General features: G+C 39.4%; 6 protein-coding genes and 1 non-coding gene across 17 annotated transcripts in view; 4 read left to right on the top strand and 3 right to left on the bottom strand.

Moving 5' to 3' along the window:
* RSRC1 (arginine and serine rich coiled-coil 1) overlaps positions 1-44,587 on the top strand; it is a 371,133-nt gene extending 326,546 nt beyond the window's left edge. The window contains exons 8-10 of the mRNA XM_088794615.1: positions 35,882-35,988; positions 43,226-43,375; positions 44,034-44,587. Coding sequence (XP_088650741.1) covers positions 35,882-35,988; positions 43,226-43,375; positions 44,034-44,126 — 350 coding nt within the window. The 3' untranslated portion in view covers positions 44,127-44,587. The remainder of the gene's footprint in view (positions 1-35,881; positions 35,989-43,225; positions 43,376-44,033) is intronic.
* LOC141568172 (U6 spliceosomal RNA) lies at positions 37,816-37,922 on the bottom strand. The gene has a single exon (XR_012491215.1). It is a non-coding gene; the product is annotated as a U6 spliceosomal RNA (small nuclear RNA).
* A 19,084-nt stretch (positions 44,588-63,671) lies between the features above and the next one.
* On the top strand, positions 63,672-105,993 carry MLF1 (myeloid leukemia factor 1). 5 transcript variants are annotated; one of them, XM_019731956.3, is made up of 8 exons: positions 63,674-63,841; positions 89,315-89,462; positions 93,628-93,669; positions 97,242-97,325; positions 98,375-98,503; positions 100,325-100,484; positions 102,479-102,617; positions 104,121-105,993. In XM_019731956.3, the coding sequence occupies exons 1-8, from the start codon at positions 63,795-63,797 to the stop codon at positions 104,224-104,226; spliced, it is 855 nt and encodes a 284-aa protein (XP_019587515.3). In that variant the 5' UTR covers positions 63,674-63,794; the 3' UTR covers positions 104,227-105,993. The 5 variants fall into 5 exon arrangements, with proteins under 5 accessions (XP_074183058.2, XP_019587515.3, XP_019587514.3 ...); XM_074326945.2 differs by having other exon boundaries at positions 63,717-63,841; positions 89,315-90,854; XM_074326957.2 differs by lacking the exon at positions 93,628-93,669 and having other exon boundaries at positions 63,672-63,841; positions 104,125-104,242.
* A 4,449-nt stretch (positions 105,994-110,442) lies between these two features.
* Positions 110,443-149,860, top strand: GFM1 (G elongation factor mitochondrial 1). The gene is made up of 18 exons (XM_019731953.3): positions 110,443-110,643; positions 111,918-112,070; positions 113,367-113,499; positions 113,941-114,145; positions 116,070-116,186; positions 118,133-118,283; positions 119,185-119,342; positions 119,926-120,010; positions 122,520-122,657; positions 124,352-124,453; positions 126,590-126,646; positions 129,152-129,289; positions 130,185-130,267; positions 140,463-140,625; positions 142,226-142,370; positions 148,154-148,314; positions 149,225-149,278; positions 149,510-149,860. Exons 1-18 carry the CDS (start codon positions 110,554-110,556, stop codon positions 149,639-149,641), a joined length of 2,265 nt encoding a protein of 754 aa, XP_019587512.3. The 5' UTR covers positions 110,443-110,553; the 3' UTR covers positions 149,642-149,860.
* LXN (latexin) lies at positions 130,318-136,443 on the bottom strand. Its single transcript, XM_019731954.3, has 6 exons — positions 136,060-136,443; positions 134,753-134,815; positions 133,490-133,667; positions 133,060-133,196; positions 130,863-130,925; positions 130,318-130,591 (listed from the first exon to the last, which is right to left on the bottom strand). Exons 1-6 carry the CDS (start codon positions 136,318-136,320, stop codon positions 130,493-130,495), a joined length of 801 nt encoding a protein of 266 aa, XP_019587513.1. The 5' UTR covers positions 136,321-136,443; the 3' UTR covers positions 130,318-130,492.
* Positions 149,861-156,265: 6,405 nt separating the features above from the next.
* RARRES1 (retinoic acid receptor responder 1) lies at positions 156,266-188,810 on the bottom strand. The gene is made up of 6 exons (XM_019731951.3): positions 188,406-188,810; positions 171,074-171,136; positions 168,368-168,551; positions 165,442-165,578; positions 158,404-158,466; positions 156,266-158,321 (listed from the first exon to the last, which is right to left on the bottom strand). Exons 1-6 carry the CDS (start codon positions 188,691-188,693, stop codon positions 158,172-158,174), a joined length of 885 nt encoding a protein of 294 aa, XP_019587510.2. The 5' UTR covers positions 188,694-188,810; the 3' UTR covers positions 156,266-158,171.
* A 45,425-nt stretch (positions 188,811-234,235) lies between these two features.
* Positions 234,236-277,410, top strand: MFSD1 (major facilitator superfamily domain containing 1). 7 transcript variants are annotated; one of them, XM_074326998.2, is made up of 16 exons: positions 234,236-234,751; positions 236,528-236,580; positions 238,093-238,205; positions 239,619-239,661; positions 240,052-240,119; positions 241,744-241,852; positions 245,505-245,604; positions 247,363-247,461; positions 247,924-248,035; positions 249,033-249,089; positions 249,428-249,584; positions 250,861-250,958; positions 251,550-251,662; positions 253,077-253,124; positions 253,998-254,055; positions 269,894-271,428. In XM_074326998.2, the coding sequence occupies exons 1-16, from the start codon at positions 234,580-234,582 to the stop codon at positions 270,054-270,056; spliced, it is 1,563 nt and encodes a 520-aa protein (XP_074183099.2). In that variant the 5' UTR covers positions 234,236-234,579; the 3' UTR covers positions 270,057-271,428. The 7 variants fall into 7 exon arrangements, with proteins under 7 accessions (XP_074183099.2, XP_074183123.2, XP_074183101.2 ...); XM_074327000.2 differs by lacking the exon at positions 269,894-271,428 and adding an exon at positions 276,675-277,410 and having other exon boundaries at positions 234,248-234,751; XM_019732021.3 differs by lacking the exon at positions 269,894-271,428 and adding an exon at positions 255,303-257,616 and having other exon boundaries at positions 234,258-234,751.
* Positions 277,411-288,358: the final 10,948 nt, after the last annotated feature.

A 288,358-nucleotide genomic window follows, 5' to 3' on the forward strand; every position in this document is an offset into this window, starting at 1 on the left:
ACTTTCATAAATAACCAAATGAGAGCAGGTCCCCCCAAGTCCACCCTTTGTATTCCTCCCGAGCATGTGTTGCTTCATTAAGCTGGCTCAACCACCTGGTGTGGAATCTTTGGTCACAGGAGACTCTCTCAACATCTGGCATTAGCTATGATCTCTGTATACGTATGCTTCATCTTTATATTGACATTTTAGAAGAAAAAGAATGGGGGACAAATTAGGCAGGTATACATAACAGCATAAAATAAAGCTACAGTGGATCTGATATGCCATAGTACTTATACAGTATATAGAAGAAACAAACACTTAAATGAAAGTTCAGTAAATATGTCAAATTAATTTATTTTAGAATTTAAGTATAATGTGTATGATATAAAAGATACATTCATTTTATGTGGAATATTGTTGGTTGAGTTATTAATCTTGTGTCAAATCCCAATCATCCTTTAAAAGAAATTATGTATTTCATCTGCTATTAAGCGGTTGTAGTTTTTTTTGTATCATTTTTAAAAGATTTTAAAAATTGGATGATTTGATAGTAAAACAGGAAAAGGGATTGGTATCTTATTAACTTTCTGAAAAATAATGTAGTTGAGTTTCTGAACTAGGAAATGTTGAGATACTGAATGAAAGTGTTTTCTTATCACAGAAAAACCGAAGAACATTATCCATTATGTCCTGAAAAAAAGTAAAAGGAGATATTGGGTAACTATAATGAAACTAGCTACAATGAAAACAGAGTGCTATGGCTTGTTTTTAATTGAAAATCTATTTCTTTATTACCTTAAATTTTTTAAAAACAAACTGGAATTACTTTTAGTATAATTCTGTCAATCATTCTGTATATTTAAAATGAAGCAAAATGGGCACCTTGTCAGAAAATAAAAGCAAAATGTAGCGATATGAATTCTTGTTCTTTTGTTTGTATATTTATAGATATTGTCTTTCTGTGTAGTAGTAAATATTTTATTAGAAGCAAATTAAGAATGAATTATCCAATAATGTACAGCTATCATTTGTATCTATTTAATGTAGATAAAGTAGATATTAGACTCCATAATGTGTATATTTCCTTATGATATGGGACAGTGTTAAGATCACATGTAACAGATCTGTAGGTGAACGGAGAGAAATTTCTGCCTGGAGCCCAGGAGATGGAGACTGACTCTGCTCTTAATCTGCTGACCTGCTGAGTGATCTTGATTAGCGTTCATCTATACGTGCAGCTAAGATTGTGAAGATTGTGCAGCTATTAAACACGTTGCTTTTATAACTTAATGGGACAAAGATTAACAGCAACATCGAGCACTAATTTAATATAACAGATTCACTAAGTGTAATGTTAGCAGTTGAAGACAAACTTCTCTAATAATTTGTGGGGGGAGTGGAGAGACATCATTTATTATTCTGATACTTAAGTGAGGTCAGTCCATTAAATTATATAAAAAATTTGCTTTTCAATTATTATCTTTAGCTGCCCTACCTTGAGGTCAACTGAAACTGGTAATTTTATCATGGTTTTCCCAGTTATGTGATCTATATGATAGATATCTCATTTCCTGTTGTCTGCCAGGAAATAGGCCCAAAGAAGGCACTCTAAGAGAAATAAAGTGATAGCTATAGCAGCACTTTCAGTGAAAACGTCTTTGCCCGTTAAAGACTCTTTTTTTGCATTTGAAATAAAAATGAGAAGAGTTCTTAATGTAGGTACCTACATTAAGTGGAGGTATAGTGGGAAGGTGTATAGCACCCTATTTGAGGAAAGATATAAACTTAAACTGGCTTTCACAGCCAGATAATTCAGTCAGTTTCAGAGTTATCCAGGGTTATGGGTGCACCATTTTGTTTGTTTGTTTGGGGGGCTTTTTGTTTTTTCACCTAAGAATGTATGGCTCTAGATCCCAAATGAAGAATGGTAAGGGTTTCAATATAATTGGCCCTATTAACATTGTATAACTGAGTGGCAATTCCTAAAGGGGGACTTTAACCTAAAATTTTAGTTAGATTTGATTAACCATCTTGAATGTATAATAATTTTAATATTACTGGACAAGTACTGTCATCTTTGATTATCAAATTATGTGCCAAAATAGCAAAAGTGAAGGTAACGTAGTGTACTTTTCATATATGATCACAGAACATACCAATAGTGAAAACCTTTGGTACTTTTTTGACACCTGGCCGTATCGGTTGGAACATTCTCAGTAGAATGTTATGTTCTTTATCCAGAAGTATTGCTTTCTTTGTAGAATACAAAAAGTGAGGGTGCTATTTTGATATGTTGAAGAGAGTTTGTCATATCTCAGTAGCATTTGTTTATGAAGTTTTTTTGTTAAATTTATAAGTTGTGTCTAATATAAGCCTTTCCTAACAGTGTTAAGTAAGACCTTAAGTAGTTTTTAGAGTCATGATACGTTTTCAAGTACTGTTCTCATTCTGATATTAGATGATTTTGCACAGATCTGGCCAAAGCTACGCTTAAGCTGTTTTCACTACAGAATGCTCCCTCGATAGCTGCAGGCGGTGTAGTGAGTAGATCTAAACGTGTTCTGCTCCAGGACGTTGTCCAGAAGTAGGCTGGAGGGGTGGTGAGGTTCTCTTGTTATTTTTCCTTTTTTCCTATGAATTGCCACTGAGTTCTGGTTAAACGATTTCTGTCTCAGATACTTTTCAAGTTAACATTTTATTTATTTCTAAGTGCCATTTTGTTTCCTCTCTTTCCCATTAGAAATAAGTAAAGTCATAAAATGATAGATCTGTGAGGATTCCTAAAGCTCATGTGTACTAGTTCAGCTGCCTCATTGCTGTCTTTATAACTAAGAATTCATTTTCCCTTATCTCCACTGCCACCTCAACCCCACCCCATCATCCCCATCCCCAACTCATCAGAAATGTGCAGTGGTGAAGGGGGGGAAGCAAAACGAGGCCAAGGAGAGGAAAGTGTTTCTAAGACTATGGTTCAGCAAAAGAGGCTGTAAATGTCACCCTGCTTTAAAAAAAAAAAAAAAAAAAAAAGTGGCCATTTTTATCAGGAAAACTTATTCTGGAGGGACAAGCCTTACTACAGAAATAGGCAGAAAGAGGCAGTCTAATATTTTATGATAATTCACTCTACTCCGTGGTTCCTGACCTGACTCCGGGGGGTTTAAAATACTGTACACCTTCATTTATCTTCAGCAGTGTCGGGAATTCTGGGAAGCAGATTGAAGTAAAGTAAGACTTGTTAAATCTCTTTTAACAAATGCTACAAGAAGCCCTAATCATCACCTACTGAGCTGAAGCAGTAGGTCATTGTTCACAACTAAGCAATTGCTGAGGGAGTACCTTACTTTGGAGGAGCCAATGAACTGTCATTCTCCCAGCTCAGGAGCAGAAGCCTTTGAAGCCCTTTTAGTCAGGGTCTGTATTCATGTTTTGAGGTTGACTTTTAATTTGTTTTCTGTTGGGGGGTGAAAAGGGAAAGGGAAGTCTGAGCCGGGAATATAGGAAATATTTTCTTGTCCCATACTTCCCTTTTGGGGTGACTTCAAACACAACTCTTTCAGTTTTGAAGTAATGTACCATACATGGGCCAAATTAGAGCAAATAGTTATTTTGATCTATCCAGAGAAGTCATACTAAGAAAGATTTAAGACTAGAATGAAAACTACACCTGAGGTTATAAAAATGGCGGGAAAGGGGTATTTAAAAGGTGTAGCAAAGAAATTCTTGAAATTACGTTACCACTTCAGTAATGTAATATTCTCCCTTTTATCTTGAATGCAGTTAGGGAAATATTGAAATAGTTTATTCTGAGGATTTAGCAGCCATAACAAAGAGACCTATAATATGCCAAGCACCCTACCTAATATATGTTCTCTCATTTAGTTTTATGCTCATAAGAATCTGCTAAAGTAGATAACATTTTACAGATAAGGAAACTGAGTCTTGGAAAGGTTGAGTAATTTTCCTGTAGTAATACTACAAATATGGCAAGAACTAGGATTCAAACTCGGTTTATATATCCCAAACCTTTTATTTTTTTTAAATATGTTGTCTCAGTACCATAAAAAAAGAATAAACTTGGCTCTAAACAACAACAGTTGACAAAGTAGAATATTTCTATTGTCACAAAGCCCACTCGTCAGTCAATAAACAGATATTAACGAATGCTTAAGTACATAACACCTTATTAGGCCCGAACAGGCACTTCTAAGATCTTTCCCCTCAAAAAGCTTGGATCTTTGAAGTTTAATTCTGTGGGTGCCTTTAAAGGAATATGTATAATCTTAATTTATCACATTATGTGTATTTTATTCTTATAAAGCAATTTCTCCAGTGTGAATTATTCATGAAACGTTTGGTTCCTGATTATGTGCACACTGCCCTCAGTCACTCAGAAAGCTCAGGTAATGGAATTGTGTTTTAATGACAGCTTAAATCAGGGGTCAGCGCACTACAGCTGACCTGCCAAATCCAGCCCACCACCTGATTTTGTAAATAAAGTACTATTGGAACAAAAGCCACACTCACTGTTCGCGTATTGTCTGTGCCTGCTTCTGTGCTACAACAGCAGAATCTATTAGTTACAGCAGAAGACTGCAAAGCCTAATATACTTCTTGTCAGCCTCTTTCTAGAAAAATGTTGCTGAGCCCTGGCTTAAATCAACATCATAAGAAGGTAATTCTAATACTATGATATAGTTAAAAATATAATACAAAACATATTTATACACATATATACACTACATATCTCCACGCACACATATGTGTTATATAGACAAAATGTAGTTTAGTGGGCCTTGAAATCACCTGGAAATGTACAGTACCACTGTCAGAGTTGCTGATTTAGTAGGTCTGGGATGGGGACTAATAATTGCATTTCTAACAAATTTCCAGGTGGCAATGATGCTTTGATCCAGGGACCACACTTTGGGAACCACTGGAATAGACCTTTAAGATGGCAGAAGGGGAACAGGGACCCATGAAAGCATTCAGTGAGAGAGCTGAATCTTCTGAAAATGTACCATTCTTTTCCAGAAATGGTCTGGCACTAAGAGGATTTATTGGTTAAATAAGGATGAAAAAGCAGAATGCAGAATAAATTTTGTAGAGCAGCATTGGTGGCACAGTGGTGAGTGAAGCTGCCTTCCAACATAGATTTCATACTGTAAAAATCAGTAATAGTATAGTCAACAAATGAAACATAACATGCAGTGAAAAATTGTGTTAGAAGTGGAACGATGAAATGGTCCTTTACTATTTTAGGTTATTTTTTAATTGAAAGACCTACATGTGCAAACTGACTTTTCTGCTTACTTGGCCATATCACTAATCACACTGAGCTTCAGTTCTTCATGTGAAAGAAAACAATGCCTATCTCACAGGGATTTTGTAAGAACTAACTATATGAAAGGACTTTCCAAAGTTTATCCAGATGTTAGCTGGTGGCTCCATAAGTTCAAAATCTTGGTTGTGGAAAGCAATAGAGAGCATACCTGTTAGGAAATGATCCCGGCATTAGGATAAAGGAAACCTTAAAAATTTGTTGGAGGAAAAAAATGATCCACACTGACTTCACTGAGTTATTAAATGTATTAGATTCATTTGTTAGGCATTTCATTTAAATTCTGAGGTTTGGCCTTGAAATTTCCGTTAATTTGGACTGTTCAGACTTTTGAGGTTTTCATGTGTCAAAATTGTTAGCTCTTGGGTATTACCAACACAAATATTGATGTGTAACTTTGGCCTGTTAGCTATCAATGGAAATCAGAAAATCAATAAACTTAATAGCTGTTCATTACATAGCTGATGCATTTGCAGGACTATGTTGAGTACTGTCAGTGAGTAATCAATTCAGTCAAAATCTATTACCAGGTCACTGCCAGAAATTTTTTATAATATACTGTTTTATTTATGACTTTATTCAGCTACTATAGCACTTTTTTATGCAGCAGTCTTTTGTCTTACGGGATTCATACTGCTTAGAATTTGTGGTCTTTCCACTCAATTGGAAGCGCCTTCCACCTAGTAGATATCATTCCTAGATTAACCCTGTCTTGGTTTAATCGGGGCGGTAGTTCTCAAGTCAGCTTCCTACCTAGGATTAATTTCATCTAGTCCATTCACTCAGCCAACTTACCCTTCTAGGTGCTGCATTCTATGGGAGTACAGATATCTCAGTTGTTTTTTAGTATATCAGCTAGTCAGGGAGAAAATGTATAAAACTATAATGTAAGGAGAATAAAGTAAATTCCAGGTTGGGGTTTCAAAGAAACCATTAACTCTAATCAGTAGGGATTTGGGAAGGCTTCATGGGGAGTGGCATTTGAGCTGAGTTTTGCAGACGTAAAATTCACTTTGTGAAGACTAGATAATAGACATTCCAGCCTCAGAAAAGGACTTGAAAAGAATTGCATACTGTACAAGTTCATTGAAGGGTTCCTAATCAGATTTATGGGTCAAAGGAGAATTTCTGGAGAAGGTAAATTCCAAGCTGAGTGTTGATAAGAGTTAAATAAGAGTTAATTAGACAAAAGAGGGAAGGGATAGGAATGATCCACGTAGAGGACACAGCATTTGTAAAACCTAGAGACAAGACAACGTGGTTTCTCAAATAATTGCAAACTGAATGGAGTTTAGCAGGGCTGAAACCAAGTGATTCATGTAGGGAAATGATGCTCTCCAAATATAGAGGCCTTATCGTGCAGAGAGTTACAAACCCTTAACAGAGAAAAACCCTCCCGAAATTTGTTAGGGTTAGAGATTTACCCAGAGAGAAAATGTGTATGGGGGATACCATGAATGTCTGTTCTAAATCCAGCATGTGAGTAGCAGCACCTTGAAAGCCCATAAAAGAGTGTGGTTGCTTGATGAAAGTAGATGGCCTTCTCTGTGTATGAAATAAAACGTGACAGTTGTTGCTTTGTAGCAGGATTAGGAGTCTCTATTCAGAAAAAAAGAGGGGGGAGGAAAAATTAAAAGAATGCTAGAGTTTTCAAATTGTAACCAAGAACTTTTAATAAGAATTCTTATAATATCTCAGTTTTTAATTTTTTTTAAATTGGGGAATATTGGGGAACAGTGTGTTTCTCCAGGGCCCATCAGCTACAAGTCATCGTCCTTCAATCTAGTTGTGGAGGGTGCAGCTCAGCCATTTTCAATCTTAGTTGCAGGGGGCACAGCCCACCTTCCCATATGGGAATTCAACTGGAAACCTTGTTGGTAAGAACTTGCGCTCTAACCAACTGAGCCATCCAGCCACCACTCCGGAAGTTCAGCAGCAGCTCGTTGTCTTCCATGTAGTTGTGGAGGGCGCAGCTCCCTGGCCCATGTGGGAATCGAACCAGCAACCCTGTTTTTCAGAGCCCGCACTCTAACCAACTGAGCCATCCGGCCACCCCTCATATCTCAGTTTTTAATCCAGGGCATTAAGGATTTGTGTGTTGGTTCTTTGGATTTTGTTTTGTTTCGTTCGTTTGTTTTAAATATTAGCCTTTCACTACGGAGTGTTAAATTGGTTTGGACTTTGCTTCTGAGAGATTTCACCAACCTCAAGGCTGTGATAACCAGGCTACGCTTTGCCAGATCATCTGCCTTGTCACAAGGCCAAAGATTTTCCCTGTCTCTCCCCATGCTATTTGCTTTCCATCTCTTCTCTTTCATCTTTTTCTTGTTCTTTCTCCTTCCTTTTTCATGCCTCCTGTGTGTCTCTTCATGTCATATATGCCTCCCCATCCTCTTTTTCTGTGTCTGTTTCCCCTCTATCACTCATTTTTCTTACTCAACTCTCCATAATATGTAACTAAAGTCTGTGTGATAGTCGTGATACTTAATGAATAGTTGTTATACTTAATAAATGTCATTTTGTTTCCCTCTTCTTTTAAAATACGTGTAGATGGGATATTTTACATTTCTATCCAGATAATGTTCTATTTTTTTATAGGTGAACATAGATGATTTGCTTACTTATTATTATTATTCTGTTTTTCCCCAACTATGTGTGAGTCAGTGACATTCAATTGAAAAAGATGAACTGTCTTTCCTCATTGACTGTACACAGCAGATGAGGAGGAAGCTGTTAAGGGTCCTCTTCCATTGCTGTCAGTGTCTGCAGCTCCTTTTAGCAGAGGTTGGGTTGGCATATTTCCCTCGGGTCTCTATGGCATAAAATATATTATTAAAATAACCTGGGAAGGCTTCATGGAGGAAGTAACTACAGTGATAGCCTTCTGCATGATTTTTCAATCCATAAGATCCTGTGAGCTAACATCCACCTCAGTGACGTTCACTCGGCTGTCCTGTTCTCACCGCAACCATTACCACCTCCTTGCTGCACACCACACTCACTCACTTCCCATAGTATGTTAAGAAGACTATATTTTGCAAAATTGAAGTTAAAAATAATGATTTAATACCAACGTACTATAAAAGCAAAAGAACTATTTATATGAAATGTTAATTTTGGATGGTGTCTTTGATACCACCAAATAATTGTCAGATTCTTTAGTAAGTACTCATGGAAAAATGATTCTCATTATTCCATGACATACTAAACAAGATTCATAACTGATTCTTTAATATGACACTGACACTCTGTCCCAGCTGTGTATTATAGTAGATGAAACATGGCCTTAAAGTCACAGATCTTAGCATTTATTAACAGACTGGTTTCTTTTTATTTTCATCATCATAAACCTCAGCTGGACATGTCAAACTACCCATCCATCCCATTGTGTTCCTCCAGTAGACTCACTGTCCCAAGTCAACTATGTCATTTCTTCTTTTTATTCAAACCTACCTCATCCTCTTCTCTCTGCTCACGCTCAGCGGAAGACCTACCTCATACTTCATGGACAAAATAGAATCCTTCAGACAAGACCTTCCACATCTTGTCACCTGCACATCTACAAGCCAACTGGAATTTACTCTCATCCTTTTTCTTCACTCTTATATTAGGGGTATTATCATTTCCTCTAATGCTGTTCCCAGCCCCCTCTTGCTTTATCAAGTACTTTCTTCCTTTGATGATTGCCTTTTCCAGCATCATTGGTCTCTTCCTGTCTTCTATATTATTTGGGTTGTTTGCGGGATTTTTTGCAGGGGAGAGGAATAGATTTCCATTTTCAGGTTAGAGATATTTCCTTTTTCCATAGTTTTTAATATCAAATAAATGTTGAGTTTTAGTAAAGATTTTAGTTCTTTGGTTTAGTTTTTCTCCTTTAATCAGATAATGTTATGAATCACACTAACATATCTTCTAATGTTGAACCAAATCTGCAGTCCAAATCAGTCCAACATGATTATGGTGTATGAGGTGTGACAATTTCGCGAACTTGTTTCAAGGATGTTGCTAACCTTTTTTTGATATCAGAGGGATTATTTATTATGAGTTTGTACCAACTGGACAACAGTTAACCAAATTTACTATTTGGAAGTGCTGAAAAGGCTGCGTGAAAAAGTCAGACGGCCTGAACTTTTCGCCAACAATTCATGGCTCTTGCATCAGGACAGTGTACCAGCTCACACGGCACTGTCTGTGAGGGGGTTTTTAGCCAGTAAACAAATAACTGTATTGGAACACCGTCCCTATTCACCTGATCTTGCCCCCAATGACTTCTTTCTTTACCCGAACGAATATACAGGAAATTTTGAATGGAAGACATTTTAATGGCATTCAGTACATCAAAGGTAATATGATGACAGCTCTGATGGCCATTCCAAAAAAAGAGTTCCAAAATTGCTTTGAAGGGTGGACTAGGTGCTGGCGTCGGTGCATAGCTGTCCAAGGGGAGTACTTTGAAGGTGACTTTAGTGATATTCAGCAGTGAGGTATGTAGCAGTTTTTCTAGGATGAGTTCATGAACTTAATTGTTGGATTCTTTTTACACTTCTTGATTTCATTTTTTTATATATAAATTATACACATATATGTATTTGTGTACAAATATATGTGTGTGTGTATGTGTATACACACATTTTTTTTTTTTACTCCTTTACCCTTTTTCCATCAGCACTCATGATTTGCTTATACAAATTTTTATTTTTTGTGCTGTTCTTAACTGGTGTTGAAAGCAAGTTTTTGCTAGCCTACTAAAATGAGTTAAGAAGTCAGTTTGTGTAACATCAAAATTATTTTTTCCTTGAAGGTGTGGTAGAACTTTTCTGTAAAAGTTCTTCAGTACCCAGTGCTTATCGAAAAATTATTTTTGCAAATGATTCAATTTCTTTATGAGTTAGAGGACTAATAGGACTTATTCACTTCATTTTTGGTCTTAGTGGATGCCTTTCTTCATGTGCTCTTAGAAGTCATTTAATTTTATTTTTAAAACTATTTTAGCCAGCATTATTGGTTGAAGTCAGCAGAAGTATCATGCAGAGAATCTTATCCTCCATTACCTAGGAAGCGGAAGCTTTAAACATCATCCCTCTCCAGTGTGACTTACCATATCACTCCATGAACACTGCTTTTTGCTAAGTCATCAGTGCTCTAATTGTCAAATCAAGTGGGATTTTCAAACTGGCAGCAGCAGTCAGCACAACTCATCATACCATTCTTTTTTGAAACACCCTCTTTTTCACTTTATATGGCGTAATACTTACCTGATTTTCCTGCCGGCTCTGGCCACGTCAATCTCTCCTTCTACCCAATCTGCAAGTGTTGGCTTTCACTGGAACTCAGTTTCTTGTTTCTTTTTTTTTTCCTATCTCTATACTTTTGTTCCTGAGGCGAATTTATCATTTTTTCATTAGAATAAATTCCTTGTGTACGCTTACTGCTTCCAAATGTGTATCTTAACATTGCAAGCATCTCAAAGTCATCATCTTTAAAACTGAACTCTTAATTCCATCCCCAAGTCTTCACCTTACTAAATGGCACTACCTGCTATCTAGTTCATCCAGGAACTTGAAAATCAGCTTGACTCCTCTCTTTCCCTTACCCTCAACAAAATTCTTGTTTATTCTTTATCTAAAATATGTCTCCAGTTTCTTTGCTACCCTTGGTGTGGGTAGCCATCATCCCTTGCCTGGACTTCTCTAATGGCCTCTCTGGTTACTCTCTCATGATGTGCCAGAGAGTGGCCAGTGGCTACTGTAGACTGAGTACTCTGAGAAGGCCTCCCTGAGGAGCTTGCCTGTCAACTGAATCTGAAAAATAAAAAGGGACTTGCCATGCAAAGAGCATTCTAGATGGAGAGAACAGTGTCTATAAAGAGCCTAAGGAGGAAGCGAGTCTAGAATGCTTAAGAACAGCAATGAAGGCCAGAGTGGCGAGGGCAAGGTTAGAGATTTGGTTGACGAGTTTAATGGGAGCCAGATTGTGTAGCGTTTGTAAGTAAGGAGTTTGAATTTTCTTTTAAATGTGATAGGAAGCTAATGAAAAGTGATAGTTTAAATTTAGGGGATAAGAGAGGAAAATCAAGATCTGGAGTTTGATAAAGATGGCAGAGACTAGACATAAATATTTGAGGGTCATCAGCATATAGGTGCTTTGTCGCTATGGGTCACCTAGAGAGAGACAGAAGGTAGAGAAGGGGAAGGGTCCCAGACTGAGCATTGGAACACCCTAACATTTAGAGGGGCCAGTCTAGGAGAATGAGGAATTGTAACTAGTAAGGAGAAAGAAAACCAGGAGTGTGTGGTGTCATGGAAGCCAAATGAAAAGTTTCAAGAATGAGGAAAGTGGTCACTTCTGTTGAATGATGGGTTGGAGAAGAAATAGAAATAGAATCCTGTTCCTATAAAGGTCGTCATTTTGTAGTTTCAAGGACAGTGAAAGTTATCTTTTAAGTACTCTTAAGAAATTCTTGAGAATAATAGCTAAGTATCAGCCATTTCCCCAAAAATAAAGAGAGAGAGAGAGACAGAAAGAGAGAGGGAAAGAAAGAATATTCAAGGATCTTCCTTACCTCCCCTATAAAGGAATGCCCCATTCTTTAGCAACACTAGCCTATATTCAGCTCATCATTTAACAAATACCTTCTAGATTTCTTTGTGAATGCTTAATATGACCCAAATGCTATTCTTGTTAGACTGTCACATGTTTGGTTCCCTACTTCATGCTGGTTTGGTCCATTGCTATTTTGTAGAAGAAATTTCAAGATTGTTGATAACCTTTTGAACCAGATCAGATTCTCTTAGAGCTTACAGCTTTGCAGTATCTCAGACTGGACAGATACAAAGAAACAAATATGTTCTTTGTAATCAGCATGTAGAGGAACAAGTAAACCTGTCTCGTTTAGAAGAACCTTCCTTCATTTGTCACTTTTGAGCAAAGGCCTTTTGCAGTAACTAATTATAGTTTGAGTAATAATTGGCTTTATGAATGTGTTTACTAAACAAGATTTTTAGAAAGGAGGCAGCAGGGAGACAGTGAAACTTATCTTTTAAATCCATTTTCTGACTATTTTGGTCAAATAGCTTTCTGACGTGTTGGACAGTAATTGCTTCCAGGGACTTGTTTTACTGTCTGACTAATCACCGTCTCACTGCTTGTGGATCATTGACCTCCTATGTCCATCTGGCTGCCAGGATCAAGCCCTAAGTCAGCCTATAAAAACTCTCCTTGAAATGTTTAAAATTCACTGTGGATTTGCAGTGGTTTCATTTTCAAAGGTTTATTTTTAGTGTTAATATTGTTATATGATATCAGTTTCAGTTTATTAAATGAGTTTAAGTAGGCCTGGCAGTGTTTAGGCATGTATGTATATGTGTGTATATAAAATTTATATTTTTAATCAAGCTTAGTGTTCATGGATTAGAATTTTATTTGTATAATTTTCACATTGTTTACTGAAAGTTGACTTATATCCAGCACACCTAATACGTCCTTGTCATTTCAGTTACAGATGCTACAAACTGGCACGTATACCTTAACAGGTTTATAAACGTCTCCACTTGTAAGGACCCATTATAGATTTTGAAATACTACAGAATGATTGCCACTAGCACTGCCATCTCCCCATTCCCAAAGATCACAGCTCTTTAGAACACCAGTCACATATTGGTAGTTGATATTGACCCATAGAATTAAAATGTGTCAAGAATAGGTTGCTCAGAAATTATGTTTCTGTGGTTAGAGGGTATGCCCTGAAGTCACTGTCCTCTCACTCTGAGCTGTCATTGGCAGATCTGCATGTGAAGCTCAGAACTACTGTAAATGTTCTGTCACCATCTCACTTTCCGTTTTCTTCCTGTCCCCTTTGTTCACATCTTCAGAATCCCTTGTCCTACCTTATTCCTAGGGATTAGCTCCCACACAATCCTAATATTTCCATCATCAGTTCCTTATCTCCTGGATTTTTCTTCCTCTCAATTTATCAGTCCTGTAGGGCCCTGTTCTTTTCTGTGGAACAATAAACTCATCTCTGCTAAAGTGCTTCCTCTATCCAGAGGTCATATTTGCACTTTAGTACGTACCATATATTCACTCAGATGAGAAGATCGAAATTTAATGGGAAGACTTGCTTAAGGTTGTATAATGTATAGTTAGTTGTGAAGCTAAAACAGAGTAGTAGTTTTCGGTCACTTAATCACCTGTAAATAGAGCTGAACTTGCCTATTATTTTACAACTTTGTGACTTAAAGCATTGTTTGTCACGAAAATATACTATTAGAAGCAAATGAATGGTTAATATTACTTTGTTCCTATTACTGATTTACCTCAGTCACAGAGGAATGGGCTAAAATGTGTATCTCATGTCCCATTTGTTAATTCCTTTATCTCTCAGTTTATACTCTGATTCTCATCATATCTGAAAGGCTCTACATATGTCTCAGTTTAATATGGCATATATGGTGATGGAAGGAAAACTAACTCTAGCTGGTGAACACACAATACAATATATGGATGATGTACTATAGAATTATACATGTGAAACCTATATAATTTTACTAACCAATGTCATCCCAATAAATTTAACAAAAATTTTAAAAAGTACGACAAATAAAGGAATTGGGTATGATTTGTTTTATTGAGATCACAATTTATTAGAAACAGGTTAAAATAAGGAAACTTTTCTCCATTTTATGAGGGTGTGATCATTATTAATATGAGATTTCCAACTTAAATGTTTGCTACCCTCTTTTTCTTAAAGTAGCATTTAAAATGTCAGATCATTATGGGAGAATATTTTAATTGAAAAAATTAGATAGCTATGCATATAATTCATAGCTCTGTCATATAATTTTCATTATTGTCAAGGAGATTTCAAGCCTGTCTGAAGTTAACAGCAATAAACCAAACCAAATAAGAATCATATACGAATATATTTCTTTTCTTTTTTTATTAGTTTCAGGTACACAAGACAAAGTAATACTTAGACGTTTATCATTTATATCCCTCACGCTGTGTGAACCCCCCTCCCCCATCCACTATCCCTCTGACGTTGCACAGAGCCATTACATTTCCACTGTCTCTATTCCTAATGCTGTACTCCGCTTTTTGTAAGTATATACATACATATATATACACATATAAAATTATAGTTGGCATTCATTATTGTTCAGTTTCAGGTGTACAGTGCAGTGATCAGGCATCTACATCATCCCTTAGGTGGTCTCCCAAATGGGACAAGTGTCCATCATTGGATACCCTATAAAATCTTTACAACATTATTGATTACATTCCCCAAATTGATTTTCATAACCCCAAGGCAATCTTGTGGTTACTGACTGTTTTCTAATCCCCTCACCTCCCCCCTTATCCCCACCCCCCGCCCATCTAGCAACCCTTAGTTTTTCCTCTCTGTCTCCAAAACTGTTTCTGATTAGTTCATTCACTTATTCTTTTCTGTAGATTCCACATATAAGTGAGATCATATGGTATTTGTCTTTCTCTGTCTGACTTATTTCACTTAACATAATGTTCTCTAGGTCCATCCATGTTGTTGCAAATGGTAAGATTTCTTTCTTGTTTATGGCTGCGTAATACTCCATTGTATAAATGTACCACAGTTTCTTAATCCAGTCGTCTACTGATGGGCATTTCGGTTGTTTCCAGGTCTTGGCTATTGTGTATAGTGCTGCAATAAACATAGGAGTACATAAAGATTTTTGAATTAGAGTTTTGGATTTCTCCAGATAGATACCTAGGAGTGGAATTGCTAGATCATAAGGTAGTTCCATTTTCAGATTTTTGAGATACCTCCATACTGTTTTCCATAGTGGCTGCACCAATTTGCAATCCCACCAACAGTGCACCAGCGTTCCCTTTTCTCCACATCCACGCCAGCACTTGTTGTTTGTTGGTTTATTGATGATAGCCATTTTGACTGGGGTGAGGTGGTATCTCATTGTGGTTTTTATTTGCATTTCTCTGATGGTTAGTGAGGTTGAGCATTTCTTCATATGTCTGTTTGCCATCTGTATGTCCTTTTTAGAAAAATGTCTCTTCATGTCCTCTGCCCATTTTTTAATTGGGTTGTTTTTTTGGAGTTGAGTTGAGTGAGTTTTTTAATAAATTTGTGATATTAACCCCTTATCAGATATATCATTGGCAAATATATTTTCTCATTCAGTAGGATCCCTTTTTGTTTTATTGATGTTTTCCTTTGTTGTGAAAAAACTTTTTAATTTGATGTAATCCCACATGTTTATTTTTTCTCTTACTTCCCTCGTGCGAGGGGATATATCAGTAAAAATCTTACTCTGGGTAATATCTGTGAAGTTTCTTCTTATATTTTCTTCTAGGAATTTTATGGTTTCAGATCTTACCTTTAAGTCTTTAAGCCATTTTGAATTTATTTTTGTATATGGTGTAAGGAGTTGGTCCAGCTTCATTGTTTTGCATGTGTCTGTCCAGGTTTCCCAGCACCATTTATTGAATAGACTGTCTTTACCCCACCGTACATTCTTGCTTCCGTTGTCATAGATTAAATGACCATATAGGCATGGATTTATTTCTGGACTCTCTATTCTGTTCCATTGATCTATGTGTCAGTTTTTATGCCAGTAAAAAAAAAACAACTGATCTATGTGTCAGTTTTTATGCTATGCTTTTTTGATTACTGTAGCCTTGTAGTATAATTTGATGTCAGGTATTGTTATACCTCCCACTTTGTTCTTATTTCTCAAGATTTCTGAGGTTATTGGGGGTCTTTTATGGTCCCATATAAATTTTAGGATTATACATTCTATTTCTGTGAAAAACATCGTTGGTAATTTGATAAGAATTGCGTTGAATATGCATATTGCCTTAGGCAGTATGGACGTTTTAACTATATTAATTCTTCCTATCCATGAAAATGGTATTTGTTTCCATCTATTTGTATCTTCTTTCATTTCTTTCTTCAGTGTCTTATAATTTTCTGAATACAGATCTTTTGCTTCTTTGGTTAAATTTATTCCCAGGTATTTTACAGTCTTTGGAGCAATTGTAAATGGGATTGTTTTTTTAATTTCTCCTTCTGATGTTTTATTATTGGTATATACAAATGCAACTGATTTCTGAATATTAATTTTGTATCCTGCTACTTTACTAAATTCATCTATCAGCTCTAATAGTTTCTTGGTGGAGTCTTTAGCGTTCTCTATATATAGTATCATGTCATCTGCATATATAATGACAATTTTACTTCCTCCTTACCGATTTGGATGCCTTTTATTTCTTTTTCTTGTCTGATTGCTGTGGCTAGAACTCCCAGCACTACGTTGAATAGAAGTGGTCAACCTTGCCTTGTTCCTGATCTTAAGGGGAATGGTTTCAGCTTTTCCCCATTGAATATGATGTTAATTGTGGGTTTATCATATATGGCTTTTATTATGTTGAGATATGATCCCTCTATTCCCACTTTCTTAAGGGTTTTTATCATAAATGGCTGCTGGATTTTATCAAATGCTTTTTCTGCATCTATTGATATGATCATGTGATTTTTATTTTTCATTTTGTTAATGTGGTGTATCACATTAATTGATTTGCGGATGTTGAACCACCCTTGCATACCAGGGATGAATCCCACTTGATCGTGGTGTATGATCTTTTTAATGTATTGCTGGATTCTGTTCGCTATACTTTGTTGAGAATTTTTGCATCTATATTCATTAGAGATATCGGCCTGTAGTTTTCTTTTTTTGTGGTGTCTTTGTCTGATTTGGGGATTAGGGTGATAGTGGCTTCGTAAAAAGTGTTTGGGAGTCTTCCCTCCTTCTGGATTTTTTGGAAGAGCTTGAGGAGAATAGGTGATAATTCTTTTTTGAACGTTTTGTAAAATTCACCTGTAAAGCCATCTGGTCCAGGGCTTTTGTTTGTTGGGAGAGTGTTGATCACTGATTCAATTTCCTTGGTGGTAATGTCTATTCAGGTTTTCTGTTTCTTCTTGAGTTAGCCTTGGAAGGTTTTATGCCTCTAGAAAATTGTCCATTTCTTCCAGATTGTCAAATTTGTTGGCATATAGTTGCTCATAGTAATTTCTTAAATTTTTTTGCATTTCTTCCATGTCTGTTGTCACTTTTCCTCTTTCATTTCTGATTTTATTAATTTGGATCCTCTCTCTCTTGTTTTTAATGAGTCTGGATAAAGGTTTGTCAATTTTATTTATCTTTTCTAAGAATCAACTCTTGGACATTGATCTTTTGTATTGTATTTCTGGTTTCTATTTCATTTATTTCCACTTTGATCTTTATTATCTCCTTCCTTGTACTCTCTTTGGGCTTATTTTGCTGTTCTTTTTCCAGATCCCTTAAGTGTGAAGATAAACTGTTGATTAGTGATGTTTCTTTAGGTAGGTCTGCAATGCTATGAATTTCCCTCTTAAGACTGCTTTCGCGGCATCCCATAGATTTGGGGTTGTCCTGTTTTCATTTTCGTTTGTCTCGAGATAGCTTTTGATTTCTTCCTTGATCTCCTGCTTGACCCATTCATTATTTAGTAACATGTTATTCAACCTCCATGAATTGGTGTGTCTTCCAGTTTTTTTCCTGTAGTTCATTTCTAATTTCAGAGCACTGTGGTCAGAGAAGACAATTCGTATGATTTCAATTTTCTTAAATTTATCAAGACTTGTTTTGTGGCCTAACCTATGGTCTATCTTGGAAAATGTTCCATGTGCGCTTGAGAAGAACATGTATTCTGCAGCTTTGGGGTGAAATGCTCTGAAAATATCGATTAAATCCAGTGGTCCAATGTGTCATTTAAAGCTGTTGTTTCCATATTGATTTTCTGTCTGGAAGACCTGTCCCTTGATGTCAGAGGTGTGTTGAAGTCCCCTACTATGCTAGTGTTACTGTTGATCTCTGTCTTTATGTCAGTCAATATCTGTTTTATATATTTAGGTGCTCCTGTGTTGGGTACATAGATGTTTACTAGGGTTATGTCCTCTTGTCGGATCAATCTCTTTATTATTACAGAGTGCCCATCTTTGTCTTTTAATATGTTCTTCATTTTAAAGTCTATTTTGTCAGATATAAGTATGGGAACTCCAGCTTTGTTCTCATTTCCATTTGCATGAAATATCTTACTCCAACCCTTCACTTTTCAGCCTGTGTGTGTCTTTTGATCTGAGGTGAGTCTCTTGTATACAGCATATACAAGGGTCTTGCTTTCTTATCCACTCAGCCACCCTATGTCTCTTGATTGGACCATTTAATCTGTTTACATTTAAAGTGATTATTGATAGGTACATAGTTATTGCCATTTTTAAATTTGTATTTAGATTGTTTTCATCTTTCTGCTATTTACAGAAGTCCTTTTAGTATTTCTTGCAGTGCTGGCTTGGTGGTAATAAATTCCTTTAGCTTATTCTTTTCTGGGAAGCTCTCTATCTCGCCATCAACTTTAAATGATAGCCTTGCTGGATAAAGTAATCTAGATTGTAGGCCTTCGTTCTCCATCACTTTGAGTACTTCCTGCCACTCCCTCCTGGCCTTCAATGTTTCTGTAGAAAAGTCATTTGATAGTCTTATGGGAGTTCCCTTGTATGTAACCCTCTTGTCTTTCTCTTGCTGCTTTTAGGATTCTCTCTTTGTCTTTAACCTTTGCCATTTTAACTATAATGTGTCTTGATGTGGGCCTGTTTGGATTTATCCTGGTTGGAACTCTCTGCACTTCCTGGGCTTGTATGTTGGTTTCCTTCATCAGGTTGGGGAAGTTTTCTGACATTATTACTTCAAATATGTTCTCAATCCCTTGCTTCCTCTCTTCACCTTCTGGTATTCCTATGATGTGCATGTTGTTGCACTTGATGTTATCCCAGAGGTCTCTTAAACCATCTTCGTTGTTTTTTATTCTTTTTTCTTTCTGTTGTTCTGTTTGGGTGATCTCTGCTAACTTGACTTCTAAGTCGCTGATTCGATCCTCTGCTTCATCTAACCTGCTGGTAATTCCTTCAGGTGAGTTCATTTCAGTAATTGTGTTCTTTAGTTCTAACTGGTTGTTCATTATGATTTCTCTATCCTTTATGTCGTCTCTAAGCTCTTTAAACATTCTTATCATCAGTGTTCTGAACTCGGTCTCTGATAAGTTGGTTACCTCTGTTTCATTTGGTTCCATTTCTGGAGGTTTCTTCTGTTCTTTTATTTGGGACATGTTTCTTTGTTTCCCCATTCTGGCTGACTCTCTGTGTTTGCTTCCATGTATTAGGTAGATCTCCTAGAGTTCTTAGTTCTTGCTGGGTTATCTTATGTAGTATGTGTCCTTTATATTTGACTTGCACTACTTTGTTCTTCTCTGCATGTGCTCCAAAAGTGACTCTTGTGTTGTGTATATTGTCCTGTTAAAGAAGATCTTTAATAGCTTTTCACTTGTGCGTAGGTGGGGTTAACTCCTAGACTGACTAGTTGTGAGACTTGGCTCTGCCCACTGCAGAGTGTTCTGCTGTGTGAGGGTTGACCACTTATGTGATTTGGCCTCTTTGGGCTCTTGTGCCTGTAGAGAATTCCCTCTGGGTGTGTCACTTATAGGTCAAACCCAGTAGTACTCTGGTTTGGTCTGGAGTTGGCCTCTGGGTATGTTGAATCTTGTGCCTCTTAAGCTGGGCCCTGGTAGGGCAATTTGAGAACAAAGCAAATCACCAAGCACCACCACCACAACAACAACAAAGAAAATATCAAATACTTTCACATGTAAAAACAACTGACAACCCCCACTCAACACAGGCAAAGATATCAAAGATATAAAGACAAAACAAAACAAAACAAAACAAAAAGCAGCACCAGTCTAGGCTTAAGCCCACCAAGTAATCTCCAGGTTGTCCTCTGCTGTACCAGAGAGTCCTCTGCATATTGTGCAGGCAGAGCCAGTCACCTGGTGCCCAGAGTGACGTTGGAACTGCAGATTTAGATGTGTGGGGCTGAGGGGTCTGGATGGTTGTTTCTACAAAGTCAGTGCAGTTTCTGCTCTTGCCTGCACCTATGCGCACTGAGAGCAGCACCACCAGCCCTGTGTCCAGTTCTCCTGAGTCTTAGGGCACTTCTTCCATGTGTGCGTGTGTGTGGCGGGCGGGAGATTTCTGAGCTGCTGAAAGCCCAGAGCTATGTCTGCCGCTTACTGCTGATCTCTGGGAGTGCCTCTGCAGTTGTAATTGCCCTGCCCTAGGCAGGCTAGAAAGGGTGGGGACTGGGGATCGAGGGGTCTTCTCTCTCCCAGCCCAGCCGTGTCACATGCTTCCCGCAGGCCAGAAAAGGTGGTGGCTGGGGGTGGAGGAGTCTCTTCTCTCCTAGCCCAGCAAAAATCACACTCTTCCCAGCCTCTTCCCTGGTCAGAGCTGCACGCCAGTCTTCCTAGAGCCTGAACAATAAGGCTCCTCTGTAATCTGACCCTACTCCTCAGTTCAGGGGCCAGTTTAAGTCTCTGGAAGGGCTGGGGTAGGATTGGAAGAGTGGGGGGAGGGGTATGGAGTTTGCGTCCTTTGTCCAGCCTAGGGCCCAACTGAAGGTCTCACTGAGGTTATTGCTTCAAATGCTGGATATACTGCCCCCTTGGCGGGAAAGCTCAGCTGTGGGACGCAGGGAAAGAGCCAACCTCCTGGCTTTTGTGTTCTCTGTTCTATCCTGGGATCCCCTGCGTCTCTGCAGCTGTGGATGCCGCCGCGTTTCCACCGCCGCAGATGTGGGCTGCGTTTCCACAGCCACAAGTGCGGACCGTGTTTCCACAGCCGCAGATGCGGGCCACGTCTCCGCTCCGCTCCCTTCCCTTCCCTCTTCCCCTGCTCGCCCAATTTGCCCACCTTTAAGTAATCCTTGCACGGGTCTCTTAGCTGTTCTGCGTGTTGAGCAGAGAGTCCTTTGATGGGTTATAGATGTCCCGTTTGTGATCAGATCCAGAAGAGAACTCAAAGAGTGCGTCCCGCTACCGCCATTCCTATGACGTCACCTCTACGAGTATATTCTTGATGCAGCTTGGCCAACTATTTCAGCACAGAAAAACATACAGAGCCCGCCCTATTTTAATATTATAGATAATGTGTCATTTAGGGCTTTTCTTGATTAAAAGCCAAGAATTTTATTTGCATTTCTTGAAGGGAAAAATGGTAATGAGGATAAATTATTGGCAAAATGATGGACCAAACAGAGAAGAGATTATAATTACAGACTTCAGAGTTCAATTTAGGATGTCTGTGTATGTTGCTTCTTACATGATAGTTTGAGGAGTAGAGATTATTCATCCACTTGATTTGAGATCTACATACCCCAGTTTTATTCCCTGGGCAGTTAGAATTTCTACAGGTAGTTCAAACTCTTAAAAATATACATTCACTCTTGGATCTTCACGGTACCTGAAGACTTGCTTCCTCTATTAGTCTGTCTTTTTTTATTCTCCCTACTAGTTTTTCTTTCAACAGTTATACCTGAATATATTTTCTAAACTGCATTCATTGACCAAAGCAAAATCTTGCCATCAACTTTTTTTAGTCATTTAAACAATTAGTATCTTATGTGGCAACTCCTTTATAAAATAATGTGAATGTGGCTCCCTTTTTTATTCTAAAGAAGAAATAAAGTTTACAAATGGCTATTTATTTGTGATAAATAACATTTTTACAACTGGATGAGGTCCCAAAACTATTTTTAAAGTTGATTTAATTAATTGTCAGTGTTTCCTTTTCTCGTTTCAAGTGTTGTACCTAACAAATTAATATTTGGAAAGTGTCTAATTTTGTTAATCATTTCAACTTATTCCTGAAATTGAATTTCATTATGTATTATAGTTTGCATTCTTATGCTAAAATTCAATATAAAGTGTTAGGAGCACTGTTTCTAGTAAGAATCAATTTTATATAAAATGCAAATAGCAGAATAATTAAAGCTGCTATTAAAAAGAACAAAGTCAGATGATTTACACTCCATGAATTCAAGACATAGTATAAAACTATGGTAATAAAGACTGTGGATTACTGTGAGGATACACATGTAGATAAATGAAACAGACTAGAGAGACCAAAAATCAACCCTCATATATATGGCCAATTAATTTTCAGCAAAATTACCAAGGCCATTCAGTGGGGAAAGGAAAGTCTTTTCAATAAGTGGTGCTGAAAAAGCTAGGTATTCTTGTAGAGAAAAATAAACATTGATCCTTATCTTACATCGTACATAAGAAGTAGCTTGAAATGTATTGTAGACCTAAATATAAAAACTAGAACTATAGAACACGTAGAAGAAAATATGGGAGAAAATGCTGGCAGCCTTCAGGTAGGCAAATTTTGATAGACACACAAAACACAAACCATATTTAAAATGATAAGATCGATTTTTTGAATTTAAAAAGTTTTTGCTCTTTGCTAGATACCATTAAGAACAAAAACGCAAATCTCGCAGGAAGAGAGAAAATATTGTCAACGCATATTGTCAAAGGATACCTGAAGAACTCTTATAATTCAATAATAAGACAAAAACCAAATTTAATAAGGAACAAAAAATTAGTTGAACACATACTATGAAAAAGAAATGAATGGCCAACAGTGCATTAACAAATGCTCAATATCAGTCATCAGAGAAATGCAAACCTACCATATAACTCAGCCATGCCAATATTATATATTTACCCAAAAGAAGTGAAAACATATGTCCACACAAAAGTTTGTACATAAGTATTATAGCAACTTTATTCTCAAAAGCCAGAAATTGGAAACAACCTAAATGTCCATCAACGTGTGAATGGATAAACAAATTGTGGGTATTCATATAATAGAACTCTACCTGTAGTAGAACAAACAACAAATATACCCAACAACATGGGGCTACCACAAAAATATGCTGAGTGAAAGACATCAGACATGAGAGAGTGTACCATTTACATTAAGTTCTAGAAAATGCAGACTAATACACACTGGCAGAAAGCAGATCTGTGATTGTTGGTAGTCAGGGCACCGACAGAACTTGACCACAGAGAGGCACAAAGAAATTTTGGATGGCGATAGAAATATTCTAAATCTAGATTGTGGTATTGGTTACACAGATGTATATATAGTCAAAACTCATTGAATTGTATGTGTTAAGTGAATGTACTTATTCTACCTAAATTATACCTCCAGAAAGCTAATTTTAAAAACTGCATTTTGAAGTATTTAATGGTTTCTTCTGCTTTTAAGAAAGAGAAGTTAGTGTCTTCTGTCACCCACTACAGCCTCCCTACCACATCTCTGTGTAAAAGAACAAAATTGCGTAAATTTGATAAGCATTTAACATAAGCATCAATAGTCAGAACTATTCATCAGGTATGGTTGCCAGCGATTCCGAGGTTCAGGCACTACATGGTGCAATGGGAAACATGCAGAATTTGAAGTACAAAGACTTGGTTTCATGTCTTAACTCTGCTTCTTATGGTATCTCTTAGGTTATGAGCGTATCAGATATCCAATCTGAAAAATGAAGATACCATTTATTACCAAAAAGTATCTCTGTTTCAGGATTAAGTGAAATAACAGATGCACAGGCACTTTGTAAACACAACACATCCTTGTAATTACCAGCTCATAACTATTTGCAAATAAAAATTCTAAATAAAAGTTCCATATTTGCCCAGGGACTCTGTGAGGGCCAAAAGTAAGTCATTTTTAAATCTGACTTCTAGATGCTAGAAATCTCTAGCACCTAGTCCAGCACCTGGCATAGCATATTGGGTGAATTAATTTCAATTCCTGTTTCTGAACCCCAACATTTTTATCAATATGTTCAGGGAAATAAAAGCACGTGGAGCAATGGACTATTTTCTCTAAGCGAATGAGCCCAAACACTAAATGCTTAGCGACATTAGAACACCAGAGGCGTTAGAACTCACAACTTTATACTGACAACTTTAATACTCAAATACAAGTGTTAGGTGCCTATTTGCTTCTGACATTGAAAAGGAATGATGGCAAAAGACTTGAGCTTAGGCTGTCCACTTTTCCTGACGTAACAAGTCCCCTGGTTCAGAGAATCAACTCCTTGTACAGTTAAGCCTCACCGCAGCTAATCCATGGGTAACTTCCTGTTAAGATGAGATCCAATAAAGAACTAGCCATGACCGGAAACATAAGGTGAAGTCAAGCTGATCATCAGCTTCTTTATATCTTAAGAAGTTAATGGTTCACACCTCTTTTTGGTATAAAATTCCTGAATACACTCTCTATTCCCTACCCCTATCCTGTAGTGTTAGGGTTAGACAACATCTATGCAACTCCAGAAGGTACCTGGGCTGGCACCAACACCAGTGCTACTGATGTTGCCCCATCAGGTTTTATGTCGGTAATCTTAATGCCACCTATACACCCTTTCGCTAGCTAGTGGGCAGCCCGAACATAACAACTTGCAGATAAAGGAAAAGGCATTGCTGGGATGATACAGGAAGAGAGTTGTAGGTTTTTGGTTTTTTTTTCTCCTCTGCACGAAGAGTGAGCATAACGAATGCTTTTGGGTGACTGTAAGGAGAGTCCATCTTTTCTACCTTCTCTAGGATGGAGGACTGATTGGATGTGTTGCCTCTTGGTTCAGTATTTGTTTCTGGAATTCTGTTTTTTAATTTTACTAGTATCCTCTAATAAACCAATGCATCCACTCTGCAAAACATAAGACAGCGGAGTTAGTACATGCACTGGTAAACACACGCTTGGATAAATGGTTCTTTTGATCGTCCAGTACTCTTCATTTTCATCACATTAATTTTCAGGTTTCAACACAAGTTATTTTTCAAAGTAAGGACTTAAACATAAAACAGTAACCCTAAGTAAAAAACTAAGAGATTTTGATATTTTATAGTTATTCTATTTTTAATAGTTGTTTGACCCTTATAAATGTTTATAAATCCAGCCACTATTCCTATTTTCTCTCTCAAAGTTGTTATAAAAATTATAACTTTAATAATGTGTTACACTTTAATCATAATAAACCATAGTGAAGTCTTTATATTTGAACCTAAACTACAGTATGAACTTGTGAGATCTTATTTTTATAGTTACACCTATATTTTGTAATGTATGTGGTATATGTGTGTATATATATGTTGTATACACATTTGACTGCATTTATATGTTCACAGAGATTTACATAGAGGTATTAAAATAACAAACAGGCATAGTCAGTCATGGGTGTTCGTTATATATAAAGGTTATTGGGGATGCAAAGATATAAAAGATAGAAGAACCTAGTAATTGCCTTTAAGATCAGAGCACAAAGCATTAGTTTGGATTTTACAAGGCCAGCCAGCAACAAAAGAGCAGTAATTTATGAGCTCAGCGTAAAAGAATAGCATAATTGCATTAAAAATTAATGCTAATGAACACTAAAATGGGGAAGGTGGTTATGATGAAAGTTTGTATTCATCTTCTCTGGTTTGAATGATGGCTAGTGGCTTGATTAATGGCTTAATTTCTATCAATTAGCGGGGAAAAATCTCCTGTGAGACAAGGGTAAATTGAGCATTGAATTACATATCTTGCTTTTGTGTGCTAAGAAAAAAGAGCTGCGTATCTCTGATATTAGCCACAGTGACAAATGTGGTGTGCCCTGAGATGTCTGCATTAGCTCTCCTGACAGGCGAGTTGTGTGTGGTTATGGGGTGTTTGTAGATGGCTGGCAGACAGCATTCACTGCAGGATCCTTAGAAACATATAACTCTTCCATCTACAGAATTTTAATTAGAGTCAATAAGAATTCTAGAATTAAAATGGACAGCAAACAGCAACTTCAGAGTCTGTGTTCTGCCCTATTTGTCTGGTATACCTCAAATTATATATATATACATATAATTCCTATCCTGTTAAAATAAGAAAATTTCCAGTAGCTTTATCTTTATTGGAATGATTATTTCTTACCACTCTATTGAAGTGGATTTGACTACCCATGTTTATTACATTTGAAATAAGCATATTACATTTGAGACAAGAAGTCTCTATAGTTAGACTTCATAATGGTTATTGGTTTAGCCAAATTCACAGACACCGTTCTAGATTTTTGTAACAGTTTTTACACAATAGATAAAGAACAGCTCTAAAGTGGTAACCTAATACTCAGGTTGTTTTAAGGCTTACATGAAAGAATGCTAGGTTTTCTAAAAACTTTATTTTTCTTATTTATTAATGAAGGTATTTGGAATGTGACATATATAATTCCTTAACAAGTTTTTCAAATGTGAAAGAAAGATTCTGAAAATATACGTCTGTAATCTAGCTCAAGATAATGCCAGAAGACCAAGATACTATATATGGCATCTCCTGTACAAATAAAGCTGCATTGTATTTTACTGAATGAACAAGCATTAAAATACAGAGTACAAACAATACCAAAAACAGTTATTATTTCTAGTAAATGGGTGGGAAGGCGGGAAAAAATTATTTGTTGCTTGGCAGGTGTGGGTATAGAATTTATTTGACCAGGAAATAATGACTAGATCATAATTCAAGGATCAGATCCCATGTCTCTAGCTAACTAGTCACGTGACCTCAGGCTAACTGGCCACGTTACTTAGCCTCAGTTTCTCACCTATACAGTGAAAATACTGATAGTACTATTTCTCATGGTTGTGATAGTTCAATGAGGTAATCCCTGTGAAGTGCTTAGTGCATCAGAGTGCCACAAATGTTAAGCTTTTGTTACCGCTGTGCTTACTACTTCTGCTACCAGAACAGCTCATCTGGCCTTTTTAACAACCATTTAAATGAAAAATTAGCTTCAATGACCTTCCCCACTAGAAAAGCATTCCAAATATTGATGATCAAAACAAAGTGTCTGTAGACCTACAGACACTAAACTAAAACACGTTTGCTTTATCTCGTGATTTCTACCACACAACTACCATTTTGGGAAGTTTGTGTTCCTAGACATTTATTAGGAAGTGACAGGACCTCCCATCTCTTGAGTCACTGGAGCCCGGGAGGCTGTGGGTCAGCAAAGCACTGCTTCCCCACTCAGCCTGCAACATTCAGTGAGTCAGGGGGACTCCAGGGTCTTTGTGGGCAATAAAATTCAGCAGGGCCTTTTGTGTCTTCTCAGTGATGTGCACAGGCCTGTCCCCTCCTCCAGTCATTCACACAGCGCTGCCACACCGCAGGTGATGCCACAAGAGGTGTGAGCTAAAGTGGCTTAGTACCCAGCTGAACTCAGAAAAGGCAGCCAGCTTTAAACCATGCAGTCAGAAATTGAGAGATTTATATACCAACTTTTTAGCCAACTTCCATGTCTTCAGTAATCTTACTAAATGAGCACTCTAGTGCTATTACTAGTAACAGCTATCATTTATCAGGTGCTTTAAATCCTTCTTTAAGAGCATGGTTTCATCTCCCAGATTTTCATGGCTTGCTTTCCACGTGGTTCTTCTCTCTGCTATAATAGCACCATGTCAGAGAGTTCTTCCCAGGTGACCCCATCTGAAATAACCCCCTTTCTCCTTTCTAACCCTCTACCCCTGCTCTGTTTTCTTTGATATCATATTGTTTATGTGTATGCTTATTATTTGTCCCATTAAATTATGAATCCCATGAGAGAAAAAACTTATCTATTTCTAAACCCTAGCATGTGAAACAATGCCTGGTACATTGAATGTGCTCAAATATTTGAATGGGGGGTTGAGGGGAATTAACCTCCCCGCCATCCTATGATGTTTAATCTGTTTTCCTCATGCCACAGAGGGGAAAACTGAGACCATCACAGCTTGAACCACTTGCCCAGAGTCACACAGCTAGTAAGTAGCAGAGACAGAGTTTAACCAGATAATGTGAACTATTAAAACTAACCATTTAAAGACATTTAGTGTTTCAAGTTACAAAAACTTCTGATAATTTGATATTCCCTCCATCAAGTTTCATTTTTTAAATGGTTACTTGAATGTCCTCCGATCTTTAGTTTTTCAACAAATGTTTTTTGACTGCTTACTAAATAATAAAGCACAGTACACTCAGTCCTGGAGTTGACACAAAAAGGTATGTTCCCTCTAGCTGGGGAAATGAAGCTTTCATTCATGAAGAGATTAATATCAGCACAAGGCAACATACTGAACCGGTTCAAAACGTTTACCTTTCATGGTCATTTTGACTTTGAGGAAGAGCCAGAAGTCATAAGGTGCCAGATCCAGTGAATAAGGTGGATGAGGACACACCATAATGTTTTTATTTGACAGAAATTACCATACCAGAAGTGATGTGTGACATGGAGCCTTTCCGTTGTGACCACAAAATATGGTGAATGCTGCTGCCGAGTGCCATCCAACAGAAAGGCAAGGAAGGATCTTCAATACGGGAAGTGGCACATCGAACCTTAGTAACAGTGTGTAACAAGTTTCAGCTTGTTCAGTGCAGTCAGTCAGGTGTGAGCTACGGTTGAGAGAAGGTGTGTTTTAAAGTGTGGCGTAAATCATCCTCCATCATGACAACGCTCCATGTCACACATTGCTTCTGGTACATGGCAATTTCTGTCAAATAAATCATTACGGTGTGTCCTCATCCACCTTATTCACCAGGTCTGGCACTGTGCAACTTCTGGCTCTTCCCCAAAGTCAAAATGATTCAGCACATCGAGGCAGCCATGACAGCACAACTAAAGACACTCACGAAATAGGACTTCCAGAACTGCCTCAGAAAGTGGCAAGAATGATGGGATAAGTGTGTTCGAAGAGAGGGGGAGTTTTCGTTTGTTTGTTTGTTTTGTTTTGTTTTGTTTTGTTTTGTTTTGTTTTAAGAGGGCAGAGCTATTACCTTTATTGAAGATTTTTTTTTTTTTTTTTATGTTGAGGAACAGCATGTTTCTCCAGGGCCCATCTGCTCCAAGTCCAGTTGCCATTTTCAATCTTTAGTTGCAGGGGCGCAGCCCACCACCCCGTGTGGGAATTGAATCTTGTTGTTGAGAGCTCACGCTCTAACCAACTGAGCCATCCAGCCGCCCCTCTGGAAGGTCAGCAGCAGCTCATTGTCTTCAATCTAGTTGTGGAGGGCGCAGCTCACTGGCCCATGTGGGAATCGAACCAGCAACCCTGTTTTTCAGAGCCCGCACTCTAACCAACTGAGCCATCCGGCTGCAACGAGGGAGAGTATTTTGAGGGGGGGTTAATGGCAATGTGTCATTTACTGTATTTTTTTTTTAATTTAAACATTCAGCATATTGTTTGATCACTTTATATGGTAAGAGCCAAACAAACTATGGACGACCCCCTTTACTCACAGGTGGCAAGGGACAGCATCACCGAAAGATGGGTATTAGGTGCGGCCTTAAATGACAGGGAGGATTCAGAAAAGTTGAAAGCGTTCTAGGTGAGAAGAGCTAAATGAGGTATCTAGTGTGGATTTTGTTTTTAATAAAGCCTGGCCTGATACCCAGTGCACTTGCGCTTATTAAAATGTTTATCAGAAATTCTTCACTGGTGCAGTCACATTAAAGTTATTCCTGTAACTTAATTTGATATGGAAAGATGAGTCTGTCTTGGAGCCCATCCAAAGGGGGTTGTTATCAGAGACACTTCAGGAGCCTCACAGACATATATAACGTGCTACTGTATCATAAGCTTCCAGAAGACTAATAAGCCACATTCTACTTAAGAAGTTTTGTCATCTTTCAAATTATTTGTGGATATCAGTTCTGGAAATTTATGCCCAGGGATAGGGGACTTGTGAACAACCTTAAAATGTTGGGGTTGGATGAATTTCTAATATGTGCTTTGTATGCTTTGTTTTGAAAGGGAGAGCAATAGCTGTATTTTGTTAAAATCTGTGTTCATAAGAAATTGTTTTAATAACGTTAGAATTTCAAGTTAAGTTTTATGGGATATTTTATTTGTTCACAAATTTTATTGAGTAGCTTTACTTATTTATTTACTTATTTGCTTATTTAATGCTGGTGTGTTGCTGTTTGCTTTTTTTTCTTGTAAAGCACATGAAAATTCTTTACATTTCAGTATCTGAATGTTTTGTTTTCAGTATCTATATGTACTATAATAAGGAATTTCACAGATATTTCCATTCTTGACTAAAATTTGGGTCAATTTCAGTCAAACTGAAAATAAGATGTCCTTTTATATTATTCATGTATTTGTAGCAGTACTATTACATACATTTTTTCCCCTGGAAGAGTAGCATAAGTAACTCAATAACTATGAGGCCAACCAACCCAAACTCTTTGTAATGTAAAATGCATTTTAACTTTGGTAAATTCATAAAATATTAATATTCAAAGGAGTCAGTTGAAGATGAGATTTTCACGTGTAAGATGCCGATCATGAAACTTACATTGTCTTTTATTCCATGGTTATGTCTTGGGTAATAGTGCCATCTGCTGTCCTTGGAGTAGCATAGCTGCCAGTTCCGAGATCAGTTTATAATCTACAAATGGTGTACAGATTAAAATTTCATCTTTTCAAATAAAAGGTTTATATTGGACTTTGTCATATTTATTTACTACTCTTAAATTTGTGTACCATTTGATATTATTTTAAAAGAAAATTCTGTAAATGTTGTATCATGTGAAATTGATTGTCAAGTATAACTTGAAGTGAGCCTAATTTTTACAATATAATACCAATAGTAACTAATAAAATATTTTATTTTAATTTTTCATCACGAAAGAAACAATGATTTTCCATGCGGTGAGTTAGTATTGATTTTTTTAGTCCATAGTGACTGGCTTTCTGTTTCCATTATTTTTTAGTTTACTATTATGAAATATGTCTCCCTTCTACTGACATCTTATAAACAACCTATAGAATTCATTTTATTTCCAATAATATGTGTATCAAAAAGCATCAAGTACTAATATATATGTTTCCTTCATGTTTACCATGTTAATAATTAAAAACATCCTATAACTTTGATTCTCCCAATAACTTTGGCACTTTTCTTTATTTTTACCTCATGGCTGATGAATACAAGATGCTTTGTATGCAAAGCATTCATACCAAATATATAAACTATAACTAGTTTTAATTCACATTTTTCCCAGTCTTTAAAATTGGTACAGAGTTTTTAAATGCAAAATTGGCTTGTATAACTTAACCTGAATTTGAAACAATTTACTATATATTATTGATGTGTTTTATTCTGCTTCCCAAAATGACAGGGTTATAATCAAGACATATGTTTGTGGACATTGATATTAGAATTTTGAGTATGAAGCCATTTAAAACGTTTGTTAAGTCTCTTTTTTAAGACAGAATGAAGCTGGGCTACTATAAGGCTGAAAATGTAAATCTCTCATGAATCTTTCAAGTTTTAATTTAAATATCACTCTTACTCTTTAAATCAAATATCACACTCTTTAATTTAAATATCACCAGTAAACTGGTTCCTACATTGAAAGGTAAAAGCTATGTTGGTTTATTTTCATGTTGTAAGTCAGGCAAACTGGCTTTCCCTTATTTGCTCTGTCACTTTGTTAGTCCTGGATAATCTTTAAAAAGACGCAAAGATAATGTTCTGTTTTTCTCTAATCTTTCTCCTTCCTTCCTTTCTAATTTCTCCAGTGCTGTTTTGTTAAACATACTGGCTGGTTGTGTCCATATGTCCATATTTAAAAGTACAAACACTACAAACTTTAGACTTAGTACTGTTTGTGCATTCACCTCTGACATTTAAAACTAATGATGTGCTGTGTAAATTCAAATGAGAGAATATGTTAAAGAAAAAATCCAAAGGGTCAAACAGTTGATACATATGAGGTCATCTTAGTCAGAAATACTGTCTTTTGCTTAGGAATTAATGATTGTGAGCTAGTTAAGACCTATGTAAACAAATGTGTTTTCATATTGACAAATTAAAGTTGGGTCACGTGGAATGGTATCCATTATAATTTTTCTGTGCTATATTAACACTATTATACATGTAACTAACAAAAATATTATCCACTAGTATGGGGTGTGTTAATATTAATAAATTAGCTGGGCAAAGACTCATCTCATTTCACATGCTCAATTAGTACATTGCATAATTAAAATACACAGGAGCTTTTATTCTAAAGCATGTGGAGCTATTTGCTCTTCCATGACATTCTAACAGTGCTTTTATGTAGGAAAATATATTCTTCCAAAGATGGGTATGTTGGCTCTGGGGCTGTTACTTCCAAACATTCCATGCATGATTTCTCACATGAGAAAAGACTGGTTACAGCTGTCAGGGACACAGCTTCAGAAGCACTGTCTTTCCCTTAAACTGGAGCTTGCATAAGACTATGTAATTGTAATATGTGATTAGCCGAAAGTTGACACAATGATTTTTCATAAAATGTTAATTTTTTATGGAACTTAGGAAACCAAATATCTTCTCATACTCTCTAAAGTAGATCCAGCTATTATCCATGAAGCCTAAAATGCCAACATTTTTAAATGCCTTAGCTGAGTATATAGTAGCTCCTCACTTACCTATGTATTCATGTTAGCTTAGAGCAAGACTTTAAACAGCAAAGGTACGAACCATAATACTGCGTTTTTCCTGCCCAGCTAGTATGTGAAAAAAATATATATGAAATGACACATGCACATGGCTGTTTATTAAAGCATTAATTGTAAAAGCAAAAGACTGGAAACAACTCAAATGATCTCAAATAGGGCATTGGTGGGAAAAACTGTTAGGTTGGTACAAAAGTAATTGCGGTTTTTGCAATTATTTTTAACCTTTTTTTTTTTAACCCAATTACTTTTGCACCAACCTAATACCATAAAGCCATAAAATAGATTGCTATACAGCTATAAAACAGAATGAGGAAGACTCTATACTGTGAGACTATAGAGAGTGAAGACATACTTGTATTGTTAAGTGAAAGAATACACATAGGAATTTGTAGTGTGCTATTTTATGTAAGAAAGAAAAGTATATGTATACTTATATTTTCAAAAATAAACCATGGAAGGATAAAAATGAAAACCTAATAAAAATGATTACCTATGGATTGGGGGTAGAACCACAGGAATAGAAATGGATAGGAAACCTACACTTTTCTGAATGTTGTTTTAAGTTTTTGCTTTAGATCTATGTAAGTGTTTTATGCAGTTAAAAAACAAACATTAATCACAAAGGCAATAAAACAAAGCAAGACCTAAAAATCAAAAATGAACTGAAACAAATTAACCTAACTGTATATTAAGTTGGTAGCATAATCAAATGGAGAATTATTTCAAGTGACTTTAGCGACTAGTGTTTTGACAATTCATCATTGGAATAAATTCTAAGATAAAAAAAAACCATAAAGAAAATTTAAACTGCATTAATTCATCTTGTTGTTACTAGTAATGTTTACCTTCTTATTTTGAAACTAATACATACTCAGCTGACATATTAGGAAAAACAAGTAAGTACTATTGATCATTATTATGAAGGCCTAAGATGTAAGAGTAAGAGAAAACATATACAAACGTAAAACCAAAGACTAACTAAAAGTTTTATCATCTTTAATTTGGTTGGTAGTATCAGCATGAACTCATATTATTTTTTTCTCTCCTAAAAATATGCACAGGTTTGCCCCACTACCCAAAAGTAGAGCATTCCTATGAAAACTTTCTTAAGCCGAAATGGCATATAGCAAAGGAGCAATTACCATTCATTTATATGAAAAAAAATTTGAGCGTCCGTGACCCTAAAAGTAAATCATACCAGATAACGCATAAAACCTAAAGTAACATTAACCTCTATTGAAAGCAGTGCCACCCTCACCCCTTGGTGCCCGCCGCCTCTATCATGGATCGCTGCAAAACAAACTCTGAATGCTATTTTCACTTTTCACCTTTTTTAAAAATAAAATTGAAAATCCTCTTCGAATTTCTTTCAGTTGGCAAAAGCACGAACTAATGTAGGTTTTTTGTAAAAGTGAAGTGTCTAATGGGAACTTTCGAAAAACGGGGGTTACCTGTATTTCCTGTACCACCCACTGAAAAGGCTGAGGAGCAGTGCAATCCAGTAACAACGAGCACCCCTACTGCCCAAGTTGATGTCTCTAAATATCATTCCCCACTAAAAGGAGTCCAAGCTCTTTAGAGAAATGGCTCATTTCAGCCCCGGGACAGGAACTGTACTCAATGAGACTGGAACACCTTGTCCTGCCTTACCAACTAGGGATCATAGCAGAAAGATGCAGGAGCCAACTTGAAGAGGCTTTGGGTAGTCCCATTACCCAAAGGTGGACTAATGTGAGCATCAAAATATCAAAATGACTTACCATGGACTAAAATACATTAAATATATAAATATTTTTTAACTAAAAATGGTCATAGTTGGATAGAATTAATATAGGGAAAGAATTAAACATTTTTTCTGCCTTTTCCTGTACAGACTGTTTCACAGACACGAAATAGTTAATGAGGGGAGTTTTTCATTATAAAGGAAATCAGATCTAATAAATGCAGGGAGAATAATAGAATTGGAAGATCACCATTTTGCAACCAAAAATGAAATAATGGATCTAAGCAACAAACAAATATTAATACCTGCTAAAACTTGTAAGTGACAGGTTGTTGGAGTACTTTGTAACAGGAGGGTCAGGCTGACCTCATTTGGACCCACAGCTCAATCTTAATGTCACTGAAGGTGGGAGAAGTGCATCCTGACATGAAGTCATGTGAATCACACAGCACCACCTATAATGTGTTCTCTGTCTAAAGAAATTGAAACTGAATCTTATCAAGCCTCTAGATCTAACTACTGGTTTACACAAACTGTGAGTGGTAGAGGAACATGTTAAATGACACCAAGAGAGTCAAATCAGACAAATCCAGCATGTGGAAAATTTTAAAGGGCAGATGATCCAGTTTCTTCAATAAATAAATGGCAATGAACGGAAGGACAGTGGACTGTAAGTGATTAAAAGGGATTTAAGATACTTACCAACCAAGTGTAATGTGTAGACTTTGTTTGGATCCTGTTTCAAACAAACCAGCTCTAAAAAGACATATTTTTGGACAATCAGAGAAAAATTAAACGTGGACTGTATAAGGTGATATTAAGAAATTATTGATAATATTGTTGGATGTGAAGATGGTATTGTAGTTATGGTACAGTTTTGTTTTGTTGTTTTTTCTTAAGCCCTATCTGAGATGCCTACTAAAATATTTAGGAATGTCTGGGATTTACTTTTAAATACTCGAGGTCTACCCCAAAAAAATTGAAATGAGGAAGAATAGATTAAGAATAATAGAAAGTTAATGATTATAGAAGTGGATGACGGGTACAGGTGGATTTATTGTGCTTTTATTCGTTTTATATGTATTTCCATAATAAAATAGGGGGTTTTTTGTTTGTTTTTTTTAAAACCCTCCCACCAGATTAGCTTAGATCATTATGGCAGCACTTTCTCAGCAATGTTTTAGGTTTTAGGTGAGAATTTTAGTGTGTAGGAATGTTATATTTGCGGATCTTAGGGGAAAAAGAGTTTCTTGTTATAGCTTAACTATAATTTCTTTTCATGCAGTTAAATTTTGAAGTCATAAAATTACTTCATAGGAAGAAAGAAAGAACATTGCTTAGGTATAGTGTTGTTAACAAGCTTATATTCTAAAATACACTGACATTATACCCTCTTTTTTTAGACCAAGCCACCCTGGTAGAGCAAGTAAAAAGAGTAAAAGAAATTGAAGCCATTGAAAGTGATTCTTTTGTTCAGCAGACATTCAGATCAAGTAAAGAAGTCAAAAAGGTAAGTTTTCATTCAGGCATTATGAATAAGCCTTTAGATTCCAACTGAAGAGATGCTTTATTAATGGATTTCACTTAAATGTAAGTGCTTCTTCTAATAGATGAAGTAGGGTGAGAGTGTCAGCGTGTTATTGAGAGAGAATGAATCAGTGAGAATCAGTTTAACTTGTCAAAAAATGTACTGTAAAAATGTATCTGATGCCATTTTTATTTTAAAATTCATTCTGAGAAGACAAAGTAAAATGTCAACACATCAGTTCTGTAACAGTAATATGCATATCATGAACATATACGGTTTTATTTTCAAACATATACCTACTTTTTGAATTGACATTGCTAGAGAAAAGTGAGAAAAGGGCTTTAAAAATAAAATTATTACCCAAATAGTAACATAAATCTATACTTTTTGCCCAGATGGGTATCACTTATTCAACTCTAGTGAAAGGAGCTTCAATTGGCATTTTATTTCTGTTGAATATTTCATGTATTCTTTCAATCATTATTAGTGCTGCTGTTAGGAATATGTGTTCCTTTGGTAGGAAAAGACATTCCACTATGAAATGCATGTACTCTTTAATAATATACATATAACGAAGACATGGTATAGTTACCACTTACTCAAAATATTCTATATCTGTAAATACATTGACTGTATACTATCCTACTGGTGAATGTATGGTTACATATTTTTCTCTAATATTTAATATTAGATATTTAAATAGTTGTAAGTTTATAGGTGTTAAGTAGTTGTAAATTTGGAGCTGTTACATGTTTGTAAATATCCATTATCACCTTAAGATAAATTTTTCAAGATGAGTTATTCACTAAAGGATAATATTGTTTATTTTCACGCGTGTTCCCAAAGCCATCTTTCAAATGCCCCAGAAGTGCAAGAGTCTGCCTCTCAAACCCTGGTTAACAACAAGTCCTATCAGATTTTTGCATGTTTACTGACCTAAAACGTGAAAATTAACCTTTTGTGTTTCCATTAGCATTTCTTTTATTACTATATACTTCTTAAAATATACTTGTAAAAATAATTCAGTCTGGAAACAGGAATGGAGTATGTGCTGCATACAGGGAGCACAGAACTAGGCAGCTTCGGTTAGTCCACAGTCCCTGCCGTGTCGTTTTGTTTTCTTTTTTGGGGATAATTTTTTTTCCCTCTTTTCATTGGGGAATATTGGGGAACAGCGTGTCCCTCCAGGACCCATCTGCTTCATGCCAAGTCGCCACCCTCAATCTAGTTGTTGGGGGCGCAGCTCACTGCACTCTAACCCCTGAGCTAACCAGCTGCCCACCAGGGGCAGCTCACATTTTGTTGATTTAATTTGACCTTTTTGTAGTTTGCCTCCACACTTCTAAAAAGTAGAGCTGTGAAATGGACATTTATAAATATAGTTGCCCATTTTTTATAATATCTTACTCTAGCATATTAAAAGATGATTCGTATGTCCTAATTGAATTGTAACTTATTTTAAAAATTACTTTCCTACTTTTTGTTTTGTGAAGTTTATCCTGACTTCCCAGTTCTTATTGGACTTGCTTAAGACATAGCATTTTCTTTCTGTGGAAATAGTTATTCCTCTATAATTAGTACACTGGGTTTTCTTCTAAATAACTTTTTCCTATTTGGTACTAATTATTCATATAAAATTATTTTTTTATTAAAGTTTATTGGGGTGACAATTGTTAGTAAAGTTACATAGATTTCAAGTGTACAATTCTGTAATACATCATCTATATCTCACATTGTGTGTTCACCACCCAGAGTCAGTTCTCCTTCCATCACCATATATTTGACCCCATTTACCCTCTTTTACAACCCAAAAATATGGAATGCTTCACAAATTTGCATGTCATCCTAGCGCAGGGGCCATGCTAATCTTCTCTGCATCGGTCCAGTTTTAGTATATGTGCTGCCGAAGCGAGCACACAAAATTATTTTTAATACCATTCTTCTCCTCCAAGATACTAGTAGCTCTTCCAATTAACAGTGGAATTGGCAATGAGCAAGGAAATTGATCAAAAACCTACTTGATATAGAAGAAAGAGCATGGGCTTTGGACTCAAGGAGATCTGAGTTTGAATCTTAACTCCCACACTTCCTGCCTTAATTTGGGATCTTGAGCAAGCTTCTCGACCTCTTTGGGCCTCAGTTTCCAGATTCATAAAAGAGCTAATCATACCTACTTTTTGGAGTTGTTGAGGATTAAATATAATCATTATCAAATGTTGAGCATAGTTCTAGATCCAATAAATGTTTATTTTTAAATAACATACTCTAGCATCTGGTATTTGATATCTAAGTACGTTCTATAAATTAAGCATAATGCTTGAAAGCTTGAATTACTCTAGATGCTCAATCTGTCTTACGTATTAACACCTTAACCCATTACATTTCTCTAATATGTCCATTATTTTCCCCAAGTCTCCGTGCTTGCCAGTAAGACAGACCTCTTGCTGAGAAACACAGAAATTCTTAGACGTCTGGTTTCACCTTAAAAGTCTTTTGAAATGTATAAATGTAATAATGTCTGTATATTTGAATTTTGGGATTAGTAATATTTTTACCTCATTGTATCGCCTAGAAAGTTTTAAAAGATTATTTCCCTATAGGTTATTAATCTTAAAATAGCTAACTAAATCCAGGAGAAAAAACTCTTCTTTCCAAATCTATAACAAAATCCTAAATAGCTATATGGCTTTCTATGGGACGAATATAAAGGAATTTCACCTAAATCTCTGATCAAAGGGAGCACCATTAATAATTATTTTAATAGTTAGTTTCTGTTTCCTTTAGTTTTTAGTGCTGAGTTGGAATTTATGCTCACCTTCAATATACTTTTTTTAATACTTCTAATTTAGATGCTACCATTAGAGATGAGAGGACTGAGATGGAATAGCCGTCTCCATTTTGTAAGGAACCTTCATAAATCTGTGTGAAAAAAACCCATCATCTGTTTCAACTATCTTTTAAAAACAAGTTTCCTCTAGCAATAATTCATAGAAAGAAATAATATCAATTCTGGAAAGCCTAGAATTAGCTAGTTCTACGTTGGATAAGTATGACAGAGAAGCAAATGCAGCCAGAAATATTATTAATCCAGCACTGTGAGTTGAGCCACTTAGAAATTATTTAGTTAAAATATTTACCAACATTTTTATTTCTTTCCTTTAAAATCAAAACCAAATTACAGTAAATCTTGGGTTTAGCAATTGGAAAGCAATGGTCAAAAGCATGAAATGTAGAGTCAGGCAGACTTGGAACCACGTTCTGATTCCGCCATTTTCTGGCTATCCATTCTTAAACTAGAACCTCATTAAACCTTGGCTTTCTTATCTTAAAATGGGGATGATACCATTTTAAAAAGATGGCAGAGGATTTTAAAAAGATGAACAAGTTACTTTACATAGAACACTTAGCCAAGTGCCTGGCACATAGAAGATACTCCAGAAATGGAAGCTGTTTCCACTTCTCTGCCTCCTCCCGCGGCTTCCCCTCCTCATCTTACTGAATACTGACGGCTGTGTTTGTCTGTGGCTTCCCTAAGAGGAATTGTAGATATAAAGATTCCCATTTTGAATGGGCCGGAGATTGTTGTAATTTTTTATGGTTTATAGACCCTAAATTTTTTATTTGAGGCTTGATGACCTACTGTATTCCTGAGCAAATAATTGAAAATTATGTCACAGCTTTTACACAGTGACTTACTGGTATCCTGTACAAACATCGGTTTTGGACCAGTTTGTTTCAACACAGCCTTTTGGAAACGTTAAAGCAAATGATGTATAACAATGTTGTATCCTAGCCCCACTTTTTTATATTTAAATAACTTAAAATAACTAAAATAATAATAGCCACCATTAAGACTAAACACTTAACATATATAATTTATCTAATATCGCAGTATCCCTTATTTATAGCTAAGGAAGCTGAGACTCAGCAAATTTTATAACTCCTGGTCAAACTGCTGATAAACAACAAGAAGCAACATTTAAATCAAATTTGTCCAACTTCAGAGCCCATGATTTTCCTAGTAATGTCTCTCATAATTGTGAGCTCAATGCACATTCCCTGTTGTAGTATAAAGTAAGCATGCATTGAAAAGTAGGAAGTGGCACCAATAGGGGGATATGCTAAAAGCCTCAGAAGATGGCATTTACCTTGGTGAATGTACAGTAGTCTAAAGTATTAACCATCCAACACTGGACTTTTATTAGTCACTATGTTTTAAAATGATCAGAAGAGCAGTGATGGGCCAACAATGAATAAATTCACACTCGACTATAATATGAAACAGAAGCCAATTTATTAGTTTAGAACAGGGGTGTCCAAACTTTTTTCAACATTTTTCACCAAAGGCCATATGCGGTAAAATACACAAACAGCGGGCCACTCACTCGAGGTGAAGTACGTATTGTCTCACCTGGTTTATTTAAGTAAACTAAATATAGTTTGGGAATTTGCTGCGGGCCAATAAAAAATGGATTGTGGGCTGCAGTTGGCCCGCGGGCCGCAGTTTGGATACCCCTGGTTTAGAACATAATAACCCTTTCCAGCTTCTAAAATGTCTGTGTCTGCAGTATAGGGTAGGGATTCAGGATACCAAAGAAGCTGAATTATTTATCAGGAGATTACTTAGCAAAGGGAGGTAAATTATCTGGAGGACTATTTCATCCACATCATGGGGAGACGTGATGGGCTATCCCTGATGCATAGCCAAGGCTAACTCTCTTGAGGAGTAAATTACCCATGACCCAAGTTTCAACATCTTTCTTTCTTGGAAAGTCCTACATGCATTGGTATAAAGTTTGTATCTCTGAAAAAGGCTTTTCTTTACTAGCCAGCCCTCTTCAATTGGTAGAGTCTTTTTTATCTATGTTAATTCCACTAATTAAGGTAGGGTGCTCTGACCAGAAAAGTGGCTATTACCAATGACATGCTAGACACGGTGTCCCCGCAGTACATATCGAGTTAACTAGTTTAACCCTCTGCAATCATATTTCTCTTGTGGGAGATCGTCTAATAGCTCCTGCTATATTATCAACTTCAGGAACCAAGATGCAGTTTGTTTAAACTGTTGTCCCTAATAAGCTTATTACCAACTATTCAACTTTAAAATTGTTATATGTGGCAAATAATCCGCCTGTGTCCAAAAGGTCATTTGTTCTTTCACTTGGAAGTACAATTTAAAACACTTTTTTCCAAACTGGACCACCAGGTGGCAGTGCTACTCAAAGCCAGAGGTATAGTAGTGGCCATGTTGAGGGTTTTGTAAGTCAAATTTTCTCTAACAATTTAACTCACTTAAATAAAGAAGCAATTAATGGTTCTTATCACACATTTTAATTACCCATTATTAAATAATAACTTTCATGCTCTGATTCTGACCTCTGAGAAGTTCACTTATGTGTGTATAAGAACCTCTCAAAGAAAACTTTAATGTACCGTGTAGTTAAAATTGAATGAGATTACTTGGTTTTTATAATAGAGTATTATCTCTGCCATATCTTTGGCAACTGGAATAACAGCAATCCACAGTTTTTCAAGGCAGTGCAACACAGACAGCCTGTCGTCTAGCTAAGTCCTATCAAAGCATGGCTGAGATATGCAGAATGACATGCTCTCCTATTCTATGCAGAGCAACATAGACTACCACAAATGATGTCCTGGACCTCATGGATTAGCATACTTCCCAGTGTTCCCTATGCAGAATGTTGGGCTTTACTGGTATTATATGTCCTCGGTTTTAGAAAGGGTCGGTACAATATCACTTAGTGCTATGAGCCTTCAAGGTCGGTATGTTGAAGACATAGAAATGTTTGAGACCTGGAGGGGGAAAAGTACTGAAGAAAACTGCCAAATCAAATTTAACAAATATTTCTTTAAATATTTCTGTCACTTGTTACAATTTGTGATTATGTATTTATTTTTGATATTTATTTGTTTGTAATCTGTCAGCCCCATTAGCAAAATGCAATCTCCACTTGGGACGGGGAACCTATCTATTTCATTCTCCCTGTGAACCCAGTGCTTAGCAATTCATAATGCTCAGCAAATACTGGTTAATAGATGGATCGCTAATTCTAAGATGAGTTATTCTAATTAACTCATCATGCGTATTTCATTTTCTAGATGTTTTTTCTCAGTGAAATGTTCAGGAGTACGTAAGTCAAAAGAAAATGGAAATTGAAAAACTATAGGTGTAAAGCCAATAGTTGTAGGAAAAAAGGCTAAAAAGTTGAATTAATCTTCCAATTGTCTTGATTTTTTCATTTTAACTTTGAATTTCAACTTCTCATCTAATCCATTCCATAGTATCCCTGAAACCTTGCTGCTAATCAGCCACTTCCCTGGCCTTCTCCTTTCTCAGGGAAGGAAATACTAGAATTAACCCAAGTTAGCACGATACTGCTGGATCCTTCCAGGCAGGAACGATAATTTATTAGTGCTTTTGTACCCAGCACTTAGCATAGAGCCTGGCACATACTATTCTATACAATGGAATATTATTCAGCAATAAAAAGGAATGAAGTACTGAAATGAACCTTGAAAACATTATGCTAAATGAAAGAAGCCAGTCACCAAAAAACACATATTATATGATTCCTTGCATGCAAAATGTCCAGAATAGGCAAGTCCATAGAGACAGAAAGATTAGTGGTTGCCTGGGGATGGGCGGGTTGGGGAGAAACGGAGCGCAGTGGCTGCTAATGGGTATGGTTTGGGGAGGATGATGAAAACGTTCTAAAGTTGCCTGTGGTGGTGGTTACAAAACTGTGGATATGCTGAAAGCTATATGAATTGTAATATGTGAATTCTATCTCAGTAAGACTTATTAAAAAAACAAAAACAAATAACCTTTGAATTTGCTTTTTATACCTAAAAAGGCCGACACATCTAAATGCTGGAGATTTGTTACAAGCTTATTTTGATAAATAGAATTGAGATATATGAAATAAATTGTTTTCAATGGTATAGACTCCTAAGTACCAATTTCTTAAGAAAATGATGCTGATCATAAGAAATGAGAAACATTTTCCCAATGTTTTCGTATTTGTTTGCTTGTTTTAGGAATCATTATTTCTTATTGAATAAACGATGGCCTTTTTGTGATTAGTATCATCTCACAGGAGACTACTGAACAATTATTATTCAAAATCAGAAATAGTATTAAAGCAACAGTCTAGTTGTACATTGTGATGCAATTAATAAGATGTGCTTTATTATTCAGTCAGTGGAACCTAATGGACCCAGTGCGGCTGCAGCTCCAGGACCAGCGTCAGTAGTTGCTGATCTCCCCAGTGACGAAAAAGAAGTCGACCCTGGCAGCATCCCCACTGCTATCAAGTACCAAGATGACAATTCTCTGGCTCATCCCAATGTAAGATGCTTAAATCTTAAGAATGTCAATTGAAGTCTAGTTAGCTGAACTAGTTCCCACTGTTGTCCCTTTGTGCTGGCGACAAGAAGACCATTGAAGGAAATTGATTCGTATGTTGTGATTTGCTAAAAATAGGCAGCTGGCCGCCAGCCCTTAGAACTGTTACATGTATTTGAATGTGGTATGTCCAACTCATGTTGCCTGACTTCTAGAAGTATTCTTTCTATGGGTAAGAAAAAAATGGACGAAAAGAAGGGCTTTGTTTTGTTTTTAATCTGGCACTTCAAGGTCTCATTCAGGCTCAGGTCTGCTTGGTTCACTGAGTGTGGGCACGTCACTGACATCATATTTTGCTCTCTTCTGTGAAATAGTATCATTTCACTGTGTGTCTCAGAAAGCCTGGAGGAAATAAACTTCACAAAATAAGGTATAAAATTGTTAACCAAATGATGATAGTATTAGTCCTTTTACTCCAAGGCTATCTAAGCATTATTAATTCCAAATAGGTGATCTTTAATTATGAAGTCATGAAAAATTGAACAGTATCCAAATCTTGTGCTGAAAGATTATTCTATAAAAGTGATTTGTTTCATGTACGGTCAAGTCCAAGTTTCTCACAGACATTAACATTTTTTTCTTTTTCTTTTTCTTATTTCAGTTATTTATTGAGAAAGGTGATGCTGAGGAAAAGTGGTTCAAGAGATTAATTGCTCTTCGACAAGAAAGGCTAATGGGCAGTCCTGTGGCCTAAATAATACGTATGGTTGAATTAACAGTAATATTGTAAATTTAGGTTTTTAAATCCCAAATTAACTTTTTATTCTTAAAAAGAATTGACCCAATTATATAAAAAGGTAATCTCATTTCATTCGTTTCTCATATAGGCTTGAATATTTGTTGATTCGAACTTAAACATTGTGACTATTAAAACTAGTGTAAAATTTAAGAATGCATGAAAATGTCATACTATTAATAAAGCTAATCCTGAAAAGATCAGTGTTAAATGGCACACAGTAGTGTTTTGCGTACAATTTTTAAAATATCAAGTTGTCATTTAAAGACACAATTTTGATTAATCTTGCATATGTAAGAAATAAACTATAAGCTATAAATTGAAATTTCATCTTCCATGTATTATGAAACCATTTTGAATCTTTTATCTCACTTGACTGCAAAATTATAGGACAATAAAAAGCACTCTAAACAATTTAAGCAGAATGAGTGTGTTACTATTAAAAGAATAATATATTTATTGAAAAAATTTCTTGAAAATTAAATAAATTGATGGTTTATTGCTTAGAGATTAGCTTTTACTAAGGCTCCTTTGAACCATGCTAGCAGATCCCAGCTCATTCTTTTAGAAATCACATGTTCATGCTAGACCTAACCAGCTGGCAAAATACCCATGATGGGGAAATCATTTCTGAGAAAACTGACAAGAGCTCTCACTTCAATCTTACTTAACCAACTGCTGTTCCCTGCTAGGAAGCCAGCTACCGTATTTTGTTGTGTATAATGGGCACTTTTTTGGCCCAAATTTGTGAGGGAAAAATAAGGATGTGCATTATACATGGGTAGTACTAATTCCATATTTATACAAATGTTTTTAATTATTTTATTTATGCTTATGAGTTAAAAGAATAACTCTAGAAATCAATAATGATATCCATATGCAAAATAATACCCTGGAATACGATATGTAATCGGTTTTGTTGAACTTATGACAAACTTGCAATGACTACAAAGTGTTCTTGGCCTTCTGTGATGCATAAATATTGTAAATTTGTTACCGATACATAAAATTTCTTGTACCTTCTTCCATCTGTTTTTGTGTTTTGTAATTATTTGTTACATAAAATTTCTTGTACCATAATATGTTAAAAAATAAATGCTAAAATTCCTTTATAATACAAGAAACAAATACATAAATGTAAACAAATAAAAATTTGAATTAAAAAATTAAAACGAAAGATTTATATCCCCCTGAAAGTTTGGGCCAAAACGGGTGCACATTGTACATGGGAGTGCATTACACACGGCAAAATACGGTAATTGTAATTTTGCTAAGGCTATCTGTCATTGCAGAATACCTTTCTCTAGTAGCTGAATGGAAATCAGCTATGCATTCCATACTGAACGTGCCAGAGATAAGGACTTTTAGGCCTTGCCTTACAAAACTAGTTTTGAACAGTTGACATGAGTATTTCCCTTTCCTATTGTGTTGTGTTGTCTCTTCTCATTCTAATTTAGTCTCTATGAAGACTCTACCTCCGAACACAAGAGAAGTATGAAAAGTTCTTGGGACAGGATTACCAATCTATAGGACATTTTAATGCCATCTCTTTTTGTATTTCTGCAACTACTAAAATTCTAATCCCTGTTAAAAATGAAAAACATGAAGAGCTTTTAATTGCAAAGGTGTGGAAAGTAGACTGATGATAAAATACTTGTTTTCATACAAACATGTTTTCACATTCTAAATACATGCTAGTGTTCTTTTTTCCCTTAGCTATAAGTGCCCAGTATGAACTCAGGTTTGTATGGTTTTTAATCTAGGTATACAAATTTTTAGTGACTTAAAAGGGATTCATTTCTGAAAGAATTTTGTATTTCATTCTTTGCCCAAGTTGTAAACAGTAAAGTACTATCATCTTTTGGAAAGTACATTTTTAGTGGTCTAGGTGAGAATATGGGTTGTCGTTTGGGCCACTAGTGATTCTCCAGAGAACCCGGACTGGGCATTTTTTCTCGGTATGACTGATGTTCCTCATCTGTAAGGCAGTGAAAACATTATGATCGTCTTTAATTACGTTTCACATCAGTGTTCCTCTGTGGCAAGTAGCCCAATACAGAAGCTTGAACTGCCTCTTTGTGCTAGGCAGTAAAATATGAATAGATTTGTATTTTAAAGCTAAATTTTTCACATGGATGGAGAATCCAGTTATTTTTTTTAATTAAATTTTCATCCCTACAGGAACTCATTGTCTATGCCCCTCCTTCCTGATTTCTAACATGATGCATTTTAATGTATTATGAACTGCGTTTACTTGCATTCCTATTGAAGACTACAGTATTACCACACAAGCCAAACCAAATTTAATGAGAAAGACTTCATAGAACACTATCGAACACACCACCAAACTCAGGCTGATGCATCCTGGCCCCCTTTGATATCCTAATATAATGAGTCTATAAAACACAACAATACCTTTCATGTCACTGATTAATGATAACAATTTGGACCTACATAAAACCTCAAAGTGTTTTTTGAACATTTATTTTGTGCAAAATGATGAGTACTAATAATACAAGTCGGCTTTTCATTTCTGAAGTGAGTACATTCTCAGGGAAAATGGAGTAAGAGCACTTTTTTCAGGCACTCCTTAATTAGGAGGAGGGAGATACCTAAGGATATAAGGACAGAACACTTTCAGTCATTCACCTACCTTGCTTCAGCATCCTAGCATGTGAAATGAGAATACTAATAGTGGACTTGCCTACTTGGATTTTTCAGTAAAATAACCTATGAGAAAGCCCTTAATGGAAAAAGTTTACTATTTATACCAAGGAAACATTTTGGCACGGTAGCCATCTTAATGAAATATGGAACAAATTGTTGCATGGATAATGATTTTAAAAGCTACACCCCAACTTCAGTGTACTCCTTATTATGTATATGTTTAAACTGCAGTGTCCAGTAGACCCTATTCCAGCTGTCCCAAGTTCCCTCATCTCCCTCCCTGCCAAGACTACAAGATACCCTTGTTCTACAGTTAGTCACCTGCCATGTACTTACTTGCTTGAGGAATCTCAGGTCTCCTTCAGTCATATTTACCCTTTTTTTTTGTTTTATACCTAGCTTGTGCTGGGCACAATAAGGACAGTGGGTATATAGAGGTGAATCCAGTGGGGAGTCTCCCCTCAAGAGGCTTGGTTATGAAGCCCCAACGTGTGTATGATATAAGAGATACAATATTTAGTGGCAGAAGAGAGGACATGTTTGCAAAGGAGAGGGAAATTACTCCAAGTTAGAAAATTAAAGAAGTGGAAGAAATGAAATCCCATTAAATGGAAGAAATCACAACTGAACAAAGACTTGAAAGGATAAGAAAGCTCCTGGAGCCACAGGAACCCACAGCCATCCACAGCCATCTTCCCGATAGCTGCTCTAGACGGCTGGGAATTGTTGCAGTTCTAACCGAGGGAAGAGTCCCTCTCATAAGAGGGGCCCCGCCCTCTCAATCTTATTAAAAATACAGGCAATACTTGAGGTTCCTGGTCACCCTCTGGCTTTCTCCGTCCATTTCTTCCTTTTGATGGCGAATTGGCTGAGCCAGGCTTTCATATGGCGACTGGCATCAGTAGTCTTGTATCCCCACTGCTTGTCAGCCAAGATGACGAGCTGAGCTGTGCAGTGGTAGCTGAAAGGAAGCTTTCAATACCTCAAAGAAAGAATTACATCTACCAATAAGGCCTTGCACAGCCATGTGGACCGTTGTATGTTCCCTGATACACTTTTTCCACCATGTACTGTGGAAATCATAGTTTTGGAACTAAAAGATACAGTTCAATTGCCTGCGGTTAGATCCCTCCCCAAATTTCTTTTGGCTTGGGCATCAAGTGAAAATATTTGAGTGAGCAAATAAGATAGTAACAAAAGCTAGACATGGGACATTTTCGGTCACTAAATTAGGGATGAATTGATCTGGAATTCTTGCACCCGTGTTACTCTTTCCTTCCCCCTTTTCCCAACCCCAAAATTCCTTCTGAGTATTAGAGATTTTATTCCAGCTCTTGGCCATTACTCAATCGGTGCAGTGCTTGAATTGTTTAGAAAATGTTTAAATGTCATCCTTTAAAATGTAAGCCTCACTCTTTGGAACTCCCTCATGAAGTAATGGAAAAATCATCTTGACAAGAAAATATCTGAGTTTTTACAGAAGAACAGAAATAAAAATGGAGGTAAGAGAACACTGAATTCTCAAATTATCTTTATCTTTTATCATCGGGATGGACATTGATCAATATATTCAGCTCTATTTAATGGGTTTTTTTTCTTTTTTCTAAATCAAAGAAAACGTTCTGTCATAATATATTTCCAAATTATTTTTTGCTATTGTTACATCCCCGAAATCTAGCCTATGCATGGCACAAAGAACGCTTTCAAGAAATATTTTTCAAAGAAAAAGGAATGTATTTGTTCATCTCAAATGGGCAGTCTGTTTATCAGTCTGGTTATTTAAATTACTAAAGCTATTTGGAGCCAGTGCAAAAATAAATAGGTGTCTGGGTATATAACCAAAATAATTGAAAGCAGGGTCTCAAAGAGAGATTTCTACACCCAGGTTCAATGCAGAATTATCTATGATAGCTAAAACATGGAAGCAACCCAAGTGTCCATGGATGGATGAATGGATAAATAAAATGTGGTCTATACATGCAATGGAATATTGTTCTGCCTTACAGAGGAAGGAAATTCTGCGATATGCTACAACATGGATGAACCTTGAGAACATTATACTAACTGGAATTATCCAATCACAAAAAGACGAACACTATATGATTCCACTTATATGAGGTACTTAGAGTAAGACATCAAAATCATAAAGACAAAGTATAATGGTGGTTGCCAGGGGTTGATGGGAGAGGGAAAGAGGAGTCATTGTTTAATGGGTATAGAGCTTCAGTTTTACGAGATGAAAAGAGTTTTATGGGGATGGATAATGGTGATGGTTGCACAACAGTGCAGATGTATTTAATACCAGTGAACTATACACTTAAAAATGGTTAAGATGGTAATTGTTATGTGTATTTTACCATATATATGTATATATGGTGAGTTTTATAACCAAATTAGTTTTGTTTCTCTTTTTGTCTCCAAATATCTCTGAGCTGATGGAGGCCTTTGGATATCATGGGGAAGTACAGAATACACAGTGCCTTCTCTGTTGCATGAAGGACTAACAACAGTGGGGCTAGAGTTTAAGCAAGAATCTTACTAGTCCTGCACTTGCCCCAACTTTCTTTCTGGTCTAATTTTTTCATTGTATAAAATTTCAAATTATATGTATGTGGTCATTCAGGATCCACTTGCTGTCGCTTGTGATTGCTCTCCTTGAAAGGTATAGGTCAATTTTCAAGAAATAAAGGCTACCAATATAGTAATCCAACATTTTAAACTCAACAGTGTACCCTTTTATTTTTAGGTCTCGAAAAGGAATGGCCAAACGATCCTGTTGCAGTTCTCAGAATGATGAACTGAACTGACCCTCTCTTATTAGCATCTTGTAACATGGTACTCAGACTTTTAACTCACCTACTTTATAACTAATAAGAGAAGGTAACAAGTGATTAGTAAATAGGTTAGCATTCACCACAGCCTAGAAAATACCAGAGACTCAAGTTTCTTTTTGGGGTCCTTAACTCAACGTTCTACTTTCTAAGTATTTTTATCTTGTTGTAATTCTGAAATACAATTCCCAAGAGACATTGTTCAATTAATTTCTAAATCCCTTTGAAAGTCATTTACACAGACTTTGGTGAGCTTTGAAAGAGTTATAAAAATATGCTTTTTCTCTTATTTTTTGAAAAGCATATTTTAGAATTCCCACAGTCTATGACAAAAATCTCTGTCCTTTTACTAACGATGGCAGCATAAATCTGAGATATATTTTCACTTTTGGAGTTAAAAAAAATCAATATAATTTAAATGTCAGTGGGGGATTTCAATACTGGGTTCCAGTTCATATGTGGAATTTTTAAAATAAATATGAGTGGCCACCATTTTACTCAACTAATTCTCTTTCTGTTAGGTCCTTCATTTTTTTCAGTATTTATATGTTTTCTAGAAATTATATAATTTAAATATGACAGCTAGCAAATGTCAGGTAATTTACTAATCTGCTTATTTGTTAACATTGTTTAAATAACAGGCAACAGCCTGATAAAAGAATACACAAAAGGTAACCAAGAATTAAGTTTTTTAAGTGATAGCGTCCCCATTTTTGTGATTTGTGTTTGTGTTTTTCATTGAAAACTGTTAAAAAGGATGATGGAAGGAGAACTGACTCTGGGTGGTGAACACGAAATGTAATCTATAGATGCTGTAATACAGAATTGTACAACTGAAAGCTATGTAACTTTACTAACAGTTGTCACCCCAATGAACTTTAATTGAAAAACAAAAGAAAAAGAAAACTATTAAAAAGGAAAGTCATCCATATGCAGCCAACTTTTGAATGTAAAACAATGTCTGCCCTTCCTGTTGTGCTGCCTCCTTGTGTCTCCCCAGCCAGTGACCTTGTTAACAGCCCTCCCCAGCCTTGGCCTGTGCTGAAACAGATATCCCTCTGCAGATACTGACACACGGGCTTTCTTTTCAGACCATGAAAACAGATTGGGCTGCACTTAACGTTTTTCCCTGGTTACATCCCTTGGATAACTTTGCAAAGCAGTATGTCTATGTGCATCATTCTTTTAAATGGCGCCTCATTAAATGGCATCTCATTCTTTATAATGGCTGCGTAGATTCCTAAAGGTGGAATTTCTGGGCTATCGGGTATGTACCTTTTGCCTTTGAACTAGTGAATAACAGCAACAATAAGTAAACTTTCAATGTACATGATTTCATGCAAATTGTATCGATCTCTTCAAATCACTTAAAAACTAAAAAGTCACTTAATGAGGGTATATTGTATGTATCTAGTTATTTTTTCATTGTTTCTTAAGAATCATTATTGGCTCTTTTTTTTCCCCCTTCTGCAGTGTCCCAGAAGGCTGACCTTTACATACTGCATAACCCAGTTTCCTTTGCCCTTGGCTTCTGGTTAGGTTCAGCTGATAGGCCCTGGCAGGAAATGAAAGGAAGGAGAGAGAATTGTGTATCTCTACCTCTGCTGGGCCATTTCCATTTTGGCTGCTTTCCTAAGGCCACAACTCTTGTAGGCCAACCCTCGCCCAAGGACACAGCTCTCAGCATTTTACAGTAACAGCTCCCTCCTGCCCCTTCAGACCTGAAGGCTAGAACGGTTTCCTGTAGCCATTAGCCATTGACTGGCTCTCTTCATCCTGCCCACATCTAGGTACATAATACCTTCATTAACACTTCTGAGTAGGTCATCTGTTTATCGCTAGGAGGAAAGCTGATAAAATTATCTTCAAGAGGTGTGTCAATTAGGATTGATTACATATACCAGTCAGTTTTGGTTTCACAAACAATGGCAACAGCAGCAGCAATGAACAGTGACCTAAATAAGGAAAATGTTTATTTATCTCTCAAGGGAAAGACATTTAAAAGCCTGTGTGGTGGATTCCTGTATTGAGAACCCAGCCTCTTGTTGCACCATCTTCAGTAGGTGGCTTCAGGATGGCTGCTGAAGCTGTAGCCCTCGTGCTCACATTCCACATGCCCACATTCCAGGCAGCATGAAGGATGTGCACCCTCCCTTTTAAGATGAGTCAGAAGTTAAAGGGTACCTGGAAGTGTAGGCTTCATTGACTAGAACTTAGTCAAATGACGGTTCCCCTGTTGCAAGCGAGATTAGAAAATGTAGTATTTCAGCACATCATGGCAGAAACTGTCCTGATAATTATAAATTATAAGATAATATTTCCTTTAAAACATAGTAAAATCCTAAAGAAACCTAGCTACGTGGCCCATCTACCCACTCAGATTTCCATTAATTCAGAAAACGATTTCATGGAATACTGCTGAGTAACATATTCCCTTTCTCAGCTCTCCAAAGGCTGTTAAACAAGTACCCTTTTCATGACGTTAGATTAAGCAGTAACAGCAGTAGCTGTGTGTGCAAACATTTCAACCGGAGTGAGTGGCACTTAGACCCTGAGAATTCCTAATCACCAGTGCTCCTCTATTCCAGGCCAATACTAATCAGTTAAGAGTGGTTCTCTGACCCTGAATGTATCACATTTAGAGCTGGCATGACTGTTTCAGCTTGTCTGACATTATAATGGTATGATCTCTTGAGGTGAGGGCCCAGGGGGAAGAAGGCACCAAATTATCAGTTTAACTCTGGTGCCTAATCACCTCCTCTTCCATTTAAGTAGTTCCCATGTCTTTTTTCAACCTTTTCTCCTTTAAAGATAATTTTAAAAAGCCATTCATTGATCTTACATTGTAGTACATGGAAAATGCTGAATTCAATTCTAATTCTACATTTGTCAGCCAACCTTTGATCAATGATTTCTGTCTCCACCAGCAAGGACTTCCTGTCAACAAGTATTTTAATTTACTGAAGATTGATTTAACCAAGTGCATGATCTCATGTGAGTGAAGCAATAAATTTGAATATTTTCAGCCTGTTCTTGCTCCTGAAAAGCCAAGCGGAACCATCTAAGGTAAATGAGGCATATTCTGGCTCTCTCCATCTGTAGCAGAAAAGGTTGAAAAGGAGTCTGCCAATTTAGCAACATCAGCTAGAAATTAGGGGCAGAAGCCCCAACTACTAATAGACGTGCATTTGTTTGTAGTGTGCTTATATTTCTGGGGACCAAGTGAGCTGACAGGAAGGGGCAGGGTTCAACAAGGGACACAGATAAGAACCCCAACTCCAACATGTAAGCCATGAGTAACAACATGTAGTAGAGTATTTGTGACCCACTGTGATGGCTTTAAAACATGTCTGAAAATTATTTGATACTTCTCCCATTGAGAGGTGGGGTCTATGTCCCTTTCCTTGAATCTGGGTCAGTTTGAGTGACTTGATTGTAACCACAAGAATGCATCAGGGGGCCGGCCCGGTGGCTCAAGCAGTTAGAGCTCCGTGCTCCTAACTCCAAAGGCTGCTGGTTCCATTCCCACATAGGCCAGTGGGCTCTCAACCACAAGGTTGCCAGTTCAAGTCCTCGAGTCCCGCAAGGGATGGTGGGCTGTGCCCCCTGTAACTAGTAATGGCAACTGGACCTGGAGCTGAGCTGCGCCCTCCACAACTAAGACTGAAAGGACAACAACTTGAAGCTGAACGGCACCCTCCACAACTAAGATTGAAAGGACAACAACTTGACTTGGAAAAAAGTCCTGGAAGTACACACTGTTCCTCAGTAAAGTCCTGTTCCCCTTCCCCAATAAAATCTTAAAAAAAAAAAAAGAATGCACCAGGATCGGTACATCATAACTTCCAAGGATAGTTCCCGAAAGGCTTATGCCTAATTCTCTTGGGAAACCCCCAGGACCCTACGCTGCCATATAAGAAGACCAACTACTGAGGACCTACCATGTAGCTACAAAACCCAGGCAATATGGAAAGTGCGTATTGGTGTTCTGGCCAACAGCCCTAACAGAGGGTCTAGTCATCAACCAGCATTGAGTGAAGACAACTCCGTCCACAGAGGCGCACTAGCTGAGGCCCTAGAGATTAGCCATCTTCATTTCCCAGTCAAAAATTCTTACCCACAGACTCTATGAGCATAATAGAATGGTTCATTTATATGAAAAAGTTTTGGGTGGTTTGTTACACAGCAATAGTGGCCAGCCCTATTGAGTCACTGAAAAACTGGCTGAGCCACATACTGATAAACACTGATGTTTATTAGAGTTCTGCAGAAAGCTGGGTGATCACCACCGTTAGTAGAGAGGCCACATGGCATTACACTATGAGTATGAGCTACAGAGTTAAACCTCTATCTCCTGAGCCTCTGTCCTATGATCTTGTAAACAGAAATAGTAATCCTTATCTTGAAGAATTCCTATGTGGATTAGAGTTGATGTGTAGAAAACACTCAGCACAGTGCCTAGCAAAGGACAAGAATCAATTTTTAAAAAGTTAAAAATAGTAATGCTATATATAATTGTCTGCTTTTATGTTCCCTGTCATTTCACTTAGCATGAAGCTTTCTTCTCTTGTGAGTGAGCTTCTTTTATAAAGCCGACTCACCAAATACAGCTAAATTCGACAGACAAATCTATAAAAGTATTAAGAGTTAAATGATAAATATAATTAGACAATGAGAGTGCCATGTAAAAATAAATACAGGGTCATTTAGCACCTTTAGCTAGAAATCAGCTTCTCCTCCAAAGCTGACTGCCATGAGTAAGATTGAATGAACTGTAATCATCAAAATGACTGAGAATTAAGAAAGAAAATTAATTCCTGAAGGAAATCACTGTGGATCTCATTAGTTCAGGAATAACCCACCTTAGGACTTTAATTAAAAATAATATTTATTCCAAATAAATGAGTGCTGGCAGGTTTCTGTAGAATCCATAATCTTGGTTATGCTAAATCTTTTCTTACATTAAGGCAGACAGTATTAATCTTATTTGAGATGCCCTCCAGTCTGACAGCCCTCAGAGAGCCGGGGCGATTTCTTGCAGCAGCCTTTTTATCTTCACAAAAGAGTTATAACTCATGCAGATACCTAATGTAAAAAGGTCTAGGCAATTAGAGACATCACTCTGAGATCTACACTGGCATTTTATCATGTTAGAAAGTATCTCTGATAATGAGTTTGTTCTCAAATGGAGGCCAGTATCTCAGCACTACCATCAAATTAACAGTGGTTATTATTTTATTTATTTCTACCATTCTTTGTTCCAGAAAAGTATCGAGGGTTTCATAAACGTATTCATAGAATATGACCAGATAAAAAGCTCAACAAGTCAACAAAGAAAATAGGGCAAAGGAAAGAATGAGAGTAGAAAAGATAGGAAGAAGTTGCAAGAAATGAAATTAATATCTGAAGTGCATACTGTAAAGTTATATACTTGCCAACTGATTGTTGGCTTATATTTCAAGTCTTGTATTGATGATTCGTTTTGAGAATTTTGTTCTGTACTAATTCTGATTATTTTTGTATAAGTGACTGATAGATGCATGCATTGGGTAGAATAGTGTACCCCCCAGAATTCACATCCACCTGGAACCTAGAAATGTGCCCTTATTTGAAAAAAGGATCCTTGCTGATGTAATCAAGTTAAAATGGGGTCATACTGAATTAGAACCCTAAATCCGGTGACTACTGTCCTTATAAGAGAGGGAGATTTCGATTCAGAGACACACAGGGGAGAGGGCCGTGATGACTGATGAGGGAGGCAGAGATTGGGGACATAGGGACAAGCCAAGGACACCGAAGATTGTCAGCTAGGACGAGGCAAGAAAGAAGTCTTCCCTAGAGCCGTCAGAGGGAGCATGACCCTGCCAACATCCTGACTTCTAACCTCCAGAAATGTGAGAGAGTAAATTTCTGTTGCTGAAGCCACCCAGTTTGAGGTTCTGTTATGATGACATTCTTAAGAAACTAAACACAAACACAAACTTTTTTTTTCCTCAAGAACCTAGAATACATGCCCAGTATAAATATAAAGTTTTGAAGGAGAAACAATGAAGTAAAAGAAATGAAATTCTAAAAATGTTGCCTAGTAAGCATTTTGTTTAAAACCTATGGCTCTCCTATACATGCTGGTTGGTGACAAAACAAGAAGTAAACAAGTGAAAAATGTTAAGGGGAAAAACAGTCTTGGAAGCATCTAATCACGTTTAGTTTAACAGATTGTTTTTATAGGGATAAATAGACTTGATATGTTATTATATGCATTATTAGAGTCTTAATAATTCCAAAGCTACGCAGAGTGGACAGTCTTCAATAAATAAAAAATAGGAACGCAAGCATTTTAGAGCACAAGCAAGATGATTTCAGATCCACTTTAAGACTGAACAGAATTAGAAAGGTAATATAATACCTAGAACCTGATAAACGTGTGCTGAACTTTTGCAAACCAGATGAAAACATTAGTTGGTAATCTAAGTGTCCTGCACAAATGGAACCACTGCCTCGTGGCCCTGATATTTTAGGATACAGCCAGCCAGTGATGAGGTGGTGACTGGTGTCCACTCACAAAGGCCTGTTAGGAGTCAGGGCACTTCTCGGCTCTCACAGCCCAGGATTCACTGTCAACACGGTTCTGAGTTGCATTCAGAAGCCAACATGTGGCTGTTCCTGGGCTCGGATAGCCTTTCATGCCATGAAAACTGCACTATCAGTAACTAGATCACAGACAAAGCCTGAGGCCAGATGCAGCCCAGTGGCCTGTTTCTGGCCTGCTCAAGTATTTTGTTTTTAATTCATTGCTAACTTTAAAAAATTGGGAGATATGTGAAATTCCATTTCACCAGTGGGTATGAATTTCTGCAGGGGAGACATGTGGAGCTGAATAGCAGTTGTCCCCTTTGCTGGAGCCAGGCCCCCTCCTGTGCCCACACCTCCAGGTGTTCATGTGCATACATGCAGCACAGGGGTCGGAGTGCAGGTTCTCAGGCCACACTCCTGGGCTTCACTCCAGGATGTGTGACCTGGAGCCAATGGTTTCTCTGACCCTTAGCTTCCTCTCCTGTAAAAGGGGCATCATAATTGTGTCTACCTCATTAGATTATCTGGGGGAATTAAGGGTGTTAAAACATGTAAAACACTTAGAGGAGTGTCTGGCACACCGTGGAAACTCAGTAAATGCTTGTTGTTATTTTGATTGTTATTAAGTCTTATCATCTAACCTATCCTACTTCCCTCCCCTTTATTTCTTATGTGGCCCTTATTGGTGTTTGTGTTTCTGACTCCAGCTCTAGGTAAAGCCCCACCCTCAACGAGAGGTAGAGGAGACAGCTGGGCACCTGTACACAGTAGGGCAGCAGCGGTTATACCTAGAGTTTTGATTGAGAGTCCAGATTCTACTGCCAGACAGCCTGGCTTCCAATCCCAACTCTTCTACTTCCTAGCAATATGTCTGTAGACAAATTACTTTACTCTCTAAAGCCCGTGTTTATTTCTGTACAATCATAATTGTTGTGAATCAATGTGCCAAACACATAGTATGTTTTAGCTTTTATTATTAAGAACACTTAGCAGACCACAGCATTCTCCTACCAATCAGCAGCCCCAGGCATGGGCTGCCTCAGTTTCTCCCAACAGGCTGCCACTGCTGTTCAGTACTATGAGCCTTGCTGGCGGCCCTTTCCCAAGGGGGATTCTAGGTCTGAGGGAGAAATGAATTAGAAGGAAACCAGGTATAGCTTAGAACCATTCATTATTAACTCTCTGCTACCCCTTCATATTGTTACCCCAAAATATGTGCCCCAGATAGTATTAAACTTGCATGCCCTTGAAATTAAACACAACTCTTCTAAAATGGAAGCAGATTTCCTCTACCAATTCAAATAATAAAGGTATCTAATCATATGACAAAGGAATGTAGGCATTACAAGTTCTTAATGTTTTCTAAAATAATTTTCTCCTTCCCTGGACAGACTTCTCAAATGATTGCCTTTGTTGTGGGACATCCACCCACAGCTTGAGTTCTCTCCAAATCTTATCAAAGACTTAAAAATAACTTTTAAAATAATGCTTTAGACAGTCACATTACACAGTTCCCGAGACAGATGACCTCAACAGTATTTCTTAAAGAATGCTTTGTACTCTTCAACTTGTTTTAGGCTCAATAATTCTAAAATTTTTCATTATTTAAAAAGAACCAACCAAGTTTTCCTTCAATACACAAAAGAAATATAGACCGTCACAAACATCAAAGTCTTGCCTCAGTAAGAAAATCCTTATAAAATTGTCTGCAGAAAACGTTTTCTGGAGCTCACTGAAAATAAAGACTTAAAAATAGCTGAATGTTAAATTAATTTTAAAAACTAATCAAGACATACACAAGAATGGTCATAGCAGCTTTAGTCTTAAAAGCAAAAACAAAATCAACAGTAGATGGGTAAATTACTTCTGGTAAATTCATATAATAAAATATGACAGGAATGAAAAAGAACAAACTACTACATGCAACAATATGAATGAATTTTGTAGACATAATATTAAGCAGAAGGAGCAACTCTCAGAATACTGGTCACCTTTGAGAGATCAACTGGAAGGGAGTCTGAGGGACTATTCTGGGGTATTTTGGAATGCTTCGTATCTTCTTCAACTGGGAGGTGTTTACGTAACTTGATTCTTATGTAAAAATGCATTGAGCTGTACACTTAAGATTACTGGACTTTACCATATTTAAATTATACCTCAGTCAAAAAGTAAATAAGAAAACTAATCAGATTTTAGCTGTGGATTTTCATCAACTACATGTGACTTCACTCAGACTCGAAAGTTGGAGTTTCGTCTCTAAAAAAGTTAGTAAACATATTTGTATTTTACATCTCTTGTTACCAATACCCCAGAAGGTGACATTGTCTGATATTTTTCCAAATAAAATATTACCCAATTACAATTTGTGCAAAATAAACTCCCAGCCATGGATATACATACACATCCACAGAGAAAATGAATTGCAAAAGTCAACACGACTGAAAAATTCTGCTTCTTGTTCATAGTTTGGTGTGAATAAAACTCTTGTCCCTCACCTCGGTAGCAAGCCCCCAAAAGGAGAATTTAACACTGGAAAATTCCTTGTGTGAGTTCAAGATTTGCTTTGAATGTTTACTTCACTGGAGGAAAAACCTGCTCTAGAATGTTTTCTCAAAGAAGAGGGGTGCTATGAGCGTTTAGGACAAGACAATTCTTCATTGTTCCAGACTGTAGCCCACACTGTGAGATGCTTAGTTAGCATCCTGGGCTCCACCCTTTGAGGGGAATAAAGATGTCTCCAGGGATGAGCATGGTTGACAACCAACTACACCTTGACATTGTCTCCTGAGGAAAAGGGAGTGTCACTCGCAGTGGAATGGGAGCCAAAATGTAAAGTTCAGTTGCAGGACAATAAAATTACATCTTTTGCACATGATTTTGTGGCTGGAGCTTGGTACTCATATACTCCTGTCTAGTGGGAAGAATTCAGGCTTGGGAGTGGGGCTGCCATGGACGAGTGTGTGACATGTAAGAGGGCACAAGTCGTAGCATATACATTGTCGATTTGTCAATTGATTGAACAATTTTCCCCTTCATGAAAGTATCTTCAAAAAGACACCTGTTCCTAGTTTGAACAAAGATGCCATATGTGGACTAGAGGCGGCCCTGACAGGGAATTTGAAGACCTGGGGACGCATGCTCTTACTAGATAAATAAGAGCCCTGCACCATTTCCCCATGTTTCCTAAAGGTATAATGCAAACTTGTTAGAAAACTGGTAAGACAGCTAGCCGAAAAGAAGAAAACTCTAAAAAGAAATGGAATCATACCTTTTACAAAAAATGGATTTATGATACAACTTTAAATTTGAAAAAAGACCATGGGGTTAGGACAAGAGTCCCCAAACTAAGTGCCTCAGTAATATTTTCACTCTGCCACCTAGGGCCAAATAAATACTGAATAGTTCTGTATGTTATGTAGTAAGGTCCAAACAACTTAGGTATTCATTTATTTTTTAACTTAAGTATTTATGGCTTAAGAACTCAGTAGTCTTTTAGAAAATAATGCACATAAATCAAGAGAAAAAATTTTATATCATTCTTAATACTTGCTAACGGATGTGTGCTGGTCTAGCATGGCTCAACTTCTCAAACTCTGGAAACAGATGGAACTCTGCACTTATTGTTTCCTGTTCCACATTGATTTTTGCAAAGTACTTCCTTTTCATCATAGCAACTTTGAAAAACCTAGCTTCCCAAAGATATGACATCATCTAAAGGAATATAACACAATCTAATACTGAAATACGTGAACTATTTCAAGCTAGTAGTTTGCACAATGTCCAACAGATGTCAAGTTTCTCTGTTTCCCTCAAAAATGTTAAATGTCCCATGGTGCCCCCTGTGAGTTTGCTGTGACCTCTCACTTCCAGACCACTTCTGTGCACAGTTCAAGACAAAAGGATTAATTAGCACAATGAAACCCTAGACACGCTGAAATTAACTGCAGTAAAGGGGTTTATAATGGCCTAACACCCATGGTTTTGCACAGCTATAATTAAGTCTGAAAGCCTAGCATTCAGAGCCTGTTTATTTCTTCTTGGGCATTTCAGATAACATCTTGAAAAGCATTGGTAAAAGTCTCAGGTGCTGTAACAATGGTAATTGCAGAACTGGCTGGTGAAAGAGCTGTCCACTAGAATGTTAACTCCAAGAGGCCAGAGAGGTTTGTATCCTCAAAGCCTATAATAGTGCCTGGGATATAATTAGACCTTAATAAGCATTTGGTGAATTAATGAATGAAAGAAAAGAGGACTCACTGCCATTTTGAACTCTTGGTGTTTTTCATAGAGTTGTAGGGTTGGCTTGGGTTTCATGCTTTTCTCTGTTTTCTTAACCTGATCAGTGACCTTCCAAATAAACCATAAGTTGTAATGTGGTTATAGATTATATATGTAAAAGTACCTAGTACACAAAGGTGTTCAGTAAAAGGTTAATTTTTTATAGGGAGGCAAAGTAGGGTGGTGGAAAGAATATAAACTTTGGAGTAGGACTAATCTGGATTTGAATTGGCTTTTGAATTTGAATGGACAATCACCAAATTTCTCTGGGTCTCAGTTTATATATATATATTGAGATAGACATCTTAGTATACAGGGTTGTTGTAAGGATTAAATGAGAAAAGGTATGTAAAGCACTTATTGTAATGACTGAAACAAGGAAGTATAAGTGGAAGGTATTATCCTAATAGGGAATTTTCACTTTACTTGGCTTATCTCATCCCTCTGAAGGCAAGTTTCAAGACATACGAATAGACTGTACATTATATGCAGCAAGCACATGCTACCTCAGGACCTTTGCACTGGCCTGGAATGCTCTTCTGATAGATGTCCAATTCCTTCCAGTGAGTCTGCTCAAGTTTACCCTCTCAATGAGGCCTACACAGAACTCCCTACTTATAATTGTACACCTCCATCTCCCTTACCCTGCTCAGATTTTTTCCCCTAACACCTATCACCTTTTAACATACTACTTTCTATGTCATTTATTTTCATTCTGCCCACACAAGGATATAAACTCCAGGAAGACAGGGATTTTTGTTCGTTTGTTTTTCACCAACACCTCAGTGTCTAGATTAATGCCAAACTCAGTTTGTGTAAAACTGAATTGATTTAAATAAATTCCCACTGAACTTTATTTCGGCCCATTATTTAGTTTGTCAGCATGTCTCTGAGAAATTACTATCTCTCTTTCATCCTCCATCTTTAAGTATGGCCGATCATCCACATTCCATGCGCAACCAACCCCACAAGGAAAAATCCAGGCAGCCAGCACAGTTCAATTAACTACTAGCTCTGTGAATCTTGGCAGTTTACTTATCCTCTCTGTGTCTTGGTTGCATTATCTATAAATAGAGGTAAAAACCATATTTATTCCATAAAAATCTTGTGAGAATCCATGAGTTAATGCACATGAAGTGCCTACAACAGTGCCTGGCAGACTTTCAATAAATATTAGCTATTTTGATTATATTTACAGACAAGTTCAGGACCATCTCCCCTTTAGTCACACTCAGGATCTCTATTCCTCTCCTGCTCAGGTATTGATCCTCTCCTGCTGATTTCTTTTATCTCCCACTTTTACCCATCAGATCTAAAATGGGTGACGTCTCTTCAGCTTCAACTCTCCTCTTTTCTCCACTAACTTTTTTTTTTTTTTTTTTTTTTTTTTTTTTTTTTTTTTTTTTTTTTAAGCATTTACCATTGGGTCCAAGCTGCTTTTAAAAGCTCCAAGTAGCTCCCTGACTAACCTGTGCCACTAAATCTTTCATATTTTAACAATATGCATCTAAGCAAAATCCCCATAGGAACAAGAGGGAAAATTTTCTCACAAGTTGCTTTACTTGACTTTAATCCAGAACTATTTTAATACTGTCACTTACTGCCAATAATTTACACCAAAAATTGAAGTTTTTGTTTTGTTTTTCAAATGTGGCCTCCTTAACATGTTGGGTTGTACTGTTTTAAAGAGAGAATAATTGCAGGTCTTCTAAAACATTTTTTTTTGTTTTGAAGCTAATTTAGAAATTTCCTAATATGTGTATGCTCCCTGAGCTTCATTCTCAGGACAGAGGAGAAGAAAATATCCTCTTCCCTGGAAGGGCAATACTATCTTGCCTTGGGCTGTGAAATCTGCCCTACCTCGTGCCACCAGTCTCAGGGAAAGGAGGCTGCCAGAGAACTTGGCTAAAGGTGGGGAGGTAAAAGGTCCAAAGGATTAAATTTGCAGCTCCAAAAATAACCCTTAGTACTCCTGCCACCTCCAAATCAGGCCCTGCACGCTTCTTCACGCTGGCAGAGTGCCACCTCTCTGGCTGTACCCCAGGAGGCCCTGTGGAGCCATGGATGGCCATTCTCTATAGGAAAGCCTCCCAGAGAGGCTAGGAGCCCAGTGAAATAAAGGTGGACATGGAAGATGTATTTTCTCTCTTCTTCCTCTTATTATTCTCTCTTTAATGTCCTCTCCTCTCGCCACCTTCCAACTGTCTCTAGGTTCCTGGAAGGCTTCAAGGACAGTGTTTTCCAAATTCAATAATATGATAGCCCTTCCTCTATGTCCAAATCCCACCTGTATTGTTTCTTTAAATTAGCTCCCTTTTTCACTTAAATTTTTAAAGACTAGCTATTAGTGTATAGCATTATTTTAAGACCAGTTTTACTTGCCATAAACAGAAGACTCACGTATAAATATAATTAAAACAAAAATGTATAGTAATGGACTTTTAGTTGGATAGGGTTGCTTGCTGCAAGCCTTGCACCCCTTAGGTTAAGGAATGCTGGAGAAGTGTGTTAAAGACATACCAGCATCAGAGTGAGACTTGCTTCTTGAAACAGAGACTGGAAAGAGGACTGAAGAGAGAGTAATTTTCTCATTTTATTTTAAAATACCATGTGTACATATAACTTAAGCATTTCCCACTTTGGGATATACTGCTTCGAGTTTTAGACTCACAGCAAATAAATTTGGTGAAATCACTGAGTACATTATTTATTGACTTACTCAAAAACTTTTTGCACATTTTTTTCTCATTATTTGTGTACAGCTTTTGACCAACTATCACAGAGTATTTCTGAGACTGGACTCTTGACTGTGGTTACAAAATGTGGTCTTTGGATACCATGTAACCTAAACCTTGACCCATCCCCATTTTCCTGAAGGGAATTCGGGTTCGAGGCCAATCGTCACTTTCCCAAAGTCACACAAAACAAGCTCTAAGTTTTGTGTTCTTTCAGGCCAGAGAACGAGCAATCTTGTCCCTCAAGAGGCTTCAGGAGGGTTGCCTGGCTGGAGCGAGTCCAAACCTAAAGCCTCCGCGGTGTTGATCGCAGTTGCCATGGCAGCGGCGCATTGTCTCCGCCTCGTTTCGTGACGCCAGGGAGCCAGCGCCCAATGGGAAAGCAGGTAGGCGTCACGCACCGCCTTTCCCGGCGGGCCCCGCCTTCGCGGCCGAGAGAGAAGCGTCGACGGTGCGGGCGAGGCGAGCTCCAGTCGAGGCCGCGGCGAGTTACATCGTTTTCCAATCTGTCTGCGTCCGCCGCGGCTCGAGAGCGAGCTAGGATGTTCGGGATGCTGAGCAACGGTTTTGAGGATGATCCCTTCTTCTCGTGAGTGTCGGGGGCCGGGAGCCCGCGAGGGCGCGGGAATTCAGGGATCGTGAGAGGAGCTATTTGTATTTTAAGCGGAGAGAGCGAGTTTTAGACGGCGAGAGGGAATTCGGATTCCAGGAGGTGGTCTGAGGGAGAGGAAGACGAGGGCATGAGAAGAAAGGGAGAAGACGACTTAGGGGGTGTGTTGGGGGGAGGAGGGTTTGGGGGTGTAGCGTGGAACAGGAGGGTTTGGGGTGTAAGGTGAAGTGAGAAGCATTCGGGGGGGCGTGGGATGGGAAAGGAGTTGGGGACGCGGTAGAAAGGAAGAGAAGGATTTGGGGGCATGAGATGCGGAGATGACCGAACAACCCCTTCTCCCCCCCCCCCCCCACGCACCTCCGGGGTGAAAATTGCTCTTAACCTGGCCGGACTTGGGGTGCCCCCTTTGCTTTCCGCCTTCGGAATGACGCCTTCGCAGCTGCAGGGGCTTTGCAGGTGACGATTAACTGCTGTCTCGGTAACTACCATCTCGGTGGAACTTCTGGTGTGAGTTATGCTCACAGGACCCTTTCCACCCTGTTTCAATTACAAATGAGGGGTGAGGAGTATCTTATAGGATGACAATTCTTTGAAAAGTGATGCGATTTTAAAACAGCATTTTCCCTAAGTGTTTATGAGAGCACAACAAAGTTGTAGAATTGTGCTCTCACTTCCAAGGGCTTGGAAGTTGCCATGTGCACTGTTTGTTTTCTTTGCTTGCTGTGTTACAAAGCTCGCCTTGTTTGGGAAGGGATTCTTCTTTCTGTCAGAAATACAAATAGGGCAGGGAAGCGGGGAGCGGGTGCATTTAACACTCAGGTAAACAAGTACTAACCCTGTGAAGGGTTCCAGGTGAAATAATGTGATGCCTTAGGAGGGAGGAAGACATCCAGAAATTGATTAATTGTTCCATTATGATCTAGTATTCTGTTTTGTTTTTTTAAATTCTTCCTTTGGCAATTATATAAAAGTAATCTAGTTGGATCCCTAAGACAGGAAGATTTGTGATATTTTTTTTGCCTTAGTGTCCTAATTTATTAGAGACCATTTTTTTAACAAGGTTAAAATGTTCACAGTTTAGGACAGATTTTTTTAAAGGAAAATACTATATTGATTTAAATGTATCAGTACTATTTTAAAACCAAATAATATAAAAGTAATGATTGAAAGGATAATTAACACTACAATAGATGAAATAATTAATATAGAAAAATTAAAATTATTACATTTTATTGTAAAAGTTATTCATTATAGTGAAGGTGTAGATGGACTCAGGTAAATTGATTATGTTGTTTTATTTCACTTGTTTAGGAGCTGTTGGGACATTTATGATCCGTGTCATTTTAACAAATTTCAAATTTTGTATTATGATCTTTTAAAAGCCTCTGAGAGTAGGGACTAAATATATCCATAGATTAGTTGAGTTGTTGAAGTGGTTCTTATGTAATTGTGACATCAGTACAATGGATTAAGAAGATTATGATAGACAGTGTTGGGGGTGTATTATGTCTTTGATTATATCAAAAAGAGCAATTGGGCTTAACCATGAATGTATAATTCGTACTTTATTTAAACTGTCTAGCAAAAGTGTAATTTAAACTCTTGGGTGGCTCTTTCTGACCAAAGGCAATGAACAGAGAGTCAGGGTCAGAAATAGTAACATGACAAATAGGAGGCATACATCAAAGAACACTCTTCCTGGGTGCTTAGGATGGAAAGGACCAGCAGTTAACGTCAGTGGGTCCTTCTTTAAATGTAGTTAATGTAATTAACTTTATGAAACTAATTCTTTGCTCCACAGTTAACTATATAGAGAGTAAACATACTTTGGGGAGGTTCGGGAGAAAAAGACTATGAGTTCATTATTTATTTCAAGTAATCTGGCCTTTTATCCCAATACCAAACAAAATGAGTATTCCTTACTTAATATAAGTCAAATACAGACTTCTTAAAGGTGACAGATTTATTAAATCTACTACTGATCTTAAGGAACACAGAAGAGTTCCATGCCCACCATCTTTTATATAATGTTATATCTATTTCTAACACTGTGTGTCTGATCATTGGGTTCCTTAGTGGCTAGTTTAATATGTGACATGTAGAAAGTATTCAGTAAATATTGTGTAATGATAATCTGGTGTCTCATAATTAATCTGGTACTCATTGCTGAAAGTAATTATTTGCATTCAATAAATTCCACTGTTGATTCTGGCACTTTCTCATTCGAACACTACCATTATCTAAATAATCTATTAGTTCAGAATCAAGGATATCACTATAAACATACTTTACTAATTATTCAAAAGTGGACAGACAAAAAAATCCACTTCTTGGATAGAAAATTAGAATTATTAAATGATTTGAGACTGGTAAGGTACTGTGGTCAAATTGTCAAAATGCTTAAAAGATTTGAGTGAAAAAAACAATTAAAATCTGTAGTTTTGAATACAAATTATTCATTTTCAATGTTTACCTTCCCATAACAGCACATGTTAAATGTTTCGTCAGAAAATTAAAGGGAAATTTTAAAAGCAATATTTCAACGTTTGTTGTTTTACTGAGTATTTGGGACATTTTTTATATTGATATCTTACTATGTTTCAGAGCTGAAGTTATTTCAGTGAAAATTTCCTTACAGTATACCTTCATATATATACCTTATTAAATAAATAGTACTTGTAATTTGCTTAAAAACACAAAGGCTAAAAGCTGGCAATTCCTGGCATGCAGTTTTCTCTCAAGAATACTACTTTCCCGTCTCATTTACATTTTTGCTAAAGAACAAATAGGAATATGTATATATAAGCAGGAAAACTAATTTGAAGTTAAAATGATTTTCGCATCTATCCTATACCCTAAAAGAATTGATTGTTTGGTATAAAAGTTTACATACTTGTATTTCTAGTATAATCTATAAATTTCTACTTTGTACAGAAATATGAACTTTGAATCTTCTGAGCTACAGAAATGAAATTCTGATCGTGCAAGTCTACAAAAAATAGCTATGTTACCTCTTATCAGCTATTAGACGTTAAAGACTCAGAAGCAGGTTGGCAATTCTATCAGCCTTGTTTTGAATCATAAACTGTTAGCATTTCCTTAAGCTACCTAACATATGCGCACCATATAAGTGATGACCAGTCTTTGATCAAAGCACTGCGTATGTATTCACAGGATGTTGCTTTTTCCATCTCTCTGCTTTCTGCAGGAGCTAGACTTTACATAGCTATAATCTCTGTTTAAAATTTTTTTTAATTTTATTTATTTTGTATTTTGGAGGTAGTTGGAGGACACTGCTTTGACATATACACTGACTTGAGTTGGAAGTGAATGTATTCCGTGTAAAAGACAGGCACTGACTGATATTTTTTTGATTGAGAATATTGTCATAGCAGGAAATTAAACAAAATTACTAGGTTAGCTTTTGTGGACAATGTACAAGGTTACTTACGTATTTGTTTTTAGACATAGTATGAGATAGGTTCTTCATCAAGATGACATAGTTTGGTGCTCATTAGTATTCTAATTCTAATCTTTTAATAAAGGTAGCTTGAGAATACTCAGCTAAAATGTAAAGTTTTGATTTTCAGGATCCCATTTCATGTTAAGACCCCCTAACAGCTACAGTGATTTTTAGCATCTAAAAATTTCTTTTCTCAGAAATATTTTGACATAGATATTTCTTATAAATGAACTTTGCACTTTTTGATATCATATTTAATAGATAAGCCTCGAACTGAGAGAATTTCTAAGGTAGACTGTTGATTTGGAGCATTTTTTGGTTCACTAGCTACAAACCATTGAGTTAGGAGCTAGGAGAACAACATGTTTATGACATAGTTGCTGTGTCGGGGAATACCGTTCAGTAGCATCTACTCATACCATAATGCTTAGTTCTATCAAACATTATAAATATCCACATAAAAGTAGGGGGAGGGGACCATAGTCATTCCTGCAAGTCTTAATATCAAAGGTTTTTGCCACACCACCATTATAAACTACTTCTAAACAATGGGAAAATAGAATTGCCTGTGGAAATGTAATTCAGTCCTCAGGCATTAATATTTCTTAGGTTTCTACTATGTGCGCAGCCATGTGAAGTCTATTATAAATTTGTAAAAGTTACAGACCATGCCCTCAAGATTCTCTTATGGATGTTATATGCGTTATATCTAGTGTTAAAACCTTGGATCACCTGATGTGTTTTCTTTATGGACATACACCTCATTGAAACTAGGGATCGTTTCTTTATGATCAAGAGAACCTTAACAATCTTCTGGCTAAGCTTTTGCTACCTCTATGTATGGTGGAAGGAAGGAATTTCCCTTGATGAATGGGACTGCCATGTCAATTATCTGAGACCTTTATATAATAACTAATGGTTTTTACTTAGAAGCAAAAATATCTATATTCTCATACAGGCCAAATAAAATTGTAACCTGCCCTCCCAAAAATATATATGTTATATGTATATATATACACACACATATATTTTACATTTGAGAGAGTCTTAAAAATAGGAACTTATCCTGAAGTGAAACTTTACCAGCTATTAAAAAAAATTTTTTTATGTTGAAATTATTCCCCAGAGACCCGGAGTCAATTTAAGACTTAACAATTTTTTTGTGAGGGGAGGGGGCAACAATTTATTTTTCCTAGCTTGTGATAGGTCAATAATATGGAGTAGAAAACGTACATTTGGTACCAAATGTCACTATGTTTGGTGTGGTTTGTGTCCACGATCCCAAAAGAGATAGTATAGCCATCATAATAGTATAAATAAATTTTTCCTGATTTAAATGAAAATGCATCCTCATGGAAAAACCTGAAAATTATAGAAAGTTTGGTAAAGGAAATCATGCATCCCAAAATTTTAGCTCTATCAATTATTTGGTGTATTTATTTCCTATTTTGCATATATGAAATTTTTTTTCCAAAATTGAACCAAATATTATGGTTATAAATATACTGTTTTTCCTCAATATTTATCATAAACATTTTCCCAGTTTTTAGATTTTCTTTAAAGTGTGAATTTAGTGTCTGCAAAATACTGCATCCTGTGGATGTACGAAGAATATATTTCATATATATCTTTAAATACATTTTCAATTATTACTTAGGCTAATTTATGTATATGAAATGTTCAGTTCATAGGGTATGAACTTTATGAGGCCTCATCATATTTCCAGTTTATTTTCTTATAAGAATGAAACATTTATTTTCAAAAGAGAACAATATGAATACATAGAAATATATAAAAACTATTAATTTCTTACCTGAGAAAACAAACTCTTGTATTAGGTTAATTTAAAAAATATTAAAACCACTGTTTGCTACCACAAGAGATTTTTGGCTTTGATAAAAAAGAATTCAGGCTTGTACAAGAGAAATCTTAGTCTTATCTCCAAGCAGTTGCTGTTGTGGGTAGACATAAGTTGAACTCACTTCATGGTCAGCTAGATTTCTTCCTGAATGGTTCAGACAGGTGCAAAGCCAGACTGTGAGCCCACTTTTGTCTTAATGCTTTTCCCAAAAGGCCACCTTTTGTTCATGTCACTCAAAAAATAAAGATTTTTTTAGTATTTTCTCTCTATATAAATATACCTACTCTTTTTAAATAAAGAGAAACCTGAGCAACACTTTAAATGAGCCACATTTAGTTGCTGAAATTTTAACCCAATTGTGATGCAACCAAAAAAATGAATCTCACTAAATTGTATGTTTCTATAGGAAAATAATAGTTGTTTAATACTTATCCACAGTACAAAATTCCCTGAAGTGTCTTTCTTCATTGTAATTGAATTTCATCCACATATCTAAACTAAAGGTTAACTGGTTTTCTTAAGTAACTATGCATTAATAAGAATGAACATTTTAATCTCCCTATTTGTACCATATTCTAAGCTCTAAATATCCAGTGAGTATAGAACTCTAAGCAAAAGGACTCTTTTGAATCATTCACTTTGTAACTTCAGGTGGTATGAAATCCTTTAATTCCCATAGTACTATTTCTTTTTGTTCTTTAAAGATATTTTATTATTAAATATTTTAAATATATACTATAAAAGTATAACAATGTTGTATACCCAATACTCAGAATTTCAAAATTTACATCGGCTATATCCATCTCTATTGCTGCTATAGTCTCCAAATTGTTTTAAAAGCAAATTCCAGAATTCTTGTCATTTCACCCGTGTATATATCACTGAAAAATATGGTTATCTCATTACATAACCACAATATCATATTCACGTCTAACAAAATTAACCATAATTTCAATTGGCATCATCTGGCACTGAATATCATTGAGATATGAAATACTTTATAATATAGTTTTAGAGCTAAAAATTAGAAATTGTTTCTTAGACAACTCACTTAGGGTCTGAGAACTACTTGAAACTCTGCTTCTTAAAGTAAAAAGTAGAGAGACAAATACACCAAATTCCGATTTCCTTAATTTTAAAGTAACTTTTGATCTTCAGATCTTGATTTGGAAAAACATAAAACAATTCCCTTTCTTCCCTCTAGTGCACTATAACATAAGCTGCTCATTGTGTGCCATTGGCCATTTAATTTTTAAATTGTTATAACTTCCCCATAGTGTTAGTTACCTGTAGTTCTTCTAGAAGAGTGATTCTCAGGCTTTTAACAGGTGGAAAATCCAGGAATAGTAGTCTGTTTAACCTTCTGTGCCTGTCACTCCTAAATATGAGGTATGACAATTAAGTTTGCAAACTCATCCTAGAAAAAGTGCTACATCCCACATTGCTGAATATCACTACGGTCATCTTCGAAGTACTCCCCTTGGGAAGCTATTCACTGACGCCAGTGCCTGGTCCACCCTTCAAAGCAATTTTGGAACTCTTTTTCTGGAATGGCCATCAGAGCTGTCATCGTATTACCCTTGATGTCCTGAATGTCATCAAAATGTCTTCCTTTCAATATTTCCTTTATCTTCAGGTAAAGAAAGAAGTCACTGAGTACCAGATCAGGTGAGTAGGGAGGGTGTTCCAATATAGTTATTTGTTTACTGGCTAAAAACTCCCTCGCAGACAGTGTGCCATGTTGGCTCACACATTGTCGTGATGCGAGAGCCATGAATTATTGGCAAAAAGTTCAGGTTGTTTTCATCTAACATTTTCGCTCAGTCTTTTCAGCACTTCCAAATAGTAAACTTGGTTAACTGTTTGTCCACTTGGTACAAATTCATAATGAATAATGCTTCTGACATCAAAAAAGGTTAGCAACATCGTTTTGACTCTTGATGTGGACTCACAAAACTTTTTTGGTCATGGAGAATTGGCTGACTTCCGCTGTGCACTGTGACACTTTGTTTCAGGGTCATATTGATACACCCATGTTTTATCACCAGTGATAACATGACCCAAAACATAGTCTTGCCTCTGCAAAAGGTCTTGGCAAACATTCACCCTCCTTTGCTTTTGTTCATCAGTGAACTTTTTTGTGACCATTTTTGCAGACACCTTTCTTATGCCAAGATTTTCAGTTAAGATTTTCCTAACTGTTTCTCTATCAATGTTTACTTGGTCTGTTATGTTTCTCACAGCCGACGATTTTGACGCATAATTCGACGAATTTTTGCAATGTTTTAATCTGTTCTGCTTGTTCCTGGCCGCCCTGATCTCTCTTCATCAGTGACGCATTCTCTCCCCTCAGAAAAACATTTAATTCATTTGTACACCGCCATTTTCTTCATGGCATTATTCCCATAAACTTGGACTAACATGTCCCTGATCACTTCTACTCTTGCCAAATTTAACAAGAAATTTAATGTTTGTTCGTTGCTCTAATTCAAGCTCAAACATTTTCACGACAGCACACAAAAATATGCAGTAACAATAATGAACGCCACTCAGCAAGACACCGCCACACATTAACATGAAAACAGCTGTGAGACACTGATTTATCAAGGTTATGAAACCTTACTGAGCTGTTTGTGCAGTGCCAATGAAGCGCACAGTGGCGAGTTCTCGAATTTAATTGCCAGACCTCATAAGAAAAAAATCCAAAACTAAAAATCTCAAAAAAATTCATGGAAAATGACCTTATTTATGTTTTTCATCATTGTATATATAATATCTGTACTTGTTTTTTTCTTTAACATGTTAGTCTGTTTTTAATTGGAAGGAATATGAAATACATGTAATATCTAAATAAACCTTCTGGGCGTGTGTCTTTAGTTTATTGTATTTCCTAAGTGAATTTATTACAACTACATTTCTCCAGTTCATACCCAACATTCAGCTAAAGAGTCTCTTCATTCTGAGAGGCTCTGTTACTAATTTGGTTAAGAATAGTTTAATTTCTGGGCTTCTGTTGAAATTTTTGTATTCTCTTACTTTGAGAGCATCCTAAACCTACACACACTGGAGTGCACTTTTATGAGTCTGCATAAAATTTGTCAGTAAGCAGGAAGGAGGCTGGAAAGTAGTCAGAGCAGTGTCCCCACGTGGATTCATATAAAAAAGGACAACAGGGTTATGGCAGGAGAGCAAATAGAGAAGTAAGAGTACTAAGAGTACACGTTAAAATTTTTTAGAATATAGTTAGTCAATGATCTGCTTTGTAAAGTGGGTTTCAATCATCCAGAACAGCAGTGGCTTTAATGCAGAGGTGATTGGAAATTATCATGTCAAACAAGTATGCAGAGGAATTTCTATTTATTTAAGTCATTCATAACTATATTTTTCTACTTAACAGTCTCCTTTAAAACAGTTGACATTGCACAAGAATAAACAGATCTGGAGACACTCTTATATAAAGTCTCCTTACTAGATTTGTTTAGAGAATATTCATCTTTTAATTTTTTTGTTTTGGTACTTTGTAATATCTTCAGATGTACTTGGGAAATGACACTGCTTTCTGAGTAGAAGATGAGATTATGATTGCTGGAACTATTGATGCCTACCTAGTTCTTCATTTTTAGTAAAACTTCACTGCTAAGATATTATTGTTTCTTAATGCAACGTGGTAATCTAATTTGGTTAACCACAGTAGTTTTTTTTTTTAATCCTTAAGATTAAAGCACCTTTCCATGATTTATGGTAGAATCAACTTAATCATTTGAAACATTAAACTTTCTATATCCAATTTTCAGAAACATTCAAGTTTAATAAGGCAATAAGGTCTCAGAACTACACAATGTTTTAGAGTACTGTATCTGTCTTAGCATATATTTAAAACGAAGGCCTAATTAATAGCAGCTGGGAAATACTAATTTTTTAAAACATAAAACTTAGTAGCATCTTACCATGAACCAAAATTTGACAAGCTAATATAGTTTAGGGTTTACACTGATGAAATAAATTGTCATTATTTTTTTACAGCATTTTAGTAGGAGTTGCCACAAGATAAACTTTATTAATATTATGAAAGAAGAGCACATTTATGCATCCTGGACTGAACATTTGCATTTGATTTGGAATTACAGAACTTTTTTCCCCATTTGAATTTTCCATGTTTACACATGTACTATAACATTTTAAAAAATGAAAAAGACTTTTAAAATTCAGTAACCTCTAACATCTGTCAATTAATATTGTATTTTATAAAGTACCAAGGTGCTTTACTTTTTCAAAAGTGTGTTTCTGGCATGTGTAATACATGCTTATGGCAAAAACTCAAAAGGGGGGCCGGCCCGGTGCCTCAGGTGGTTAGAGCTCCATGCTACTAACTCCGAAGGTTGCCAGTTCGATTCCCACATGGGCCAGTGGGCTCTCAACCACAAGGTTAAAAAACAAAACAAAACAAAAAAATACTCAAAAGGTATAAAAGAGCACATGGTTAAAGACTCCCTCCTCACAACAATGTGAATATACTTTATTGAACTGCGCATTTAAAAATAATTAAGATAGAAAGCAGTCCTAAGAGGCAAATTCATAGCAACACAGGCCTACCAACCTCAAGAAGCAAAAAAAAAAAAAAAAAAATTCTCAAGCAATCTAACCTTACACTTAAAGGAACTAGAAAAAGAAGAGTAAACAAAGTCCAAAGTGAGTAGAAGAAAGGAAATAATAAAGATCAGAGCAGAAATAAGTGCAATAGTCTTAAAAAAAAAAAAAGTACAAAAGATCAGTGAAACCAAGAGCTGGTTCTCTGAAAAGGTAAACAAAATTGATAAACCTTTAACCAGCTTCATCAAGAAAAAAAAGAGAGAGGATACACATAAAATCAGAAATAAAAAAGAAGTGACAAGTGACACCACAGAAATAAAAAGGATTATAAGAAAATATTACAAACAATTATATGCCAATGAAGGACAATCTGGAAGAAATGGATAAATTCCTAGAAACATACAATCTTCCAAGACTGAATTAAGAAGAAACAGAAAATCTGAACCGACCAATTACTACTAACAAAATTAAATCAGTAATCAAAAAACTCCCAACAAACAAAAGCCCTGGACTGGATGGGTTCAAAGGTGAATTTTACCAAACATTCAAAGAAGAATTAACACCTGTCCTTCTCAAACTATTCCAAAAAAATTCAAGAGGAGGGAGAGCTCTCAGCCTCATTTTACAAAGCCACTATTACCCTGATTCCAAAACCAAACAAAGACATTACAAAAGAAGAAAAGTGTAGGCCAATATAATATTTACAAAATATTAGCAAACTGAATTAAGTAATACAGTAAAAAGATCATACACCATGGTCAAGTGGGATTTATTCCTGGGATGGAAAGTTGGTTCAGTACCTGGAGATCAGTCAATGTAATACACCAGATAAACAAAATGAAAGATAAAAATCATATGATCATATCAATAGATGCAGAAAAAGCTTTTGACAAAATCCAGCATCCATTTATGATAAAAACTCGCAGCAAAGTAGGAATGGCTATATAATAAAGGCTATGCACTACGCACCCACTGCTAACACCATACTTAATGGGAAAAAGCTAAACGCATTCTCCTTAAGCTCAGGAACAAGACAAGGATGCCCACTTTCACCACTTTCATTCAACATAGTATTGGGAGTTCTAGCCACAAGAGGACCCTACAGATTCCACTAAAAACTATTAGAACTAATAAATGAATTCAGTAAAGTAGCAGGATACAAAATTAATATTCAGAAATCAGTTGCATTTTTATACACCAATAATGAACTGTCAGAGAAATTAAGAAAACTGTCCCATTTACAATTGCATCAAAAACAAAAAACCTAGGAATATATTTAACCAGGGAGGTAAAAGACCTGTACTCGGAAAAGTTTAAGACACTGAAGAAAGAAATTGAAGAAGATGCAAATAAATGGAAGAATATACTGTGCTCATGGATAGGAAGAATTGACATCGTTAAAAATGTCCGTACTACTCAAAGCAATCCATAGATTCAGTGCAATCCCTATTAAAATACCAATGGCACTTTTCACAGAACTGGAACAAATAATCTTAAAATTTATATGGAACCAGAAAAGACCCCAAATATCCACAGCAGTCTTGAGAAAGAAGAACAAAATTGGAGGTATCATGCTTCCTGATATCAAACTATCCTACAACATAGTACTGGCGTAAAAACAGACACATAGATCAATGGAACAGAATAGAGAGCCCAGAATTAAACCCATGTCTATATATGGTCAGTTAATCTATGACAGAGGAGACAAGAACATACAGTGGGGTAAAGACAGTTTACAAGTATTCAATGAATGGTATTGAGAAAACTGGATAGATGTGTGCCATATACAAAAATAAACTCAAAATGGATTAAAGACTTAAATGTAAGATGCGAAACCGTAAAACTCATAGTAGAAAACAGGCAGTAAACAAACTGTGAGACGTTGCTCTTAGTGATATTTTTTTCTGGTCTATCTCTTTGGGCAAGGGAAACAAAAGAAAAACTGAGCAAAGGATACTACATCAAACTAAAAAGTTTTTAACAACAAAGGAAAACATCAGTTAAACGAAATGATAGCCTACTGACATCAAACTAAAAAGTTTTTAACAACGAAGGAAAACATCAGTTAAACGAAATGATAGCCTACTGAATTGGAGAAGATGCTTGCCAATGATACATCTGATAAGGGGTTAATACCCAAAATTTATAAAAATAAAAAAAACTCATACAACTCAACACACACACACACACACACACACACACACACACACACACACACACAAAAAAAAAAAAAAAAAAAAAAACACTGAAAAATGGGCAGAGAACCTAAATAGACAGTTTTTTCAAAGAGGACATAAACATGGCCAATAGATACATGACAAGATGTTCAATGTCCCTAATCATTAGAGAAATGCAAATTAAATCTACAATGAGATATCACCTAATACCTGTCAAAATGGCTATCACTGATAAATCAACAAACAACAAGCGTTGGCAAGGATGTGGAGAAAAGGGAACCCCCATCCACTGTTGGTGAGATTGCAAATTGGTGCAGCCACTATGGAAAATGGTTTGGAGATTACTCAAAAAATTAAAAATAGATCTACCTTATGACCCAGCAATTCCAGTCCTGGGTATTTATCTGAAGAAATCTAAAACTCTTAATTTGAAAAGCTATATGCACCCCTGTGTTGATTGCAGCACTCTTTACAGTGGCCAAGATATGGAAGCAACCTAAGTGCCCGTGAATAGATGAATGGATAAAGAAAAAGTGGTGTATATATACACAATGGAATATTACTCGGCCATAAAAAAGAACATCTGTGACATGGATGTATTTAGAGGGCATTATGCTAAGTGAAATAAGAGAGACTGAGAAGGACAAATGCCATATGATCTCACTTATATGTGGAATCTAAATAAATGAACAAACAAAAGAGAAAAAGATTCGTAGATACAGAGAACAAACTGATGTTTGCCAGAGGGGCATGGGGGTTGGGAAGCTGGGTAAAAAGGTGAAGGGATTAAGAAATACAAATTGGTAGTTACAAAACAGTCATGAGGATGGCAAGTACAGCATAGAGAATATAGTCAATAATGTTGCAATAACTATGCACAGTGCCAGGTGGGTACTAGACTAATCGGGGGGATCACCGCATAAATTACATAAATGTCTAACCACTATGCTGTACACCTGAAATTAATATAAAATAATATTGAATGCCAACTATAACTGAAAAATAATAAATTTAAAAGAAAAAGATTGTTTATCACAGCAAGGAGCAGTTGGTTGCACTAATGATGCAGTTTGTTAAAAGGATGTGTAGGCAATGTTTTCCAAACTGGCCTCTCCCAAGTACCAGGGGTTCCTGGAGCTGCTGCAATGCTTGCCTGTGAGGGAGGTGCAGGAGACGTATAGGAGGGGGAGAAGGCCAGGGGACAAGAGCAGTTGAGACTGGGAGCTTCCAACCTCATTGCAACCAGTCCAGCTCCACTTCTATCTGTTTTACATATTAGGCTTATAGGAAAACTCCCTTAAAGAATACATTCCAGAGTTAAAACAGTTTGCAAAACATTGTACAATAGCATCATGGCAGAAAGGACATGGGTTTGGGCTCAGATTTATTATAGTCTTAGATCTACCACTAAACTAGCCGTGTGACCTTAGGCAAAATACTTGATCCCTCTGTTCCTTGGTTTCCTTATCTGTAAAATTAGAATAATAATGGTTCCTACCTGACTGTTACTGTTGTGAGAATTGAGATAATGCATATGAAGTACACAGAGCTGGGGGAAGTAAAAAGCAACAGTGAAGTTTAGCTGTTATAGTTGTTTAGTGAGATGCAAAAATGTTCACACACAAAAAATGATTAAGATAAGGAAAAGCTTATTGACTGTACACATTATCTGGGCACTTTTCTGTATACTTCAAAAAATAGCTTAAGATGTGGTACATATGTATACAATGGAATATTACTCAGCCATAAGAAAAGATGAAATGCTGCTATTGGCAACGACATGGATGGATCTTGGGAATATCATGCTAAGTCAGGTGGAAAAAGTCAAGAACCGTATGAGTTCACTCATGTGGGATATAAAACAGAAAACAAAGGAACAAACAAGACAAACAAAAAGTGCATAGACTCAGACAACAGTATAGTTGTTACCGGAGGGAAAGGGAGGTGGGGGAAGGGAGGTAGAAGAGGGTAAAGGCGTCAAATATATGACAGAAGGAGACTTGACTTTGGATGGTGAAAACAAAATGCAATATACAGATGACGTATTATGGAATTGTACATTTGAAATCTATATAATCTTATTAACCAGTGTCTCCCCAATATATTTAATAAAAAAATAAATAAGACTCCCACCTTTGGTCCTCAACTATCTAGTGACCCTCCCAGAATACAACTACTGTGATCAGTTTGCTGCATAGCCCCTGGGATTTTTTTCTATACATTTGTAAAAAAAAAAAAAAAAAATATATATATATATATATATATATATATATATATATATATATATATATATATATATGTAAAATGCATATTATATATTATATATAATATAATATATGGGAATTTTTTTAATACGAATGGAGGTATACTATATATCTTGCTAATCCTTCCATATCAGTACATAAATATCAGACTTGCCCTTTTAAAGGTGACATAATATTCCATTTAAATTCTTTTACCAAAGTGCTGAAAAGTGTTTATTTGGCCCTTTCTATCCTTTTTTGTTGTTGTTTTTTTGTTTGTTTGTTTTGTTTTGTTATTCTATCAGTCAAGAAATATCTGTAGGCCAGATAATTTTGGATAGAGGAGTAAGAGATATGTGTTCCCTTTCCTCAAGAAGCTTCTAATCTAGCAGAAAACACAGACAATATTTTTCATGTTATTTTAATTTCCAGTAGTCTTTGCTTTATAAAGAGAGCTAACACAAATAGCAACATTTTAATTATTTTTAACTTAAAATTTTTTAAAATTTCCTCTTGGATTACCAATAGTGTTTAACCGATGTCTTCCCTTTGAGAGAAAGAATAGAAATTAGAAAAAAATAGTGAAGAGTATGTAAAATAAAAATGATAAAAATAGTTGGAATAGTCAGTACTACTCAGAAGTACTGGAATGAGATTAAAGCTGACAAAAATAAAACAAGTATACCATCCCACCTACATTGGTTCAGTTGCAGAAAACAATTTTACTCTAGCAAATTTTGGCAGAAAGAAACTTATCACATGGTATTAAATGGCTTAGAGAGGGCGGCCGGTTAGGTCAGTTGGTTAGAATGCGGTGCTCTTAAAAGGTTGCCGGTTTGATCCCCACACGGGCCACTGAGCTGTGCCCTCCACAACTAGATTGAAACAACTACTTGACTTGAAGCTGATGGGTCCTGGAAAAACAAATAAAATGTTTTAAAAATAAATAAGAAAGGGAAGGGAAGGGAAAGGAAAAGAAAAGAAAGAGCTTAGAGAATTATTGTGATAGCTGAAGGAAATAGACTAGATTGAACTCTCAGGGATGACTGCCTAAGCCACATCACAGATCCAGATGACGGAGGGGCCATCTGCCACTTCTAGCGTTAGGAATTGCTGAATTGGGAAGCTGCTGCTACTGCTGCTGGCTCCAAAACCATGGTATACCTGCTAGTACTCATACCAGCAAAATGGATTTCTCATGCCTGTCCCCCGATTCCCATAAAGCTCTAGTGATCATACGCACTGAGTGCTGCTAACACTGCTGCAGGAAAACTGTATCTCTGTGATCATGCTTACCGACAAAGAGAAGTAATGGTTACGTACAGACTGTGTTGCACCTCTACCTCTCAATTCTCTAATAATTTCCTACAATTGGCAGAACCTTTGCTGCAGTGGAGTCCAGGAGATTAAATTTTTAGCTTTGTAACCTCTACAGGATAGAAATGCACATTGAAAGGAGGTGAAATGGATTGAATGCCAATCTACCTTATACAGCCTCTTCCTTTCCTTCCCCCAATCTGTATCTCCCTTTCAACCCCAAGCCTGCTCAGTAATTTCTGGCAGCAAAATGGCCTTTACCCTTTGTGTTGCTATTTTAAAGCAAGTGAAAATATGTGACAAGGGAAAAATTAAAGTTTGGAGTCACTATGCTCCCCCCCACACACACACTTCCTTTTTAGGAGATTAGATTATTGCTCCGGTGGTACTCCTCTGCTGCACTGAATCTCAGAAAAGGAGGAACAAAAAAAGCATAAGCTCTAGAGATCTGCTGTATAACACTGTGCCTATAATCAACAATACTGTATTGTATATTAAATTTTTCTTAGGAGAGTAGTGTATTTTTTATCACAATAAAAAAATAAAATTTTAGGAAGCTAGAGAAGCTAATTTGATAAGACAAAGAAAGATAAGTCTGTTAGGCCTCAGATTAAAAGAGTTTTGGGAGGATGTTAAAGCAGGAGAGCCTTTTCTTTCTTTCTTTTTTTTTTTTTTTAATAAAAGGACAACTGCCAAGGTCTGAGAGACAGATGGAAAATGGACTCTCAAACACTGGAGCAAACTGTAGGACTAAACACACATTCCAGCTTCTCCTTCCTAATTCAGACCTGTAAAAGTCACTTAAAATACTTTTAATCGTTTCTTTTCCAACATTCATTAATTTTCTAACTTGTTCTAAGTATGTAAATAACTGCAAACATTTGAGGAAAACGAACGTGAAAAACAGAAGTTACACTAACAAAATAGAAAACATTTAAGGAATCAAAGCTAATGAAACAAAGAAGACCAGAGAAAGTGCAATTAATAGCTTTAGGAGACTAATTTCTAGTGTGGCCAAGAAAGCTCAGTTGTACCAACTCTCCTGCAGATAACACTGCCCAGAATAAAATACAAAAACAATATTCTGAAGAAGGTACGAGAGAATGACCAAAACCAGACATGAACTGAAGGTGACTCAAAATTGAAAAAGGACCAGGGACAGAGTTTAGTGCAGCCCCACTCACTGGAAGGTGAGGGGGAAAGTCTCAAAAAGGAGAGAATCGGTGAGCACCAAGTACTGTGAATAAATTCTGCATCTGAGGCTTAAACCACACATGTGGCACAGACACATGTAAAGCATTCCAGCTAAGGAAAAAAGAACTGAACTAATATTTGAGCTGTCACTCACAAAACAGAATTTGAATTTTAAGACCAGCCAAAATAATTGACTGCTTAAAAAATAATCAGTATTCCTGAATATAATAGATAGCTTCCACAATATAACAGCCATGATATACGGATACAGTCCAAAATTACTTGACAAACAGGAAAATGTGTGCCATTCTCCAGCGAAAAGATACAGATGGATCCCCAAGTAATCCACATGTTGGAATTAACAGACAAGAATTTTAAAGCAGTTACTATAACTTTGCTCAATAATATAAAGGAAAATATGCTTGTGATAAGTGAAAATATGAACTATCAGTGGAGGAAGAAAAATTATAAAACAAACAAACAACCAAATAGAAATTCTAGAACTGAAAAATACAATATTAATATTTTTAAGTAAAAGGTTCACTGGATGGGCTTAAACAGCAGAATAGAGATGATGCAGGAAAGAGTGAATCTGAAGATAGATTAATAAAAATCAATCTGAAAACAAAACGAAACAAAAGAAACATGGAGGTGAGAGAGAGAATGAGGCATTGAAACTCGCTGAAATAATAATGGAAATTACTAAATTTGGTGAAAGATAAATCTGTAGAGTCAAGAAGCTGTGAACTCCTAAGGATAAAGATGAAGAAATTGGTACCTACTCCATCATAGTGAAACTTCTGAAAGCCAGAGATAAAGAGAAAAATCTTGAAAACAGCTAGAGAAAAATGATACATTGATTAAATATTGGAGAATAAAAAATTTGAATTATATTAGTCTCAGCAGAAAACAGTGAAGGCCAATAGACAATGAAATATCTTTAAAGTGCTGCAAGAAAATATTCTTTATAAATAAAGGGTGAAATAAAATATTTTCAGATAAAAGAAAACTAACAAATTGTTGGAAGCATACCTGCAGAGCAAGAAATGTTAATGTTCTTTAGTGAAGAGAAATGATATCAGATGGCAACTTGGATATTAAGGAAAGAAGAGTGCCAAATGTTAAATATGTAGATAAATGTGAAATAGCTTCAGGAATGACATAAGATAGTGAAGTCATTAAAAAAAAAAAAAGATGCCAGAAATTAAAATTTTCATCTTAAAACAAAAAACTGAATTAAGTAGAATGTTCACAACCAAAGGTAACCTGGGAAACTGAGTCAAGGAATTTCTTCCAATATGCAGCACAAAATCTCAGAGGGTTAAAAGTTCTACAAGAAGAAACAGCTAAAGAGAAGGGAATAATAAATACCAAAAGAAATAACTGAAGAATAATTTCTAGAACTAACGAAAGGCTGAAACCCTTAGAACCGAGATTGAGAAGGGAAATTTGAAGATTGACGGAATTTTTTTCCAGTTCTACACTTGGATCCATGATAACATAATTTCAATACATTAAAAAATATATAAAGAAAAGAATCATAAAGCTTCCAGAGAGTATAAATTTCTAAGAATGAGAACCAGATTGTCATCAGTTTTCTCTTTAAACAACTCTAAATAAGGAAGATAATGAAGCAATATCCTCAAAATACTGAGGGAAAATATTGTAGATTTCTATGCCCAGATCAGCCATTGTTTCAGTTTGATGTGAAATACATAAAGATATTTAGACATGTGACTACTCAGTTTACTGTGCTCAAATTACTAGCTGTTAGAATCCAGGAAGGAAACAGTTAAGATACAAGAAGCAATGGGAATTGAGAAGTAAACCGACCATAACTTTTCTTGATGGAGGGAGATTGAACTAAAGCACTTGCCATGTCCTTTAGTTTTCCCATGGAAACAGACTTCATCTTTTTCCTCTCTTGGAACTAGCACAGGACAGATTAAAAACCCAACTAACATCCAGCCGATTCCAGAAGTTTTGAACTTGGATGACTTGGAGAATAATAGCTGTCCCTTTAATAGAACTAGAGACATGAAGAAAAGCTGGCTAAGGAAAAAAACTATTGGAAACGGTAGGTTTAAAGACTGCCTAGCATAGAAACAGGCAAGTGTTCAATAATCACTTCATCATTATTTGTAATTTATGTTCTGAATATTTCAGGAAGTATCGCGACTTCCTAGCCAACAGGAAGTTGAAAATTGGCGGTAGCCCTTCCCGAGTCAGGACTCTATCCCCACTTCCTGGCATAGTGCCCTTTACATGGTACTCAGTAAGTATTTGTGAAACAAATGGACACCATCAAAGCAAGCAGAAATTGAACTAGAGGTTCCCGATAAAAATGGTTGAAGAGAATAATGGATTAGTGTTTATTTATGTGAGGTCCTTAGAACTGCTGCATTGGGGTTACTTAAAATACTTGCTAAAAGGCTGATTACTGGGCCATCTCCAGATATACTGAATTAAAAATCCCTGGATGTATGTCTCAGGAATCTGTATCTTAATTTGTACCTCGAGTGATTTTTAAGCATGTTGAAGTTAAAAGAAATAATCCACAGAGGGCAGGGAAAAAGACCAGATAAAGGATCAAGCCCAGAGAAAATGAGGGGACAGGCTTTTCAACATTTTAATGTCATTCACAATTAGAAAATATTTGCAAAGCACCTTGGGTACAAGAAGGAGAGACTGATGGAAGTGGGAAGGAACCAGCGCCAGGAGCTTCGGCGGGTTCAGGCCCCACCTGGTTGCCCCACGGCTGAGGGTATTTTGACACTCCAGTACTCTAGTATAGAGATGCTCTATCAAGTGCGAGAAGGAAAATGAACTATCAAAGGAGAATTTAAAGGAGAAATTTATCAGACAAGGTCCAAAACAGTGTATTACCCCCAAAGTTAGAAATGATGCTGAGAATTCAAGGAATAGGAGTGCCCTTTAGGTTTCAATAATTGAAAGGTTAAGGGAATCCTTGGAATTTTAATGCAGAGGTGAAGGGAAGGAAAACAAAGATTTGTAAAGAGATAAAGTGAATGAGCTACAAGGAATTAAAGGACAGAAGTATAAATGATTCTTGGACTATTTTAAGTGCTAAAGGAAAGGAGACAATAGCTCGAAGAGTATCAGGAAAGAGTTTTGGGAGAGGGGTAGGGAAGTATAGTAGAAGCCTTTCTTGGCTACATTAGGAACAGGAAGTTGTTTTCATTGTCATGGATTTCATAAATTCTTTTTTTTTTAACTTTTGCAATTATTTAGTAGTCTAAGAAAGACCTCAAAACCCCCTTGAATTATAACAGGAAATAATAGTTACAAATCAAGCCATTAGTGCAGAGACAGTGCTGTCACTGGGACGGATACTTCATCAGGAGCTGATGCTTTCAGGATCTCTTTTGGCTTGTCCTACTGTGTTTTCCCGAAAATCAGACCTAGCCAGACCATCAGCTCTAATGCGTCTTTTGGAGCAAAAATTAATGTAAGACCCAGTCTTATTTTACTATAATATAGATTGGGTATACAATGTAACATAACATTAATATATAATAATACCGGGTCTTATATTGATTTTTGCTCCAAAAGACGCATTAGAGCTGATCGTCCAGCTAGGTCTTATTTTCGGGGAAACACAGTATTTCAGGTTTATATTCTATATTATTGTCTTAGTCATCAGCCGTAGAAATCTCACTTAGCATACTAGTGCCAGGTTAACCACAGGCTGTATTTTATAACAATTACTTCTAAGACTGTTATATGTAGACTGGCGGGAACAGTTGGAAATTGCTTTAAATGATGTGATTTTAGGAATATATCTGTGGTAGAATAATGGCCCTGCTAAAGATGTCCAAGTCCTAATTCTTAGACTCTGTTAATAGGTTATTTTACACGACAAGAGGGAATTAAGGGTGTTAATAAGCTAACCTGGATTATTTAGGTGGATTCAATTTAATCACAACACTCCTTTAAATGTGAGTCAGAGAGATTTGAAGATACTGTGCTTCTGGCTTTGAAAATGATGGCAGGTACCACAAGCCAAGGAACAGAGGAAGCCTCTAGAAGCTGGAAAAGGGAAGGAAACGTTCTCCCCTAGAACAGGGGTGTCCAAATTTTTTTCAACGGTTTTCACCAAGGGCCATATGCGGTAAAATACACAAACAGCCGGGCCACTCACTCAAGGTGAAGTACGTATTGCCTCACCTGGTTTATTTAAGTAAACTAAATATATTTTTGGAATTTGCTGCGGGCCAATTAACAATGGATTGCGAGCCGCAGTTGGCCCGTGGGCCGCAGTTTGGACATCCCTGCCCTAGAGCCTCCAGAAGAACACATCCCTGCCTACACCTTGATTCTAGTGCAGAGATACCCATTCTGGGTTTCTGACCTCCAGAATTGTAAGAAAATTACTTTGTGTTGTCACTAAATTTGTAGTCATTTGTTATGAAGCAATAGTAAACTAATACAGTGTCCAAGTTTTCTAATATTTACTTTAAAACATATGAGTCTCACTTCTCTGTCAGGATGTAAGTTCCTCCAGACCAGTAATCAACCTCTGTGCTTGACACACAGTATACATAATAAATGTGTTGGATTTAAACCTTCTTGTATGTTAAATTGTCTCCACCCTTTCTTGGGAGAGTCATTTATCATTCTTAAGTAAGTTTCCACTCACCTGGGTGCATGCTACATACATAGAGAAGCATTGCAATCAATAGCTGCAGTTGTGAACTTCTTAGTGACTCTTGATTGGGAGGGTGTGGTGTGCTCATTTAAACCAAAGTTGATTTTTTTTCTGGCCCAAGTGTTTTAATGCATGAGACTTGTGTCTTCTGATCAAGAGTTCCGTGGATTTCTTGTGCCTCAGTTTCAACTGCTCTAGTGTAAGACTGAGAAACCCCACCCTCAATCGAGATTTGTTTTATGAAATAGACTCTTTAATTCATACCATCCCAAACATAGTCTCAAAATTTGGTGAAAATCAATAAAAACAAAACAAAAACATTTTCTTATGATGCAGAAAACAGACCTATAGACAAACTACTTATTTTTATCTATTTGCATTCATTTCCCTTCCAGTCTTTAAATGAAGCCAACAAAATTAAAGACTTAGAATGAGAGGAGTTTTAAATATGTTAAGCACTGCTGCTTGGGATGTAGCCTGTATTAGTATCTATTGCAGCTTAATTTAGCAGCTTAAAACAACAAACATTTATTATGTCATAATTTTTGTTGGTTAGGAATCCAGAATCAGCTTAGCTGGGTGGTTCTGACTCAGGGCCTCTTAGGAGCCTGCAATCAAGTTGTGAGTGAAGGCTGTGATCATCACAAGGCTTGACTGATGGAGAATATACTTCCAAGTTCTTTCACATGGCTGTTGGCTGGTCTCAAAAATCTGCTGCTAAGCTCACTCGTGTGGGCCTTTCCACAAGGTCTGTCTCACAATGTGGCAGCAGCTTTGCCCAGAGCAAGCCATTATGCTGAGATAACTCCCAAGGAAAAGGCACAGACTTTTTAAAAACCTAGTTTTGGAATTGGTATCCCATCACTGTGAGTAAGTTCAGCTCATACGCAGGGGGAGGGAATTACATGAAGGCATTACCAGCTGGGAGTGAAGGTCATTGGGGGCCATCTTAGAAGCTACCTACCACACATAGAAATTAGTGAGTTCATTAGTCTACCAGAGACTAGATAAATTTATAATATTCCTAACTGAAATTAGGTTCAATAATATCAGAAATTTTGTAAAAAACAAGAAAAGCCCACTACAAATAAATTTCCCATATTAGAAGATATAAAGTAAAAATGGAAGACTTAACTTTCAGACAGGAAATTCAGAAGGCATATTAGAATAATCAACACAATTTACTGTTTCATCATACTCCCTTCAGATTGTCCACTTCTCACTTCCTATTCCAATTCTTCCCTTCACTTTTCAAATTCTACTTATTCTAATAATCAAAAATAATCAAAAGCAGCTTATAGAGATGTAAAATGTTATAAGAATTGGAATTTAAAATGAAAGGAAAGACAAAAAGCTAAGAAGTAAAACTACTACACAAAGATCATAGTCTGGTGAAAACTGAAGACTTAACAAAGATTCATGGCTATGTGGCTGAATAAGTTGATATTAAGAAAATGAAAAGGTGAGTCCAAGACTGGGAAAAAATACTTAAGAGACATATATCTGATTAAAGTCTAGAATATAGAAAGACCTCTTGTAGCTCCAAATAATGAGACAAGCAAACTGGTTTTTAAAATTTTGAACAAGTGTTTTATCAAAGAAGACATATTAATGCCAAATAATACAAAATAAAACCCCAGTGAGATATTACACCACCACTCAAATGGCTAAAATTAGACTGATACTACCAAGTGTCAGCAAGAATGTAGCACAACGAGTTCTCAGTTCACATTTTTTATAAATTTAAACACTCTCTTAGCATACAACCTAGCAACCGCACTCCTAGGTATTTTATTAAAGAGAAATGCAACTATGTATACACAAAGACCAGTGCATTAATGTTCATAGAAGCGTTATTCATAATAGCCAAAAACTAGAAACAATTTTGTTATTATCATATACATACAATGGACCTAGCAATAAAAATCAATGAACCACTGATAAATAGAACAACATGGATGAATCACAGAGGCCCTATACTAAGTGAAAGGAGCTGACCCCAAAGACAGCATAATATATGGTTCCATTGTATGAAATTCTGAAAAAGACAAAACTAATGACAGAAAGTCTATCAGCGGTAACTAGCGTTAGAAGGAGGTAAGCAAAGGGGCAAGAAGGAACTTTTTGGGGTGATGGAAATGTTATGCATCTTAATTATTGTGGTTATGATTATATATGTTTTTCAATATTCAAACTACAATTAAAATGGATAAATTTCATTGTATGTAAATTATACCTCAACACAGCTGAATTAAAACAAAGCAAAAAAAATCCTCTTCATACACACAAATCCAGTTAAGTGGTTTGCTGATCAATTACATTTGAAGTTTGGTGTTTTTTTTAACCTCCAAGGTAACATATGAATAAATCTGAGCTCCCTTGGTGTAGATTTAGTTGCACAACCACTGCAGAATTCAAAAGAAAACTCTTTCTGCCTGGAACTGCTAAAGGAAGACAATTTTTGAGCTTCCTCATGACAACATCAGAAGATTGGAATGTAGAATTAGAAGCTGGAAGGGTGACCTAAGGAGGAGGACACTGAGATGGAGAAGTCGGAAAGGAGGGCAGACCACTGGAGGGCTCCGAGGGACCTCAGGGAAGAATGAGGTTGCCTTGGTAATGTGAGCTCCAGTAGCAATGCGTCTTAAGTTCTGGAATAAGCAATTGACCAGTGAGTGACTCAGCGACTTTCCAACTGAAGTGAACTTGAGAAACCACTGTGATAAGGCAATACAATTTTAGTTTCTTGAATAGGAAATGAAATGGGGTGAATGGGATAATATAAGATTATGAGCACTGATATTCATACAGCACATAGAACAGGGCTTGGAACATGATTACTGCTGTATGTCTTTTTTATGTAAAATACATGATTTTTTCCTATGAGAGACATTTAATAATAGAATAATAGGGAGTGGCATTCATACACAAGTTAAGAAGAGAAGGTAAGGGAAATTGACATTTAAGTATTTTATGGGCCAGATACTGTGCTTTATGCTTTCAGATTACATGATTTAATCTCAACAGTGATATGCGATACTATCCTCACTTTATGGTTGTGGAAACAGACTCAGAAAGAGAGGCTTGGGTTCTGATTAATTCAGGTACAACAAACAGAAGGTGCCTCAAAGGTTGGTGAAGTGACTACTTGAGTTAAGATCAAGTAGTCGTGCATCAGTGATGCATGTACACAAACCATTCCGCACTAGTGAATTCCATCGGGAGGTTGAGGGGACAGTATTCTGCATTTCTAACCTCACTAGTTGGGTGGTAATTTTTAAAAAGTTTGAGAACCTCTGTCTTAAGACTTGGAAAATATTTTTACTGGGTGGTGATTTTTAGTATTTAGAGTTAGAAATAAAAGTTAGCCTCATAGAGATGATCTGTAGCTTTGTCTATTAAATAACATATCTTCAGTGTTCATAACATAGCTATAGTTCTCAATGCATATTTTATAAAGAAGAGTTAAAAAAAATGAACAAGGCAACATTCTTTATTAGTCCTCACTAGAATTTATATTGTTGACTGCCCGAGGTGGCCTTGGTAGCATTATTTTTCAGAGTACTTTTTTTTTTTTTTGCCATTTCCCTTAGTGCTAGTTTATGCTTGCTACCTGGGTTGTGTTACTTTGTGTTTTTATCATTTTTGTACAGTAAGAGATAAAGGTGTTATTATTATACACAAATACACAAGTGAATTATAGTGGATAACAAATAGAACAGTTTTTTTATTCATGAATAGTGGGTCTTTATGAGATAGTTATGTTGCCTATAAATTGTATTCATGAAAACTGGGTCTTTATGAGATAATTCTATTCTTCTAAAATCTCTTTTATCTCTTTAACAAGCATATTAGCTCAATAATTCTTTGTAGTATTTAGCTGCTTATTATTTAAATTCCAACACTCACTCTTACATGATTATATGTATTTTCAACAGTGATTCTTTTGTTGCACACCGAGAAAGTATGCGACAGATGATGAGAAGTTTTTCTGAACCTTTTGGAAGAGACTTGCTCAGCATCTCTGATAGTAGAGGAAGAGCTCATAATCATACAGGACATGATGATGGCGAAAATTCCTTGACTGTAAGTTCTTTATTTTAAAGTTAGTGAGAAGGTCCTGTGGAAACGTGAAGAAAAGTATTACAGAAGAGTATGTCTATCATAATACGATATGACTAATTCTTAATATTATAGAAATAACTATTTTGTAAAGGAAGTGCCTGTTGGAAACCCAAATCCTTTAAAACAGTGAATTGTTAGCTGTATAGAATTCCACTATGCTACCAAAACTTTTAGGGCCATGGGGTTATATATTATATGCCAAACTTAAAGCATTGTTTATATATATATATGGTTTCTTCTCACCTTTGACTTGCCTCCCATGTCTTAAATTAGAACAGGCAAAGAAATATCCTTCCTCTGCCATACAACACTTTTTTTTCCATTTTAAAATAGCAGCCAACACTACAGGACAATACTTTATTGGGCAAGAACAAAACAATCTTCTGTATCTTCAAAACTCAGATTAACTTTTAACTGTATTCAAAGCCTTGCATAACTGCAATATATTTCTATAACTCTTGTCTGAGAGCAAAGCTAGAAGGTTACATACTCAATTTAAAAAAAAACAACCCTCAGGATATTTATATATCTTAACTATTTTCTGTTTATTTCTGTTGCTTTTTTCATCCTCAGGAATGGCAGTTCTAGAATAACAAATCCACAGGAGTTTCTATAAAGACGAATCTCTGCAATTGAAATGTATACATTTGGAACTCAGTAAACATTGAATTGGTCAATCAGGAAACTTCCAGAAAAACATTCTCATATTTTCTGTTTCCAATCATCTTAAATAGAGTAAAATATTTTAAATACTCCAAAGAATTTTGATGTGTAGAATTGCATTTGCCATTTAAATGAAAGTAATCTTCATATTTTTTTCATATAGATATTATTCCAATATATATTATTCACATTCCAATTAGTTTTATTTGAATTAGTGAATAGTGGTCTCATTTATTCATATACATGGACATATATTACTTTTAGGGCTATCAGTTTCCATTAAAGTCTAAAATTAAGATCAAAGGAAGAATTATCAAAGAGGGTAGAAAAATCAAATGTGGCATCTGAAATTTTGTCTCACATGAGCATTGAAATATTTCATGTATCTGCTATAATCACAGCACGGAAAGAGTAGGGCTATATATAGTGCTTTGTATTCATGTGCATAAATGAGCTACTTGTAGCTTTTGCGAAAGAAGCAAGAAGTGACAGTTTAATTCACTTACAAATATAGAAAGGAGCCTGTTGATAACTCAGTTGTGAAGCTGTTATTCAGGATGCCCGTCCACATCAGCTGTAACTACTGGTCATTCACTGGAAGTAGAACCAAGTATTTCTTTCCTGGGCACTTGTGCTGAAAACATCTGAATGTTTAGTGAGCTGGAATGAGAAATATATAACCAAATAAAGGTAAATTTCTGTGAAACTATAGTTTGTAACCTTCATAATTTAGAACTATTTTCATTTTAGCTTGCTGCATATTTGCCTTGCCAACGTGGCTTTTAATCAAGTTTTTGAGAACAAGAAAAACACAGATGAAGTAATATGTTTGCATAAATGTGGTGATTGAATAAGGCAAGTCAAATAGGAAAGCAATTCTGAGTATAAAGGAAGGCCAAGACCAACATTTGAATGAGAAATTAAAATAGTTGCTACCTTATCCAATTTGTGGTGGCATAAACTAACTTTTGACTAAGATTATGAATCACTTATTAGTGTCGGCTAAAGTCTGTAGCTAGCATTAACCAATAGAACTTTCTAGATCATAGAAATGTTCCAAATCTGCCTCGTCCACTGTGGTAGCCACTAGCCACATATGGCTCTTGAGCACTTGACGTGTGCCTGGTGCTGTTGAGGAACTGAATTTTTAATTGTAATGATTTTACATTTAATTGCAAATAGCCACATGTGGCTAGTGGCTACCTCAGGGGGGACACAATAGACATTCAAATAGACTCCAAAGCGTTTAACTTTTTTTTAACCAATGCTGAGTAAAGAACACTAATCACCTATATCTGAACCTGTCATCTTATTTCTCATTTAATAATAATCTCTTTAAGCGTTTTTCTCAAGAAAAACAGTGGTACTCATCTACCTATTAAATAACAGTAAATGGTAATTATCAGATTTAGACCAACCCATTTCATAAAACCTTGAGTTTCATAGCTTTTTAGATAGTAAATATGCTAGGTAATATTTACTTGTCTCTCACATCTAAAATCAAATAGTATACATTTTTCTGTAATTATTCTATTGTATCAACTATCTTAGAAAGCTAATGCTGATGTACCTTTTTCTCAAACTGTGAAAACCCTTTGCCAACCAAGAGTTTTAAGCATTGTCCTAGGGCAGTTGAACAGCAGTAGTGGCTTTTTAAATGTAGGAATTTCATCCAGTTACAGCACCTTTCCAAGGAGCATTCAGCCTGTATCTTAGTCAAAACTCTGTTTTTCTGTACTTTTATAATTTATACTGGTGAGATCTGGCTCTCCTTTTCCCCCTATGGTGTGATAACATTTGACACGTTTATGTCTAAGTATGAAAACCTTATGTAATAGCAAAAAATAATTAATTAATTAATTAATTAATTAGTTAAAATAAAACAAATAAACCACAATACTAGCAACAAAAGATCTCGATCCCAACCTGACTTTTCTAAGTCAGTATTTTATAACTGGAAGTGAAGGTAGGAACAAAAATTCAGAAGATGTGAAAAGAGTGCTGCAAAGTTCGAAAAGAGCACTGCCAAGAAAATGATAGGCTTTTTGAGCATGCTAGCTGTCTTAGTCCTTTTGAACTTTTAATAATAATTTATACAAAGCTTTTTTCTATTTTGGTGAAATTATGTTTTAAAATGAGTGTTTTGATTAAACGGTGAGCTATTATGCTGATGTTTCTAAGCATAGTGGATGAAAATCTATTATTTCAAATGGACACCTTCATCCTTTTTTTCTTCATTTTTGGCCCATTCTTGACATTTGTTATCTTTATCAGCCATATTATGAGGGAAATCAGAGACTACTACAAAAGTAGAAGCATCAGCTATGCCCTTTTCTTGTGTTTGTATTATTAGCATTTTCTTCTGTTCATGTTTTCTTTATGGGGCTATTTTCAAATAATTTGTCCATTTGGGAAAAATGTTTTATTTAAAACTACATAATTTAATCTTTAAATTTATTGAATTAGGCAATGTATAATTCAATATGTGACATATGAGCATCTGACATTTAGATTGAATGATGGTGCCAGAGTCACTAAAAAGAAAAAGAAGAATTTTATTGGTGCGTCCAATACACTTTGGAGATTACTGTTCTAAATATACAGTATAAGTATCTATCACATCTGATATATTATTTTTAATGTAAGCACACAGTTTTCTCTATTTTTCAACATAACTTACACAGGAAGACAATCACTGAATGATAAAAATATATATACTTTTTACCTAGAAATTCAAAATTTATTTTCAACATTTGAAACTTCTAAATAATGGAAGTTTTTAATTTGTGTGTCTAAAAATTTACTTTTATTTATCTGTACCCATTGAGTATAATTTATGAACTATTAATCATGACTCTTATACTTAACATTGGTTTGCCTATCAAAGACTCTAAATATTTTTAAATCTGTGTGTGATCCTTTCTGAAGTCTATATTTTTTTATTCCAATAAGTTAGTTCTTAGGAGGTATTTATTAATTTTTTGTCCACTATCTCTATAATCTTTTGAAATTTTATTAATGTAGATAAGTTTTTATTTTTAATCAGTTACAGGCAAGATTAACTGATCTTTTAAAAATATGGAATAGCTGAGCAAAGAAAAGATGATATCTTAATCATTGTACATTATGTTTTAATTAATTTTGGTGTGAATTTGCATTTCCTTTGAGAAATGTTTGTCTTAAGCCATAGCAAATACTTATTATTTCAACTACCTTTAATAAATACTAGACTAGTCATATTTAAAAGTGGTATATGGCTTCCTATTTGCCTGCCAGGCTCCTGTCAGGCTCTATAGTGAATATTAAGCAGATAATTTTAAAAATATATGTTGAGTCTTTTTTATTAAAAGGTTCTGTAATTTTGTTAGCTCTGAACCATAGGAATATATAGTGCATTGTTTCTTTTTCAGGGATTATCATGTAATAAATATCATAACCAAAATTAATTGGATTTTTTTTCTAGGCAATGAGTTCCCTTGTGCCTTTTGGCAGTTTTGGTGCTATGGTTCGTATGAGACACAAATCATTTTAGCAATATTTTGTGACAAATATTTATTTTTCATTAACTCACGCAAACTGAATTGGCATGCAGTCTCACTTTTATAATGGCTTTTTAGTATTTGTACTGAATTTTTTTAAAAAGCCTGTTTCATTTGTTAAATTTATCTTAGACTGTTTAGGCATGTGTTGTCTGAAGTAAGTCATATCAACATATATAAAATCAGTCTTCAAAAAGGTAAACTACATTTTATTAGATGAATGTTCACTTGATTTGCAAAAGGGATCCCCACAGTTGTGACTGAGAGTTGGAAACTTCCACATGCTTATGATGACTTATCCAAAAGGTTAAAAAGCACCAAACTGTACATAGACAAGCACATTTGGAAAAGCTCAGGTTGGCTGCTTTCTCGAGGTCTCTATTGCCAGTTTGTTCATGCTGCTTTTCCTTTCCCACATCCAAGTATACCTACTCTGCACCCCTGTTTCATCGGGCTTGGATCCTCTTTTCTGTGATGCTAGTTTCTAACACACTTAAAGGCAGTCTGAGGAGTAGCAGAGCATATCATGGCTTTGGAACATTTCCCGTGGATGCATCTACACTCTCATGAAAAAGTTTCTTTTTATTCTCTTGTGCCAGGATTCAACCATTTGTCTCCTTAAAGTTTGACTTATAACATTTGTCCTTCCTGGCCAGAGTTTTTAGTGGGACAAATGACGAAGAAACAAAGCAGTTGCCGCATAGAGTTATCAGTTAAAATGATAGGAAGTTGGGCATGCTGTGGGAGCACAGACAGAAGACGGCCTGTAACCCAGACCTTTTGGGGTAATGGGGTAGAGGTCAATCAGACAAGACTTCCCAAACCTTGAGGAGAATAGGAGTTAGCCAGGAGAAGCAGGAAGGGGAGAAGAGTGTTCAACACAGAGGAAGCAGCAAGTACCAAGACCTGGAAGCTCGGGAGCACAAAGGTGCTGAAGGTCACTTGTCCCAGAGTATGAGTTGGAGAGTAGATACAGATGAGGATGGACAGGGAACCAAGGACTTCTTTCAGCCCTTCTAAGGGTTGTGGGCCTTTATCATAAGAGCAGGGGAAGAAGTGGATGAATTTTCTTTAAAATAGTAATAGAGTCAGGTTCTCACTTTTGGGAGATCATGTGCCTGCAGCAGGGAGAGAGATTAGGAGGGACCATAGTGGAGGCAGGGAGGCCAAGAGGCTGTTGTGAGGAGTATCATGGATGCTTCTGCTCGGTAATGGCTCTGGTGGTAAAAAGAAGTCATCTCATTTGAGAGACAGTTAGAGAGGTGAATAGATAGAACTAGGTGATTGACTGGGTTGAAGGAGCGAGAGAGAAAGAGGAGGAAAGTATTATACCCATTTTTCTGGCGTGAGGAATTAGGTAGATGGGAATGCCACTGAGCTAAGGAACAGAGCAGAGATGCAGTGTAGATACGAGGGCACGGATGGTCAAGAGGATCATTTCAGTTTGGGGTGTTTTGTATTTGAGGTGTTTGTGTGTTGTCCAGGTGGTAAATAGTTTATCTGGTAAATAGCTGGACATATGGGTTTGAGCTGAGCTAGAGAAAATTTGTTCATTCATTCAGCAAATATTTATTGAGCCCTCCTATGTGCCAGGAATCATTTTTAAAGTATTGGGAGTATAGTAGTGAATAAGACAGAGAAGATAGCCCTACCTTCACAGAGATTATTTTTTTTTAGAGTGGGAGACAGACAGCAAACGACAGAACAATCAAATAGTCCAAGTACTTGAAAGTACGCTGATGAAGCAGGGTAGTGATATAGTGGAAGGGTAATGACAGGTGGAAGGCAAAGCAGAGATTGGTTTAGACAGGTGGCCTTTCTAAGAAGGTGATACTTGAATGATGAAAAGAAAGTACTTAAGCTAAGAGTTGGGGGGAAACATTCGAGGCAGAGAGAAGAGCATTGTGCCAAGTTCCTGAAGGCCTTGAGAGCCCACTGGGATTAGCTGTCATTTGTATCCCCACTTTCTGCCAGTCCAGGGTGTTGGGCCACCCCACGGCAAGTACAGATACACAGTTTGATGGCTGATTTGGCAGTGAATTGAGAATAGGGCAGAATATACCCAAACATCTGATCTTTTCCTCCTCTTCCTCATCTTCCTTGGGCTAGCCCCCTTCCACCTCTCGTGAACTGTGGGTCTTATACAGCCCTGATTTTCAACATAGTGTTGAAACAAAATATTCAGAATAGTTTCTTGAATCTCTGAAATGTAGATAATTCTATAGCAGTCCTTTGTGTACCCAAAGATATGTCAGTATCTCCTAAATGTAACTTTGTGTTTCCTACTGTGATAAGTGTGCGTTCCAAACATTAACCAAATTACGGGAGTTTGGTTTTCCCATCTATTTCCCATTGTTATTAGCAATAAAACCCAACAGAAGGCAGAAACATAAACAAATCTTCGATGATTCTTTATTGAGTCCCAGCTCTGGCACACAGCAAAACAATCTCCAGAAGGGCTGAAATATCAGCAGTGAACCACAGTGCCTTCCTTACAGGACTCAAAAGACTCCTCTTGCCTGCATTCCCAGAACCAAACATTCTCTCTGTTTTATAATAGTAGACAATGCACTGGGTGCTTCGCTTTGTAATTTCTGGTGAGTGTTCCAATGATGAAACCTAAAATCAATAGCAGATTTTTCTAGAGCGGCATTTCTCAGCCTCAACACTACTGACATGTGGGGCCAGTTATTCTTGTTTTTGGGGTCTGCCCTATGCTTTGTAGGGCGTTTAGCAGTATCCCTGGCCTCTGTACATTACACGCCAGTTGCACACCTTCCTCACTTGTGACAAGAGTGACTATGCCCCTGGATGCCCTCCCCTCTGGGAGTCACAACCGCTCTTGGTTGAGAAACCACTGTTCTAGAGGAATTCTTAACTGTTCTCCCAAAGGAGCATACCTCATGTTTCAAAGGTATGCCCGACTGAGCCTTCAATGGTCGGCAACAAATTCAAGGTCTATTAGTAGAGTGAATTAACCTTTATCACTTGGACCCTACTGTGAAAAGGAGGGCTGGCTCAGCTTCTGTCAGTCATGTGGTGCTTGTGGAGGTATCATGCTGGTATCTTACACCCAAGTTTTATTTATTTGTGTGGTGGGGGACTAAGAGAGGGAAAAAAGAAAGATTTGAAGACTAGACTATGCTAGTGCTGTCCCAGCCCAGAATACACCACACAGTATTTAAATATTAACTAAATTATGTTTTGAGAACATTGATTAATGATATGTGTCTATATGTTCTTGCATGTATATATGTGTATATATACATATATATACACACACACATGAATGTATGCATGTATTTATAGTGTTACAGCTCCCTAATCATTTATATGTTGGCTGTTGGGGATTGGTGTACACTTCAATTTTTTCTTTAACAAGTCTCTTTCACTGTATAGTCCTTAAATTATCTTCGCCCGGTCCATTACTGCATGAGATCCCACTGTAGAAATCGAGAAAAAATTTTTCAGCTGTTTTGGAAAAGGCTTCTTTTGTGTTGTACTTATAGTTAATAACCTACTTCCTAATATCTTGTAGCGTGCAGATGTCACCCCTTTTCAGGCAATGGACCGAATGATGTTAAATATGAGAAACAGTATGCAAGAATTACAAAGAAACTTTGTAAGTACTAAACATTTGATGAGAACGTTGTTTTCAGTTATTGGTATCCTATGCTATAGTGGCTTTCAAACTCTTTTTTTTTTTTTAACCACAGTCCACAGTGATTGAAAAATATATCTCACATCATGACCCAGTACACAATACTTGTATACTGTACAAATACACCTGAAACAAAGTTTCATGAGAAAATGATCATACTATATTTAGTGTGCTGATATTTTCAGTTTTATTTCATATTTTAAAAATGCTGGTCACAACCCACCAAATTGATTTCACAAGCTTTAAGTTTGAAAAAATAGCATTAATTAACTTTCAAAATTACAAAAATTCAACCTCTAAAACATTTGTTCTGCTGAAGGTCACTATTGTAAATGAACATTTTATGTAAATTTATATATTTTTATTATTTTATAACTTGCCACTTAAAAGGAATTATATCGTCTAAGAAATTAAGTTTTCATGTTTTAAAAAAAACTCTGAAAATAGAAATTTCAGGAATGATGTTTAGACACTGGATTACGTAGCTCCATACAGTCCAAATACTAGTACTAATTCAGTTACTTTTCTACTCATAATATTAACATCAAAACAATAACTTGATTTGAGATGAAGAAGACCCATATTATTTTAGTCATCCAGTTTGGAATGTAAGGATCATTTTGTAATGATTTTGGTAGTGTAGCAATCTGGTACCCATAGGAGGTATAAAACTTCCTGGCGTATGGCTAATTGGCTCAACACTGGCAAAATTGCATACAAGTGTCAGCCACTGACTATAATAAGACCACAGCATCTGTATTTAAATTGAAGCCATAAATCTTTGATCCCCAAAACTTAAGGATCCTTGAGTGTTATTCCTCACAAGGATAGTTGGAATTGGTGCCTAAAATGGAAGGAACATTAGACCTTCATGGGGGTGCCATTTGGATACACCACACTGATACCGTAGTATCCTTAGTAAGACTTCTGGCTAATGTTGTGAATCCTGTGACATTAATTCTTCATATTTGACTAACCTCTCAGTATTTACAATTTATATTTACCTCCAGGGTCATCTTTCAGTGGATCCAAATGCACATTCATTTAGTTCTTCCTCGGTTATGACTTATTCCAAAGTAGGAGATGAACCACCAAAGGTTTTCCAGGCCTCCACTCAAACCCGTCGGGCTCCAGGAGGAGTAAGTATTTTCTAAGCATTCTTGGAGCTTTATAAACTTGTGGAATGATAGATGACCTATACAATTATTAAAATTTGATCTGGTATTGTGGGTGTATGTGTGGGGGGGGGGTGAGAAGCACCATGGCACTGTGAAAAACAATAAAGCTAACTGTATTTATTTAAAGGCAATTTTTTTTTTGTCTCCCTCACCCCCTACCTGTCCCAGATACCTTTATTCATGTAAATACTTATTGGTGTTTATTACCTTTACATGTTTACAAGGTAAATAGACACTAAAAGAAGTCTTTGTTTCATGAAACAAATATCTACCTTTAATTTGTGTTTGAAGTAAATGAATTTCTTAATTCATGAAACATTTCAAGTGTACAGAAAGAATATAGAGAATAATATAATAGATACCCATCCTTTCACCCAGTTTAGTCAAATCATAACATTTTTCTCAATCTACTTTAAGTTGTCTCTTGCTTTGTTTCCTTTTTAAGCAAAAGACTTTGCAGCTGCAGTTAAAGCTTCCAATTCACTCTTCCCTCCTTGGTTCTTTTTCCTTTTTCCCTCCCCCTCAGAGAACCATTTTCCTATATCTGGAATTTATCATTCTGATGCATGCTTTTACAATTTCATGACTAATATATGTTTCATAAACAATATAATGAATTATTTTACAGGTTTCTAAATTTTATATAAATGGTTTCATATTGCATATGTCCTCTGCAACTTAACTTTGCTCAATAATATGCTTCTGAGATTTATTAGAGTTGATATGTATAATTCTGGTTTCTTTATTTTAACTTCTTAATAGTGTCCAAACTATGAATATACCACAATTTTTAAATCTGTTTTTCTACTGATAAATATTTAGGTATTTCTGATTTTTCACTTACTCATTTTTATACATGTCTCCTTGCACAAAGGGTCTAGGAATTGTATTTTTGGGTTGGCGGAGGTGTGAGTAGTCTTTACTAGAACTTACGAAGTACTCTATCACATGGAGATTGAAAGAGTTAGCTTCCACAAACTCTGGCATGAGAGTTCCCATTTCTCCACTTCCTTGTTAGTACTTAGGTTAAAAAATAATTTAGCTTTGCCTGTCTAATGGGTGTTAGTAGTTCATTTTTTAGTTCTTACATATAAGACATACCTTTTAATGATGCTTTTGCAATAGTGCAGCTTGTTCATCTCAGACATTTTAATATTAACTTGCTATGAGTGACATACATCCTAACTGTAAACAATATAAATGTGGATGTCCCACAGCAAACCATGTTAATAGTTTTTGGCTATCATGAACATTGTAATAACCCATAGAGTTCATAGGTGGGAGCCATGAGGTTCAAGCCCATCAACATGACTGCTGAATAATTAGTTGCCCTTACTTGTAGGAATGCTAGCATGTACTCCCATCTATTCCGTTGTGAAGGGTAGTGTTGAAGGCACTAAGTGTTATATAATTAAGTTATTGTTTGTTTTAATATTTGATTGCCATTTGGAATATAAAAGGTTAAATTGTATTGGTTCTATTTGTCCTAGATATTTTAATTTCAAGCAATTCAGGGAACATCACAGAACTATTACTGTAATTTTACTGCAAATTGGTAGTGGAATTGAGTACCCATTATTTTTTGAGCAGCAGATTTGTGGTCTTACCTCTATAGGTAAACAGGCCAATGGGAGTTTAGAATTCTATCCATTCTATATTTAAGTAATAGCTAATTTGGGGAGCTTTTGAGATCTTGTTCCGCAGCAATTGTCTTCAGTTTTTACTCAAATAAACGCTTAAAAAATAAATAATAGCTGATTTTTATTTTCTTTACTTTTATAGATAAAGGAAACTAGGAGAGCATTAAGAGATTCTGACAGTGGACTAGAAAAAATGGCTATTGGTCATCATCTTCATGATCGCGCTCATGTCATTCAAAAGTCAAAGAACAAGAAGACTGGAGATGAAGAGGTCAATCAAGAATTCATCAATATGAATGAAAGTAAGTTATCGCAGGAAATAGCGTTCTTTCTCTTAAAGTTAAAGTACCAGCTGTACTGGTAGAACTTGGTGAATATTTTTTGTCGAAACATTTCATAAGATGTCGTTTTGAGGTAGTTTATGAATAATTGTGTAGGGAATACCTTATAAAAGTAATAAAAGTGTAGTTTCATTGTTTCGTAGTAGATCTGTCTTTAGAGTAATTTTTGGTAATGCAGAGTATCATTTATTTTTTGTTTTATACTTGGAAAATGGAATATTTGGGATTGATATTTAGTAAGACTCAGTAGGCAAAATATTTTAAATATTTCTGATTATCAAAGAAGTATATTTGAAGCATATAAAGAAAATGAAAATTACCCATCTCAACCCAAAATAAATACTATTAATGTTTTAGTGTATTTCTTCCTAGTACTTTTATGTATATATAAACACACATACTTTTTGCAATATCACTATTTTACTATCTATATAATTTATATTGTGCTTATTTTAATTCACCATTAGAATTGTGAATAGTCACCTATGATGTTATTTTTCAAAGACATTCTAAATGGTTACCTGAAAGTTTTATCATGAAAAGACCGTAATTAATTTAAACTGCTCTGTATTGTTGGGCACTTAGACTTTTATATAGACAAGATTTTAATTTCTGGTATTGTTAGAAATATATATTATATATAATATATCATACTGTGTTTCCCCCAAAATAAGACCTAACTGGAAAATAAGCCCTAGCATGATTTTTCAGGATGACATCCCTTGAACATAAACCCTAATGCGTCTTTTGGAGCAAACCTTAATATAAGACCCGGTCTTATTTTCAGGAAAACATGGTATATGTATCAAGTAAATCTTTTTGTTTTCTCAATTTTATATTCATTCTTCAATACATTTAAGTTCTTCCAGTATCCTAACTCTTCTCATTGTAGTTTTTAAGTTATATTCATCTACTGTTTTCAGAAGTATTTTTAGTAAAAATGTCTTATCATAGTAGAGGGTTGAAATTACTGTATCATTTTAGAAAAAAAATTCTCTTAAGGTTGGAGTTTCATAAACTTATCGTTATTCAATGAGATGGAAGTCACAACATCTTGATCTTTCTTTAATTTTAACCTTTGTAATCTTGTCATATTTAAATATATATATTGAATACTTCAGAATAATTAATCTGTTAAAGAAAAATTTAGTGAAGGAATATATTATTATGAAGACAATCTGAAAGAACAAGTATTATCATTTATCTATTGTTTTTACTGTGGACGTTAGATTATCTACTCCATAACAACATACATTCCCAGTCAAGATGAGTAATCTGTCTTAGGAAGTTGACAACAGCCACTTGTTGAGGCCAAGTTACAAAGGAAAATGGTGAGGTTAATAGGAAGTACTAGCCACAGGAGGAGTATCCAAATACAGAGGAAAAGGATGATCACTATGAGAGGACCCAGGAAGAAAGCCTGAAGTCAGTGCGATGGGTCAACAGGCACATTGGGTAGAATAATACGATCTCCAAGCAGGTGTACGAAAAACCATATCATCAATAACCAAAGTATCAATAGGAATATAAGAGGAACAAACGAAAAAGGTAATGTTACCCTGAATCAGACAGAGACCTTTATATTTGAAGTAGTTTCCTTATTCTTTTCTTAAATTTTAATGTTTTATTTAACTTAATACATCCAAAATATTATCAGATCAACATGTAATCATATATAAACATTACTGGTGAGCTATTGTACCTTTCTTTTTCACAACTGCATTTAGACAGCTCACGTTTCAAGTGCTCAATTGCCACCTATGGCTAGTGTATACCATATTGGATGGGGCAGGTCTAGGCACTTCCCAGTCTGAGAAATTATATTTGGATATGGTTCTACCTTTATCTTGAGGTTAGGCTGATGGATACATCAGGCTAGAATGAGGTGTGTGGGGAGCAAGGCACTTACTGACAGTTGATACATTAATACCCCTTTATTTTGATATTTAATGTAGGCGATGCTCATGCTTTTGATGACGAGTGGCAAAATGAGGTTTTGAAGTACAAACCAGGGGGACAATGGCGCAATCTAGAAAACACTAGGATGAGAAGTGTTGGTCATGAGAATTCAGGATCCCGAGAACTTAAAAGAAGGTAAAAGTTATTTCTAAAATAAATTGTGTTCTTTCAAGAAGAATTAGAAGAATGTTATGTAATTTTACCTCTGTTATCAAGAAGTTCTGATTAATATCCAAGTTGTTTGTATCAACAATATCTTTTGTAAAAGATGTAATTCTACATTATGTCTGAATATGCCACACAAATTTAATTTTGTATCTGAGAACCAATAATATTTTAGGGATTATATGATTAGTAACTCAGAAGCAAATTATGCTTCAGAAGATAGGGCCTAAAATCCTCCTAAGGGAAAATGATATGCTATAATGTAATTGTTTTGTGAAACACATTTGAATCTAGATTTAGTAGGAGTCATACATTTCATACCAGGTAAAGATATCGCTGTCTAGAGATGCAATAAGGGGAAAGAGGCTCTATTTGAAAGGCTTAACAACATTTCCCTAATAAGTCAAAAATCAACTTTTAATGGTAAATGCATTTTTATACACTTAATTAATATTAGATATTTTGGAAGAATTTTATAAAAACTTTAGCCTCCTTTGGAAATTACCTTTGGGAATAGCTGTGAAATATAAATGTGCTGAAACCACATGTTAAAGATTAGATTTCTATGCGTTTAGTATATATTCTGGAGTTACAATTTGATCTGGTTCTCTGGGGAAAAAGTTGAGAATAATACCTAATTCCTATTGAAATTATGAGAGAGAGAGAGAGAGAGAGAGAGAGACCTTACCAGGCCTCAAAACAAATCAGTGTTCTAGGCTGTAAGAATGGAGGATTGCTGCAGAAGGTGGAAGTCTTCACAGAACCAGCGGTAGACAAGTGGCTATTAAGTTATCAGAAGCCTTGTGCAGAATTTCATGTGCCAATATTTTTTATTTTAAAATATTTGCTTAGGAATTTAGAGTACTAATACTTCCCTATAGAAAATGTGCTTTCATATTCATTTTATATGATATTTATCTCATTTTGAGAAGTTTATTGATAAAAACTGAACAGTGGTAAGTTTGACTATGAAATCTAGGTCCCAGTTAAAGAAAGCAAGTTCTTTATAGCTAATCTATAAATCTACAGTCCTATTCGGTGGCACCTTCTGTAAACTAGCACTGTACCATAGAATTTTCTGCAGTGATTTTCGGCAGTGATGCAAGTGTTATGTATCTGTACTGTTGAAAAATGTAGCCACTAGCTACATGTAGCTATTGAATCACATTTAAAATGTGACCGATGTAACTGAGGAAGTGAATTAAAATAGTTTATTTTAGCTAATTTGAACATAAATGATACCATGTTGGGCAGCATGGTTAAACAATGAACAGTCCAATCTATCTCAGGAAAGCAGCTGTTACTCTCTTAAATGTTAAATGAAATAGTTTGCTATATGTTTTTCCAAGCTATTAAGGAACTGTTAAGATAAAACTTTCCTTAAATGACAGTGGTTTTTAATATGTTTGCATTGATTTCTAAGCCATTGACCATTTAAAAAATGGTATTAATATTCATATGTATATTTCTCAGGGAGAAACCTCATCAAAATCCAACCACTGAGCGTGGGAGAAGATCAAATGTTTTTGTGGACAAACTCAACGTCAAAGGATCCCCTGTGAAAATCAACAAAAAATAAATAGGCTTGCATTTGTTTTGTTTAGTTTTGGTTGTTTTAACAGCGAAAGTAATGGTGCTGGGTAATACACATAAGACCAATCTCATTGTTAAATCAGTACTGTACTTAGAGACTTTCATCTGATATCTCAGTGTTCTTGGATGTGCTAGCTTTATATTGTCCCTACGTTAGCAATAAAACATTGATTTTTGGCAATGTGACAAAGTTGTTAAACATTCTATCCAACTCCCAGTCATTTTCCTATTGGCTACTTTTTCTTCTGTACACTCAAGATTGAATGTGAAGCTAGTGCTGTCCTATATAATTAGCTACAAGAAAGTGAAATGTTAAAAAATAGTATCACTTTCCACTAACACTACACTGGAGTCATGTTAATGAAGGTTATAATCATTTAGCTCAAATCTTATGTGTTATGTAGCCAGGTAGCTTAAAGATTTTTTTAAAAACAAAGCAAAACTATACTAGTACTGTCGGATGAGAAATTAGTTATTACTTTGATAAAGAAAATAAAGAATCAAATAGTTTATTAGCAAAGAAAGATTTTAAATTGCTAATATACGTAAGTTTTCTTATAGTTTCTTTATACACTATGTTCTTTTTTGTTCTCTCTTACATTTTTAACATTTATCAGACTTTACATTGACCTTTCTCTTTAACTTCTTAAGGTAGCGTATTTCTGCTCTCCTTTCCCACACACAGCTTAATCTATTTCCACAGTTAACATTCTAAAGTTGGAGTGTCCTTGGAGAAACTCTACTCAGCCTTTTTGTGACATTTAGAAAAATACATTTGGTATTCTGCAAACCTGAGTGATTGATTATCTCGAAATTTCTTAGACAGGTGATATGTGTCCTTGAGCAAGATACTTAATAATTCAATTGTTCCCTTTCTAATTATACCACTTAAAAAATTCAGCTCTAGCATTTTTATTCTACTAGAATTCAAGCATTAATCTGTTTTTATAAAAGTTAGGTTTGAAGTTTATTAGAATATAAAAATCTGACCTCTTAAGTCTGTTGTTTCAAGGGGAAAAAAAGAACAGAAAACCCACTATCACTCTATAATCCTGAGATCTTCCTTTTCTAACTTTGGAAGTAGAATTATGTGGTTGTGCTTATACTCATCTAATTTTCTATATCATATACTGTTAATTTTAGTTGGTGTTTCATGCTTTTAATTAGTCACTAAAATAAGATGCACATGTGTTAATTAATTTTTATAATGGAAATTGAGCATGTATTAAAGATGTTAAATTTTTTCTTTTATGTATACTTTCGTGTTCTAGTAATATAGTGGGAAATTGTCATAAGGTGTGAATTTTAAAGAACACTTTTGTATAAATTCACTTGATAGAGCAAAACCAAGAGTAAACACTGTAATTATTTTCCTTTTGCCTAAATCATTACACTGATAACTTGAGTCATTATATTCAAATATGAGAACAGTTTAATAATTGTACTTAAAATTGTATAACTTCTGTGCATCATACAGCAATTAGAGAATTCATATATACTTTTTTCCCTTCCAATTTGCCTACCATAGAAATCAAATAAAAACTAAACTAGATAATACACACACACACACACACACACATACACACACACTTCTTCTTATCCCACAGTGCTTCCTAAGGAGGGGGCCACTTGACACATAGAGATTAAGTGGCCATTTTTTCTGTTGATATGGTGCTGAAGTTGACTGTTTTCACAATTTATTTTTACCGTAATGCTGAAGTCAACCAGTATTAAAAAAAAAAGTCTCTCTGTACTTATAGTTCATATATTATTTTTTCTTTATGGACAACCATTGATCTTTCTGCAGTTGTGGGTCTTTGGGGAATGCAAGGATATTAACAATTTGGTGAATGTGGCTTGACAATAAGGCCAAGTTTCGTGGGCTCTTTGCCACTTCAGAGAATTTCCTGGTTCTGGCAGTCTCAGTGACAGGTTTTCATCACTCTATTTTCGTGACTCCATTGTCCTTTTTCTGCCGCAGGGTAGTGGCAGGAGCACGTTGGAATCAGATGGTGCCCTGCATGTAGCAGTGTGATGGTATTTGGAGGTGGGGCCTTTGGGAGATGATTGCATCATGAGGGTGAAGACCTCATGAATGGAATTAGTGCCCTTTATAAAAGAGACCCCAGAGTGCTCCCTTGCCCTTTCTTCCATGTGAAGACAGAGTGAAGCTGGCTGCCTTTGAACTTACAAGTGGGATCTCACCAGACATGGAATCTCCTGGCACTTTGCTTTCAGACTTCCTAGCCCCCAGAACTACGTGAAATAAATTTCTATTGTTTATAAGCCACCCAGTCTGTGGTACTTTTGTTACAGCCACCTGAATGAACAAAGACAGTCGTCTTAGGCTGATCATGCTAGGACACTGGAAATTCTACTGAGGCTCAACCTAGACCCTTACTGTAGTGAATAGGACAGGACCTTCAATTTGGTTGTAATGTTCGTATCTGAGACCTCTTGAGGCCCCTCTGTCCCTGATTATGTGAGTTTTGCAGTAAGTCTGCATTCTGATGATCTCTTTGGCACCAATGTAATTCTTGTTATTGTCTCCTGGGGTTTGGAGGCTGTGATCAGGCTTTGTTGTCCTCTGGTGAATTTGGCTTTAAACCCCATCCATCTTCTGTCTGCTTGCTCATCATCTTATATTACTTGTACATGAAAACTTTGCTCAGTCTTGTCTGTGTATGAGAAGTTTGCTTTGGGAAAGAAGACCTCTATCCACCCATGTTGCCTTTTAACCATGTTTCTCAGGTCAGTTGTTAGCCTGAGACAGACGGCAATGTTTTACATTTGATAGAACATCAGGCAGTTTTTCACGGGTTTGTCAGCTAACAGATTTGTACTATCTTCTGGCAAAAGTTGAGCAAGGAATTGTATGTATTGACCACTTTGGAGAACTTGGACATGTTGAAGAAGACTTTCACTTGAGAGGCACCTTAGAAGCAGCACCAAAAAAAAAAAAAAAACCTCAGGAGAAGAGAGTCTTCGTGTTGTCTAAAAAGACCACTTGGTTTGTGTAGAAGACTGCTCACCTTTCAGGGCTTTTTAACTGTATGGCTTATATTTAAACTCCTCTCTCCTTAAAGAGGGAAGGTCATTAGCCTTTTACATGGGCACTTTAATATTTGCATTATTAAATTAAACGAGGCCATTAGACAGGTGGCTTTAAAGCTTTTAGGAGCCCCTGTGAGCAAAGCAAAACCTAAGCCTGTAATGCTTCAAGGTTAAGAAATTGAAACTAAAAGACACCTAATCACAAACAGCCAATCAGACTTTCCCAAGCAAGGCAACTGCTTAGCGCTATAGCCAAAGAATTTCCTTGCTTTGCTTCTGCTGCTTCTCTGTAAAAGTCTATTTCCTAGCTCCCCTTGCTGGAGCGCTCTTAACCACTTCTGGGCTAGTGCTGCCCTATTTGAATCGATTTTGCTCTAACTCACACTTTTTAATATATCTCAGTTTATCTTTTTAACAGTATAAAACTGGCTCTAGTTAACCCTTATTCCTGTTCCTATCTTTTCCTCCCACCTCAAAAATTTTAAACATAAATTCAGAAAAAAAATCATTCTGTCGAATGTGCAGTCTAGGACTATCTAGTCCAAATAAACAGTCCAAAGTGTCTAAGAGAAAAAGGCAAACTATTTGTGCTGCTTTTGGATAAAATGTGGACAAGTGAAATGAAAAATAATTCATTTTGTTATGAATTTGTTCACTTTGTTATGGTTATAAGAATAAAGGTTTAAAGCTAAAAAGGTCTTTTAAGTATGATATAATTATGAATGTAAGGTTATAAAGTATATTTTAAAAAATATTTGTTAAATATTTCTGATAAGTGATGGATTTGGGCAAAGTAATGAATGAATATTTCGTCAGCTATGTCTTCTTCCACGTTTCATAATATAAAATCAATGCTAATAAATAATAGTGGGTTATACAAAACTGAAGTTGAACGTCTCATGATTTAAAATTTCTGAATTTCCCATATTGATCTCATAGGTCAAATAAGTTATTGACTCTATCAATTGTGTAAGATTACAAAATATAAAATGGTGTTTATCTAAATAAAATTGTGATACAGCTGTCTTTTATAGGGGTTTGATCTTACAAAAATATTAAAATACTATTATAAGGACTGAATGTATTAGCTAAAATTTTAGTTTTTCAAATCCTCAGTGAACTTTCAAAAACCTTAAAAAATGTTAAATTAGTCCTTGGATACTTGGACAATTTCTAAGTAAAAATGAAACCTAAACAAAGCTTTGGTTACTAAAGTTAGTTTATTTTTATTTTTACACATTATAAAATGACTGTGAGTTAACAGGATGTGCAAATGGTTTGGATGATGTCAATATGTGTATTTTGCCACTTTAAAACTTAACAGATAATGTATAATGTGTACTCATAAAAATTGAGCTGGACAGTGCTTGATTTTGTCTTCCAGTTTTCTCTGTGGCAAAAAGACAAGTTGATTACTTTGGTTAAAAGTGGTATTAATAAAAATAATTAAGAATATACTCAGAATAATAATTACAGAAAATATGAATATGTATATATACACACACACACACAAGATAATGAGTATGAATTTTTACTTAAGGAAACTGTTAAAATGGTAATTTCAGTATAATAGATACACTGTTTTATTTAACATAATTATATCTTAATTAAAGTAAAAACCTTAATTTTATTACCATTTACATAATTATGTGTTGAATTTATATATGTTAGACAAATACATATAAAGGCTTATAAAGGCAATTTTTTAAAGTCTATGAATGAAAAAATAGTGAATTTATTCATCAAAACAGCTTACAAATACTTTACTGCAAATTAATACATGGATGATATACAAAATGTAAATTTGAAATTCATTATTAAGTCTCTGCTTTTTCTTTTTTTTGTCCCTTGTAATTTGCTTTGATTTCTATTTGATGTGATTCATTCATTCATTTAACAAATATTTATTGAGCACCTAGCACACGCAAAGGGATACAGCAATTAAAATAAAATCATTGTCCTCATGGAACTGACATTTTCATTGGGAGCCAAACAATAAACATACATGTAAAATACCAATATATCTAAGAAGTGCTGTGAAGAAAAATGAAGCAGCATGAGAAGAAAGGGAGGAACTTGCTGTTTTAAAAGAGTTGATCTGGGAACACCTGACTGATAGAGTCTGTTTGAACAGAGAGAAGAAAGTGAGGGAAAAGAGCCACGTTGGTATCTGAGGAAAGAGCAAAAGACTGGTCACACAGCAGCAGAGGCCAACGTGGTTGGAGCAAAGGGCAAGGGAAGTAGGACTACAATAGCTTAGCTGTTCACGCAGGGCCTTGTAGGCGCTTACTCAGAGAGCGAAGAGGCCGTTTCAGATTTTTAAAAAAATTAGTTATGAAAAATTTCAAACCTACCCAAAAGTAGAGATAACAGCAACACAGGATGGAGTGTTTTCAGCAGAGAAATGACATGATCTGGCTTAAAAGGACCCTCTAGATACTGCGTTGGGAATATAAACAGCAGCAGGGACTGTTAACTAATTCTGTCCATGTGGCAGTTGCTTGAGAGGTGGGCAGAAGCAGCAGGTTCTGGATCTATTTTTGAAGGTAGTACCTATGGCATATGCTGATAGATTAGAGGTGTCAAAGAGTGCTGTCAAAGTAACACATTTTTGGTATGGGCAACTCAAAGAACAGTTTTCATTTATGTGGAAGGTTTTGGGAGAACGGTCAGAAGCTCCGTTTTGGACATACTAAGTTTGAGATGCCTCCAAGAGATCTAAGAATCATCAAGGATGCTGTCTTCCATGTGGACCTGACGTAAAACGTTTAACATTGAACAATGACGGAATATATTGAAATGAGAAAAAACACAAATAATTGATAGTTCATTATTTTTCCACGTTCTTTTCAGGTCATGTCCTACAGACAATTATTTTTTATATTTCTAATAGCACAGATAACAATTTTGCTTTTTTTTCCACTTAAAGTCTTTATAAACATTTCTCCACTTTGCTATTAATATATCGACAAAACATCCACGTTTAAAGGCTGCATCTTTGTGGAACTTGCAAAGCTTGATTAGCGCCGCAAAGCGACCGCACTTCCTCTTCCAAGTCAGGAGAGGGCGCCCGGGGAACAGAGGGCGCCGCTCTGCTCTGAAGTCCGGAAGCTCCTCCCTCTTTCCTTCCCCGTGTCCTTCGCCCCGGAAGTGCTCTTCCGGCACTGACTGCCGGCGTGACTTTGAACGCTAGCGATTTGGTACGGGTTGCTAAACTGACCCGGAGCCGCGGGACTTTCTCGCCTGTTCTGCGCTTGCCATGAGGCTGCTGGGAGCAGCCGCCACCGCGGCTGTGGGGCGCGGGCCGCTCCCGCGGGTCCTCGCCGTCCTGGGCTGGCAGAGAAAGCAGGTATTAGTGCCCAGCGAGGCGAGACTGAACCTGGGACCTCCCGGGACTTTGCGGCCCTGCGGGGCCAGGGATACAGTAGCACCCCTTCCTTCCCGGGCACTTCCCTCTGACAGCTCCGAATACAAGTCGTCCTGCCTCAGCGCTGAAAAGCCCCTCGGTACCTTCACAACTCATGAGCAGCGTCTCGGTGCCCTGGGAGGATGGACAGGTCTCCTACTTATGGTTAAACCTCTGGTTTTGGTGTACCTTAAAAAGAAGTGACTGGAGTGAAGGTCAAGGCAGTTGAAAAATTAGTGCGTCCAGGGCTCGAACCCAGGGCTCCCGACTCATTAGCAAGTGCTCTTTTCACTGTAATGTCATTAGGCCGACTGCCCCCTCTTTTAGCCGCCCCTGGGCTATTTGATTTGGCGCTCGAACCTCCCGGTTCTTTTCTATGGTCTTGTGTCAGCCTTTTGCGGGGGACGATGAATGATGCAGGATTAGGTAAGAGTTGAGCCTTTCCTATCGTGCAAACCTCGTTTGCTTTGCTCACTGGTATCCCCGGGATTTAATCAACTGAGTGCCTGTCACCCAGGTTCCACTTAATACTTTACTCCCCTTTTCCAAGGTCTTCTTCCCTTTTCTCAGAAGTGGCTGCAGTGCCTTTTTGATGTGTACTCCTATAGGAAGGGTTTACATTGGGCCTTGATTCCCTGAAATGCAGGATTCCTCCCCTCCCCGTACTAAAATGAAGTTTTTAGAAAAATGTCATGAATTGTTTTTGTGTTGAAGAAATTGGAAGCCTTGTGTGGGCTCTCTTGGAGCTATTGACACTGCTGCGTAGAGCATATAAACCCGCAAACATCCTTGCTACGTAGCTGTGAACTACAATAAGGGGGAAGAGAAAAAAAAAATCAAAGTAAAATTGAAACCAAAAACTATTTCCTATTAGTTGTTGGGAGCTGCCTTTCTGATTTTATCAGCCCCAGTGTATATTTTCAAACCTGTCACATACAGTAAAGATATCTGCCACTTTAATTAATTTATTTGAAAATATATTTTCTGCTTTATTTATTTTTAAGAGTGTCTATTTTTCTGTCCTCTCTTGCGGTCTCTCCTTCGGTTACAGGAGTAGCATATTGAGACATTTACTCCTTTGGTTTTTCTGGGCTATCTCATGTGATGTGTTCTGTGTGTTGAGATTCCTTGGAGGGAAGATATCCACCAAACCCATTCTGATTGCTCAATGTTACCTCGTAAAAAGTGCATTGACTTGAGCTTTCTTGTTTTTTCAGGTTAATTGGAAGGTGTGCCGATGGTGTTCGTCAGGGGTGATCCCTAATGAAAAGATACGAAATATTGGAATCTCAGCTCACATTGATTCTGGGAAAACCACATTAACAGAACGAGTGCTTTACTACACTGGCAGAATTGCAAAGATGCATGAGGTTTGTGGTTCATGGTGGTTCCAGATTGGTGAGAGCTATTTCTTTTGTAGTTATTGTTTAATAAACTTCACAAAACCTGAAAGATTTAAAGAATAGTAACAGTGATCTTTAACCAAAATCTTATCACAAAGTGGATAGGTCAAGCAGACTTAAAATGTTGCTCTGAGGAATCTGTCTGGAAACCATCTCTGTGGGTATCCTGAGGAGATTGTCCTTTGAGAATGTTAAGTCAATATGTCCCCTTAAGCAGCCGTTAAAATAGTAGCTACATAATTTTCAATGTTATGAAGAGATATTTATAATGTTAAGTGGAAAAAGTGTTTAAAATTATATATAGTATGAGCTTAGTAGTTAAAAAATACATATATCAGAAAAAATTATTTGAGAAAAACTTGAAACTCTTCTGAAGAAATTACATATCAATGAATAACTTAACTCTCCATTTAAAAATATTTCTTCAGGGGCCGGCTGGGTGGTGGTTGGAGTGCTGGGCTCCTAACACCCAGGTGGCTGCTGATTCCATTCCCACATGGCCCAGTCAGCTGCGCCCTCTACATCTAAGATTGTGAACAACAGCTCTCCCTGGAGCTGGGCTGCCCTGAGCAGCTGGAGGTTGGCGTGGGCTGCCCCGGACTGCTGTGTGCTGCTGTGGGCTACCGTGTACCGCCATGAGCGGCCACTGGCCAGCGTAAGTGGCCGGCAGCTGGTGAGAGCTGCCGTGAGCTGCTGTGAGCCACCAACCAATGACCTGCGACTGACTGCTTCAGGGGGGGTGGGGGTGGGGGGTCGAAAGCTTCATAATACCAGCATGGGCCAGGGAGCTGCGCCCTACACAACTAGACTGAGAAACAATGGCTTGAACCAGAGTGCGGGGCGAAAGAGGAAGAAAAAAAAATTCAGATAATGATCATCTTAAATCACATATTACAAAAGCTGAATCCTTCCCACTCAGGCCTCAAAATCCACGTGTGGCAGAGCAGAGGAAAAGCTGTTCTCTGTACATCTACTCACAGACTAACAGCACGAGGCTGGCAGGCTGGAACGGTGCAGGAGGAGTGAGATGGCCCTGTGACTGCGCTGTGGTAGCAGTTGCTGAGAATGGCAATGAAAAGGGGATTAGGCAGTGAATGGAGGGTAACATCTGTGATCAGTTTTCTACTTCATGAGATGGTATGACAAATTAGGTTTCTCTGAAAATTACATCAGTTAACTACCTGCGTTCTGGTTCCATCTCGGTAAAGATCTCTGCTTGTAATGCAGGGACAGAGAAATCTGAATTGCTGTGCTTGTGTTTAGGTGAAAGGTAAAGATGGAGTGGGTGCTGTCATGGATTCCATGGAACTAGAGAGACAAAGAGGAATCACTATTCAGTCAGCGGCCACCTATACCATGTGGAAAGATGTCAATATCAACATTATAGATACTCCCGGTGAGTTGAGTTCTTGGTTTTATTGCAGCTTGTTTGGCAAAAGCATTTAGTTCTTTACTGTGGCACAGCTCATTTTGGCTTACCAAATACTACTCAAAAGTGTGCCTGAATTCTTACTAGAGAAATCTGACTTGGGACCTAGAGCACCTCATCCTTTTGTGGTTTCCCTGAAAAACAGTGCCAATAAATTGTGAGTAGGAGGGTTCTTGCCTTTTACACTCTGCAGCTGATTCCGAAGGAATCTGTGCCCTGTATCTTTTTGAAGTGATCTTGTTTGGTCCCTGGACCTTATGGTGAGTGAATGGTATTGGTGGTTAAAGAATCCATATTCTAATTAGAAGACTTATGTAATGAGCTGAGATACAAAAACTTTTCATTGTGCGTGATATAAAAATTCAGACTGCTCTTTAAGACCCTCACGTATTCCTTTGTCTCATTTAGGGCATGTGGACTTCACAATAGAAGTTGAAAGGGCCCTAAGAGTGTTGGATGGCGCAATCCTTGTCCTCTGTGCGGTTGGAGGGGTGCAGTGCCAGACCATGACTGTGAACCGGCAGATGAAGCGCTACGGTGTTCCTTTTCTAACTTTCATTAACAAACTGGACCGCGTTGGCTCCAACCCAGCCAGGGCCCTGCAGCAGATGAGGTACTGAACCTGAGAAGGAACAGAGAGGGGTGTGATGATCTGGACAACAAACCTTACATCCAGAAGGACAATTAGTTCAGTATCATTAAGCTTTATCCTTACTTCTTTTTTTCTTTCTAAAATGTATTTATGTGAGTGACTTATTACAGTAAATGGAACACTGAAGTCAGTAGTTGGGTTCGTGGTGTGATATCAACTCCCTTCTCTATAGAATGGGGGAAATATGACTTAAATTGTAGGGAGATTGAAGGTGAATTCAGAAAACAATCTGGTAATTTATGCTGTTTTGCTCTAATTATAGAAGTTATAATCTAGAGTAGATTCTAAAGCTACTTTGTGTTTATTTAGACAAAGCTAGAGGATCATCTTCAGTTTCAACCTTTACTTGAATTTTAATTAACGCCCTGAAGTAGTATGCTATATTCCCTTGCTTTCAGATGTGCTAAAACAACAGCAACACTTCCTTTCTGTACCAGGTCTAACCCAGTGGTGTTTATAGCATGTTACATTTTGCATATTTCTATATATTTCACAAAACCTTTGAAAAGAGAGTTTCACTTTTGACCTTTTGTAATATGTAAATGGAGCTGAAGAGTTCCTACTCAAGTTTTACACGATAGAGCTGGTGGATATAGGCAGCACAGTCTGTGGTAGTGGAAAGACCAGGAGTGATGTGTCCGTCCAGTATTGAGGAACTTTAAGTGACCGTATTGCTGTGTGCACTTAGACGAAAGTGATGTATTTGAGATGAGAGTGAATTTTTTCTTTATTGGGTGTTTGTAATATTTTCTTGGTAGGATGAAACATTTTCACTTTTTATCTTTATTACTTACATTTTACTTATGGTTGGCAACAGGGACTCTTTCTACCAAGTCTTTCAGAATTCCAGGAAAATTCTCTTTTAGCATTTATTTGACTACTTTGGTTTGCTCCGCTCCCTTTTACCTGTTTTCTCATTTTGTAACTTCCATTAAACAGATTTTCAGGATCTGGCCTCTGTCTTTTCTACCATGCTTTCTCATCCTTTCTGTCTCCTTCGCATTTTGCACTGGGTTATCACAGAATTCTTGAGGTCAGTCTTCCAGCTCACTAATCTGATATTCATCTACATCCCTTCTGTTATTTAGCCTGTCTTTTTCTTTTTAATTGTAACAGTACATAGTTAATTTTCATAAACTTTTTCTTTTACTACAACATCTTTATTAATAGAGGTCGTTGCTTCTCAGACCTTTACATTTTATTTTCGTCTGGTAACTCTCTCCTTGGAGGTTAGTACTGTTTCTTGAGCTTACACCTCTCTTTCAAGCTATTGGTTTCCTTCAAATATTTGGTGATTCCTAGTTACCTATCTGTCCTTTATTATAGATGGGCACCTACAGTCTAGATTAAACAGTGGTATCTAGAGCATGTTTCTTCTCGAGAAAAAAATCCCTGCCTGTGAATGTAACTTCCATTCAGTGGTTGTGCCTGATAGGGGTACAGGCTGATGCTGAGTGTCTGGCTTAAATACCTCATCTGAGAGTTTTCCCCTAAGAACTTTCTTTTGATAGCTGTACTGTTTTGCTAGAGTCAGCTGATTCAAGAATGAGATGTGGGCATAGTTATCCCACCATCTTTTAATATCCTGGCTCACCACCCATTGACCTATTCTTTCCCCTTGTTTCTGATCCAGGGTATTTTGGGGATCAGATGGGAAAACACATTTTAGAGTTCTTTTTGTTGTCTAAAGAGTGTTGTAGCTTCCTGAGCATGATGAGTTTAACTGTCAGTCTGTTCCCAGCTGCTCTATATCTTATGTTCTGACCTGCTGATGACACTCCCAGTTCTCCAACATCTGCCGCTGATTTCTTTTTATATCTGTTTTGTCATTTCAAAGGGATTTGGGGAGGAAAAAGAGGTAACTATATGTATTTTTATTTTTCAGGTCTAAACTAAATCATAATGCAGCGTTTGTGCAGATTCCCATTGGTTTGGAGGGTGATTTTAAAGGTATTATAGATCTTATAGAGGAACGAGCCATCTATTTCGATGGAGACTTTGGGTAAGTATTACAAATACACTGTTAAAATGTTAAATTTTAAAAGGTATCAGAGAGAAGGAAAAGGATGTGTTCTTTAAACATAAACACCTTTTGAAATGTGGCTGGAAGAATATCCTCTAAGATGATTTTGTTTTAATGCTTTTAATCCTGGTTTCTTCCCCTTTTGCTTAGTATTTATTCCAATGGAGAATGTTACTTTTTGTGGCTAATATGTTCATATCACATTATGACACGCATGGAGGCCTTCAGCTTGGGCCAGTAATACCTCATTCATTCACGCATTCATTCATTCTGCAGACTTTTAGAGAGCAGCTGTTATGTCCTATGCATTGTGATAAAAACTGGGAAGAAAATAGGGATCATAAATATTTCCTCAAGCTATTTCATGGGATTACAACGATAAAAAGATTAATATGTAAAAAGCAGTTAAAATGGTACAAAAGTAGTTTGGGCAATACAAGAAGTAAATTGGTAAGTGTTTGATATGGTATTTGGTCCCTCGATCAACTTTTGGGTGACCTTTGCATACGAAGCACTATAATTGCTCAGTGGCATTCTGGGAAAATCACCTGGGGAGTTTGTTAAAACACACTATTTTATCTACCTCCAGAGATTCTCATTCAGTAGATCTAGGGTGGGGCCTGGAATTTGCATTCTGGAAAGCTGCCAAGTGATGCTGCTGTTTCTGGTCTGCAGACTAGACTTTGAGTGACACTAATGTGCACAGTGAGGGGAGTCATGAATGAGCCTTTAAGGAGTGGCCCCAATAGTCTGGCAGTTTCTCCAAAAGTACTTTTTGAGGGGTTTCCTTCCTCTGCTGTGGAACTGGGGTTGCTGGTCTGGCAGGTGGGTAAAGGGAGTTGTGATCAGTTAACTGTAGAATTTATCAGCCATCTTGTAGGCAGAGAAAAGCTGGAGGCTGCTCAGTGAATGAAGTGTTTTTCACACTTTTTGTGTGACAGCTGAGTAATGACAACAAAGTTTGTCTATCATTCCTTAGAATGTAAGGCCCTGGTCCATAATAGCGACTCAAAAAATATTTGTAAATAAATGAATAAGTCTGCTTCCCCAGAATTACCAGGGCACAAGTTTCTGTGTTCTACAGTAGAGGCTTTTAAATTTTGTTGTACATCAGAACCACAGATGGGACTTCTTAATACACCTGCCCCCTTTCCCAACCCTAGTCCACTGGGTATGTGTATTTTGAAAGGACTCCACAGATGATTCTAGCATAAGTCTAAGAACCAGAGAGCTTACCAGGAAGGAAGAAATTAAGCTGCAAAGGCTATGAAGAACATTTTTTAGAACAATTTGCAATTGGCTTTTACGTTTTTATTTAGGAATGTGTTTTCTGAAAAGATTGTTATTTTTGACATTGGTTTCCATTTAAAAAATACTTTGAAACCTTTCGTACCACTATTTCTAAATATCAAGTATATCCACTTCTCAGTTGTATATATTTTATCTGTAACTCTTACCTATTTGACCCGTAGAGGAATGGAGAACTGGGGCCAATGTTGAAGAGTCTGTCATATTTAGTAACCTTTTTACTACAAAATGGGATATTCTGTGTTAGCGGCTGTGTTACTAATGGAAAGGAATAGAGTCAGGTCTCTGATCCTGCTTGTAAGAGACTGATGTTCTGATTAATTTGGTTACTAGAATTTTCAAGGCTCACAGGGGCTTTGGAGTCAGGTCGGCTTGAATCTTGGCTCTTCCACTCACTAGCGGTACAACCTGGAGTCCTATGCTTTGCCTGTTTTGCCCACTGTCTGTCTGAATTTTAAAGATAGCCATTAGTCTTATTTGCCAAATTAACACAAATATATCAAAACGCTTTCTCATCTAAAAAGACTTTTTAGCTATTAGTTTAACTTTTTCATTGGTGCTTTATATATTTCATTGAATATCCTTCAACTACCAAAATAAAACATTTCTTTTCCTAGTCAGATTGTTCGATATGGAGAAATTCCAGCAGAATTCCGGACAGCGGCAGCTGACCACCGGCAGGAGTTGATTGAATGTGTTGCTAATTCAGATGAGCAGCTTGGTGAGATGTTCCTGGAAGAAAAAATCCCCTCAATTTCAGATTTAAAGGCAAGTGCTCTCAAAATAAGTTTTATATTAAGAAAAAGAGGGCTCTGATTTTTGCTTTTCTTTTTTTGTGGGGAGGGGACATGGCATGGGCTTTTATGCTTGGGTTTTATTAATGAAATCAGTAGATTTATTTAACATAATTGGTTTCTTCAAAACATTTGGCATGGCATATTATTTTTAAGTAGTGAGTTATGTAGTGTCTTAAAATTGGAAAGGAGTTCTAGTTTGTTCTAGAAAAAAACACACTTAAACAGCCAACCACTTGGGTATATATCCTTATTAAGAAGAAAGAAGATAAATACAGAAATGCTACAGCAGTGAGTATATATGTTCTTTATAAAAGAAAACATCAGTTAATTAAATGTTTTTTAATAGATGATACTTTCATGTGGTTTAAACATTTAAAAAGTATATATACAAAGATACACAGGAAAAGAAATCTCTCACCCATCTCCCGGCTGCCCAGTTCTGTGCCCCTTCCCTAAAATAGGTAAATAGTTACCTATTTACCTATTAGCTAAATAGAGGGTGTGCTTTTATTCTTTTTTTTTTTTTGTAGCTATTGCTTTTCCCTCTATCTCACACCATTAGCAGACTGTCTCACACAGTTAGCACACCATTTACACTGTTCTATGTGTGTGTCTATTTTCTATGTGTGTATTTTTTTTGCCCAGTTGAAAATTAGTGACATTCTAAGAGTGTTGAAAGCGGTTTCCTAGCCCTGAAAAAGGCACTGATTTTTTGTTTTTAATTGACCTTAACTTATAGAGGACCTGATTCTAGTCTCCATTAAAGCCAGTACTCAAAGGATATTCATTTCATTCATTTCTTGGTTTATAATTGATCTGAAACAAAGTGTGATTTTTAGGAATTACTAATCTTTTTTTTTTTTCTTTTGTAGCTTGCAATCCGAAGAGCTACTCTAAATAGGTCATTTACTCCTGTCTTTTTGGGAAGTGCCTTGAAGAACAAAGGAGTGCAGCCTCTTTTAGATGCTGTTTTAGAATACCTCCCAAATCCCTCTGAGGTCCAGAATTATGCTATTCTCAATCAGGAGAAGTAAGTCTTGGAAACTGATTCTTAGTTTATGCAGAAATACTTTGCACTATGAAAAAATATAAGAATGGTTATTGCAGTTATGTTTGTGTTATTTTTCATTATTTACAAAAATCACCATTTCTATTTGGGTAGCAATTTTAGCACATAGAAAAATATTTATTATACCAGTTCCCATATGCTATTTGTGAGTTAGAAATATGATTTGTTTTATTATTCATCAAGGTTTACATCGTAGAAAATTTTCTTATTTGGGACCAGTTGTTCTCAGTCATATTAAAAAAAATAGCTTTAAGAAACAAACTTTTTTAAAAGCTCTCATTGATTGTTTTTCTTTTCTTTCTCTATCACACCATTCCTGTTTTGTTTTGTTTTTTAATTTACTCTGGTCCTATCACAGTGTAATCATTAAGCCCAAGAAGTTATTCTTACTGATTTCTTTCAGTGAAATTTCACTGATGTGTGAGGTCCGAAGTGTTTAGCACATATGTGCTTTTTCTCAGATAATACTCTTTGATGAAATAAATTGATATAAAAGAAATATCAAATATTGCATCTCACAGAGTTATATTTCCTTTATTTTAAGTGACTCAAATGAGAGAACCAAAATCTTAATGAACTCCAAAAGAGATGATTCCCACCCATTTGTAGGCCTGGCTTTTAAACTGGAGGTAAGTTGCTTTCTAATGTATTTAACTGCGATATGTAGAAATTTTCTTGTAGGATTTTATTCCTATTACAAAATTACTCTTATGACAGGTTTGGTTATAGGTTTCTCCACTGTCACTTTTTTTTTCACCCTTTTCATACTGTTTAGAAGGAAGTTAGTATGCACAGCACACACTTGAGATGTGGGGGATTATGCTCCATCTCCTTCAGGGAGCAGTGTCTACTTAAGTTATTTAGGATTCTTCTGTTGGGACAGTTGTCTTTTCTCCCTCATTGATTTATTCAATCATTTATACCTGTATGGACTTAAATGGATATTTATTTTGCACTTTGAGTTATAATCTAGTAGTTCGTTACTTGTTTTGTTGGCCAGATTGGCCAGGTTTGACCATTGGAGCTCTTTCCGTTGGCTTCTGTGTCTTTTTAAACATTCCCCAATGTTTTGCTTTTTTGGCTGCTTCCTTTCTTTCTGCCAATACAGGATGATCTAAGCTTTTCATCTATAGTTCCTGCTCCAGCCTTGGAATCAGCCATTTCTTTAGAAGCTGTGGTTCCTTTTATTCGAGAATGGTATCCAAGAAACCCAGATTTGGGCACTAGGTGTGCTTTTTGCTGTGTTGTTGCTTCTGTTATAAATTTTTAAATGGGACAAAAGGTGGATAAGTTGGAAATGTTAACACTGGTTATTTTTGGGATGGAATTATATTTGGGGGGGCTTTTCCTAGATTTTATTTTTAAATTTTTACAATATACTTATACTCTATAATGAGAAAAAAGTAATTTTAAATTAAAAAATAGAAATAACATTGCAGTGGCAATTTTTATGCATAAAGCTTTAAAAAATATGTTTAGGAATATTTTCTTAGGATCCACAGAATAGTGATTATTGAGTTAACAGTATGGAATATTTTAATATCAAGTGATTTATATTGCCAAATTGCTTTCATACTTTTAGAATTAATGTAATAGATTATGTCAGTGAATCTTTATCAGCTTTGAATATTATTTATTAGAAAATCATTACTGATTTCATAAATGAAAAATGATATTTTGATATTTCATCTTGCCTTAATTCCTAATGATAGAGAACATTTTTCCATATACTGGATTTATTATGCAGTTGTATTTCCTATTTTGTAATTGTCTCTTATTTCTTTTGTCTTTCATTTTTTAAAATTAAGATCAAAGTTTTCCTTATTTATACACACGTTTTCTAATGTTGATTTTTTTAAAAAAATTAGCACTTTAAAATTTATATAGTTAAATACCAGGTGTGATAAAAAAATATGGTAAATGTTTAAATTTTAAAAAAATTATTACAGTAAAAGACACATTGCCATTAATCCCCTGCAGAATACTCCTCCTCACTTCGAGCACACTTATCCCATTGTTCTTTCTGAAGCAGTTCTGGAAGTCCTCTTTTGTGAGTGTCTTTAGTTGCACTGTCGTGGCTGCCTCAGTGTCCTGAATGGACTCAAAACATTTACCTTTCATGGTCATTTTGACTTTGGGGAGGAGCCAGAGGACGCACCATAATGTTTTTATTTGACAAAAATTGCTATACCAGAAGCGATGTGAGACGGAACCTTTTCATTGTGATCAAAAGTTACAGTGAATGGTGTTGCCGAGTGCCATCCGACGGAAAGGCAGGGATCTTCAACATGGGAAGTGGTGCGTTGCACCTCAGTAACAATATGTGACAAGTTTCAACTTGTTCTGTGCAGTCATTTGGGTGTGAGCTACGGTTGAGAGAAGGTGTGTTTTAAAGCGTGCCATAAATCATCCTCCATCATGACAATGTTCCATGTCACATATTGCTTCTGGTATATGGCAATTTCAGTCACATACAAACATTATGGTGTGTCCTCATCCACCTTATTCACCTTATCTGGCACTGTGTGACTTCTGACTCTTCCCCAAAGTCAAAAGGATTCAAGACATCGAGGCAGCCATCACAGCTCAACTAAAGACACTCGGAAAAGAACTTCTAGAACTGCTTCAGAAAGTGGCAAGAACGCTGGGATAAGTGTATTCAAAGCAAGGGGGAGTATCTTGAGGGGGATTAATAGCAATGTGTCTTTTACTGTAATAATATATATTTTTTTTAATTTAAACATTCACTGTATTGTTTGACCAGATCTTGTAGATGTATGACACAATTTTACCATTTCTAATGATATTTTTGTTGTCTTTCCAATAATTATACCTTGTTTTTGTCTTATTGTATTAAAATTAACTTATGAAATAATATTAGAAGTCAAAAGGATACTTCTTTATTATATAAATAATTTAAAAAATTTATTTCTAATAACTTATTTCAGAGGAAGCAGAATTAGTATCTTGAATTATAATACCAAAAAGAACAACACAAACATTTAACTTACCTATACTCAAAGCTACTAAAATTGATATGGAGTATGTGGAGGTAGTTTTGAAGATTTCCTCCTAATTTTGATTTATGTTTTGTGTTTTTTTTTATTCTTTCTGCCCTTACCCAATCTTGACTTCTAGGCAGGTCGATTTGGACAGCTAACTTATGTTCGCAATTATCAAGGAGAGTTGAAGAAGGGTGACACCATCTACAACACGAGAACAAGAAAGAAAGTGCGGGTGCAACGGCTGGTTCGCATGCATGCTGACATGATGGAGGCAAGTACCTGGTCATTGTGAGATCAGAAATTTCTCTAGTGCAGGTGAAATAGACCTACCTTCTTGGTATCCTGAGCCCCACAAGAAAATCACTTCTAATTGAATGTGTTTTCCTCGCTTCTTCCTTTTTAGTTAGTTGTGCTACAATTCTGATATAGCTCTTTGGTATGGGCTAAATTAGCAATTGTTAAGAACACAGTTTGTACACTGTGAGTTAGCTATATATTTCCTCTATGGCCAAGGTTAAGGAGAAGGGACAGTTAGTTCCTAAAGACACAGAACACAAATTTAGTACTTTTCTCAAGAACTATCATTACAGAGTGTAATAGTTTTTAGGACAGTGTAACTGTGGTTCTCAGAGGTGAGAGTAATAAATTCACACATAATTTCCCACATTGTTCAGTGAATTTACTTTCTGAAATACGGCAGGTGTGAAAGCTCTATTTGACCTTAGAGCTTTGTATTTGTTGAACCAACCCCTAGAAGGGCCATAATGGTGTTAGAATCCATCTGAAGATTTAAAACCTCGCAAGGTCTGGTCTGGGAGATAAATTTTGACTTGAATTCTTGAATTGGCTCTGAATCTGTCCTGAAATTCTGCAGTCCATACGGTTAGGCCTTGGCAGGAATACTGGGTATATGAGCTTATTTCCTACTCTTGCCCTTTCCCTATTCAGCTCTGTATTCCTGGAGAAATTTATTAGTCTAAGCAAAATCTTCAAACAGTAATTTTTGGTGGCCATAACTTCTTATATCTCCTGGAAGATGAATAGGCAGTCTTTCAAAATTTAACAGCATTGAACACACAATGTGATATATAGATGATGTATTACAGAATTGTACATCTGAAATCTGTGTAACTTCACTAACAATTGTCACCCCAATAAACTTTAATTAAAAAAAAAAAATTTTAACAGCATTGCTGTTTTGTAAAATAGGCAGCAGGGGCAGGCTAGAGGGATTAGTGGCTGTCACAGCTGGTTTATGGGCCAGCAGCTAGGAGAATTATACAGCTATGTAACCATTAAAGGAAGACACACACACACACTCGCTCATTCACAGCCACACCTGTTATGAATGAACTGTCAATATATAAAAACAAAAACTAGGAAGTTTAGAGGCACCAATGCTTTGTTCTTAGATTTCCTGTGTTTTCTTAACTGCGTGCATCTGTGAGAAATTAAGGTTATTTTAAGTACAATGGGCTCCATTCTCCTGCCTTTGTTTTCAAACCTTCCTTTGTTAGTTTTTCTTGTACATATTCGTCATACACATCTGACTGTTGTACTGTGGCAACACACAAAGAACATGCTTTTTAATTCCATAGAAATAACTTCAAGAGCTGCGAGGCTCTTTATTCTGTCAGTCTGTAGATCCTCCAAGTACTGATGCCGTAGTTCTATTTAAATATAATCTGAGTTTCTATTTAAATATAATCTTGTCGATTGAGATGTGGTTTAAATATAATCTTGTCGCTTGAGATGTGGTTTAAATAAGGGCCTTGGTTAAGATACGTCTTGCCATGGTTGATTGTTAGTGTTGCATTGGTTCTGGCTAGTTCATTCTTTATAGAATTTATGGTGAGATCCTGCCATGTTTGTTTATGTACAATGTTTATTGTTCAAGTACTCTTTAGTCACCTGTTCTGATTTGTATTACTTGCAAGTACAAATTTGTGTTATTTCTTTATCTAGGATGTTGAGGAAGTATTTGCCGGAGACATCTGTGCATTGTTTGGCATTGACTGTGCTAGTGGAGACACATTCACAAACAAAGATAATAATGGGCTTTCTATGGTAAGTCGTTTAATTCCAAAGCCGTTGGTCACTTGAGTTTCAGAAGTATGTTTTTATGTAGTACATGTAGTACTTCAGAAAAACAACCACAGAAGTTTTCATTGAGTGCCACAGGCATCAAGTATAGACTGGTTGTGGCTCTCTAAATGTCAGTTAGACAAATGCTCTGTGTCAGCTAACTTATCTGGTTGTTCTTAGTAAAATCATTCCACAATCCTCTAAGGTTTAGCATGAGGGAAAATTTCCACTAGACACATCTGGACGGTGGAACTCTGACTCGTGTACCCTGAGATCTGCCTCCCCATGGTGGGTGCCTCTCTAATTGCTGTAACCACCATCAGGCTGGTCCCAAAGGAGTGCTCCTTCCTCAATAACTCAGCCACTAGAAAGGAGAACCTTCCCTCAAGAACTGTAAGACCAGACTGCTAACATTTAGGTTAGACATGGGAATAATATAACAGAACGGAATCATACTCTGAAGGCAAGATGCAGTTAATCTGATTTACTGCATACAGCCTCCACTGTGGAACTAGGTCCCTTTTTGTCGCTGAGGGACCCTGAAGGGACGAGCGTGCAGTTAATACACACAGGCCAAGGGAAGACCCCCAACACTGAAATTCTGCCTCTGTAAGCGGAGGGCAGGGAAAGACCGAAGAAAGAGGCTGGCCACTCCAGTCTGGCAATTAACAGAGTTCATTAAAGGAAACTTACATTATAGCCCCTTCTTGGGCAGCTGCAAGATGAAGTGGATATTCTCGACTTGCCTGACAGGCACTGGAGAATTACATAGCGTAAAAAGGGTACTAGTACATGAATGCTACCAGGTATGAAAATTGCTTTACGTGCTTGACCAGGTCAGGACAGGACAACAGCCTGTTTCAAGAACCAGCACCCAGCAGGAGGCAAGGGAGGAGTGCTGATTATATCAGAACGAACATCAAGTACGATCAGACAGTCTCTAAGGGGGTTTTGTGGTAAGCAATCCCCATTCTGGTCCAGGTCCAGCTCATGGGCCAGACTGCGGTCCAGACATGGAATAGTCTGTCCTCCACACATGGCTCAGGCAGTTCCTGCCTTTGAATTCCCTTCACTCACTTCCTATTTTGCCCCTATAGGATAGCAGGCTGTCCTACCATATGACTGTTTGTTCTTGAGGGTGGTCCCTCCCCTGAATTCAGTAAAGAAAAATATGAATAAGTACAAAGGGAATTGGTAATTTGCAGTGAACAAATTTACAATGGGTTGTTTATGTAAGAACTCATCCGACCCTAACAGATGAGCACTATAATAGTTCCTAGATCATATGATGAATTCATAATTTTATAGTTTAGTGTCTTTGTATAAAATATTCTCTAATGTCTGGTTTTAATGTTGATTTAAGACAGTACAAAAATCGTTAACTAAATCTGTATAGGCTTTAGGGGGCTCTAGATAAGGGGAATACTTTGTAAGTAGGATTGACAAGGCTTCCTATACATGCTTGTCATTAGCAGCGTGAAGGGACTGGAGGTTGTGGGAGGTGCTCAGGCTTTGAAGCAAACAGACCTTGGTTAGAGTCTCACGTCTGCCCTATACTACCTACTGGCCCTTGGTCACGCTATTTTATCTTCTTTCCATACCTGTAAGATTTCATTTGTAAAATAAGGATAATAGTATCTGCCTCTCAGAGTTGTGATTGATTAAATGAGGTATCATGTGCATAAAGAATCTAGTGCCCTTTCTCTGTTTCTCTGACTGGTGATCATTGATTAAATAAAGAACTTGTCAGAAGATAGCAACAGTAAATGTAGCCACCAACCAATAAGAATGCCACATCTCAGCATTTGGATTCATTGATATGATTATGTTAAATTGAACATGTCAATAAGCTTAAGGGTCTTAAACTGTTAAATAAATAGATATTTTTATTTTGGGAGGGAAGAGATCATATAAGTGGACACCTTTATTTATTTATTAATATATTAATATATTTATTTAATGCAAACAGACCAAGATATGTATTGTCTAGCCTAAAGATGTTTAATGTCTGTCCTTTGTTCTACTGTAAAACAGAATATTAAAATTAATCCATCCCTGACCTTGACCCATACAGTACTGTATATGAATTCTTCTCTGTTTTTTAAAAAAATATTTCAGGAGTCAATTCATGTTCCTGATCCTGTCATTTCAATAGCAATGAAGCCTTCTAACAAGGTAGGCATTTGACTTAATGCTCAGATTATCACAATAAAGACTTGAGCTCTTTTTCATCGTCTCCACAATGCACATGGTGTCATGTGATAACCAGCAGGCTTACAGTCTCTGTTTCCTCTTTTGGTATTGAGATTACCTTTTAAAATTTGCTAGTCTGTTAGTATTAATTACTCCTCAGTATATTGAAGAAATTGGTGATATTAAACTATTCATAAGACTGCTTAATAACTCTTTACTAAGTAAAAGTATATCATTGGTTCCACAGTGGTAAGTGTGACTTCCTAGATTCAGATCATAATGGGATGGAAAAGGGGAAACAGGCATTTGTCCTAAGTTGAGGAAAACCTCACTCTGAGGACATTAGAATATTGCATAGATTAATTGCCTCATGCATTATAATACATCTCTAGATCTGTGGTAGTTATAAAGGAAACATCTGATTATAACATGGAAAGCCTGCAAACAATACTGTTTTTCTCACTTTCAAACATGACAGATTTATGATGTTATTTGATGTCATTTTAACTTTTTACAAAGCCGACTGCTTGAATAAGTTCTGCATTCACATTGGCTTGCCATTGCAATTAGTCCTGTTCTTGAACTATAATTATTTCTTAAATTGCCTTGACATTCTTAACAATCACGTTAATTTGGCATATTGAAATTAACTCATTTATGCATTGCATTTATGACCTCTTGTCATCTGGGAACTATCATTTATAGAATGTATTCTGATTTGTCTTGTGGATGCATTAACAGCTGCTACTTTTGAGGAACTTGAGATTTTCCAGACCCTCTTCATTATAGAAAGGAGAATGTTGAGGTAGCAAGAAACATTAAATCACTCCATCTCAGAAATTTGAGGAAAGGCAAACCTTACATCTTACCACAGTAAGATGCCACAGTTTCTCCAAGGTCTTTGCTAAATGGTTTGCTTTTCCCTTCAGAATATGCAGGGCTAGAAGTTAAAGATATTATGCTTCTTTATTCCTAAGTTGAGGATTTATGTAAGACTTTTGATGGTTCACAACAATGGAGGGAAATCAAATGCATGAATATCCAAAAGGTATTTTTGGTGTCTCAGGGCTATCTGCTTGCTGGAGTACATTAATTTAAATCAAATAATGAAGTCGATGCATAAAACTCTGAGTCTCCACGGTGGGGGCAGGGATGATCTAGTAAGTTGGGAGGCCCTGGCTCTTGCAGGAAAAAAGGGAAAGACTTTGGAGCTAGACTAACACAGGATTCAGTCTCGGCTTTGCCCTGCACTATCTGTGTGGCCCTGAGCAGGTCGTTTAACTTCTCTGTACCTGCTTGCCTCCACCTGTAAAACGTGGATAATTATGTCTTGCAGCATTGTGGTTAGAACTTGAGATAACATATACAAAACACATAGCACAGCCCCAGACACTTATAATAGCTGGAAGTACTGATGATTCAGGGTTTGTTTGTTTTATTGCTGCTGTAAGAAATTACCACAAACTTAGTGGCTTAAAACATCACAAGTGTATTATTTTATAGTTGCGTAGGTCGGAAATTGGTTCTTAATGCGCTAAAATCAAGATACTGGCAGGGCTGTGTTCCTTTCTGGAGGCTCTAGGGGGCAATTTATTTCCTTGCTTACTCAGATTGTTGGCAGAATTCATCTCCTTGTAGTTGTAGGACTGGGGTCCCCATACCTTGCTGTCACCTGAGGGCTGTTTCTAGCTTCAAGAGGCTGCCCACCTTCCTAGGTTTGTGGCCTCCTTCCTGTTTTCAATGCCAGCAACAGCAAAATGAGTCCCTCTCGTGTTTCAAATATTTCCTGCCTCTTCCCTCTTCACATCTCTCCGACCTACCCTTCTGCATTCCTCTTCCAGTTTTAAAAGCCTGTGTGATTACATTGGGCCCACCAGAATATTCATGTCTGTAACCTTAATCACCTCTGCCAAGTCCCCTTTATCGTGTAAAATAACAATCACAGGTTTGGAGGGATTAGGGCATATTCTTGGAGGGCCATTATTCTGCTTACCACATAGGGAATTACAAGTAAGGAGAATAAAGATGCATCAAACTACATCCAAGCAGATTGTTTTGAAAGTCTCAGTGTTGATCTTCACTCTCCTCTTGAATCTACAATAGTCTTGGTAAACATGCTGATTCCTTTGATTCTGTAGAGGATTTTTAAAATACACACAGTAACAAGATTCTGCTTTCTCCTTTATGGGCAGTTTTCCACAAATGGACAGTTTTTGTCGATATAATAGGAAAGGGAATAGAGTTAAATCTTGGACTCTTGTTTTGTATCTTGATGTGGAAAGAAAATGCCAACAGCTAGCTAGTCCTGCTCTCTTGGCTGCGTGGTATCCAAGCTCACCTATTACAAGGGTACGGCCTAGGAACTGGGTGGTGGATCGTTTTTATTTCTTCCCTGCTTATGTATTTGATTTCATTCAGTGTGTGCTTTCAACAATGCCATTGCTTATCATGATTAGTAAAATGTGTAACCACTTTCTTTTTTTGAAGAATGATCTGGAAAAATTTTCAAAAGGTATTGGCAGGTTTACAAGAGAAGATCCCACATTTAAAGTCCACTTTGACACTGAGAGCAAAGAGACAATTGTATCTGGAATGGGAGAATTACACCTGGAAATCTATGCTCAGGTAATGAATAACGAAGAAGTTAATTCACTTTATGTCTGTGTTTTGTTAAGAGCAAAAGTCAGTAATTCTCAGTCTAATGTCCATAAACTAATAGCGGTTCTTCAAGCTTCACTCTGGTTTGTATCCAGACGTGGTATACTGCTTCCTCTACTGTGTGTTGCAAATTAACTATTTTTGATCTCTAAATATTTTTATTGTAAAACATTGCGAACTTTTAGAATCAAGGCTCAGGGGATTTGCAATAAGACCATCCATCCATCCCCAGGTCATGGTTAGTTGGGTGAAGTATATTCTGGTCCCAGCCTTAGGGAGACAACCTGCTGAGAGAAAACTACTGAGAAAGTCAGCCCACCAGTACCCACTGTTCAGGTCATTTCTTGCTTGTTTTCTTCTCAAGTCAGTACTTGAAGATCATTAGAACACAGATAAAAGAATGGGCAGATGGGGCCTGTTCTTTCCTGGGAAGTGTCTGTATATCTGAATGAAAACCAGATATATTGACTTAAGGTTAAAAATTCTAGCTGTGATCATAATTTGAGACATAATTTGATCATAATTTGAAGTTGAGACAGCAGAAGATTCTAACAACAGATTCATACTTGTATACTATTCCACTGAATATATAATAAAATGGAACAAAGATGAAGTGTTAGTGGATATATTAACTGAAGGTAAGTAAGTCAGTCTAAATTAGAATTCACTTATATAAAATGTATAGAAATTTGTATTTAATATCATGTATCTAATCCTTGTAAGATACATAAATGATTTAAGATTTATTATATGCTTACGTATTATGTTTAAATAAATGCTAATAGTTAAGATTCTTAGGATTTTTCTTCTTTCAGTTTTTTAAATTTAAATACACCAAAAAATTATTTCCCATTCTTTTTAGAGGATGGAAAGAGAATATGGCTGTCCCTGTATCACAGGGAAGCCAAAAGTTGCTTTCAGAGAGACCATTACTGCCCCTGTCCCGTAAGTATGCAACACATTTGAACATGGCGCTTTTACTGTTATTAGGACACTTTCACATCGTGACACTCTTTATTTTGGAAGCTATACAGTTCTGTGCTGTAATCAAGACATTTATAGAAAGTGACACTTTGGGATTTATTTGGCCCCTTAAGCTAGGTATCAATGGACTGACATATACATCCTCAGTAAGCATACTGACACTTCATCCAGTGTTAGGGTCTTCATTCATTCCAGTTGTGCCTCCTTTGGCAGACGACTGTTATGTTTTACTTTAGTACCATATTGTGGATGCCACAGAACTTGCATTTGCCAAGGAATAATCTCCTGCAAGTAAAGGAAACTAATGCTATGATAAAATCCAGAAAACATTTAAGAAAACAGAGTTGGGTTTATATTTTGTTAGAAACAAAATAGTCCTCAAAGAATAGCACAAAACAAATTAAATTGCTACAAGTATAGTATACTTCAACCCTATTTGATTTATATGGATTTACATGAATTCTGATTTAGAGTCAAAATCAATAAGGAATACTGTGGCTATAAAACAAGTCTCAATTTTCAAAGTGGCATCAAATAAAGGTGACTGATACTTTACCTGAGATGCAATGTCATGAAGTAGAATCGTGTAGTCCAACTCAATGAAGTCATCATTTCTTTGCTATAATAAATAAAAACCTGGTGTGTAAAATGTATCATGGCAAAAATAATATTTTAATTTTAAAAATCAGCTTTCATTAGATGATTATAATACTCCCACTTAAGTAAAAATAAAAATTGAATGTCAACAACTTATTTAGACTGACAGAAAAACTTTGTTATAAATAAGTTTGCTTTCAAAGTACAATTAAAAATTAATGATTTTTCATTTGTTAGTCTAAAAATCATTTTCCTTTCTGTTTTTAGTTTCTGAGTTGTGGTAGCTACTTAAAGCATTATAGTCTATAGCTTGTCATTTAAGATTTCTTAATGTTTACAATATTCAGAAAAGTATCATTTAAGGGATACAGTCCTGAAATGAGTGCTTACATTGAAGGAAACTAATTTTCAATTTTATAATAGAAATTCTTTTAAAAAACAAAATAGTAAAATGTAATGAATATAGTTACGATTTTGTTACTAAAACTTTGATCTATGCTGCTTGTCGCTTTGCACATATAAAGTATTTATACCATCAACTGCACAGAAATATTGCATTTATATAGTTGAAAACCACAGTCATCAGAGACAAGGCTTTTTAAGGCTTGTAATCGATGGATTGAAAGAAGCCCTAGACTTCAAGGGGCACACAAGCTCCTATGGCTCCTCTGGTTAATAGTGATTATAGATGTGGCCCTCGGGTCAAGTGAAAGTATACTATTCTTATAGTATCTTGAAGGAATCTTTTCTTTGAATATATCAACAAAGAATGTCTTTTAATCTGAAAATCAGTAGTAAGGTTTCTTACATGTTGGATCTTAATACATAAAAGATATATAATATATATAGCCTGAAGCAGTGGTTAAACCCTTCTGTTGAGATTTTCATTTAATGATTTAAAACTACAATTTGGTGAAGGAATTTTCTTTCATAAAACTACTCGCCTATCTTTGTGAATATTTTGCTATGAAAACATGGCTTGAAAAATCATAATTATGATTATACAGCCTCTGTAACCTGGACCAGTCACTCAATTATTTGAGGCCTCAAGACCCCCATAGAAATGCTGTAACCAGGGTTGATGTCTACAAAAATGCATTCAAAAAAGGCTTTTTCTTAAAATGTTGTTGTAGTATTTGTTAGGTATTTGACATCACACTCTGAGGACTGTAAGTGGGTATCTAATAACTGGTTACCAAAGCCTGTGGAGTAGGGTGCTAGGGTGCTCCAGCTGTCACGCCGTACGTACAGCTGTAACAACAAGCTGTAACAAGTCGATTGGAAAGTCTTTTGTCTTTTATGGAGCTGACTAAAACTGTTTGTTGTGGCTTCCTTTTTTTTTTTTTTTTTTTAATAACTTTTTTTTTATTAGTTTCAGGTGCACAAAACAATGTAACAGTTAGACATTTATCATTTATATCCCTCACATAGTGACAACCTCCCTCCCCCCATCCACTACCCCTCTGACATCACACACAGCCATTACATTTTGTTGTGTCTTCTTGCACACTATTTTTCTTTTTTTCCTTTAGATGCTACCAGTTAACATATTTTTTTTTCTTCTTAACCCCTTAATAAAGCTAAAATCAAACAATTTATGTCTTTAAGGTCTAGAAAGAAGCAGTTCAGAATAGTCATATCACACGTAAGGAAACACAAGGCTAACAACAAGTTTTAAGATATGAGGTTGTAAATTATGACTAAATGGGTATAAAAGAAAATGATATATAGCAAGCTTCACAAAGACTGAGATGCTAATATTTTTGTCCCAGCTGATCCCTGGGGGAAAATGGCAACCACGACTCTTAAGTAGCTCTGGCAGTACCATTTCAGTAGAGGAAAAAAAGCAGAGATAGTTTCAATATTTCATGACTATAGTAACTTGAACATAAAACTTAGGTTGCCAAAGGAAATACTCTGCATTAAGCTGAGCACAGAACTGAATGCCAAATTGTTTATAACTCAAGACTTTGCTCTCTTGAAACTGAAGCTTCACCTTCTCTGGCCTTGATTGTCACTGACCTTTCCTTCAGAATACCAACTACACTATTTTAAATACAAAATTACCGAAGGGGCACTACTTATCTAATAATGAATTATAAAACTTTCAGTAAACATTAACCCTGTTAATAGTATATTTTATGGAAATTACTTACCACTTGCTTGACAGTTTGAATTTTTACCATTTTATACCATGTGTTTTCAGTAGAATTCTGCCATATTATATAACCACAGGCAACCCAGGCTAAATGTCGAACTGGCTTCATTTCTGGAGCTATATTTCCAAAACTGTCTGGTGAGGGAAACATGATAAATGAAGTTACTTTACATATACAATGTTAACTTTAAAAAAAAAAAATCTAAATTCTAAGTCATGTCTTAGTTTCCTTCAAATGTGTGCAGAAAATAATTAAGCCATGGATCTATAAAGTTTCAAGGGCTTTTTTATTGAATTAAATTGGTAATGGATATTTTTGCAAAAGCTAGTATATTTCCAACATAATGTTAACATCTGACAATTTTGAGCGCAGATAATTGATATTGATCTTAAAGTTGAAGATCCTTTCCCATGCCATATTTATATACCTGGAATATTTTGTGCTTCTAGTGGTTCCTTCATGGACTTGAGTCTTTGATAAAATGTGTTATCTTCTTCATCTGGGTTCTTTCCAATTTCTCCTTCAAATGTGAAGTTAACTTCTGGTGCAGTATCTTCTCCCATTGGAGGGTAAAGTACTTCAGCTGTGCAGTTCACTGTCACTTGCTGTTTGAAACATTTTGCAAAAGGTCTTTAAAAAGATCTTTACATGCAGGTGGCCATCCATTGCTAAATATTGTTGAGCTATAACATTTAAAGCGTTGATTCCCTAATGGTGGTGTTTCAGACTTGACTTCAGAGTGCCTACTCTAATTGGGAGTGGCCTTGTCAAAATTTCTTAGAGGTATCTAAAATAGACAACTTATTTTACAATTTATTAGGTCTCATAATCTTATAAACTCATCTTAAACTTGGACTATATTTCAGTATTAATGGGGCATCCATTTGCAAGGCCAGATTTTAATCCAACTTTGTATGCCACTCTAGACTCTGGTTACTTTTTAAAACCTTTCCATTACTCTTACTCTCTCTGCTCCTGAAACAACAATTTTCCCAAACTCAGAGCAATCTGTATCTACTTATAAAATGAAAAGATTGTAGCATTGGTTCTGCTTTGTAAAGATGGTTGTCTAGCAGCTCAGATGCCTTTCAGTGCATCTCCTTATGTTAGCCTGTATCTCTTCTGAGTTATGCTCAACAAAGGGGCAAGCTTTTTTTAATTTCAAGATGGTTATGGTACAAATTGCAATTCCTTCCTTTTAAGTTTCCCTCATTAATAATTTGACAGCTGTATAAAAATTTCCTTGCCCCATTACTGAAAGATTATTGTCTGAACATGATATCAGCCATCTATTCTATTGCTCATAAATATCTAAAAAGCACTTGCTTTCTTTAAATAAATCAAAAACAATGAGAAAGGCAGACATAAAGTAGTGATGATTGGAGAGTAATTTATTTCACTTGTTAATATTAGGCATAAGTTCAGACTGCCCTATGAGAACATAACATTTTTAAAGGGAATTTAAAGGGAAGCATATAAAGTCTGTTTTTCAAATAGCTCAATAGCAATGCTTCCTGTATCTCAGAATACACAAAAAGAGTAAAAACTGACCGGTGTGTGGTCATTCTGTTTTTCAAGGCAGGGTTTTACAACAACTTAAAAAAAAATTAATCCTATGATTTGATCAGCAAAGGTGATCTTGAATATTTAGAATCAAATTTTATTTAATAATAAAGTATGTTTCACTTACTTTTTGGATAATTTCTTCCACAGAAAATTTGAGGTGATACTTATGTCCTCTTCCTTGAATATCCTAAAATTAGGAAAATGTGGTTAGTTGTTATAAAAATAACTCAATTCTCTGCATTGTTAGAAGAGTCCATTCTCATTTGGTTGGGGGTGGGGGCGCTGACTGGGTAAATAATTAAAGCCTTAGACCTTAAAAAGCATATTTCCATGTATGTCAAAATCCAATTTAGCAGGTCTTTTGTGAGGTTTATTTTGGATGAGAACAGAAGGGTAAGATAAAAGCATATATAAGTAAAATGGGTTCCAATTCACTTTCAATCATTAGAGGACTGGATCTGTGATCCTAAATTCTCTACATAAGAAATTTTGAAACAGCTTATAATTCTAAAGATGACAAATAGGACACACCATTGAAAAGGTTTTCCATAAAGTCCTGTGTACCCTCCAGTGTTCAAGGAAGGTGAATTCCATTTTGAGGCAGATTACTGCAAAGTGATTAGACATTAAATACCGTTTTTACTTGTATCTTAGTGGACCTGCAGAATGATACTTTAACAAATTTTGTAACAGTAAGACAAACATTTAAATATTTCACTTTTGAATGAAATAACATCTACTGTCAGCACTTAAAGGCTGTTAGCAGTTAAACGTATGTCAAATAAATAAGGAACAATCTCAGATCCATTAGATTTTAGTAAAATGGAAACAAGCTTAGTGATTGGTGAGGTCTTAAGCATTTAGTTTAACCCTTTAGCCAGAGGGAGTCAATGGCAGTAGTTAGTGTTTGGGTGGTTAAAGCGAAGCTTCAGCTCACACCGCCTTGAATGGTTGTCAGTTTCTCTTGCTGTTTGTTTCTCCCTTCATTTGGGTCAAAGGGTCTAATAAGGATTGGTCTTAAACTGAAGGATCGTTTGCAAGACAGGAACTTAACATTGATCCAGACTGTGGAATAGGAGACGATAAATGTCGTGGCAGTTTTAAGATTCGTTCGAATGGTTCCTACAGGTTTCACTTGGGGAAGGGGAAATGCTGCCCTTCACTGGTAACATGTTCCCATTTCCTTGTAATAGTGTCCATAAAAACTGTCATGTCTCTGCCTTCCTATGAAAACAACAAACAGCCCAGAGCTGTCCCCAGAGACTGCAGTATAGTCTATCCCCAGAAATGTTAACCTATTAAGACCTGACGCCAGCGGTTTGGGTGGAAGAGGGGGGGAGGGGAGGGGCGAGATGCAGCGGATCCTGGCTGAGACCCTTGGGAGTGGAGGAAGCGGGTGCCGTTCGGCCCGTCGCCTTCTGCCGGACTCACCTCCATGCTGGCTTGCGTGACTGTCTGCACCAAAAACACCTTGTGGGGGGTCCCCTGCTGGTAGTTGATGCAGTTCTCTGCCACTGAGGCCGCTCTGGAGGCCGGGTAGTGGGTCGGCGGGATTTCCATTCTTGGTGATCGAAATGCTGGGCGAGCACCGGTCGGCTCAAGCTTAACGGGACGCGTACCAGTGCGCCGCCGTCCAGCCTGCTGCCAGGTCGCCGAGGCGGAAAAGTCTGCAAGCTCGGCTAGGCTGGGCATGGGCGGGATCACCAGCTCCTTCCCTCCCTCTTTTCCCTCCTCCCATTTTCTTCCCTCCTTCCGTTTCAGGAAGCTGCGCCTGGGCGCTGGCTCCCTCCATAGGCTGCCCCTGGGGCCCCGCCCGGTTTCGCGTTACTTTTCTTCTCAGGTTCCGGCGTGGGGGGGGGGGGGGGAGCTCTTCCTGCAGTCTGGAGGGAGGGGTGGGTGTGTGGAGAGGGAGTTGATGGGCTAGGTTGGCTGGGGGTGCTTTATCCTTTTTATCAGACGTTACAGAAGTGAGGGGAGAGATTTTGGGCCTTTGCCTTTATGGAGCGTCTCCTCGGGGGCCACCCGCTCTCTCCGTGGAGAGTCTGGGTGCATCACTTTGCAGACTGGAGCACAGCTTCCTTATACACCACCCACAGTGTCAGGCACAGGGCAAAGTGCAAAGGAGCGCCAGGTAGTGAATCAGTTCTGCTTCCTGCTTTCCCCATCCCATAGTGGGAGCCCGGAAACAGGCTATCTCATCCCCAGCTTTTTATGGGGTTGGACTTGTTCTGCCCAAATCAGGGTATGAGAGACTGCAAACTATAGCATTAATTTGGAGGATTATGTGATTTGGGTAAAGAGAAATTTTAAATTGCCCCTGCACCCTTCTCTCTTTTCACTTAGAAGATGAGGTTTTGATGTAACACCAAAGCTGGAATGCTTCCAGCTTTCTCAGTCACTTTGAAAATTTAAGGATTAAAACATTTAAAAATTGAACTTATACAAAGCACTACATTGATGTAGCTTCTAACAAAAGCAGTTTTTAAACCTGTTTAAGCAAACACAAACTTTTAGTAGGCAGTGCTTTGTCACTCTAGATTTCTTAATTACTTTCTTGGATGACCTTTAAAAGAACTATAATTTAGGATATTCTTTGGGTTTTCTCTAGATCAAGAAGCTAAGATTTCATCAGATGTATAGTCAACCTTCACTTTAGCTTGTTGACTTGGAAATAAAGATTTTTTGCTTTTTCTCAAAATGGACTTTTCAAAGGTTTTTTGGGTAGACATATGTGGTAGTGCTTTAAAAAAAAGTTAACAAAAGTGTACTTGTAAAGTCTTCCTCAAATACCTTTTTCAATTTATTTATAAATAAAGTCTTTCTTTGGAGTAAGTAGATTTTTAAAAAATAGTAAGCAGAAAAGCATTTCCCATCCTTGCTAGTTACATAAGCCAACAACTGTCAATTAACTAGAGGGTGAAGGGGTTAGGTTCAAGCCTTTTTCTAAAAAAATTGAAAGTTTTTTCTTTCAGGGGGCGAGGGGTTATGAGTCTTTCAGCTACCGTGTTTTTCCGAAAATAAGACCTAGCCGGACAATCCTCTCTAATGCGTCTTTTGGAGCAAAAATTATAATACAATATAAGACCCAGTCTTATTTTACTATAAAACTGGGTCTAATATAATAATGTAATATATAATATAATACCGGTCTTAAATTAATTGTTGCTCCAAAAGACGCATTAGAGCTGAACTGATAGTCTTATTTCGGGGGGAAACGGTGTATCAGCCAGCTTCTTAGGTTGTCGTGTGTGCATGTGTATTTGAATTATGTGCTCCTTTGACTATAGTGTCCAGGAAAGACTGGCAGGGTATCACCTTCTGATGGTGCAGAAAGAGCTTTTTGCTGATAATGAAATGTTAAAGTTTCACAAATAGCTAGTTAACATCTGTTATTACCAGAGTTGTGAGAAGTACAATATGTGAGCTTCCCAGGTAAAACCATTTAATAGAAGCTTTATGAATACAGCTGCCACCTCTTGTAGGTCAAGGCTGGTAGCATAGATTGTGACATTACAGGCACATACCTGAAGTTCTTTTAAAACGATTATCATTTCATTAAAAATCCTAACTGCCTCTTTAGATGTTAAATAAACTGCATTAAGAGAATCTCATTCCTATATCTGAGTCCTTGAAATCTTACTAAAGCTTATTGAATGGTTAGTCAAGAGATCATTATCCTTAAATAATGTATGGGCTACCTTGAAAGTAACAATTATTATTGGTTTCTGGGATCAGGCAAATTAAATCATAATTTTATATAACTATGAACATAAAACTCAGTAAAAACGCCTATGGCGTGCAACTTTGGTACAACCAAAAACTCAAAAATAAATCTACAAAATAGAGATAAACAATAAAATCAGCACAATTCTAATTCACATTAATTTTAATGTGAGAGACGATGTTTTGCCAAAGCTGAATTGCCTTTCACAACATGTCAGTGGTCTGACCCACAGGGACATGGGTTCTTTTACCTTCAGCATGACAGTCTTCCTTCCACCTCTTCTCCAGTTAAGTTATTGTAAAAATCTATATGTGCGGCTCCCTGTAACGGCTTTTGAAGTGAGTGCCGCATTTGCAGATTAAATCAGTTTATATTTTAGTAACCTTCTAGAGAAACATTTGATTAAGAGCATTGGTTTTGGTGCATATCCTGGCTCTGCCATGTAATAACTGTATCATGTCGGGCAGGTTACTTCCCTTATGTGATTCTCAGGTTTCTCCTCTGTAAAATGGTGATTAAAAACAGTACCTACTTCATCAGTTTGTGGTGAAGAATAAGTAAGACAATCTATAAAAAGTGCTTGGCACAAGCCCAGCACATAAGGTTTGGTTTGGTTTGGTTTGGTTTTGGAATCCACTTGATTATAAATTCAGACATGATCCCTGAAACTGCATGGGTTACTTGTTTGTGAATTGGTCCTCCAGAGCAGTGCTGTCTGGTAGGACTTCGGGCAGTGATGGAGTGTTCTGTATTTGCTACCCTGTACAGTAGCCATTCTCCACATTTGGCTGTTGACAACTGGAAATGTGACTGTGCATCTGAGGAAGTGAATTTTTTATTTTATTTTAATTTAATTTAAATCTGTCAGTGGTTAGTGATCACCATATAGACAGCACAGATCTAGAATATGTTGTATAGATGTTATATTGTCAGATTAAAAACAAAATTAAAAATACCTCAGAAAACTCATGCATACCCGAGAATATGTCCGTGGAACACAGTTTTGGAATCCCTTCAGTAATTCTGTGGTGATTTGGCAGCTGTCTGTCTTCTGTTTTCCTTCTCTCAGTTCTGGTGGCTGGTTTTTTTCCCCCCCCCTCCCTGGAGAATTAACCTTCCAGCATTTTGTTTTTCCCAGCCCACCCTGAAGCTCTTGAGCCCTGGAAGATCATTTATAGGCAGTTCATCAGGCACATTCACACTTAAGCTCTTTATGAAATCTGCTTCTTCCAAGCTAGTGTCTCCTACCAAAATTAATGTTAATTCTTCCAAAGCACTCACAGATCTGTATGTAGGAAAATACTCATTAATGTCCATTTACCGGCAGTTATCTGCAGACAATTTTGAGAGGAGCTTGTCTCTTCCATCTTATGGTCTTGGAAGGTTTCACTTTAAAGGAAGAAATGACTTGCAAACAGTAGATACTCATGCAATGTTTCTTCAGTGAAATAGTAGCCTCTATTTACATATGTTTAATATGTGGTTTGAAGTAAACACTGACCTGTGTCCATTTGCATGATTTACTTATGTTTAGTTATTATCATTTTGCCATTAATCATTTTTCAGGCGTAAATTACTCCACCTGAACCTCCCTTCTCTTTAATTTCGTCAGTCCAAAATATCCAAGTAGTGATATCCAAGTAGGAACTATCTGAATAAATTAACTGCAGAGCTCCTACTTTCAAGTAACTATCCTCAGTTGTAGAGATTTCAGAAGAGAACACTGTGTCCTAGGAGAGGGAAGAATTCCAAAAGAAATTGGTAAGCTCTGTGGGATGGTCTAGGTTACTAGAACAAGAATCTTATACTGACTTTTTATTAATTGTCTTTTACTTTTCTACTTGTGAGATTCAGAACTGGCAGAAATAAGGCAGTGAATTGTTTTGGTGCTATACTCCACCCTCACCTCTAAGTAAGAACAGAAAGGAGAGGTTTTCTTTTTAAATAAATTATACAGTAAAATTGTATAGCAAGGCTATCATATTCAAAGGAAAAAGCAAAAGTGATGAAATGTGGGTTTTCACTGAAATTAGTAGGAGTTACTTCGTTTTGGTAATTACATAATGCCATATTGATTTTTTTTTTTTTTTACCTCCTAAATCACTTTCAGGTTTGAGTTTACACATAAAAAACAATCAGGTGGTGCAGGCCAGTTTGGAAAAGTGATAGGTGTACTGGAGCCTCTGGACCCAGAGAACTACACTAAGTTGGAGTTTTCGGATGAAACATTCGGGGCAAATATTCCAAAGCAATTTGTGCCTGCTGTAGAAAAGGTAAAAAAACAAACAAACTTTCTTGCATTAAAAAAAAATCAAAAACAGTTTATTGGGTATCAAATCGTATTTTTATCACTTGTCTTCCAGAGTTCATTTTAGTTACAGTCCCGCTTCTTTACCTAATTGTTAGTTTTCCATCTGATTTAGAATCTTCAATTCATCTAAGTTCAGAAGTTACATATCTATGGTATGACAATGCAAGGAAACCATTTTGTTTCTTAATCATGGTTATTTCTCTTGATAAATTGATTTTTAAAAAGTTACATGTTCCTCTTGATAAGTTGAAACTACTTCATTGATTATAATCAGCAATTGAAATTTGTAGTAGTCATTAGGGATTTATGAAAGTTTTAGGAGACTGTTGTAGAATGATCAAGATTCCCCGCCCAGGGTGCTGCTGTCATCTCCGCTGCTGGTAACTGTGCTCCTTGGTAAATCACAGTGCTTGGAGCCAGTTTCTTCATCTGTAAGCTGAGAGTAAAATGCTTAAACTTGAACCGCTCACAAAATTGAGAATCAGATAAGACTGCCATTTCTTTGGGAATTGTGAAGTGCTTTGCACATGTAAGTGGTTAGTGTTTTATTTGCTTTCCAGGTCACTGGCTTTAAGACTATTGTAAACTTTCAGCAACTGTCTATTCTTATAGATTGAGCTTCTTAGTTTTTTTTTTTTTTAATCTTTTAACTTAGAAATCTTTGTTAACAGATTATAATTTTGGTTCCAGTGGTGGTAGCGTTTTTTCATGGCTAGTGTATTTCCTTCATTATCCTTTATTTCAAGACAATATTTTGTCATCCACACTTTTAAATTATCTTCTCTTCTCCAAGCTGAATGAGAGCTTAGGTATGTTTTTAGCATACAGAGTTTACAGTTTTGAAATGTCAGAAATACATTGTAGTGTATGTGCAGTCATGTGATTGTCTTGACAAGAAAAACTAACTTGAATTGTAGGAGCTCTACACATATTTGTTAAGTGACTGAGTGAAAAAGAATTGTGAACTTATCAAATCATACTCTTTACATATGTATAGTTTATTGTATATCAGTTATACCTCAGTGAAATTTTTTTTTTTTTAATAATTGCATTTGGAAAAATTACCGTTTAACTTTAATTCTTACTGATATTGTGTAACACTAAAGCTATAATGTAGTGGTCTGCCAATGAAGCAAAGCAGTGATAGATAAATAGTAGGAGCTCAAGATACAGCTGTGGAATGAAATGCCAGCTTTGGTGGAGGTTTTCTTTTAGATCATGCTGTCTCTACAATGGGTTATGAGAGCGAAGTAACTCCTAAAGATGGAGTTTTTGGAAAGATTGTTAGCACCCTGAACGTCACTTTCAAACCAGCTCACACCTTTAAGTAATATGCTTTTCCAAGAGATTACTCATCTAGATGCCACAATAATAAAACTTAAATAGTAAGGCTGTTCCACTTCTTAAAGCTTTTTTTTTTTTTTTTTTTTTTTTTTTTGAGGAGTGAAATATTGCCTACATAAAAATGTTAAACTTCTGAATACTAAAATGTTTGGGGTTCTTGGTAATGCATCTGCAAGTGGAAGCCACTCACCCCAGAAGTTGTGTACATTCATTCACAGGGGTTTTTGGATGCCTGCGAGAAGGGCCCTCTGTCAGGTCACAAGCTCTCTGGGCTCCGGTTTGTCCTGCAAGATGGAGCACATCACATGGTTGATTCCAACGAAATCTCTTTCATCCGCGCAGGAGAAGGTGCTCTGAAACAAGGTATGCCGTGTGCTGGCACTCGCCACATCGCTGTGACTGTTTTCCCTTGTGGACCATCAGAGCCTGAGAAGGCAGCGCTGGGCATCACACCAGGGAACAGGGTGGGCCCTGTGCAGATATCCCTCACAGAACCGAAGTGAGGCTGGATTACTGTGTTCTCTGTCTTGCCAAACTGAAAGCCTACCTGTTCTCCTGTTATCTGGTAATTTTTATATGTTTAAAAACATAAATAACCTGTAAGTTCTGTTTTTAATAGAAAAGAAAAATACTCAGAATCCTAAGAAATATTTTAAAGAAACATTACAGTCATGCTATTTTTCGTGATGTATTCAGATATCAGGAAATCCATAAATTTGTAAATAATTTTTTCATGTATGCCATTGTAGGCTGTTGGCATTTTGAGAATGTCCAAGTATTTTGAAAGAATTCAGTGAACCTTTTTTCTCAGTGGAGGCTTCTTGCTAAGCTGCTAAAATTGTCAGCCTTTCTCACACAGGGTGATATGCATGTTAAAACCCTTATGAAACAGTGCCCAAAGCAATGGCGAATGTATCTGATTCCTTGCTTTTAAGAGAGAAAAGCAAATGACCACGCAGCAGTTTGACATCAGGGTTATTCAATCAAAAGAACTTCAAAGCTGTGTCCTGAAGCCAAAACATTCATCCCCTGTCATCTCCTCCGTATCTATTATGTGGTAATTCATAAGTGTCTTTAGTAATGTCTATAAGTCTCTTTAGGAGAATTATATCATGATTCATAAAACATTTCAGAAATGTTTTCAACTTTTCATTTCAAAATGGACAGTAGGAAATAATAGATTGATCATGACACATGTCGTAAGCATTCTGTAAATCAGGATTTTATTGATTCTGTATGAATTTTGGACTTTATGTTGTTTTTCGTTTGTTTGCATCTGTGATTGGCTCTGAGGCGATGGTTGGAAAAGGTTGCTCATACCTTGACTAGGTTCCTAATTCTTTATTTTAATGAAACTAATGGGAGCCATTAGTCATTTTTAAGATATTTAAAGTGTACAATGTGATGATTTGGCAAATATACACATTGTGATACTTTTTAAAAATACAGTTAAAACAAATAGAAAGCACCAATAGTTCTATGCTGGTTCTTGACTAGAAATTGGTAGCTTTCCTGGAGACAGAGATTACATAAAGTAAGATAATTGGTATGGTTATCAATTAACAAAGAGCCTCATCCTTTTTTTTTTCCCTTCTTCTACCTCCTGCCCGCCCCTCTCTGCTCCCCCCCCCAAGGGGTCGATGGTTGGCAACTGTGACCTTGGCATTAGGAGCAAGGCGCTCCAACCACCTGAGCCACCAGGCTGGCCCCACCTCATCCTTTTCTATTGTTCCTATATGAAATATAAATAAACATATTTATATGCCCATAATATACACATACATACATGAAAAAGTCTACTAATCTGTTAACTAAACAGTTGAATATGTATCATTTAATTCCATTTAATTTTTAATTATTTAAATGTACAGATATTATTAAGTATGACTAATTGCCTGTTGCGTGTGCAAAGGAAAAGATGAGAAGTTCGGTTTTTGGCCAGATAAACGTGCAAATAAGTAGGGTGCTAGCATGAAAAATGAACTACTTTGCTGTTCCTTCATGTAATTCTCATTTCTCCATGAATAGAAGACAAAAATATAGAGGGTACAAGGAAGTTTTTGCCAAGTAAGAAAATCAGCTTTTAAGCGTGCACCTCCATTGAATGCCATCTCCATTGAATGTTAGAGTGAAGTGTTGATAAATGAAGTTAGTAGTAGAAAATTTATACTTATGAGCTATTACATTCTTATCAAAATTGGAAGAAAAATAGTTCAAATTGCTGTATATTTTTCATTTAAAAAAAAACTGGAACTATTTTCAGTCACAATTTAAACTTTGTCCCTGAGATTATTCAGTGAGGTAACCAAAACTGAAATGTGAAATTGAACGTTCATTCTGGGCATGTTTCACCCTGTGGATGTGACTGTTGCCATCATTTCCTAGTTGCCATCATTTCATTTCCTACGGCCAAAGTTTAGGAATAGCTCTCTGCTTGGTCTCCCCAGAAACACTGAGCTCTTGTGGCCACTCTGCGAGAGAAATAAAGGCCTACCAGGGTCGTAGTGAACTCATTTAACTTGACAGGGCCCCTGTTTTGATCTCCTGCCAATTACGTGACGCGCTTTGAGTTTGAATCCTGGTTCCATTGCTTCCTACTTAACTGCATGGAAATGGGCAAGTCATTAGGATATATTTTTGTTTTTTCAAGTGTTGAAAATTTTATTAAGATTCAGTTTACAAAGCTTTACACCTGTGGTGCACCAAGACATAGGAAGTTACCCTTTAGGCTTTGGTCCTTGGTTTAGAAGTTGTGGAACGTTGGTGGTTTTTTGTGAATCACTAAGAATTCATGAGCTTGATGCCGGGCTGGTAATATACCGTTTTCTTCTTTCTCAGAAAGTGGGTCTCGATAATGTTTGAGGCAGTCAGGGCAACCTGACTATTCTCATGAAGTTGCCAAGCTTCGATTCTGTTAATCCCACCGAGTTTTTCTATCAGAAGACCCAGGATTTCCTTCTTAGAAAGCTTCTCTGCTGCCTGGAAAGTGTTGACTTCGAGGATGATATTTGGAGATAGTAATTCCACAATATTAAATGAGAATGGATTTGAAAACACTTGCACATACGTATTTGAACATAGTGAATGCTAATCTCGCTTCCCTTCCTGTTACCTTTGGCCTAGCATTGTGCCTTGCCACCCAAGCCTCAGATATATATATATTATTTTTTTAGGAGGGGAGCAGGACTTTTATTGGGGAACAGTGTGTACTTCCAGGACTTTTTCCAAGTCAAGTTGTTGTCCTTTCAATCTTAGTTGTGGAGGGCACAGCTCAGCTCCAGGTCCAGTTGCCGTTGTTAGTTGCAGGGGGCGCAGCCAACCATCCCTTGTGGGAGTCGAGGAGTCAAACCGCCAACTTTGTGGTTGAGAGCCCGCGCTCCAACCAACTGAGCCATCTGGCACTGACCCATGTGGGAATTGAACCGGCAGCCTTCGAAGTTAGGAGCACGGAGCTCCAACCACCTGAGCCACTGGACCGGCCACAAGCCTCAGCTTTTTGTCTCAGAGTGGCCATGCTAACAACATGGATTATTTATGTGCTGTGTATTATGCTGAGTACGTGGATTATCATATCCTCACAGTGACCTTATAGTTGAGAAAATTGGGACTCAGAGTGGCCCAATGGCCGAAGGTTCCATGCTATTTAGTGGTGGGGCTGAGAGCTAAACCCAGACCAGAGTCCTAGCCCTTGACACCTCCTCACAGAGCCTCTTCAGCACCCTGCCTGGTGTTACTACGTTATTCCTTGTGGGCTGAAATAGAAACACTACCACCTCTACCCACCGCTTAGGCTTAAAAGATCCTATGATGATAATGGTATTTGTACTTCTTGCTTTAAAAACCTATACACTGGGCCAGCCCGGTGGCTCAGGTGGTTAGAGCTCCATGCTCCTAACTCCGAAGGCTGCTGGTTCAATTTCCACATGGGCCAGTGGGCTCTCAACCACAAGGTTGCCGGTTCAATTCCTCAAGTCCCCCAAGGGATGGTGGGCTCCGCCCCCTCCAACTAAGATTGAACATGGCACCTTGAGCTGAGCTGCCTCACGGATGGCTCAGTTGGTTGGAGCGCGTCCTCTCAACCACAAGGTTGCCGGTTCAACTCCCGCAAGGGATGGTGGGCTGTGCCCCCTGCAACTAGCAATGGCAACTGGACCTGGAGCTGAGCTGCGCCCTCCACAACTAAGACTGAAAGGACAACAACTTGAAGCTGAATGGCGCCCTCCACAACTAAGATTGAAAGGACAACTTGACTCAGAAAAAGGCCTGGAAGTACACACTATTCCCCAATAAAGTCCTGTTAAAAAAATAAATAAATAAAATAAAATAAATAAATAAATAAAAAGCTATACACCACATAAATCTGCTTGAGGAAAAATTGTTTTCAGGGCTTGGCTGTCATCTGACTGTTGAAAAATGGCCGGGTAAATTCGCTGTGGAGTCTTGTCGCATGGATTGGGGTTAGAGGAAGGCATGAATAAAGGCAGGGTTCTTCGAAAGTGAATCAGGAGGTGGATTTAAGGAGAAGGAGGAGGTTAAAAGGAAAGGAGCAGGGTGAGGGAATATGGAGTTGAGAACTAGACAGGCCATTCTCAGCAGTCAAGTGATGGGTAGTGTATACTTGGCCCCTTCCTTTACAATATGACCCTTTCACAGTGTTGCTTTTATATTACTGTCCTTGAAAACACTAGATAACATGTAACTAAATCCTAATGTGTCTGCTCTGCTCACTTCTGTCTTTCTGGGTGTCTTCTTCTGCATTAAATGCATTGATTTAGAGCCAAGGAGGCTTTGCTGTTGTGGTAACCCAAGAAGTAACACAAAATAGAACTGTTAATATTTCTACAGTCCAGAATTGTTAGTCTACAGCTTTAGATGTCTGTGTAGGGTTCTGCAGGGCTTAGCCAATGAAGCTTAGGAGTCTGCAAAGTTCAGTTTTTCCTCTTTTCAGAACAGATTTACTCATTGGGACTAATTAGTCAAAGGTAGGTCTGAGCTAAGATATGATTTGAGTTAGAAAATACTTCAAAGAAATGCAAGAATATTAAATTGCTGTTATAATTATTGCACTTAATAGTATCTTACAAAAAAGAGCTTTAATGAGCATACAAGAATAATTGCTAATTAGTTTATTATAAACAAATTGATGCTTGGGAAATTATGGTTATTTTAAAACAAATATTTTTCTTCATCATCTTTTCTGTGTTTTCCTTAATGTCTTTATGTAAAGATAATTCTTCCAGTCTGAGGCTGAAGTATTATACCGTACTTTCATAACATCCAAGTTTAATAGGAATGTTTGAAGTTTTATTATACTTGTTTAATCTCCCCACATTGTTACATTTAAAACTCAGCATTTGTCACAGTAAGAAGTGTTCTGGTTATGTATCAAGTGGGATGAAAAAATAAACATGGGCATACACATTGGGTTTTAGTGTTTAAATGGCCCTTCGCATCTAGTCCAGTGTCTTTATTTTTTAGGCGAAGAAACTTGAGACCTGGACAGATTGTGCTTTTCCAAAAGGTATATAACTTAATAGAGGCAGAGCAGAGCTAGAAACTTTGTCTTTCTAATTTTCAGATATTAAAATTGTTCACCCTAGGAAAGAAAGACAGACCTCAGCATGACTTGATTATTGTCTCCACATAGATGAAGGGTACCCTCCTCTTCACTCCTGCTGGTGATACAGGTTGTTTTCATATAGTTAAAAACAACTGTCTGCCAGGGACCAACAAGCAAGAATTGGTGTACCTTGGTCAAAGACCTACCAGTTAGTGTCATTACTCTTGAACATTTTCAGAAAGAGAGAATAAGTAACTCTCAACTACTGGTACATGATTTAGATGGTAAATGACTTCATTGAATGTAGTTTTAAGACTCCTTTTATATTATCCTCTGCAGCTTAATGATTTTTAAGGATAAAAATGTGGTAATGGAAATACTAAAGCTAAGTTTTGTCTTAGTGGAATTTCCATTTAGAAGAGTGACTGTTACTGCTACCAGAAAAATGAATCCCAATTTTAACCTCATCATTTGAGTGTGTACGCTTGGGAGAACACACTGTGTCTCACTTTTGTATACCTGGATAGAAAAGAATTACAGTTTGTTTAAAGATTAATAAATTAACTTTTTTTTTTTTTAAATCCAGCGTTGGCAAATGCGACGTTATGTATTCTTGAACCTGTCATGTCTGTGGAAGTTATAGCCCCAAATGAATTTCAGGGACCAGTAATTGCAGGAATTAACCGGCGCCATGGGGTAATCACAGGACAAGATGGAATCGAGGGCTATTTTACACTGTATGCAGACGTAAGTACTATTGGTCACTTGACAATCTTGCATTATTAACCACAAGAGGAAATTAGAGTTAGCTTTTGTTTTTGGAGATTGTAGAGCAAATTGACACGTTTCCCTGGCTATTTGAGTATTGGATTACATACCGAGGGTGCCAAAAATATGTATACACATGACTTGTATTCATCTTTTGTTATCAGTACATATTGATATTACAATTTTAATGCAGTTTTTTTTCCTTTCTTAAAATGTGTATACATTTTTTTGGCACCCTCTGTATAAGTGGCAATTTCTATAATTTGCTATTAGAGCAACTGTTAAGTGCAAAGGCAAAAATAAGATTCATTTCATGTAGGCTTTTGTGAATGTTATTTTCTTAGATATGTAGTTATCTTTTCTTTGTCATTATAGCTTTATTTGCATAGCTCCTTTATTATGTTATCTCTAATTTTGGGGGATAATATTTTATTCCTTTTCCTGTACCTTGCTTGAATTACAACTCATGAGAGAAAGTGTTTATCACATTCTGTAAGGCTTCCTAGAAGACACTGCCATCAGCATTATCATCGCGGCATCCACAGGAAAGTTGTATTAACATTTTCACAGCAGAAACACTTGGAAATGCTTGAGCTTTGGCCAGAGAGTGGAGTGGGGATGAGGAGGGAAGCGTGTCAGTGATGTCTACTCTGTGAAACTGAAAGATTTAGTTTCTCTCTAGTTATGACTGTCAAATAAACTTATTTTTAAATAGGGTTGCTACTTCCAGTGAAACAAAAATGTTTCTCTTTGGCTTTTAATTCTTTTAAACTAAGAATTGTTAGTAGAAAACTGAGTCTGAAGCAATTAAATGGCTAAGGCTTCCCTGTATTTTCCTCAAATATTTTTCAGTAAACAATGTTAAAATATCTACTGTGTTTATTTCCAGGTCCCTCTAAATGATATGTTTGGTTATTCCACTGAACTTAGGTCATGCACAGAGGTAAGCAAGTGTTGCAATTTTACTTTAGTGCTCTGTAAAAGACTACCCTACAATATTATCAAATTTGTGAACTCTTGTTTTTGCATGACTTTACTTGATAGTTATATATATATATATATATATATATATATATATATATATATATATATATATATATGTTTGTATATATTTGTATTTATATTTTTAAAAATCTGGGTGTTTTTGTTTTTGTTTTTGTTTTTTAACTCCCAGGGCAAGGGAGAATACACAATGGAGTACTGCAGATATCAGCCATGTTCACCATCCACACAAGAGGACCTCGTTAATAAGTATTTGGAAGCTACAGGTCAACTTGCTGCAAAAAAAGGAAAAGCCAAGAACTAACTTTAGTCACTTTAAGTTGACTAACTTTAACTGAATCTGCAAGGTTTAGATACTTTAATGGATTCTAGTGGAATGAATTCAGACAGAAACAAATTTCAGAAGCCCTTTCTGTTAAATTCAGGAGCTTCTATTATATCAAAGTTAATTCTGTGTATATCTCAACTATATTGACTGATTTTATAGTTCATTAAAGCTCAAATAAAATATTACTGAAATATATTTAATATTTATTTTAATGGAGGAAGAGACTTCTATCAATTGTACTTCTAAGTTTAGAATGTGTGTAAACTTCCTTTTCAAATTTTTTGTCATAAGTATTTTATTAGGTTGGTGCAGAAGTAATTGCGGTTTTTGCATTTTTTTTACCCTTTTAAACTGCAATTACTTTTGCACCAACCTAATAACATAGACGAGCTGAAAAACAATACAAAGAACAGCCATAGACCTTCTATCTAGACTCAACAATTAACAATTTTGTTAACAGTTCATTAATCAGATAATAATTTGTTTTGTCATATTTGCTTTATTTGTTTCTGTCATCCATCTATGTATGTCTCAAACTTTTATATTTTTAATTTTTAAAATACTGTTTTGCTAAACACTTGAAAGTGACTTGCAAATTTCATGACACTTCTTAGAGTGTCATCTTTTTTAAGATTTTTATTAAAATATAGCCAACATACAATATTACATTAGTTTCAGGTGTACACCATAGTTATTCAATATTTATATACCTAAAGAAGTGATCACCGTGGTAAGTCCAGCAACCATTTAACACCATACTATGCTATCACAATATTATTGACTATATTCCCTATGCTGTACATTATATCCCTATGACATTTCAGGTGTACAACATAGTGGTTAGACATTTATGTAATTTAAGATGTGATCCCCCTGACTAGTCTAGTACCCACGTGGTACTATTCATAGTTATTACCGTATCATTGACTATATTCCCCTATGCTTTACTTTGCACTCCCATAACTCCTTTGTAACTACCAATTTGTACTTCTTAATCCCTTCCCCTTTTTTCACCCACACCTTGAACCCCCCCCATCCATCTGGCAACCATCAAAATGTTCTTGGTATCTATGAGTTTGTTTCTGTTTTGATTGTTAATTTTGCTCTTAGATTCCACATATAAGCAAAAATCACATTGCGTCCATCTTTCTCTGTCTGAGACTCCACTCAGCACAACACCCCCAGGTCTGTGCATGCCACCTCAGATGGCAGGAACCCATTTCTTTTCATGTCTAAGGAATACTCCACTGTATATATGTACCACCTCTTTATCCATTCTTCCGTTGACAGAAACCCAAGCTGCCTCCACATCTTGGCCATTGAAAAAAATGCTGCAATGAACATATGGATGCACATGTGCCCTCAAAGTAGCATTTTGGGTTTTCTTCAGATACATACCCTGAAGTGGGAATACTGGGTCCTTCATTGTCTCCTGTTAGAGTCTTTGTTTTAAAGTCTATTTTATCTGGTATAAGTATTTTTACTCCTGATTTTTTTTGTATTGTGTTTTTTTTTTCATTTCCATTTTCATGAAATATTTCTCCATCCGTTTACTTTCTGTCTGTGTGTCTTTCAATCTGAAGTGATTCTCTTGTGGGCAGCATATGTAAGGGTTTTGTTTTCTTATCCATTCAAACACCCTGTGTCTTTTGATTGGAGCATGAAAGTAATTGTTGACAAATACATAGATATTGCCATTTTATTATTCATAATTTGTGGGGTTTTTTTCCATCTGAAAGAAGTCCCTCTAAAATTCCTTGTAATACTGGTTTGGTAGTGATGACCTGTTTTAGCTTTTTTTCGTCTGGGAAGCTCTTTATCTGACCTTTGATTTCAAATGATAGCCTTGCTTGGTAGAGTAGTCTTGGCTGTAGGTACTTGCTTTTCATCATGTTGAATATTTTGTGCCAATCCCTTTTGGCCTGCAAAGTTTCTGTTGAGAAATCAACTGACAGTCTTAAGGAAGCTCCGTTATAAGTTACTAGGTGCCTTTCTCTTGCTGCTTTTAGGATTCTCTCTTTGTCTTTAACCTTTGCCATTTTAATTGTAATGTGTCTTGGCGTGGGCCTGTTTGGGTTCTCTTGTACACTTCCTGGACTCTCCCAAACAGAGTCTCCTGTTTGGGACTCTGTGCACTTCCTGGACTTGTATGTCTATTTCTTTCGCCAGGTTAGGAAAGTTTTCAGCCATTATTTCTTCAAGTAGATTCTCAATCCCTTGCTTTCTCTCTTCTCCTTCTGGTACTCTCTATGATGAGAATGGTGTTACTCTTGGTGTTGTCTCAGAGGTCTGTTAAGCTATGCTTATTTTGGGGGATTCTTTTATCTTTTTGCTGTCCCGATTGGGTGCTTTCTGCTTCTTTGTCTTCCAAATAGCTGATTCAGTCCTCTGCTTCATGCATGTAGTCTGCTGGTGATTCCTTATAGTGCATTCTTCTTTTGAGTTATTGTTCTTCACTTCCAGCTTGTTCTTTTTTATGGTTTCTACATCCTTATTTATGCTTACTGTCTCTTTGTTGCAGTTGTTACTAAGTTCCTTGAACATCCTTATAACCATTGTTTTGAACTCTGTCTCTGGTAGGTTGCTTGCCTCCATTTCGTTTGGTTCTTTTTCTGGATTTTTCTCCTGTCCTTTCATTTGGGACACATTTCTTTGTTTCCTCATTTTTGGCTGCCTCTCTGTGTTTGCTTCTATGTATTAGGTAGATCGGCTCTGTCTCCCAGTCTTGGCCAGGTGGCCTAACGTAGTAGGTGCCCAGGGCCCCATGGAAGGGTCTCCTTGATAACCTGCTCCGGGTGCTCCAGGAGTGTTCTTTGCGTGGATTGTGTGTGTCCTCCTGTTATAGTTGAGCCTTGATTGCTATTGGCACATCAGTGAGTGGGACTGACCCTCAGGCTGACTGGCTGTGGGGTTTGGCCATGTCCGCAGCTTATGGGCTGCTGTGCAGGGGCCTTACCCCACTAAGTGGGATTCACAGCAGTGGGCTCTGGTGCCTGTTGTAGGTGCCGCTTGTGAGGCTAATTGGGCAGTGCTCTGCTGTGGTCTGAAGCCAACCTCCAAGTATGTTGGTTCTGGGGTTCTGGGGCCTCCTGGCAGGGCCTCCAGTGCAGGCCCAGGTTACCCAATGCTTATGACTGTTCAGGGAATTCCTGGTAGGAGCTACAAAACAATCTGCAGTTGTTCACTGCCAGTGCTAAACCTGGAGGCACGTGGGAGAGGCCACACTGCAAACCAAGGACGTTTGCCACCAGTGCCAGGCCTGGGGTAGCTCCACAAAAAGCCAGGACACTCTGAGGCCTGCTGCCACGTGCCAGATCCCTTAAGGTTCAGCCACTGATAGAGCCTGATGCGGTATGCAGGTTGGGTGAGGCAGGGTCTCAGAGTCACTAGAGTGGGAAGAGTTGTGGTCACCAGGTTAATGTAAATTCTGGTTTGGTGCCAGTGCTGAGCCTGGAGCTACTCAGCAATAGTCTCAGAGCACACGGAGGCCAGTTCCTGCTCACCAGGGTCCTGCCAGTCTTCTCCAGTAGTTTGCCAAGAAACAGTGCAATGCAGGTGGGGCTGGCTGATCAAGGAGAAAGTGTCTCCGGCTGGGGGAGTTGGGTGGCGTGGGGTCCCATTACTCAGTAGGGTGGAGCAACAGAGCTCACCAGGCCAGTCAGATTCAGATTTGGCCGTAAGCGTAGGGGGTGGGATCAACACAAAGATGACGCCTGCCTGCCAGCTGCACGGCGGAAGACCGCTCACAGGAAAAATGTCGACTGCCCTCCAGTAGTTGCCTCGAAGCCACACAGCTGTGGGCTCCCCCTCCCACCCCCCGCCGTGTGTCTCTGATGCCTCTCTACCGGAGTCCAAGGTGAGTGCTTGTGAGCGAGTGAGTCTGAGTGCAGGCCATTTAAGAGGACATCTGGGTTTCCCACAGCCTCTGTCCCACCCGGAGGGTTGGAATCCCCACTGTTTTTAATAGCCAGATGTGGGGGCTGCTCTTCCCAGCACCAGCATTCTGGGCTGGGGAGCCTGGTATGGGGGCCTGGGTCCCTCGCTCCTGGCGAGGGGAACCTCAGCACCCGAGATACCTGTCCTGATTCTCAACCGCCACACAGAGGTTTGGGTCCTGTTCCATGTCTCCACCCCTCCTACCAGTCTCGACATGGCTTCTTTATATTTTTAGTTAATAGGACTTCTGTTCAGGTAGACTTCAGATTGTTCTATAATTTAGTTGTAATATTAATGTGTTCACGGAAGGACGCAGGCACAGTGTTGATCTACTCCGCCATCTTGGATCTCTCTGGAGTCACCTTTTAATAGGCAGGACTTTTTTATTGCATACAATCTTAATAGAGAACATTTTTCAGGTTCTTCATTGCAATCAGCTCTATATAACAGCTAGAAATTTCAAATGCCAGCTAAATTTCTAGCTGTTTTATATAGAGTTGATTGCTTCAGTTTGCTTCCGCAAATTTGTAGCTGCCTGTTTTCAGGAGTTTAAATGTTACTTTCTTGTGGACCTGTGAGTTGAGAAATAGATCCTTGCATACGCTATTCTTGTCTATGTTCATCTATGTTTCTGCAGCTCTAAATAATACAACATAATTTTTAGAGTTCCTGCCTAGTCAGTTTCCTGCAACTACTAGATGCTGGTTGAATTTGAGTCTGTTGGAATTTATCATGTATTGTATTCATTGAGATTATGAAAGAACAAATGTTAAGCTTTTGTTTTTAGAACGAGCTGGACTCCTCGGCAGTTCTACTATATTGTTCAGAATTGCTTCATTCAAAAATCATCCAATGTGATAGATACCCTAATTATTTTCTTTAGTAAATAATAGAAACAAAATAACTATTTTAAATTCCTTTGCTTTTCTTGATTTATAGATTGGCTTTATAACTTAAGGTTTCAAGAAAAAAAAGATTTTTTAGAAATATTGAGTACATTTTCAAGGCATTTGCTAAGTGCTTTAAATGCACTATTTAGTTTAGTTTTCCCAACCCTATGAAAGTAGGTAATGTCCATTCTGTAACAGAGGAAGCAAAAGCACAGAGAAGGTGAATAACTTGACCAAGACCACATAATTTATTAGGTTTTCAATTGATAATTTAGTTACGATTATTCATCATCCCAAGTGCATTTTCCCCATAAATATGTCTGGTGCCATAATAGCATCAAGCCTGAAAAATATTGCGTTGGCATTTCATCAGTATCTCATGCTATTTGCAGTAATTTAGAATATTGTTCCTAAAAAAAAAAAAAAAAAAAAAAAAGAATATTGTTCCTGATGAAATAGAATTTAGAATTTAGTATAGTTCTGGCTATTACCAGCAGTCAGAAATATTAGAAGTAAGATAAATTTTGATGCTTTAACTTGTTAAAATTGTGGTTATAAGGATATAGTGTCAGAAAACTGCCTAGATAGCTAACCCAACACCAACATTTTATAGGCAACGACACAGGCGCAGTTGGTGGGAGTAACTAGAGTAGGATAACATCGGGACAGACCCGGGATCAGCCCCACACCTCTTGCTAAGTCATTAGTTTGCTTATAGGTGGTAGAGAGCATGTACCGCCAAAGTCTGTAATGAGAAAGAAATTAATGGGATTATTCATAAATGAGGATTTTTTTATACTCTATTATGAGAGATAATTGTTCGCTAATTTAAAGAAAGACAGTATGACTTGTGTTGGAAAATGGTAGCAGCCCTAGGCAGTGTTGCCCTGATTAACAGCCGTGGCCACACTGTTAAATTAATCACCTGGGGAGCTTTAAAAAGAAACACTGAGGCCAACCCCTAGATATTCTGATTCTCTGGGTCAAGATCAAAAGTTTTCCACGTGATTATAATGTACAGGTTCAAGACTACTGCAGTACTGCCTGCACCTTCAACACGTGAAATGGATGCTGGTTGAATTCACCTGGTTTATTCAGGTGTGTGCTATTATTAATATTCTTTTGTGTGGAGTTTGGGCTAATGGTTCTTAGTTTGATAACTACCTTTGAAGAAATAGTCAATTTCCCCCCCTTTTTTTGCACCTCCCCCAGTTCAAGCCCTCGTTTCTTAGTCTAGTTGTGTAGGACAGCTCCCCAGCCGTTCATGGCCGCACACAGCGGCCCACAATAGCCAACAACCTCCGGCTGCTCACAGTAGCCCAGCTCCAGGGAGAGCTGTTGTTCACAATCTTAGCTGTAGAGGGCACAGCTCACTGGCCCATGTGGGAATCGAACCAGCGACTTCCGCGTTAGGAGCACGGCGCCCCAACCACCTGAGCCACTGGATTGGCCCCCATACAGTCAATTTTTTGTTACCATTTTCCTCCTTGCTTACTCTCAGATTGTTTAATTGTAAAATCACTAAAATGTAATAAACTCTCAAGTTTTAGGATTTTTTCTTATTTTAATTTTTTTGACATCTGGATGAGCCTTAAAATTGATGGCAATACAACTAGGCAGCCACCAGGTAGTAGTAAATTGTGACATGTAGGAGTACATTCCTTTGCAGAAGACAGCTATTTGCATTGCTAAGTAACTATAAATGATTGAATTAGAGCTTTAATTGCTGCTTAAAGTGACTTCAAATAAATAACACTGGAGTGCATTATCGAAATAGTTAATTGTATTCAAGGCAATTTATTGTGAGCTTTCATTCATTTATCCATTCAAATAAGTACCAGGCAGCATGTTAGGTAATTGTAGCACTTTGAAAGCTAGGAAAAATCACAGAACAGGTTCCGAGAAAAATTTATGTAATAAACTCGTATGTTATGAAGGACTATCATTCAAGGACAAATACAGAAACTTCCAAATGACTTTCAGAAGAATTTAACTTCTAACAGCTCATAATTCAGGCAGGAAAAATGAAACTATGTGTAGAATCAAAAGGAATGTAGACAAAATCCGGATACTATTTTGTATGTCTTAAAATTCTGGAAGTTCTAAAGAGAACAGGAGTGATGCTGTATATAACTTCTTGGCTCAGAGTGATTCAGAAGATATAGACTCTTAATGAAAAGAGGGAATTTAGAGTTTCTCATTTTATGTCAAGGAACGTGAAGTAATTTTCTCTCTGCTGTTAGCTAGCAAAATCAGTAGTAGTAAAATCAAATCAGCAATTTTAGAGTTTGTGCTAGAAAAGATGTTCTAATGGTGATATTGAGAAATTTGTAGTTGGTTTAGCTTTTGTGGGTTTTGTAAATTGATAAATTAGGTAATTGTGTTTGTATGTTGTCTGTATGTGTAGAATTCCCCCTTCATAATCTCTTATACTGAAATAAATCTGTTAGAAGATTACCTTAGAGTCCTCTATTTTGAGTCTAATCTCACTAATAAAAATGCTTTTATGAGGCTAAGACTCATAAAAGCTGCAACCCTTTTCTAGCACTTAATGGGGTACTAAAAGAGTGATTAAAGATCACAGGACATTGAATATGTGGTTATAATGCTCTTGGGACCTTCTTTGAAGATTATTTAGGGAACTTCAGTTAGAGAGAGTTTATCATTTGGTTTTGGCATGATTGAATGATTGTAGATTGATCTTTTAGAAAAAGTATTATCTCTGTGTTATCACATAGGTGGGAGATCTGATGTTTTCTTTAAATGATTGTTTTCAGTGCTTCAGAATCCTTATAGTTCTTTAAATCAAGTGGATGTTGTAAAGATGAATGCAAAGGGGTTGGGGTTTTACTAGAAAAATATATAAACTAGATCTACTAAAAAGTAGCAGTATCATCCATCTTATTTTTATTTTGTAAGAATCCACATCTTTAAATTTTTCTCTTTGGTGTCAACTTTCCCAATTTTCTAATAGTGCAGACTTAAAAGTAATATTTTGGTGTATTTTAAGGCTGATGCTTCCTAACCAATTATTGGTGAAGGAACCTGGCTAAAGGTTTTTAGACATGGATATAAGTGTTCCATTAAACGATACTAATTTTCAGAGCAAGTGATGGCCATAATTCCTGGATCAATTCTTCCTGCCTTGGGCACTGGGTGCAAGTTGTCCTTATAAATGAAAATTGTTAACACTTGTTATACTTACTTTCAGTTGTATCACTGTTACATTTAATACATGTTTGAAGACACTCAGTTTTATCTGTGAGACACTCTATATTTTTATTTGTGAAATATGAATTAAGCAATATTCAGAATTCATTTAATTCCAGGTTAGCACAAATTTTGCCTACATAGATAAATCTCTACAAGCACATTTAAACATTTTATTTAGAAATATAAACATTTATTTAAAAGTACCTATCAGTTAAAAAAGAATACTTGCTTGAAATCATAAAAAATAGTAAAATTCCTTTTAAACAGATAATATTTTTCCCACAATTTGCATTCATTGAAATATATTATCTTTTAAAAATCTTGACATCTTTTAATTTTTGAGTATCATAGGCTTTCCCGAATTATTAAAATGCCTTATACCTTAGCTATTTTACTAGAATACTGATTTAGGCTACTTAGTACAGTCATTTTGTTTAGAATTTGGGATAAGCAGACTTTTTTTCTGTTCAGAAATTACTAAGCTCTGTTGGTGCCACAGCTGAGCCTTCTTCAATTCCAGAGGCTTCTTCTGGTGTCTGCAACCCATGACAGTGGTACTTCACTTTAAGTGGTTTGCCAGGGTACCAGACCAAGTGAATACGACAGGGAATGATTTCCTAGGAAATAAAGAGTTCAAAAACATTATGATACGCAAAAACTTCTGGTGAAAACAATTCTATATATAATTTTGTGTTTTACCTGTGTTGGGAATTCATGGAGTAGAACAGTATAATCAAAATCAATTGCATTGTCATTTGTTTTCTAGAGAAAGAAAAAAAGAGTGAGTAATAAACAGGGTAGGTTTATATTAGCTCAGAATTTGGAAGGCTTATCTTATATAAATGTTTGTGTTGAATCGATGCCTTGAATCTCCTGCTGCCTCTTTGATTTTAGCCTCATTTCCTTTTGGTAGTATCCTGCGTCAAGATATGGGAGTCACTTATTGTTGTTTTATCACTGAGGTATATGAAAATCTCCTTAATGTCTATCACTTTTTCTCTCTAATGTGTGTGGGTTGTTTTTTGTTTTCCTCTTTCTTCTGCCTACCCACCCCCCCCACTCCGGTTCAAGCCCGTTGTTTCTCAGTCTAGTTGTGTGGGGCACAGCTCCCTGGCCCATGCTGGTATTATGAGCCTTGCGCTCCCCCTGGCTGAGGCAGTCTGTGCTCACAGAAGCTCACAGCGGCTCTCGCCGGCCGGCAGATCCCGGCCACTCATGGCAGCACACAGTAAGTAGCCCATGGCAGCCCACGCCAACCTCTGGCTGCTTATGGCGGCCCAGCTCCAGGGAGAGCTGTTGTTCACAATCTTAGATGTAGAGGGCGCAGCTCACTGTGCCATGTGGGAATCGAACCAGCGACCTCGGTGATAGGAGCACAGTGCTCCAACCACCTGAGCCATGTGGCTAGCCCATGTTTGTGGTTTTTGATGGAGGCTAAGGTCAGTGGGGACAGGGAGAATCTTTTGACAGGCTTAGGAATTCAATACTGTATATGCACCTCAAGCTGATATGGTAGCCCTGGTATGCCAGGCAGTGACAAGGGGCAGGGCAACCAGGACTTCTAGAATGCCACCGTGGGCCAGGTTCTGTGCTAGGTATTTTATACATGTCTTCATGTAATGCTCCTGACTGCCTCGCAAGAGTGTGTATTATGAGCCTGGTTCTATAGGGGAGGTAACAAGTATACAGCAACTAAGTGACAAGTGGGGATTCAAACCTGGATCTATTGACTCCACCGCCCACATTCTTCCTTCCTTCCCACGCTGCCTCTAACACCAGTGCCTGGATATGTATAGGGAGGCCAGCAGTCTTCCTCACCTCTCATTCACTTGATTCCTCTAAACTAGTATCTAAACCAATTTTCTATTTTGTTTTCGACACTTCCTGGGTTGTTTCTTTTATTTGGCGGGGGGCGGGGGTGGCATGGTGGGCAAGGGTGCTTATCCCTTTCTAGTAAAAATGGAAGAGAAGAAATTAAAAAAATAAACTCAACTTAGATTATAATTTTACTCTACCAGGTTTTTATTGAGACTATTAAAGAATATAAAAAAGCAAAGACAAGCAAAAGAACTTAAGTTTTGTCTCCCATTTGCTTCCATTGATGGCGATTTTTACCAACCATGAAATTTCCAGCAGGTGGGGAGAGTGCTGGAGGGAGAAGATATAAGAGAGGACCTGGGTAGATCAGAAATTGACTGCTTTTCTATGGTGTCTTTGCATCATTGGGTAGGTTTCCCTCCTGTCTGGCAGTGTACATGTGAAATGTTCAAAGCAAATATCTGCGGCACAAGCTGCCTGCAAAGTCAGAGAATTCATGAGAGAAAATTCAGTGTCTCTTTCATAAACGAACAATTTCCAGAGGCCCCAATGATCAACCGGGCATTGCTGGCTTTGGGGGTGTTTTTAGCCTTGCTCCACCCTCATTTGGTGACTATCTTGACCTTGGAAGGAAATGGTTCTCAGCAGGCTGCTGAGTTGTGTGATTTTTATCTCAGACTTCCGTGTTATCTGCACTGTTTCTCAAGGCCTGACTTAACCATGTATTGTTGTAATTTAAAAACTAGTTTTACTTATAAACTGACAGTACTTTTTCAGGTCAATGCCTTCTTACTGTTGTCGAAAGTAGCATTTCTGAAGGAGATCATGGCAGTCTCCAGATTTGGGGCAAAAAAGGAGGCAAGGCTTGAAACAAATGATGGGATTCCAACTCCATTTGACAAACTATTCTGCTAAATACACAGAGTGTTACCCATTTTTTAATACAAAAATTTGGATTATTATAAAACCCTGTTCCATTTAATGAAGACCTTCTTCAGTAAAGTGATTGAAGCAGACTCTCCCATTTCTGTTTTTATGGATTCTTCCTCCTCCAGGAGAAAGCACCCTTAAACCCAATGAAAAAGCAGAGCTTATTAAAGAACTGCAGAGGGGACATTGCACATCCCAGCCTGCCAAGGTATTCCAGGCAGACCTCACCAAGTTGAGGTCTGCCAAGAAATCATTATTTTGAATATTATTCAGAAATAATCTCCTTGGCTTCTATTCAAATCACCACAAAGGCCAAATCCTTACAGTCCAAATTGATGACAATTCCCTGTTACATTTTCTGGTAACTCAGCACTGTACTCTTCGGAGAGACAGACTGGAAGTGTTTTGTTTGTCCCCTTTTACTTACTTGTTACCCCTCCCCTACTTCCCTTCCCCAAAAAAGAGAGAGTGATCCTTAGCAGACCTGTGTGGTTTTAGTAGAGAGTAAGCTTAGGTTACTGACACATACTATGAAAATAGATTTCGCTGAAAAACTGAGACAGATGAGATGGTTTCTGTCATGCACCTTGGCCAGTGGGGCCTCTAGTTAGGTAGGACTTGTGCTGATGGATAATGTGCCGCTGCAGGTCAGACAGCTGGGGTGCTGACAGGAGCTGCCATCAACTGATAAGAGCTGGAACAACACTCAGTCTTACTTTTCTCAATTCATATGAAAGGCTGAGGGTGTAGGGAAAGCCCTTAACCATTTCTTTTTCTCGAGCCAGCAAGTCTCCCCTGCCCTTGGCATGATCCTTAATGGTTTGGGAATGACATCTGTTCTTTGGCTCTAAAGCCGTAATTGTGCCGGTAAGATAGGTCTTATTTTATGTTTGTATTCAGTGCTTTCTTACGTAGCCCACTCTTCTCTCAAGCTTTGTTCTTTTGGGGCTGTGAGTTTATACGCCTGCACTTTCTTACATAGTCGCGTTAAAAGGCGAATTTACCCCTGAGTGTAAAGATAGTAACGCACACCCAGAGCCTCTGCAAAAACTCTAAGCCCTGTACTTTCCTGAGCTACCTTGTGTCACAATGCACCTCCAGTCGCTCCTGCTTCTGAGCCGGGCAGTCTGGCGTTGTCAGCCCTGCCGTCCTGCTTCTAGTGTCCCAGGACGCTACCTGGATTTTAGTGACCTTTTAAAGTTGCTTCTTTTGCTGAAAGATTATGGGAATCTTCAGTGGCCACCCAATAGCCGAATTTGAAAATCTATGTGGATATGTGCATGCTTTTCTTTAAGAGAACTCTAAGCTGAAATGCATATCAACCTTGAAACCAAGTTTCGCAGTTGCTGCCGTGATTTAGATTTAGGTTAGTTTCAAGGACTTCCATAAATTTGTTAAGCCCCATTTAATAGACCCTAAGAGATTAATGGGTGATTTGCTATGGGTGACCCAGCAAGTCAGCTGCACATTCATTCATTTATTTATCTAAAACCCAAACCCCACAAGGTTAAAAAAAAAAAAAATCTAAAACTTCTAATCAGGGACATTGTTTCTGATCAGTCAGCGTTTTTTGTTTTCTTAACTCCACGGTTACATTTGTTCCTACGGTTCCCATTTGCAGTTGGTTGAGAGATTAATGGGCCGATGATGCACTGGCTAGAATGAGAGCGAAACGGGGCTTCTGTTGCTGAACTGTATGTCCTGGGGGTTAGTTTGGTAATGTGTCATCTACAACTGCAGAGGAGAGGAAAACACTGATGTTAAGAGATCCTAATTTTTCTCTGCTGTGTCTGGTGATCTGTTCCTATTGAGTGTCCATCTCATATTCTTGTTGAGTGTTCGTCAACAATTAGTTCTAAATGATCTTGACACCATTTTCTATACCGTAAACAAGAAAAATTCCCCCTGACTTCTCAGTTAAGGTAAAGCCTCTTATTGAGGATATGATCATCTTGGTAGATGAGAGAGAAGGTGGAAATTTGATCTAGTTAAATAGCAACTACCAACTAAGTGGTAATTTCTATTAAAATTCTATTAAAAGGCACACTATAAAGGGGAAGAAATGTATTCATTTTGAGGAGTAAAGAGAAAAACTACGTCTTGTCCATTTTCCAAGTGGCCTCTAGAAAGCACACCGAACTATTTTGGGCATGACTACCTTAATTCCCCAAAAATAAGACCGGGTTTGATATTAATTTTTGCTTGAAAAGACACATTAGGGTGTATTTTCAGGGGATGTCTTATTTTTTCGTGTACAATCTACATTTATTCAAATACAGTCATGTCATCTTCTTCTGGAACATCGTCATAATGTACTAAATGCGTCCGTGTGGCTGACGATCTTAATTGGGGCTTATTTTTGGGGTAGCTCTTATTTTCGGGGAAGGTCTTATTTTCGGGGAAACACGGTAATGCTGACTCGATGCTGGGTGAGTCCTCGCACTCAGAAGGTGCTAACTGAAGAGCCATCCAGGGCTGAGCCTACTGCTTCTCACATCCGTGAAGAAGATGGTTTTTAGGAATTTGTGCCTACGGTTGGCTTAGCTTGCCTCTCTCAGAACAGTGGATTTTGTTTGCTCTGGAAATGGCACCCTCTCTCTCCATCACACTTGCCTGCTGCGTACCCACATCACACAGTGACTGGTCCTCTAAATCAGGACCACAGACTTTGAGGGGCCTGCAGTGCTGCGTGAGGCTCATGTGCACGCACTCCCAACACAGCCTTACTCTCAGCAGATGACTTGCCTCGCTTTTCACTGAGAAGACAGAGGCAGTTTGAATAGAACTTCCACAACCGCCGTACCCACCCTCCTACCAGCGTCTGGGCCCCTCTCCTCTGCCTGCCCTCCAGGTCAACTCTCCTGTCAAAGCTCATCTCCGGGATTGCTCTTATCCTCTCTGGCCTACTCAGGCACACTCACTCCAACAATTCTTCCTTCTCTTTCCTACAAGTCGTACTCTGACCCTCTACTGGATTTTTCCTCGTCAACATATAAATATGCTATTAAATCTCCCAACCTAAGAAGACAGCAGTAAGAAGACAAGCCTTTCAACCCAATGCTCACCCATCCTCCAGCTATTACCCACTCCCTTTCTTCTCCCCTTTATAGCCAATTCTTTTTTTAAAGAGATGGAGGGTCCACTTCCTCTCCTCCCATTCTCTCCTGAACCTCCAGTCAGGCTTTGCCCACATTGTGCTGGAGAGCCGTAGATAAGCTCTTCATTGACTTGCAACTGCCTCAATCGAATGGCCGGTTTTCAGTCGTCATGTCCCTCGACTTTCCAGCAGCATTTGACACAATCTATGCATCCTCATCTTTGAAACACTCTTTTCTCATACCGCCAACCTCTAAAGTTAGAAATGTTCCAGGACTCAGTCCTTATATAACTCACTCATTCTCTGTGATCTCATCCAGTCTTGTGGCTTTAAATACCATCTACATGGTGATGACGTCAGCCCAGACCTCTCCCCTGAACTTGAGACTCATATCCAGAAGACTATATAAATTCTCTACTTGGTTATGGAATTTAGTATGCCCCAAATCAAGCTAATTTCCCCCTGAAATCAGTTCCTCTGATAGTCTTACCCAATCAGTAAATAAAATCTCCCTGTCCAGTTACTGTGACTGCCAAAAAATCCTGTGACTCGTCCTTGACTTTTCTCATTCTCTGCTGTCCATATCCAACCCATCAGCTAATGCTATCGGTCTATCTTCAAACTATATCCTGAGTCCAAACATTTCTCATCACTTCCCCCACTACTACGGTCCAGGTTCTTGCAATACTTTACTGGTCTTCCTGCTTCCACCCTGTCTCTACAGTCTGTTCTCAGCAAAGCAGCCAGTGATCCAATTGTAAGTCAGATCATGTCCCTCCTCTGCTAAAAACCCTCTGATGAGTAAGAGAGAGGTCCTTTGAATGGCCTCCAGGCCTTACATAACTGGCCCCCTCCATTTGATCTCACCTCCTGGCACAGTCCCTTTGTCACTGTTCCAGCCACACTAGCTCACTGCTATTTCTCCAACCCAGCAGCTACTGTGCTACTTCAGTTCCCTCTGCTTAAAATTCTCCTCCCTTGTGGAAGCGTGGCTCCCTCTCACTTTCCTTAGGCCTCTGTTGCAGTGTCATCTCTGATCAAATCAGAGAGGCCTTATTTAGACTATGTAAGAAGTAATTCTGAACATATTCTGCATTCCCTTTTCCCTACTTAATTTTCCTACATAGCACTTACCACCATTTGATACATATTTACTTGTTTATTAGTTCACTGTCTTTCTTCTCTCACTAGGATAGCTACACTAGGTAGAATCTCCATCAGGATAGCTACCTTGTGTTTTTTGTTCGCTGCTATGTCCTCAGTCCCTAATATAATACCTGGTCCACTGTAGGTATTCACATATTTATTGGAAAATGAAATGCAATTAAAACTGTTGCCATGTGGGCTGGCCCGGTGGCTCAGGCGGTTAGAGCTCCATGCTCCTAACTCCGAAGGCTGCTGGTTTGATTCCCACATGGGCCAGTGGGCTCTCAACCACAAGGTTGCCAGTTCAGTTCCTCGAGTCCCGCAAGGGATGGTGGGCAGCGCCCCCTGCAACTAAGATTGAACACGGCACCTTGAGCTGAGCTGCCACTGAGCTCCTGGATGGCTCAGTTGGTTGGAACGTGACCTCTCAACCACAAGGTTGCCGGTTTGACTCCCGCAAGGGATGGTGGGCTGCGCCACCCGCAACTAGCAACGGCAATTGGACCTGGAGCTGAGCTGCGCCCTCCACAACTAAGATTGAAAGGACAACACTTGACTTGGAAAAAAAAAAGTCCTGGAAGTACACACTGTTCCCCAATAAAGTCCTGTTCCCCTTCCCCAATAAAATCTTAAAAAAAAACACAAAAAACTGTTGCCATGAGATTAGAAATTCACATTAACTTAGTCTAAGCATACTGCCTTGGTTGTATCTCTTGTGGCACAAGTTAATCTTCAGTTTTTCTTACCCACTGCTTCAGGCTGCTGAGCTGTGCCATGTAGTAGTGTGAGAACTGCGTTGTCTTTTCCCACATCACATACGAGCCTCCAAGAAAAGCTAACTCCCAGATGGGTCTCAGAGAGGGATCAATATGCCCGTGACTGTCTGTGAGCAAAACGATAACATTAAGGCATGTTGGGGACAAAATTTCAGAAGTTTCAGTAATGAAATACGGGCTTAAGCTTAGTCACATCAGTCAGCTCTTTCACAGCAAGACCTTCAGCATGATTTGTATGTTTCTACGTTATATGGAAATTCACAGACTTCAACTTGCCCTGCTAAGTAAAGCTATAAAGCAATTTCAGGGCTTTTTACTGTGCTATATAAATGTGAAGTAAGAGCTATAATGATACTCAAAGTTAATCTAAAATCTTGTTAGTTGAGAATAGGGTTTCCAGGCGGGAATTCCCACCCATTCTCAGGATTTTTTTCCTGCTTTCCTGTTCCCAAATCCTGAGAAAAGTTGGCCAGGAAATCGGGAAAATCGGCTCCTTGAACCCAGGTGGTTGGTAGTATCGGCCGTCACTTTGTGGTAACGATTCATCGTGGAGAACAGAAAACAGTTTATATCTCAGGATTCGGGAAGGGGAAAGAGAAAAAAATTCCTGAGAACAGGCGGGAATTCCCGCCTGGAAACCCTAGTTGAGAAGCACTTTGTAATTAGATTGATTGAAACATGTATCAGTTATCTTCCCCGCATTACCTCTGGTTTGGGTTCACAGCCAAGGTGATGGTCTTTGCCAGTCTGCCAGATGGCTTTGTCCTTCTGTGATCTTTGTCTTTAAAGCTAAGCAATATATTTGTAGCATCGCTCTCTTTTTATTTTTTTTATTTTTTTTTGAGCACATGAAGAAATCAAGTGGGCTTTTTGTGTGGTATTGTTTTTGGACCTGCAATCTTTTTAATTCAGCAAACACTTGTAAAGAAAATTTAAAAACCTACTTAATATTAACTACTGCTAGAGGTAAGGATACAGTGATTCATAGATGACCTCTTGTGACTTTGAAGAACTCAAATCTTAGCACATAATTAATTTATGATGTAACTGTTCATGGACTTGTGAGAAGATAAATTAGTCACACTAAACACGGCGAATAGTGAGGACATTTGAAAGTGTCAATGCTAGGGCCACTGCTCTAGAATCAGGCGATGGGACTTGAGCTGCTTATTCCCAGGTCCTCAGTCTTTTCCTTCGTATGCAGTATGCTTGGGCTCATCTATCAGAAGTTTATGAATTCATTAGAAGGAATAAAGGTTTTACTCAATGAAAACCAGACAACTACTTTTCTAGGGGGAAACAGTGTGGAGCAAGGATATCCTGAAAGGGATTAGATCTTCTCACTTAACCATGGTAGAGAAACTGATGACTGATGACATACTGAGTATAGTCTGCTGAGATTTGAACTGGGTGCTCCAAGGATATCGCCACAGTTTTGATGCACTTTATCTTAAACCAAACCTCTTCAGATTTAAGTAGATAATTGTATGTTCACAGACAGGCTATGAATAGCACCATTACATGTCTTCACTGAATTTAAATAGTGGCATGAGAACTTCTGTTGATGAAAAGGTGCCCTCTATTCAAAACTGGCTTTGCAGCTTTACAGTAGCCACAGTAGGTTAGATTTGTTGTAGAATGATCCTTGTGGGCACCTAGGATTTATTAACCGAATATGATCCAGTTAACTTGTACTATCAAAAAGTATCCAAAACCTAGTGATTCTGTGGCTAATAGTCAAACAGGTCCCATACAATTTCCAAAATTTGTGTTTTAGGGAGAATACATAAAACCCTATTTCCCCAATTTTTCTGCTTAAGGGGAGCAAAAAAAAATCCCTAAATAACAGTAGATTTTAACTATTCATCATTAGCCCGTTTATTTCAGGCAGTGCTCAATATTAACAAATTCTATCACATAAGATTTTGAATTGTTCCTCATAATTATTTGAAACAGGATTTAATCGGAGTTGTCAGACAACTATAATGAGACTTATCCAAGCTTCTGAATGTTAGAAACGCAAGGAGCCATGGTCCACCCCCAGGTTTTTAAGAACACTCAGTCTCAATAAATTGCTGGGGCCCAGATGCACAGAATGGAGACTAGGTCCTCCCCTGTTCACAGGGGCGTGTCACAACCTCTGGGCAAATCAGTGAACTGTGAGAGTGTGGGACGGGAAGTGCTGTGGCAGGCAGATGTCAGCCTTAATACCCAAGTGCGAGTCCAGAGACTACTTGTGTGGTTTTGCAAATCAGATTTGCCAGTAAGTGCCGCGCTCCGCTGCTGCCCACACACGCTGCTGAGTGCCAGAACAAAGGAGCTTTACTGCGCGTCAGCTGGGTCACTTCAGAGGGCAGAGCTTGTTTCTTATGAGAGATGGCACCGCTGCCCATTAGCTCTTGACCTAAAACAAGATAAATTTGACTCCACTGCAGCCTCCCAGCAAAGCCCGGAGACAGTCAACTCGCTCAATCCTCAGGCAGAAAGCCATATGGGCATAGCGGAGGCCCTGCATGGTGTCTCGTCACCTCGTGTCCAAAGCCACCACCAGAAATGTCACCTCAGGTTCTGGACTCAGCCCAGACAACTGCAGCCCTGTGTCCATGTCCTGTGGCAAAGACCTGTGCCGATGCCTCGGAGATTCACCTCTGGCCTTGCCCTCATCTGGGCTGGGGAGTGGGGAGGTTACAAGGGCGCAGATACTACAGTATACTGGAGGCAAAGGACAGGAAAACAATACTTCGGAGTCTGGTTTAAAAAATGAGGTGTACCACATTCTACAGTAGGATTAGAGGGCCATTTGGGGGGGGGGATAAAAATTTAAATGATCCTTCTTTTTAAGATTTAGTGATTACATATGTTCTTGAATATAGAAATTCCAGATACTGGTTCTTACCAGGTATGCTGACTACCTCCAAGGGGGTTTTCAGTTGCTTCATGTGCTTGTAAAGCAGGTAGTCCTCTTGTTGTCTTTTGCTCTTCTCAACAAACCGTGTACACGTGACATTAATGGCCGGTCTGGGTTTCTCATTCCTGAAAAACACTCGAGCAGAACATTTCCCCAAACGTTCCTCACCTTCCTGAAATAAAGATTTTGGAATTAAATGGATTGGTGCCTTATCACTCCCACCCACCCCAGTACACACACACACACACACACACACACACACACACACGGTTGAGAATTTCCTTGCACATAGCACGTAAGGCACTGGCATCAACAGATGTAGTGGTCTTTGCTTTGTGGAAAGTGATTTTTGTGCTCGTAGCTGAACACAATAGTCCTTCACACTTTGCTGTCATTTAAACTCCTGCTTTCCGATGATGTCATTATAAAACAATGCTGGGCCTATTCCAAAGAAACACTATTGATGTCTCTTGAGTACTGCTTGGCTCAGACCTCCAGCACTTCACTCTCTATTGTGGACCAACATAATGCTTAGTTGGACCTCAAGCTTGCCAACTTGAACCAAAAGGTGACACTGGTTCCTATTAACCGAAATGACAACGTCTGCTGCTGCCTTATGAGTCTGGTCTCCTTATTACAATTCTGCAGATTAAGACCCTGAAGTTTAAAGAGGAGCCTACTCCGTGTGTCACGCTTGTAAGTGGTAAGCCAGGACTTGAGCTCATGTCTGTCCGATGCCAAAGCTCTGCCCTGTGCTAACTCCCTCTCTGTACCCTGAGACCCCATCCAGAGACGTGGAGGCAGAGCTCACCCGAACAGGACTAATTCAACTACCTGAGTGACCAAGGGATGTTTGTTTGCATTAACAACTAAGTGTGCATGGACTGAGCATTCTGGGGTCACTTCTCCTCATTTTCCACTCCAGAGACATGTGGAGCTGGGAAGTGGATGCTTCAAGCAGACATCAGATGTGTGACTCATTGCTAGGACAGTGCTCCTCCCGAACGTCACATATTCCATTACCTGACAATAAAAGCCAGGGAACATATCCCCAGGAAAATGCACGTATCATCAATCTCTTAAACTGGGGGGAGTCCCAATTGAAACAACAACCCCCCAAAAGAAAGAAAGAAAGAAAAAGCCCACAAGAAAACAACTGTAATCAAAATTAGATCTGCGTAATACACCAATTTCTAGAATTAACTCAAAAAAACTGAAAAAGGCCTTTCCAAAGGCAACTTTTCCTCCTGTGAGTGCTGCTTTTGAATAAGGGGACATTCCAGTGGTGCACTAAAATCCTAATGAATAGCGCCACACAGAAAAAGAGAAGCAAGGAGCAGCAAGAAGAGGCTTATCAAAGGCAGAAGACGGCTGGTACACGTTCTCCTTTGATGTCAGCCATTTCCAGAGAAAAGAAAAAGAGCCGGGTACCGCTCCCTTTTGTTTTCCTTTCCGTCTCCCCTACCAAAACAGCTCTGCAGAATCAAAGCTGTTGTCTGGAGATGAAAGAACTCTCCTTGTGCCCTGAAATGGAATGTTGCAATTAGCTGTGCTCTTCAGAGAGACATATTGTTGGTCAAAATAATCTAGTAATTGTTTTCCCTTTAGCTTTAACACTTTCAGTTGGCAACACTAGAAATCATGCTTTAAGAAAAATTTTAATTCTTAGGTTAATTAGCAAGGTCAGAGTACAGTGTTGTCTCGTTCAGACTTGTTTCTGAATACTGGGGAGCACTCTTCTGAAAGCATCAGACTCAGGGGTCATGGCTTCCCCTCCGAAGCTCTGCCACCCTGGCATACTTTAATGCTGGCTGCTGCCTGCTCTTCCGGCCATGTCGACACCACACCACACAGGGAATTTGGGCTGGTCTCCACTCCACCCGTTGCTGCCTCCCAGCTTCGCCCAGCAAATGGAAGCTCATCTGGTTCTAATTTCTGTATGAGTTTTCTGTTTACTCTCTTCTTGAAAACAGGGAAACGGAAACGCACACCATGGCCTGCTTTAGTAAGAATTGTAGAGACCAATAAAGCCTATGGCATGCACTGGTCCTGCTCTATTTTTCAGAATGCTTCTATGGACAGGAGCCTGTGGAATTGGCTTCATGCTATGCCAGCCTGCTAACGAGAAATGTCACCAGCCGACGGGAAGAGAAACAGGCTGGCATTTGAAAGTGAGTCATTCTAAGAACTCGGAGGTGCTAAGGAGGGGTACCAAAGGGAGCTGTGAAATTCCCTCCCAGGGCAAAGGAAGGAGGGAGTGATGGCTGGCTGTGTGGACTGTTTTAAATGCAACCCTGCATAAGGCCATGATGCTGAAGGAGTGAAATCTTGAGCTCCTGCCTAGCTCTGTTCTTCAGTTCTTGAAAACAAATAGGAAACAAAAACAGGAAAAACAAAAACAAAAACCCTGCATGTCCCTATAGAATGATATTCTCATTTTTTTTTTAATTAAATTTATTGGGGTGACAATTGTTAGTAAAATTACATAGATTTCAGGTGTACAATTCTGTATTACATCATCTATAAATCCCATTGTGTGTTCATCACCCAGAGTCAGTTCTCCTTCCATCACCATATATTTGATCCCCCTTACCCTCATCTCCCACCCCCCACCCCCCACCAATAGTCTCACTTTTTAAAAAGTAAATTCATGTGAGTTTCTTATAAGCGACTTCGTGAATTATGACAGCTTACCTCTGGGTTATAACGCTCTGTGGTGAACACCAGGTCAACTTTACGTTCCTTTTTTGAATTAACCTGAAACACAGAAAATGACTCTTAGCTAGGGAAGCTCTGCTAACATCTTCATATCCAAGAAACACATTCTTGCAATAACATGGCATGCAAAGGGCAGCTGTAGCATTTATATCTGGATAAAATCAGTGCTTTTATAGAAGGAGAAAGGATCTCATATTTTGGTCTGATCGTGCCATTTTGCCTACTAGTTGACAAAGAGGGAGGTTGAGAAAGAAATGGTGGTATTGAGGCTGCACGTTGACTCTTGAGAGCAGCTGGATGAGAAATAGACGTGGCGTATGCAGGGCTGTGCGGTTCCTTTACTCCCCAGTGCGTCAGTGCTTCTCCATATCCTCTCCTGGGCACTGGGTTGCATCAGTGAGGAGACGACCAGGGCTCTCCCTCTTGCCGCTCACGGTGGGACAGGGGATCTGGCAACAAAGGGGTACCCAGTAATAAATAATGGGTTTTCAAAAGGTGATGTGGAAGAGAGAGTGTTCCACGATGTGACCGCTGCCGGACTCGAGAGCGAGAGCTGGGCCAGAACAGAAATTGCTTCCCGTAAATCCCCTTAGAGAAGGCCGACTGACCTCTCCCCTCTGCTGGTTCCTGGAACAGGCTGTTGCCCTCCCCCAGACGAGCCTGTAAGGCAATTTCCCTTATCTGGGATGAGCCACTCACCGAATCCATTTCCATCCTGCTCTGTTCTATATAATTCTTTTATCACCTGCCAAGTAGCATGGGGGATATCCACTTTGTCTTGCTATTGCCCAAAATTTGCCTTGTATGTAAATTTCCCTTAAAAAACTCTGTTAATTGCCAGACAGTTTAGCCTGCCTCTTTCTCCAGTCTTTCCCTGCTCTCTTCTAATGGAGATAGACTTTTCAGTCTCAGGATTTTTCCCTGGGTCCGTGTCTACCAACAGGTGGTCAATGAAGATATCTTGACCCTAACCCTAACCCTGACCCTAACCCTGACCCTAACCCTGACCCTGACCCTGACCCTGACCCTGACACTAACCCTAGCCCTGACCCTAACCCTAACCCTGACCCTATCCCTGACCCTGACCCTGACCTTAACCCTAACCTTGACCCTGACCCTAACCCTAACCGTAGTCCTAGCCCTGACCCTCACCTTCACCCTGACCCTAACCTAACCCAGTTTGATTTATTCCTGAAGCTCCGAATGAGCAGTTGAAGGGTATAAAGTGCAACCTGTATGACAGGCTGGACAAGGCTCCCCCTCCGCGTCTGTCTCCTGAAGTTTGGTGCCTTCACCACCCACGCCCAAGTTAGAGGAATACACAGTACCGTGGGCTTGCTGCCTGGGATGCTTCAGCCTCACAGCCTCCCACAGACAACTGATACTCACAGGAGGCAGCACTTCCTCTTGCCAGCAGGTTCTAAGCCTTGAATCGCTGGCGACACGAGCCCCAGGGCCCTCCTGCCTACTGCATGTAGGACCTAGAAGTCTGCCCTTCATGTCCATTCGGGGCCCCTGAGTGCAGGTGACGGGTCAGTGGGGAGGCCATTCATGAGAAGAGGAGGAAGCAGAGTTGGCAGGTACAGTCTTTGGTGCTGGGGGACATCGGAGACGTCCAGGAGGCAGCTGGATGTACAGAAGGAGACTCAGTAGAAGTAGTAGTTGAAACCATGGAATTCGATGCAATCTCCCAGGGAAGGTGTGTACCCCAGGACCACCACCCTTCACATCAATATGAAAGTGGGGCATGCTTATTTGCTATACACGAGGATTCAAAATGTAGATGATAAAAGGGGTACTATGGAAAGTAACCTCACAGGGTGATCTGATCATAAATTTCTAGCTGGGCAGGTCATGGTTGGTAGTCATGTAACCTTTTACTAAAAGGCTTATCTTTGCCTTTAGCAAGCCCTGTCCATTGTTTCTCCACATCTAGGTTAACACTCCTTTGAAATCACCACCCTCGAGGGAGCACATATTCTTGCTAACAGTCCTGTATTCCAATCCCTGCCTTGCTTTTTCCCACCTCCAGGTAACCTTCCTTACTTTCCTTCCTTAATTCCAAATGCATAGAAGGAATTGCAAAACTGTCACTCTCAGGAGCATCTGAGATCTTGCTTCCAGGCAATTGTCTTCAGTTTGGCTCAAATAAACTCTTATAAAAAGTCTACAGGTTTGGGCATTTCTTATGTCAACAACAAAAACAGTCTTTGTAAAATTAGTGATACAGTCGTGCTTATTTTAAATAGAGTACTTAAGATATTATCTGACACAACAGTTTTTTTGGAAACACATGGAGGCAAGGTAAGGTGCCAATACCCATTCTTTGTAGGGAAAGAGAATTTGGTAACAGCCTGTGAGCTGGGTCAGAATGGAGCCTGTCCTTTTGAAGAGTTGTTTTTCTCACTGATTTGATTTCCTCATTTTGTTTTAATTAGGCACTCTTAAAAGCATCTACATTCTGTTCAAAGTAAGATTTTTATATTTTTGGTTTGTACTTTATCATTTATCAAGATGCAGCCCTTTTATCTCCCACAAAGTCCTCTGTTTCTGCCTTCCTCTGAGTCACAAGGTCCCCTGAGGCGGCTTTGCTGGGTCTCCGGAGATAAGCAGCTGCACCAGCCAGGGCCTTCATCTGGGACAGTGTCTCCGGCTGTTGTAGGATTGTGTTTCACTTCGGTTAAAATTATTCTGCAGTAAAGAGGTCTCTGTTGTTCCACATCCACGCTAGGATTTGTTGAGCATCTACCTCTTCCGAGCCCTGTGCTGGAAGCAGGAGAGCAGGGGACAAAGCAGTCACAGCCCTGTCCTCAGGGCAGTGAGATGAGGGAGAGGGACTTGAAAGAGACCCTTTTGGAATTGACTTTGATTATGGATGACTGTGAAAGGAACTGGAGAACTGGCTCAGTCTCGGGATGGGGCAGTGATATTTGAGCTGAACTTTGACGATTAAGAAGGAATTTACTTTGGGAGTTGTGGAGAGTGGGGCGGCAGGACTGGAGGCCCCAGAGAGGCAGCCAGTGGGGCCAGAGGGCAGAAAGACAGCAGCCGGGAGCCAGAAGAAGCAGACCCGGTGGGCAGGTGCGGCCCCTGAAGGCTAAGGTGAGGGCTTCATCCTAAGAGAAATGGCAAGTCGTGGGCAGGAAGGAAGGAGTTTGAAAAGATCCCTCTCGCTGGAGTGAGGTTTCCAGAGCGAATGTAGAGATTGTAGGAGGCTCATTGACAGGGTGGAGGAACCAACGTGGGGACAGTGAGAATGGAGAGAAGTATTTGGTGGACAGATATGAATGAGTCCTACTAGAAGGCGAACGATGAAGAATAATTCAAAAACAGAAATTATCACTAGAATACAAGTTTTGTGTCAAGACAATATTATCACATCAACCACATTTAAATGGTGCTTATATTTGCAGAACAACGACAGCTGGCCTTTTCACGTATCTTTATGCTAACAGAGCTCTGAAGACGTGTTTCTACTCGTGAGGAATTGGAGAAATGCAAATTAAAGAAGTAATGGGGTGTCCTTGTGCAACTATTAGACTGGCAATAAATCAGAAAGTGGATAAGGCCCATTGTTGGCTAGGTTTGGGAGTTTAAAACTGCTCCTGCACGGCTGGTGTGAGGGTGGCTGGGCAGTCTGGCCCACTGGGTCAAATCAAGCGTACGTATGCCCTACATCTAGTAACCCCACTTCTGGGTGTGTATCTAGAGACACTGCAATGCAGGGGTCGGAGACTCACAGGACAACGTTCCCTGAGGCCATGTGTGTATGCTGGGAAGTTGGAGGCAATCTGGTGTATGTACACCCCTGGGGGATGGGCAGGAAAATGGGGGGTGCCTGCTATGGAGTCTTATGCAGATTAGCCGCACATAGGGCAACACAGATAGACCCTAAACTCTGTGCATAAAAACAGAAACAATAAAATGTATGACCTAAATACCATTTACAAACGTTTTTTTAATATTAGGTTGGTGCAAAAAAAAAGTCATTGCGGTTTTTGCAATTATTTTTAACCTTTTAAACCGCAGTCACTCCTGCACCACGCTATAAAAATTTGCACACAAACCAACAATATCTTTTATAAGAATACTTATAGACAGAAGAATACACAAGACCTTTTCCAGTGGTCACCCCTGGGAGGGTGGGGTGACTGGGAAGAGGGATACAAGAGGATAAACACACAAACGCCACAGAGGGAAGCCTCCAACAATGATAATGGACCTGAATCCAGGAGTTGTTCCCTCAGCTTCCTACCTGGACCAACCAGCACAGGAACGGGCTTTCACAAAGGAAGTCATTAAAAAATGTTAAGTCCAAAGTAACTCTGCTGGATGTCCCCACCTCATCTCTTAAACTTGTGTCTTTGTTTTTTACACTGTCCATGAGATTAGATTTGAGGAGTGCAGTATACGTGCCTCACTATATGTGGCTAAGAATCTAGAAACTCAAGGTCAGGCAGCCCTCTCTCTGTGGCTTGCACACAGGTTGCTGCAGCCACAGGGTGCAAAGCTATTATTTAAACAGTAATAATAAATAGCTAAAGAGACATTTTTGAAAGAGCGGAACCTGGTGCTGGGGAAAAGAGATGCGCATTTCTGGCTTTCCTGAGGGAAGGAGTGTTCCTGCAACAGCAGATGACAGCATTTAGTTCTTTTCATCCCCACACTGCCCAAACCGTCCCTCTGCGAAACATTAGGAAGTTTCATACCCTTTTCTTAAAAGGCCGCCAGAGGCACAGCACATTGTTCTAATATTTTCCAGAAAAAGGCTCTTGATATAAAGAAAAAGTCAACAAAGCAAATGACCATGTGACTGTATAACCTGAAGGAATGAATTAATAGTTCTTTGCTACAGATTTCTTTTTAATTATTGTCGGTCTCCTTATCTGAGGGAGAAAGGGAGATGCATTCCGACACCCCCGTGGATGCCTGAAACTGTGGATAGTACTGAACCTTGTGTAGACTATGCTATTTCTATACATGCACACGTATGATAAAGTTTAAATTACAAAATAGGCACAGTAAGAGATTAACAACAACTAACAATAAAAGAATAAACATAACAATCAACTGTAATAAAAGTTATGGGACTGTGGCCTCTGCCTTCCTCCCTCTTAAAAACATCTCATAACCGAGATGGCTACTAAGTGACAAACGGGAGGGTAGCTATACAGCTAAAAGGGGTGATTCATGCCCCCCCCCCATCCAGAGAGTCCATCATGCTACTCAGAACAGCATTCAATTTAAAATGTATGAATTATTTCTGGAATTTTCCATTTAGTATTTTTGGACCACCGTTGACCACGGGTAACTGAAGACTGCAGAAAGCAGCACTGTGGATGGGGCGGGGGGCGGGGGGGCTGCTGTATGGATAACAGAGGACTTATGTGCTACAGCCTAGAACTCAGCGCTTGACCGTCACGGACCACTCATGACTTGGTTTATGATCTAATCTGTTTTTTTGTGTGTGTTTTATTTATTTTATGGGTTTCTTGTTTTTTTGCTGCCACTGGCCATTAGAAGGGCCGAATCCCCCCAACCACCCCCACCCAACCTTCCCCATGTACATCTTCCACAGGCCATGCCTCAGGGTGGCTCCTTAGGGCAATGGTCAACACTTCTATTTGGAGCTCCCTTGCAGGCCGTGGGAGGGAGATGGGACCTGCTCCCTTTTCTTTTAGTTTCAAGTCTACAAAATAATATAATGATTAGACATTCATAACCCTGAAGTCTACTACGCCTCTGACGTTGTACATAGCTGTTACAAAACAATACCATTGGCTACATTCCCTGTGCTATACTTTACATCCCGTGACCACAGGTACAGATATAGATTATAGATTTAATTATAGTTGACATTCAGTATTATTTTATATTAGTTTCAGGTGTACAGCACAGTGGTTAGGCATTTATATAATTTATGCAGTGATCCCCCTATTAGGTCCAGTACCTATCTGACACCCTACAAAGTCTGTACATTATTGATAATATTCCCCATACTGTATTTCATATCCCCGTGACTATTTTGTGACTACCAGTTTGTACTTCCTACTCCCTTCACCTTTCTTACCTATTCCGCCAATGCTCCTCTCATCTACCGGGTTTCCCCCGAAAATAAGACCTAGCCAGACAATCAGCTCTAATGCGTCTTTTAGAGCAAAAATTAATATAAGACCTGGTATTGATATTATATGATTTATATTATATAAGACCCGGTCTTATAGTAAAATAAGACCGGGTCTTTTATTAATTTTTGCTCCAAAAGACACAGTAGAGCTGATTGTCCGGCTAGGTCTTATTTTCGGGGAAACACAGTAGCAACGATCAGTTTGCTCTCCGTATCCATGAGTCTATTTCTGGTTTGCTTTTTTTTTTTTTTTTGCTTGTTTATTCTGTTCTTCAGATTCCACATATAAGTGAGATTATATGGTATTTGTCTTTTTCAGTCTGACTTATTTCACTTAGCATAATACCCTCTAGGTCCATCCATGTTGTTGCAAATGGTAAGATTTCAATCTTTTTTTTATGACAGAGTAATACTCCATTGTATAAATGTACCACAATTTCTTTATCCAGTTGTCTATTGATGGGCATTTTTTTTTTTAAGATTTTATTGGGGAAGGGGAACAGGACTTTATTGGGGAACAGTGTGTACTTCCAGGACTTTTTTCCAAGTCAAGTTGTTGGAGGGTGCCGTTCAGCTTCAAGTGGTTGTCCTTTCAGTCTTAGTTGTGGAGGGTGCAGCTCAGCTCCAGGTCCATTTGCCATTACTAGTTGCAGGGGGAACAGCCCACCATCCCTTGAGGGAGTCAAACCGGCAACCTTGTGGTTGAGAGGATGCACTCCAACCAACTGAGCCACCCGGGAGCTCAGCGGCAGCTCAGCTCAAGGTGCCATGTTCAATCTTTAGTTGCAGGGGGTGCTGCCCACCATCACTTGCGGGACTTGAGGAATTGAACCGGCAACCTTGTGGTTGAGAGCCTACTGACCCATGTGGGAATCGAACTGGCAGCCTTCGGAGTTAGGAGCATGGAGCTCTAACCACCTGAGCCACCGGGCCAGCCCTTGATGGGCATTTTTGTTGTTTCCATATCTTGGCTATTGTGAATAGTACTGCAGTAAACATAGGGTGCATATATCTTTTTGAATTAGTGTTTTGGATTTCTTTGGAAAAATACCCAGAAGTGGAATTGCTGGATCATAAGGTAGTTCCATTTTCAGATTTTTGAGATACCTCCATACTGTTTTCCATAGTGGCTGCACCAATTTGCAATCCCACCAACAGTGCACGAGGGATCCATTTTCTCTACATCCTCACCAATACTTGTTGCTTGTTGATTTATTGATGATAGCCATTCTGACAGGTGTGAGGTGATATCTCATTGTGGTTTGTATTTGCATTTTTCTGATGTTTAGTGATGTTGAGCATCTTTTCATGTCTGTTGTCCATCCGTATGTCCTCTTGGAGAAATGAGACAGGCCACTTTTAAAAGTCCTGTTTGAGAAACGAGTATAATGGAAAATCTACAAAGGACTGAACTCATCACTGTGTGTGTGTGTGTGTGTGTGTGTGTGTGTGTGTGTGTGTGTGTGTATTTTGGTAGAAAAAAATGCTCCTCAAATCCTTATCAAATCAACATCAAGCATTTATTCACTGCCTCTGTGTGAAACATCCTGTAGCCACTGGGAGGGAAACATGGTAAAAGCTACACTACAGACAGTGAGCTCTCACACATGCTTCTCGTGGTTCTACACAGAGGCCGTGCGTCACTCATTACATCACAAGGGCCTTTTGAGATAAAGACTATTGCCAGCTCCATTTTAAGGATGAAAATGCTGAGACATTTGCCCAAAGTGAAGGAATTGCCCAAAGTCACAGAGCTAGTGAGTAATGAAGCCAGCCTCCAGAGCTGCCAGTCTGCTGGCATATGGTGCAGGTGAACACAGCCAGCAACCTCTCTCTAGGAGAGGATGGGAAGAAATCTGCCAGGGGTGTGTGTGGGGGGGCCGGGGGGGGGGGCGGGGGGACTGTGCTTACAACAATGGCACCTGTGGACAAGGCCACCCCAAACCTTCTGGAAAGGAGCCAGCCAGGCAGGGCATGTGTATTGTGCATGAGTTTTCGAGGGCCGTGTAACAAAGTACCACAAATGGGGAGCCTTAACACAACAGAAATGGATTCTCTCACAGATCTGGAGGCTAGAAGTCCAAAATCATGGTGTCAGCAGGGCCGTGCTCCCTCTGAGACTCTGGGCGGAATCCTTCCCTGCCTGTCCCTAGCTTCTGGCAGTACTGTCAGCCCTTGGCACTCCTTGGCTTGCAGCTGCATTGCTCCAAGTTCAGCCTCTGTTTTCAAATGGCGTTCTTCTCTCTGTATGTTCTCATGGCCTTCTTATAAGGACACCAGTCATAGGATTTAGGGTCCATGCTAATCTTCTTTGGCCTTATCATAACTTGATTACACCTGCAAAGACTCTGTTTCCAAGTAAGGTTATATTTACAGGTACAGGGGCTGGGGGTTCAGGACTTCAATACATCTTTTTGGAGGATGCAGCTCACCCCACAGCAGCATGGAAGTGAAGATGACCTGAGACTTTGGAAGGAGCCCCTGGATGCACTCTTTCTGGCAGGGTATTCCCGGGAGCACGAGCCAGTACAGGTGGGGAAATCTTGAAGGAAGGTTAGGACTGAGACCAGGGGAGAGAGAGAAAGGGGCATTCAGCACAAGGAAGAGAGTGTGAGCCTGGGCCTGGACGTCGCAGCCACTTGGGGAGATGAGCAAGTTTTTTTTTTTTTTTTAAGTTTTTATTGGGGAAGGGGAACAAGACTTTATTGGGGGAACAGTGTGTACTTCTAGGCCTTTTTTCCAAGTCAAGTTGTTGTCCTTTCAATCTTAGTTGTGGAGGGTGCAGCTCAGCTCCAGTTCCAGTTGCCATTTTCTAGTTGCAGGGGGCACAGCCCACCATCCCTTGCGGGACTCGAGGAGTTGAACTGGCAACCTTGTGGTTGAGAGCCCACTGGCCCAGGTGGGAATCCAACTGGCAGCCTTCGGAGTTAGGAGCATGGAGCTCTAACCGCCTGAGCCACCGGGCCGGCCAGATGAGCAAGTTAATGGAGGGGTACTGGAGGAAAAAGCTTTGATCCACTGACACGAGAGCAAACCTCGATGCTTTACAAAGCTTGATGCTTTTGACTGAAAATATGACGTGACTTTGCAGAGTTGCTATTAGAATGTGCAGTTTTGACTTCTCGGTGCATATATAAATGTCTTAGCATGGCAAGATAGCCATCCACATAACCAGAAGCAAAGAGTGAATTTTCTTCAAAAACTATTTTGGTCCAGACTGCCTTCTTCAAATGTCCTATTTGAAAAAGAGCACATCCTGTCACCGAAACCGGCCTCCTTCAGTTTCTAAGGCAGCGTGACCTGATTTGCCAGACTCGGGGGTCACCAAACTTTGAGATAACATTCCTCCATTTCATTTAGTCCTCTGGATACCCTCAGGCTTTTGGAGAGACCTAACTGTCATGACCCAATCTCCTTCCTGTTGAGCTGCATTCTAGTGACTGTCACTGTGGCTATTTGTCATTTCCTACCCCTCCCTCAGAAGTCAGTGGTTTTCCTCAACATCTAGAGAGACGTTCTCTAAGTGTAGTTGTTTGACCAGCAGCATCCCAGCAGCCCCTGGAAGTCCTCAGACGGCGCCTTCCCAGGCTCGACCCCAGATTTACTGAATCTGAACATGGGGTGGGAGCCAGCACCCTGGGCTTTAGCACGTGCTCCAGGAGATTCTGATGTAGCTCAAGTCTGAGACCCATGGCTCTGGAATAATGTCCCTGTAAGAACTTCTGTATCCGGGCCCCCAGCCACCATCTTGACCTCAGCTCCATGTGTCTGGACTATCTTTATATGAGACATAATAGTTGTTTGTTGTTTAAAGTAGAATCATTGAAACAGGGTGTGAGTATTGGAAATAAACCTGAGGAACTTGATGAGGGATGGAGACTAGGTACTTATTCCAAGAGCCCATTAGAAATGTAACACCCCCCTTTATACTCACTCAAAACCTTAGAGCAAATGGCAGAGCGGGGACGGTGCCCAGAGAAACCTCGGTGTGGGCTGCTGCAGGGAGGCCACAAAACACTGGGACTCTGGGTCTCCAAAGACACAATTCTGCTGAAAGCTAATCTACAGAAAGCAAACCCCATGCTCTGGAGAGATGCTGCCCCTTGTTTTTCCTGTCTCTGCCATTCATTGCTAAGCAGGGTCCCTTCATGTTGCCTGAGAGCCGGTGGTGACAACTTTAAACTTCATGTTTTCAGGTTGTGGGGGTTGGGGGTGGGCACAACTCCGGTTGCAGGAGTTCTCGGGTGACGTTAATCTCTCCTCCCTCACACACTGGGCCACCCTGACCTAACAGACTCGGCTTCTAAATGTCCCCTCCAGCCTTCACATTTGGTAAGAAAATGTAAATGTCATGCCATTCCAGTAAAAGCAAACTTCTTCATTTTATAAGGTTAGTTTTATGAGTCAGGCTTAGCTAGAGATACGTAAACAACTCATTTGTGGATAAAAATTGCTGTTTTGTTCTTGTGTTTGGACAGAGAGAGCATCAATGTATTACATTATACCCCAGAATTATCTTATTGCATTTTCCTTCTCTTGGGCAATGCCAGATAAAGTGAATATAGTTTATGGAACAAAAGTCAGTGACTTTCAGCTCAGGGCCCGTCCCATGGGGTCCAAGGAGATCTTTTACACGTGGACACTTGGCTTAAGTGGATTAAGCAATAGAGAGATAGAGCTGGAACACTGTGCATTCATTTCTGTACAGACAACTCTGGGTAGGAGTCTCTGACCCTTGGAAGGAGACAGAGTGGAAATGGCCGGGGGCAGTGTCCTCTGCTTTGTCTCTAGCTCAGCATGCGGCTCCTTAGAAAGGCTGGTAGTAAGAGGGATGCAGGCATTGTCACCCTCCCTCCTCTGGAAGGGCTGGGAATGGTCAGAGCCTGGCCTGGCCTCCTGTGCCAGGGGTCCAGTGGTCCCAACACCCTTGCAGCTACCTTTGTTTTCATTTTTAAAATATTCAATCTTTGTGTCTTGCAGGGCCCTATGCTAATACCGTAGAGAAGAGAGATAAAGGGACCTTCTACAGGCCTCCTGTCCTGTAGAAGCAGACACACGTGCAGAGTGGAAACACAGTTGGCTGTTGAGGGGCAGGCACAAAGCAGCCCGCAGTCTAGTACCAGGGTGGGGTGTGGAGGGCAGGCGTGTTCGGAGGTGAGAGTAACTGGGCTGCAGAGAGCAGCCAAGCAAGAGGTGGAGCGAGAGCTGCTGATTCTTGGGTACAGTCCCTTGTCCGGCAGCCGCCCGGGAGGGAGCTGGGTACGGGCGGCTGAGTAATCACCCCCAAGAGTACCCATGTCCTAATCTCTGGAACCTGTAACTGTTGCTTTACCTGGCAAAGGGGACTCAGCCAATATGATTAAGCTAAGCATCCGGAAATGGGCAGAGTATCCTGGATTACCCGGGTGGGCCACTGCCATCACCAAGGCCACCTCAAGGAAGGAGACAGTAGTGCTACTCTCAGGAGGGGCTTTGCTGCTCGCTTTGAAGACGGAAGATGGAGCCATGAGCCAAGGCCTGCAGGTGGCCTTGAGAAGCTGGAAAAGGCAAGGAAGTGGATGCTCCACTAGAGCCCCCGGAGGGAATACAGCCCTTCCAACACCTTGATCTTAGCCCAGGGAGACCCATGTTGGAATTCTGACCTCCAGAATTATAAGAGAATAAATTTATGGGTTTTTTTTTCACCTACCAAGTTTGTGGTAATTTGTTACAGCAATGAAACTCTATAGATACAGAATTACTTGTGATCCTAAATGTCTTGTTCTGTGTGGGCGCCTCTCCTTGCGGCCTCATGGAATCACATACATCTCGTGTGTAGCAATGGTACATGACCCGCTTTCATAAATGGACTTTACTGGCATCCAGGACAACCGTAAAAAGTAATCCAGAGTGCAGACTGGCTATGGCTACTATCCCCGAACACTGTGGGACCAGCTCTGTAAAAATCTCTTCAATCCAGGCACCACTGCAAAGGCAAATAAATGCCAAGGCCGCATAAATCTCTAGGGTGTCAGCACATTGAGATCAAGGGTCAGGTTGGATTTGGGAGATTGTGTGTGTGTGTGTGTGTGTGTGTGTGTGTGTGTGTGTGTATTTAACCTTCCAATCTTGTTAATATCAGTCATTTCATTCACTCTCCAGCAGAACAACTTAGGTCCTTCGAGGAAGCATGTGCAGCTAAGCTTGATTCCTGATGGTTCAATTCGCAACCCACCACTCATGGTCTTTATTTGGGGCTACTAGTAACGCTCTGGGATCACACACATCCGTGGTGATGACACCATATGTGGGAAGACAAGTCAAAAATATTGTGGCCTAGTACACAAGGTTTGTGGTTCAAAAATCAATTTATTAGAAGCTGGTTAAAAGCCTCCCTACTTGCTGACTCACCTGGGTGCAGTTGGCCTGGGTGAGTGGGACAGTGCCAAGGAGGTCAAGGCCAAAGCGTTCCCCCAGGGCCAGGTGGCCTTTCCCACTCCATGCTACACCCAGACTGTGCAGGCAGAGCCCGCAGACCAGGTGTGGGCTCTGGCAGGAAGCGGGGAGGAGACCTTGGGTGCACCTGTGCCATGCCAGCAGGAGCAGTGCCTGCGGAGTGAGGAAGGAAGGCAGGTGCCTCTCTGATCTGTGCTCTCAGGATTGTTAGGTTCATCCTCAGGGCAGTGTGAGAGCGCCGAAGGGCGAGTGCCTGGTTCACCTGCAACCCCCAACCCCACCCCATTCTTTCACAGTGTCTGTAAAAGCACTTAGGAGCCTTCCTTGTATGAAAGTAAAGATCATTTCATTTTAGTATTTTATTACTTATCTTTTCCCCTCCATATTTCATTGTGGCCCTTTTCATTCTCCAGTTTTGTTTCTATAGCCTGCTTAATGCATCGCTTTCCTCTTCTTGTGAACAACCACCTCTGAATTATCAACGTTAATGGAGGGAAGCCTTCAAGAAGAACAGTAATTACATGAATTGTGTTTTATTATAGTGCTTTGTAGACTGAAAGGAGATAAAGGAAAGTGTTTCTCAGTATGGTAGGTGGTCACCTAGCTGCCTTGTGGCTCAGCAGAGAAGCTTGGTGTGGCCTGCCGTCAGCCACACAAACAGGTGCCCACAGGGGCCTAGCCCATCTGCACTGGTGCAGCTTGACACTTACCAAAAGTCAGTTGTTTTGCTCCCAAACTTGCTTAAGGTGGCTGTACTTATTACCTAATTGCATAATTAAATGTTATGTGAAGTGTTAAAGAGTGGGTACCCAAAAAAGATGTAATTTCCACAAAATCCAAGTTAAATGCTCTAGAAGGAATTGATAAAGTTAAGTCTCTAAAACTCTTGCTGTTGAACTGGGGGTGGGAGAGTCAAGATTGGGCATGAAAAAAGAAGGAAAAGGAAAACTAGAGGATTATGCACTGTATTCTTTGCAAATGCTCCCTCCACTGTAAGTAAACCAAAATGCGAATCACAGATGACCCACTTAGGTGTCTTCTTGCTAAACAGACCTCAAGGAGCGCCAATTAAATGGCCTTGGCCCTATACCAAAAGATAGGTGATACATTTACATTTACATTGATTTTAATTTAAATTGAAGCAATTAAGGTATGAGCCTAATTCCCCATCCCCCCACTATGGTCAGTTGTTTCAGTTATGTTCCTAACTAATGGTCCAGTCCAGGGCACAGGGCATTCAGCTTCAGTGACCAATCTCCAAACAACAGCTGATTCCCAAATGGGTTGAACTTATCACGAAGTGTGTGCACTCAAAGATCTCAGCCAGTCTCTCTATGCGAGTCTGTCAGGAAAGTCTCTCACCGGCAGCTGGGGGCAGGGGTCAGTGGTCCCAGGGCTTGCTGAGTGGCCAGAGGAGACTTGTCTCAGTGTAAGGGGTAGGCTTGAGTAGAGGGGAGTGGGGCTGACCTAGGATACCCTGGGTAGCATGAGAACTCACAAGACCACTCAAAATCGCCCGCTACTGGTCCTGAGCTGTGCCATGTGATATCAGAAAAGTTGCAGCCTCCTTGGTCGTGGAAGAATAAGACCACGAAGGAGATGGCATCAGGCGGGGGTTAGTGAGGGAACAGAAAAGACTGTGTCTGTGACCACTTCTTACAATAGGTAAACAGAATGCTCACTGGCTCTTTCACCAGTTAGCACCGATATCTTCTCAATGCTCGGTTGCATTTACTACCACAGCCATTACTGCATTTCACCACTAGAGGGCAACAGTGTTTCTAAAATGAGGGATACTTGCAGAACCAAGAAAACACAATTAAGGAAATTTCCGACCCAGAAGAGGTCTCAAAAATCTCTTGATTCACTGATTTTCAATTTTTTTTTTTGCTGAAACTCACAGCAAGAACTGCATTTTTCATAATGACCTAGTTCATACACATATATTTGAAACTTTTTGAGGCATTATTTACCCTTACTTCCGTGATGTACTCTAATAGTTTGTATTTCCAAACTATCTCAATAAAAACAAACAACCCCCGCCACACACACACACACAAAACAACTACAACCTACCAAACTGATTTCATAACCAACTAGTGGGCCATTAATTTGAAAAACCCTGACTTGGTCACAGCCTCTCATCTTACAAAGGGACGCGCTGACCCCCCAGGATGGAGAGGGATCCCTGCCAGCTACGTTCCTCTCACCCACTCAGCCACCTGCTCACCCTGGAGTCAGTCCTGGATACATGACAGACATTGTGCAGCAAGTGAGTGCTCGCTCTGAAAATGCACTGATTGGGTAAAGAGTGCAAGAGTTTGGGGGGGATCTACCATTTTTCACTTCTTGTCAATGCTAGGACTGCTCTTGTAATTGAAGCAGAAATTCCGTAAGTCACAACATTGAAAGCTCCATGCAGGTGGTACCTCGGCTCCTCATGCAGGCAGCTGAGTGACTTCTAAACTGAATGAATCTCAGGGGCTTTCCTGATGATCCCACCCCATCTGAATTAGGGCCACAGTATTTAGCCCAGTGCCTGGCACATAGTAAGTGCTCAAAAAATAATGGATGAAAGGACTGCCCCACAGGCAATAGTGGTAGCTAACATTTTTGTACTTTACAATCAATATTTATAACACCTTACATGACTCGTAAGAGTACCTGTCATGGTTGGCAGAACATGGATTATTTCTATTCCGAGTGAGGAAATAGCCCGAGAAGACTTTTATGACCTTCTCTAAGTAGTATGGCTCACTGGAGGCAAAGCAGGGGCTGGTATCGGGGCTCCCCGCAACACCCCAGCAGCTGGTCCTGCACCTTTCGGGAAGGCAGTCCGTGGCAGTTCCCTCGTGGGAACCAGCACTCACTCTCAGCCACTTTGTCCTCTGCTTCTGCTACCCAGAACCCTGGCAAACCCTGGTCACAAGTTTAAGACACATCCTTCCCCAGGCTGCCTGGGTCACCCTTGAGGTGGCTCTTCTTTAGTGGTGATATTTGGAGGCCCCCAAAATAGAGGAAAATAATTTCACTGAATTCCAGAGAGAAACTGAAACCACTTTAGGCTTCACAGAGTCTTGGCCCTGAACGTTATTAAGCTCTCTCTTCTTTGGCTCCTTGATGTGAAAACATTTAAAACCATTTTTTGGAGGCAATGTAAAGGTAAACCAGATGACCATAGGAAGTTATTCTTTCTTAAAGTCAATGCCCGGGAGTCTTTTCCTTAGCTCCTCCTCTCGCTCATGCCCATCTGCCTCTAACTTACTGACTTATTCCCACCCACCCCCCTTTTGGGCCCCACAGGAGGATCCATCCCTCTAAAATTCAGGAACATTACACTATTACAGATGCAAAGCAGTAACTGACCTCTTTTTGGAAGAGGAAAGGAATGTTTTTAACTCACTTGGGTTTTGAGAGCTGGTTTATTCCATTAAAGATGCCAAGTATTTTATTTTTTCCAAGGGGATGACTAAATGTGTCAAAAATGCAAAGTATTTCATTTTATTTATTTTTTTCATGGTCCTAGAAGGAAGATAACAATTCCTAGCATTTGAAAACTGGTGTACCTTAGAAATCTGAACATGGTTTTCTGTAGGGAATGTCACTGGCTGGTAACCAGGGAGCAGATCTTCAGAAACACCCTCTTTGGGCTCTGGGAGGTGGCTGCTCTCTCCGATTTTGATAAACATTGGGCTAGTAAAACTGAACGTCTTTTTGCCCCCCGAGACAGCAAGGATTATTAAAACAGGTGACAGGAATAGGCTGCCTTTTCCAAGGAACAATTTGATTTCATCTTCAATAAATTCAGCCACCCTCGAGCAGGATTACGTCGTTGAGGAACCAAGGCCTTCCCCACCTGTGTCTGACATCAGGTCTGGAACAATCTTAAATGAAAATCCTACTGCCATTCGAAAACTCTATCTGTTTACACTCTATACTCAATACCAGATTCTTTGAGGCTGAGTCTGCAGGCTCTGTGGAATATTTGGGAATTGCTGGAAAGAAAATCATAATTTTGGGGGCCAACTGAGTGTAATTCAGTCCCTTTTGTAATCTATATGATGAAGAAAGCAACGTAGCTCGATAGACACAGAACAAAACCTACAGCCAGTCCTTTGAAATCAGCACCAAACAACGACCTGCAACGTTCTCATTTATTCCCTTCATATAGAAAACTGAACCCTGGTCCACTCACTCCCATTAAAGCATACGCCAGGATTACCGAAGTTCCTACCTACCCAGGCCCACGGGTAAATTCCAACCACGTCCTGAAGCCCTTGCATGGTGGCCCGCAATTGACAAGCCAGTCTGTCCCTGGACTCGCGTGGGAATTGGCTTACAATTTAGAAATCCCGCCCAGGGCTTGTGCTGGAGCCACTGGTGGGTCGCGCCCACCGTGACCACCCCAATAGCAACCAACCCTGGGTAATCCCAGACAAGCGTAACTCCTTGATTTTTGGGCCTGTTCCTCAATTTGGCCATGCACCTCTTTCCCGGGTATGGGAGCTGCCCTGTGAAAAATCTATGGCCTCATAAATGCCAGAAAGAACCCGCCAGTTTTCCGAGGACTCTGCGCACCGATGAGCCCTTTCCACGCCTTGGACACTTCGCGGGCGCGGGCGCACTTAGCTCAGTCTCGGTCACCGACCCGCCGCAGGGCGGACAGGCACGCGCTCACAGGCGTCACCGCCTACGCGGTGCGTGGCCGTGGCCCGCACGCCCCCTCCGTGTAGCTCCCGCACTCACCCACGCGCGGCCCTGCTGCACCGCCGACACCACTCGCAGGGCGCTGGGCGAACCCGCGCGGAAGTTGAAGAAGTGCAGCGCCGCGCGCGCCGCCTGCTGCAGGAGCCCGCTCTGGAGCTCTGCGTCTTGGCGCCACCCGGAGTACTCGGACCCTGTGGAGCCCGCGGACCCCGCGGGCGCCGCCGCCGCCCCCTGGAGGGCGAGCAACAGCAGCAGCGCAAGCATCGGGGCGGTGGGGCGCGGGCCCCCGGGCCCGGGCGCCGGCAGCAGTTGCCAGCGGGGCTGCATGGACACGGAAGAGCTAGCGCAGCGCAGGACGGGCTCGGAGCGGGCCACGCCGGCGCTCGAGGAAATAAAGTCGCAGCGGGCTCCTCCCCTCCGCCCCCGGGGCAGCGGGCTGCAGGGAGCCCGGGTCCCCCCTCGGCCGCGCCCTCTCGGCACTTCCCGCAGCCCGTGGGCCCCTCCGCCCCGCCCCGCCTGGGCTCCCGCTGCCCCGGCTCAGAGCCCGGACTCGGCGGCGCCGCCGTGGCGCGGGGCGGGGGGTGTCAGGCTAGGGCCGCGCGGGCAGGGGATCGAGGGGGGCAGAGGAGACTCTTCCCCGAGGGAGCGCGGCCCACCCAGTGTCACCCCTGGTCACGCCCCCAGCCCAACTCCAGGACCCAGTTTCTCTCCCCTGCAGTTGCTGAGATTTGGAAACTGTTTTTCGAACGAACTTGCTCAGTCAAGGCTTAGAGCTGTGATTTCCCCCAGAAGATGAAATTGGGGACGGGTGGAGAAGGGGGCTAGACGCAGCCGACACTGATGAGGGTCACTGTAGCACAATGACCTTGGAAGTGGGACAGGTCGCTGGAGAGCTGGGGCTGGAGAGGAGGCTGAAGTGGTCAGCAGGGCAGAGTCACATAAGGACCAAAAGGCCCCATTGGACTTAGAAACACGTAGGTCAGTGATAACCCTGATGAGAGGCAGATTGAAAGGCCAGAGGTGGAAGCTGGATTCCAGCTGGGTGAGGCATGGATGGGGCTTTAGGGCAGTGGAGGCAGTGAGTACTGACAACTCTTTTTAGACACAGGGAAAGAATGAGATGGTCATTGTTTTTCATCCACACACAAGAGAGAAAGCCCAGGAGAACCAGAGGTTGGAGGGTAGAACTGGTACTGCTAGGTACGGCCAGCATCCATTTCTCCATCTCCATTTTGTTCATGGGTTCACACCCCCACCCCCAACGCCCACTGACCCCAGCCCTACTGGAGCTAAAGGAAGTCCCTTCTCTTTGCCAGTGACTGGTTGAGGCCTGGCATGCCTGATTCTGGATGAGATGCTGGGGGAAGGCTGGGGGGAGGGTCTTATTGAAGGGGAGGGGAGTCTCTGAAAACATCATCCTTCCTCCACTTCTTCCTTGAATGTTGTCCATTTCTTGTCTTTCCTTCCTTGATTCTGCAGATATTTATGGGATACCTACTCTGCTAGGCCCTGGGGACAATGAGGGGGGACAATCAGAAAAGCATCCCTGTGCTCCTGGAGCACACCTTCTAGGCAGGTAGACTCCAGACAATCAAACAGGCAAGGGAACGTGCCCTGTGTTGGATGCAGCTACGTGCAGTAGAGAAAAATTAAAGAGGCTAGGGAGTTGCGAAGTGGTTATCATTTTAAGTAGTGTTGTCAAGGCAGGCTTGACCACTGTTGGTCACGGGGCAAGTGACAGTTGAGTAGAGGCCTGAAGGAGATGGAAAGCTAGGTAGACTTGTATGGGAAGAGCACTGTAGGGAGAGAGAACAGCAAGTAGAGAGGCCCCAAGGCAGGGGTCCACTCAGCATGTTTGAAGAAGAGCAAGCAAGTAAGTGCAGCTGAAGGAACAAGACAAAGGGGAGAGTATCAGCAGGAGAAGTCAGAGGGGTAATGGCGGATGGGACTCCACAGGCCTTGTCATATGTGGATGTGCCACCTCAAAGTGTGCTTCTGTCTTGCTAGCAGCCTGAGAAGGAAGCCCATTTGAAGAATTGCTGAGGAGAGAGAGGGGAGGAGCCTGGGTTCCTGATGACACTGTTGAGCTCTCAAATCAACTGATCCTGGAGCTCATTTCTTATTGTTTAATTTCCTTGGAGTGTAACACAGATAATTATCTCCCCAGAACCCAGTTGTCTTCCCCTCCAAGGGGTTACAGTAGTAGGCTTCTTGAGAATTTATCACCTCCAGGCCTTATAAAGATGAAGTTTTCCTTATTTCAATGCTTTGGTCTCTCCCCGCCCCCCCTCGTCCCAGTAGGTGTTAGGCTGCTTTCAGCTGCAAGTAACAGGGAAATTGGTTTACACTGTAGCCTATCCAGTAGTGTGGAGGGGCAGATCACGGGGATGGTTTGGTAATTCAGTGATTTTTGGTTTCAGGCTTTCTCCATCTTTCTGCACAGCTATCCTCAGTGCGTTGTCTTTTTGTCTATAAACTTGTCGCTTCATGATTATAGAGTGGCTGCCACAGATCCAAATATCACATCTTCATATGCTGCAACCAAAGGCAGGTAGCAGGGAGTAGGTAGCCAGGGTGGCAAGAGAGCTTTATATCATACAACTTTTTGGTTTTTTTTCATCTGAGAAAAAAATCTTTCCCTGAAGCTCTTCCCCCAAACCCTTCTCTTACCCCACCAGACCTCTCCTTACATCTCATTGGCTAGTACTGGGTTACACTGGCAAAACTTAGCTGCAGAGGAGGCTGGAAAAACAAGTGTCTGTCTTTTTTCAGCCTCTGTAGTGGTGGTCTGGTCTATAAGTTAGGATTAAATTTGGTTACATACACATAGAACAAAAAAATCAAATGACATTGGCTTAAACAAGAGAGAAACTTATTTGTCACATAAGAAGAGTTGGGATGGGGTGGTAGGTAATCTGTGTTTTATATTGGCAGGTCCATGAAGTTGTTAGGGTTCCAGGCTTTTTCCAGATCTTTGCTCCCACATCCCGAAGGTGTGCCCGTGTCCTTGGAGTCCAAGATGACCTCTCGTTATCAGCTGTGAACTTTCTAGAAGTCCCACAGTGCACTTCTGCTTATATCTCATTGGCAAGAACTTAGTCATATTCTTAGCTGCAAAGGAGGCTGGGAAATGTAGCCTTTATTCAGGAAAGACATGCACCAGAACAGAAGTCAGGATTTTGTTACTATGAAAGAAGATTGTGTCTTATTTTAGGTATCCCAGAAGCAGGCCCTGAGACAAAGATTGTGTGCAAGTGATTTAAAAAAGAAACACTCCCAGGAGAAACCAGTATAGTAGGAGGGTAGCGAGCATGAATCTCAGACAAAGTTATAAGAAGGGTAACCACCTGATCCGAAGGAGAGCTTTGGAATGTCAATTGAACCTCAGAGTTGTCCCCACCCCAGGCAGGGGATCTGGGCTTCCATACTTCTATGTCTGTCAGTTATTGGCTAAGGGCCACCATGGTCACAAAGCCCAGGCACTGCAGTCTCTCTCTTTATGTGGATACAAAGGGGCAGTAGCACAAGGACAGCCCTCCTGAAAAGCGTCACATGTCCCTCAGGTTGGAAGCAAAAGGATGCCAAGTGGCAGGGCCAGAATTCAGGACAGGGATCCCAGGGATCCAGGCCGAGCCCAGCAGCATCACTGTGGGGAGAGTGGATAGTGGCAGGCAAGTAGCAATGTCTGTCACTGTAGCGTTAGTGCCTATGAGGGGTGAGAATCCCAGACGTCATAAACAGCAGGGAAGAGACACAGAAAAGACCAGGGGTACAGGTGCTGCTATGTGAACGCAGGGGACTCTTCCAAGTTCCGTCATTTTTAATAGTGATAACAACTACAATGGGGTAGGTTGATATTGATTGGGAACACACATTTTTAAAATGTGTAATTATAACGTTCATTTTATAAACAGATTTTCTGGAACACAGGAGAATATTTACTTCACTGAGAATTGTCTATTCATGTCCTTTGTCCATTTATCTGTGGGGTGGTTGGATTTCTAATTGATCTGCAGAAGTTCTTTAAATACTAGGGAAATCAGGCCTTGGTCTGTCATGGAAATCCATAATATTTTTTTCTCAGCTCATATACAGTGTGTCCCAGGTGTCACGTTTTCTAGTTCCTTAGTCTTTGCACAGGTTGTCGTGAGCAATTTTATACAGAGAACTTGGTTTGTGTTTAAGAAGCATAATGGTATAAAAAAATATGACTTTTAATCATATGAAAAGATATTCAGTACAGAGGGTGAGAGAATAAATTGATACAACTTTTTGGAGGGCTATTTGCAATGTCTATCAATACTAGCAATGCACATACCTTGTGACCCAGCAATTCTACCTCTAGACTTTATGGTAACGATAAATTCACACTTGGACATGAAGTATTCATGAGAATGTTCATCCCTGAATGTGGATTGTACAGCCCTTGATTAGCTCATTTTCTGCTCTCGGTCCCTAGAACAGGGCTGGGCAACCATTGGCACCAATACATATTTTGGGAGAAAGCATGAAGAGTAAAAGGCTGAAAAAAAAGTCTAAGTTCCATGGTTGAATAATTATGATCCCTCCCTCTTGTGAAATATTATGCAGCCGTGAAGAAGGAGGGAGCTCCAGGCTGGTGGACACTGAACTTTCTCTAAGGTATAATGTTGTTAGCAGATGGCAAGGTGTAGTGTAGGGCAAATTGTGTGCTGCAGTTTGTTTAAAAAGAAACAAATAACATATACATAAGTCTGCATACATAAATGTGGAAATATGCGAAGATGTCTCTGAAAAGGTTTATAAGAAATTAGTAATTATGGGATGGAAGACAGAGGTGTGAGAAACTTTTCACCACATGCTCTTTTGTGGTGGTTGGTTTTTTATTTTTTGGGGGAATGTGTTACCCATTCTAAACAACTAAGTGAAATGCTCACACTTGTGGGATTCACACTGGGGTGCGAATACACTTGATACCAGTTCTTCCTGTGGTAGGAAGGCCCAGCCTCTACGATTGCATCATTCAGCACAGCCAGGGTAAGCCTGCCCTCAGACTTAGTTGCCATGCAGCTCAGGCGTGTCTTGCTCTCTCTGAGCCTCACCTGTCCATACTCTTCCTTTGCCGCGGGCCCAGTCAGGGTTTCCCACTTCAGAGCACACCTGGAAAGGAGTCGATGAGCTAATTCATACTGTGGTGTCAATGGCTGCCATGGCGGACTGCACTGCTCCTCTGAGAAGTATTCTCTTGTTAACAGGGACAAAGTCTTGAGCCTGGAGACCTGAGTTCTGATTGAACCAATGGCAGGCACTGGCAGCTGTTCAGTGTGCTATGTAGAGGTGTTCAGCGGCCTCCAAGCGTCCACACCTGCCCCTTCCTACCCCTTTGAGTAATAAGAGGCCAGAGAGCTGAGTGGGAGGGTTTTGAGAGGCGTTAGCTGTGCAATCCCCTCCTCCAGGAGGGAGGAGCTGGGATGTGTCTTCCCTGCAGTGGCTAAACACAGAGGCTTGCTGAAGTACCCTTGCCAGAGCCCTGAGAGGCCTGAGCATGAGGGGACCAGGCCATGGTGTGCCAATAAAGACAGACATGGTGACACTGCTGTCATGGCTATCCCAGCTCTGCTGGCTCACAGAGAGTGTGGGCAAGAACTCCAGAGCCAGTGCCATGAGCCCCAGGCCGCATATTCCTTAGCCAAGCCCCGAGGCCATACCAAGAACAGGTGAGATTCCAGTTACTGCGCCTTTGAGAGGAAGCCTACGATCCCAGAAGCTGCTGGTGCCATCTTGCCCCCCTCAGGTGAGTGGGCGACAGGATGAAGGTGGAGATGAGGCACGGGAAGAAATCAGGTCGTTGGGGATATTACTGAGCTGCTGGCTCACGACCTACCTGAAGCCTGCTCTGTGTAGACTTTTCAGTTCTAAGAATCAATAAACTAATGAGACAACTTAAGCATGATTTTGTTACACCAGTTGAAAAATCTCTAATGGATCACTGAGGCAGGTACTACTGGTAGGAACCAAAGAGATATGAGGCTGTCCCATGGGGGTTCTGCATATGCCCGTACTAGGGGACACAGTCTGGGAACATGTCAGCTGCCTCCACCTTGAGAAGGTCATATTGGCAGATTCCACCAACTTTGGGCTGAACCTGCTGGTGAAGGGCCTCCCTGCCCCAACAACTCTCAGGCGTGGCTGTCGAAACTCCCAAGCCACAGGGCCCAGGCCAGGCTGTGAGTCCTCATGAAAAAGGACTGCAACCAGGCTGGACAGCTGTCAGCTCCACTCTCTTGGGCTCTTCTCTAAAAAGACCAGGGTCAAGGGGAGTGGGAGGGAAAAAAGACCCTGGGGGAGGAGAATGAATCCCTAAAATAGAGACTGGAACCTGGACCATGGCTCAGAGTCAGACGCAGGGGAGACAAGAGCATCACTGGGTGGGTGGGATATCTTGCAATGGTCTGAGTACCTTGTATTGACAACTTTAAGTTTTCTCCCCCACGCTTTCCCCTGCTCTCAGTAGTACAAGCACCCCCATGGGGGCTTGGAAAATGAAGTAGATGTCAGTTATTAGAAAAGATGAAATCATCCGCTGTTTATATATGAGACCATGGGATGTAATACCCCAACTTCTTCTGTGGGAACAGAGCCCCAGAGGGCAGTTTCCAGGCTCTTGGCCTCACATGGAAAGGTGCTGGCTCAGGTAGTAAATGGCCATCAACTGTGGCTAGTTGGCCGTCAGCTGTAACCAGTGAGGTATTGGCCACCAATATAACTGCCGTGGCTACGCTAGCAGAAAATGGGGGCTAGCAAGAAGATGGTGGCTGAGCTAGCAAGAGCAGATTGCAGAGAGACGGATGCCGCCAGCGAGAATATAGTGGTATGACTCCCCTACTTTTGGCTCCGTGGGTGTTCCTTTTTGGCCTCACCATGTCCTGCGTTCTTATGTGGGGAGCGGGAGCAGAGACGCCGCAGGCCCCCCACACGACATCTTCTTTCTAGATACTGATATTTGCTGACTGACTCTGGAAGGACAGAAGCTGCTACCAGTGGTTGCCTCTGGGGAGGGAGCCGGGGCTGGGAGGAGCTCACTGTAGGTCTGTGGTTCTTTTCTGTTACCATTTGCAGGTCACACCGTGGCTCAGAACATGGACTTGGAGCCAGGCTGTCTGGTTTGAAGTACAGCTCCACCAGTGTGAGCTGAGGCGAGTTACACACACACTCACACACACCCTCGCTCACGTACTCATGTGCCTTTGGGGTACCTCCTCCCTCGTAGAGCTGTTGGTGAGGTGTGTGTGCACTGATATCTGTGCATGTGTAAAACTTCAGACAGTGCCTGGCACACAGTAATGGCTAGGAGCATTGTTGCGTTAGTATGGCTGTTAACTTTAAAAAGTTAGGTATAATCTTGAAGAGAATGCACTCAGCTGTGGATTTCTTTTCACAAATAATGAGAAGGGATGGTACGATCTAAAACCTGCCGTGCCATCACATAAAATCTTAGCTGTTACATTTAGCACCCTTGACCCAATCTCTTATTGGAGCTACTAGCAAGTCAGAAAATGTAAATCTGTATTCCTTTTCTAGTCTTCTTTTTGGCAAAGGTGAAGGTAGGTGGGATTGGGAGACTATGAATAACCAATCCTTGATTTTGAAAGCTGATTAACCAAGCTCAGGTGTGACTGAGACGATCCTTATTTCCAAGCCTTGGAACTAGGAACACTGGTGGAGAAAATGCATCTCACCTGGTTCTTTGGGTTCGAATCTTGCATGCTCTAAGGTGACCTCAGTTTTTGTTTTGGTTAAACAAGCCCTGTAAAACCTACAAAGTTTCCATGCTGTGTCCCTGGCCTGTAATGTTTGTCCTGAACCCCTGGGGGAAGGCACTCTGCTGGGTGGAAAGCAAGCTCAATGGAGCAAGCCGCTCTCCTTGAATGTTGGGCTTCCTGATCTCTCCCTGGAAGGTGCTTGGGACTCTTGGGGGAATTCACAATGTCCTAAATACTGGACCCATGAGCTATCTGAGGCTCACGCTGGCTGCAGCAAGTCCCCAAAGATGGTATTTTGCTTCGGGAATAAGACCTAGGCCTTAGGCCTTTCAGCACCATGCCTACACACCCACCAGACTCTCAACTGCCAGGGAAAGCCTGTAGGACAAGGGCCCGAGAACGCAGGTCTGGGAGGCGGCAGTGGTGGTGGTGGTGGTGGTGGTGGCGGTGGCGGCGGATACCACTAATGATAGTTTTCTGGATTGTGAGGTTAAGGAGAGAGCACTTCCAGCTTGAGTCCAGTGAGACTGAATTCTTTGTGATGCAGAACTGGAGAAAAGGGTCTTTCCAAGAGATGCGATAGGAAACAGTGGCTGTGTTTATTCCTGTCACCAAGGAAAGCATTCACATGATGTAGTTCAGGTAGCGACTGACAGGGATGTGTTTGGAAGCCTCTAAAATCAAGTGAGTAAGGTAACCAGTACTAGCCGATAGAAATTTCTGATGAAAATGTTCCATATGTGCACAGTCTAATATGGTAGCCACCAGCTACATGTGGCTACCACTGCTCAAAATGTGGTTAGTGCTGCTGAACAACTAAACTTCCCATCTTACTAAATTTTAATGGGTTTACATATACATAGTCACTTGTGGTTGGTGATTACTGTATTAGCACAGTACAAACAATTGACTTTTTACTACAGCAATGATTTGTGGAAAGAAAATATTTTGGGGGGTTATGTTACAGACAGGATGCTAAATGCTTTCTGTAACAGAATTGTCTCATTTAATCTCTACAATTTAGAGGTGTAAACTGAGCGGGGGGCGGAGCAGAGAGAGGCGAAGTGACTGAGTGTGGATCCCCTCCCTGCCCCTTGCTAGGTGGCATCACTAGCAAGGGACAGGGAGGGGATCCACACTCAGGTGTGGCCCACCCTATCTCCAAGCACCGTCTTCTGTGTTTCTCAACCAGAGACTCCAGATGGACTGGAGGGGTTAGGTTACAGCAACAAAGCTAATTAGGAGTCAGAAGAATCTGACTTTGTGGTTTAGGAGAGTTGGGATTATTTTATTTCAAGAGAAGAATGGTGAAAGAGCCACCCAATCTTTAGTACTAAATTAAGAGATCATTTTTTACAGTAGAGTGTCAGGCGACCTCTGTCATCACCACTGGCGAGTGCTTCGTTTTATTCTGGTTACCATGGGGGCCAGGGAAGAATGTAATAAAGCCTTGGTTCTGAAGTGGGAACATATGCCTCCACATCCCAATGAGCCTGGTTAGACCTCAGGCTGCGTGACACCGACTCGGGGCCAGAAGAAACTTGGCCACTTGGCTGTTGGAACACTGTACCAGGAGCATTTGGGCTAGCCAGAAACTGGTGGTTTCTAAGGAAAAAGCCTATAATAGTATTATTTGGTGATCTCAACACTGGTTTCAGCAAGAGTACACAGTGTGAACAGCCTAGCTGCTCGCCTCCTCTTGATGCGGAGTTCCTGCTAAGCCCGAGCAGATGAATGGAACTGTGACGCGGTTCTCTGCTCCACACACCTGTGGGCATGAAACAATGCTTTTAAAATCTGCCATATGCTCACATTTAAAACTGCAAGTAATTTAGTTTGCATGGCTTTGAGAAAAATTTCTTCTCCTGCAAAGATTGGGCAAGCCCATTTTGACACATAATTGCCAACAGATGGTTTTCTAAATGTAATGAAATGAACATGGTCAGTACTACATGTACTGGATTTTGCAGATTTCCAAAGAAAGCCCTCGTTGGTGGCATGTCATGCTCGTTAAGAACACAACATTCTTATGGATCAATTGCACATTTTCTGGTGAATTTGGCATGGCATTTTGTTTTTCCATCGATCACTTAAGATAGTATATTTGCCATTTCAAAAATGAACTAACATTCTACTTGGTGATCTATAAACTGAGAAGTAAATGACAAATTGGGACTGTTTTAATTTTCCCAACAAATGATATTTCAGTAAAGGATGAAATTGTAAAGTTTATTCTTTCCTGTTTAACAAGGTGCCATAATAATTGAAGAGTAAAATAAAGGATTTGAAAGTTGTTTTTTCCAGCAACAATACCTAGAATTTTATGTTCTTCAAAGAAAAGTCTCTAATAGTTGTTAGTAGTTATATACCATGAAGTCCCTGGAGTGATTGATTTATGAATCACTGTTTATGACACTAGTGTTCACCAATCAAATGCAGAGTATGTTATCAGGGCAAACCAAAACCAATTCCACTTATCACAAAGGAAGGCCCACATATGGCAGCCTAGATAACAGGACAGTGTTAGAAAACCCACGTTTTATTTTTTTTCCCTCCTACTCATTCTTTCCTCAGGGTGCAGGATGCGGCACGTGTCTAATAGTGAGAACAAAGTACTGATAAGTAGATCACCTGACTGAGAGAGAGATGACACCATCTCCCAGATAACACGTATGTACAGAGGTTGGGTGAGTTCCTTGGAATATAAATCATGCAATGGATGGACCTTCATGTTGGGAAGTTATTCAAGAAAAGCTGTATTTGTGGTGGGCTTAGAAGAGTTGGCAAGTTGTGGAAACATCAAGGGGCAGACGTTCCAGACAGGAGGGGTGGCCTGAGTGGGCAAATTATAGGGAGGATCAAACATGGGACAGCAGTGAGACTGGCTGGAATGGCATCCACGGCTACCTGAGGCAAAGCAAAACGGTAAAAGACCTCGAAGCCCAGCAATGGGCATTTGTTCTTAGAGGCTCCTCAGAAGTTCCTGCACACCTAGGCTGAGGAGAGTTTGCATGCGCAAGATGAGGTGGATTATATGAACATTTATTTTTGGAAACAGTGCAAAAATGGTTTTCACTGGTAAAGAACAGAATTATGACCTTGCTTGAGGATAAGGAGGTACTATTGTTGGCCCACATGAAATTCTATCTTGATTCTTAAAAGTCTAATAAGTACACTGCAGTGCAAAGGGCTCTGGCCTGAGAGTCAGGAGGAATGAGGGCCAGGCCCAGCTCAACCACCCAAACTGGCTTCAGCCTCTTCTGTGTAAAATTCTGGGTGTGGGATGAATGAGATGATAATCAGCGGGAACTGCTAGTTGGGGACACTGGTTATTTTCTCCTTCAGCTGTGCCTACCCAGTGCACAGCGACTAGCTACGGTGTCTTTTCTTTTTCGGACTAATCTCAGTGACATCTTCCCACTTTCTACAAGGAGCCCCATGCCCTCTTACCAGCATGCGGTTACCATACAAGGCCTTATTACCAGATAGTTTTAGGTTTTAAAAAATCTAAACAAAAAAAATAGCTTGATTGATATGCCTATTATCTGAATTAAATGAAACAAGTGAATGTTTGAAAATTGATAAATGAGATGACTCATATTTTAAACGGTGAGCAAACTGATGTAGCAGTCAGGATAAGCTGGGATGTGCTGCAGTCATAACAATGCCTAAATCTCAAGGCTTAAAAGCACAGTGGTTTACTTGTCGCTCTCACTACAAGTCCATCATGGGTTGGCTGGATGCTCCGTTGGTGTCACTTGTTCCAGGGAGCAGGATGATGGAACAGCCTCTTTGGGAGCACTGCTCCTTGCTATGGCTGAGGAGAAACGAGGTCAGGAGGAATTGTGCTCAGGCTCTTTTTTTTTTTTTTTTAAGATTTTATTGGGGAAGGGGAACAGGACTTTTTATTGGGGAACAGTGTGTACTTCCAGGACTCTTTTTCCAAGTCAAGTTGTTTTCCTTTCAATCTTAGTTGTGGAGGGTGCAGCTCAACTCCAGGTTCAGTTGCCGTTGCTAGTTGCAGGGGGCACAGCCCACTATCCCTTGTGGGAGTCGAGTAATCAAACTGGCAACTTTGTGGTTAGAGCCCACTGGCCCATGTGGGAATTGAACCGGCAGCCTTCGGAGTTAGGAGCATGGAGCTCTAACTGTCTGAGCCACCAGGCCGGCCTTGTGCTCAGGCTCTTGAAGTTCCTTCCAGAAGTGACATGTCACTTCAGTTTATCTTGTATTGGCTAAAGCATGTTACATGGTCATGCCTAACTTCAGGAGGTGGGAGGTGCAATATTGTTATGTTCCCTTAGAGGTGGAGAGCTAGAAATATTTGGAACAGCACAAATGCCTACCGCAGCAGTAATTGCCAGGCAAGGCCCAACCTTGTCATGAGTCTTTTGTATATTGTATTAGTCTGCTAGGGCTGTCATAACAAAGTGCCACAGACTGGGTGGGTTAAACAGCAGAAATTTATTTTCTTACAATTTTGGAGGTTAGAAATCTGAGATTAAGGTGTCAGCAGGGTTGGTGTCTTCTAAGACCTCTCTCCTTGGCTTGCAGGTGGCCACCTTCTCCCTGTGACTTCAAATGGTCTTCCCTCTGTGTGTGTCTGTGTCCTCATCTCTTCTTAAAAGGGCACCGGTCACATTGGATTAGGGTGACCCATCTTAATGACTTCATTTTACCTTATCTCATTAAAGCTCCTATCTCAAAATATAGTCAGAAGTATTGGGGGTTAAGATTTCAGCATATGAATTTTGGGGGATGCAATTCAGCCCATAACATTTTATTCTGCTAAAATTGGGGCCTATCTCACTAATTGGGGCTCTACCAATGGTAGAGTTTTTTGATACATCTTATCCCTATATTTGGTGCCAAAACTCTAATGAGATCAATTTCTGCAAATAAATTATTTCTTGCTATAACCTTCAGGACAGATATAAAGAGATGCTATGATTAGAATAATAAAAACAGATTTAAGAAATTTAAATTTAATAGCAGGCCTGTGGAATGTTTTCCTAATTCATCTCATACCTTAAACTTTCTCTGAATGTGTTAGATAGTACGGAGTCCAGAAGACCAATTGACCTTTTTACTGGTTTTTAATAATTCTCTTGTGATATGTGTTAGAAAACCACAGACAGGTTACTTTTATTGACTATTTCCCTGCTGGCAGACATTGATCTAGGCTGGCGGTTCTCAAACTTCCACGTGGGTCAGAATCCCAGCAGGTCTGGTCTGGGCCTGAGGCTTTGCATTTCTAACAAAGTTCCCAGGTGCTGCTGCAGCTTCTCAGCCAGGTCCAGGGACCAGATTTCAAGCGACTCTAGTTTAGGAAGTTGCAAGAGGGATGATGGAAACCCATCTTCATAGGCTTCCTCGTCTGGGTGCCTGTGTGGGGGCTACCGAAAGGCAGCCAGGTTAATTTAGGTACACTCAATGTCACCTCAAAGGCACGGCCCTCAGCAAGAGTCAGGATTGTGAATCATCTAAGGATTTCTATTATTATTATTATCATTATTAGTTTCAGGTGTACAGAACAACATAATGATTAGACATTTACACCCCTCACAAAGTGACACCCCCCATCTGCTACCCCTCTGATATCGTATATAGCGGTTACAATACCATTGACTCTATCCCTTATGCTGTACTTTATATCCTGTGACTATATATATAGTTAATTATAGTTGACATTCAATGTTATTCTTCTTCAGCTTCAGGTGTATAGTGCAGTGGTCAGGCATCTACACAGTCTATGAAGTGATTCCCCCGATAACTTCAGTACCCATCTGGCACCCTACATGATCTTTACAACATTATTGCTTATATCCCACATACTGTATTTCACATCCCCCTGACTATTTTGTGACTACCAATTTGTGCTCTCTAATCCCTTCACCTTCTCCCCCATCCCCCAGTCCCCCTCCCATCTAGCAACCATCAGTTTGTTCTCTGTATCCGAGTCTATTTCTGTTTTGTTTGCTTATTTATTCTGTTCTTTAGATTCCACATACAAGTGAGATCCTATGGTATTTGTCTTTCTCAGTCTGACTTAGTTCACTTAGCATAATATTATCCAGGTCCATCCATCTGTTGCAAATCAGGATTTCTTAATTGCTACATAAACCACATAATATTAGCCACAAGGCCTGCTTCCTCTTGGCTTGCTCTTCCGTCATTCTGTTTTTGTTTTTAGAACAAAGGGTACTGGTGGAACTTTTTTTTTTTAACAGTAATGCCAATGCCTCCAAAATCTTGAGGAAAAAAGACTTACCCAATCCTTTTTTCATTTCCATTTCATAAACAAAAATTTCCTGGGTCCTGTGTTATCTGTGACCACTTCCGCTTTGGGAGTCACAGAGCTCCTCGTCAAGACTCAGCACTCTACCCATCCTCACTCTTCTTGACATCCTTGCCTTCTTATTTGGGGCTGCACACTCAGGCCCTGCCATTAGGACTGGTGGTGTTTTTTTTTTTTTTTTTTTTTTTTTTAACTTTATTGGGATGACAATGGTTAGCAAAGTTACATAGGTTTCAGGTGTACAATTCTGTAATACATCATCTATATATCACATTGTGTGTTCACCACCCAGAGTTAGTTCTCTTTCGATCACCATATATTTGATCCCCTTTACCCTCATCTACCACCCCATTCTCGGACTAGTGGTTTTTCAGTTCCCCAAGGAGCAGTGACAGCTGGGGAGATGATGAGTGTATGTGCCCAGAGGAGGTAGCTTAGGCAGACACTGCTCTCCGCCTACCCAATATCCATCCTCCTTTTCTTCCTTACTAACTGGACCCCAGTGTCATTCAGGGGGTTATGTGTCCACTAAATATTGTGCCAACGCCCTTGCAGCTGGGGGTGGCTGTGTGACCTGATGCTGGCCAATGATATCCACGGAGTTTCTGTACGGGGCGTCTGGGAATGGCTTTTAAAAGGGGTCTGGCTCAGCTGGGGGCTCTTATCACCCTTCGCCCTTCACCTTTTCCTTTTCATCTTCCTGGAATGCAGATGCGAGGCTTGGAGGTGCAGCCGCTGCTTTGCTACAACGAAAGCTACATACTGAGGGAGTTGGAGGGGAAGACAGAAGGAGCCTGCTTCTTTTATGACTTTCTGAGCAGCTGCTGACCTCCAGACTTCCTTGTACGTGAGACAACAAATGCCTTACTCAGCAAAGCCTCTGGTTTTTGGTTACTCGTGAGGCTCGGCCTCAGGAAGCATGGAGTCTGAGAAGGAAGAAAAGGGGTTGGGAGATGACATGAGAGTGGTCCTGGCCACTGAGGTCGATGGTGATGATGATAGCAAGCACGAGGTCACACTTCCTGAGCACTTCCTTTAGGTCAGGCACGATGCCAAGCCCTCGACGGGTCATTGTGTACCTGAGGAGTCTGAGTGGTGCAGCCGGCATCCTAGCGTGGGTCTGTCTAACCTCCCCACCGCTCATCCTGACTCTTGGCCCCTCCGCCTCTGGTCCCAAGGCCTCTGCTTTCTGTGTCTGGAGTCAGGTCTCCAAGTTCATGGCTCTGGCTTCCAAGGCCATGACCTTCTGTTAGGGACTGAATGTTTATGTCTCCCCCAAATGTGTTGAAGTGCTAACCCTCAATGTGATGGTATTTGGAGGTGGGACCTTTGGGAGGTCCTTAGGTTGAGATGAGGTCATGAGGGCGGGGCTCCATGATGGAATAGTGTCCTTATAAGAGGAGGATGAGACTTGAGTGTGTTCTCTCTCTCACTCCACCATGTGAGAACACAGTGAGAAGGCGGCCATCTGCAAGGCAGGGAGAGAATTCTCACCAGCAACAGACCCTGCTGACACCCTGATCTTGGCCTTCCAGTGTCCAGAACTGTGAGAAATAAACGTCTGTTGTTCAAGCCACACATTCTATGCTATTTTGCTATAGCAGCCTGAGCTGACTAAGATACCCTCCATCCAGAGGCTGGTCCTCTGTCCACCAACCTGCATCACCCCTTCTCTGGCAGATGCAGTTACTGCCCCAGGGCACCGATGGAAGTGGTCCCACCTGCGAGTCCCTCCTCCGCTCCCCCCTCCTGCCCTCTTCTCCCAGGGATCCTGCAGCTGCAGTGGTTAGTCTCACAGAGAACAGCGGCTCATGAGCCCCCTTCCTGGTGTTCTCCTTTGCCTTCCTCATCAGGCTAAGAGTACGCACAGGCCTTCTCTTCTCAGAGTTTCATTCATCAAAGTTGCAAACACATCTGTTCTTCACATTGTATCCTCCTTTTGTTTGATGCCAGTTTCTCGAACACCTAAGATGCGCTTATGTAAACCTAAGTACCAGAGGGAAACAATATCAAGTTACATATACATTATAAGGAAAAATCTGTGCAATATTTATAAATTGTAAAGCCTTGGATTTGAAAGGAATCTTGAGCCTCATCCAGCCTCACCCTTTCCCCTGAGGATGGCAAACTTGGGAAGTGGGCTGGGGAGGGGAGGGGGGTCGGAGGACTTGCAAGGATGCTGGGAGCCTACCATTCTCTATAGAAAGAATAAATCATATGTCTCCCACTTTCCAAGTGAATCGAGATATTGTTGTGATTAATATATCGTGGAGTCCTTTAAAAGCATGACTGAAATTGGAGGTTTTGACCATGATGAATTTTCCGTGTGTGTGTGTGTGTGTGTGTGTGTGTGTAGATGGTTTTCATATCCCAGGAGTCATGAGCTCCTCATGAAATCCTGCCATGTGCCGCTCATTCTGAGAAAGCTGCTCGGGAACCTCAGTGCTTCCTTATCTTGAGTTCAGCTCTGCCTCTGGGTAATTTCTACCATTACCCTGCTCCACTTTAGTGCAACTGAGAATGAGCCCCTTCAACATTTGGAAATCAGCAGCCATGTGTCCTGGCACCTGTTACCCCACTGTCACCTCCACCTAGGGTGACAGCTTGTCCTGATTTGTCTGGGACTATCCCAGTTTTAAAATTGAAATCTCTGTGTCTGGAACTACCCTCCCCGCCCCCCAAGTCTTGCGCACACCAGGAAGGTTGGTCACCTAACCTGTACCTGTCTATTCATTTTCAGGCTAAGCAACAAGTTTCCTAAAGTGTTTGTAGTAGTGAGGTGTCTGCATCTCCTACCGTCCGATCCTTCTTTCTGGCTTACACTCCAGTTTGTTAATATCACTCTTAAAATGCTGCACCTGAAACCAAAGGAGAGTCAATGTTGAGTTTAGTGGCCCTTTCAATGCATCAATTTTTAACCAACTGTATCACATACCATTGACTCATAATTGCATGTGTGATCAATTAAGACCCCAGGGCTTTTTTCTAAGTCAGGTTTCCCAACTCCCACCCTGGATTTGGCAATTGGCCTTTTTGACCTAATGGCAGGTAAAAAAAAAAATGTATTCTAGTTTAACTTTTTGGCTTTGGCCCGGTCGTCGTTCCTGCTCAGATCATGTGAACTATGAGCCTGTGGTCCATCTTATTGGCGGTCTCATCCCTGTGTGGCTTCTGAATATTTGGTAAGCATGTCTTCTATGCCCTCATCCAGATTGTTTGATTAAAATGTTTGAGAAAGGGCTCTGGGGCACGCCACTTGGAATTCCCATTTAGATTAACATCAAGCTGTCACTCAATCAATACTCTGTCATCTTCTTGTTCAGCCAGGTAAGAATAGATCTAATTGTTTTGGCCCCCAGCAGCCACCCCAGAGGCTTTGAGAGCATACTTATGAAAACTCGAGATCCCTCAGGGGCTGAAGCCTTTTCCTAAGAAAGGCTAGAGTGTCATGGAGTCAACCCTGTTCTGAACGAGCAGAGATAGCTGAGGCGTTGACCTTGTAATTATGTGGGCGGTCTGCTCCCAGCAAAGGCCTAATCTTTCTCTGACTCCTTTTTGTCATCACAGACCTCTGAGTCAACTCCTCTCACCAGCATTTATTTAGCCATCTCCTGGGGAGTTCAGGTCGATTTGCTTAGTATTTGAAGCTTTTATTCTGTCACATAAAGAAATTGGTACAGTGGGTACAGTTGCCTTTGAGTGTAACATTTTAGAACTTTTTTCCCCCCTTCTCCCACCTCTCTCCCCTCTCCACAGATTCAAGCCATTGTTTGTCAGTCTAGTTGTAGGACACAGCTCCCTGGCCCATGCTGGTATCATGAGCCTTGTGCTCCCCCGGCTGAGGCAGTCGGTCGGTAGGCCACCCACAGCAGTTCACAGCAGCTCTCGCCTGCTGCTCACACTGGCTGCTGGCCACTCACGCTGGCCACTGGCTGCTCATGGCAGCCCACAGTAGCCTACGGCAGCACACAGTGACTGCTCCCACTCACGGCAGCACACAGCAGCCCATGGCAGCTCACGCCAACCTCTGGCTACTCACACGGCAACCCAGCTCCAAGGAGAGCTGTTGTTCACAATCTTAGCTGTAGAGGGCACAGCTCGCTGGCCCATGTAAGAATCGAACCAGCGACTTTGGCGTTAGGAGCACGGCGCTCCAATCACCTGAGCCACTGGGCCGACTCTAGAACTAGTGTTTTAACTTTTTTGTTCCTCTACATGTTCCTAGACTGCAATTGAGTTTCTACCTACAGAAAAATGCCCAGGTCTTAAATGTATAGTTCCATGAGTTCTGACAAATGCATAGATCCTTGTAACCAGCACCCCAGATCATGTCCCATCACCCCAGAAAGGTCCTCTAACTTACCCTTCACAGGGTCTAAGGCTCTAACTCTCTACCAGGTCTTAGACGTGATGCAAATATAATTGGGTGGAATAAATATCCTATATGAATAAAATAAGGCAGATATACATGATTTGAAAATACCTAACGGTTTAAAATTTTCCATCCCTCTCCATGGGACAGGTAAACAAGTGTTTACTACATTGTTTTCCCACAATTCCTGTTGCATAATTTTCTTTAAATAGTTCAGCCTGTCATACTAAGTAAAGCACTTATTCTGCATTGTAACTTATAGTATTTTAAAAATATGTGTATAAAATCTAACTTAAACGGGGATAATGTGCCTGGACATGCATATTGTTAGGCATGCAAGGACCAATGTCATGGTCCCTGGCTGGCAGAAGTCACCTGTGGGGCTTGCAGCCAGCAGAGAAGCACACAGGTACAGGAGTGGGCGGTGGCTGGCCTCACGGCTGGTTTGTGTTGGCTGCTGTTTAAGGAGACCTGCCTTTGCAAGGATACCACTGGCTGCTGTGGCTGACATCCCTGCAGGTGTCTGTGAAATGTGAGCGATTAGTGCCACCTGGCCTTACAGTTAATGAAGGCTTCTCGTTGCAGGAGATGAACTGGACTGGCCCGTTCATTGTAAGTGGACAGAAGACGACTCTATGTCATTCTAAGTGGTAAAGAGCGTTCAACATTTATTATACTAGTGACCTTAAGAAAACTCTGGAAGTTTTTAAAGTCTCTTAGTAAATTCTGCTTTAACTATCTTGTCTTAGGTCCAGCATTGGAGTTTTGCCTCGCTATGGTTAGGTGCTGCTCAGATCCCTGGGTAGCAATGAAGATAGGAGTAGTAACAACAGTTACTACTGAGTAGTAACCGCCACCTATAATAACAATAGCAACCATTTACTGACGGCTCACCATGCCGGGTGGGGTGCTGTGCTGAGGAGCTGCCGGAGATCATCTTAACTAAGCCTCACTTATAGGTGACGTAATTGGAGTCAGACAGGCTAAGGAACTTGCCTAAGAGGGTTATATCACGTTGAAAGCAGAATTTGTACTAGGCGTACCAGTGTCCCAGGAGAGAATTGATGGCAAACTTAAATTGGGCAGTTGGAGGTGAGTGTAATAAAGGTGTGGACACAGTTCAGGGAAAGCATAAGAGCTACTAACAGTGGGGGGCTATTGTGTCCCTAGGCAAATGGGACAGCAGAGGAACCTGGGGACAATGGACAAGGCCTCTTCCACGAGTTCTGGTCTCTGGTTGATAGTCACAGCCTGTCATGGCGACATCCACAGATACCTGCAGAATAGATGCCCTGACCTCACAACACTTGCCTACCTCCAATCCACTGGCATCTCCATTGATAAACCCAATGGAGCCCTGCTGATGTCATCAAGCGCATGTGTTGAACATTTCCTCTCTCAGTCTATGGCTTGTTTTTTTCACTTCATGTATACTAACATTTTTCTACATTTGTTTTACAGTTTAATGTCATCCAATCTATCTTTTCTTTCAAGGTTTGTACTTTCATATCTTATTTAGGAAGTTCCCTCTAAAAGTAGCCTCTATTTTCTTCAAAAGGTGTTAAGATGTTGTGTTCCAATGGGGTCTTTATCATCCATAATTTTATATATGTGCATGAAAAGGCCCCCAAATCAATAGCCTTATTTATTGGCCTGAATTATAAGGCCACCTTTGCCATAAATGGAGTTTTCATAAGTGTGAGGACCTGAATCTAGATGTGTCCCTTGGTCTATTTGTCTGTCTGGGCTTGTTATTTTATAAATACCTGGCACTTGCTATTTTAGTGTCTCTAGCTTCATAATAAGGCACATTATCCAGAAGCTGGAGTCCCGTTCTCCTCCTTCAATTTTTTCTTGCCCGTACTTTTCCTTTTGTTCCTTGCTATTAATTTGAGGATGAACTTGACAAGTTCCAATAAAAAAAAATCTGTTGGGGTTTTGATTGGAATTGCATTGCATTTATTGATTAATTTGGAGAGAATTGGCTTATTTAAAATGTTAAGTTTTACAGCTTGTGACTGTGGTAAATATGTCCACTTATTTAGGTGTCCTTTCATGTCCTTCATTACAGTTTGATCATTTTCTCTGGATGTTGTACTGCTTTTAATAGATTTGTTTTTCCCTAGTAAGATATGTGGTGTTTTTGTTTTGTACTAAGATTGGAATCTTCTTGTCCAATGCATTTGTATTACTTGATTCTGGTTCAAATACTTTTGTTTTTCATCTGTTGATCTTGTATTTAGCAACCTATTAAACTGTTATGTTACTTGTAATCGTTTTTAAGAATCTCTTGGATTTTCTATGTCGTGGCAGGCGATATCTAAGACAGTCCCTAAGATTTTCACCTTCTGGTGTGCAGTAGGTCCTCAATGTCATTTCGTTCAACACTGTTTTATCATAACACTGATGAGAAAAAAACTATATCGATGCCCGACCTGGGCCATGATCTGTGTGGAGTATGCACATTCTCCCTGTCTGTGTGGGCTTTCTCTGGGGACTTTGGTTTCCTCCCACATCCCAAAGATGTACATGATGGGTTAATTAGTGTGTCTAAATTGTCCCAGTCTGAGTGAGTGTGGGTGTGGGTGTGCGTGTGCCCTGGCATGGAAGGGCTCCTGTCCAGGTGGTTTCCACCTTGTGCCCTGAGCTGCCAGGAAAGGCTCTGGCCACCTGTGACCCTGAACTGGAATAATCAGGTTGGAAAATAATGGTCTGACTTGTTTTAATTCATCTTCCTTAAGTGTGTGTATAGCTTACGTTTATTTCAATGTTTACTATTAGAAATGTTTTGGGTCTTTATTGAGAAGTTTGGTGATGTTTTGGGGTCAAAATTATGCCATAGGAATTTAACTCTTGTTTATATCAATTAGCCTAGGGTAAAATTGGTTTCGTTATATGTCATTTTGGTTAAAGTTGCAAGTTCCAAGAACTTATTGATGATGTTAAGTGAGGACTCGTGGTACACAGCTCATATAATCCCCTCCCCTGAGTGTGGGCAGGACCTGTGAACATGATGGAAGTGTCACCCCTTGATTGGGTTATTTTATATGGCAAAGGTGAAGGAATACACACTCCCATTACTATGCTATGTTATATAAGACTAAGTCTTTGCCCATGGAAGGCAGAGATTCTCCTGGTGGCTTTGAATAAGTATCCTGTCACAGTGTTGGCCATGTGGCAAGTGACTTTGGGTAGCTTCCAGGAGCTGAGAGCAGCCCCCAGGTGACAGCCATCAAGGAAATGGAAACCTCAGTCCTACAACCACAAGGAACTGAATTCTGCTAATAACCACACTAGCTTAGAAGGAGACCCTGAGCTCTGGCTGAGCTCAGAAGCAGGGCCCCACCTTGATTTCTGCCTTGTGAGACCCTGAGTAGAGAACAGAATTCTGACCTATAGAACTGTGGGATATTAAATGTGTGCTGTTTGAAGCTGCTAAGTTTGGGGTAATTTGTTACCCAGTAACAGAAAACAAATACATATGTAAACAATCATATTGTCTGCAATTAATGGCAAGATTGTTTCTTCCTTTCCAACCCTCATGTATTTTATATTCGCTTTTGGTCTTATTTTGTTGACTATAAACTTGGTTAAATAGAAGAGATGATATTGAAAATCCTTGAATTTTTCTTGATTATGAGGAAATTCTTCTGTGTTTCATAATTAAGTATGATGTTTGCTGTAATTTTCTGGAGGACATCTTTCTTGAGGTCATGAGCTTTCCCTTTCATTACTATTTTGCTAAGAGTATAAGAGTATTTCTAATTATCAATGGATTTTAAAGTTGTTAAATGAGGTTTCTCAATCTATTGAAATGATTATTGTATTTTTTTCTTTTTTAACATAAGCTCCTACATTAACAGATTTTACGAGGTTAAAACATTGTTTCATTCTGAGACTAAACCTTACATGTTTATTTTTTGAAGTTTCAATAGTGCTACGGGTAGCGTTAGCTTGCTAATGTTTTATTTAAGATTTTTGTTATCTACATATTTTGGTAAAGCAATTGTAAAACCATCAAGGATTGTTTCTTTCTTTCTTAAATAGAGTTGGGTTTTTTTTTTGGTTTTTTGTTTGTTTGTTTTTTTGTTTTCTTTAAGAGCAGTTTTAGGTTCATAGCAAAATTGAAAGTACAGAGAGTTCCCATATATCCCTGTCTCTTCCCCCTGCCTTCCCCCAGCTTCCCCCACTGTCAACAACACACATCAGCAGTGGCACATTTGTTACAAATGATGAACCTACACTGACACATCATGATCATCCAAAGTCCATAGTTTACATTAGAGTTCACTCTTGGTGTTGTACATTCTATGGGTTTTAACAAATGTATAATGACATGTATCAACCATAATGGTGTCAGGCAGAGTTAGTTTCATTACCCTAAAAATCCTCTGTGTTCTACCCATTTATCCCTCTCTCTCTCCCCCTACCCCTGGCAATGACTGATCTTTTCACGGTGTCCATAATTTGGCTTTTTCCAGAATGTCAAAGAGTTGTAATCATACAGTATGTAGCCTTTTCAGATTGACTTTTTTTTACTTAGTAATATGCATTTAAGTTTCTGCCATGTCTTTTCATGGCTTGATAGTGATGAATAATATTCCATTGTCTGGATGTACCACTAGTTTATTTATCCATTGACCTGCTGAAGGACATCTTGGTTGCTTCCAAGTTTTGGTAATCATGAATAAAGCTGCTATAAACATTTGTATCCATATTTTTGTTTGGCTGTAAGTTTTCAACTCCTTTGGGTAAATACCAAGGAGCATGAGTGCTGGATCATATGTTAAGAGTAAGTTTATAGCTTCATGAGAAACCACCAAACTGTCATCCAAAGTAGCTATGCCATTTTGAAGGACTGTTGCTTTCTTAATGGTTGATTTTTTTTTTAAATTACTGATTCAACTTGTTTTTAAATGCTTACAGTTTTTTTCAGGTATTTTAGTCTTCTTGATTCAAGTTTGTTTATTTATACTTTTCTAGGAAATTGTCTACTGCATCTAATTATTGTCACATTGTATTTTCATCATATTTTTTTCATGAAATTAAAATATTTCTATACTAGTATTTATATTTAATTATATATATAAAATAAATAATATAAATAAATATATAATTATATTTAATTTTCATATAGTATGTTGATCTCTGCCTTTCTCATTTATTATTGACCAGTTTTGTGAGAGTTTCATCCATTTTACAAGTCTGTAAACTCAGCATTTGATTTTATCAAACCTATGTAGTTATCTTTGTTTTATCATTTCATTCATTTTTGTTCTTACATATATTAGTTGTTTCCTACTTTATTTTGTTTATTATTTTTATAATTTCTTGAACTGAGTGCTTAGATGGTTAGTTTTTAATTTTTTTCGTTTCTGATATGTCTAATTTTTTAAAGTCCTGTATTAGTTGCATTCCATATGATATATAGGATTTTTTTTTTGCATCCATTTCTAAATATTTTGCAATTTTTAAAATGATTTTTAACTCATGAAATATTTAGAATGTTTCTTATTTTCTAAATATATTGGCTCATTTTTTAAAATTTGGGTTTGTTTTTTTAATTGTATTTTCTTGAGGTTAGAGAACTTCATTTCCATGGTACTGAGTTTTGGTAGTTACTGAAAAAAATTCCTTTTGCTGTTGGTCAGAGGTAAATTTTTATAAATGTTCAACTTTTATGAATGTTTCAAGTATGACAGGAAAAATATGTCCTCAATGCTGGGTACGTTGTTTATCTGAAATGTTTGAAATCCTGATTCCTTTTTGGTATCCCTACAGGATAGTTTGCTTAGATCGCAGGACTTTTGGCCGCCCAGATTAGCCCTCACTTTAATGTAAATGTCAATCCCATTTCTATGAGTAGAGCAGGCTTGAGGGTTCGATTTCACATGAGAAAACTTACTCTTTTTATCTATATTTGCAGATGGCCAACTCCCTGAATACCCATAGTGTTAGGGGAAAAGTATATTTGTGTGTATAGTTTTTCTAGCATTGTTTTCATGGAGAGCTTTCACAGGGAGTTCCAGAACTTCTGCTGCATATATTAGATATTGGAGTAGCTAATCTGTCAATGAACATTTGGTTGGATAATACAGATGTGCCAGTTATAAGGTATATAAGCCTAGGTGACATATTTTATACCTAATACTTATAACACTATAAGCTTAGGTTTTCATTGTAGTATTTAACCTAGCACCTATTTCCAACATTGCTTTTGAGTTTGATAGAAAGACTTCAATCATATACGTATAGTATTTTTAAATTATCTTTTAAAAACTTCTATCCAATTGGCCGCAGTTACTAATTAAGTCACTCAGAGCTATTTTAGCTAACTTATTCTGTCCTTGAGAAATTAGGAACTGAAAGGAATTATTTATTGTCAATTTGTGCAACTGTCCACAGAAACTGAGATAGCTTTGACTAAGACAGATTGGCTATGTACCAGCAGTTTGAGGATTTCCTTCTGCTTTTTTTTTTTTTTTTTTTTTTTAAATAGATTTTATATTACGTGGGACTTTCCAATTTTCTCTACTACGGCATGTCCACATCCTACTGTGCTGATTGCAGTTTATTTGGTCATGTGGAAAGTCATTGAAGACTTTAGTAGACCCTAATTTGGGAATATAATCACTGTGAATGAAGAAAACAACAACAACAAAAACAAATGTACTATATTAGGAGGAAGTAGGATTGGGGTGAAGTAGAGTCTTTTTTTATGTGCTAAAAACAAGATTGCCCTTTGACTTTTTGATGAAGGCAAGACATCTTAAATTTAAACTTAGGCCATTTGACTTAATACTTAATAATTATGTACATTTAATTTACTTTAATCCATCGTAGTTTTGAACTCAGTTACTTTCTGACTCATTTATTTTTCTCAGGCCATGAAAGAAGATGGGCAGAAGCTCTCCAATGAAGCACGCCAAGTGTATCCCATTCCTCTGAGCTGCCTTCCCCATCCTCTTCCAGTCCATCTTCCTCTAACTCAGAATAGCACCTTGTAACCTTTATCAACATTTCTAGCCACACAATTAGCCTTTGAGATAATTATTTTTAATTGTTTGATGGATAGGATTGTTTGTTTATACAGATCGCCAGCTTGAATCATAATCCTGTACACATCACATCGCAGGTGCTCCATAAACTGGCTGGTTCAGAAAGAGGTAATACTAATAATGGTCGCTAGCATTTTTTGAGCATTTTCTCTGTGACAGATGCTGGACTAAGAGCTTTAAACAGCCTCTTATTTGATCCTCTGGCCAATTCTGTAAGGAAGAATCTTGAAATTTAGAGCTCAACAAGATTTGAATCCTCATATTGATTCCCTCTAATATAGTCTTCATTTCAGTTATTGTAATCTTTTTTTCTGACTGGTTCTTTTTACATTTTCTGTCTCAATTTTTATGTTTTCTATTTCTTTGTGGAAGTTCTCCCTGAGATCACTGAGCATCCTTATAACCAGTGTTTTGAACACTGCATCTAGTAGATTGCTTGTCTCCATATTATTTAGATATTTTTTCTGGAGTTTTGTTCAGTTCTTTCATTTGGGACATATTTCTTTGTTTCCCAATTTTTGCCACCTCCCTGTGTTTGTTTCTATGTATTAGGTAAGGCTCTATGCCTCCTGGTCTTAGTAGAGTGGCCTTATGTAGTAAGTGTCCAGTGGGGCCCAGTCTCCCTGGGTGCTCCAGGTGTGTCCTTTGTATGGGTTGTATGTGCCCTCCTGTTGCAGTTGAGCCTTGGGTGCTGTTTGCACATCAGTAGGAGGGAATGACCCTTGGGCAGATTGGTTGTGAGGACTGCATGTGACTACAGTGGAGGAGCTGCGGTGCAGTGGCTGACCCTACAGAGCAGCATTTGCTTTATCAGGGCTCTGTTGCTTGCTCAGTCTGCCTTTTGGGTGTACCATCCTTAGAGACGGGCGGATGATGCTCCAGTTTGGTCTGAAGCTGGCCATGAACGTGTCAGCCCCATGGCCACCTGGCATGAGCAACAAAGCAATCTGCAGATAACCACCACCCATGCTGGGCTTGGAAGTTCTTCAAGAGGCCAAGTTATGATCTGAGGAGGGCTGCCACTAGTGCTGGGTTTGGGGCTGCTCAGCAAGATGTATGGGACATGCCAAAGCCAGATGCTGACATTTTGGGTTTTGTGAATCTTTGAGACATTTTAGTAAAGTCTGCAGCATGAGCCAAGACAGGCCTTTTGTATGGAAAAGCCACTGTAAATGGCTTGGGTGTGACTGAAGGTTGGTTTGGACAGGGTCTCAGGGAATTATCAGGGTGGGACAAATAAGAGGTATTAGCAAGATTGATGGAGACTCAAATATGGTGGCTGCCTGTGTCTGCATGCCAAGAGTGGGATGGCTCAACAAAGAAACAATGACTTCCTCCAGTTCTTCCATCACAGAGAAGCTGCCCCTTCAGCCCTTGCCCTGAGGACAGACAACTCAATTCCTCCCCATATGTCCCTGGCACCTTTCAAGCTGTTGCCCCAGGCCTGGAGCTCAGAGAAAGTGAATCCATCAGCAAGTAAGTCTGTGTGTTGGTCCTTTTAGAGGAGCACCTGGGACTACAGCTGCCCTCGTCTCACTCAGCCACAATCTCCACTGGTTTTCACAGTCAGAAATTATGGGGACTTCTTTTCCTGTCAGTGAAATTCTGGGCTGGGGAACCAGGTGAGCTTGGACCCATTGTTCCTCAGTGGGGACCTCTGTAGCCAAGATATCCCTCCCAATTTTTAATGGTCACACACGTGTGAGACCAGCCTGTTCTGTGCCTCTGCACCTCCTACCAGTCTTGAGTTGGCTTCCTCTGTATGTCTTTAGTTGTAGGGCCTTGGTTCAGCTAGACTTCAGGGGATTCTTAGTGATGATTGTTCTCAGTTTAGTTGTAATTTGGATGTGCTCGTAAGAGGATGCAAGCATAGTGTTTATGTACTCTGCCATCTTGACCAAAAATTGAGAGAATAGTTCTTGAAGTTATAAAAATAATTTTAAAAAGAACTCTTTTTCACTTTGATGCAGTCATAGGAATTTTTCTTCTCTTCATCATTGGCAGGGTGTCCAGAATGGACAGGATGTAGTTACATCACTTTATAATCACATGACAGAACACAGAGAAGAAAGACAAGTCCTAAGCTATAAAGGAGGACTGATTCATGGGATAAATGAACAAATGACCAGAACTATAGCTTCTGTTTCACAAGGTGCTGTGCAGGGGAGAGAATATGAGTTTTGGGACTAGATCAAGTTTGAAACAGCATCTGCTGCTCACTGATGATGTCATCCTGGACACATTACATAAGCTCTCATAGCCTCAATTGCCCTGAGGAAAGAAAACATAGAAAAGAAAAAAAGTTTTGGTTGTGAATTAAATCTCATACATAAGCAAAGTAGGTTACAATAGTATGTGTTAAATCAGACCATTATTGTGACTACAAGTCCTTAAATATACTTCACTCGAGTACCGCAAATGATGGAGAATAGTAATGGGGGCACTTTCCCTGGCATTCTTGTGTACCCCCTCTGCCCAGAATTGGTCTCTAGAAGGAGCCAGGACCCTTGGAGGGTAGCTGATTCTATGTCTTAGCCTGAGGAAACCTCAGGATTGATCTGAAACAAAACAAGAATGATTTCCAGGCCTTCAGGAGCCATGCTGGAAGGACACAGCAGTTGACCTAGAGGGGTCCGACCTGACTTTGGTAGTATGAATATCACAAAGAAAATGGTCCTTATCGTTCATTGAAAGAGTTCAATTTATAAAAAGCTACTGATATGTAAAAGAGAAAAGTTAATATAAAGTTGATATAATAGTAGAAGAGTGAATGCCGTGATACATGTTTAATTTGGTGTTGATCGTATAAAGTAGGAGAACAGCAATACATGTGGGCTTTTTATTTTTTTCTCTTGGGCTATGTCTGCTTAAAAACGCTGGGTATGGATGCACGCGTGTTTCTGACCGTGTGAGGAGAGGAGGTGTAAACATTACTGGGTTTGGCTCTGGTACTGAGCAGTTGGGCTCTGTGTCAGTGAAAGGGTGAGCTCTTGGATTCTCGCAAGGCAGTGGTGGCAGTGGGTGCTTGGGAGCCTGGGACACAGTGGTTGTGTCCTCTGGTAACACCACCTTCCCCTTTGCTCTTCCGGCCAAAGGATGGTGGTGTCCTCCTGCTGCTTCCAATCTCTGGTCAAACTTACCTCCCTCTTTTTGTTCCTCCGGCATCTTGGTGATCAAATCTCTGTGTTAATTCCCTATGTATGAAATACCCCAAGTGGGTTTGGTTTTCCCAATTGGACACTGAGTGATACTGCCTGACTTTTCTTTTGGTCTGGGATATTTGTATAGTACTTGGAAAGTGTTGAAATAGGCAGTACTGAATTTTGTATAACCTTGAGACGGCATAAGAAGTACAAAAATAATTAGGAAATGAATTGTGTTGATATTTTGAACAGTTTTAAGGATTTTGTAGTCATTGTGTTTGAAGTATTGAAAAATTAGTTATACTAAAATTTTAATTGTAGCTTAAATAATTTAAGGTAATTTAAATATATGATCATTGCTTGAATGGATAAGAAAATTTGATTTTCAAAGTTTTGTTTATAGGTTTAATAAGTTGAACATTAAACAAAAATACAAATAACAATGAGTGTCCTTTCTGTGGGGAGTTCCTTAAATATAGAGAATGTAATCACCTTTTAATGTGCATGTGTTAGAGATATTTATGAGTATTAAAATAATTATAGTCTGAAAAGAAGGATCTAAACTTTCTCTTTAAACAAAAATATTTAACTTCTATTGTCTGTTTCTTTCTGGTTGGCAAAGAGCTGTTTGGTTCTCTCTGGGTGTGAGGACAACTTTCTTGAGGGCTGAGAGGCAACATCTCTCTTCTATCCTTGAAGTGAAGATTAGACTGTTGGGTTCAATGGCGAGTGAGCACTGCTTGCCCTTGACGACTGACATGGTGATGTCACTTGCTAACAATTGGGATTCACCATTTACAGGATGATTGAAAACCTTCCCAATAGGTCAACCACAGATATTGTGAGGAAAGATAGGAGACCAAGTCTTTGGTTCAGCAGATTAAAGGGTAATAGCCACAAGACAAGAGATGCCAGGAAAGCCAGGAGAAACCAGGCACCCTGGAGCTGGTAGAATAATCCTTGAATGGGGGCCTTGGCCTAGAGGCAGCCTCAAGTCGGTCAAGTACATCTCAGGAGCCATGAGGGATTGCAGCCCTTAACAGGCACTGTCCAAGATTTGCATTATGGGGATTTCACATTCTTCTTTCAGTTACTCTGACCATGGCTACTGCAATGCAAGTCTTGGCACCGGTCACAGCAGTTATCATAGCTTTATAATGTATTTCGTATTTGGCAGAGCAACTTTATCATTGCTATTCTTTTCAAACAAACTTGCTTATTCTATGACAGCTCCAGAGAAGCTAAGAAGAAAAACTACCTTAAATAAAGGAATTCAGCCAGAAATGGGGGTGTTTATTTCAGAAAAAAGGAAGTAGCGGATGTGTCTACTATGCAGAGAGTTCTGTGAAAGATGAGGAATGCACTGCCTCCACACTTTGTTGATCTCCATTTCCCAGACAATCATTCAGAGGAGAGTACATGAAGAACAAGGAGAAACGTTCTTTGTCTATTAGGAGGAATAAAGAGTTAAGTGGCGTTTGACCAGACTTCTGGGGCAGGGAGAGGATCTCTAACAGTAGAAAAATTTAGGAAGCTCAGTTGTGTTGACAAGACTGCTTAATATTTGCCTACTGTTTAAACTGTTCTGTTAAAGTAAGTCCCCATAGCGCTGAGTCCCCTGTAGCAGTATGAGTCTCTGATGATTTTCTTTCTTTTTGAAGGATGGAGATGCACGGATTCAAGTAATCAAAATACTATTAAATTCTAGAGAATGAGATAGGAGTAAACTTTTACTGTCTTTGGGATAGAAATTTGCATGCTGATAATACCCTGTGCTCGAGTGGTGGGTGAACCCAAATCTTACATTTATAAAGGATGGGACAGCACACTAGCATCAACCATTTATTGAGAGCCTATGAGGGACCTGTGCCAGGCATTAGGAAACAACACTGTGAGCAAAACAGATATGGGCCTTGCCCTTGTGGAGATCCCAGCTTAAGCGGGGGAGGAAGAGGTTAATCAAACAATCATGCACATGACTGCATAATTGCATATTGCGCTAATTAATTGAGGGAAAGATACTCATGTTGGGACAAGAATGTTATTGAGGACCAGACCTCTAAGCTGACACCTGAAGTATGACTGTGAGACAAGGCAAAAGGGTAGGAAGGGCAGAGAGTTCCTGGCAAGGGAACAGTCTGTACAGAGTTCCCATCAGAGGAATGGCCTGTACGCTGTGTGGTGGGGAAGTGCCCTCATGAAATGCTTGAGGAACTTAAAGAAGGCCAGTGTTCAGGAGCAGGAAGTGGAAGCTTATGGTGGAGAATTGGGCCGGAGTTGATACCAAGTCCTGAAGACCCTGTTGTGATTTGGTCTCTGTTCTAAGATTGACCTGCGGTGTGACATGATCAGACTGTGTCTGAAAAGGGTCACGCTGGCTGCCCTGCTGCGAACGTATGGGAACAAGCTCTAGTGGATGCTGGAAGCTCAGTGATGAGGGTGTTACCATAACACTTGGCACTCAGTATTGGTTTATCCCCCACTCCCCATGCTGTCCACTGGCATGGAAGATGTCAGGTTACATGATATTTGTAGCAGTGACCTTTCTCAGCAACTCCGTGGCCTGGGCCTATGGTAGGGCTTTGAGGGGCTTCCAAGGTTTCAAAAGCACCCCAGGAGTGCTAAATGTTGTTGTTATTATTAACTCAAGGGGCATGAGGCCTCCTACATCATAACGACCATGTCCTGCTGTACCCCACATGCTTTTGGGTGGTGTTTTGTTTGGGTTCTCTCCAACCCTAACTCCAGTTTGCCTGAGAACATGATCCTACAAAGCTCGAGGGGGGTATGGTTTTGGGCCATATCTTGAGCAATCTTAATACTTTATGAAATTCATTTCTATTTTTCTCTTTACTGACTTGCAGAACTTTTACTTACATCATTTGGGGATTAATTACAAATTTTGAGACAATGTCCATGTAAACGGATATGCTGTCTTTCAATCTTTATTAAGGAGAAACAAAGTTATTTTTCTGTGGTGAAATTGTTCGTGGAACTACTACTTTTTTGTAGTGTTAATTTTTCATCAAAAATAGTAAATGGTACCAACAAAATAATATAACAACCTGTTGGAAATTAAAGCCAGTTTTAAGGAAGCAGAGTAAGAATTAGAAGGATATGTATCATAGATCTTAGATCCAGTAATCAAAACAGTTTATTTTTTGGATAAATTGTATTTAAAAAGTATTTTGTTCTTCTCTAATTAGAGAGAGATTCTTATCATATCAAAAGAGATCAAATCCACTCTGTTTGCCATTTTGGAGCCTGCGGAAGGCTGCCAGGAACAGGACTTCTAAAGTGGTAACTGTCGGGGAGCTGAGGTCCGAGGCATTTTTGCTGGCTATCAGTGAGGCCTCCAGAATGAAAGTGAGCACACCGCTCTTGAAATCGAAGGTGTTTATGCAGACATGAAACTGAATTACATTTTTGGCGAGAGATGTGCTTCTGAGCATAAAGCACAAGGCAGTGACTCCTGGTGGCAAACCAAACAAAACCAGAGACATCTGGAGAAGGGTAACTGGTTGCCTGTGGAAACAGTGGCATGGTTCTTGCCAAACTCCAAGGCAGCCTGCCCCCCACGGCTATTGGACACAGAATCCATGTGCTGCTTGCTGTACCCCTCAAGGATTTAAACTCATTGAAAAGTAAGTAAACAAAATTGTGGATTTGTTCTCTTGAAAAAAACAAAAGAAATCAAATTCTGATGTGTTGGAAGGGCTGAACAATGGAGTTTGGAGTTCTGAGGTGAGGGCAACACACGAAGCTTCCTCCTCCCGACCGGCCCTTCGTGTCACTTTGGCAGCCTGTCTGGAGGGTCCCTCCACTTGCCACCTGCTCCACTTCCCCAGCGGGTCACTGACGGGCTGCTCTTCCTTCCCCGAGGGGACTTTTGTGGGGACTCATGGGTGTCCCTTCTAGGGTGATGATCCTGGCAGAGGTAAGAGCTGTTCTTGGAAAGAAAACTAATCTGATGAAAATGTTAAGCAGCTTAAGGTCAGGACAGTGAGAGTAGGTCATGAATTTTATGAAGAATTGTTAAAAGAGCTGCCACCTTCAAGCTGGAGACGGAGGAGAGAGAGAGAGAGAGAGAGAGAGAGAGAGAGAGAGAGAGAGAGAGAGAGAGAGTTTTGCCGTCCACAAGTGTAATAGGCCCCTTTAGTGTGATGGGCTGCTGCAGCAAACCTTGCTGACAGCTTGAGCTGAGGTAACAGCCCCTGGCCTGGTCAGCTCAGTGGGTGGTTTGGGGTGGACATATTTGAACTAGAGTATTCAGAGAAGTGCCTATAGAACCCCCACACCCATCAGGATGGCTACTATCAAAAAATAGAAAAGAACAGCTACAGTGGGAAACAGTATGGAGTTTCCTCAAAAAAATTAAAACTAAAATTACCATATGACCTTGCAACTCCACTTCTGGGGATTTATCCAAAAGAATTGAAAGCTGAGTCTCAAAATGATATTTGTACACCCATGCTCAGAGCAGCAGTATTCATAATAGCTAAAATGCAGAAGCAACTGAAATGTCCATCAACAAATGAATGGTAAGCAAAATGTGGTATGTACATATCACCATCAAATGCAAAGTTTTAATTTTTCATTGATTTAAAAACATTTATGGAGGGACTACTCTATGCTAGGCTCTGTTCTGGACACACACAGTTAGAACTGAGCACTCTTAACACACACACACACAAAAGCAACCAGATCCCTAGAAGGAGCCATCCCATAAGAGTGCAAGAGCCTTTTAAAGATTGTACCCCTCTTGTAGTTATGTTATTTCCCGAAGTCAGCGACATTGAAATGCCAAGGGCATGCATTTTGCTAAAAAGGAATATTTACAAAACTGGAAGAGCATTGCACCTCCTATTATTTTTACAAGAGTAAATAAATCAAAGCGAACTAGCCAGTGCTAAAGAAATGCATTTGGTGAAGACTCTACTTCAAAGTCTGAACAAGTGCCGAGGGAGACCAAGCATTCTCTTCCATTAGGATATTCCTCCTAGAACGAATGAGGAAGGGGCTGCTATGATATGAATTGGTGGGGCCAGCCCTCCTTAGACCTGGTCGATTCCTGAGGACACATGAGTATAGACACAGAATTCCAGAATTAGTAAACACGAAAAGAAGGAGCATAGACCAGTGTCTCTTACCACCTAGATTATGGTTTGATCATTGTCCTAGTGGGAAGAAATACCCAAAGTGGAATCAATTGACACCTGCAGTCATGGAGTGAGCAGAGCAGGCTGGCAAATGTGCCTCACATTGCCCTCCTGGGAGGAAAGGCTAGTGAGATTTCATCACCAGAGGAACTGTTATGTCTCTGCCTTAGAGTGAAAGCATTAAGATAAACATCAGAATGCATGTGGGAAGCCAACCAAATTTGCTCTTTGTTGACTTGTCAACAAGAGTGTTGCTTGGTGTGACACTCTCTTCCCATTTTCCCATCCTCAGTCTGAACAAAACACTTGGAGGAGGCTCTAGGGACTTTGCGGCTAGTGTTGGGAATGTCACGCCTCCCTGCACTAGCCTCTCATTAAAGTTATGGGTTCAGGGCCACAGTAACTTCTTCCTTTGCACCCATCCTCGATGGTTTGGGCTGTGAGTTTTGCCATCCTAAACAGATCATGGTTCTTTGACGACAGGAGTGTCCCTTGCACCTGAGAGGTGCCCACTTCATGTATCACAGAACACATCATAGGTCATTAAATCGCTAAGGGAATCAGAAAGAAGTACTAGTGGAAAACCAAGGCTGTCCGTCTTCACATTTGTTAGACATTCATCATGTATGAAAACTGATGGGTTCGTTGGTGTTCATTCATTGATTCAAACATGTACTGAGTGCCTGGTATGTTGGGTGACAGTGAAGACACTCAGACTTCACGTTGGTAAGAAATGTAGATGCGAGCGGCTCAGGAAATAGACCCTCTGCCCTAATACCCACATACCCACCCGTGTGGGCTCTGGCTCCTTCCCTATTTGTTATGACACTTTGGGTTTAGGACAAAACAAAGTTCAAGTGAAGTTCACTATGTGTTACTTTAGAGCTTACACTTGGCAATCCTCAAGGGAGGACTTTGGTTGAACCCAGTGAACTAGGGGAAAGAATCACAGAAGTCTGAGGTTGTTTGACCAGAAAAATTCCCTGTGGTCTGACAGATTTCCATTTCCCACACAATCCTCCTCATCAGAGAAATGAAAGTCCTACTTTCAATTGGCTCAGCTGTTTCTTCTGGATATTTCCTCTGTGTGTCTAAATAATTTGCTTCGGTATTGATTTTTCAGATTTAGATATAAACTCTTGACTTCCTCCCATGAAAGATGAGGATTTAGTACTCTTGTTCTCCCCATTCTTCCAAAGTAATTGTATCACAATTTTTAGTTAAATCGAAAGTTAACACTTCTGTGATCATTGTGAATGGATAAATATTTTTTTCCAGCTCAGGCATGCAGTATACACCGATAATGTTTCCTTTGTTATACAACTATTTTCCTTCCCTGGAGTTCAAAACTATGTTATATTTTGGTTTATACTTATCCTTGATGCTCTTCCAACTCTTTGCCAGAACAGTTAATTTACCCTTAATAGTTCAAAGGTGTCAGATAATCTATTGAGTTTTTACTTTTAACACCCCCCCTCTGGAGCCCACTGGCCTCCTGCTCTGATGTGTTGTCCACTCCCCACCCCCCACCCCCCCGTTAGACACCTGTTTCTTGAATTCTGTCTTTTTTTACTCCTGCTTTACTCCCTCATTTTGATGGAGTACAACCTCTAGTGGCTTCCTACCAAAGCATGCTTAGAGTCTGTTGAATTTTTTTCTCTGTTTTTTAAAACTGAGAACTCATTTTTGTTCTATAAATAGTCTGTTCTTTTTTCATTGGTGCAATTGTCTTCTATTACCTCTCGGAAGATATTATTTATGGTTTTCCTGAAAGTTTATTCTGTTGTTTGTGCTCTTGGTTTCCTCTGAATTTGATCAGGATTGCCAATAATCATTGTCGGTAAGTCTTTTCTTTGATGATCTCATTTTCCCTAGAGAGGAAACTTCCAGTCTACTGTTTCAGGTATCTCAGTTGGGCCACCAGGACTCTCAGATGCAGTGGTGAAAAGTTGCTGGTGGATCTCAGCATTCATTCAGCCTGCCAACCTGCCATTAATCCCCTACTCCAGCATGTTTTTGTCAGATGGGGGAGATGCCTGGCTGGTGGGGTAGAGAAGCAATCTAGGGATCCCCTGCATTTAGTACAGCCTTTTAGGCAACACTCCACCTCCTGAGAGGTTCCCGGTGCATCCAATCCTATGCATTTCAGGGGCTCTATGGGCCAGTCCGTTAGCTTCCTTCCTCCTCTCTGCAACCCACACCCGGTCTCTAAGTTGCTCATCACTTGCCATCTGTTTCCAGTTTCCACAATTTTGTTCATGTCTCTCTCTTCATTCTTGTTGCATTCTCTTTTATTTTTGTCCTTGAGGATTTTGTTGCCTTTAAGAAAATCTTTTTGTTGTAATGAGGTTTCAAGAGGGAATGGAAGCAAAAGGAAGGAGTTCAATCCATCATAATGATCCCATCTTTCTTCAGTGGAAAAAGAAGTACTCTACCCAGTTTGAGAATGTTGCTGAATCCTCATGTGTCTAGGCCCAGTGCAAAAGCCTCCCTAGGCTGGTGTCTGCCAGATAAAAGGTGAGCAATTACTGTTTGTTGACCATTTGAATGAAAGAATGAATCAGTTGTTCACTGGTAGTGCGGTTGATTCCTCTGAAAGCTAAAGGACTCTGGAAATTCAGAAGAGAGGACAGCACAGAAGGCTCAGGACCCAAGTTCAGGACAGTAGCTCAACCATCTGGTTGCAAATCAGGATCACCTGGAAAGTCTCTAGAATTACAGGTCCCCAGAGATCATTACAGAACTAACTGAAGCCTAATCTCAGGAACTGGGTCCTGGGGAATCTGCATTTTTTTTTGTGAAGCAACTGCCCACCTCTGGCCTTCTTATGTCATGTGAAAAATAAACCTCTAGTGTTTAAGGCACTGCTCATCATATTTTTTTGTTGGTTGTAGCTGAAAGTATTGCTAACAGATGTGCGGGGCTCAGAGAGTCCTGAAAACTGACTCAGTGTGTGTATGGGGGGCATGTCCGTTCAGGGGAGTGTGGGCCGGGCTCAGCAAACACCTCCAGGGATATTCAGCTGCCTGAGGGCCTGCTGGGGGGACGAATGATGATGGGAATGCTCTCAGGTGCTCCCAGGCTTCCAGTGCCCACCTGCACCTCCTTGCTTCTCCCCTCACCCAGCCCAGCAGACCTCGTCTGCTCTCCCTGGGAGGCACTGGGGTGCGGCCATCTGGCAGTTCTCTCCATCTGGCAGTTCTCTCGTCTCTGTCCTTATTCCATGTTTCTCCATGTGCTTCATGCCCCAAGCTTCATTTTTTGATTCTCAAAAGCGGCTTGTGAGTCACACAGCTCAGCATTGACTATTCAAGGCTGTTTTCAATCCCTCTCTATCAACTTTACCCTTCCATGAGGCCATGTGGTCAATGTACAGTGAGGGAGGGAAAGAAAACCCCACAGATGAACATCTCAAGATGATATCTTGCCATGTTTGTTAGTAACAAGCTGCGTGTTACTGCATCCTCCCCCTAGCCCTATCCTTAGCAAGACAGGCTGGGTTTGTTCCCTGAACTGCTAGAGGCAGATTATGAGGGATCCTGCTGGGATGGCAGACTTACAGGGATTTCTGGGGAAAGGGCAGTAGCTGGAACCCAAGGGAGCTCCCCAGGGACTAAAGAAGAGCAAGGGGGTGTTCCTGGGGGAAAGGATTGGATGAACTCCGGGGCCAAAGCCCCATGTTAAGGAGACAATGGGAGTGGGGACCAAAAAAATGGTGCACATGGATGGGGGGAGGTGAGGGGTACAGGTGGGTGGTTCTAAGTAGGTCCTTTTATTGAAGAAGTCATAAAGTCCAGCCCAATCTCAAGGGAAGGGAAATATCTTCTACATCTTAATGGGGGAGCAGCAAAGTCCTGGATGTGCGCATAGAATCAGGAATATTTTGTGGCCATTTTTGGAAAATACATCTATCACAGCAAAAGTCCTTTAAAAGGCTGGTGTCATCAGAACAGTAAGACAGTCAAACTTCCATATGGCACTGTGAATTAGTTTCAGTTCAAATGGATAGCTAAGGGGCAGGGGTGATTTTTTATTAGGGTTAGAAGATGCTGGATTGAGAGTACTTTGGGCCAGGGTGGAGACACCTCAGTTTAAGGCTTAGAGTCTGGGAGGCAGGAAGGATTAAAGAGGAAGAGATGGTTGTAGTGTCTTGATATGAAGACTGCTCATCCCCCATGATCAGCATGTCCCACTGTCCAGAAATGGACAGTGAGTCTCACACCCTCTTGTAAAATCTCTGCTTTGGATTCATGATTCTCTCTTGCGTGTTCATTTTTGTCATCTGCTGCTGCTCGTTTATTCTCACCCCTCTACCTTTTGCAAAGATGCTCCCTTTGGGGGTCCCAAAATGTCCTGCACCTTCCTCATTGTGTTTATCATTCTGTGCTGTACCATGTCTAGCACTGGGCTGTGGGCTTCCTGACAGTAGGACCTACAATTTTGATCTCTGTACCTCAAGCATCTAAGAAAGTGAGAAGCTTCAATAACGTCTGTTGAGTGAATGAATGAATTGTCCAGCACACATTAGGTCCTGGGGCATGTCTAACAATCTCCCCCAGCAAAGACCTGCAGTGGCCATGCTGGCCCCCTCATCACTCAGTTTCCCAGGGAAGAAACCCTTGACATTTCGGAGGCTGAAGGCATTCTCCTCTCTTCTCCTCCAGCATCCAACTCCCTTGGCCTCACCATGAGCCATGTCAACACCAAGAATTGTTCCACTTATGACATGTGTAACTTGAATAGTTAGCTGTGTTGTCACAACCTCCTAGTTCTCGTCTGCCCTTTTTCCCAACGATGTGCTTGCTCTTCACCCTCAGATTGACAAGGTGGATTCCTACTCAATCCATCTAAGGCTTCAATTTGTGAGAGAAAGGAACTGGATTAAGTGATAGATATATTTCTTTAATTTCTGATATTCAAGTACTTTAGGATATAACATTTCTAGGTTGACTGTCCTTCCCAATTTGGCCAGCACCATTAGAGAAACCAATTATTATTGGATTAGTTTCATTATACTTTTAGACGCTCATCTGAAGGTATGTGACTATTCACAAACCCATCAAATGTGAAATCATTTGAATGCTTCTTTTTGTTTCCTTTTTAATAAGAAAGAAGTTTTAAGGGGGAAAAACACAAATGAATATATATTTCACAACTGGCAAATTATAGTAACTGAAAATCCCATAACATGCCAGAGTCCTTCGATTCCCCATAGCACTCTTAACAATAAGTAGGAAATTGTAGACTGACCAAACTTGCCTTTGTGTATTTTCTTCCTGTATGATTTTGGCTACAAGTGTTGCAATGCAAGAAGAAAAGACAACAACTGCATATTGTTAGGTTGTGGGTTCTGAAGCAAACTTGAAATTGAAATTTAAATTTGGGTGGATATAGAAATTTCCTGTTCCTAGAGAAAGGGATCCTCATGCAGAGATTATGACGTATGACCTGAGATTTTGCCCAGAGTGGACAGTGCATGTTATGGTGGCAGGAGCCGGGTGACTCTGCAAGCGGGATGGAGAGAGTGAAATGATCCTCATAAGACAGTAACTCTTGGGGCAGAAATTAGCAGTGACACAGGAAAAGCAAGTGATGTACTCCTTGCTGGGGAGGAAACCAGCATTTAAAAATCCTCTATATATTTACGATCCCTTAGAGCATAATCCTGGGCCATTTCACTGTACTAAGTATTTGACCAAAACTCCTGAGTGTCCAGGTACCAAGATGCAGCTGCAGATGACATTTACCTTTGACAATGAGACCAGGAGCTGCAGGATCCCAAGGCTGGGTCAGTGTGCTGGGTGATCTGCTGATGGCAACTCGAATTCATTTAGAAAAATGCAGATTGAATGCAAGAGTCTCACATAAGCATTCTAAGTGAACTGCCTAGAGATGCTTTCTAGGGGGTCTCACTGAGTAAGAGACCCTGTGGGATGGATGCAGCTCACTGTCTAGCGACTGCCCCTTCCCACCTGCCCCTGAGGCAACTTCAGGGCCAACCAGCGCATTGGCAAGTCAGATGCTTTGTGATAATGAGTTCAAAATTGGTAGTAACTTACTTTTCAGATAAGTTTGAACTTGATTGATGACTTTCCTCAGTGGATTTCATATTTGTCACTCTTTGTATTCTGCAGCTAAGTTAGTAGGTGTGTAAGGATTTGAGATTGTGCTATTTTTCTGTTGGATCGACTCCCTGATCATTATAACGGTTCCCTCTCTCTGCTTTGATGCCTCTTGCCTCCCAATTTGCTTCGTCTGATGTTAGACTAGCTCCTTGCGATGAACATCGGCTTGGTGGCTCTTCTCTCTTCTCACCTCCAATCTTTCTGTGTTCTTATATTTAAAATGCACCTATTTTCTTATCCATTATTACAATTTTAGCTTTTTACTTGGGCTATGTACTCAATTTATATTAATTATTGATATAGTTGGGTTTATTGCAACTATCTTAACTATCTGTTTTCTAATTAATCCACCTGCTTTGTGTTCTATTTAAAAATTTTCCTTTCCTCTTGTTGGGTTAATAAATTTTTCATTATTCCATTTTACCCCTTCATTGACTTGTCATAGACTTCTTCAGTGCCTGTTTTCATTTCTTCAGTATTGATCTCTGGCTACATACTAAGGCGGTATCTTCAATTCCTGGTTCCAGAGGTTGAAGAGGAAAAGTAGCAGACTTTTGGAGTGCTAAGAGGTGAGCAGTAGGTAGTTTAAGCTTAGAAACTAATGACTGGGTGAATAAATAAAGATGGAGGGCTGAATCAAGTAATTCTTTGAAGTGATCCACGAGGCACATAGTTTTATAATAGAAGAGACTGCATTTGCAACAACAGGAACATCATCAATGGTGTTTACTACAGTTAATTCCTTTTGATTTGCCTTCTGGTCTTGATCCCATAACCAATTGCTGTTGCAAATTTCCACAGGATGACTGAGGAGTATGATCTTTTGTTACTAACCCATCCTGCTGAGTCTAGTCTCCCCCTCCCCAACCCCTTGTGGGACCATTTAGTATCTGAAAAGAGGCTAATATGGTGCCAGGTCAGTACTAGACTTATGGGGGGAATCACTTCTTAAATTATATAAATGTCAAGCCACTATGCTCTACACCTGAAACTAACCTGAAATAATATTGAATGTAAAGTGTAATTGAAAAAAATAAAATAAAAACAATGTACAATATTTTGCCATGTATAATGTACACTTTTTTGCCCAAATTTGTGAAGGAAAAACAAGAATGCACATTATACATGGATAGTACTAATGCCATATCTACATAAATGTTTTTAATTCTTTTATTTACGCTTATGAGTTAAAAGTATAACTCTAGAATTCAACAACAATATCCACGTGCAAAATAATACTCTGGAATACAATAATCGGTTTTGTTGAACTTACAATGAACTTTCAACGACAAAGAGTTCTTGGCCTTTTATGATGCATAAATATCATAAATTTATTACCGGTGCATAAAATTTCTTGCAACTTGTATCTGTTCTGGTGTTTTGTAATTATTTGTTACATAAAATTTCTTGTACCCTAATATGTTAAATTAAATGGAAAATTCCCTTATAATACAAAAAGCAAATACCTAAATATAAACAAATAAAAATTTGAATTAAAAAGTTAAAGATTTTTTCTCCTGAAAGTTTGAGCCAAAAAACGTGGGTGCACATTATACATGGGAGAGCATTATACATGGCAAAATACAGTAATTAAAAAACACACGCACCCACACTGAGGAAAGGCCATGTGAGCAATGAGAAGGTAGCTGTCTGTAAGCCAAGTAGAGAGTTCTCTCAGAAGCCAACCATACTGGCACCCTGAGCTCAGACTTCAGGCTTCAGGACTGTAAGAAAATAAATGTCTGATGTTTAAGCGAGAAAAAAAAAATAAAAAGAATGTCTTAGCTCTCTGGGTCCTACACTAACTAGTCTGTGCTTCTCTCCTCATATTAGGAAACACAGGATGCTGTCCCTGGAGGTTATAATAATTGAGGTGAGTAAAACTCTGAAAGCTACTTTTCAATTTCCAAGTGTACTGGCTATCTGGAATTTTCAGTGGGCTTGATGAATCAGAGTAATGCAAAAAAGCGAGACCTCCAGCTCCGTGTTTTATAATACCCATAAAACATGTTTTACAGTTTCTGTTCAATTTTATGCTGTTAAGCTAAACATTTGATATCATATGGCACTTTAAGTACATTGATTTATGGTAAGTCAGCAATTGCATCTGTAGTAAAAAGTCCAAAGTATGGGTTTTAAAAGTAATCTACTGTATTTATTATTGACATAAGCAGTTACCTACAGTCCATTTGAACATCATCTTAGATTTACCTCATGTATTAAAGATATTATGTTTCCCACTCAGCAAGGTCATCACCAAGGTGAAAACTGTATATGGTTGGAAATGAAAAAGATCAAATGTGTAATGCTAAATATTTTTCAAATAAATGATATATAGGATTTCATCTTTCTATACTCCCGATTAATAATCGTATTTTGTTTATCTTATTATTCACACCCACCTCCTTTTCCTAGTCCTCAATTCTGGCAACCACTAATCTTTTCTTCATCTCTATAATTTAATCATTTCAAGAATAGTATATAAATGGAATCATATAGTTGGTAACCTTTTGAGATTGGCTTCTTTTCATTCAACAGAATTCCTTTGAGGTCTGTTTAGTTTTATGTGGATTGTCTCATGCTTATTTTGCCACCGCGGTTACAGCTAGGGTGACGTAATTCAATTAATTTAAGGACTACCTTAATACAAACCAAAGAGAGTCTAAATTAAAAATAATTTCATAACAGGAACATTATTTATAACTGAGTCCATGTTAATGAATGAGAAATGTTTATTTTTAGATAATGTTAGAGTAATTTGGGACAAAAATGAATCTACTTCATCAAAAAGGTAGTTGGCAGCATAATTAAGAAAACACCAAACCTCCCTAATGCTAATTTAAGAGATGTTTTAGTTAAACATTTGGAAAATTATGAAAAATGTGGAAAAGATTCCATTTTCATTTTGCATTTGCATAAGGTATATCTTTAAATACACAAGCATTTATTGAGTTCATTCTGTGTTTACACAGTAAGTCCAAAAGTCATGGAAAAAAACAAAATTTGCATGGGCCAAAGGCACAGATTTGTATTGCCTTTCCTTGACCAGCCAGTGTGTTCCTTGTTCCTTGCTATTATTCTTAAGAGATTGTATATTGGCTTATTTTTGTTTTTATAAATAGATTGAAAGTTTGACAAAGGCTCTTTCTTCTCAAATATCTCCACAAAGGAAGGTCTGAAATCCGGGGTAAGTTTATTTCTGGGAGTATTAACAGGCCATATCAAGAGGTTCCCAAGGCTGTCCCCAGGTTCAATGATTCTCTAGAAGTACTCACAGGACTCAGCATAAGTTGTAGTCGTGGTTATAATTTGTTACAGAGAAAGCATACAGAGCAAATTCAGCAAATGGAAAAGGTGCATTGGGTGAAGTCCGGAGTAAACAAGGTATAAGCTAAGAGTGTTCTCCCAGTAGAGTCACACAGGACCCTCAAATTACACCAGCATCGAGCACATATACAAATTCCAGGCTCCCCAAAGGAAAGCAGATGTTCAGTGTAAACCACATCATTTGTACAAACAGTTTGGTACAGTGAGCCACATTTATCAGTTAATGGGTGGGAATCTTGTTTCCAGATGCTTGAGATGTTTCTCCTGCGCCATCTACTGACAAAGCTTACATCATGCCAGTTGGCAAAAAAACATTTAAAAAATTTCGTAGACTGGGTGAAAAGGATGAACTTGGAGCTGAGACAATAAATCCATAACCTGAATACGAAGTGTCTATGTATACTTCCCATAGCTGTTCCTCCAACAGCTGATTTTTAAAAAACATTTTCCCATCCTTTTTCCCCCCCTCAAAATTCATAAGTATGTGCACATTTTCATTGCTTAATATGTATGAGGTCTGACAAGCTCGTGAACTCATCCTAGAAAAAGTGCTACATACCCCATTGCTAAATATCACTATGGTCACCTTCGAAGTACTCCCCTTGGGAAGCTATGCACCGATGCCAGCACCTAGTCCAAACTTCAAAACAATTTTGGAACTCTTTTTCTGGAATGGCTATCAAAGCTGTCATTGTATTACCTTGATGTCCTTAATGTCATCAAAATTTCTTCCTTTCAATATGTCCTTTATTTTCAGGTAAAGAAAGAAATCATTGGGGGCCAGATCAGGTGAGTAGGGAGGGGGTTCCAATACAGTTATTTGTTTGCTGGCTAAAAACTCCCTCACAGACAGTGCCGTGTGAGTTGGTGCATTGTCGTGATGCAAGAGCCATGAATTGTTGGCGAAAAGTTCAGGTTGTTTTCGTCTAACTTTTTCAGGCATCTTTTTCAGCACTTCCAAGTAGTAAACTTGGTTACCTGTTTGTCCATTTGGTACAAATTCATAATGAATAATCACTCTGATATAAAAAAATGGTTAGCAACATAGCTGCAACAAGTTTGTGAACATAATTGTCAGATCTCATATATATACACATATATGTATATACACCTATATATTTTCTTTCACCAAGTTAAAGGGTTCCTTTAAATTGTTCCAATTAGAAAATGTAACATTGCCTCTTCTTTCCTGCCCCCTTCACCTCTAAGGAAGGAGGAAAAATATGGTGAGTTTATTTTACATTTTTTTTCATACTAAGTAAATCTTTGAAATCTGGTATTTTACATTTATAGCACATCTTAATTAGGACTAGCCATGTTTCAAGTGCTCAACAGCCACACGTGGTGGGGGCTACCTGTCGGACAACAGAGATGGACAGCAATGATATTTAAAGCTATGGAACCTAATGAGTGGAAGGGAGCCCAGGCCAGGGACTTGGGGCTCTTGAATTTTTAGAGTTCACGTAGAAGAGGAGGAGCTGACAAATGAGACAGCAAATCAGAGTCCAGTACACGTGGAGGAAAACAAGATAAGCGTAATGTCAAGGGGGCCAAGGAGGAGGGAGTTGCCAACTAAACAACTGATGCTGAAAAGTCGAGTAAGTTGAGGACAGAGAAGTGATCACTGTAATTGGAAGATGGAGATGTTAGTCATCTTGGCAAGACAGTTTCACTAGAATGGGGGTGCCTCCTTTGGGGCTGAAAAGAGAATGGGAGGTGGAAAGTGGAGAAGTCATGTATAGACATCTCAAAGGCAACATGTTCCAAACTGATCTATCTCCTCTGACACTCTCCCCTACTCTTCTCTTCCTATAATCTGATCTCTGTTGGGGGCCCAAGATAGAAATCTGGGAGATGTTCTCAAATCCTTCCTTTCTTTCAGACCTCATATGCTATTATTTACAAAGTCATCCCCATTTCACCTCCTAAATACTTACTCTGTCTCCTTCGCTTCATACCTGTTTCTCCAGTGTAGGCCCTTGCCACCTCCAATCTTCCTAATACTGAAGAATCCTCATGGTTATTCAACTTCTAGACCTGTCAACCCTCAACATTCTGTTGGAAAAGCCTGGGGACACCCAGAAAGTGAGGGTAGGGTTGTGTTGCCAGATTGAATTTTTAAAAACACATCTTTCATTCTTGCTGCTCTGCTCAAAATCCTTGCATGGCTTCTCATGAAACAGGCTTAGTGTTTTCTACTCTTCGGTTCCTTAGCTCTCATTCCCAGATCAAGACACACACACACACACATTCAGTTCTGTTTCATGCCTGTGTGTTTATTATCCTTCCTAACCGTCTCCCCAGATAACCCGCTCAGGCACAGTAACTAGCTCATTCTTACTAACTAGCTTAGGTATCAACTTCAGGGAGCTTCAGCGCCCCCCACATTCTCTGCTGCCACTTTCCTCCAAGGCGGGTTCAACTATTCACCTGTTCTCCCTTTCATTTCTATAGAATTCAGTGCTTATTTCTGTTCTCATCTATTCATTTTTTTTTTTTTTTAACGTGTCAGTTTCTGTCGCTCTCCCCAACGAAACTGAACTCTGAGGTCAGAGAGCTCGTGAAGAGGTGCTCAATCAGGTCTGTCTTAGCCGCCAACGAGGCTGCCGAGAGCAATGCTGCCAGGAGGCCAGCGTCGGCCGGACGGGAAGCCCGCACTCTCTCCTGGAGGAGCTGCTCCGGGGCTGCAGTGCGTGTGTTTGTAAGCAGCTCAGGAAACAAAAAGGCAGCGGGCGAACGCCGGAAGGCCAAGGGTGGGCGCTCAGAGGACCTCAGCCCACAGACACACGTAACCCCTCGAGAACAGACCCAACCACGCCTCCTCCTAGTCCTCCCCGCAGCCCTGCCCACCGCGCGATCACGTGAGCGCGGCCCCGCGTGACTTGCCGCCGCGTCACGTGACCGCAGCCTTGGCGGGGCTCTGGCCTGCGTGAGCCCTGTCCGGCCCCGGAGTTGCGGCCGCTGTCGCTTCTCCGTGTGCGCCCACCCCATGGAGGACGAGGATGAGGAAGCGCGGGGGCTTCTGGCAAACGGCCCCGACGAGACCGGTAGAGATGCCCCCGCCGCCCTAGCCGCCCCCGGGGCGCTGCCGGCCCTCTGCGACCCGAGTCGTCTGGCGCACCGGCTTGTGGTGCTGTTGCTGATGTGCTTCCTGGGCTTTGGTGAGCCGCGCGGGTGGGGCGGGTAGTCACGGAATCCCCGACTTCTCTGCACCCCCTCCTCCCCCTCCCCCCACCTCTCGCTGCAGCCCCCTTTTCGCTTCGCGTCCCCATCCAAGCCAGTGGCGTCCCGAAAGTGGGAGTCAGGGGACTGAGCTGGGCGAGTTTTGTTCCCACTCCTTTGCTCCAAGAAGTCCCCGAGGCTAGCAACTCAGTCCCTGGGGCCATAGACATGAAGGAATCTGTAGGTCGTCAAGGACTGTCTTGGCGTTTTGTTTTGAAGGATTTCAGAAAGCTTTAACTACGCCTCCTCCCCACCGCTCCGCACAACAAAGACTTTTGTTGAATCAGTAATTTCGTGGGTAGTCTTTTATAAGTTTCTCATCCTCTTTTGGGAAAATGTCCTGAGTATGTGTTGCTGATAGCTTCAGTGAGCAGATGTGCTTTCTTACTCTTCCGCTCTGACACTGTGAGGCAATCACACTGGATTGGACTTGCGGTAGGCGGGGCAGGGGTTGATGTCACTTACGGAATCTGATGACTCTGAAGGCAGTTTCTTGAGATAATTTTTAAAACATCTTTCTATGTTCTAGCAACTGATTTATTCAGGAATATTCTAATGTCAGTATTTGTTATGAAAGTAATGATGTGTTTTTCAGGGGCTCACAGGAATCAGTGTAATCAACGAGTTTGGGAACATTATGCTACTGTTGGGATGCATAAGTAGGCATGAAGGATGCTTTGGGCTTTAGTTTCTTTGCAAGTTTGTTGACCCCCTTCCCCACAACCCCTTTTTGGAAAGATGATGCCCATCCATTAGTTTTAAATCATGACACTGGTACCCCTTACAGCGATAAAGCAGGGACATAAGTTGCTGGGTTAGGAACAAAAAAGAACGAGACAAAACACCTGAAATTGCCCCTTCTAACACAGATCATGTTTGGTAAATTACGATTACCTGCCTGGGTTTCAGAAGCCGGATTCATACGTTTCTAATGACATTTTTTTCTCTTGAATCCTAGCTTCTAATATGTACTAACAGAGAGAGTGGAGAAATGGAGGCAGTATTATCTTTAAGCCTACCACAAATCTATCAATTATATTACTTTGAAAATAAATCTGAGTGAATGAATGGCAGATTTCTCTCCATTTCTCTCTTTCTTACCTGCCAAGAGACACTATAATTATGTTTTAACTTAATCCTTTAGAATTCTTCATTCCTGCCACTGTATTTGCTAAATTATTTGATTTGGGCATTCTTTTTGTGGAATTAGAATTCTATATTCAAATATAGGTTTAGTCAGAATAGTTAAACTCCATTCCTCTGTTCTCAAGATAAAATGGTGACCTCAGGTAACATTACTGGGAAACTGCTGAGGATATTTGTGACATTTTTGATGTTTGTGTGTGTTTTGGTAACTTTAAATAAGGAAAATAAAGCTGCTCTATGAAGATGCTAATAAAATAATGGACATATGAGGCCTGGTGATAGTAAAATGGAAGAACAAGTAGTTGATTAACTTCTTAATTCAGCTTCTCAATATTTGCTGTATATGCACACTAATATTTGTAAATGATTTGGTATGTGTCCTCTGGGTTATTTGGCTACAACTTAGAAAATAATGATGGACAAGGAAATGGTTAAAAAAGTTCCTACAGTGTTAGTCCTCGAGCCCCTAGTATAAACATTTAAATCACCATTTGAGTAGTATTTGCAACTTGAAACTTTTATATGGACAGTATTATTTATGAGAAAATATTTGTTCTTCCTTTTTCTAGGCAGCTATTTTTGCTATGATAATCCTGCCGCCCTTCAGACTCAGGTTAAACGGGTAAGTGGAGTTTTCACCTTTGTTTCTGTTGTTGGCTTTAGAGCGGGTGTAGCTGGTGACGCTTCATCAGCTCTCAGGTTGCCTAGTCTGCAACGTTGTCCAATGAATCCATTTTGACATCTGTAGTCACCAAATCTGTGTGGGGCAAGGCGTGTTCTTGAGTTGGAATGAGTGGCCACAAAATTCATTTATAGCACTTGTGTGTAACTTGATATTGTTTCACAACTTAGATAAATAATTATGTACTATTTTCACAGTATTATCAAAAAGTATTAGCAGATTTTTGTTCTCATTTCACTCTCCCATTGAGTAATCATTTGAATGACAAATGATTTGGTAGGATAGCTTTTTTCCTTTTTTTTTTCCTTTTTAAATTTTTTAAAGATTTTATTGGGGAAGCGGAATAGTGTGTACTTCCAGGACTTTTCCAAGTCAAGTTGTTGTCCTTTCAATCTTAGTTGAAGAGGGCGGAGCTCAGCTCCAGGCCCAGTTGCTGTTTCTAGTTGCAGGGGGCGCAGCCCATCATCCCTTGCGGGAGTGGAACTGGAGGACACATTCCAACCAACTGAGCCATCTGGGAGCTCAGCGGCAGCTCAGCTCAAGATGCCATGTTCAATCTTTAGTTGCAGGGGGCGCAGCCCACCATCCCTTGCAGGACTCGAGGAATCGAACTGGCAACCTTGTGGTTGAGAGCCCGCGCTCCAACCAACTGAGCCATCCAGGAGTCAGCTCAGCTCAAGGTGCCGTGTTCAATCTTAGTTGCAGGGGGTGTGGAGCCCACCATCCCTTGCGGAACTTGAGTTGAACCGGCAACCTTGTGGTAGAGCCCACTGGCCCATGTGGGAATCAAACCGGCAGCCTTCGGAGTTAGGAGCCTGGAGCTCCAACCGCCTGAGCCACTGGGCCGGCCCTTTTTTTTGCCTTCTTAAATGTTTTTGTTGTTATTTTTTAAGTGTGGATACTGATGGCAGAGGATTGTCCATGTCAATATTTTTAATCTGGTTTTATAAAAATGTATTTGACATTTATAGTTTCTTGTGCATTTAGATAGTCTCTTTTCTGTAGGTAGTTTTTTACCTTTGGACAGAGAGAAATGCATAGATTGGCCCTTCACATTCTAGAAGGAAAGGGAGAGAAGGTAGGAGTTAGTCAGGGTCGGGGTAGGGATAAGCTAAGATTATTCTTTTCCATGTGGTGGGGAGCCCCAATGCAGGTAATATAGGGGGAATAGGAATATAGAGTATATTGGCAGACGCAAATGGGGGTAGTCCATAGTGGGGGAGCTGACTGATGCTGGACTTCGTGGAGCCTCTGAAATGGCATGCGGATGCAAGAAGTTCCCAGGTGTGACCATTTTGCTGGGGCAGGGGCCATAGCTATCCTGAGATTCCCAAAGCAGTTAAGTGACTACTAATGATTAAGAAAGTCTTGCTCTGCACAGAATTGTTTTGATTTGTTAGTTGCTGAAGTTAACTGTTTGGAAAAAAATAGTTTTATTTTCTTTCCATGTAGGATATGCAGGTGAATACCACGAAATTCATGCTGCTGTATGCCTGGTATTCTTGGCCCAATGTAGTTTTGTGTTTCTTTGGTGGCTTTTTGATAGACCGAGTGTTTGGAATACGGTAAGCTTAAAAAAAATTTCACGTATGGGTAAAATCTGATTATTAGGAAAACACAGAACTAAATTACGGTATTTCTAGAAACAGAACTGAATAAACTTCTCTATTTTTAAAAATATTTCCATATCTCTGGAATTGGTTTTTGAAATTTGGTTGGTATTTCAGTTAAGGTTGGGATATTAAATGCTGCCCGTGGGATAAGGTGACTCAGTTATCCGAAGGTAAATTATGCCCTCCCTTGGGATCAGGCAGGCCAGGGTCTGAACCCCAGTGCTGCCACTTGCTAAACTTCCCAGCTCTTCTGAGCTTCAGTTTCCTCACTGGTAAAACATGGACAGTAATTCCTGCCCTGCAAGTGGTTATGAGGATTGACAGATGGATGTACAGTCTTTGGCACCTGCATAGTATTTGCCCCTCCCCAGTGAGAATTTCTCTTTCTGCCTTTCTTTGGATATTGAACTTTTTGTGACCATTTCTGTTAGATACTGAGGAAGGAATAACACTATACACTTCGTCAGTTTTCATCCTTATGTTTATGTGTGTGTTGTTAGTGGTGACGAAGAGGGAATATTTTCAGAAAGCAGAGAGCAAAATAATGATCTTCTAACCATGTCTTGTAGGAAAGAATTGATGAAACTAAGTATTTAGACTTGGGGACTCACTTTTTAAAAATTGGAAGTTAGAGTATTAAGAAGGAATTAAATTTATTTTGCTTGGTCTAAAGAGACAGAATTAGCTGGAAACTTCAGGGGGACAGATTCTACTTAGTATGTTGATGACTTTGCTTGACAGGAGGGACCATGAATTGCAAGACCATAGTGCGTTTTCCAGGGCTAGAGACACTCAGTAGAATGTGGTGTGGCCATTGCACAGGATTGTTTATGCCTGTGTCTTTGGACTTCTAATACCGGTGTTCCGTTACCCCGGGGAAACATTGACCAGGGAGTCAAAGTGTAGTGTTAGAATGAGCAGACTTGTCAGGATTGTATTATCGTGTTCGATAGTTGTTCTTTTAGACACAGTTTTTAGTTGTCATGAATTATACCCACTTAAAATTACTTAATCTGACATTCCTTAGAATCAATTAACGTCTTAGTAGAAATTTCATAAAGAATGTCCACTTTAAATGGGAACCCTGGGTACTTCTTGAAGATTGTATAATGAGTTTTGTTTAAGAGATGACAGTGACTTAAACTAACATATGCCATTACTAAAGCTTCTGGAATTCCCTCAGAAGTCAAGACTTCTGTAGGTTAGCATTCAGCCTAGGAAAGCTGCTGACTTCAGAGGCAGACCAGCACTTCATTTTTCTTTCTTTGGAGGGAATGCAGAGGGGTCAAAGAAAACCAAAGGGAATCATTACTGAAGGACTTGGTGACATACTCTTAATTCATTCTTATTCTCTCTTTCTAACAGATGGGGCACCATTATTTTTAGCTGCTTTATTTGCATTGGACAGGTAAGGAAGGCCAAAACATTCATTGGTTATGTGACAGTGACTTGAATTCTTGTCTAATTTCAGCAAAGATGTGTTTGATGAATGCTTAACTTAATTAGGCAGGGTCCACAAATGCCCAAGTAGTATAATGCATAATCCATTTCAACCCTTGGGACAGATGAACCTTAATATTTTACTATTATTCTATTTATTTTATTATGTGCTCTGTTGAGCATTAATTCCGCCTTTGAAGGATATTATTTCTGGTATTTCAAAGGTATTAACATATTTAAATTTCACAGCTTTGCTAAGAAGAAGTATTAAAATCACTGTATAAGTTGTGGTTTATCATAAGTTCGTTATTTCTCTCGAATATCTTGAATTTACTTTTTCATTGATTGTACATTATAGGTTGTTTTTGCTCTGGGTGGAATATTTAATGCTTATTGGCTGATGGAATTTGGAAGGTTTGTGTTTGGGTAAGTTATGCATAATTTCATTTATCTTAATATATTGTGTTAGTGTTCAGCTATTTATTAAGGATTTACAAAAAATTTATTGTCTCTTCTGGAAAATTCAAGTCCTTGAAATCTAGCCATATATACGTAAGACTATTAGTGTCTTAATTTTCCTTTAAAGTAAGCAACAATTTTGAGTGGTCAAACCCCTGTGTGGGGTTTGAATATTGAATAGTTCTCCAGAAAGGATATTTTTCCTAGGTGTTTTGCTTTTCTGTAGTATTGCACACTATGACTTAAATCTCATTTAGAGTATTGTAGTAAAGATCATCAGTCTCTAGGTTGGAGATTCATGGACATTTGCTGTTCCTTAGTGGGTAATGTGCTGGTCCTTTTGAACCCTGTTGAAGACGCCTGAGTGAGCAGAATACCAATAGACTGAAATTCATGAAATTCATGAATTTCATTGTCTGTCCCATAAGCCCATTCCGAGTCCAGCCTTGGCCTTCCTGACCTGAGGGGACACTTGAGATGATATAACGTATTCATTCTTTAACTTAAAAGTATAACTTACTCAATCTTTTCATGGTTACCAGGGACATGTAGACATATGTGACATATTCCAGAAAGTGTTCCAAGTGAGAGAGAAGGAAACGAAATGTATATAAAAATAGAAAGGGATTCAGAGATGGAAGTGTGGTCAGAAGGGGCTTCACAGACCATGTGGGCCTTGGCACTGTATAAGATTTGGATTTGAAGAGATGGGAACTATTTTTGGTTTAGGACGGAGTGGTGAAGAGGGCTCAGTGTTAGGATATGGAGAAGCTCCAACCTGAAGGCCTGGAGTGAGGAACGGTCAGCATGTAGAATTCATAGAAGGAAAATTAAAACCCGGGAAGTAGGAGAATGTCAGTGTCAAATAAGGAAGGTATTGGCCTGAAAAGTGAATTTTTGTGTTTTCACAAAGTGTGGCCCTCTCTTTCCATATGAACATTTTATATAGCATAGAAGGTGATGTGGTAACCCAGAGGCCTTTTATTGCCTGGCATGAGTATTATTGCAGCATATCAAATTCCCCCGAACTCAGCAGTATAAAACAAACATTTAATCATGCTTGTGGACTTTGGGGGTCAGGAATTTGTACATGGTATAGCATGGATGGCTTGCTTGTCTGTGCGCCTGCTGTCTGGAGCCCCAGATGGAAAGGATCATGGAAGGCTGGGGCCTGGTATCATCTGAAAGCTAGTTGATTGACATGTCTGGCACCTGGGTGGGGATAACTTGAAAACCAGCACTGCTGGCTGGAGTGCGTAAGGGCGGCCTCTCTGTGTAGCTTGACTTTCTCATAGCATGGTGAACTCAGGGGAGTTGGGCTTCTCACAAGGTAGCTCAGGGCTCCAAGTGCGAGCGTTTGAGTAAAAAGGCAGATGTCACCTTTTATGACCCAACCTTGGGATTATACAGCATCACTTATACAGCATCGACATATTCTATTGGTTGAAGCATCACAAGCCCACCTAGATTCAGGGGAGGAGACAGCAACTCCAGCTTTTGATAAGAGGGATGTCAAACTTTTAAACCTGCTGTGTTGGTAACCATGGTCTTTGTTTAAAAGCTTGACTTTTCTTCCTTTCCTCATTTTTAGGATTGGTGGGGAGTCCTTGGCAGTTGCTCAGAATACATATGCTGTGAGTTGGTTTAAAGGCAAAGAATTAAACCTGGTGTTTGGACTACAGCTTAGCATGGCTAGAGTTGTAAGTATGACAAACCTAATGAAGCTACGTAGGAAGCAAAAGATCGACTCTTATAGTTCTCTCTTAAACATTACAGGATGAAATGTTTGTGTGTGATAAATTAGGAATTGACTTTTTAATGTATTTTTCTAGACTGTAGTATAGCACTTACCTTACTTTAATTAAGGCATTTCTAACCTTATTTCATTTAGGAAACAGTCTAAAATGGCTAGATGAACATTCATTACTTGAGAGAAGCTGAGCATTGGAATAGATCTTACAGGTCTTATCGTCTAATTCCTTACCCATTTCGGCATCCCTCTGTTTAGTATGGCCTTCACACGTGGTCGTCCTGGCTCGGCCTGCACATTTCCAGGGATGTAAGCTCACGGTGTAATGGGGCAGCCCATCTACTTCAGTGAAGTTTATGAAGCTCATCCTCACATAGAGATGAAATCTGCCTGCACAGGCAACTCTACTGATCGCTCCGACCTTTGCCCTCTGTAGTTTACCTCACTGGGCACCTGCACTGGGCTTATGGAGACAGCTCTTGGTCAGATGTGCCCATTTCCTGTGCTTGTCTCAGCGCCATGACATGGGTTTCAGCTCCCTGATCATGGCACTCACGCCTTTCTGGGCTTACTGCAGGCGACCAGTACGCCTCCTGGCATGTGAAATCTGCAGATGGTCATGCTTTTCAGGCTTGGTCTGATGGAGGGTACTCGGGGGAAAACATTATGCTTTTATTAATGAAACCTATAAGGTGTTTTGGCAGTCCTATACCCCCTTAATATTTTTTCTGCATTAACTCCCATGAATAGAGTTTTTTTTTTTTTTAAAAAAAAAACAAGATACAAAAATTTTGCCGTTAAAAATCAAGGTTTCAGACTAATAAGTGGCATGAAAATGCTTGCAATCTATTGTCAGGGAAGAAGAAATCCAGTATAAAAAGTTTTTGTTTTTTTTTTTATAAAAAGTTTTTAATGTAATATTTCATCATGTGACTGTATGACATGATTTTATACATGCAGCTTCTTTCTAATGTTTCACTATTATAAATAGTGCTGATGTGTGACACTGTAGGACTTGTCTGCCTCTCTGTTTCCATAGGCTGTGTGTTGCTAGGGATGGAATTATTATTGTTAGGGCTTCTGAGGACTGTTGAAACATATTTTCACGTATCCTCTGAGCGATGTTTACATCTCCATCTGTGGAATACGAGAAGATCCTTTTTATTACAGCTTTGATAGTACAGGTTATTATTGCTTTAAAAGTCTTTTTTCAATTTGATAGGAAATACCTAAGTATTACTTTAATTCTTAATTCTTTGATAACTAGTGTGGTTCCCCATGTTTTCTAAATGTTAACTACCAGGATATTTTGAGTATTTCATTGTGAATCTTGTAGAACTTGAGATACGTCTATGGCAGTTTGTGGATCTCGTTTAATAACTTCTCAAAGAAGGATATAGGATCAGTTGAATGTAGTCCAAACACTCATTCTCAGTGACGTCATTGTGCTTACTAGTGTTCATCAGGTTCCTTGCTGTGTGGTCACAAACTAGTTATAATCCATTCAGCTGTGTTCCGAGGAGCCCTAGGTTTTTGGAAAGGGATCTCGGGGCTTCTAGGCTGCAGAGTGGGGGTTCTTGGAGTGGTGGAAAGACCTGAGGAGGATGTGGGGTGAGCCAGCTCACAGGCAGCCACCTCGTTTCTGTCTTCAGGGTCTGACCTGTCACTAGCAGTTTCAGTCAATAGCACATGCAGCACAGTTGACATTCCCCCTTCCTTGATTTCTTCTCTTGGGTTCCAGGACACTCCAGCCTCATAGTTTTCCTCCTGCCTTTCTGTCTGCTGCTTCTCTACCTCTTTTGCTGTTTCCATCTCAGTCTTCTCAAGCTGTAAGTGTGGGAGTGCCCCAGAGCTTGGTCATTGGACATGTTCTCTTTGGATGCTCATTTCGTTGGTGACCTAATCGAGTTTTGAAGTTTTAAATAGAATGTCTTTGTGAAGCACCGGTCCAGGGCTTTCCCTGAATTCTACACCTATACATGCAACTTCTGTGTGACATTTCCACTTGGATGTCTAGCAGGCATTTGAAACCTGACAGGGCCAAAACCCAGCTCTGATACTCTACCTGCCACCCTTCAAACCAGGTCATGCGGTAGTTTCCTCATCCTCAATTGTGGGCAACTCTTTTCTTCCAGTTGCTCAGGCAAAAAGTGGTGTCATCCTTAACTCTTTTTTTTGTTGTTTTTTTCTCCACATTCCACATTTTTGTCTTTAGCAAATCCTGTTAGTTTTTACCATCAAAATATGTACATACTCCAGCCACTTCTCACTCGCCCATTCTAGCCGTCCTAGTCCAAGACCCATCATCTCTGTCCTGGATTATTGCAGTCGCCCCTTCATGGATGCCTTCATCCCACTTGTAGTCTGTTTTAGATATGGTAGGCAAAGCAGGTCTGTTAAAACATACATGGATCATGCCTCTTCTCTGCCCAAACCCTAATGACATTCCTTCTCACACAGAGTAAAAGCCAAATATTTTATTATGACGTATAGCCCCCCGCTTCCCCACCATTTCCTCTCTGGGGACCTCGTCTCGTCCTATTTCCTCTTCATTTACGCTGGTCCAGCCTCTGCCCTCCTTGCCATTCATGAGCTGAGCACAGCGGACAGCCTTGCTCTTGGGGTCTGTGCGTTGGCTGTACCTTCTGCCTGGAATGTTCCCCCAGATGTCCTCACTGCTCCCGTGTTTCCCCGAAAATAAGACCTAACCCGAAAAGAAGTCCTAATGTGTCTTTTGGAGCAAAAATTAATATAAGAGCCGGTCTTATTTTCGGGAAAATACGGTATTAGGTAGGGCTGCTATGTCTCCTGTTCTTACCATATTTTCCTAAAAATAAGATGGGGTCTTATATTAATTTTTGTTCCAAAAGATGCATTAGGGCTTCTTTTCCGGTGAGGTATTATTTTTGGGGAAACACAGTAGCTTCCTTGGTTTTTACTCCAAAGTCACATTCTCATTGAGGCCTCCACCCCTTTGTATTCTCCTTCCCTGCTTTATTTTTTCCCCTTATTTAGAAAGCACTTTTAAGCACTATTTAATATACTACAGATTTTATCGCTTCTACTCCACTAAAGGTAAGCTCTGTGACAGCTGGAAAATTTTCTGTGTTGTTCTTTATTATATTTCCATTACCTAGAACAGTGACTGGTATGTAATCCGGGCTCAATAATTACTAAATGTATGACTGAATGAGGATATTATCTACTATATAACTTTTATTGTCTTCTTACGGAGTTAGAGGACACATTTTTTTCAGATGTTAACACCAGGAAAAGCTGTGCTTTTTCTGAGCTAAGGTTTATTTTATTGTAAGTACCCTGTGAATTTGGTAACTCACTGTTTCATTTTTGCTTTGGCTACTAGGACGTTCTAAATGCACTGTGCTGTTTGAATACTACTAGCATTTTCTATAAATTGGCATTTTTTGTTTTGTAATCTTATCTGTGGCTTTATCTTTGTTAGTTTTTTCTTTTTAAATTTGTCTCTTGTTTAATATGGGTCCTCCATGCCTATTCTATAAGTTACCCCACATCCTATTTTTTGAACAAGGCAGAGATATAAATGAAAATTAAGTTGATTTCTTTCCCCTCTTCTTTTCCAGGGAAGTACAGTGAACATGAACCTCATGGGATGGCTGTATTCTAAGGTTGAAGCTTTAGGTTCTGCTGGTCACACAACCCTTGGAATCACACTTATGATTGGTTAGTGAATCCTGATACTGCCACGTTTTGTCTCCTTGGAAAGCATGTCATAGGAAGTGTCATGGCAGAGAGGAAATCGGGTAGACCTCGTTGGTTATAATTTTGCCTGCACAGTTCACTAGTTCTTCGACCTAATTAGAAATAGCGAATCATTCACCCCGTTTATGTTTTTATTTCCACTTTCTTAAAATGGAGGATCTTGTTTTACTCTTGACTACTTCAGTATCCTCCTGATGATCAAATGAGAGAATCTGTGAAAACTCCGAAAATGATCAGGCCTTTATACGTGTGAGGTGTTACTTATTAGTCTGTAGCAGAAGGGAGAATTGTTTCCTTTTGATCAAATTCAGTTAGTGTGCCTCTGCAGCTTGGATTTTATAGAAGTCAGACATGGTATGATATGGTGGGAAATCCAGTAAGTTGGGAGTTAGGAGCCTGGATTCCAGTCCTGGCTCTAGCAGTTCTGTCATCTTGGACAGAGGAGTTCACTTCTGTGTCTCCGTTTTCTTTTCCATAAAATTGCAGGTATTTGACCAAAACTGTTTAGGTCCCTTCTGGCCCTGAGTTCTCTGAGCTAAGGCTCCATGGTTGCTGGGTGGGTCACTGGGACTCGTATGAGGCCCTCTGGATTCACGACCCGGGTCTTTTCTCTGAGCAGTGAATTTGTCTGAGTCCCATGGTGTGTAGAGGGCCGCTTGCGAGCCCTAGAGACACCTGCGGGATGGGGTGAATGTTCTGTGCCATCTTTTATTGCTCATAATTGTTCAGTACAGCCTGGTAAAAATAGGACAGTGGAGCAGTAATCCTAAACAGGTGACTTGTACCTAGAGACTCCTCCTTTCTCCCTCCCTCTCTGATCCTTTGCCTTACTCAGAACCTCTTTCTTACTCTCAAATGCTCTTCCGTATTCGTTCTAGTTCCCTGCACTCTGGAGAACTGGAGAATTTTAAAGAATTTTAGAGCCAGAAAAAAACCTGTGCCATCATAAGTCAGAGTCTCTTATTTTACAGGTGGGGAAGCCCAAAGAGGGTTAAGTTCAGCTTGTTAGTGGCAGTAGAACTGAAGTCTACTGACTCATTTCTGCAGTTTTTCAACTCAACCATATTATATCAGCCAATTAAATATTCGTTTATTTTACTAACCTTCTTAAAATTCTTCACAAGTGTAAACTTTATTCCACTCTATCCAGTTTGCTTTAATAATAAGAGATCAGCTTTAGTGAGTAATGCTGGATACACAAAGGAAAGAGAGCCCAAGCGAGCTGTGCTGTGGAGCCCTGCGGCTGCTAGAAAATAGGAGCAAGAATCACCAACTTTGGGAAAGAATCAGGAGAGAGATGAGGTCATCACAGAATCAGACTTTGCTTTTATATTTTTTTTCCCCGGCATCCGTCAATAATTGGTTCTTAGACTGAATTAAGACAAGACTAATTTGCCAGCTGATCATCAGCTTTCTTCAGTCTGTATTCTGCATTACAAGACTGGACTAGTTTGTTCTAGCCTTTTCCCTCCAATCTCCAACCTTCTACTGGAAAATAATATAGTCCTCTTTATTGGACTAGTGACTACTGTTTGTTGAGTGCTCACCATATGCTCTTCCTTTCCTTCTGTCCCGATTTAGTAAGTATAGGCTTTTCTTGTATGAGTCTAAATACCATCCCTTTCAGTTGCTAAATTTTCTGCTGTTAATGTGATGCGCTGCCTTTTAAGGAACCTTCAGTGTGGTTCTCTATTAAAAATTTCTCTTTTTTTATTATAGGGGCTATAACATGTATTCTTTCACTAATTTGTGCCTTGGCCCTTGCTTACTTGGATCAGAGAGCAGAAAGAATTCTTCATAAAGAACAAGGAAAAACAGGTAAGTCTACATGCAGGAGTAGTGGGACTGTGGTTAATTATGGCCTTTTTGAGATAATTTACAATGATGCAAGTTCCTAACGCAGTGTTGAAACCCAGTAAGGCTTAATACATGTTTTTTTTTTTTTTTTCTTTTATTTCCAAATGTATTTCCACTGTCTAAATTTTTAAGTACTATTTTTTCCTCTTTTATATTTTTGGCATAATTTACATTCTTGATTGTACTTTGTATATTTGCAAAATGGTGAGTGTTCCTGGAAGAGGGTAGGAAGGTAGATGCTAATTTTAGACATTGCTTTTTCTAATATCTTTTTAAGTTATCCCAGAAACTATGTTCCAGTAATTTATGGAAAAAAGTATTTTTTTAACTGTATTGCAAAGGTTGATCACATGATAAAAGAAAAATAATCTTGACTTCGGTATGCAAAATTATGCTGATAGCCTCTTCCCTTTCTTCTCTAAGGTGAAGTTATTAAGATAACTGATGTGAAGGACTTCTCCTTACCCCTGTGGCTCATATTTATCATCTGTGTCTGCTATTATGTGGCCGTGTTCCCCTTTATTGGACTTGGCAAGTGAGTATTCTCTAACATTCCACTTGTGTTGGCTAACTTATAATGAGAATTCAGTCACAGAAATATTTTTAGCTGTAAACCTTGCTTCCTGGTGATAGTTTATATTTACATGGGAATTGTTTTATATCCTGAGATATAACTGGTTTTTTTAACTTAAGGTTTAGTTGATTTAATGCTTTGATGATTTTTTTGAAGAAATACCTAATAACAGTTGTTGATTCAAAATAATTGATTATTTTTAATGCTTGACTTTAGATTAGTGTTCTTTTTTATTTTTCCTCTTTATTCCTTGGTTAGGAAGCCTCTTGTTGAGAATGGAGACAGTGGATTGGCTCCTAGTGACTGGGCACATTTTTATTTGCTGGGATTGCAGTTCTGCCTGACTCCAATTCAGGGTTTAAATCCCATTCTTCTTTGCTTTATCTTCTACCTCTTTCTCTTTTTTCGTTGGCAGCTGCTTACACAGAGCAGTGTGTGAGTGAGAGTGTTGTTTTTGTGGGCTGTGTCTGTAATTATAACCTTTAAATTCAGGCTCTCATTTTAAATAGTTTGAGACAAGAACCCTGTGCATTATATAGCCAAGAACCTGTCCAGAATTGCTTTTAAGGAAGAGAAGCAGTCTTAATTCCATGTAGTAATACATTTTGTTTTCTGAAAATTTGTGTGTACCATTTGCTGTATATGTAAAAAGGGAAAAAAGTAGGCATCAGTATATTTTATTTAGTTAAGTGAATTGTATAAATACTAAAGCTTTAGCCAGTTACTTTACGATAAATCTCAAATAAGGTGAGAAAACAGTATGAAGAAGGAAAAGTTGACTAATCTTAGAATGACTTGTATTCAGTTTTATTAGGTTGGTGCAAAAGTAATTGTGGTTTAAAAGGTTAAAAATAATTGCAAAAACTGTAATTACTTTTACATCAACCTAATATTTTGCCTTTGTTTTTTAAGAACAGTAGTTCTCTTTAAAGTGCTTAATTCTCTTTTTTTATTTTAGAGTTTTCTTTACAGAGAAATTTGGATTTTCTTCTCAGGCAGCAGGTGCTATCAACAGGTATTTCATTATTTTTTGCAAGTGCTTATCGTGTGCCTAGCGTGGGTCTTTAATTATAACCAAATGTTAGGAAACGTATGTGGCATAACATCCACAGTGTGAAACCAAGACTGTGTTGGCACTTGATCCTGAGTGGCCATCTTTGCATTAATGCAAAACCAAAGAAGTCTCGGACCACTTTTTATATCTTTATATTTCTATTTATTAGTGACCATTTTAGAAGATTGTTAAACTAAATGAGCTGGGGTTTGCATTGCCTGATAGTTTTGGGGACCTGTTGGGTTTTTTTTTCTCGCTGTGATGTATTTCATTAAATATCTTTTATATTCTCTGGGCAGTGTTGTATATGTCATATCAGCTCCCATGTCCCCAATATTTGGGCTCCTGGTGGATAAAACAGGGAAGAACATCGTCTGGGTCCTGTGTGCAGTGGTGACCACTCTTGCTTCGCATATGCTGCTGGCCTTTACACTGTGGAATCCTTGGATTGCTATGGTAACGTCACTGTTAGCACGTGGGGCTCAGAGGTCGGGAGGACCCTGTAAAGTGCCTGCGTGGCAGGAGCCACACTCAGTTCCTCCGAAAGCAATGCTTCATGGCTGTGGGAAAGCAAGGCCTTGATTTAAATTTAAGTAACTATTTTTAGTGTATGTAAATATTAATTGTTAATGTGTAAAGTATTTTTTAATTTTATTTGGCTTATTTAATAGAGTAGTCTCAATGCTGAAGTAGAATTTGAAATAAAATAGTCTTATAAAAGCTAGAATGCTTAGTAGTTCCATTTATTTTTCTGTACTTCATTAAATGAAGTCATTCCATCATAGGTGGTGAAAAAAACTTAGCCTAACATCCATGATTTCCCATTGTTTTGTCTTTGACTTTTAGTAGGTCAAAAGTGATAACGAATTCATCAAGTTTTTGTTATTGTTCTTCAGAATGTCATTTTTACGATTACAGGCTGAAGTGCCACATTTCTTATCTGTTCATAAAAGGATATCTTGAACATGTGTATTTGTGCACTTGGTGAGAATTCTATAGGACAGATTCCTAGAAATAGAAATGCTGTAGTAGAGGCTTCGCACATGAAACATCTTGATAGATACTGTGAAACTTCTCCAATAACTTCCTATCCATTTATAGCATTATCAATAATAGAAGAATGTGTCTGCTTTTTAGGATCCTTGCCATTATTGGACATTGGCATTTTAATCTTTGCCAGTCTGATAGTTATAAATGATCTTATTTTAACTTAGTTCATAAGATTCCTTTTTTAATTGAAGAAAACAATTAGCATTAGGTGATGTTTAACAAGCATTGGTGGTTGGTTGTCTGCCTTGCTCTCCTGTTGGGTGTTGATAACCCAGAGGTGAGATAATGGACTTACTGGTGTGATGTTGCCTTGGTTGCTTAATTTGTAATTCCTAATAAATGTTGGAAAATTAGCTTACTTAAAACATTGGCACTGACTTTGCAAATTAGCTTTGTTTTCCCGCTTGGTTCTTAACTGTACCCTGTGCCTAGCCAGTTATAGGTGTATAAAATAGAAAATGGTTAAGACAGTGTGTGTATTTTGTCACTAGAAGGATACTGTTAGAGAGGGCCAGGACTCGTTTGTATTGAATATGAGTTTTAGTCTGATCGCCATAAAACGTGCATGGCTGTTCATATACGTGTATTAGCTATTTATAGCACTCTTGCTAATCTGCATCAAAGGAAAGTCACCTTTTGGTTAATATAAGACTTTTCCCCTTTTCCTTATTGCTTTCTTTAGTGTCTCCTGGGACTCTCCTATTCGTTGCTTGCCTGTGCATTGTGGCCGATGGTGGCATTTGTAGTTCCTGAACATCAACTGGGAACTGCATATGGCTTGTAAGTACTTGCACCATGGATCATATAATATCCCTCTCAACTGGATCAATTTAATTATCATATGAAACCCCAGGTCTCCTGATCTAGTCATCTTTAGGCTTCTGGGACAGCTCTGAACCTGGAAATAACTAGAGAAGTCAGTTAATGTATTTATGATGTTATTGTGGCAACAAAAAAATGCTCCAAGTCTCCAGCAGGAGAGCTGGAGTTAAGGTAACCCATAAGAGGTAATTGCTAACCTTATCATCCCATGGCCCATTTGTGTAAGGGCTTCTCAGTGAGCAGTTGAGTTCTGGTCTCTGGTCCAAAAGGCAGAAGGGGTTGGTATTCACTTAAGCCTTTCTTTCTTTCATCAGGAAGGTTTTGAGTTTGTACTTCACTTAATAAGGCAAGCTCCCTTACATTTGAGCATGAAGTCTAGTACAGGAAACAGTCATGGGATAAAAAACAAATCTAATCGAGTCATCCCTGGTTGAAAACATGTGTTAGTACAAATAGTATGTGGTTTACAGATACTAATATTTGCAATAAATTGTTACTGTGTGTGAAGACTTTTGATTGAAATGTGTTTTTTCGTTTCTTAAATTGCAGCATGCAGTCCATTCAGAACCTTGGGTTGGCAATCAGTTCCATCATTGCTGGCATGATACTGGATACTCGGGGATATTTGTTTTTGGAAGTTTTCTTCATTGCCTGTGTTTCTTGTAAGTGTGCCAGGTGGCAACATTTATTTAGTTTCTTTTAATATGTAGCAGAATATTTTTATATTTTCAGGTTTTTGTTATTGTTCTGTTCCCCCCTTTTTAAACCAAATCTGTAAGCCGTATCTCTTGGGTTTGCCTAGTTCTTAGCCTGTGTGTCAGTTTCCCAGCTGGTGACTTTCTAGTTCTCTGAAGATTCACACACATTTTTCAGGAGATTCCTGTCCTTAAAGGCAGTAGTGGAATCTGCTTCATATTCTGTTTTAAATACTTGTTTTTTTTTTTTTTTTTTAAACATTTTCCCCTTTAAAGTGGAAGCATTTCAAGAGTCCTGAGTGTGTCCGTGGTTGTGAATGTGTGGACACTGCTGGTGTGACGTGGGTGTGAATGCTCATGGCTAATTTCATTAGGCAGTTTGAAATTTCTTTTATTAGTCCTGTTACTTAATTTTTGCCCGTAATGATTTGTTGATTAAAAATAGGAAGCGTTAGGAAACTGTTGAAAACTATAAGAATCAGAATTTTTCCATTGATAGTCTTCACCATACACATAAATTGTGTTCATCTGAAAAAAATTATCATATAACATATTAAGATGCCTTTTATACTTTGATAATATGTATCTAAAATGGCAAACCCCAGTGATATTATCAGACTTTATTTTCATTTTGTTTCATAGTGACTACCTATAGTTGAAGTAGAATTGTGCTTGTAGATAATTGCTTATGAGTAGCCTGAATACATTTTATTGTCTCATAATTTTAGAAATAAGCACATCAAATTAAAAAAAACCACATTATTTGTTTTTAAAAAGTGGGTCATATAAGAATTTACTGGTTCATGAAAATGTTTTCGTCTATTTCTGATGCTGCAACATGTGGTTTAACTTCAAGCCATTAAGTTCCATATATACTTGGTTCCCAAATCAAACACCGTGCCATTTAAAAGTGTTTTTGTTGCCATATTAATTTAAAGTAAGTGTGCCTCACTTGTCAAGGTACAAAGCTAAGCACCTGACTTTCTGAGGTTTTTACCGGCTCTGGGCATCTAATGACAACGTTCAGATGTTTGTTAAATGGACATGGTGTTTTCACACCTAAAACTTCCAAAGGATTAATTCTGTTTACCCTCTGTAAAAAGATAAATAGTGTAGGGATTGGCAGGAGTTTTGGGGAAGTGCTGGGAAGGACCAGCACTTACAAAGAGAGAGGAAAGAGTAGCAAGGATGACCGTGGGTGGGTTGGCCCCCTCTCCTGTGGGTGTCTCAGCTTCTCTGTTTCTGGCCTCGCTATCCCTGGGCTCAGGTAGCCTATGGAGAAAATGATGTTTAACTTATTTTGAGTACGAGTTATGATTACGTAGGAATCATTGGGAAGGAGTACATGATTTTTAAGGGTCCTGTGTTTTTTCACTTCCAGTGTCACTTTTAGCTGTGGTCTTCCTCTATTTGGTGAATCGTGCCCAAGGTGAGTAAAAGTTAAGGTATTTCTTAAACTGTGATGGATCATCTTGTGGGGTAACTGGATTGTCTCCATGCCTCTTTAGAGGACAGTGCTTTAGTTCATGTAATAACCTTCTGTTCATACATAGTGATGGAAACATTTCATTATGTAACATATAGTTATGTATTCTGGGCCTTCACATTTCTTACAATTATTGTTATGCTCTGGCTAATTCAATATGAGTTTTGTAATATAAAATCTTAGATGTTCACTATATATTAGTATAAATAAACATTTTTAAAAATAAAGCCTTTCCTGTGTTATTGTCTTATATTAAAAAAAATAAGTAAACAAATTTACAGCTGAAATGCACATTTTAAGGTTGAAAGCATTCGATGCAGAATGAGAAATTGCAGATTTTTTTCTTTTGCTAATATGTGCTATATACATTTGTTCGTTTTTTTCTTTGTTCTTAGATGTTGATGTTACCCTTATCAGTTTTTCTAACTGGCTTGCCTTTAAAGGTTATTATGTATTTAGAAAAATATATCCACATGCTGTTTAAATCATTTAGGTCATTTCCTTTAATTTCTCTTAATTTTCACTATTACTGAATGTTAATACAGTGTCCCCGTTAACAAAACCTGAAGCGATACATAAATCCAAACTTAAAAAAATGCTAAAATTAAACAGTAATTATTTGTATCATATAAGGATTTTTAGAAAACATTTTTTTTCGTTAAGAAGGTTCCAGGAGAGAAACCGTTTCTTTCTTCCACAGCCTTTTCTGTCACTTTATGGTATATCACTGCAAATGTGTGTGTGTATGCACATGCTTGTTGGGATTTTACTTTTAATAGTTATATTGAAAAGATTCTGTGCTTATTTGTGTTTTAGGTGGGAACCTAAATTATTCTGCAAGACAAAGGGAAGAAATAAAAGTTTCCCATTCTGAGTAAGTATTGAAAAAAGAAAAGTTGTCTTTATTTTGAAAATCTTACTAAACATTAGCATTTTATTTCAAGGTATTGGGACTGGACTTTTAAGAAATTAATCTTTTTCTTGAGTTTGGAGAGCTGACAATTACCTCTGGAACTACTATAACAAAATTCTGTTTGTGTCAGAAAATTTAAAGAGGTGGATATCAGTTTAAAAATGAAGGGTGGGGAGAGACTTAGACTGTAAAATTGCTTTTTGAGAGAAAAAAATCTGTAGTATTTGTAGTTTATTGGAGGAAAGGTCTTTGTCTTAAATTCCTGTCCTGGACTCACCCTTCCATTCTCTCTGATATTTTTTTTTTCTTAACTAGTTGAGATAATTTTTCTTCTTCTCCTAGTACTAGCATGGCTATTCTGTGTTCTCTTGACTAATTTGGAACAAATTAAAGTATATAGTGTGGGGTTTAAGTTAAATTAATTTTTTTCCATGAGTATATGCTAAAACAGTGATTCTATTTCCTGTTATTTCTAATTTTTGTCGTTGAATTTTTATTTAAAAAATTTATTTTAAATTATATACCATGTAACTGTAAGTTTTGTGAATTTTGAATAGGTTAAAATCTGGTAGAACAAGGCTGTTTCAAGGGGTGATTCTTGGCCATCAGAAATTGCCTTTTAATATAGTAATTCTAGAAATAATATTTTAAGAAAATAATATGAAGTGTTACGAGTTTTAAATATTTTTATGACAGTCTTTGTCATCTCAAAAAGTTGGAAACAGCATAAATGTCACAAAATAAATACGTTATGAACCATCCACATATGTTTAAATGATTTTTAGAAGGATTTTTAAAGTCAGAGATATGTAACTTGCTGTATGTTAAGTGAGTAAATGATAAAAATGCAAATACAATATCCTAATTTTACTTTTAAAAAGTATACAGGCATTTGTATTTCTTAAACCTATTACTTGTGTATAACGGAAAAAATACTGAAAGAAAACCCCCAATATAACAACTCCAGTTGAATGGTAGGGTTACAAGAGTTTATTTTTATCTTTGCTTTTCTGTATTTTCCAATTTTATATATTGATCCTGCATTACTTTTCCAATCGAGGAGATGAAAGATTATCCAGCAAAATGAGTAACTTTTAATACTTGGCACTATGAGTTTTGTAATGCTTACAGTTTACGTTTTGTAAACCAGGTGAAGCTTTGTGGTTTTTCCTCTACTTTTTGATAATTTATTGCATTATGTTTTGCAGATGAGAAGTTCAAATGACTGTGTCATGAAAATGGGCTGCACACATCATTGTTTGAAAACCTCGATTTTTTTTTTTTTAATTTAGAGTTTAGTCATTAGGAAAAATAATAGTCTGGAAAGTTATATTTATATTTCAAATACTCCTATTTCAGAGTATATTTGTGAGGACTGTTTCATCCTCTGTCTTTTGTGTGTTGCTGAAGAAGTCTACTTTGGAATAGGCTAATCAACAGTGAAGTTCAGCAGATTCCTCTGGAATGTGCAGGTGAACTTCAGTAAGGACAGGAAATAATGGAAATCATTGTATCTTGTATTGAGATCATTTTCACAAAGATCTTAGGGATGTGGCCTTTTCTTTACCTTAAAGCAAAACAATGAAAAAAGCTTTTGAAGGGGGTAGAAGGGGTGTTTTATACAGAATAAACTGGCATTTTAATAGGCATTCCCTTTCGTATTATAATAGGGAATATTTGAGAGATATTTTTATGAAGTCCCTTCATTTTCACAAGTAGCAGCTTATGTTCTGCTCTCTTTAGTTATGAGAGGTTGCTGAGCAGGGACGTTTTGGAGCTACTTTCTCTCGGTTATTGAGCACCTTAATCACTTATGGACATACTTTTGTGGTACAAACTTTCTGTGCAGATTTTTTTATAGTTAATTACTAAAAAAATGTCCGTTACATTATGATAATTGCTTATCTACCTGGATAAATAAAACCACTCAAAGGAATACTTGATATCTTCTAAGTTTTGATTTTTAAAATGTTTTAAAACACTGATTTTTAACTCTTATTTATATGGAAGTTTATAAGAAAATCTGTGTTGGCATAAAGAAAATTTGCCTAATTAGAGTCATTGAAAGATTGCAGGATTAGCTTTTTCTCCAGAGTAGGCCCTTAATGAAACACTTATGTTTTGCACCTTAAATAAAATAATGCATATGAAATTTCTCCAACAGACTAACACTTTTCAATTGACTCGATCTTAGCATATTAAAGTCAAGGAATTTTTCATGTGTTTTGCTCTCTGTAGGCAGGCAGATATTTTAGACAACAACTATTAAACTAAAGAATTTAGCTGATTACACTGTTTAAAGTACATGACATAACGTGTGCTTAAAAGTTCTGGAACAGATTGAAAGTGCATTCCTTATTCAGGGTAAATTTATTTACATCCATTTTTCTGATTTACAGTTTATTGTGTCATTATTCAGTTGTTAGTTCTTTAGGCTTTGGCTGCCGTGTGACTGTTGTAGCCCATGTTATTGACCGTTGGCCTCACCAGTTGGGGAGAGTGCAGGAAGGTGACAGCTGCTGCTGCTGGAGGACTTGTGTGGTCTGGCCCCTGCCTCCATCTTTCCACTCCTCTGCCCCAGCCACAGGGAGCTGCTTCCGTTTTTTCAAATGGGTCATATTTCTTCCTTTCTTGGGGGCTTTGTCCATGCTGCTCCCTTTGCTTAGAATATTTTTTCCAGGATTCTCTAAAACCTGGTTTCACCTAATTTCCGTCAGGAAACCTTAGCCCCAGCTCAGAAGCGTTATTCCTATGGAAACTCTTCCAGACCTTTCAGGCTATCAGGGTCTTCTTAAGTTCCTGTGACTTTTGAAAAGCCCTGTACTTTTCCTTCTTAGCTTACCTCAGCTTGTAATGAAGAATTTGTGACATTGTGGGTTTCCATCTCTTCCTTTAGATTGTGAGCTCCTCGAGGGCAAGGACTGTGTCTGTTATATTAATAGTGACTCTGCTGGTAGTGACCAGCACAAAGTAGGCACAAAATATGTTTTTGAATGATGCTTAAATAAAAAGGAAAGTAAATTGGAATAACTTTTTGAAGGATAAATTGGTAATATGAAAAAAAGACCTGAAAGGGGAATAGTGGTGGGCTGCATGTCTTTTGACTTAGAAGTTCCATTTCTGATAATTTATTGTAAGGGACCCATCAGGCACACACACTTGTAAATATATATTAAGGGGGTATCTTCATTGCAAGACTGCTTATAATAGCCTAAAATAGGAAACCACCCATGTTTATCAGAATAGGGGATTTGTTAACCACATCGTATCATATGTATAAAGGGAAATACTAAGCAGTCGTTAAATGGTTCCATTAGAGTACACGCTGACATGGAATGATGGCGTCATTATGTGGGAGAGGCAGAGTGCTGCTACTGTACAACAAACATGTTTGAAGGATGTGTCCATAAGTGTCTCTGGGTGATGACTTTCTTTTGGCTTATTTATATTTTCTACTTTTTCAACAATAAATACTTATTATGTAATAAAAGTTTAAAACCCCCTATAAAGAATGAAATTCAATACAAGTTTGAGTGTTACCGTTTGAAGAAAGTGGTATTAGTGTTCAGAAGGGAGGGAGGTAATAAGTAGTGTTTTCCCAAGAACTTTGGGGATGTCGGTGGGAGTTAAACAGCGCCAGGAGTTAGAATTTGTATTGACAGGAAGAAAAGTGCATGTGAAGGGAACTGTGGGAGACAGTATAGAATGGGATATGGGCTAAATGAAATAATGCACTTATTTTTGGGTCCCAGTTGTAGCAAAAAAACAGCTTCAAGGTGTTTGCAAGCTGTCCGTTTATGGAATGCCTCCACCTCAGCGTCACACACCTTGGCTTCTTCCCTTGACAGTTCTTGGAGTGCCCCCTGGGGGTCGGGGGTGCGGGTTGTTGAATTTAGGCCTTGAACATGGAATTGCTGCCTGGAGGTTGGGAGAAAACTTTAATGTTTTGTAAGAAATAACTGAAAAGTCCTTGACATCCTGCAGACAGGCCAGGCAGCCACACTTTTACCACTTACTCCCCCCAGGTGTCGTGTGTATGGTCATGTACTCAAGTGACATGTCTTCTTGGTGGCTCTTTATCCGTCCCACATCATGGCAGCTGCCCCGCCTAACTTGCTCTACTCCCTAAACTGACTTTTCCCCCAGAGGTTTGACTGCAAGTCAATTGTGTAATGAAAATCAGTGGGCCTATGAGCCATTCCATTAGGGGTTAGCGTGGACTTTGTAGGAGTTTGTGTTTTTGAAGAGAATCACCTCCCATGCTTATCTACTAAGTTTTACTACCGTGTTTCCCCGAAAATAAGACCTAGCCAGTCCATCAGCTCTTATGCGTCCTTTGGAGCAAAAATTAATTTAAGACCCGGCCTTATTTTACTAGAAGACCGGTCTTACAATAATTTTTGCTCCAAAAGACGCATTAGAGCTGATTGTCCGGCTAGGTCTCATTGTCCGGCTAGGTCTTATTTTTGGGGAAACATGGTAGGTAGTAGCTTTCTGGACTTCCATTTCCTGATTGCAAAGTGGAATATCACTAAAGTTCCTTTTAGCACTCTCATTCATCCTTTACGAAACATACAGATACGGTTAATTACCATATGTTAGATGTGTATTCATTAATGGGTGACCTAGTACATTGTCTAGAGAAATATCTATCCATTCCCTGCATTTAGTGGATTAGTTGATGGGTTGAAAAATATGGGCCTTTCCTGGGATTGTGTTCAGATTCCTTTGGGCACTCTGGCAAGTAAATGAAGCATGCTCAGAAATTTCTAGGATAACAGTGGGTTCACAAACAACTAGCTGAAAGTCTGGGCTGGTGACACTTTCAATCTTGCAAGGCCTATCCCACTGCGCCCTCCTCCCCCAAATATTGAGGCTTACTCAGTTTTCCAAGGAGAATCTGATTATTTGGGGGTTCTATGTCTTAGCACGTTCAGGTAGTTTTTAACCTTTCAAAGCACACCCTGTCTGCCCTGTGGAAGATGTAAATAAGTGTTAGGACAAAAGGTGAATCCCTTCACCCAACTTCGTAACCTGAAAAGAGCCCTGATTTCAGAGGCTGCTGTGGACAGGAGATGGCAAAACAGCCAATGGAGTGAGGTAGGAAGAGGATGAGAGGAGACTGGGTTTGAGCTGGCAGCAACGGACTTGGGAGCGCTGGGATGAGAAACAGCTGGAAGAAGAACAGGACCTTGTGTTAACGAAAGGAAACCTGGGCTGGGACATAAGGTAGTGAAGAGATGGTCCTGGAGACAGGTCACCTCAGATGTTAGAGGCATCGCTCCTGAAATGGAGAAGGTCAGAGGAGAAATACATGGTGTCTTTGGGTTCCAATGCAGTCCGTGGGCGTGGCGTCCAGGCTTGGAGGATGGGAGAGCTGGGGGAATGAGCCTAAGAGATCAGACATATTTAATGGACGTTTTAAAATGTTTTCCATGGCTTATTTTATAGTTCTATGAATTTTAGTAGCGGATAGATTTGTATTCTGGCCACCACAACCAGGATATAGAACAAATAGCTCTTTCATGAACATTTTCAAAGGGAAATATAGTAATATTTTAAGATAACATATATATGTGCTCCCTTCATTTAAGAGTAGAAAGTTTTGGTTTATTTTCTAGCACTTGGGTTTTTGAAGTGCTTTTCTAATCTGATAACAAAGTACATAAAGGTCTTGTGATGGTGTTACTTATTAATATGTTTATTTCATAGAGTACAAAATTTCACCTTTTAACAGAGATCTCTGACATTGGGGTATATCTTTGACATCATCTGATGGTTCAAAAAAATAACAGTAGTGGGGAAAACCAAACATAGTGCTGTAATTATGCTTGATGATGTGAGATATACACACATTTCTGTGTCATCATTTGTTTCTGGCATCATTGACCTAAGGCTCTTCAGTAGAGGAGGTGATTTGGAGATGTGGAAAATGTGGACCGCCTTCCTCAAGTGGGGGAAGCACATGAAGAGCCAGTGACTCTGGGATTGCGATGCAGTATGATGAGCGTTATCATAGATCAATGGCTAATTGGGTTCAGAACACCTGCCATCCTGAGATTCCCAGAGGAGATCGTCTTTGAGCTGCATTGTAAAGGATGAATAGGGTGATTCACCTAACAGAAGGAGTGGGGTGGGAGTGGGGTGGACGAGAGGCCCCAGAGCTCATCCTGAGAGAGCCTGCTGTTAATTACAGTGGAGTGAAGGGGTCACCTGGAGAGTTGAGGTTTTAAGCTTTTGATACAAGGCAGATTGCTGAGGGCCTTTCATTCCATGTTCAACATTTTGATCTTAATACTGAAGGCAAATGGGAGCATTTGGACGATTTTTATGTTGAGGATTAAGGTAGGATTTACATTTACGAAGAGGACCCTAGAAGCAGAAGGAAGGGAATGAATCGGAAGTTGAGGGGGACAAATCTGGAGTCAGGAGAATGGTTAATAGGTTGGAGCAGTGAAGCCCAAGAGACATGATGGAAGTTTGAACTAAGGCAGTGGCAGTGAAGATGGAAATGAGTGGACAAATTCTAGTAATACTAGGGAGGGTGAACTGACAATGTGATCTGACAACGTGAGGCGTTGGGAGAAGCTTGAATTAAGGATGACTCCTGGCTTGGTTGGATGGTGGTGCCATTTAACTGGAAAGAGCAGGTTTGGGAGGAAAATGATTTCAGTTTTCCCTTTGTGGATGGAGCTTGCAGTGCCTGAGAGATTGTTGTATGGACAGAAGCATAGGTTTGAAATGTGAAAGGAATTCCGGGCCATAGGTGGGGCCATCAGGAATCAGTGAGATTGCCCAGGAAGAGTGCCAAGGACAGAGTCCTAGGCACACCCACCCTCACTTACAGGGAGGGAGCAGGACAAGGAGTGAAGAGAAGCAAGAGAGGGTGCCTTCTGTGGAAGCAAGGGGAGGTGTAGGAAGGGAGTGGGCGGCAGTGGGAAGTGCCCTGAAAGCTCAAGCGGGATAGGCTCTGCCCGTGTCCATTCAGTTTGTAACTGGCAAGTCATTGGTACCTTGTTGAGAGCAATTTCAGTGGGATGGGCAGCAGCTGCTGGTAATGATTTGGAGTATAAATTCAAGGTAGAAATGCAATAAAAAGTGTAGCCTATCCTTGCAAGAAACTAGGCTATAAAAGAACAGAAAGAGTCTTCGGTGGCTCTTTCTTGGATTGTTGGGTTAATGCTTTATAAAGGTCTCGTTGTTCATGTGTTTTTCTACTTGCGGGATGGCGCATTCTCAGACTCTGCGATTCTTTAATTTTCTTGGAATGGCACTTTTTGCTTTTTGTTCATGATTTAACCACTATAAAAATGTCCAGTTATCGCCTGCTGCAGGAACATACGTTCTGCTCTTAACCACGGAATTCTTCTTCAGACCATTACCTTCGAAGTTGTTTGATACATTGAAGAAAAAAAACCTCAACAAAAAGTTGAGAAATTGAAATACTGAAGACATTTGGCCTGCTTACAAGAAAGTAAAAGATAATGAGAATACATAACTTGATAAGCTGAGGTTATGCTTAATTGCACATGACTTTGTGAAAAATTTCCCTTCCTGTTGTCTTTGAAATGTGGGCTAAAAAATGAGAATGCTTGCAGGTATGTTGTGTCCTGGAATTGCATTGAATTGGACTTGGTGAGTGTTAGAACAAATAAATCCCAGACAACTTGTGATTTAGTTTTATAGGCACACATTCATAAATTGGATTTAGGCAGTAATTCCAGAAAAGCATACACAGGAGAATCATTTGCTGTATATTCATTTATTCCACAAAGATTTAGTGAGTACCCAGATGTTCCAGCCTCTGCTAGATGCTGGAGGAGGAGGGCTAAGGGGACTGAAACACTGCTGCTCATACTTGGGGAGTACAAGGGGAGAGGTCCCTTAAGAGGTGTGGGTGATGGGTCAGAGAAGGGGGAGGGCCTTTTGATGAGTCATCAGGGGAGGCTTCTCAGAAGAGGTGGCCTTTGAGTTGTTGGCTGAGAGACAACTGTTCATTCTCTTTGACTATTCTGTTTCATGTGACACCTTGATTCCTCCCTTGACACTGTTCCTTCCGCATTCCCAGTGCTGTATGATCCAGCACTATCTTCTATCCCTATGTTCCCTGTCAGAATTTTTTATGATTCCTGTATCTCCTCTGCTCTTTCTCTTCTCCCTCAGAGATGTTATTTAGGTCTGTAGCTTTGAATATTTGCTTGGACAGATAACTAAACCCAGAGCTTGTGCCAAAGCTGTCTCTGATTCTCTATTTATTTCCAACTTCTCTCAGTAGCAGCTCACATTGGACTTGTCTGAATCTGAAATCTCCCCCACAGTACACAGCCCCTTCCCTCCCTTCCCTTCCCCTCCCTTTTCACCAATACTGTTGAACACCTACTATGTGCTAAGTGCTAATTTTCTTTTGGTTCCTCGTGCTTGGAGTCTCAGAGTCATTTTCGTTGTTTCCTTTACCACTCACGTCTAATCATTTTATTTCTCTTCATTCTTTCCAATATGTTTTAAAACGTTTTCTCATGCCCATTATCTGTACACGTGGAGCACTGCAGTGGCCTTCTAAATGTTGATCACCACCTTCTTCCTCCATTATCAGCATCACCATTGCTTACTGAGTGTCATATTCAGAATGTTGTTAGGATGCCATGTTCTATAGATTGAAAAATCAAATAGTGGGGGAGATAAAACAGACTGAAACGATAATCATCGCATCATCAACTCCAAGGTCATAAGCCCAGTGGGTGAGTCAGTAGTGCAGAGTGAGATCGGAGGTAGCTGCAGGAAGTAGAACTCATGGTCTAGGAAGATGGCTACTTAGGCATTTGGAGAAGGTTTTCTTGGGGGGTGAGGAGTAGGTGTTTGGGGGAGGTGAGGGTTGTTACCATGGTGGCCCCATGGTAAACGTGAGGGGTGGAAGTCCACGTAGTGGGGTAGGAGACCTGTGAGTTGAAAAGTTCAGTTGGGACTAGACTGATGGGTGAGAAATCTGAGCTTTATTGTATAGAAATGATGATACAGGGAGGAAACTAACAAAATCAGGGAGGGTATGATGTATGAAAAATGCGGTTTGAAAGACAATCTGAAGGTATAGTGCAGCATGTGTTTGAAGGGAAGAGAAACCAATGAGGAGACCTTGAGAAGTTTGCTGTGCCATTTTGTTGCTTTTTTCTAATTTGTTCAAACATGGGGCCTACAGATTAAGTTTCTAAGTCACAGCTTTAATCATGTCACTGTCCCACTCAAATACCTGTGGTGGTTCCCCGTGCCTTGAGTTGTTGTTCTTTCCCTGGCTTTGGGGCGCCCAACCTTCCAGCATGGTCTCCACCTCCTCCCCTTCGGGAACCAACCTTTGGCTCTCACAGACATTTTCCGTTTTCTCCACTGCTTGGGGGAATTCTAGTAATTGAAATTTCACCCAGCCTTTAGCAGACTCATAATTCATGGATCTCTCAGCAGAAAGTGCTCTCACTCCTTCTCCCCTCCCCCCAAAAAAAGAACTTCCCTAATACCTACTGCCTGTGGTGTTCATTTGGATTAATCAATAGCTGACATGATTTCTTCTGCAGCTGCTGAAATTATTAATTAGTGCACATTGTTTGTATATATGTTTTTGTTTCTCCAACAGTCTCTAACCTCCTTAAGGGCTGACACTGTGCTTGTGCTTTTGTAAGTGGCTACCGCCCTTACATTTGCATCCATGGATTTTGAATATGATAATATTCACCCACCTTCAATTTTGTTCTAACCTGCCCAAACAACCAGGCAGATAATGTGACGCTTGGGGTCCGGAGGGATAACACATTTGGGGATCCCAGCTTTCACCAGGGTGGTGGACATTGCCCAGGTAGATTCAGGAAGAACTTTTGTTTCTTCTGGTCTCTTTGTCCCCTTCTATGGGTGGGTTTTTGATAACCACAGGGGAGGCAAATATATTTCCTTGACTTACATTGGGCAGTGAGTTTCCAGCTCCCCTTAACAAAGGGTCCCTTTTTCCAAGGGGATAGTCAGATTTGATTTTTGTATCTTGAATAACTGTCCCTGAAAACCAGGATACAATGTCAACTAAGTTAAACTTTTTGATCCCAACTATCCAGAAATAAGTTAAAAATGGGTTCTTTGCTGCTAAGAAGGTCAGAAAACACTGCTGAAGCTGAATTAACATTATGTGGACCAGATAAGTAACGGCAAGCATAGGTTCACAGAGACTGAAGGCTGGAAAACTTTGGCAGGTGTATAAAGCACTTGCTTTTTCAATAAAGGTAATGCATCCTGGAGGATTCTAGGTTTTCTTCCCACCTGCAGCGTTGGCAGGCTGGTGGGCATTGGGATGTGGAATGGCTTGAAGCTTTTGGGGGGGAGCCTAGTGCACCAGTTCGCTGGTAGTGATAAACTTGATTAATTTCTAAGGGGTGATGATAGATAATGGACTGTAGTTTGGCTGAATCTTCCCAGTGTGTTGTGTTTGCAAAGACAGGGACAAGAATTAATAAGAAGCAAGAGAGCTGATAGAACGTTCAACAGAGCAATCAGTTTTAAGCTCTCCCAGCCAGTGTAGGAGCATTTACTTATATGGAAAGAGCTGACCTGCTAATTAGAAAACATCCTTGCCTGTTCATTAAACTGATTATCCTAAGGAATTCTGCTAGGCAACACTTAGTCTAGCGCTAATTATTGCGTGCCCTTGAAAGCAATAAACTGCACTTTTAGAATAAAGTTTTATAATTTAGACATATACATGGTTTACTCAGACATTTCCTGAAATTAGAGTAGGGTAATAATGAGGGGTTACACTTCCGTTTTTATGAAAAAGGCTTATCTACCTTTTCATAGAGATTATAATGAATTATTAAATAATGTATGCTTAGATCTGAGAACTCCTTGGAGATCATTATTGTTTAAATGTGAGAGGTTTTTTTAAGGTTGTCATTTTAGATTACCTTGACTCTTAAATGTAGCTCCCCCCCCCTCCCCCGTGGTAGAGAATGAACATCATACAATTTAAGACTGGTAAAACTTTTCTGTCATAAACTGAGACATGTTCAAATAAAAACCATGGTTCATGCAGTCACTTTACCCTGTATCTCCCACTTTATCATGCAGAACTTTTTCTAACATTAACCAGTACACTGGGTAAGAAGGGCAGTGAAAGAACTTATACTGTATATACCCACTGGTCTGCAGATAACAATTATGTAAACAAGTGAGCTGACCTAAAACAGAGAGCTGGTGCTGTCCGCGAGAACTTGGCTGGCTTTGGATGGGGCCCGGTGCTTCAGTCTTAGGAGCGTGTATTTCAGCTTCTAAGGCCATTTCCCGGGCTCAAAGTTTCCATCAAACACTATGACCTGGGCATTCTCCAGCTGGGTGACCTTGGACAAGTTACTTAAAGCTCCAGCCTTCAGTTGCCTCATTTATTTGTAAATGGGGCTGACGATAGCTCCTACCTCCAAGGGCTGTTGTGAAGATTAAATGAGTTACTCCATGTAAAGTGCTCTTACGTAGCAAGGGCTTCATTCACTCATCCAGCCATGTATTCATTCACATATATATTCAACCCCTATGTGTTGTGCACTCACTATGTGCTTGGCCCTGCTGTGGAAGCCGGCATTAGGGGTACAGCAGTCAGACAGACGAGGTCCCTGGCCTATAGGTCCCTGGCCTATATTCTAGGGGCAGAGACAGGTAATAAGTAAACTGATGAGTCCGGGTACTAATCAGTGACAGAAGGACACTAGGGAAATATAACTGACTGGGTTGTGGGGAGAGAGCAGCATTAGCTATGATGGGCTGGAGTGGCTTCTGTGGAGGTGATGTTTGAGCTGAGACCTGAACGACAAGAGATACATGTCATCTCTCATTAAAATAAAGTTTTCCTTTGTGTTGGTGACGTTCTCCATATTCTTATTTTAAAGTCTCTTAACATCAGTACAAACTCCTTCCCCGTAGGACACCCCTAGGAGATCTTGAGTCCGTCTACCACTAGCGCACGACTGTGTTCAAACAAGTCATTGTCAACGTCTTGGAGCTCGTTTTGCCCACACTGCATCTTGGCAGTACCCAGACCTGCCCACCCCTGGGCCTCTCGCCCTCGGCTCCGGCTGGGTGCTCACCCACCTTGTTATGCCTCAGTTTTTGGAGGAGCCTGACTCTGTTGTTCCCGACTGACAGGAAGTACAGGACTGGGTTGAAGCAGCTGTTCATGCTCACCAGCGGCCTCCATATCTTGTAGGCCAAGCTGGCCACCCTCAAAAGCTGGCAGTCCTGGGAAGTCAGGAAGCGGAGAGTGAGGTAGAAGGAGCGTGCGACATGGAAGGGCACGAAGCAGAGGATGAAGAGGCTGCACACCAGCAAGATGGTCCGGATGGACTTGGCCCGGACTGCGTTGCCCGTCTTCATGAGGGTCTCCTCTGGCTTGGTCAGGCTCCTGACCATCAGCGTGTAGCACACCAAGACGACCGCAAAGGGAAAGGCAAAGCCGGACAACGTCAGAACCATACCGTAGGCAAAATACCGATCAAAATTCTTCGGGCCGGTCGTGTCGTAGCAGACCATGTGGCCGTTGATGTAGTCCGTGTGGGAGAAGCCCAGTGTGGGCAGCAGCTGCAGGACCACCAGGGCCCAGGTGGTGGCCGCAGCCAGCAGGGCGTGCCGGCGGGTCCGGTAGGGCAGGGAACGCAGAGGGTGGCACACGCTCAGGAAGCGATGCACCGAGATGCAGGTCAGCAGCAGGACGCTGCCGTAGAGGTTAGTGTAGAACAGGAAGCGCACCAGCTTGCACAGTAGCTCCCCGAAGGGCCACCAGTCCCCCATGGAGTAGGTGACGATGAGGAAGGGCAGCGTCAGCACATAAAGCAGGTCGGCCACCATCAGGTTCACCAGATAGATGGTGGCACAGCTCCAGCGCTTGGTTTGGTGCCAGGAGAGCCACAAGACAGTGGCATTCAGGGGCAGTCCTAGCACGAAGATGATACTGTAGGTCAGAGAGAGGTAGATTTGCTTGTAGTCCTCTGACAAGTGGCAGAGGCCTTGTTCCTCGGAGGCATTAGTGTCCAGCATGTCCATCTCTTGGGGTGCTCCCTCTGGGAGCCCAACTGCTCCTGCTTCTGCTTCCCCTGGGAAGAAACAAAAGGGACAGCAGAGCATGATGCCCTCAGCTGGGTGTTAGCCCCTGCCTTGCTCTGGCACTCAACTCTGTGTGGTATGTATGGTGCGACTCTCTCCCCAAGGCTGGTCAGCGTCCATGTTGGAGAGAGACCAGCTCCAGGACAGAAAGAATTAAACCCGAGGGCAAAGCAGTCTTCAACACAAGGGCTTCTAGACTTACCAGGTCCAAAGGGCTGGCCCTACGCTGACTTGTATGCTCTCTGCTCCAGACTGGGTTGTGATAGGAAACTCAAGTACACATGGTGGCAGGTAGGTGCTGCTGCCATTTAAACAGGGCGCACACGGCCTCCAGTGCTATGACTCCTCCTCTGGCTAGCATCCTTTGCATAGAGCCAGGAAATCTCCAGCCTGAGAAGCTGGAGTTGCATTCCCAGGGGGTGATACTGCTCCCAATCTCGTCCTCACTCCAAACCCCATGGTGGAAAAGAAAGTGATCCTTGGGCTTAGGGAGGATTAGGCAAAGCACAGGTTTTGCCTACAGGCTCTGCTGGAGGGTTTTGATTTGTGTCTCTTTCAGGATTTATTAACTGCGTATTTGAATGCTGAGGCTGATTTGCGTGTTAACAATCTCAGCATCCCGAGCAGCCAAGAAAACAAACCTGAGCCACGAAGCCAGCTGCAGCTTCTTCCTTATTCCCATCCCTGCTGACAAAGCAGATCCAGTTAGCAGACCCCCATAGCTGAAGAAGCGGGGTGTGGCGCTCGCAGGGTTTTTTTGTTTTTTTTCTCACTGGGAAGTCAGTAGGTCGGTCAGCCAATCAGCATGGAATCTACAGGGATGGAAAGAAGTTTGTTTCTAGGGCTTGATGTTCAGAAAGATGAGTCAATGCAGAGCAAGAGAAAAATTTTAGATCGGAGGTTTTCATATAAATTGAGTGCTGACTGTAGACTCTCACATGCAGAGCTTTATTTACAATGAAAGGAGCAGACACCTCGTGCACTCAGTCCACGCTTACTGAGCACCTATTAAGTCAGGCTCAATGACTAGCAATACAGACGAGTAAAACACAGCCCTTGCTCTCCAGGATCTCAGTCTGGTGGGGAAGAAAGAAGAGGATACAGCTAATTGTAATACAGTCTGATAAATGGTCAACCAAACGCTGTGAAAACCAGCAGGATGCATTGGTTCTCCCCTGAGAGAATAAGAGTAGCGCCATTTGAGCTGCTTGGTGGGAGAAGAACAAATCGGAGCTTGCGAGACAGAGAAGTGAGGGGCATCCTGAAAGGACAGCATATGCAAGGAGCTGGAGGTGAAGGGTGTCCTGGGATGGCAGAAGGACCAGCCTAGCGGATGAACATCAAGGATGCCACCACAAGGGGCGTGGGCTAAGGCTGTGTTTCAGGAAGATACCTGGCAGCAGCAAGGAATCGGGCCTGGAGCAGCCAGACTGTAAAGGGGCTGAGGCAGAGCCTGCAGGTGAGAGATGCTCAGTACCCCAAGCGAGGCCATGCAGGGTGGTCGAAGCGGAGGGAGGAGACCTGACCCCAGAGACGCTGTAGAGACACGAGTGACAGGAGGGTGTCGCTGAGACTGGGTGGGTGGTAAGGCCAGCGCCTAAGCTGAAATGTGAAGCTTGAAGCCTGGGACTGCTGTTCACAGATTGAGGGGACCGTGGGTCTCTGTGCTGCATCCTGACAAGGGGCTTGACACTTAGGCGACTGGCTGTAAAATCCACCCGACTGGGAGAGCAAAGCTTTTTGACTGGGTGAGTAAAAGGAGTGCAGTTTTCATTCATGTTGTTCCCTGTAATGTGTCATGTGGGAGGCTGGCAAATGCTTAGCTGTTGCTAGTGAAGCTGCCTTCCCAGCTCAGTGTGGGCTCCCAGAGAGAAGCCAAGGAGGGAAGCAGCCTGGCTCAGCGTGCAGTGCTAGCTGGGTCCAGAGGGTGACACCGCGATCTTATTTAATCCTCAGAACAACCTTGCGGATGAGGCATTATTACCTTGTTTCACTGATGAGGGTCAGAGAAGACACCCCGGTAGGGCTCACTACACCCTCTACTCTAGGGGGCCTCGTGGGTGGCTGCCTCCACATGGTGTGCTGTGGTGTGGTAAGAAGCCCTCCAAGCTGGCTTTGCCAGCGACCGGCCGCTAATTAGGACAGTCCGAATCAAGTCACCTTGTCTCTCATCCACGGTCTCCTCAGCTGTAGAGAGCGATGGTGTCTCCGGTGAGGCTGCTCTGAGAATCAGCGAGGAGAGAGGCACAGGCCTAACACATTTCAGTTCTCTTCCTACCCCTTCTTCTCCCTCTTCTCCTAAACACCATGGTGCCCTGGAAACCCGAGATCTTTGGGTTGTGTAGGAAGATGGGAGGGCAAGTGTCCTTTGCTACCTGAAAGCTGGTCAAGGTCACTTTCTTCCTGGCTGTTACCTTCTGCTGTGGTCTGATTGTATCCCCTACAAAGTCAGGTGTTGAACCCCTAGCCTCCAGAGCACTTGGAGTAAGGAAGTAATTAAGGTTAAATGAGGGCATAAGAGTGGGACCCCAATGCAGTAGAATCAGTATCATTATAATAAAGGACAGCAGAGAGCTTGATATCTGAAAATTATTGCTATAATATCTAAAATTCCCTTCTCTCTCTCTCTCTCTCTCTCTCTCTCTCTCTCTCTCTCTCTCTCTCTCTCGTGAGGACACAGCACAGCAAGAAGGTGGCCTGCAAACCGGGAAGAGCTCTCACCAGGAACTCAAATCCTGCAATTCTTGATCTTGGACTTTCCAGTCTCTAGGACTGTGAGAAGTGCATTTCTGTTGTTGAAGCCACCCAATCTGATATTTTGTGACAGAGCTCGAGAAGACTAAGACACCTTCCACACACTTCCAGGCTTAGCGAGTCTGGAGGGACAGCTTTTTAGGGGAGAGGGTCACCATCCTTTGTCAAGGCATAAGGGTAAACTACACAATGTTCAGACTGATGCATCACTGAGGCTACTATTATGAAGAAAGGAAGAGGGAGAAAAACTCAGGCCATAAAGGATTAATTCACTTGCCCAAAGCTGTGACAAGGCTGACCACCTCATCCTCTTTGAAGCCTTTCTTCTGTAGCCTCCGTCATCCCCTGACTTTTCTCCTGCCTCCCTAGAACTCCTAGTTCCCTCCATTAACAGGGATGCAGAATTGTAGGGCTATGTAGCTATTCATAGAATAAAGGAAAAGACCTAGAGTGGAAGAGAGGGTGGCTGGGGGTTTAGAGAGAAGAGAATTTGAGGACAGTTGGTGTGATGAATGGGATTCTAAGGAGAAGAGATGTCTACATTCCTAGAAAGTGAGTGTGTATCGCATAATGCAGGTTTCCCTCTGTCACCATTTCTTCAAGAGCTTTAAAAAAGGCAGACATAATTTAGAATCTGTTTACTTTAAATGGGCTCAGTGGGGGAGATGGGCCTTCAGAAAAGAATGAATGAAGTGAGAATCCCAAATGTGTGGTTTAAATGGGCCCCTCTGACCTTGATCCCAGTGCTCTTCCTGCTGTGGGTCTCTAAGAGCCTGGGCCTGTTTCTGGCCCTCTGCAAGTCATTCTGGGAGCAGCAGTGATCTCTGAGTACCAAGGCGGACATCTTCCAAAGGCACAGGGAGGTCTTCGTCATCTTAACGGTCTGAAATACAAAGGGTTTTTGGCACCGCTGCTAGTTTTCACTACTCAGAGAAAGCTAAGATGAAAGAGCTGTTCTCTCGCCTTTAACAAGTATTTATGATACGTGTTTTCAGAGTTCAGAAAAGGGGAAAGTTATTAACTCGAGTAACAACAAAATGTTACTGCCTTCCAGTTGTAGAGGACTGATTGTTGAATGAGAAAATAGGATCCCCTTTAAGAAAAACTTTGGGCCAGAGGAGTAGCCACCAGTAATTTTCAGTTTAAAATGCCACTATTGTATTATAAATGTGTTTAAATCTATAAATTAATTTTAATATTAAATATTTTACCTGTATCTGGAAACCTTTCTTAAGCAATTAAGCTATTTAATGGAGTCTCATAAATGCCTTCAGACAGTAAAATTTGTTTTTATAAATTATTCTGAAAAACTGTTGATTAATATGTACATTTAATTTACAAAGATGAATTAGGGATTTATTATACATATCACAACTTAATTATTTGATTTTTCAACATTTTTTTTTATGGGACCCTCAGGTACATTTAAGTAGGTGGTGAATTAAAATAGTCTTTGCTTTACTTTGAATTACGTTTCCTAAATCTTTCAAGTCCACTAGGTGCCTTGGTGTTGTTTGATCAACAGACCACTGGGTGGCGTTGAAGACCGACAGACTGGTTGCCATTTTCTCCCACAAGTGGAAGCAGGAATTGGGGTTGGGCTCAGGTTCGGGAATAGCAGGTGTGGATGAGATGTAATTCATTGAAAACGTACAGAAAATTCCACTGACCAAACCACGTCCTATTGGTCTTTTGTCTACTGTTACAGCTCAGTTCATACAGTGAAATGGAATTACAGTGAGCCGAAAACAGCCTGTTACTGTGATTGATTTTAAAAAAGATCTTGTGCAATAAGCATGGCAGGCATTCCCCCATTTTACAGCTGAGCAAACTAAGGTTCAGAGAGGTTCTGTGGAAGTCCTATCTGCGATGATCTGGGAAAAAGCCTGGACTTCTTTTATAAAGCAGAGACTCAGCAAATTCCCAGATTTCCAGGGAATTTTTTCTTACCTACCTACCAGCTCCTCCCTAATCATACAACAAAGAAAGAAGACATGGAAATAAAAGAGCAGGTGACCCCTGAAATCAGTAGCAGCCTTTGCTATAGATGACAGAACCCAAGATCAAAAAGTGTGATCTGGAGAGAATGGTGACTAGAGAGGTAACAGGATAAATGGAATAAAAAACACAACAAAACTGTGAAGAATGAGACCTACATAGCAACCCTCTACACCTTGAGTCTTAAGCTAAAAGGCACTGACATTAGCTTTTTAATGAATTTGTTCTATTTTTACAGCGCAGGCTTATGCCTGCTGTGTACCTGGATCCCTCTTCCATGCTTGAATTGTCCCAAAACATAGGCATCCAAGGGCTTTTATTTTTTATTTTTTCCACAAGGAAAGCAAATTGGACCTTTTAAATAATTTAGAAGACTGTCTAGAGACAGTGAGTACTTAATTTCAATAATTAATTTAAATAACAGCTTGCACATTTTTGTTTTCTATTGACAAGGATCTGACATAATTGGCAGCTTCAAATTAGTGTAAACACGGAGCGTGATTGGGAAACATTGCTCTGACATTATATTGTCACAACAGAGAAGGTGGCTGCTCTGCAACTGATGTTACTCTGTCTGAAAAAAATCATTGCTGAAAAATAATCTTTACTCCATCTGTATAAATGTGTGAGCTCACCAAACTGACTTTGAAATCAGAATTATTAACATCAATTAATGACGCAGTCACATAACCAGACATATTGTCCTGTGGTTGTAGAAGTCCATCGTTGCCTCTGGGCTCAAAACCCCGAAAAGAGACCTTTGTTACACTTTTTCCTTTTCTTTTCATTTAGCATCAAAGACCTTTAAATGCATCCTGACTGAGTCTTTCTCTGCCTGCTGTGTGAAGAAACATAGAAAGCTGGTTTGATTTGGGACAAGATAGGAGATCGGTAGCAGAGCCTGGGGCTCTAGGCCTAGTGGTAAATTGCCCAAGGCATTTTCAGAGTAGAGGGCTTGCATCCCGGGACCCCTCCTTCGATCCACTCTTACCCGCAGGCAGCAACTTCCCTTCACAGCCTGCTTCTAAAATGCCGTTTACAGTAGTAGTAACCTACTGATGGATGTGCTGTCCACCATGCAGCCTTTCCTGTTGCTAGGGTGTTGCTAAAGGGTTGCTAGGGTAGTGGTGGTGGTGGTGGTGGTGGGAAGAATCCACAATGGGTCTGGACTCAGCACAGTGAAGAGGAGAGACGATGATGTTGCCTTAGCCTCAGTCCCCCAGAAAGCAGAGCTGAGGCTCCCTGCGTTACTGTTTATTTGGGAGTGCACTCCCAGGGAGCAGGAGTGAGAGACAAGGGCAGTGAGGTGAATGAAGAGGGACTGATTTAAGACTTGGAGGCGTGGTACTGAACTGTCCCACAAAAGGCAACTGAGTGCTCAATCCCAAGGGATTGTCCTTTGAGAACCTGAATGAACATGTCTCAGGAAAGTCCTTTCAGAGCCAAAAAGAAGGAAGCATTTGTCCACCAGCTCCTGTCTGGCCCTGGCCAGGCCACACCGCTTGGCGCATGGATAGCCTGTTAGTACAGGAGAGCATCAGAAAGAGGAGACACACTGAAAAGAATGAATTTTTCTCACCGAACCGCATTTTTCTTTTGCCCTCTGAGGTGTTCCCCCCAATTTCTGTGTTGCTTCTACATGGGAGATGAGGGGCTCCTGCTGCATCTGGACCCGAATACTTTTGTGTGAAGTGATTCTTCTTGCTCTTTTTTTTTTTAAATCGAGTTATTTGTCTTTTTGTTATTGAATTTTAGGAGGTTTTTTTTTTTTTTTTTTTTTTTTTTTACATATTTTGGATGAAAGTCTTTTCAGTTATGTTATAAATAATTTTTCCTATGCTGTGGCTTTCCCTGGCTTAATGACATATATAATTTATTTTTAAGGAATGGAAGTTCTTAATTTTAACACAGTTAAAATGATCAATTTCCCTTTTATGGTTTGTGCTTTTGTATCTGGTTTAAGAATCTTTTTCTACCTTGAGGTCACAAAGATATTTTTTCATATTAGTATATGAAAGCCTTTCCCATTTAAATCTAATTTATTTTGTTCTACTAAAGGGTTTAATTGTTTCTCTCTCTCTCTGTCTCTCTCTCTGAAAAACAGAAATGTGATTGGATTAGATGCTGTTTGGCGAGTGGCAAGCAGGCAGTACTGACAAGTTAGGAGGTATTTACTGTAGTCTGGGAGGGACACGATGGTAGCCTTGACCTGAGTGCTGAGGATGGCAACAGAGAAATGGGTGGAGTCAGTGGATATGTGGGAAGTAAATGAATGTGACTTGGTAATGAGTTAAATATGGGAGTGGGGGTGGGGGAAGGGTTAAGGACTAACCCAAGTGACTTTTTTTTGCTGCTTTCAACCAATGCCTTCAGGCTCTGTCTTTTATTTCTCTCTTTCCTTGCTTCTCTGTTAAAGTTTCTGCTTCTTCCTTGCATCTCCTGATGCAGCTTTCCTTTTGGGCATCCTTTGGCTTCCACTGCAGTTACAGATGGCTAACTGCAGAGTTACAGAAATTTTCCCAAGAGACTCTAATTGACTCAGGTAGTCACCGTTATTCCTGTTTTGTTAGGAATGACACATGCTGCTGGTGTGTACACATATTGGCTGCCTGGGTGGCCCCTTTGTTATGGCCTGGGACTGCTGTGATGCTATCACAGAATTAGGAGCAGGACCACACTCGATGGGTGAACATTTAGAGTTGCTCTTTCTGCAGGAGCTTTGAGAAAGACCGTTCCCGTCAGGAACGGGCTGTGATCAGCTGGCGCTTGGTGTATCCTATGAGTACAGAAGAGCATTAGAAAGACAAGACACACTTAAGAAAATGAATTTTCTTTTTCATCAAAACTCATTTTTCTTTAATGTCTAAGTTATGAACTTGCTTTCTAAAACACATACTTATAATAGAAACTTATCATGACTCTAAAATAATTGTGGGTAGCAAATGTAATATTTGAAGCTGGTCTCCAACAGAGTTTCATTTATTAATAGTACACCAGTCGGAGCTTTGACTCTAGATATTTGTTCATGTATAAACCATAAATTTGAATTGACAGTCCTATTAATGATGGAATGCAGTTATGTGTGTTTATGGCAAAAGAACCAAGTGGATATTTTTGAACCTTATTATATGCAAGACAGATTAAAAACAGTAGTTATAGAGAATGAAAACAGGCCTTGATGTCATGTTCAGTCAAACATGTCAGAAGTGAGGTCTCAGAAAGCGCTACAGTGAAATACGAGGGGAAGGTGTGGAATTGCCAGGGATTTCATTTAAACACAAGGCTCATATATTAATATTTTCATTGATTTATTTTCATGCCAATATGTTCTGACATAAATATAGTGATCTATAATGTATCGACCATAAAAGTCAACATTATTTTTAAAGCTGACTCAGGGAAATAAAACCTCATTGTTAGTGCTGATATATACGGTATGTTATCCTGTTGAAAAATTAACCTCTCCTGTCCTGCTCCTGATTGAGCTAAATAAGAGGGATGCATTTTAACAGCTGCTGACCTTTTGGGCATGTGTTTTGCTTCATGGGCAATGTTCAGTTTGCAATTGCGCTAGCCCGTGGTGTGAAGTAAAAAGCAGTACATAGTCAACATTCCAGAAAAGACGCTGCCAAGAATGAGTGCTAATCAGCAAACATCTTTGCCTTAGAAGATCAAAAGTCCTGTGAGAGCTATAGAGGAAAAACTGATGGTTGCAAGAAGGGAGGGGGGTGGGGATGAGGAAGAAGGGGAAGGGATTAGACAGCATAAATTGGTAATTACAAGTATTGCCATGGGGATATGAGAGACAGTTTTAGGAATATAATCAATAATGTTTTAAATATGTTGTAGGGTTTCAGATGGGCACATGTCTTGTTAGGGAGAACACTTCATGGATGGTGTAGATGCTTGACCACTGCACTGTACACCTGAAGCTGAAGCTGAATAATATTGTATGTTGGCTATAATTTAATATATATAAAGTCATGGGATATGGAGCATAGCTTAGGGAAAGGAATCACTGGAATCATAATAGATGTATACAATGTCAGAGGGGCAATAGATTGGGGGAGGGGTTATCACTTTGTGAGGGGTGAAATGTCTAACTATTGCATTGTTTTGTACACCTGAAACTAAAATAAAAAAAAAAAATGTCCTGTGAAAGTCTGGAAAGATACTGTGAAGCCCATACCTGTGTCTTCGGTAAACGATGAGAGCAACAATGAGAGTAGAAGCAGAATGGACGCCCCCAAACAGACAGGAGAAGTGAGGATGGACTCATCATGGGTGATCACAGAGAAGAGACTCAGTCTGAAATGCCAGAGGCACAGGGTACACCCCAGTGCTCTGCGCAAGCCAACCACAACCATACCATGGCCTTCGGTAAAATGATTCTATGAAATGAAAATCAAGACAAGGAGACTTTAATTTAGCAGCATAGGAGAGAATGCTAACGAGACCTGGGTAGATTTGGATGACTTCTTCTTCCACCAAGTTTCAGAACAGAACAAGTTTGCTGAGAATTGTAGAGCTAAAGGACCCCTGGGTACAAGGCAGGGGTAATCACTTGATAGATGAGGCAACTGTTAAACTTCAAGAGCTTAAAAGAGCCATCTGTCCAAGGTCACAGCCATCTGGTTAGTGGTTGAGCTATATCTGGAGTCCAAATCTCCTGGTTCTCTGACTCTTTCTGTTCCATTTTATCAATTTAGGAGCCATAACTGATAATACGCGTGCTTGGAGGATATTCCACAGGACCACTGGAATCTGGTTTCCAACTCGCCACTGCACTGAAACTGACCTTGTCAAGGCTCCCGATGGCTTCAATGCTGCCAAATTCTATGGAAACTTTCTGACTCGATTTAGACTTCTAATCATGATATGCAACAGTGGAGCACTCCTTGAAACAGTTCTCTTGCTATCTCCATTAGTTAGGACTTTGTTGCTGGTGAGAGAAACCCATGTCAAAGGTGACCAAGCCAAATGATAGCTGGCTCATATAATCACTATCCTGGAGAGGCTCACTTTAGGTACAGTCTGATGCAGGAGCTCAGATAATGATACTAAGACCACTTTCTACGTATTACTTGGCTCCACTTTCCGCAAATTGGCTTCATTCTCATACATACTCTCCCCTCATAGTGACAAAATGGCTGCCATAAATTCTACTCTTTTGTTTAATTATGTGTGGATTTGTTTGCTGGGAAGGCAAAGACGTCTCTTGGGATATTTCCATCCTTTATTACAGAGGTTTGTTGTCATCATCTATGGAAAACAATCTTTCACTGCAAGCCTGTGTTACTGCAAAACTTGTTTTCCGTGTTTGTTGTGGGGAATTGCGCTCATTTACTATATGTCTAAGAAATTGTATATATAAGACCATCTGGGTAGGAGGTTGGATTTATATGCCTAAGCTGTCATGTGCCCACCAGTACTATTAATGACCTGACTAACTTTATTCCATAATTCCATTTCTACATAAATTCATAAACCCAATTTCTAGTGAGAAACCAAAAGGTCCTTTGTCTTGGCTTTCTGGTTATTGATTTATTTGAATAAATAAATAAATTTGTGATTCTAGAAGAATAATTTCTAACAGTATGTGAAGCTTGTTTTCTTTATACCATTCAGGTCTTGGTAACTTCCTAATCCGTATCCACAGCTGTGTTCCATGCCGTGAGCTCCAGACTTGTATATCCAACTGCCCACTTAGGACTACCTGGATATTTTACAGATTTCACCAGCCTAACGTGGCCAAGAGTGAGTTCCTAATTTCCTCTTTTATCTCCCACAAAATCTGTCTCTCTGCTCAACATTCTTCATCATGTCAGTAAACGGCACTGTTATGTATCCAATCAGTCAAGCAAACATCCTGGAAATCATTCTCCAGTTATCTCTTTTCCCTTCTCCCTTGTGGTCCATCACCAAATCCCATCAAATAGGTGTCAAACCATCTGCTTCTGCCTACTCATTGCCGCCACCCCGGTCTTTGCCACTGTGATCTCTTGTCTTGCCCACCTCCTTCTATCCTAGTCCGTGCCCAGCAGTCAGGGTGACGTGTATGAAGCATAAATCAGGTATTAACTTCTAAAGACTTTCCATTGCCTTTCTACTGTTATTAAGAATAAACCCCAAATGTCTTCCCATGACTACAAGGTCCTGCATTGTCTGTCCCTGGCTCACAGTTCAATCTCGTCTCATCTCCATTCTATGCCCTTAGTCATGGGACTGCAACTACACTGGCTGCCTGTGGTATCAGGTGGGTTATGAGCTGGCAACATGAGAAAACACACACACACACACACACACACACACACACACACACACACACACACCCTGATTGGCATAGTCAAGGCCCAGAAACTTTTCAGAGAAAGGGTGCCACAGAGGATGAGAGCAGCAGTGTATTCTGGTAGGGCTTTTTCCCCGTTGCTAGTTCCCCAATGTGACGTTCACGTAGAACAGGATAGGCTTCTGTGGTTCTAAGAAAACAGGCAGATTTTCGCTGTATGACAAGTCTTTTATACATAGGACTTGCACCAAGACTTAGCTTAATATTCTATGTACTATGCACTTAGATTTCCCAGATTGGAACCAAATTCACCATCAATGAAGCCATATCCTAATATAATAGTCCCTCCCCTTACGTGAGGGAGATATTTTCTGAAACTCCCGGTGAATGTCTGAAACTATGGATAGTACCCAACCCTGTATGTACTATTTTTTTTTCCTGTGTATACATACATATGATAAAGTTAAATTTATAAATTTGGTACAGTAAACGATTAACACTAACAACTAATAACACAATAGAACAATTATAACAATATGTCATAATAAAAGTAATGTGAACATGGTCTCTCTCTCTCTAAATATCTTGTACTGTATTTACCCTTCTTGTGATACTATGAGATGATACAATGCCTATGTGACGAGATAAAGTGAGGTGAATAGCGTAGGCACTGTGACATGGCATGAGGCTGTTATTACTCTTCTGATGGTAAGGGTGACTTGAACACGAGCACTGCAATATGGTGACAGCTGATCTGATAACTGAGATGGCTACTAAGTGATGAGCGGTGTGTAGTGTTTGCAGTGTGAATATGCTGGACAAAAGGTTGATTCACATCCTGGATGGGATGGAGAGGGCTGGCGCAAGATTTTATCATGCTACTCAGAGTGGTGTGCAATTTAAACTTATGAGTTGTTTATTTCTGGAATTTTCCATGTACTATTTTTGGACCTTGGTTGACCATGGGTAACTGAAGCTATGGAAAGCGAAACTGTGGATAAGGGGGGAGATATTGTATTCAGTTAAACCTGAAAAATATGTCTGCTTTTAGCTTTTAAGCATTCTAGAACGCCTGTCTCTCCTCAGTCCATTCCTGGACTGTCATTTAGTCTGGGTTATCTGATGCTGAGTCCAAATCACAAGTCCATTTCCCTGAAAGCTTGTTTGTTCCCTTGACATGTAATGTTCATTCATGCCCCAGAGTCTGCAATTCCCACAACCCCCTGCGTGGAGACTTTCCCTAGCTCTTTCTCTGCATTGCCAAATTCATTTTATCCTTCAGATCTTAGCTAAAATGTCACCTGCTGAGAGGAATTTTTACTATCTAAAATAATTTGTGCTGTAATTTTTTAGCACCTTATTTACTTTCCATGTTTTTCACAAAATCTGTGTGGTTTTTTTTCATTTTTTTTTTTTTTCTGCCTCCCACTAAAATAGAAACTAATTGAGGTGAGGGACCTTGTTTGTCTTACTCTTTTTTTTATATCCTCGGGCCTGACAGTGCCTTGCACACAGTAGGCACTCAACAGGTCTTAGCTGAATGAGGGATTGAAGACAAGTGTCTTGCTCTGCTGAGGGTCACACTGCCTGTCCTACCCCATCAGGATGACTTCATTGCTGGGTTCATACAGATGATAACAGGCTGGCTTCTGACACAGTGGATGTCGGGTAACAGATCATTCATGGGCATAGAAACAAGTATGACAGCTTGAGCCTCCAGACCCCAGAATCTTGGCTCTTGGTGTGCTGGGCTTCAATATGGCCCCTACTCTTCAGCTTCCTTTCTAGTAGTCATTGGTGATGAGATAAAACATCTCATTTTCATGCTCACAGTCTCAATTCCTTTGATATGAAATGTGTGTTCTTGAGGAGGATAAGTGAAAGCACCTATTAGTGATCCCACAGTCAACTTTTCACACTGCTCTTGGAAAGGAAGTTCTGTGCAATGTGGAAGTGAATGAATAAAGGAAAAAAGTAAATTATGGCTCATGAAGATATGAGTAAAAAAAGTAAATTATGGCTCTTCAAAAATAATATATTGGGTTGGTCTTTCCTTACAAATTTATATGAGTTGTTTTGTGATGACTGATGAAGGATTTTTTTGTCTTTGCTATTTGTTGGTAACTGTATCAGTCAGCTTTTACTAGGTTATGCTGCAATAACAAAAAACCCTAAAAATCTTAATGGCTTAAAACAGCAAAGGTTTGTTTCACTGTGTGTCAATATGAGTAAGATTCGGCTTTTTTCCATGTCTCTTCTTTATCCTGGGATCCAGGCTGAGGAATGGTCCCTATCTGGGACATACCTGTCTTATAGCAAAGGGAGAAAGAGAGACAGAAAACATGCAGTACCTTTTAAAGCTTTTGCTTACAAATGGCATGATTCACTTCTACTCAGAGGACTTGCCAAAGCAAGGTACACAGAAAAACATGACATCAATGGGACAGTTTAATCCAGGGAGGCAGAGTAAATGATTGAGAATACTAATATAATCATCCAGAGGAACTGCATAACGATGATCTAAAATTACTGCTGCTGAAAATTTTGGCAACTTTTAATGAATAAAAATTTTAAAAAGAATGAGTATTTGTAATTATCATGATGTAGTAATCTTATGTACAAGCTACACAATGCAGGACAAAGAGCATAAAACGGAGAATTTGGAGTCTGTATGGCAACAGTTCACTGTATGAGCTTGGACAACACATCGTAATCACTGGGCTCCCAGTTCTGCGCAATAAGGGGTTTAAATGAGATGATCGCCCAGTTTATCGTAAATTAAAAATGTCTGTGTTTCTTTGATTCCAAGTACATGCTGGGTAGTGTGTGCTAGTGACAGTGGTGACAGTATTGAGAGTTCAATTTGCAGGACCTCTTTGGGCTGTTAGAAAGTGTTGCTCTGCATTTTGAAGGCAGGCACGGAGATCTAAGACTTTCATCCTTAGCCAACATTAGAGGGGTTGGAGCCTGTACTTATTTTCTTCTCACTGAAGCCTTGCCACTCACACACATGGGACTGCTGTTCAGTTTAGAAGGATTTTTCATTCTCAGTTCACTTAGCTAAAGGGCAAGTTCTGACAAGGTGGCTGTTTGAGTATTATCGATGAGTGATGAAAAAAGCAGCAGTAGGATGTGAATGGAAATCCTGACTCCAGCCTGACCCTAAATTGTTAGTTTTTGGAAAGAAAAAATTAAGGAAAATATCAGACTTTGAAAGTCTCGTTGGTCTGTAGCTAATTCTGTACAATTCTTCATGTTGGATGAACCTCAGAGGTTGAAAAACTTGTTCAGTGAAGTTAGCAAACCTGTACCTGTCAAGACTTTTTTTTTTCCCTCTCAGTACATCTATTCCCGTTTTCCTTTGCTATTTAGGTCTACTGGGCATACATCTTAAATTAGAAATGCTCAGCTCTTTCAACCAGATTTTCAACTTAGATCAGATCCTGCAGAGCTTCAGCCACTGCTTGACCTCCAAATGCTCATTCTTCATCTCAATGTAAGTGATGTCATATATTTTTGAATATAGGTCCCGTAAATGGTGGCTTTGAGCTATTCCTGTAACCGAGCATATCACTGTCATTGTCATCACTACTAGCCATTAGAATATTAGTTCAATTTGGTGGACTCCTCTCCTCTAATGTGTTAAAACAGTTTACATAAATGTTGTCTCTCAGGGCAGCTGTCACACATGTGTATCAGGAGATAGATAGATGCAAAGATGTTCACTGCGGTATTGTTTGTGATCAGAAGAAAAAGAATGCCTAAATATTCTCCACTAGGAAATTGATCAATATATTGTTCTATAATCATACTTGAGGCAGCAGTAAAATAAATTAACTAGAATTATGTCTATCAATATAAATACATCTCAAAAACATGTTGGGTGAAAAAAAGCAAGTTACAGAATTATACATACAGTATGAAACCATTTCCTTAAGTTTCAAAACATACAACATTCTATATTATATATAGATACACACATTTATAATAAAACTGAAAATAAATGTAGAAGAAGGGTATACAAGAATTTTGGAATGATGGTTACCTCTGGGGAAGGAGGGGAAGAAAGAGACAGGGGGATTAGTTTATGGCTGTAATGTTTTGTTTCTAAAAAAACAAACAAACCAAAAACAACAACAATAACAAAACCCCAAACTCAAACCAAGTCTTGTAAGATGTTAACCTTGGCTAAATTTTTCTAGTGGGCATAAGGGTATTTGTTATGGTTTCCTTATGCTTTTTGTATATGGGAAATATTTAATAACAAAACAGTCCGTCTCCTTCTCCATTATTCCCCTTTTCCTCATATCAACCTCAGAGAGATGTAGTAGCACTGAACGTGAAAACCTCTGTAAGACTGGGTTTACTTCATGTGGTTTTGAGAAGGTGACCTCTTTTTTTCTTTTTAATTTAAAAACACCCCTTTTAACTCAGATTTGAGATAGGTTTTGAAAAAGAGCTAGACTCTCATGGACTTTTCATTCATCTGTTTCATGTATCCCTGAGGCCCTTCTGCTTCAGCTACCCCATGCTTACAACCCTCCGTGGGTTCTTGTTATCCTCAGAATGAATCAGCCTCAGATGGCCTGCAGCCCTACAGCTTCTGGCACAGGCTTCTCCACTGCCTGTTCTCTCTTCTCCTACCACATTCTCTGTTCCCTCTCACCAGAGTGTTCAGAAGTTGGTAGCTCTACCTGGCTCACTGTTACCCCTCATTTCCCTTCAGCTCTAAGCTGTAGGTCCTTCTTCAAGGGCATCCCCCCTGACCCCCTTGCCTGGGGTCTGTGTTGGTCTCATTCTCTTCTGGGTCCCCAGTGCTGGGTGTGGTTCCTAGGACACATGATCAATACATATTTATTAATTCTCACTAACCTGAAATTAGAATTATAGAGATTAAATGAGTCAGGTCATCCTCTATCACCCACTTATCCCTCTTTATGAATGGTGATGTGTCTATTTATTCTTGCTTCATTTTTGCTATACATAAGACGATAATAGCTATAAAGTTAATTATCTTACCAGATTAATAGAAATTCCTACCATGTTCCTTGGCTATGTCTAAATTTAACATTACTTAGTGACACTTAATGTAAAGGGAATCGTGAATTAAGTATTAGTAGTTATTTATAAGTCAGTTACCTGTACAATAGATTGTGTGTCCCCAATCCAGGAGCATATATTGGTCATAAAAATTCCTTTCTGTTGAGTTTAACGTTAGTATTGGCAAACTGCATGGGAAGGAAGTCACTGAAACACATTCCAGGAAAGTAAAAGTCTACCATCTAAAGCAAGCTTGTTTTAAACTAAAGAGTTTAATTAGTAAAGTAAGGATAATTTTTTGATAGTTTCATTGTATCAGGCAGTTCCTTGGAAAGGATTCGTGGGGTAGTGTTAGAATTAGACTCCTCTGAGCTTAATGGTGCAAGTGAAAATTTACGTATTGTCACTCTTGCTTTTGTGTAAGGGGCTGCAAGTCTGTGAATCTTAATAGGGTATGTCTAATAACATGTTAATAACTCACAAACGGCTGGCTTTGGACCACAGACCTTGAGTGAAAAGGCCTTCATAAATTATACATATCTGACAAATAGGTGATACATTTTTCAAATCACATAAGCTCTTCAGAATCAAGTCTGCTCTGTGGAGATAATTAAAGAAAATCAATGCATGTTGATTGATAGATATTTGACTTGAAAACACATTCTCCATGCTGCCTCAGACAATGGGGCGCCCAGCCTCCAAGACCACTGTTCCCTGAAGATGACATGAGGGGGTAAGTGGAAGTCTTGAGTGTACGGGGTCAGTGCTTATTTCTCCACACGCTGAGTTGAGTTCTCACCTCAGTCCTGGCCCTGACCCTAACTCCCCACAGAGCTAAGGGCAGTTGACTCAAACTATCTCTGTCTCCTTCTCGGAGTGAAAGAGTGTGACTCTTGTTTTAGTCTCACTGGGACCAGGGGAGGCTTATTTCATCAATGTTGGTAAAGTGCTAGGAAGTTGAGAAGTGCTGTGTCCATTCTGAGCAACATTATTGATTTATTTTTTTCCTTGTGGTTATTATAAAATTCTTCCCATATCAGATAATGGCTCAGCATTGCATAAACAGCCAAGAATTGCTGGCAGGAGAGATGTGGCGTGTGTTATCCCCGAGGAAAATTGATGTCTATAAAATGCCTTCAGTTTCTCTGAAAAAACATTATTACATGATGGAAACTGATTATGTTATTATTGGATTTTTATTTGCCTATCAAAGTATTTTCTTTTTATTTGTATGTTTTGGTTTTCTTTTCAGTAATTATCTGTTTTAATGTTGAGCCCAGTAAAGCTTCACATTATGAAAGGTCTGGATTGGTAAAAATTTTGCCATCCATTTTGGATAACCTTGTTCATGAAATAGGGGGACACACACAGACATGCATATATATATGTTTTCAAACATGTATATAAATGAGTGTATATAGATATGTAATCTATAATATATATACATTTATATACACATATTTATACGCATGTATAATGCATATAAAGTCTGGCAATTAAGTTTGCGAACTGGTTGCAACGCTGTTGCTAACATTTTTTGCTATCAGAGGGTTTATTCATTATGAATTTGTACCAATTGGACAAACAGTTAATCAAGTTTACTATTGGAAGTGCTGAAAAGGCTGCATAAAAAAGTGAGACGACCTGAACTTTTCGCAAACAATTCATGACTCTTGTATCACGACAATGTACCAGCTCACATGGCACTGTCTGTGATGGAGTTTTTAGCCAGTAAACAAATAATTGTATTGGAACACCCTCCCTACTTACCTGATCTGGTACCCAATAACTTCACTCTTTACTTGAACATAAAGGAAATATTGAAAGGAAGACATTTTGGTGACATTCAGGACATCAAGGGTAATATGACGACAGCTCTGATGGCCATTCCAGAAAGAGTACTTTGAAGGTGACCTTAGTGACATTCAGCAATGAGGTATGTAGCACTTTTTCTAGGATGAGTTCTCAAACTTAATTGTCAGACCTTGTATATATCATGCTAATATATTTACGTATGTCTGCATTATTACACTACTTAAATAATAAAACAAGATTAGTAACTACTAGTAATGACATTTAGCTGGTTCACCATTCTTGAAAAGATTTTAGGAATTGCACTTCTGAAAGTACATCCCACAGGCATTTAAAAAGCACATGAGGAATCTAGACCAGTTACTTTATTATTATACTTATAAAAAAAACTGAAATAGCACAATACAGCGGGATCATCTAGATTATTATTCATGAGACTTTGTCCTGGATCACTTTTCTATGCTTCCAAATTCCAAACACACCCTCAAACGATGGAAGATTCAATAGTGGTTATTGAAAAAGAACATGCAGTGGGCTGTGAAGATTGCATTGAAGGTAAAGATTCTCCTTTGGGTAAATAAAGTCTGATTTGTTGGTTTAGAAAAATCTGTTTCTAATGTTATGATCATGGCTTTTAAAAAGTATTTATCTTCTTGTGATATACACTGGAAAAAAGAAATCAGTTTTGTTATCTTATGGTCACGCTATTTGTGTGTAGCTCAGCCATGAAAATAGTCTCCATATACACTACTAAGGTTTTAAGAATTTGCTTGTTTTATTTGTTATTCATCAATTCTTTTCCCACGTCATTTATTGGACACTTGGTGCATACTAAAGTCATGAAATGCATTAAAGAGTAGAATACAGTCCTTACTTTTAAGGAAGTTGTGATCTAGTTGAATCAAAGAAAATGTTCTAGAAACAAGAGATTAAATAAGTTATTATGGATAGAGGCTGGTAGTTGTTCCCTAGCCTCTATTCTCCCTTTCTTCCTCAGTAACAGAATTCCTAGTTTTTAGCTGGGCACATCTCTGCCCAGTGTAAAGATACATCTCTCAGCCTCCCTTGCAGCTAGGTGTGGCCAGTGCCAAGTCTGGACAATGCTGTGTAGGAGGAACTATTCTGTGGCAGCTTCTGAGAACCTCCATTGTATGTCAGCTATACCCCTTTTGGCCCTTCTTTATCATGTCTTCCTCTTGCTCACTGGATGTGGATGTAACTGTAACTGTGGGAGCTCCTATGACCATGTTAGACCACACAGATGAGGGCCTCACAGATGGGGGCCTCTGGAAGGAGCCTGGGGCTCTGCATTTGTGGAACTGCCATACTTCCCTGGGCAGCTTACCCCGGGGCTTCTACGTGAGAGAGCAATAAACTGCCATCTGTCTGTTATTTTGAGTGTCTGATACTTCTAGCCAAATATAATGACAGGCACATCCTATAGAGTGTGCATTTTAAGTGTGAAGGGGACAATATTCAGAGTGGTGATCGGAATGGGGAATTACCAAGAGGGAAGGGATTCCCGGAAGAATATACTATGCTAGCCTGACTCTTCTCTTAACTTCCTCTTTATTTCTTCCATGTCACCATTTACTGAACATGACAACACTTTCTCTTCCCTACCTTCCTTCATGTTGTTCCTTCTTTTCCCCCCCTTTCTTCCGCCTCCCCCCCACTCCAGGTCAAGCCGTTGTTTCTCAGTCTAGTTGTGTAGGACACAGCTCCATGGCCCATGATGGTATTATGAGCCTTGCATTCCCACCGCCTGAGGCAGTCGGTTGCCAGTCGTCGGTTGGCTGCTCACAGCAGCCCAAGGCAACACACAGCAGCTCACGGCAGCCCGGCTCCAGGGAGAGCTGTTGTTCACAGTCTTAGCTGTAGAGGGCACAGCTCACTGGCCTATGTGGGAATCGAACCGGCGACCTCGGTGGCATTAGGAGCATGGCACACTAACCACCTGAGCCACCAGGCCGTCCCATGTTGTTCCTTCTGCAATGCTTTCTCTATGTATCTTCCTGCTTGTCTAGTTAATTTTATGGTTATATTAAATTATATAATCCACATAAGCACTTAACACAGTTAATTAAACTGTGTAAACACTCTGTACTCAGCTGTTAGCCTCATCATTATTACTGGCCAGCTTGAATTTTGCCTCTGTTATAAAACCTCTCTTGAACACTCTCTCCCTTCTCTCAGAAAAACTGTTCCCTTGGTATCCTAATACCTGGCACTGAGCTGCATTCAGGGAATTGAACTGTTTGGGCAACTGTTTGTGACTGGCTAGGTATTTGTGTAACTACTGCTTAGGAGGAATGGAAGGGAAGGAGGAAGGGAGGGGAAGGAGGAATGTGGCCCTCTAACACTCCTTTTTCTTTGCCTTCTGGCTGCTTCTTTGCCACTGTGTCCCTTCCCTATCCCTAGGCTGCTGTTTCTATGGCCACTTCTGAGAAGGAAGGCCATAGCAACAGCTTCAGTCCTGCTTTAGCTTTGCCTCCTACATCCTGAGCTTTGCCAACATGAATTGGCATGAATTCTTACCTTTGCTGTTTGGGGGTCAGGGACAGACAGATCAGAGTGTAGGACTGGGGGCAGGGAAGCTGTGTTTGGAAAATTACCCACCTCCTCATTTGATATGTACAGGACTGGCTTTGTAACACCAACTTTACAAAGATGTTGTGCTGCTCTTTGCTTCCAGGCTTTGCTGTTCAGATGGGATTGCTATGTCAGCACGACGTGTGTCATGTGTGGGGCTCACTCTCAGACTGGCCACTGTCAGCTCTGCTCAGGTGTCTTCCTTGCACTTTCCTCCCCCCCATTGTGTCACGCTTCTGTCCCATGGGCTGAGTGAAGGAAGTCACACAGGAGTCTGTGCAGCTGACGTGGGTGGCACAGCAGGCACTACCCAGGTGTCTCGGTTGGGCTTGTACAGAGACTTCTTGCTTGGCCTTTGGGAATTTGGGCACACTGAAAAAAATCTCTATTGAGAATAATGAAAGCCTTAACATTGACGGGATGAGGCAGATTTGACTCCAGATGGTGGTCTTCGGAAAAAGAAACTGTTGCTATCAGAGTTGAGGCTTTTAGTCATTACAAAAGAAGGACTGATTGTGAGGATTATTTCCACAGTCCCTCCCCCATTTCTTGGCCTTGTCTCTGTTTGGAGGACTGAGTATCCTTGTCTGTACAACTTTTTCCTGTTGGTGCTGACATACCTATGCTGGCTGGATTTTTGTAGCACATTCCACTGTGGCA

This window comes from Rhinolophus sinicus, chromosome 17 (genome assembly GCF_057876585.1).
Source record: "Rhinolophus sinicus isolate RSI-liver-muscle chromosome 17, RSI-T2T, whole genome shotgun sequence".
Taxonomy (NCBI): domain Eukaryota; kingdom Metazoa; phylum Chordata; class Mammalia; order Chiroptera; family Rhinolophidae; genus Rhinolophus; species Rhinolophus sinicus.

Bases quoted from the DNA above. Each gene is read 5' to 3' on its own strand.
- LXN (XM_019731954.3), bottom strand. From the start codon at position 136,320: ATGCCCAGCCTAGCCGAGCTTGCAGACTTTTCCGCCTCGGCGACCTGG. The intron at 134,816-136,059 runs GTGAGTCCGGCA...TCCTAATTTTAG, and splicing joins TCACGCAAGCCAGCATGGAG to GATATTCAAGGAAGAGGACA. The intron at 133,668-134,752 runs GTAAGTGAAACA...TGTTTCAAACAG, and splicing joins TGGAAGAAATTATCCAAAAA to CAAGTGACAGTGAACTGCAC.
- MLF1 (XM_019731956.3), top strand. From the start codon at position 63,795: ATGTTCGGGATGCTGAGCAACGGTTTTGAGGATGATCCCTTCTTCTC. The intron at 98,504-100,324 runs GTAAGTATTTTC...TTACTTTTATAG, and splicing joins CCCGTCGGGCTCCAGGAGGA to ATAAAGGAAACTAGGAGAGC. The intron at 100,485-102,478 runs GTAAGTTATCGC...TATTTAATGTAG, and splicing joins ATTCATCAATATGAATGAAA to GCGATGCTCATGCTTTTGAT.
- RARRES1 (XM_019731951.3), bottom strand. From the start codon at position 188,693: ATGCAGCCCCGCTGGCAACTGCTGCCGGCGCCCGGGCCCGGGGGCCCG. The intron at 165,579-168,367 runs GTAAGAACCAGT...TTTTGCTCACAG, and splicing joins GGAGGTAGTCAGCATACCTG to ACAGTCACGGGCATATTGAT. The intron at 158,322-158,403 runs GTAAAACACAAA...TTTATTTCCTAG, and splicing joins TCCATGAATTCCCAACACAG to GAAATCATTCCCTGTCGTAT.
- GFM1 (XM_019731953.3), top strand. From the start codon at position 110,554: ATGAGGCTGCTGGGAGCAGCCGCCACCGCGGCTGTGGGGCGCGGGCCG. The intron at 116,187-118,132 runs GTAAGTATTACA...TTCTTTTCCTAG, and splicing joins TATTTCGATGGAGACTTTGG to TCAGATTGTTCGATATGGAG. The intron at 122,658-124,351 runs GCAAGTACCTGG...TTCTTTATCTAG, and splicing joins TGCATGCTGACATGATGGAG to GATGTTGAGGAAGTATTTGC.
- MFSD1 (XM_074326998.2), top strand. From the start codon at position 234,580: ATGGAGGACGAGGATGAGGAAGCGCGGGGGCTTCTGGCAAACGGCCCC. The intron at 240,120-241,743 runs GTAAGTTATGCA...CCTCATTTTTAG, and splicing joins TTTGGAAGGTTTGTGTTTGG to GATTGGTGGGGAGTCCTTGG. The intron at 241,853-245,504 runs GTAAGTATGACA...CTTCTTTTCCAG, and splicing joins AGCTTAGCATGGCTAGAGTT to GGAAGTACAGTGAACATGAA.